Raw genomic sequence first — 228,759 nt, forward strand, 5'->3', positions numbered from 1 at the left:
GAGTGATACACTAGGGTCCTCCTTTGATCTGCTTCCCAGTCACTCCTTCACCAGGTCCCTTTGATTATGCACTGGATATTCTACATCTTCTATGTGTCTGGCACACGATGCCTTCTACTTCTTTTCTGCCCCTTAATTTCTCCTAGTCTGTTAGTGTTTTGCTTTTTGTAGAGACAGGGTCTCGCTGTGTTGCCCAAAATGTTCTCCAACTCCTGGGCTCAAGCGATCTTCCCATCTCTGCCTCCCAAAGCACTGGGATTTTATAAGTGTGAGCCACCACACCCAGATCTGCTTAAGATCTTTAATAAACAATACCCTTTTTGTCTGCCTTTGTGCTGATAGACTTATATTTTTATCACATGGAAACTCCATTACATATTATAGTCCCTCCATTACAGTAAAATCTACATAATGTCAACCATATCCCACCACAATTTCATAGCATGCCAGGAGGAAATCCAGGATGGAAGATATTTGTTTGTATATTTTCATAATCTACTTTAGGCTTTAATTGCAATGAGGCAATAACAGAGGGATATGAATACATTAATCTGTGGCTGACTCTTTGTCATTCACTTCATGTTGACTTCTCCCATCGAAATTCAACATCTCTCTTCATCAACCGCTGCTCCTCAGTCTACTGAGAGCATCCAAAACAAGTTATGTGCAACCTCATGAATATCCAGCTCATTTTGTTCCTCTTCCTTCTCTTGAGACACAAAATGAAATAAAACTTTAGGATATTTATGTGCTCAGAGGCAAACTTATCATTTACTCAAAAAGTGAACAACTTTTGGGAGCAGCTGCTATTCATGAGTAAACCAGAAATCAAATTTCAGAGATGAAGTTTTCACATTTCACACAAATAAACCCTCTAACTGCTACTTACATAAAGTCAGGCAAAATAGTGAAAGGACCTCCAGAGCTTAGCTAAATTGCCCAAAAGAAGCTTTTATTGTTGAGATATGAACATTTGGAACCAGAAAGTCTGTTCTCATTCTGCAAACCTGCTCCCAACAACCCCTTCATCCTATTGATTTCCCTTCCAGCATCTGACTTGATTAATTAAAACTGAAAGGGGAACTGCATGGAAGCATAGAGACATGAAAAAAAAAAAAACACTTTCATTTGTGGAAATAAAAGAATTAATCACACCTTGAAGTCAGAGAAGATGGAGATGGTGGGATTTGAAAGACAGTGATCATCAAAGACCTATTCATCAAAGGCCTTTTGTTAAGAAGAGTGGGTTCTGTCGCACAGATCCTCAGGATGGAGCACCTTCTGTAGTAGATGGAATGGTGATCACCCAAAAGATGTGTTCACACCCTAACCCCTGCAACCTGTGAATGTGACTCTATTTTGAAAGTAGATCTTCCCTGATGGAATTAATTTAAGGGTCTTGACATGAGATCATCCTGAATTACCTAGGTGGACCCTAAATCCAATGACAAGTGTCATTAAAGAGACAGAAGAGGAGAAGACAAGGCCAGATGCAGTGGCTCACACCTGTAATCCTTTGGGAGGCCCAAGGCGGGTGGATCACCTGAGGTCAGGAGTTCAAGAGCAGCCTGGCCAACATGGTGAAGTCCAGTCTCTACTAAAAATACAAAAAGTTAGCCAGGCATGGTGGCAGGCACCTGTAATCTCAGCTTCTCTGGAGGCTGAGACAGGAGAATCGCTTGAACCCAGGAGGCGGAGGTTGCAGTAAGCCAAGATATCACCATTGCACTCCAGCCTGGACGACAGAGCAAGACTCCATCTGAGAAAAAAAAAAAAAAAAAGGAGAGACAGCCGGGAGCAGTGGCTCAGGCCAGGCACAGTGGCTCATGCCTGTAATCCCAGTACTTCGGGAGGCCAAGGCGGGTAGATCACCTGAGGTCAGAAGTTCAAGACTAGCCTGGCCAACATGTTGAAACCCTGTCTCTACAAAAGTACAAAAAGTAGCTGGGCACGACGGCGGGTGCCTGTAATCCCAGCTACTCAGGAGTCTGAGGTGGGAGAATTGCTTGATGCCAGGAGGCGGAGGTTGCAGTGAGCCGAGATTGCCCCATTGCACTCCAGCCTTGGCAACTGAGCGAGACTCCGTTTCAAAAAAAAAAAAAAAAAGGAGGAGAAAACAGACATAGAGGAAAAGAGGAGAAGGCCATGTGAAGATGGAGGCAGAGGGGGCCAAAGCCACGGAAGCCAGCAACCACTGGCAGCTGAACCAGGCAAGGAGTGGAGTCTTTTCTAGAGGGACTGTGGCCCTGCTAACACTTTGATTTTGACTTGTAGCCTCCAGAACAGAGAACAGAGAATAAATTTCTGCTGCTCTGACCCACCCAGTTTGTTACTGCAGCCGTAAGAAACCAATCCACCCTCCCACACTCTGTCCTCCCAGTGATCTGCTATTCATCTTTCAGTCTTCACTCAGGTGTTACGTTCTCCATGAGGGCCCCCTTGATCATCTCAGGTAGAGGGGGCCCTTCCTGCTCTCAACTTGCCCAGGGTCTTTCACAGTGGTTCTCACTTGCCATGGGGTTTCTCCCATTGTTCTTGTTTCATTTTCTGGTGACACCCACCCGCCCTTGACCTTCTCTTTGGCACAATGCCTAAGCCCTGCAGTGACTGTCTTCAAGGATTCCCAGGTCCCTTCCCAAAGCTGTGGCTAAAAGTTGTAACTCAGCCTCACATCTAAGTGATCCCCCTCCCCCTTACACTTGCTCCCTTGAGTTTTGACAGGAGGGTAAAAACAGACTTATAGATTTGTTACCTAAAACAGTACCTAGAGCAAGCCTTCGGACACACAGCGTTATCCATCAGCAGCAACCTCTCCTTACCTTCTTCAACACTTGCCGTCAGAAATTGGCTCTCCTGGCTTCTTCTCCCTCTGTTGAAACAACTCATGAAAGCCGTACAGCTGCCTTCCTGGGAGGAAGGCCAGAATTAATCATCTCACAAAATCTCTAATAAAAGGTTAAATACATATTTGAGGTATAATTGACACAAAAAGAATGGAATTTAATGAACTCTAGGAACTGGTGTGTTGGCTTCCAAAATCCCTTTCTAGGCTGGGCGTGGTGACTCGCTACTGTAATCCCAGCACTTTGGGAGCCCAAGGCAGGCAGATCACTTGAGGTCAGGAGTTTGAGACCAGCCTGGCCAACATGGTAAAACCCGGTCTCTACTAGAAATACAAAAATTAGCCGGTCATGTTTGCGGGTGCCTGTAATCCCAGCTACTTGGGAGGCTGAGGCAGGAGAATGGCTTGAACCCAGGAGGCGCAGATTGCAGTGAGCCGAGATCATGCCACTGCACTCCAGCCTGGGTGACAGAGCAAGACTCCATCTCAAAAAACAAAACAAAACAAAACAAAACAAAACAAAATCCCTTTCTATTGCTCTGTGTCCGGGATTTACCTCTCGGTCCTTCCCCTTCCCAGGTTCAGGGACACAGGCTTTTCAAGCCCTCTTCTCAGAGACCTTACCCCACCTGCCAACTTCAAATTTTCCCCTGTGTAATGGGGGAGATTCATTTGTGTCTCAGGGCTTATCCTGAAACGCAAGCTCAGCAAGGCAAGAAGCCCATCCTCCTTGGAGAGCTCTAGTCACTGGAACATTCACAGGTGAGAATTATCCCTCACCACAAACAGCTTCTCCAGGTATTTCATTCAAACTCCTACGGTGCTTTCCTTAATAGGCCAAGGGAAAGAAATTTTCCCCATTTCCTGAAACATATAGCTTTTATAATCAGAAAAATAAACTTTGAAAAATTAAATAATGTGTGAAATGTTATCTAATGTGTACCATACCCAGACAGAAACAAGTGTTGTTAATATACAGCCTGACTATTGATAGAGTTATGTATCAGAAGAATCTTTTAGGAAGTTGATTTGCCAGCATCTGTCAGTGTTTAAATATGCTTTCTCTTAGACCTGGAAATCCTCCTATCAAGACTCCATTCTGGCTAGGCACGGTAGCTCATACCTGTAATTCCAGCATTTTGGGAGGCCGAGGCAGGAGGATCACTTTAAGCCAGGAATTTAAAACCAGCCTGGGCAACATAGTAAGACCCTGTCTCCATAAAAAATAAAAAATTAGCCGGGCATGATGGCATCTACCTGCGGTCCCAGCTACTTAGGAGGCTGAGGTGGGAGGATTGCTTGAGCCCAGGAGGTTGAGGCTGTAGTGAGCTGTGACCACACCACTGCACTCACTGCCTGGGTAACAGAGCAAGACCCTGTCTCAAAAACATTTTTTAAGACTATTCCTAAATGTACATTCAGAAATGTACATGAATATACATGCAATATACTGGTGTAATATAGCAAAATACCACAGAGAGATTGCTTACCAATTAATAAGAAAATAATTAAATAATAGGACAGGCATGCAAGGAGTACTGTAGCCATTTTAGAGAATGCCTTAGGTAAGTATATTCTGACCTGAAAGCATGTTTATAATACATGGTTGAGTGTTTATTATTCACCTGTCAGGGTTGTAAATTCCCTCACACTGTACTCAGGTGTATAAATAGAATCTTACTCCATTATATCCTGTTACAGATTGCATCTTATGAACTCTCATCATTTGGGGCAGTAGCCAGAGTAAAAAGGTAGTCCAATATCACAATCTTAAACCAATCCAATGATCTCAATACCATTTTAGTTACTCTTTCTCTGCTTGGCTAATTCAGGCAAATATTCAGCTCTAGTTCTCTCAAAGAGGAGGTCTGGGTCTATGGTGACGGCTGTGGCTAGGAGGACCTCCTGGCACTGGGAAAAGGGGGCTTGGCCTCCTGCTGGCTGTTGCAGGTGATGGGGGATAGCAGTCTCTGCTGGGGTGTGGTGTATTGAGTCATAATCCCTGGGCCTTCAGCTGGCATCAGACTCTCCCTCTCCCTCCAATTTGTAGTCCCCATTGCAGCCAGAGTGATGCTTTCAAAACTGCAAATCTAGGCCGGGTTCGGTGGCTCACACCTGTAATCCCAGCATTTTGGTAGACCGAGGCAAGCGGATCACTTCAGGTCAGGAGTTCAAGACAAGCCTGACCAGCATGGTGAAACCGTCTCTACTAAAAATACAAAAAAAATTAGCCAGGCATGGTGGTGCACTCTTGTAGTCCCAGCTACTTGGGAGGCTGAGGCAGGAGAATTGCTTGAACCTGGGGGGTGGAGGGTGCAGTGAGCCGATATGGTACCACTGCACTCCAGCCTGGGCAACAGAACGAGACTCTGCCTCAAAACAGTAGATAAATAAAAAGAAACAAAACTGCAAATCTAATCATGTCACTCCTTTGTAGAGTAAAATTTAACACCTCCTCATTGTCCCTAGGAGAAAGACACAAACCTTAACACCATCTAGGAGGCCTTGCATGTGTTACCCTTAACTTTCTCTCCTCCCTCACCTTGTACAACCCTACCCCATTCCTTGATGCACCTGGCCCTTCTTTCAGTTCCTTGGATGTGTACGGCTTTTGGACCTGCCATCCACCACCTGCCCCCACACTGTGTCCCATTCCTTTTAATTTCTGTTATTCTTCCAAATCCATTCCCCCCAGTCCTCATCTTTTATCTCCTTGACATTCCAATTTCCCTCGATTATGTGCCACAATATATCTCCACTCAAATCTCTTACCACAGTTGTAATTTTATATGTATTTGTGACACATATGGTACTTGAAATATATCAGATGTTTGATAAATACTAGTTCCTTCTTTCTCATTTATAATTTAGGCCTGTCAACCAGGTTGGTGCTCACTGAGGGAATGCCTATTATCCTGCCAGCTATTTCCCACTGTAGATTAATAAACTGAATTCAAGTTTATAAAGCAGCTGGAGAGTTCTGGTTACAATGATTCAGCTCCCCAAAGCCCAGTTGCATGGGACATTGCAATGTTTTTTCAGTTTCCAGGGCCGCTGTAACAAATTATCATAAACTTGTATGGCTTAAAACAATAGAAATGTATTTCCTCACAGTTCTGGAGGCCAGAAATTCCAATCAAGGTGTCAGCAGGGGAGCCAGGCACGGTGGCTCACACCTGTAATCCCAGCACTCTGGGAGGCCAAGGCGGGTGGATCACGAGGTCAGGAGTTCGAGAGCAGCCTGGCCAATATGGTGAAACCCCGTCTCTAATAAAAATACAAAAATTAGCCAGGTGTGTTGGCATGCGCCTGTAATCCCAGCTACTCGAGAGGCTGAGGCAGGAGAATTGCTTGAACCTGGGAGGCGGAGGTTGCAGTGAGCCGAGATAGTGCCACTGCACTCCAGCCTGGGCAACAGAGTGAGAATCCATTTCAAACAAAACAAAACAAAACAAAAAAGTGTCAGCAGGGCTGTGCTTCTCTGAAAGCTCTAAAGGAGGATGTTTCCTTGCCTCTTCCTAACTTCTTGTGGTTACTGGCAACCTCTGGCATTCCTCAACTTGAAGATGCATCACTCCTATCTCTGCCTCCATCAGCACACAGCCTTCTCCCAATGTGTCTGTGTCCAGATTTCCTTCTTCTTACGAAGACATCATTAATTGGATTAGGACCCATCGTCATCCAGTATGACCTCACTTTAACTTAACTAGTTACATCGGTGAAGACCTTATTTCCAAGTAAGGTCACATTCTGAGGTTTTGGGTAAATATGAATTTTGGAGGGATGCCTTCCAACCCAGTACAAATGTTCATTAGTCACCATTAAATATGACTTATTGATAGGCTTATTAACATGCTTGTTAATAACATGCACTCACTGCCTCCTGGGTTCAAGTGGTTCTCCTGCCTCAGCCTCCCAAGTAGCTGGGATTACAAACATGCACCACCACACCCAGCTAATTTTTGTATTTTTTGTAGAGACGAGGTTTCACCATGTTGGCCAGGCTGGTCTTGAACTCCTGACATCAGCCAATCCATCCCCACCTCAGCCTCCCAAAGCACTGGGATTACAGGCTGAGCCACTACGCCCAGCTGAACTTTTTAGAAGTAATAGTCAGGGCATTTTACTGACATGAAAGAATGCTGTGTTCATCCGTTTGGGCCACTGTAACAGAATACTTTAGACTGGGTAATTTATAAACAATAGAAATATATTTCTGGCCAGGCATAGTGGCTCATGCCTATAATCCCAGCACTTTGAGAGGCCAAGGCGGGTGGATCAGTTGAGGTCAAGAGTTCAAGACCAGCCTGGCCAACATGGCAAAACCGCGTCTCTACTAAAAATGCAAAAATTGGCCGGATTTGGTGGCTCACGCCTGTAATCCCAGCACTTTCGGAGGCCGAGGCAGGCGGATCACAACGTCAGAGTTCAAGACCAGCCTGACCAACATGGTGAAACCCTGTCTGTACTAAAAAAAAAAAAAAAAAAGACAAAAATTAGCTGGGTGTGGTGGCACGCACCTGTAATCCCAGCTACTCAGGAGGCTGAGGCAGGAGAATCGCTTGAACCTGGGAGGCAGAGGTTGCAGTGAGCTGAGATTGTGCCAATGCACTCCAGCCTGGGAGATAGATCAAGACTCAATCTCCGAAAAAAAAAAAAAAAGTTCTGGAGGCTGTGAAGTTCAAGATCAAGGCACCAGCATATTTGGTGTCTGGTGAGGGCTTGCTCTCTACCTCAAGGACAAGGCCTGCTTCCTTCATCCTCACATGGGAGAAAATGTGAACAAGCTCCTTCAGGCCTGTTGTATAAGTGCACTAATCTCATTCATGAGAGCTCTGCCACCCAAAGACCCAACCTCCCAACACCACTGCACTGGGAATTAGGCTTCAGTATAGGAAGCTGTGGGGGCCACAAACATTCAGACCATAGCTAACGTTTATGCAATGTTGTTTAGTGTATGTTTTCCTGTATCATAGGTGGAGATTCACTCCCACTCCACTCAGATCTATTAATATAATGTTATCCATTGCTTCCAATTAAAGTATCTAATTTAATCAATTCTCACCTTCTTACTGCCATTTGTATAGAAAACATTGAAAGAAAAAAAATTGAAAAGCAAATCAAAACATCTTCAGACTACAGACTTGTCTTCCTTTGTGTGAATAGAGCATTCATTATCTAATTCCTTGTGGCTTGAAGTTTTCTTCTTGTTTGCTTTTAGACATTTTTTTATGGGAAGTATATTTGTATTAATACTTTATATATGATAAATGATGAGCATTTTCTTTTCTTTCTTTCATTTTTTTTTTTTTTTTTTTTTTTTTGAGATAGGATCTTTCATCCAGACTGGAGCGTGGTGGTAGAACACAGCTCACTGCAGCCTCAGCCTCCTGGGCTTATGCAATCCTCCCACCTCAGCCTGTCAAGTAGCTCAGACCACAGGTACCCCCACATCCAGCTTTTTTTTTTTTTTTTTTTTTTTTTGAGACAGTCTTGCTCTGTCACCTAGGCTGGAGTGCAATGGTGTGATCTTAGCTCACTGCAATCTCCACCTCCCAGGTTCAAGCAGTTCTCATTCTTCCTCCCAAGTAGCTGAGATTGGGCACCCACCACCACGCCTGGCTAATTTTTTATATTTTTAGTAGATATGGGGTTTCACCATGTTGGCCAGGCTGGTGTCGAACTCCTGACCTCAGGTGATCCACCTGCCTCGGCCTCCCAAAGTGCTGGGATTACAGGCGTGAGCCACTGCGCCCAGCCCCAGCTAATTTTTTTAAAACATTTTTGTAGAGATGGGGTCTTGCTGTGTTGCCCAGACTGGTCTCAAGCTCCTAGGCTCTAGCGAACCTCCCGCCTCAGCCTCTGAAAATGCTGGGATTACAGGCCTGAGCCAATGTGCCTTTGTCTTAGAAACTGCTGGGACTAGGTACTTTCTTACTGGCATTGCAAAAAGAAAACCAGAGCTCAGAGAGTTGAGTCTTGGCTATAGTTGATGAGGCAGAAGCTGAGGACCTAGGGTAACTAGACAAGGCCACAGAGAATTGCTCAGAGAGCCAGGTTCTGAGTCACCTGAAATCCTGTGCTGGTCTACAGTGGTGAGGGCTCTCACTCCTGGCATGAGAATGACTTCTGGAACCTCGGAACCTCAGCCAAACATTTCTTCTTATTATTATTTATTTATTTATTTATTTATTTATTTTGAGATGGAGTCTTGGTCTGCTGCCCAGGCTGCAGTACAGTGGCACGATCTCGGCTCACTGGGACCTCTGCCCCTCAGGTTCATGCAATTCTCCTGCCTCAGCCTCCCAAGGAGCTGGGATTAGAGATCACACCAACACACCCAGCTAATTTTTGTATTTTTAGTAGAGATGAGGTTTCGCCATGTTGTCCAGGCTGGTCTTGAACTCCTGACCTCAAGTGATCCACCCACCTTGGCTTCCCGAAGTGGTGGTGGGATTACAGGCGTGAGCCACCAAGCTGGGCCCAAACATTTCTTCTTGACAGAATCCCAAAGTCAATGTCAGAGGTTGGTGCTTCCTTCCTTACATGATACTGTTTCTTACTGTTCAACATAGATTCTGGGGCAAAAGAGGTTTAGAGGACATAGCAATCAGTTACAAATGTCCAATTGTGGATTGAATCCTGGTTTGGACAAATGAACCATAAAAGACATTTCCGGAACAATGGAAATAAATTGAATGTGGACTGAGGTATTAGATAATATTAAAGAATTGTGACTGGGCGCAGTGGCTTACGCCTGTAATCCCAGCACTCTGGGAGGCTGAGGCGGGCAGATCACTTGAGGTCGGGAGTTCAAGACCAGCCTGACCAACATGGAGAAATCTTGTCTCTACTTTAAAAAAAATATAAAATTAGCCCAGCGTGGTGGCATGTGCCTGTAATCCCAGCTACTAGGGAGGCTGAGGCAAGAGAATCGCTTGAACCCGGGAGGCAGAGGTTGCGGTGAGCCGAGACTGTGCCATTGCACTCTAGCCTGGGCAACAAGAGCGAAACTCCATCTCAAAAAAAAAAAAAAAGATTATGATCAATTTTAAGGTGATACATTGTTTCAGCCATATTCTTAAACTTTCAGCTGTACGAACGAACAATTATTTATTTATTTTTGGGGACAAAGTCTCACTCTGTCGCCCAGGCTGGAGTGCAGTGGCGCAATCTCAGCTCACTGCAACCTCTGCCTCCTGGGATCAAGTGATTCTCGTGCCTCAGCCTCAACAATAACTGGGACTACAGGCGCGCTCCACCATGCCAGGCTAATGTTTGTATTTTTAGTAGAGGCAGGGTTTCACCATGTTGGCCAAAGTTGTCTCGAACTCCTGACCTCAAGTGATCTACCTGCCTCAGCATCCCAAAGTGCTGGGATTGCACGCATGAGCCACTGTGCCTGGCCACAACATTTATTATTTTATTTATGTATTTATTTATTTTAAAGTGAAAGCAAGTTTAGTAAGAAAGTGAAGAAATAAAGAATGGCTACTCCATAGGCAGAGCGGCCCAAAAAATGTGTTTTTAAGCAACATTTTGAAATTCTAAAATGCTCTTTTATGTTTTGTAGAGACAGGGTCTCACTATGTTGCCCAAGCTGGTCTCAAACTCCTAGCTCAAATGATCCTCCCACCTCAGCCTCCCAAAGTGCTGGGATTACAGGCGTGAGCCACTGAGCCCAGGCTCTAAAATGTTCTAAAAGTAAAATTGTTACCAACAGTGATTTATGGCAAGGGAGATGGAGGAGAGGACATTTTTACTTTCTACTTTACACACAGGGGAAAAGATATGTATATAACTATCTACTCAAGAAACATCAGACAAACCCAGATTAAGAGACATTCTATAAAATAAAATAACTGGCTTTTATACTTCAAAATGATAAGGTCATGGAAGACTGAGACGAGGAACTGTTTCAATTAAGGGAGACTAAATTAGCTTGACAATACAATGGACAAGTCTGGATTACATCCTGGACTGAAAAAAAAATTTAAACATTTTTGCTACAAAGGACATTACTGGCAAAATATAAAGTCTGTAGGTTAGAAGATAGTATTGTATCAATGCCAAGTTAGTGATTTTGATTATTACACTGTAGTCATGTAAGTGAATATCCTCATTCTTAGGAAAGATATACACTGAAATATTTAAGGGCAAAGGGCATCACGTCTGCATCATGTCTGCAATGCATATTTTGTTTACATACAAAACATATACAAAATACTATATCTATCTGGGAGATATATGTACTCGTGAGTATTATGAGAGAGAGAAAATGTGAGAAAAAAATGTGAGGAGAAAAAGCAATGTGGTAAAATATTTACAACTAGGGAATATAAGTGAAAAGTTCTTTCTACTATTCTTGCAATTTTCTTTTTTCTTTTTTTTTTTCTGAGACAAGGTCTCACTCTGTCACTCAGGCTGGAGTGCAGTGGCATGATCATAGCTCACTGCAGCCTCGACCTCCCAGGCTCAGGTGATCCGACCACCTCAGCCACTCAAGTCGCTGGGATTACAGGTGTGTGCCACCACATCTGGCTAATTTTTTAAATTTTTTGTAGAGACAAGTTCTCACTATGTTGCCCAGGCTGGTTTCGAACTCCTGAGCTCAGGTGATCCTCCTGCCTCAGACTCCCAAAGTGCTAGGATTACTGGTGTGAGCCACCACGCCTGGCCTTCGGCAAGTTTCTATAATAAAAAGTTACCCTCCAACATCCCTTCTCTATCTTTTGAAGAGAATCAAAAAGTTGTTTCCTCATCTGCAAAATAGAAATAAAGGCTGGGCATGGTGGCTCATGCCTGTAATCCCAACACTTTGGGAAACAGACAGGAGGATCATCTGAGCCCAGGAGTTTGAGACCAGCCTGGGAAATATAGTAAGACCCCATCTCTCCCCAAAAAAATCAAAAATTAGCCGAGCATGGTGGCGTGTGCCTGTAGTACCAGGAAATGTGGAGGCTGCAGTGGGAGGATTGCTTGAGCCCAGGAGGCAGAGGTTGCAGTGAGCCTTGATGGCACCACTGCACTCCAACCTGAGCAACAGAGTGAGACTTTGCTTTTTTTAAAAAAAAAAAAAAAAAGAAGAAGAAGAAGAAGAAATAAACAGCCAGGCGCAGTGGCTCATGCCTGTAACCCCAGCATTTTGGGAGGCTGAGGTGGGCAGATCACCTGAGGTTGGGAGTTCGAGACCACCCTGACCAACATGGAGAAACCCCATCTCTACTAAAAATACAAAATTAGCTGGGTGTGGTGGCACATGCCTGTAATCCCAGCTACTTGGGAGGCTGAGGCAGGAGAATCGCTTGAACCCAGGAGGCGGAGGTTGCGGTGAGCCAGAGATCACGCCATTGCACTCCAGCCTGGGCAACAAGAGACAAACTCCATCTCAAAAAAAAAAAAAAAAAAAAAGAAAGAAACAATAGTAATTATCTCTTGGTCTTGTGATTACTAAATTAATGTAGCTTAAGGGCTTGGCATGTTACAAGACAAATTGAATTGGTCAAGTCGCAAATAGTTGAAAACAGAATCCTCTCTCATTAATTTAAGTATAAAGGCATTGACTGAGGGAACTGAAGAGCTCACAGAACTTTTGCGAGGGGCAAAAACCTGGACTCACAGAACAAAACCACACCAATTAAAAAACTAACCCGCCAAGAGAGCTGCTACCCCTGCCACAAGTAGGAAATTAAGGACTATGGAAACCACAACCACAGCTGCTGTTTGACTATGCCGTCTTTGCCATCATCCATGCCAGCCAAGAGATGATTCATAGCCTGCCTCTCTCTCCAGAATTTTCATTCCAAATTAAAACTTCATGTGAGTTTATCTAATCATGGAAGCCTAAAATACTTCTATCCCCTAGCTGCAGAGGATTCTGGGAATGTCATTTTTAGTTTTCCAGGCTTTGCCATGCAGAAAGCCATGCCAGCAGGTGGTTGCAATGGACATGGAGACAGTCAGTATCTGCAAGAGCTCACAAATGTAGCTACTCAATCTCTGAGGTTTCTTCCTATATTTAAATTTCTTTTTTTTGTCTAGGCATGGTGGCTCATGCCTGTAATCCCAGCACTTTGGGAGGCCGAGGTGGGTGGATCACTTGAGGTCAGGAGTTCGAGACCAGCCTGGCCAACATGCTAAAACCCCATCTCTACTAAAAACACAAAAAAGCAGCTGGGCATGGTGGCACATGCCTGTAATCCCAGCCACTCAGGAGGCTGAGGCAGGAGAATCACTGAACCTGGGAGGTGGAGGTTGCAGTGAACCAAGGTTGCACCACTGCACTCCAGCCTAGGCAACAGAGTGAGACTCCATCTCAAAAGAAAAAAAAAAATTTTGCCAGCATCCCAAAGTGCTGAGATTATAGGAGTGAGCCACCACACCCGGCCATATACTTAAATTTCTGTACAGAAAAACACCTGCTTTGCATAAAGCAACTATCTTCTGTATAAACAAAAAGCCCTCTCCTTCTCTTTAAAATGGGAAGCCCAAAGTCACAGGAGTTCCTGGGAGTCCTCTGGGAGACTTTTAATTCTTCTAGATTAGTCAAATTTTGTCTTGATATACTGCAACCTGTGGACTAAATTGAAAATTAACCAAACCAACACATACAAAATGGTAAGGGAAAAGGGAGTGGGGGTGGAAAGAGGAAAACTCATGTTAATACATTAAAAAATACATTACTAATAGAGTTAATAGGTACAGATATTGGCTGAATGCTTCGTGGCCAAGTGTTAATGTTAAAATCAATTCTTTTTTCTTTTCCTTTTTTTTGTTTTTGTTTTTTGAGACAGAGTCTCGCTCTGTCGCCCAGGCTGGAGTGCAGTGGTGCAATCTCAGCTCACTACAACCTCTACCTCCCAGGTTCAAGTGATTCTCCTGCCTCAGCCTCCCAAGTAGCTGGGACTACAGGTGCCCAGCACCACACCCAGCTATTTTTGTATATTTTTAGTAGAGTCGGGGTTTCATCATGTTGGTCAGGTTGGTTTTGAACTCCTGATCTCAAGTGATCCACCCGCCTAGGCCTCCCAAAGTGTTGGGATTTCAGGTTTGAGCCACTGTGCTTGGCTAAAATCAATTATTTGACAAAGGCAAGATCAAGGCTAAGTATTACTAACATAGAATGAATTTCTGAAATATAGGAATAAAGCTGGCATTTTATCAAAATGTCTCAATAACTGTTAAAAATTTATTATGATAGATTTTGGTGGTCTATGTTAAAAGTTGATATAGTAAAGAACAACATTGTTAGCCCCTGGATTGCGTCTGTCCTCACCACACTGCACATGAATGTTACTAAATGGTCAATTTCCTACGAGGTTGGAAGAGTAGCGAGACTTTTTTTCTAGCACAGCCAATAGAGTCTTTGGCTGATGGGGATGTTACCACTGCAGTATGAAGTTTACTTCTACTCTAATCAGAATTGACTAAAGTAAGGACTTATTTTCAACTCCTGGCCTTGGAGATAAGTAGATTGTGATAAAGCAATTTCATTGAAGCGATCTCGCAAATAGAGGCTCTGTGAACCACTTGAAAATGCTTCTGCACATTTTCAGAAGCAGATTTGAGACAGTTGTGGGGATTTTTGCTCTTCTGTTTCTAATATTTTAGTATGCACATGCAGCCTCACACAATTGCTTGAGAAAACACTGTCCTTAAACTTTGGAAATGGAAATTTTTTTCAATGAGCAGTATAATTTATTGGACTTGTAATGATAAAATGTGTTTTTAATACTTCATTTTTTCCACCACTTTCTTCTTTTCTTTATACTTTTTCTGTTCTTTATTATGCATGGATCATAAATGATTGTCATTTATGACAGTGAAATGAAATGAAAACCTTTGGAGGTTTTCTTGCCTGTAAAAAATTCTGAGGTGACAGAGTTGATTTTGTACTTTAAAATTAAAATTTGGCCTCACAAAACATAAAGAAATCTCTTAGAACTTTAAAAGATAAACCCATGCCCTAAACTTAATTAAAAACAAATTATGTAAATTTTAAAAGAAACACATTTGTCTCCCATTATGCCTCAGCTCATCATAGGAGAAGAACATAAGAAAGCAGGAATAAAGACCGTGAGAAGGGTGAGGCAGTGGCCTACGCCTGTAATCCCAGCTACTCGGGAGGCTAAGGCAGGAAAATCGCGTGTAGTGAGTTCCAGACTGTAGTGAGCTATGATCGCATCACGGCACTCCGGCCTGGGTGACAGAGCCAGACCGTGTCTCAAGAAAAAAAAAGGCTTGGTGTCGTGGCTCATCCCAGCACTTGGGAGGCTGAGGCAGGTGGATCACTTGAGGTCAGGAGTTCGAGACCAGCCTGGACAACACAGTGAAACCCCATATCTACTAAAAACACAAAAATTAGCTGGGTGTGGTGGTGCGCGCCTATAATCCCAGCTACTCAGGAGGCTGAGGCACGAGCATCACTTGAACCTGGGAGGCAGAGGCCACAGTGAGCCAAGATCGTGCCATTGCCTCCAGCCTGAGCAACAGAGCAAGACTTTGTCTCAAAAAAAAAGAAAAAAAAAAGACAGTGACAAGACAGAGGAGTGATAGATGGTCACACACCCAGCCACTGGGGAGGTAGATTCTGGTAAATCCTGAGGTGCTGAGCATGCACTTGAGAATGAGTGCCTCCCAAGTGACAAGCCTTACCAGGCGCAGTGGTGCACATCTGTAGTCTGAGCTACTTCGGAGGCTGAGGTGGGAGGATCACTCAACCCCAGGAGTTCAAAACCAGCAAGGACAGCATAGAGATCCTGTGTCTTTTTATTTTTATTTTTTTTGGAGACAGGGTCTTGCTCTAGCACCCAGGCTGGAGTGCGGTGGCATGATCACAGCTCACTACAGCCCCGGTCTCAAATGATCCTCCCACCTCAACCTCTTGAGTAGCTGGGACTACAGGCACACTAACTTTTGTATTTTTTGTAGAGACGGGGTTGTTGCCCAAGCTAGTCTCGAGCTCCTGAGCTCAAGCGATTCTCCGGTGTCAGCCTTTCAAAGTGCTGGATTACCTGCGTGAGCCACCTCACCCAGCCTTTTTTTTTTTTTCTCTTTTGAGACATGGTTTTGCTCTGTTGCCCAGCCAGGCTGGAGTACAGTGACATGATCACATCTCACTGTAGCTTGGATCTCCCAAGCTCAAGTGATCCTCCCACCTCAGCCTCCCTAGACGGTAGCTGGGACCACAGGTGTGTGCCACCATGCCTAGTTCTTTGATTTTTTGTAGAATCATGGTCTCACTATGTTGCTCCCACCTTAGTCTCCCAAAGTGCTGGGATTACAGGTGTGAGCCACCATACCCAGCCTGGTCAATTCATTTTTGATAAAAGTATCAAGACAATTCAATAGCAGAATAGACAATCTTTTCAATTAATAATGCTGAAACAAAAGACTTGCCATATGCAAAAAACCAACCAACTCAACAAACACAAAAAAACAATGAACCTTTACCCTTACCTAACACCATAAATAAAAATTGACAAAATTTGGCTGGGCATGGCGGCTCACACCTGTAATCCCAGCACTCTGGGAGGCCAAGGTGGGTGGATCACCTGAGGTCAGGAGTTCGAGACCAGCCTGGCCAACATAGTAAAACCCCATCTCTACTAAAAACACACACACATGCAAAAATTAGCCAGACATGGTGGCACACACCTGTGATCCCAGCTACTCAGGAGGCTGAGGCAGGATAATCACTTGAACCTGGAAGGGGGAGGTTGTGGTCAGCCCAGATCGCACCATTGCACTCCAGCCTGGGTGACAGAGCAAGACTGTCTCAAAGAAAAAAAAAATTGAGAAAATTTAATCATGTACCTAATGTAGGGGTTAAAACTATAAAGCTCAAAAGGAACACGTAAGAAAAATATTTTTAAATTTTTTTTTTCCCTTGAGACAGGGTCTCACTCTGTCACCCAGGCTGAAATGCAGTGGCATGATCACAGCTCACTGCAGCCTTGACCTCCCAGGCTCAAGCAATCCTCCCACCTTAGCCTACCAAGTAACCAAGTAATTAGCCACAACTGGCTAATTTTTAAATTACATTTTAGTTAGATAAGGGTCTCCCTGTGCTTCCAGGCTGGTCTCAGAACTCTTAGGCTCAAGCAATCCTGCTTCCTTTGCCTCACAAAGTGCTGAGATTACAGGTGTGAGCCACCACACTCTGCCAGAAAAGTTTAATGATACTGTGTAGGAAAATATTTCTTGAAGAAGAGACAAAGCATGAATTATAAAATAAAGTTTTGATAAATTGGACTTTATGAAAATTTAAAACTTGCTCTTCAAAAGACACTGTTAAGAAAATGAAAATGCAAGGCCGGGTGCAGTGGCTTAAGCCTGTAATCCCAGCACTTTGGGAGGCCGAGGTGGGCAGATTACAAGGTCAGGAGTTCGAGACCAGCCTGGCCAACATGGTGAAACTCCGTCTCTACTAAAAATACAAAAAACTTAGCTGGGCGTGGTGGTGGGCACCTGTAATCCCAGCTACTTAGGAGGCTGAGGCAGGAGAATCGCTTGCACCTGGGAGGCAGAGGTTGCAGTGAGCCAAGATCGCATCATTGCACTCCAGCCTGGGCAATAGAGCAAGACTCCATCTCAAAAAAAAAAAAAAAAAGAAAGAAAAGAAAAGAAAATGAAAATGAAAACTACAGACTGAAGAGGTAATAGTCACAAAACACATACCTGATGAAGGATTTGTATCTAAAATATACCAGGAACTCTTACAACTCAATAATGCAAGACAAACAATCCAATAAGAAATTGGCAAAATATTTGAACAAGCACTTCACAAGAGATATATGGATGGCAAATAAGTACACACAAAAAAAATGTTCAACATCATTAGTCATTAGGAAAATGCAAATTAAAACCACAATGAAATAGAATTAAACACCCACTAGAATAATTTGCAGGAAACAGACTGATTATAACAAGTGTTGCAAGGCTATAGAGCAATTAAAACTCTTTTACTATGTTGGTAGGAATGTAAAATGAAACGACCACTTTGGAAAACAGCTTGACAGTTTCTTAAAAGTTATACATATACATAACCTATGACACAGCCATTCCAATCCTAAAGTATTTATTCAATAGAAATGAATGCATATGTTCACCAAGACTTGTACATAAATGTTATTAGCACTTTATATCTAATATCCCAAGTGTCCATCAATTGGTGAATGGTGAAACAAATTGTGGTATATCCATATAATGGAACACTACCCAGCAATAGAAAAGAATGGGCCGACTGCGGCAGCTCATATCTGTAATCCCAGGCTTTGGGAGGGCAAGGCAGGCAGACGGCTTGAGCCCAGGAATTCCAGCCCAGGAGTTCCAGACCATGGGCAACATGACAAAACCCATTTCTACAAAAAAGAAAAAAACAATTAGTTACTTGGGAGGCTGAGGAGGAAGGAGGATCACCTGAGCCCGGGGAGGTCAAGGCTGCAGTGAGCCGTGATTACACCACTGCACTCCAGCCTTGGCAACAGAGGGAGATCCTGACTCAAAAAAAAAAAAAAAAAAAAGAATGAATTGTTGTATATGCAACAACATGGATGAATCTCAAAATAATTATAGTAGTTAAAAGAAGCAAGACAAAAAGAGTACATACTGTGTGATTCCGTTCATGTAAAATTCTAGAAAATACAATTAACGTGTAGGGACAGAAGCAGGCCAATTTTGTCTGGGCCGTGGGGTGGGGTGTTAAGGAGGAAGTATTGGATCACAAAGGAGCAAGGGGAATCATTTGAGCCTAAGCCAAAATGTTCATTATCTTGATAGTTGGTTTTACAAGTATTTAAATATGCAAAAACTAATTAAGTTATACAATTTAAATGTGTGCAACTTATTGTTCATTACTTATACCTCAGTAAAGCTGTAAAAAAAAAAAAAAAAGTTGATTGAGGCCAGGCACGGTGGCTCATGCCTGTAATCCTAGCACTTTGGGAGGCTGAGGTGGGCAGATCACCTGAGGCCAGGAGTTCGAGACCAGCCTGGCCAATATAGTGAGACCCCGTCTCTACTAAAAATGCAAAAATTAGCCAGGCGCAGGGGCATGCACCTGTAGTCCTAGCTACTCGGGAGGTTGAGGCAGGAGAATCACTTGAACCTGGTAGGTGGAGGTTGCAGTGGGCTGAAATTGTGCCACTGCACTCCAGCCTGGGTGACATAGCAAGATTCCGTTTCAAAAAAAAAATTGTTGATTGGTTACTCTGTGTGTACAAGTTTATTCAAAGCTTCATTTTGTTGGACTGTCTGGGGATCTTCTTCTTAGAAAGGAATATTCACTGCTACTTATACTTTGTCTAATCCTGAATTTATTAATATGTAAACAATTGGTGTTCCTTTATTTACAAACGACACTAATTAATCAAAGTCATAATTTTACAAATGAGTTGTCTCCAAGCATACATTAATTGCAAATGGTCAATTAAATTTTTTTGCAAGTCTAATATCTTAGATTTCTTTAAATGTTCTTTAAATGTAGTAATTACTTTGAAAGTAAGCAAAATATTTATATATTTCAATGATTATAAAACTGATCAGAGGCCAGGCATGGTGACTCATGCCTGTAATCCCAGAACTCTGGGAGGCCAAGGCGGATGGATCACCTGAGGTCAGGAGTTTGAGACCAGCCTGGCCAACATGGTGAAACCCCGTCTATACCAAAAATACAAAACTAACCAGGCATGATGGCAGGCGCCTGTAATCCTAGCTAGTTGGGAGGCTGAGGCAGGAGAATCGCTTGAAACCAGGAGGCAGAGGTTGTAATGAGCCAAGATTGCTCTGTTGCCCAGGCTGGAGTACAGTGGCACCATCTCAGCTCACTGTAACCTCCACCTCCCAGGTTCAAGCAATTCTCCTGTCTCAGCCTCCCGAGTAGCTGGGATTACAGGTGCACACCACCACACCCAGCTAATTTTTGTATTTTTAGTAGAGACAGGGTTTCACCATATTGGTCAGGCTGGTCTCGAACTCCTGACCTCAGGTGATCCACCCCCCCTTGGCCTCCCAAAGTGCTGGGATTACAGGGGTGAGACACTATGCACAGCCTGATTTAATTATTTTTAAAATTATATCTATGTTTATTTATCTATGTTTTTATTTTATTTAATTATTTTATTTTTGTCACCTCGGCTGGAGTGCAATGGCTTGATCACAGCTCACTGCAGCCTCAACTTCCCAGGCTCAGGTGATTCTCCCATCTCAGCCTCCAGAGTAGCTGGACTACAGGCTCGTGCCACCATGCCCAGCTAATTTTCTATATTTTTTGTAGAGATGGGGTTTTTCCATGTTGCCTAGGCTGGTCTTGAATGCCTGGGCTCAAGTGATCTGCCCACCTTGGCCTCCCAAAGTGCTGGGATTACAGGTGTGAGCCACTGTGCCTGGCCTTCATCTACATTTATTTATCCTTCTCCATATCTACAGTGTAATTTTAGTTTTTATTTCTTCCTAAGGATACAGTTTTAATTATTTAACCCAGAGAAGGAGTGTTTATTATTAGACAGGCCAAGGTTGTGGATTCAGGTTGACCATTGACATCTCAGGACTGAGGACAGAGTGCCTGAGGGGCCCTTGCAGGGTGATTCTCTAATCTATCACCCAATCAGTTAGGTCCCTTATTATAGGCTGTTACATCAGGAAATTTACAATGATTGGCCCAGACCAAACAGAAAGGGTGTAATTTCTTCAACTCTAGTCTTTTTTCTTCAGAGTATTTGTCCTGAACGCCTTCTCTTCAGCATATCCTAAACAGCCTATTTTGCAACTGGGGCCTGATTTGGTTTGCTAAAATCTTAGTCAAGTTGTTTCACTAAAATGACAACTTTTCTTTTTCATCAACTCTTAAGACTTATAAAAATGACAGTGATAACCAGTATTAGGAAGTCTGTTCCCTGGGGATGTCCCCTTTTTTCGGGAAGGGGACCTTGGGGCTCCTGCCTGGATGTTATACGTGGCTGCTGGCATGCGAGGAGCTGGGCAATCTCTCTAGCGTGCCACTGCTCCACATGCAGACTCCTCCCTTTCAGTCTGGATCTTTACTCCTGCCCTCTGAAGAGCCCTGTAGCCTCTGATTCAGAGCCTCTCCCCTTTTGATTTTTCTGGAAAATAGTTTCTACCTCCATAAAGCAAGGGAAGAGACAAAGTTAAGCTGGCAGGGCAGGTGTTGGAGATAATCTGCACAGGTGTGCACTGGCTTGGCAACAGGTTTTTAACAAATTGCAAGTCCAAGATTAGGGTGCCAGGATGGTTGGGGTCCTGGTGAAGGCTCTCTTCCTGGTGTGCGGACAGCTGCCTCCTCACTGTGACTTCACATGGTGGAGACAGAGCGCTCTCGTCTCTTGCTCTTCTATAAGGACACTAATCCCATCATGGAGGTTCCACCGTCACGACCTCATCTAAAGCTAATTACCTCCCAAAGACCCCATCTTCAAATACCATTACACTGGGGATTAGGGCTTCAACATACGAATGGGGGTAGGGTTGCAGGGAGAAAAAAAGGTTTGTTCTATTCAAGACAATCCTGAAGGGCCATTCTAACATCAGAGCTCACCAGTAGGGCTAGCTGAGTCTGTTGTTGGGCCTGCATTTATTCACCTTTCGATTTCTCCCTCTACTTATCCTGCTTCCTTCTTTTTCCTTCCAGGATCACTGATCCTAGGACTCCTTAATATACATGTTGGAGGGTAACTTCCTGAAAGTCTGTGCCCTAGGGGAACCACACTTAGGACAGTAACTGACAGCTGTTTGTAATTTATGAGTAGCTTTTGACATGTTCTCACTATCATCTTTAATCCTCACAAACAACACTGTCAGGCATTAACTATTTTTCTGCTTTTAGGATAAGAAAACTGAGTGTCAAGAGGATATTTGCCCAGGGCCATATAGCTTATTAGAAAAAAAGCTGGGGCCCTGTGCGGTGGCTCGCGCCTGTAATCTCAGCTCTTTGGTAGGCTGAGGTGGGTGGATCACTTGAGGCCAGGAGTTCAAGACCAGTCCAGCCAACATGGTGAAATCCCATCTCTACCAAAAATACAAAAATCAGCTGCGTGTGGTGGTGCATGCCTATAATCCCAGCTACTCAGGAGGCTGAGGCAAGAGAATTGCTTGAACCCAGGAGGCGGAGGTTGCGGTGAGCTGAGAATGCCCCACTGCATTCCAGCCTGGGCAACAGAGTGAGACTCTGTCTCAAAAAAAAAAAAGAAAGAAAAGAAAAGAAAAACAAAAAAAAGCTGGGATTTAATCCTGATCTCCTGACTCTGACAAAAGAAAACAAAGAAACAAATACAGGCCTGTGCCACGAGCTGGGTCACAGAATTTGATACCCAGACGCTGACTACTTACGCCTCTTTTCTATAACAAAGCTGCATTGTCATTTCTGAAAGCATACGCATTTAGATGCCAACATGTTCACCAGTTACACTCCAAAGCCAGAAACACTCAAAACATTAAAAAGACCAGCAAAATCTTAAAGTGTTCACTGTCTTAATGAGTTTTCAGATTTTCTCTCTGGGTAAATAACAGGCAAAATCTGCTGTAATTCTCTCCAAGCAATGGGGCACCTAGGACACAGAGATACCAATAGTCTCCTTAGCAACCATCCAAAATCAAGTTGCCTGAAGATGAAATCCTGATCTATTCATGCAACAGATCACATGGGGTCAGGTACTGTTTATCTCTCTAGCAGAAACCACCAGTCACTGGGATTTTAATTGTATCCTTATGATTTCTTTAAAAAAAAAAAGAAGAAGAAGAAGTAAACACAGCAGAAATGAGACCAGTTACTAATGAGCATGCAGTGAACATAAAACCTTCAGCTGGCTTCTTTAAAGCACATACTTTTGTAAAGTGTGCTTCAGAAGCCATTGCTTACATACACACACACACACACACACACACACACACACACACACGCTTTTTAGGGCTTCAGACGCTGCCTGTTATTCATTATAATTCAAAACTCACAAACCGAGCTCATTAGGTGAATGTTTGGTTCAGGAGGATTTTGCAGTCACATAGCCATTTGACTGTGATGTGTTTGCCTCACCCTGCATTGCTTTTTAATGAGCTTGCCTCCTGAAAAACCATAATACTGAGCAGTCCTGGGGTCAAACTGGAACTAAAGGATATAAATCAATGGCTTTTCTTTTTTTCTTTTTCATTAAAACAGGCTTGCTGAAGAAGCAGGTGGTAGGTGGTGACCGGTCATATAACTAACTGCTGAGTCCTTGACAGTTGCGGGTCTAAATTATATTTTCTGTCGCCTTTCAGAACACTATTTTATTTATTAATTTAACAAATATTTATTGATATGTTTTTGATATTAATATGTGTTGGGCACTCATTAAGACTTAAAAGTACAGATAAACAGTGGTATAATTAATTAACAAAATTTCTTTACCAACAAATAATCTGAACCATGTTGTTTCAACCCGTTTCTGCAAATATAGAAGACTAGAGATGCTACTGGCAGAATAGCGCCCTGTTTCTCCTATGCATAAAGAAGAGTCACACTATTTTCAAGGGCCAGTAAAGGAGCAATTTTGTAAAATCTAGTGTCTTGTCTTACAAATCAATTTTTCCTTAAGCTTTTGAAAAGAGTCACTTTGAAAATCTAACCTCTGAAGGGAAAAGAGTGCCATTTTAAAATGACAGCTGTGGCTTTTCCTTTACAGCTCTAAATGAGCTGTAAAGAGCTGTTGCTGCTAAATGAAGGCACTAGACCAAAGGCCCAAGGTACCTGGTGCCACTGAATAGTAATGGAGTTTAGTCCTGATGGTATTGCAGTTCTTTCTTTTTGCTTTCCTTTTTTTTTTTTTTTTTTTTTGAGACGGAGTCTAGCTCTGTCACTCAGGCTGGAGTGCAGTGGTGCAATCTCAGCTCCCTGCAACCTCTGCCTCCTGGATTCATGTGATTCTTCTGCCTCAGCCTCCTGAGTAGCTGGGACTACAGGCGTGCGCCACCACACCCAGCTAATTTTTGTATTTTTAGTAGAGACGGGGTTTCACCATGTTGGCCAGGATGGCCATTTTCTTTTTATTCTCCTCCCCATTTTGTTTTGTTCTGCCTAATAGCCTATTAATGGAATTTAAAAAGGTTTCAAGCCCCTTGGCTGGTGGCAAATATCAGCAAGTTTGGGCTTTATAATTACAGCTGAACCTCCTCTGCCACTTTTTCTAGCATGCCCTATGGGTTTGTTTTTAGAGATACTAGAAAGACACAACAGTAGATGCCTGACATGCTGTCAGAATCATGCTGTTTGTAAAATACTGTGAAATCTCCCATGATTTGTGGAGCAATTTTGAAAGTCAAGTCAGGGAATCTTAGACTCCTTATGGAGGGAATTTGTAGCAAGCTGGCAGCAGCAGTGGGCGTTTAATGTATGTGTTCATTCTCTTACTCCAATTTTAAGTGGGTTTCCCATCTTGAGGGAGTTGTTTTCTCCCATTTTCTCTGGCACCTGTCTTCTTATGCAAAATTGCGTGATGCTGTAAGTACTCTCATGAGATCGGGAGGTGGGGCAGGGAGTGAAAGCCTAGGGAAAAATAATTATATCAAGGAATCAGATTAAAGAGCTGTGAAACTTTAGAGCTAGAAGAGGACTGAAAAACTATTTGTCTTGTTCGCTGTTCTATCCCCAGAGCAATGAATATTCAATCAGTAATTATCGAATGTGTACATGAGTGAAGCATCACTCTTTCCCATTTTACAGATGGGAAATCTGCAGTCACAACGATGAATGATGCACCTATAGTTTCACAGGAAATTGGGGGAGCCAGAATTCTAAACTAGGCTTCTCAGACTTTCACATGCACAGCAATCACCTGGGGATATTTTTAAAATGCAGATTCTGGCCGGGCGCAGCGGCTCACGCCTGTAATCCCAGCACTTTGGGAGGCCACGGCGGGTGGATCACGAGGTCAGGAGATCAAAACCATCCTGGCTAACACAGTGAAACCCCGTCTCTACTAAAAATACAAAAAATTAGCCAGGTGTGGTGGCGGGCACCTGTAGTCCCAGCTACTCGGGAGGCTGAGCCAGGAGAATGGCGTGAACCTGGGAGGCGGAGCTTGCGGTGAGCCGAGATTGTGCCACCGCACTCCAGCCTGGGCTACAGATCGAGACTCCATCTCAAAAAAAAAAAAAAAAAATGCAGCTTCTGCTTCAGTAGGTCAGAGATGGGCCTCTAAATTCTACATTTCTAATAAAGCGCTGAGATAACTTAATATTGTTAGTCCTGGGACTACACTTTTTGGTTTTTTTTTGTTTTGAGACAGGGTCTTGCTCTATTGTCCAGGCTGGGGTGCAGTGGTGCCTTCATGGCTCACTACAGCCTTGACTTCCTGGGCTCAAGGATCCTCCCACCTCAGCTGCTCAAGAAGCTGGGACCACAGGCATGTGCTACTATGCCCGGCTAATTTTTTATTTTTTTGTAGAGACAGGCTCTAGCCATGTTGCCAAGGCTAGTGTTGAACCCCTGGCCTCAAGTGATCCTCCCACATCAGCCTCCCAAAGTTCTCAGATTACAGATGTGAGCCACCATGCTCGGCCACAGGCACCACACTTTGAATAGCAAGGTTCTAATCACACATTTCAAACTTCTTCTTCTTATTATTATTATTATTTTTTTGAGATGGAGTCTCACTTTGTCGCTCAGGCTGGAGTGCAGTGGCGCTATCTCAGCTCACTGCAACCTCCATCTCCCAGGTTCAAGTGATTCTTCTGCCTCAGCCTCCCAAGCAGCTGGGACTACAGACATGTGCCACCATGCCCAGCTAACTTTTATATTTTATGAAATATAAAAATATAGAGATGGAGTTTCACCACACTGGCCATGCTAGTCTTGAACTCCTGACCTCAAATGATCCACCTACCTCGGCCTCCCAAAGCGCTGGAATTACAGGCATGAGCCACCACCCCTAGCTCAAACTTCTCATAAGTATTCCTATGTTTAAAAAAAATATACAACTGGCTTTACCAGTTGTGCATTTTGTTTTACTCATTAAACTTGAGATTTTAAAACTGGGTTATGTTACAATCAGCCCTTATTGCATCACAAATGAGTATGTGGAGATTGTAAACTAAGTGAACTGACTTATCCAGTTGCCAAGGTGATGCAGGATTTTTCTCAACCCCTTTGTCAGACTTGTGACGGGGGTACCCCATTTACTCAGCCTGCCACGCTCAACCCCTTGCAGCAGGGAGCACATGAGTGAGCAAGTGCGGGATCTGGATGGCTGCTTTGGGTGCTTCCAGGAGCAGGCTGCGTGCAGGCCTGGCAGCAGTGCCCAGGTTGGGGTGCCTGCAACCCCTGAAGCTCCAGAGGGCATGTTACAGTGTTCTTTTAGCTCTGCCGTCTGTGGACAGTGGTGTGTTATCAGCTCAGTGAGCCCCTTGCCTCATCGTGTGGGGTGGCTGCCCTCTGCCAGTGAGCGCAAAGGGCCACTGTGACAGCCTTTTTTGGGTACCCACATTCAGTGGATCCCAAGCTCTTGTGTGGCATCTAAGATGAATGAGATAGCCCAGACACTTGAAGGATGGTGAAGGTGGAGAATTGTGTTAGGCAATGGGAAATGCCTCTCAGCAAAGAGGGGAGCCGGAGAGGGGACAGGACAGGCAAGTAATCTTCCCATGAAATCCGGCTGTCTCCAGCCGGCTCTTCCTTGTAGTCAAGCCTTCTCTCTGAAATTAAGCCATCTCTCCTCTGAAGCCCATCTGTCTCTCTGAAGGCAAGTCACCTCCCTCCAGTCAAGCCACTTCTCTCCCTCTACTGACTGAGTCTGGGGTCTTTATAGGCACAGGATAGGGGCATGGGGTGGGCCATAGGTAGTTTCAGAAAAGGCAACATTCAATCAGTAAAAAGACATTATTCAGAAAGAACCGATCGGAAGAGAGCCAGCAAACGGGGATAGACGTTCTCACTTTGGATGCAGGTTTCAGGCTTTTGGGCTCAAAGGTAGGGTTTTGCCAGGGACCCACCTGTCCGCCTAGAATTTCTCTGCTTCCTGCCTCTATCAAAGGGTATGGTTAAAATGAGAATTTTTTTTTGAAACAGAATCTTGCTTTGGTTGCCTAGGCTGAAATGCAGTGGCATGATCTTAGCTCACTACAACCTCTGCCTCCTGGGTTCAAGAGATTCTCACGTCTCAGCCACCTAAGTACATGGGATTACAGGCACGCACCAACACACCCAGCTAAGTTTTGTATTTTTATTAGAGATGGGGTTTCACCATTTTGGCTAGGCTGGTCTTGAACTCCTGACCTCAAATGATCCCACCTCAGCCTCCCAAAGTGCTGGGATTACAGGCATGAGCCACCCCATCCAGTCCTAGACCAAGGACCAAGGTTTTATGGTGCAGATTAAGCCTCCCTGTAGCAAGTTTCAGAGTTCTTATCAGACCTGAAAAGGTGCCCGACTCTTAAGTGAATTCTCTCCTAGATCAGGAAAAAGACTTGGAAAGCTAAAGGGACTTTTTTTTTTTTTTTTTTTTTTTTTTACAAAATGTAGATTTTCCCCACAAGAGGCAGCTTTGCAGGGTCATTTCAAAATATGTCAAAGAAATACATTTTGGAGTAAAATATTTTTATTTCTTTCAGGGCCTGCTCTCTGTCATGTGATGTTATACCAAAGTCAGGCTGGAATTTGGTGTCTTATTGCTACAAAAAGTCTGTTTCTTCAGTCTTAAGATTTCTGCTGTAATGTTAAAACTGCCTAGCTGTGCCTGAATTTCAAAGGGAGGAAAGTAAAATGAGGGATCTCAGACAACCCCCTTCCAATCACGACCTGAACTAGATTTTCAGGTTTACTTTGGAATGCCTTTGGCTGAGGCAGGGGGCAGGCATCAGTAAGTTGAGGTGCATAGAATTTTATTTTTGGTTTACATTATCATGAGACAAAAAAACTGGAAGTTGGAGGGCCATGTTGGAGCATGTGTTCAGTGGGTTCAAGCAAAGGGGAAAGGTTTGTCGATGTGTTTGTCCATGTCTCCTCACTCATTCTGGAGGAGTGCTTCTTCTGACCACCATACTGACACTCAAGCAGCCCAGCTACTCGGGAGACTGAGGCAAGAGAATTTCTTGAACCTGGGAGGCGGAGGTTGCAGTGGACTGAGATTGGGCCACTATATTCCAGCCAGGGTGACAAAGCAAGACTCCATCTCAAAAAAAGAGAAAACCTTGGTCTTCATAACCTCTTATCTTTTTTTAATTTTTCTTTTCTTTCTTTCTTTTTTTTTTTTTTTTGAGAGGGTAGCAGCAAGATCATGGCTCATGGCACCTTCAACTTCCTGGGCTCAAGTGATCCTCTCACTTCAGCTTCCCAAGTAACTAATAATTTTTTTATTTGTAGAGACAGGGTCTTGCTTATGTTGCCCAGGCTGGCCTAGAACTTTTGGCTGAAGCAATCCTCTTGCCTCGACCTCCCAAAATGCTGGGATTACAGGCATGAGCCACCACACTTGGCCCCAGATAGTTCTTTCTACTGATTCCAGGTCTTTAGATAATAACTCTTTCAACCAATTGCCAATCAGAAAATCTTTGAGTCCGCCTATGACCCAGAAGCCCCCACTTCTTGTTATTCCACCTTTCTAGACCAAACCAATGTACATCTTACATGGATTTGTTGCGGGACCTTTCCTTAGTTCAGCTAAAGACGGGGTTCCTTGTCCCACAGCCGCCAAAGTTTAGGCTTGCAGATGGTTTGAAGGATGAGTAAAACAGGGTATTATTGGGTGAAAAGGAATAAAAGGGGGAACAGGGACTCTCCGCAAGGTCGGAGTTACTCTAGTGTGCTTCCCGCCTTGCAGTTTGAATCCTAGGTTCCACACAGGAAGAGGAGGGGCCAGGCTCCTCCCCGCTACCAACGGGGTGAACCTCTGTAGCTCCACCCCAGTGCGCAGGCCGGTTGAAGTTTTGCCAGGGACCCCTCCCGGACCCCTCCCACCCGGCTGTCTCATATTGATTGATGTCTATGTCTCTCTAAAATGTATAAAACCAAGCTGTAGCCCGATCACTTTGGGCACATGTTGTTAGGACCTCCTGAGGCTGTGCAACAGGCATGTCCTTAACCTTGGCAAAATAAACTTCTAAATTGATTGAAACTCACCTCAGATACTTTTTGGTTTACAGTTGATTAGTTAAGCTTAGAACAGTTTGTCCCCCTGAAACCAGCTAACCACAGAGAATACCCTCTCCTCTTCAGATTACTGAGACTTTCCCTGCTTGCAAAAGAACCCAAACCATAAAAGTCACCCCATCTGTAACTTGTTTCCCGACCGGAAAAAAAAAAGTCTAAGGTAAAACCACCTTAAGACACTCTGGAGTGCAATAGCCAGAAAAAGATCATCTCCTTAGACAGAGAGAGAGAGAGAGAGAGCGCACGAGCGAGCACAAGCTATCCTTATGACCTAGCTGTGGAAATCCTGTAACCTCACTTTCACCACATTCTATTTCTTTGAAGTGAATCACCAGGGGGTCTGGCCCACATCATGAGGGAGTGTACTAGGCTTCACATTTTCAAGAAAGTAGTGTCAGATGTACTGGGACATATTTTGAAACCACCTGATGGTCATATCCAATGGCAGTAGAAGGAGTTGCCCAGGAAGATAGGCAGTAACTCAGGTCCAATAGTAGCTTGTTCTAGCATTCTCTCAACATAAGTATTACTGTCCTCATTTTTCTTGCTTGGAGGAATTAAAATAATATAGAATTCATCTAAATTCAAATAGTACTATAGCAGGTGCAACATATTTACTCTAGTCTGCCGCCTCACACAAGAAGATATTGGTTAAATCTCTCTGGATATAGAGAGGAATTTTATCCTAGTATTTGTCTCTCTGCCATTTGGCAATCCCACCACCACAACCAATACAGAAAATCAGGGATGTTAGGTGCACACTTTGGAAAATCATCAGAGACACCTGCTTTATGCAAAAAAAAAAAAAAAAAAAAAAAAAAATAGAGTGAGAGAGAGATGTTTTCATCACAGAGGGAAGAGATTCTTGGAAGGAAGCCTCATAGAGTTAACCAAAATAATGAATAAGCTGAGTCTAAAGAGTCACAGTAATTATTTCATGTTAAAGATGTTAGAAGAAAAAAAAACACTGAAAAAAGTTTTGCATTAGAATTAAATTTAAAAGGCTAAATTATAACTCTCATAAGACTAATGGTCAATTTTTTGTCTGGGTTCTTTGTGGCTATTGGATTTGTGATTTACAAAGAGGATGTTTGACCCCAGGGAAGCAAGTAACATCCCTTTCACAAAATAGCATTCATTGCTCAAGGTCTCTGAAAGCTGAAGGAACTGTAAAAGATCAATAATCAGTTTTAAAATGTGATTCACATAATGCTGTCTGGATTCAGGAAATGGGCAAATTCTGATTATTTTATTTTATTTTATTTTTTGGAACGAAGTTTCGCTCTTGTTGCCCGGGCTGGAGCGCAATGGCACGATCCCGGCTCACTGCAACCTCTGCCTCCCGCGTTCAAGCGATTCTCCTGCCTCAGCCTCCTGAGTAGCTGGGATTACAGGCGCCCGCCACCACGCCCGGCTAATTTTTGTATATTTAGTAGAGACGGGGTTTTACCATGTTGGTCAGGCTGGTCTTGAACTTCTGACCTCAGGTGACCCACCCGCCTCGGCCTCCCAAAGTGCTGGGATTACAGGCGTGAGCCACCATGCCTGGCTGATTATTTTATTAATGAGGGGTACATAGGAACAAAAAAATATAAAATAAGAAACTGCTAAGGACTTTCTCTCCTGCCATGGTTGAATCTGAACCTTGAAGCCAGAAAAATAAATAGCAGTGGAGCAGAAATATCACTACTGTCTCCTCTCAGGAGTCATTCCATCTTGATCAATTCTGTCCTTCCAAGCATAGCTTGAGTTTACTGGTCCTGAGACATGACAGAGATGTGTCCACCTTGGGCAACTAGCCACAGAAAAAAGACTTGTGACCCAGGCCAGTTTATCTTCACTTGGTGGCCAGCCAGCAAGGTGTTAACATCCAGAGAGTTGAACACATATACAGACACACCAGTTTCCTGGCACTCGATTCTCCTAGTTCAACAATTCCAGAAGAAAGACCATACCTTTCTTTCTGGTTGCTTCACAGGCAAATGCTGTAGAAATCCACTATATCTAGGAATAAAAGCAACTAGGAAATCAAGCAACTGTGAATTTCGGGGCTTCAATTTTAATGGGCTATAAAGGCTTTTCTTGATGAGTGATCAAAAGATGTTGTGGAAAAAAATAAAACAAAAAAGACAATGGCTTTGAATTAGCTGGGTGTGGTAGCACACACCTGTAATCCCAGCTGCTCAGGAGGCTGAGGCAGGAGAATCGCTGGAACCCGGGAGGCAGAGGTTGCAGTGAGCCAAGACCGCGCCACTGCACTCCAGCCTGGGCGACAGAGTGAGACTCCGTCTCAAAAGACAATGGCTTTGGGGTGGAAGTTGATAAAGAGGATTGTGAGCATGGGAATCAGTATTGTAGAGAATTGAGCGCTGATTTGTCTGGGGTACTCTTACACCGCTCAGGGTGCATTTTTTTTTCTTTTTTTCTCCTTAACATAAAATGAGAAAGGATGCATTTTTGAATCCAAGTACTTATTGACCAACTATTTCACATTCACAGTATGAAAACGTCACACTATCTTTGCTCAGATCTGTGCCAGAATCAACTTTTAATGCTATATTTAATAGAGAAAATGATGAGGAAGTTTCTGCAAAGAAGGAATGACAGAATTAGAATATAACAATTTTGCAATGCCTAATGAATTACTGGATCTAGGCAACATTCATCAATGGCTGCTAATATTATAGAAAGAAAGAAAACCAGACATTATATATCTCATGCTAGAAGTGCACAAGACCACTTAAATAGTCTTCCCCTCCACCAAAATCCAACCTGAGTCTGATCATACCTTGAAATCAATCTACCATGTTGAGAAAATACTCAAGGGAAGGCCAGGAGTGGAGATTCACACCTGTAATCCCAGCACTTTGGGAGGCCAAGGTGGGTGGATGGATTACTTGAGGTCAGGAGCTCAAGAACAGCCTGGCCAACATCACGAAACCCCAGTCTCTAATAAAAATACAAAAATTAGGTGGGCCTGGTGGTGTGCGCCTGTAGTCCCAGCTACTTGGGAGGCTGAGGCACAAGAATCACTTGAACCTAGGAGGCAAAGGTTGCAGTGAGTCAAGCTCGCACTACTGCACTCCAGCCTGGGCGACAGAGTGAGAGACTCTGTCTCAAAAAAAAGAAAAAAAAAAAAAAGGCCGGGTGTGGTGGCTCACACCTGTAATCCCAGCACTTTGGGAGGCCATGGCAGGCGGATCACCTGAGGTCAGGAGTTTGAGACCAGCCTGGCAACATGGTGAAACCCCGTCTCTCCTAAAAATACAAAAATTAGCTGGGCATGGTGGCGCATGCCTGTAGTCCCAGCTTCTCAGGAGGCTGAGGAAGGAGAAGTGCTTGAACCCAGGAGGTGGAGGTTGCAGTGAGCTGAGATTGTGCCCTCCAGCCTGGCAACAGAGTGAGACTCCATCTCAAAAAAACAAAAAACAAAAAACAAGGGAAGAAGTAACATCATACATGAGACCTTGGAGATGCAATCAGAAAACTCTAGAATGTAGAAAACTGTATAGCAGGGCCGGGTGCGGTGGCTCACGCCTGTAAGCCCAGCACTTTGGCAGGCCGAGGCAGGCGGATCATGAGGTCAAGAGATCGAGAGCATCCTGGCCAACATGGTGAAACCCCGTCTCTACTAAAAATACAAAAATTAGCTGGGCGTGGTGGCAAGTGCCTGTAGTCCCAGCTACTCAGGAGGCTGAGGCAGGAGAATCGCTTGAATCTGGGAGGTGGAGGTTGCAGTGAGCCAAGATCATGCCACTGCACTGCAGCCTGGCAACAGAGCGAGACTCCGTCTCAAAAAAAAAAAAAACACACACAACAACAACTGTATAGGACAAGTAAATTAGTTTTTCATCAACAACAATGATGGAGAGTGGTGTATGAATCAGAGAGAGAGGAGGAGAGAGAAGGGGAACAGAGGGAAGGCAAGGAGAAAGGAGAGGAGAGGACTAAGAGACATCAAAACCAACCACAATGTATGGACCTTATTTGGCTTCCAATCTAAACACACTGTAAAAAAAAAAAAAAAAAAAAAAAAAAGAAAAGAAAAAAGGCCAAAGTCATATACACTCTTTTTATCCTTTCACTTTTCCTTTTGGCTGAAAAATGCAGACATTACGGTCCCCCATGCAGACAAGGACACCACACAGGGATGGCAAAATATGAGATGGAAGGACCATGGTCCCCAAACAGCTTTATATGCAGCACAGCCACCATGTCAGCTTAGTCGTTTACACACGAGGGAAGTGAATTATGTTGACAAAACTATGGCAAGAGCTTGAGCTATAGAAAAGGTCCTTAAACTGAACATTCCTTGACTCCACCCATTGATATTTATCTAATATTTTCACCTACCCCTGGATGTGAAAACTGTCCTCCCCTGATGCTTGTGTATTTGGGGAGGAAATCCATCAAAAAGGAAGCCCCTAGCTTTTGCCCTTAGTGGAATGTGGACACAATTGCTCATTGATATTCAGCACACATGGCTTCTCTGGCTTTGAAATCTGAACACTAGTGAAGATCTGTCTGTTTAATATGGTATTTTAGGGCTTATTCTTATTTGTGGTTTTTATTTGGGCACTTTGATCAAGTATTTCAGTGCTGTTTCCTAACTATAATTTTATTTAATATATAAAATATGATATACATGTTTTGGTAAATTACATATGAAAATAAATTGGATTTCAATACAGTAATGATGAATTGAATTTTCTCATGCTTTATTTAACACTTTATTCCCACAGCAATACCTAATGAGCAATTAAAGTGACTTACTGAGAGTGAAGGCTTCTTGCAGGTCACAGCAGCCATATGTCACATCAGACATAAGGCACTGAACAGAAGCAATTCAACGGAATCATGTCATCCATCAGGCAAAATACATGCAGAGTCTTGTCTGATCTCCCAGAAGGAGCAATGCTGTGTGTGTATGTTTTGTTTTGTTCTCTTGTTCTGAGTTATCACTTGGTAGATGGTCCTGTTCCTATTTTGCTATACAGCAAAGAATTACAAAGCCTTGTCAATTCTGCCTCCTAAAACTATCTCTGATATTTTCAAATTGATCCACTTCCTTTCATCTTCACTACCACTTCCCTAATCAAAACCACTATCCTTTTCCATTTGGATTAGTAAAATAGTGTCTCAACTAGTCTCTTGGTTTTCATTCTGGTCTCCTCCAATCCATTTTTTCCACAGCAACTACAGGGATCTTTTGGAAATGTAAATATTATTTTATATTCAAGCTTAAATTGGCTGGGTGCGGTGGCTCACGCCTGTAATTCCAGCACTTTGGGAGGCCGAGGCGGGCGGATCACGAGGTCAGGAAATCGAGACCATCCTGGCTAACATGGTGAAACCCCGTCTCTACTAAAAATACAAAAAATTAGCCGGGCCTGGTGGCGGGTGCCCTGTAGTCCCAGCTACTCGGGAGGTTGAGGCAGGAGAATGGCGTGAACCCGGGAGGGAGAGCTTGCAGTGAGCCAAGATAGCACCACTGCACTCTGACCTGGGCGAAAGAGCAAGACTCCATCTCAAAAAAAAAAAAAAAGCTTAAATTAACCTTCCAGTTGGCCAGGCATGGTGGCTCATGCCTGTAATCCCAGCACTTTGGGAGGCTGAGGCGGGTGGATCACAAGGTCAAAAGTTCGAGACCAGCCTGACCAACATGGTAAAACCCTGTCTCTACTGAAAATACAAAAAATTAGCCGGGTGTGGTGGCGTGTACCGGTAATCCCAGCTACTTAGGAGGCTGAGGCAGGAGAATCGCTTGAACCTGGGAGGCGGAGGTTGCAGTAAGCCAAGATCGCGCCACTGCACTCCAGCCTGGGCGACGGTGAGACTCCGTCTCAAAAAAAAAAAAAAAATTCTCCTTCCAGTTTACATTTGCTGTGTACAAGGTCTCCAAGGCCTTGCATGGTCTAGCTACTCTCTCCCTCTTCAGCCAATGGCACTGCCACAGTTTCACTATATCCTGCCCACTGGCATCCTCTCTCTCCCACAGACACCAACATACCAGGGGCTTCCCTCCTCAGGGTTTGCAGATGCTACTTCCTTTTCCTAAAATACTGCTGAAGAAATAAATAATATTAAACATAAAGGTAATAAACACTTAATACTCATCACTTCCTAATTATTTTCTGTATTTTATTATTATCCGTGCTCTTAAATTATATTTAATATATCTACCTAGTGAAAAATACTATACAATGTATTACAATACTATACAGCTTATTTATTTATTTATTGAAACTTAGTCTCGCTCTGTCACCCAGGCTGGGGTGCAGTGGCATGATCTTGGCTCACTGCAGCCTCCACCTTCTGGGTTCAAGTGATTCTTGTGCCTCAGCCTCCTGAGTAGCTGGTATTACAGGGGTGTACTATCACTCCCAGTTAATTTTTGTATTTTTAGTAGAGACGGGGTTTCTCCATTTTGGCAAGGCTGGTCTCAAACTCCTGGACTCAAGTGATCCACCCGCCTGGGTCTCCCAAAGTGCTGGGATTACAGGCGTGAGCCACTGCGCCTGGCCTATAGAGTTTATATACTATACAATGTACAGTGCCTCTCTTCCAAATTTGCCTTCAGTGATCTCTTCTTGGCAGCTTGAAATCAGCTATTGCAGAAATACTTGCACCATGGAAATTGGCAAACACTACAAATCAGGGCTTTCCTGGGGGTAGGGGAGTTTAGGGAGCCCAGCTGTTAAACACTTGCCAGTATACTGCTGCCTATAATAAAACTTTTGTGTTTCCTTTCAATTATTTATATAATTGCAATATATATAACTGCAATATAATTAATGCAGTTACAAAATAATTTCCACATCATAATGCTAAATTCTTTTAATATGTTTTCTCGTTTAGTCACATAATAACTCTACAAAGTGAGTATAGTAATTCCATTATATAAGCAAGGAAACAGGTGCAGAGAGATTAACATAATTAGGCTGGTACGCAGCAGAGGTATCACTTGGAAATATGTTTGACTGGCCAGGCACAGTGGCTCACGCCTGTAATCCCAGCACTTTGGGAGGCAGAGGTGGGCAGATCACCTGAGGTCAGGAGTTTGAGACCAGCCTGGCCAACATGGTAAAATTCCATCCCTACTAAAAATACAAGTTAGCCGGGCATGGTGGTGCATGCCTGTAGTTCCAGCTATTTCAGAGGCTGAGGCATGAGAATTGCTGGAACCTGGGAGGTGGAGGTTGCAATAAGCCAAGATAGTGCCACTACACTCCAGCCAGGGTGATAGAGCAAGACTCTGTCTCAAAAAAAAAAAAAAAAAAATAGTAAAAAGCTTGACTCCAAAGCTCATGCTCTCTCTCTATACTAAACAATATGGAAACTATTTTAGGAAGTATTTCTTTTTGTTTGTGTGTAACTGGGGAAACAAGGGATCTCCCAGGAATTTGGGCATTCTATGAAGGAGGGAACTGTTAGGGTTGAAGGGAAAGGCAGGGAGAATTCAGAGACGTTTTATAGCCTTGGTGTCATAACGAAGCAAAATTATCTACCTACTACATCACTGATGTCAGGGAAATTGAATGAATTACCACAATGCTGTATTCATTTGTAATTTTTGAATGACAATGTTTATGTTAGTAACCAATAGGTAATGAGTCTGGTCTATTAAGAAAGACCTGGTGGTAGCATTTTTTGCCTATATGAACTCTCCTGGAGGTAATACTTTTTCTTGCTAGAATGTTTCTGAGTAAGTGTGAACAAAGAAAATCTCTGGCCTGAAGAGATCAGGCCTGTGTATGATAGACAAGGACAAAATCTGAAAGTGAACTCAGCTATCTGTTAAAGTCATTCTAATTCCCTCAACTCACTTGTAACATCTCGCCTAATGGCTTTGCTGCTTATTCTCTAATAGCTACCTGATAGAATTGTGGTGTTCTGAATTAACAAGGCATGAGGGAATTCTAGCTGTAAGGCTTTCTGGTAAATTTTTTCACGTGTCTCAGACTTTGGAAACTGGCCCAGTTCTAATGAACTATATTGATTAGAAAAATATCGATTAGAATTCTATCGATTAGAACTCTATCATTTAGAACAATGATTCTCAGATTTTGGTGTGCCTAAGAAACACTCTGGGAGCTTGCTAAAAGTGTCAATTTCTAGACTCACATCCAGAAAGTCTAATTTTGTTTGCCTGGATTGGGGCTCAGGTGTCTTCATTTTAAAACACATTTCCCCCAGGTAATTCTAATGCAACTTGTACAGGAACCAGAGGCTGAGAACACTCATCTAGACTGAAGCATGTTTTGTGGTGGGTGTGGTGTTAGGGGTTTTTCTTGCTGCAGCTAGTCTGGAAGACACACAAAAAAGAACGTAGTTCTGCCTATTAAGCAGGTTGGGGCTGGGCATGGTAGCTCATGCCTGTAATCCCAGCATTTTGGGAGGCTGAGGTGGGTGGATTGCTTGAGCCCAGGAGTTCAAGAGCAGCCTGGGCAACATGGTGAAACCCCGTCTCTACAAAAAATACAAAAATTAGCTGGGTGTGGTAGTGTGCACCTGTAGTTCCAGCTACTTGGAAGGCTGAGGTGGGAGGATAGCTTGAGCCCGAAAGGTCAAGCTGTAGTGAGCTGTGATCATGTCATTGCACATTCCAGCCTGGGTGATAGAGCAAGACTCCGCCTAAAAACAAAAACAAAAACAAAAACAAAGCAGCAAAGAAGGTTGGGTGGCCTTGAGGTCTGACCTAGAATCTAAGCCCTAGATAAAGATGGAGGTTCAAGTTGGCCTAAGCACTACCAGACTTTTTGGAAAAATTGCAGCCAGCAATGAGTTCTTGGGCCCTCCTTCCTAGAATTGCATTTGCGCCTTAAAAATTTTGGTAACAACTTGACTAGTTAATCATCTGAGGGAGTAAAAAATTTTGGTGTTACCTTCTCTGGGGCACTGACTTCTGCATCCTATGCTCTGTGAGCCCCATCCTGGGATATGGTCTCAGCTCTTGGATGTTGATATGTTTAATGACATATAGGGCTATATTGAGGAAAAATAATACCTACTCTGGCAAATTGTTATAAGGATTAAATGGGATAATACAGAAAATAACTAGCTGAGGATCTGGCATATAATGAGTCCTTAGGAAGGTGAGGGATCTGCCTGTAGTATCTATCCACCTTAAGGGTCTCCACAGTAAATCTGTGAATTTGGTTCATAGGGGCCATGCCCTCCTTTTCTATCAGGGTTCTGTAAACATCCCTCTTCAAGCTAGAAGGGGTTTGAAAAGGACAGACAGGAGAAGCTTGCTCTTTGTTCAACAGCGTACGAGGAAGAGGTGCTCAATACGTTGTTTTTTTCTTTCTTCTATGTATCATTTTAAAATCTCCACTTTTCCGTTCTTCGCTAGCCCTTTCATCAGCCATTTTTTTTCTCTCTCAATCTCTGTGTACACACACATACACACATACCCACACCACGTACACATTTTAAGGCCTCCCATGACCCAGAGACCAAAGCCAGGGTTCCAATCTTTAAAGTCCATTCCTGGGGTGCTCTAGACTTTGCTTCTCTTCTCCCATGGTCTCATATTTCAATTTATTCCTTCTCCTTGATTAAAGTTTAGAGCAGTTCCCTTAATCTGCTTACTCTTTATATGTTTTAAAAAGGCCCTTTTCCAAGTTGTTGCACAAGAAGAAACCTTCATTTTCTGCTTAAAAAAATTTTTTTTTGTTTTTCTTTTTTTTTTAGAGATAGGGTTCTTCCTATGTTGACCAGGCTGGTCTCGAACTCCTAGCCTCAAGTGATCTTCCCATCTCGGTCTCCCAAAGTGTTGGGATTACAGGTGTGAGCCACTGCGCCTGGCCAAAAAAATTTTGTTTTTAGTATTTATTTTTTAGAGACAGGACCTTGCTCTGTCACCCAGGCTGGAGTGCATGGCACGATCATGACTTACTGTAGCCTTGAACTCCTGGGCAGACACAATCCTCCCACCTCAGTCTCCCAAAGTTAGGGTTACAGGGTTGAGCCACTGAGCCTAGCCTGAAACTTTCATCTTCAACACACTCCTGGTCTCTCCCATCTTTCCTATTAGTTTTCCTAGCTAAAAGCAGAGTTCTGACAGCTTTTCCTGGCCCTATGCTGAACACACATAAAATTTCCTCAATTTTGTGCAAGGCTCTGATGTGTGATTCAATAAATTACTTGCCATTCTTAACAATACCTTACTGTTTGTTTCTCTTCAGCGAATGTTCTTTCACCCAAAGCCTACTGAAACCTGACAATGTGTTAAACACTGTGCTAGACATTGTGGATATAAAATGAATAAAGCACTATTTTTTATTTGTCAATTATACCTCAATAAAGCTCTTTCCGCCTAGGAGGAGTTCATTGTCTGGAAAGCAAAGGCAGATATGTAAACATATATATTATAGTTCAGAGTGCTAAGTATCACACTGTGATGTGAAGAAAAACTAATTTCTTCTGGGGAAGTTGATAAAAGATCTCATAGGAAGTGACATTTTCATTGGTCTTGAACCATAAGTAGGAGTTTGCCAACCAGAGCACAGGGGTGAGAGTGAGGGCAGGGGTAAAATAGGGCTTCCAAGGGAAGGGAATCCAGTGTGCAGAGGCTCTGAAATGACCGACGAAGATTCTGACGTGTTTAGGGAAGTCTGCTGGGTTTGATGTGGTTTGGTGCATGGCGGAGTGATGGTGGGAGGTGCAAAGAGATGAAATTGAGAGGGCCCAGTTGAAGCAGGAGGATTGAACTTTATTCTAGAGGCAATAAGAGAAAGAGAAAACTGTTTAAGCAGGGGAGGAAACGATCAGGTTTGTCTCTTACTTGTTCGTTTCGTTACAGACTTCCGGGTTTTGGAAACTGAGGTGCTCCGCTTGCTTCATCAGAACAGCTCGGGTAGCCTCTGAGCTGAAACACGGCTTTTTTTTTTCCAGGTCTAGAAACGGCATGTTTTCAATATACCCAAGGCTACTAAGTTTGATCCCAGTGCCCATTTGTGCTAATGACGTTGGCCAGGGACGCCAATTTACTACCCTGACCCTGTCCTTCAAATATTGTCTCTCTCTCCTTGGCTAGGGTTGGACATGTTCTGACACCTTTCGTCTCTTTGAACCCCATTTTTCCGTTCTGATAATCTTTTTCTTCAGTTATGCTGACCATGTCTTTAAATACATTGCTAACGTTTTAGCTCATCCCACCCTACGTTTTAATCCCTCAGATGCAGACATCGCGGACAGCCACGCCCACTCAAGAAATTTCCGAAACAGAAAGTTTGTCTGCAACAGCGCGCCGTACTGACGTAGCAGTGCGCAGGCGCAGTCCCGGCTCCTGGCGGCGTGTTCCTCTTTTCCTCGGTTCCCAGTGTTCTGGCAGGTAAGGAACGCCGGCTCTTCGCCTCTCAGCGCGGCTTGTCCTTTGTTCCGGACGCCCGCTCCTCAGCCCTGCGGCTCCTGGGGTCGCTGCTGCATCCCGCACGCCTCCACCGGCTGCAGACCCATGGCCGAGCGCGGGGAACTCGACTTGACCGGCGCCAAACAGAACACAGGAGTGTGGCTAGTCAAGGTAATGTTCGCGAGTCTCCCACTTGCGCTCCTCCTAACACAAGTATAGTTTAAGTAACTTGAGCCTATCCCGCTCCGTGCGCCTCTTAAAGTTCTTTTACGGCTATCTCGTTAGAGCTTCACACATTTTGAGAGGCAGGAGTCATTGTTGTATCTGTTTGCAGACGAGGAATTAGTTTAGGGACGCAAAGTGTCTTTCAGCCAGTTACTACTCTGAATCTGCCTGGACTAGATCTCTTTCTCACGGCTTTCCTGGAATCTTGTCTTGGTGTCCCCAGATTTGGACGGTGCATTTTATCCCAGACTGAAGAATTCCTTGTATCTTCCCTTGGTGAAACTGGTTTTAGCCATGAGCCTGCGTGAGGTAGTTGAATGTCTACTTTCTGTACAGTTTTCTCGGCCAGAAAGTAGGACTGGTCCCTGCCTACTCTTAAAAGTGTTCTCTTAGGTTGATGGTCCTTAATGAAGCTCTCAAAAGAGGCGAGAGAGCCCCAAACTCACAGAAGGAGAGGTCATTGGACTGGAGTATTCTTTTAGAGCACATTTGGGTCTCGTGAAACTGGCCGTCAATAAACGTTTTATGTGAAGACAGCAATTTTGGTTAGCTCACAGTAAGCACTATTTGTGCTTTATTGTTTCATATTGGGGAGTGTTTTCTCCTAGGGGAGTTTCATAATACTTAAGCATATTCAAAATGTGATCCTGAAAGTCGTTGAAACTTAAAATGTAAGGACTTTTGGTTTCTTAATGCTTTAACTGTTTTATCACATGGCTGAGTTCTCGTCAATTAAATCTAAGAGGTCTTTCTTGTCGGCCTTCCTAAAACAGCCCCCTTGTGATCATTTGCTAACACGACAGATGTGTATTACATTCTTCAAAGCACTTTTCACAGTGTAGAGTGATTTTGTGTTCATATGTTCAAAGTTGGTTACCTCTGTCTTTCCAACACACAGAATCACATTCCATGAGAACAGGATCTTTGCCTGTCATACCCAGAATAGTGTTTGGCGCATGGTAATTACTCAACAAATAGATGATGAATAAATGCATGACCTCTCATTCTTCAGCCCTCGCCTTAGTCTGTGGCACTCATTTGACTTATTTCCAAACTCAGTGTGACTTAAAAGGATGGATTAAATAGGCATTTCTCTCTCCAGCAGCATGTTACTTGGGGGGAGAGTCACTAAGGAGGAGATTGCCCTTACGGACTGAAGGAAAAAGCTTGAAAAAATGGTGTGACTTGAGATGGTGCCATTGTCCTAGGAGCATGGTAAATGCTCAATGTTTGTCTTACAGGATTTGGATGGGTGGACACAGTGTATACCATGGGGAATGGAACAGAAATGCAAGACTCAAAATATATAATCAGCATGGCGTGTTGTGGAAAACAGAGAGAACCTAGAGCAGAAGATCTGTGTAGATGAAGATGGGGACCATATACTCAGATTGTCATATCATGAAACGGAGATATTCTAACTTTAGTTTACAAGGAAGTAACGAACTTTTTGGAGGATTTGAGTGAGGTAGAGATGCCAGATATTTATTCAGGAAAAAAAAAAATGTTTGGCAGTGTGCAGTACGAATTAGAGGGGAGGGTAACCAGAGTCACAATTAGAAAATTATCACAGGATCGGGCTGGGCATGGTGGCTCACGCCTGTAATCTCAGCACTTTGGGAGGCCGAGGTGGGTGGATCATGAGGTCAAGAGTTCGAGACCAGCCTGGCCAATATGGTGAAACCCCATCTCTACTAAAAATACAAAAATCAGCCAGTCATGGTGGTGTGCGCCTGTAGTCCCAGCTACTTGGGAGGCTGAGGCAGAAGAATCACTTGAAACCGGGAGACGGAGGTTGCAGTGAGCCGAGATTGCTCCGTTGCACTCCAGCCTGGGCAACAGAGCAAAAATTCCTTCTCAAAAAAATAAATAAATTAAAAAAAAGTGTAATTTGTTGCTTAGAAAGTGTATCTTCATTCTCATCTAATCAGAATTTGAATTGAAGTACATATTGATTTCAAGTTTTTTCTCCTTACATTAATTTTCCTATTAAAAATAATACCTTGAGTTCTGATCTTTGTTGCTAAATAATGTTTCTTCCTAGGATATCTCACGGTTTATAGATCATCTTGTACATATTTAATTCCATCACTAGACAGGTATAGAACTGTGTAAATACAGTAAGAACTATACATACAAGATCTCTGAGAGTTTTGAGCGGGAAAAAAATTAGTGCTTCACCAGAACTGGGAAGACATCATAAAGAAGGTGACGTTTAAGAAAAGCCTATTTGGAGGTTGCAGTGAGTCAAGATTGTGCCACTGCATGCACTCCTGCCTGGGCGACAGAGTGACATCCTGTCTCAAAAAAAAAAAATGGATGTGAGTGTGATCTGTCTGGGACATCTGTCACCCCATTGATTACTAGGGTTGATTTGGCTAATCTGGCTGGCTAGGCGGGTGTCTCCTTCCTCCCACACTGCTCCATGTATGTCCCTCCCGAAGCTGCACGCTTGACCAAAGAGGATGACCATCCGGATAGAGGAGGACTGGTCTTCAGTCAAGGGTATATGTATGGTTGTACTCCCCTGCTAGAACCTCCAAAGAAGCTTTCAAGAAGAGCTTATGGCAGGCCGGGTGCAGTGGCTGATGTCTGTAATCCCAGCACTTTGGGAGGACGAGGTGGGCGAATTGCTTGAGCCCAGGAATTTGAGACCAGCCTGGGCAATATAGCAAAACCCTTTATCTACAAAAACTATAAAAAGTTAGCTGGGCGTGGTGGTGTACGCTTGTAGTCCCAGCTACTTGAGAGGCTGAGGTGGGAGGATCACTTGAGCCTAGGAGGTTGAGGCTGCAGTGAGCTGAGATCACACCCCTTGTACTCCAGGCTGGGCTACAGAGTGAAACCCTATCTAAAAAGAAAAAAAAAAAAACAACCAAAACCTACGGGCAGGACTGGGGATAAATAGTGTGTTTAGGGAAAAACAAATATAGTAGTAGATTGTTTACCAAAATAACAAAATATCCAGGACCTGTACTGTTCTGGCCTAATGAAGTGCTATTTCTGGAATTTTGAATTTTTTTTTTTTTTTTTTTGGCTGAGCACAGGGGACTTTATTGATGGCACATGACAAGGCAGGGCTCCCTAGGCCCCTCCCTCTTCAGGGGGTCTGCATGGAAGCTGTGAGGAGGGGAGAGTCTTAGTGTGGTTGGGGACTGAGTATGGCAGGGACTCCCCAGCATTGAGGGTCTCTCTCTTCCTCTTGTTCTGTCACTGGGGCTGGTGGTCCAGGGGTCTTACTCCTTAGAGGCCATGTGGGCCATGAGGTCCCCCACCCTGTTGCTGTAGCCAAATTCATTGTCTTACCAGGAAATGAACTTGACAAAGTGGTCGTTGAGGGCAATGCCAGCCCCAGCATCTAAGGTGGCGCGATCTCGGCTCACTGCAAGCTCCACCTCGTGGGTTCAAGCGATTCTCCTGCCTCAGCCTCCCGAGTAGCTGGGACTATAGGTGCCTGCTACCACGCCCGGCTAATTTTTTGTATTTTTAGTAGAGACGGGGTTTCACCGTGTTAGCCAGGATGGTCTCGATCTCCTGACCTTGTGATCCACCCGCCTCTGCCTCCCAAAGTGCTGGGATTACAGGCGTGAGCCACTGCACCTGGCCTCCCCACTGGCCTTTTTAAAAAATTATTTTTGCGGCCAGGCATGGTGGCTCATGCCTGTAATCGCAGCACTTTGGGAGGCCGAGGCGGGTGGATCACCTGAGGTTGGGAGTTGGAGACCAGCCTGACCACCATGCCCAGCTAATTTTTGTATTTTTAGTAGAGATGGGGTTTATTTTGTTTGTTTGTTTGTTTTTGTTTTTGAGATGGAGTCTCACCCGGTCACCCAGGCTGGTGTGCAATGGCACAATCTCAGCGCACTGTAACCTTTGCCTCCTGGGTTCAAGCTATTCTCCTGCCTCAGCCTCCCGAATAGCTGGGATTACAGGTGTGTGCCACCACACCCACCTAATTTTTTGTATCTTTAGTAGAGATGGGGTTTCACCATGTTGGCCAGGATGGTCTTGAACAGCTGACCTCGTGATCTGCCTGCCTTGGCCTCCCAAAGTGCTGGGATTACAGGCATGAGCCACTGTGCCCAGCCAAGACAGGGTTTCACCATGTTGGCCAAGGTGGTCTTGAACTCCTGATTTCAAGTGATCCACCCACCTTGGCCTCCCAAAGTGCTGGGATTATAGATGTGAGCCACCCTTCCCGGCTAGCTTTCATTTTTTCACAGACAGGCAAGCGCTTGGACATTGGTGGCCAAAGAGAAAGTTATATACAAGGGAGAGATGAAACTGGAATGGGTGATACCCTAAAGCCTTGCAGATAGTAGGAGAAAAAGGAACTTAACATTTCTTGTGTAGCGAGTATTTTGCAAAGCAAACCGGTAAAGTAGGTATTAATTACCTGTATTTTTCAGATGATAAAATTTAAGGTTAGGGAGGTTAATTATCTTGCCTAAGCATGGAAATAGTGATTCAAATTTGTTAGGCTAAAAGCTTTGCCATAGAAATTTTTTTTCCCCTTTGCGTCTCTCTGTTTTTTTTTGTTTTTGTTTTTGTTTTTGTTTTTTTGAGACGGAGTGTCGCTCTTTTGCCAGGCTGGAGTGCAGTGGCGCAATCTTGGCTCACTGCAACCTCCACCTTCCAGGTTCAAGCGATTCTCCTGCCTCAGCCTCCCGAGTAGCTGGGGCTACAGGCGCGGGCCACCACACCCAGCTAATTTTTGTATTTTTAGTAGAGACGGGGTTTCACTGTGTTGGCCAGGATGGTCTCAATCTCTTGACCTCGTTCGTGATCTGCCCGTCTCGGCCTTCCAAAGTACTGGGATTACCGGTGTGAGCCACTGTGCCCAGCCCCCTTTGTGTCTCTTTAATGGGTTATCTCCCTAGAGATTCAGAGGTGAGGTGGGGACTTCATTTTTATGTCTTTGGTCTTGTCAGTTCTGTATCTTGAAGTTCAAGGAAACATGGGAATAAATGCTGCATGTCATAGATTGGGTTCCCTGAGCAGCTGATTTTGAGATGGAGACAGGGATTTATTAGTGAGTACTCTTGGGATCAGCATGTATGGAAGGAAAAGGATTTAAGCAAGATTGGGTAGAGCATGTAAGGCAGTCTCAGTGAAAAGCCAGGATGATTCCACAGGAGCCCTCCAGAGCTGTCCTCCTGTCCCAGCCAGTCAGTGGATATGGTTTGCCCCAGTAAGTGGGCGTGACCTTGAGCAAGGGGTCTTTCTTTAGTGGAGGCAATTTCAAAGAGGCCTAATAGCTGAGGGCTGTCTGCTGGCCACACTCTCAGCAGCTGTGGGAATAATGCCCTCAGTGCTGAAGGGGGAATCTGGGTGTCACATCATGATGTCCACTTCAGTGCTTTTAATTTTCTGGGAGAAACAGGGCTTTAGAGGCTAGCAGTTGGGGAACTAGATATTTGATGAAGCAAAGTTGGCAAAGAAGCACCTTGGCTTCAAAGGGAAGAACGACTTTTTTTTTTTTTTTTTTTTTTTTGAGATGGAGTTTCGTTCTGTTGCCCAGTCTGGAGTGCAATGGTGTGATCTTGGCTCACTGCAAGCTCCGCCTCCCGGCTTCAAGCGATTCTCCTGCCTCAGCCTCCTGAGTAGCTGGGATTACAGGCGTGCACCACGACTCCTGGCTAATTTTTGTATTTTTAGTAGAGACGGGGTTTCACCATGTTAGCCAGGATGGTCTCAAACTCCTGACCTCGTGATCCCCCTGCCTTGGCCTCCCAAACTGCTGGGATTACAGGCGTAAGCCACTGTGCCCAGCGACAAGAACCACTTTCTTATGCTGCCCAGTTTGAGTGAATGGGTGGGCAGATTGATTCATCCCACAAGCTTTCAGTGATTGCTAGGCTCTAAGTATGTTACAGTGAACAAAACGGACATGGTATATATACTGTGTAAACTACGACTTATAGCCCAGTATAGGAGACAGACATCAGTCAAATATTGGTCTTAACGAAAACAATTATTTTCAGAGAAGGACACTGAAGCAAGGAATATTGTTTCTGTGCATGTGAATAGCAAGGGACTTGTCCTGGTCTAGGAAGTCAAGGGAGGTTTCCTTGAGGAAATAATGCTGTAGTGAGTTATTTTCTGTCACTTTCTCTGGTATTGGGAAATCTAAGCAACCATACCCTGTTGTACTTATTACCTTGTCTCCATCTGATTTTCAGTAATGAGTGAGATAGTGGAAATAACACAGATACATCGTAAGTGATATGTTGACAGTGGTGTTTTGGAGCCTTGAAACCATATATACTGTCATTTTTTTCTTCCTCTCCCTCCCTCTTTTGAGACTTAATAGGCCGGGACTTCTGGGAAGCCAATTTCTGTAAGTTCGTGGTGTAGAGAGTTATATATAATTAATGTGCTATTATTATTATTTTTTATTGCAAGGGTGTAGTATTTTAGGAACCTTTGAATTAAATAAGCTGGTGGGCTTACCTGGGAATCTACAGTTTTATTATAATAATGAAGACAGTGCAATATGAGCTGCAAACTTGTTTTTGTCCATTAACTTATGGAGCACAATCTGCTTTTTTTTTTGGTCTTTCTTTTTGAGACAGGGTCTCACTCTGTCTCCCAGGCTGGAGTGAAGTGCTGTGAATTCGGCTCACTGCAACCTCTGCCTCCTGGGCTGCAGTGATCCTCCTGCCTCAGCCTCCTGAGTAGCTGGGACTATAGGCATGTGTCACCACGCCCAACTAATTTTTTTTTTTTTTTTTGTAGAGACAGGGTTTCACCATGTTGCCCAGGCTGATCTCAAATTCCTGGACTCAAGCAGTCTACCCACGTTGGCCTTCCAAAGTGCTAGAGTGTTGGGATTATGGCATGAGCCACCACCCCTGGCCTTGTTTTTTTTTGGAGACGGAATCTTGCTCTTGTCGCCCAGGCTGGGCGTGCAGTAGCACGATCTTGGCTCACTACAACCTCCGCCTCCTGGGTTCAAGTGATTCTCCTGTCTCAGTCTCCCGAGTAGCTGGGATTACAGGCGCCTGCCACCACGCCCAGCTAATTTTTGTATTTTTGGTAGAGACGGGGTTTCGCCATGTTGGCCAGGGTGGACTCGAACTCCTGACCTTGTGATCTGCCCGCCTCAGCCTCCCAAAGTGCTAGGATTACAGGCATGAGCCACTGTGCCTGGCACCCCGGCCTTTTTTTTTTTTTTTTTTTTTTTTTTTTTTTCTTTTTTTTTGAGACGGGTCTTGCTCTGTCACCCAGGCCGGAGTGCAGTGGCGCGATCTCGACTCACTGCAAGCTCTGCCTCCCGGATTCACGCCATTCTTCTGCCTCAGCCTCCCGAGTAGCTGAGACTACAGGTGCCCGCCACCATGCCCGGCTAATTTTTTGTATTTTTAGTAGAGATGGGGTTTCACCATGTTAGCTAGGATGGTCTTGATCTCCTGACCTCGTGATCCGCCTGCCTCAGCCTTCCAAAGTGCTGGGATTACAGGTGTGAGCCACTGTGCCCGGCCTCCCCCCTGGCCTTTTTAAAAAATTATTTTTGCGGCCGGGCACAGTGGCTCACGCCTGTAATTGCAGCACTTTGGGAGGCCGAGGCGGGCAGATCACGAGGTCAGGAGTTCGAGACCAGCCTGACCAATATGGTGAAACCCCATCTCTACTAAAAATACAAAAATTAGCTGGGCATGGTGGCGGGCGTCTATAATCCCAACTACTCGGGAGGCTGAGGCAAGAGAATCACTTGCACCTGGGGGGCGGAGGTTGCAGTGAGCCAAGATCATGCCATTGCACTCCAGCCTGGGTGACACAGTGAGACTCCGTCTCAAAAAAATAAAATTTATTTTATTTTATTTTATTTTTTGAGAAAGAGTCTCGCTCTGTCACCCAGGCTGGAGTGCAGTGGCATGTGATCATGACTCACTGTAGCCTCCAACTCCTGGGCTCAAACGATCCTTCTGCCTCAACCTCCCAAGTACCTTGGATCACAAGTGTGCACTAATATGCCTAGATAATTTTTAAATTTTTTGTAGAGATGGGGTCCCCGTATGTTGCCCAGGGTGGTCTCGAACTCCTGGCTCAAGTGATCCTCCCTCTTCAGCCTTCCAAAGTGCTGAGATTATAGGTGTGAGCCACCATGCCCGACACAATGTTTTTAAGTTGGCAGTTGCTTGTATTAGGTATAATTTGTTGTACTGAATTTGATTCTTAAATTTGCCTTAATGTATGATATATAGTTACTTTCCCTTGAAGTGCTTTCTTGTTTGAAGGCCTAAATCGTAGTCTCCAGTAGTTTGATCACAGAAAATCCTGATCTGGTTAATATGTTGAAGAAGTATGATCTCATTTAAGAGTTCCAAAGCTTCCAAACATTCTTGTGTTCTCTTTAAGAGCATTTCAGGGTATAGCAGTTAGGGCAAAGTAGTAGGTTAGAAAATGTCCTACTCTACTATTTGCATTTTGTCCTCTTCCTATTTATTTATGACAGAGTCTTACACTGTCACCCAGGCTGGAGTGCAGTGGCACGATCATGGTTCGCTGCAGCCTCGACCTCCCTGGGCTTAAGTGATCCTCCCACCTCAGCCTCTCGAGTAGCTGGGACTACAGGCACACACCACCATGCCTGGCTAATTTTTGTATTTTTTGTAGAGTTGGGGTTTTGCAATGTTGCCCAGGCTGGTCTCGAACTCCTGTGCTCAAATGATCCACCCACCTCAGCCTCCCAAAGTGCTGGGATTACAGGCGTGAGCCACCATGCCCAACCCTTCCCCCTTATTTTAAGGTGGATCTCTGAACTGAGACTTCCCTCTGAGAATGAAATGAAGTGTAGTAAATTATATATCCTAGGTATATTCCAGTATTGACCATCATTGCTGTTACATTAGTGTTTCTTCAATATCCACTCATTAAAATGATAACTATTCTTCTATTCTGGATGCTAGAGATATGACAGTAAACAAAATTACAATATCTGCCTATTCAGATACGTTCTAATTAGATTACGTTCTAATGAGGAGGGAGAATAGACGATAAACAAATACATTTAAAGCAGATGATAAGTGCTCTGAAGAAAAATAAAACAAGGTCAAGGATCTATAAAGTAACTGGTGATGCTATTTTAAATAGGGCAGGAAGGGACCTCACTGATAAGATGGTCTTTAAGCAGGGACGTAAAGAATTTATGGGCTTGCCCTTGCAGATACCCATGGGAAGAGTGTTCCGGACAGAAATAACAGCAAATGCGTCTTTAGATGGGACGTCACCGCAAATGTTCACAGGTCTGTGTGGTTTGAGTAAGGTGAGAGGGAGAGTAGGAGTTGAAGATATGGGATAGGATCATCCAGGGAACTGGGTCACCTAAGACATTATAGGAGTTTTCTTCTGAGTGAGATGGGAAGCTAGTAGCCATGGAGAGGCAGCATGGCATGGTGACTAAAATCGTGGACTGTGGAGTCGACTGCTTAGGTTAGAATCCTAGTTTCACCGCTAGTGATTGTGAGACTTTGGGCAAATAATAGCTTTTTGGTGCTTCAGTTTCTGCAGTTGCAAAATAGAATGATGATAGGGCTGTTATAAGGATTAAATGGAGTAATATTTGTAAAGTGTTTAGAAAAGTGTCTGGTAAACATAGTAAGCACTATGTAGATGTCTGTTAAATAAATGGAAATGTTTTGAGCAGAACAGTATCATCTGACTTAGGTTTTAAGATGACCATTCTGGCTGCTTTATTGAGAATAAACTGTACATGGGCAAAAGTGGAAGCAAGGAAATCAGGAGGCTGTTAAAACAATAATTATTCAAGAGATGATGGTGGCTTGGGCTAGGGTAGTAACTCGAGTTGGTGAGAAAAGGCTGGAGTTGGATATAATCTGAAGATATTGACAGGATGTATCAGTTGATTGGATTTGGGGTATAAGAAAAAAATATTCAGGATGACTCCAAGGTTTCAGCCTGAGTGTTTGGAAGAATGGAGTTGCCTTTTATTAAGATACGGAAAATTGCAGCAGGAGCAAGGTTTATGAGGGAGAAATTAGTTCTAGTATGGAGATTTTAAGTTTGAAATGCTTACTGAATATTAAGATGGAGAGTTTGAGTAGGCAGTTGGATATATAAATTGAGACTTCAGGGGAGAACCTGAGCTTGTTGTAAGTTTGAGAGTTGTCATACAGATGGTATTTTAAAGCCACGAGACTGGATGAAGTTACTTAAGATTGAGAGTATACAGGGCTGGGCACGGTGGCCTATGCCTGTAATCCCAGCACTTTGGGAGGCTGAGGTGGGCGGATCACCTGAGGTCAGGAGTTTGAGACCAGCCTGACCAACATGGAGAAACCCCGTCTCTGCTAAAAATACAAAATTAGCTGAGGCAGGAGAATCGCTTGAACCCGGAAGGCAGAGGTTGTGGTGAGCCGAGATCGCGCCATTGCACTCCAGCCTGGGCAACAAGAGTGAAACTCAGTCTCAGAAAAAAAAAAAAAGAGTATAGAGAGAAGAGGGGGGATCCAAGGACTGAATCCAGTGCCCACTGAAGTTAAGGGGCCAGAAAGATGAGAATCTAGATGTGGAGACCAAAAAGGAGAGTCCAGAGAAGTAGAGGGAGAAATCGAGAGAGTGTGATTACTCAGATGCCAAGTGAATAAAGTATTTGAAGGAAAAGGAAATAATTAGCTCTCAGATATTGTTGTTAAGTATGAAAGATGGGGACTAAACATTGGCTTGGTAATTTGGAGATCCTAATAACCCTGTGATCAGTTTCAGTGGAGTGGCAGGGAGGAGAGCCTGTCTAGAGTAAGTTCAAAACAAAGTGGCAGAGGAGTAAGTGTAGACAGCTGGCATAGAGAACTCTCTCAAGGAGTTTTGCCATAAAGAGAGGCAGAGGACCAGGCACGGTGGCTCATGCCTGTAATCCCAGCACCTTGGGAGTCTGAGGTGGGATGATCCCTTGAGTCCAGAAGTTTGAGACCAGGCTAGGCAATGTGGTGAGACTTCATCTCCACAAAAAATACAAAACTTAGCTGGGCATGGTGGTGCACACCTGTAGTTCAGCTACTTGGGAGGCTGAGGTGGGAGTATCGTTGGAGCCCAGGAAGTGGAGGTTGCAGTGAGCCAAAATTGTAAATCCACCCTGGGTGACAGAATGAGACCCTGTCTCAAAAAAAAAAAAAAAAAAAAAAAAGAGAGAGAGAGAAAAGGTAGAGAAATCAGACACTGGGTGGGAAGGATTATTAAGTCTGCCCTTTCCAAGGTGCATGCTCTTGAGCAAATTTATAAGCCTCCCTGTGCCTTAGTTTCCTCATCTGTAAAATGAAGACACTAATAGGATTGTGTGAGAAGTAGATGATTAATATATTTACAGCATTTAGAAGAGTGCTTGTTGCTTAATGTATTAATTATCTATTGGTATATAACCTATTACCATGGGCTTAGTAGTTTAAAACAACATGCATTTATTATTTCACAGTTTCTGTGGGCTGGGACTCCTGGCATGGCTTAGTTGGCTCCTTTGCTTCAAAGTCTCTCACTGGCGATAGTCAAGGTATCAGCCAGGGTTGGATTCTCATCTGAAGTTTTGACTGGGGAAATATTGTTTCCAAGCTTACGTGGTTGGTAGAATTCAGTTCCTCCAGGGTTGTTGGACTTAAGAGTCCAAGTTCCTAGCTGACTCTTGGCTAAAGCTTGTCATTAGTGTTTTTTTTTTTTGGTTTGTTTTGTTTTTGCCACATCGGCCTCTTCAATATGGCAGATTTCTAAATCAGAGTGTGCACACTGAGAAAGCAATGAGAGAAGACAGAAGTTATAATCTTATGTAACCTAATTACAGAAGCGAAGTCCCATTACTTTTGCCCTGAGTCACAGATACTAAGGGTGTACTTGAAGGAAATATGTCCTTGGTTACATAACAGGGAAAGAAATTCAGTGCACAAGTGGAGGGATTGGCCATAGTTTATCCATTGTTTAAAGAGGGTAAAGCAAGTAAAAGTATCCAATTGTGGCTAGGTGGTAGATGTAGAAGTTTAGATTTGATGGTTTGCTTTTTCTCGGTGGAAGAGGAAGTCAGGTCAGCACAGAGGGAGGAGGAAGGAAGAGGTGTTCTAGGTTCGAGAAGTGAAAAGAGAACATTTGAATAATCAGGAGTGAGGGACTGAATTGACTAGGGAGATGTAGTTAAGTTGCCAGGTGTCACTAAGGGCTCACTTGATGTTTGTAACCATGTATTTAATGTGAGACCAGCTAGCGTGATCGAGAGCTTTCCTTCAGCTGCTCAGGTGCAAGTGTGGCAGAGAAGAGGAATAACACAATAAAATAAAACCACAGATAAATTATAAATTAATAAAGAGAAGTAGAGATTGGCTTTAATCAGGATTAAGGTTTTGCCACGCTAGTATGACAGAGGAAGATGGGGCAAGGGAATGATTATAATGATGGACCATGGAATCTAGTTTCATTAAAGAGAGAAATGAGGACATAGCAGATGGGGGACAGTGAGAAGATGTTAATTAGAGTCAGCGAATTGAGGGTTAGAAGAATTGTTGGGAGTCAAAGTGAGGTGGGAAGTTAAAGAAAGAAAAATAAAATTAAAAAGAGAAATAAGGTTTCCTATATTAGGCTGACTTGTCCCAGAGGCAGCAACAGGCACAGCCCAGACCCAGGGAAAGTCTTGATAATGCTATCTATCTAAGAAGCCAGGACACAAAGGAATGTGCTCTGGAGACTCTCCCAGCACTCCCTCAACATAGGGAGAAGAAAAACAAATTTTCATTTGTTTTATGGTATGAGTTTATAAATTCCATTCTCTGTAACTGGTGACTTCAAGTATTCTGTTTTATCTAAGTAGTGGAGTGGTCATAAACCATCTGAGCAGGCCACCTGGGCGCCATAGTGAAGGCCGTGGAATAAGCCATGCTAGGCACTAGGCAAACCTAGATAATGGACATCTGGGCTGCATGGCAATGGTCATGTGTAATCCTGAGTTATGAACCTGTTACAATTTGATTAACTGTCTTTGTCCTGCCTCTGTATCGCTGCATTCGTGCCACTGTAAGCCTGCTTCAAGCTAGCCCACCCCTTTTTAAAGTGTGTATAAAAGTCAAGTGCTGTCTTTGTTCTGGGCCCAGTCTTTGGATGTTAAGTCCGCTGGGTCTGAGTGCACTCATTAAAGATATCCTCCTGTATACACCCCATGGTCTCTCTCTGGTCCTCCTGATTCCGCCACAAAAGTACTAAGGAGAGAGCTAGGAATTTAGGAGATGGTGCTTAGGATGGTTGCTTGAAATACAGATTATGAAGGGGATACTGTTGTTGAGAATGAGAAGTTCATAGGATATCCAGCAGATAATGTTGTGGACATTTGCTTCTTTAACCAGTATCCATTTACTTTGACATTGTTGCAGAATCTTGATTGTGCTTGTGGAAACCACTGTTTCCCCTTTTCAATCTGTGTGATTTTAATGGTATTGACTACCCTTCCGCAAAGATGTCATTGACTCAGGCTGGCCAGTGAAGTATCTCATCTCTGGGCACAGTGATAGGTCCAAGAAAGGGCACACACCCTTGTCAGCTTGATGAAAGACAAATTTTCGCTAGGGACTTCTGGGAAGAAGACTTATGCTCTTCGGGAGCTGCCTCTGCCATCTTGCTGCCTGAGGTGGGGGTCTGCCAAATAACTGAGTTAACATGGGGGAGGGATAGATAAGAAATAGTGAAAGAGTCCTGAGGGCATCATTTGAGCCCTTAATGAAGCCACCTTAAAGCTACCTCTGGAATTTTTTGTTATTTGGCACATGAAATCCTCTTTAAGTGGGTTTTCTGTCACCTGTAATTAAAGGAGACCGAATGGGTAGGTACAGTCATCGTAAGGAGTTTGCCAAATCCTCTAAGCTTGTTTGGATGAATGGAGTAGAGTGTAGTGGAAGTTTTGTTGAGATATGGAATCTTCAAAATCCTCCTTCCCTTAGATCTATTACATACTCTTCTTTAGCATGTATACCCTTGTGAGAGGTAGTATGGTCTAGTGAAGAGAGCAGAAGACCAGTCTGGAGTTGAGTCTTGAATCTGATCCTGGCTTCTTGAGTTATTTCAACCCTCTGAACCTCAGTTTTCTCATCTGTAGGATGAGGAGAATGTGATTTTGCAGGGCAATTGGAAGGATGAAACAGGATAGTGGATGTTTAGCATGGTACCTGACTGGACTCTAGTATATTGTCTAACTTTTTTTTTTTTTTTTTGACACAAGAGTCTCTCTCTGTCACCCAGGCTGGAGTGCAGTGGTGTAATCTCAGCTCACTGCAACCTCCACCTCCTGGGTTCAAGCAATTCTCGTGCCTTAGTCTTCCAAGTAGCTGGGACCACAGGCATGTGCCACTGCGCCCAGCTAATTTTTGTATTTTTAGTAGAGACGGGATTCCGCCATGATGGCCAGGCTGGTCTAGAACTCCTGACCTCAAGTGATCTGCCCGCCTTGGCCTCCCAAAGTGCTGAGATTACAGGAGCAAGCCACCACACCCCATGAACCCATAGTATCTAGTAGTTGTTCAGTAACTTTATTTATTTTTTTGAGACGGAGTATTGCTCTGGCGCAATCTTGGCTCACTGCAACCTCTGCCTCCCAGGTTCAAGCAAGTCTCCTGCCTCAGCCTCCTGAGTAGCTGGGATTACAGGCACGCACGACCATGCCCGGCTAATTTTTGTATTCTTAGTAGAGGTGGGGTTTCACCATGTTGGTCAGGCTGGTCTTGAACTCATGACCTCGTGATCTGCCCGCCTCGGCCTTCCAAAGTGCTGGGATTACAGGCGTGAGCCACCGCGCCCAGCCCTGTTCAGTAACTTTTAATGTGAAGAGTGCATACATAATTGAACAAATACCATCAGGGGCTTCTTTTCATCCTTCTATTCCTGAATTTTTGCTGTACCAAGGTACTGCAATTTATTTGACTAGTGGTCAAGTCGTGTTTTTTTGCACATGAAGTACTGCTAGGTAGAATTTCTTTCCTTCTCAGCTTTGGCAGCTAGACTGTCACTCCAAATTTGTCATGAAAAAATAATGACACTTGACACTTACTGAGTAATTGCTTTGTGTAAGGTGTTATGCTTTATACTTGGTGTATCTCATTTACTCCTAATAATAGGATAACTTTCAAGGTATGCCCTGATTCCAGAGTCCAAATTACTTTTTAGAAGAAATGAGATAAGGTATATAGTAGGGATTCAGCATATATCATCCACTTTTCCTTTTTGGGAATTAAAGTCCTTCTTATTGCATGTATCCAGTTACAACACAATATAGTGTATTGGTTAAGAACACAGACCCTGGAGGCAGAATGCCTGGGTTCAAATCCTGTCTCCATCTTTACTAATTGTATAACCTTGAGTAAATTGTATAGTCCCTGAGTGCCTCAAATTCATCATCTGTAAAATGGGGGTAATAGTACCTGTTCCATAGAGATGTGAGGATTAAATGTGTCAATCTATATAAAGTGCTTACAACAGTGTCAGGAAGGCAGGATTATATAAATGTTAGCTATGCTGTTTAATAATCCTTTTATATTAGCAGCCTCTTCTTCACAGTAGTCAAAGTTACAATTTTCTACATAATAAAACTTGACTTTTGAAATAATCGTAAGCCCAGTGGTGTTTCTAAATAATGCTGTTACTATAGTGAGTGCTGTTCTCTTCTGAGAAGCCTTTTCTGATAGCCTTTCTCTTCTGTGACCTTTAATTGGACTTATTTGGGAAGATAAGTTGGTGCTTTATTATTGTTAGGTTATTTGACCTATGTTAGTTTTGTGTTGCCACCTCGATTAAGTTCTTTGAGAGCTAAAATCATTTTTTACGTGTCTTAGTATTTTATATAGTGTAAAACATACAGTAGTAACTTGATAATGATCCCTTATTAGAGGCAGAAAATAAAAATAGAAGCAATATATCATTTTATGTTTGAAAAGATGTTAGCATCTAAAATAGACTTATTAGTGTTTTACTTTGTTTTAGGTTCCTAAATATTTGTCACAGCAATGGGCTAAAGCCTCTGGAAGAGGTGAAGTTGGGAAACTGCGGATTGCCAAGTAAGTTATTTACATATTCTTGACATTTTAAAAAGCTATTTTTGAAATTTTTATAAGTGCTTTTAAAAGTGATTATAATTTCTGATCAGAGTTTACTTGGAAAATGACAAGTAATGAGCATGTCAAGGCTTGTCAGGAGATGGTTAGGTGCCCTGTAAGGAGACATCCTTGCACATACACACATATCCCCACACCCACACTCCTAGTGACTGGTGGTATAAATATAATATCAAGTTTATTGGTTTACCTTAATGGCGGTGAAGCAGCAGATTATGTAGTTCTTTCACCCCTCCATCCTGTCTGCCTCCTTGAGCAGGTTTGCTTAGGCTGGGTATAACTGGATGCACCAAGGAAAGTACTTGCAGCAGGACTTTGCCACTGTACCACTGGGCCTACTTATAGGGGCTTTGGAAGTGGGTGGGGAGTATCTAGAAAACAGTGTAACAATATAGTTTTCTGGTTGAGGAAATGGCCTTGTTAGAAAGGAAAGCCTCTAAAGCTCAGCTAGTGTCAGCTGGAGGCCTTGTGTTCCATTCTTTCTATCCATTCATTCTTAACCAACTCCATTCAGATTCGTATGTCCATGATTCCATTGAAACAGCTCTTGTCTGTTACTGGTATCTTCCTCTTTATCAATTAGCTTTTGCTTCATAACAAACCATCCCAAAACTTAGTGGCTTAGAACAAAAGCCATTTTATTTGCTGATAATTCTATGGATCAATTCTGGTTGGGGCTGGCCTGGGCGGCCTTCCTGGCAAGGATGTCCTCACTTGTATGTGGTGGTTGAGTTGACATTAGCAGGGGCAACAGCTATTTATTTCATCTCTAGCAAGCTCATTCACATGATGGTGAAAGAGTTCTAGTAGGAAAAGAGGAAGCCCCAGTGCACAAGCACTTTGAAAGCCTGTGCTTGTGTCACATTTGCTAAAGTCCTTTTGACCAAAGCAGCTCACATGGCCAAGCCCAGATTCAGTTATGGGAAAACAGACTCCACCTTTTGATGGAAGCTGCTGCAAAAAAAACTTGTGTTCCTTATTTATTTATTTATTTATTTCAAAATATGGAATACTTCCTAATTCGCATGTCATCCTTGTGCAGGGGCCATGCTCATCTTCTCTGTATTGTTCCAATTTTAGTATATGCTGCTGAGGCGAGCACATGTTCCTTTTCATAATCGGCCACGTCCACATTCCTAAATCCAAGAGTCAACTAGCAGCTCTCTTACTTGAACTTCGGTGGAATTTGACATAGTTGATCACTTTTTTCCTGAGACTTTTTTTTCCCCACTTTACTCTAGGACACATCTCTTCTCCTCTCGCCTCATTGGCTGTTCCTTCTTAGTTTCTTGCTAAGCCCCTTCTCATCTTCTGTCTCTAAATGTTATGTGACCCCAGGACTCAGTCCTTAGTTCTTTCCTTTTCTCTCTTTTCACTTCCTGGGTGTTCTCATTTGGTCTCATGGCTTTAAGTACCAGGTGGTATTTAAATATACAGTTCAGGATGCTTCTGCCCTCCGTGGAGGCACCGTGCTCAGGAAGGTCCTTATTTTCTTTGTGTTCCATGCCCTGGCTGTGACTTTCTCCACACTACTCCCAGAATCAACCACTGACCTACTAGAATTGACCGCTGATCTAGAGTTAACCACAGACCAAGATTTAACCATTAACCTAGACTTGACCACGGACCTAGAGCCAACCACAGAACACGCAGGCTCTGGAATTCTTTACTGATGTGGAGTCAGCCAACTCTAGCTTTGTGGAAGAAGCTGCTGAGGCCACAGCTGATTATAATCCATTTCAGAGAACTTGTGAGTGACGATTATGATGTGAGTGAAGATCAGTATTATTATTATTTTTCGAGACAATGTCTCACTCTGTTGCCCTTGCTGGAGTGCTGTGGCGTGATCTCAGCTCACTGTATCCTCTGCCTCCCGGGTTCAAGCGATTCTCCTGCCTTAGCTTCCTGAGTAGCTGGGCTTATAGATGTGCGCCAGCATACCTGACTAATTTTTGTATTTTTAGTAGAGACGGGGTTTCGCCATGTTGGCCAAGCTGGTCTTGAACTCCTGACCTCAAGTGAGCCACCTGCTTTGGCCTCCTAAAGTGCTGGGATTACAGGCGGTAGCCACTGTGCCCGGCCGCGAGTGAAGATTATTATGAATGCTGTTTATTCCAAAGAGCCCATCATTAGAGTGACAGACAAGCTTAGCAGATTCACAGGAAGCAATGAGTCCATCTCAGCGCATGTTAAAGCAAATTTTTAGTTAGCTGTGACTATGACTGTTATCCACTACTTTCTAAGAAGATTCTGAGCTTTAAGACAAGCCTGTTACTCCACTATAGGAGATTGCATAATGGTAGAAAACTAGTGAAATGTAGGATGTACCCAGCTGAGGAGAAACAGCAAGACATTGATCCTGGGTTGGGTGATGTGAATTGTGCATGGATGGGGCAGGGGCATTTCTTAGCTGTGTCTCATTTAATATGGGCTCAATAAATGTTCATTTCAACTGAAAATAAGTAAAAATCAAAAAATGTATTTACACACCTCTCTCTCTGTCCACGCTCGTAATTCTGACTGTGTTGTTGATGTTTGGACTGTGTCCTCGGATGTCCTCGGATGTTTCAGAAGCATCTCAAACTTAATAATTGCTATTCTTCTGTTTTTTCTCTCTGTAACACTCTTCCTTTAGATAATCCCCATGCCTTACTCCCACATTTCTTTTCGGTCTCTGTTCACAATTTCAGCTCATTGAGGTATTTTCTGGCCACCATATGTAAAATAGCACCCTGCAGGCTCTATCTCCCTTACCCTCTTATTATTCACTGTTCTTTTGTGTTGTTATTTATTCTCCTTCTACTATACCCATCTGACATACTGTATATTTGTTTATGTGTTGTTCATATCGCCTACTAAAGTATAAACTCTACCAGGTCAGGATTTTTGTCTTGATGATTACTATATCTCCATTGTCTAGAACAATGCTTGGCATAGTAGACACTGTGTTCTAAAGTTAGGTGGGGACAAGTACAGTTGTCCCTCAGTACCTGCAGGAGATTGGTGTCTGGCATGCCCCATCTCCCATACCAAAATCTACCATGCTCAAGTCCTTTATATAAAATGGCACAGTATTTACGTATAACCTACACACATCCTTCTGTATACTTTAAAGCATCTCTAGATTACTTATAACTAATACAGTGTAAAAACTATGTAAATAGTTGTTACTATTTGTTTTTCTCTTTTTTTTGAAACAGGGTCTCACTCTGTTCCCAGGACTACAGGCAAGCACTGCCATGCCCAGCTAATTTTTTTTTTTTTTTTCTCGTAGAGGCAGAGTCTCCCTGTGTTGCCTTGGTTGGTCTCAAACTCCTGGGCTTAAGGGATCCTCCCTCCTCAGCCCCTAAAGTGTGGGTGTTACAGGCATGAACCACCATGCCCAGCCGATGTTTAAAATATTTTCAGTCTGCAGTTGGTTGACTCCACGAATATTGACCACTCAGATATAGGGGGCCAACTGTAATATCTCGTTTTCTCAAGGAATGATTGAGTATATGTTCATAGTGGAGTCAGGCTTGTATTCTGGCCTTTTATTGGTCAGAAAACTCCAGCATGTCCTAGTTCTAACTCAATCATTTACTATGAGTGAGACTTTGTACAAGTCACTGAATCTTCTGACTTTAGATTTCTTATCCTAAAAGTTGCCTTTTTGCAGGGCTTTTATATGAATCCATTAAGATAATATGGAAATAGTTATTTATTTGTATATTTAAGTTTATAAGATGAACATATTCCTGGAAAGTTGTAGATGTGTCACATTTTTATGAGTTGTCATACTTTTATTGAAAGAGAAAAATAATATTGAAATGTACAGGTTTTTTTTCCCTCAATGTGAAGTTCTTTGTAATGTACATAATTAGCTACTGTTCTGTAATGAACTTCAGAGTTTTTTATATTAGGTTTTACTGAAATGGGAGCCACAACCAAGATAAAATCTCAGGAATGTATGTCACTGAAGAAAGGCAGGCTAAAGGAGAGAGTACTTAGATGATGAACCTCATGGTATTGTGGAGTGCCTTCACAATACAGCTCAAGACCTGGCTTCTAGTCCTGAATGGCTGTTGATAGTTGTTTGGCTTTGGGCCTTACACTTCTTGTTTGTAAAATGTGGATAATAATGCCTTCCCAACCCATAGGATGTTTATAAAACATTAAATAGCTTAGCATTTGTTAAAATATTTGTAAACTCAAATGTTCTCCTTCCATGTAATATTCATGTCCCATGAATAATACATTCCTGAAAACCTCTATGTAAAGAAAATACCTGGTTCAGAAATATAGTATCTCTTTTTGGGAGGAGGGGGAAAATATTACAGGAAAAAGAGTGAAAGGAAACAAGGCTGAGAGAAACCCATGTAAATCTCAAGTACCACTTTGATCACTAAAGTAAAATATTAAAGATAGCATGCTAAATAAGCAATAATGGGCATGCTGCAATTTTTCCTTATGAATCCTTGCTTGGTAGAAAATCTCAAGGTCTTTTTCTTTCTTAGTTTAAAGCAGATGGTCCACATAGTTGCTAATCCACATAGGGTGGCTAAACCTCCAGGTTTGCCTGGAACCCTCCCAGTTTATGTGTTTCCCTATGCAATTATTAATAGTGCCCCCTTTTCCACTCTCCAGGGTGTCCTGGTTTTGATAATATAGTTGTCCTAAGTGTTAGCAGATGTGTGTGTAGGGGTAGGGGTGAAGACGGTGGGTAGTTATTCTATGCATTACTAGGCTGATTTATGAGCTGGCATTGTTTGATTTCTCTAGGGATCCAACCAAAGTTCCTTACAAATACTGTGTGTGTGTGTTTTAGTGTATAAGTAATACCTACTTTCTTGTTTTTTTTCCTTTAAAATTTTTACAAAATGAAAAGGTCTCTGTTTTCCCCATTCACATGCTTTAGAGGTGGCCATGGGTAACTGCTTGGTATGTAAGCCTCCAGATTACTCTCCATACAAATCATTTTGGGTGTTTAATACGGACAAAGTTTTAAAACATTGTTATGTTTTAAATCCACTAACCAGAGCAAGGTATTTTTCTAACCCCTTTAGGCTTAGTTTTGCTAACTTCAGAACATAGCACAGAAGTCTGATTTTGCTTTCCTTGTTGTTCTCTCTTGTATGTAGTTCTGAGGCTTTGGTTTACTTTGTTGCATCTTGATCTCTTCCCTAGAGTACATGGCCAGTACTTACATTCCTTGTTTTTCTCACTTTAGTCTTGAATTCTTTTGAAAGTAAAACCTCAGTAGAAGTGAGTTGAAATTATTTTATTCAAATCAGTTTCCTCAACCACAGTTGAAGAAAAAGTAAGCCCACCATTTTGTTTTTGAGATGGAGTCTGGCTCTGTTGCCCAGGCTGGAGCGCAGTGGCGTGATCTCGGCTCACTGCAACCTCCGCCTCCTGAGTTCAAGCAATTCTCGTGCCTCAGCCTCCTGAGTAGCTGGGATTATAGGCGCCTGCCACCATGCCCAGCTAATTTTTTTTATTTTTAGTAGAGACAGGGTTTCACCATGTTGGCCAGGCTGGTCTTGAACTCCTGACCTCAAGTGATCTGCCTGCCTTGGCCTCCCAAAGTGCTAGGATTACAGGCGTGAGCCACCACGTCTGGCCCTCAGAATTTCTTAAAAGGGAATCTAGTGGTTTTTACCTATGCCAATATCAGAGACAAATAAGGAGCAAATTGTGTGTGTTTGCATGTTTTATATGTAGGCAACAGGTCTAGCAGATTTTCTACCTAACGTAACACATAATCAGTCTTGTAGAAGATCTAGATACTTTTAGTGATGAGAACAGACTTATAGTAATTAGTACCCTAAGACTGCTATGAAAATGCTTGAAAACAGCTTGTTGCCTAGTTGGTCTCCTGGCTGTATTCTCCAGGCTGTCTTGTTTACTTTACTAATTTACTTAGTTTTCATTGCTGTTACTGAATTAACTAAATTCACTGTTAAACAAGTGTAGGATGGGTGGGGAATGTCTTACAGTGCATGTGACTAGGTTATCAGGATTTTAGTTGATTTTGAGCTTAATATGAGTCATCAAATTTATGAGCCGATAAACAAAAGGCTCCATTGATAGATGTCTGTTGTTTAGAATGAAGTGGAATGATAATCCTCCTCCTTACTTTGCCAGTCAGCTCACAGTGAAAACATTATGTTCAGTTCTTAGTGCTGCACTTAAAGAGAGACATGGATGAATAAGATCATTCAGTGGAGTGAGACTAGGATAATCAGAAAGCTGGAAAAAAAAATTAATGTCTTATAAGGAACATTTGAAAGTCTAGGGCTGTTAAGAGAAGATGTAGGGCAGACCAGGTAAACTGTACTCACAGATGTAGAATCAACTACTGATTCCTAGAGGCAGATTAACCTCTAAGTATGTAGGTTTATAGGTTATAGGTTATAGGTTACCTGTGGTTTAAAAAAATGTGTATTTGGGTACAAAATGAAAACAACTAAGATTTTAGAAAGGCAGTGTGGCATACTGGTTATGAGTATGGACCTGGGAATTAGCCTGAGGTTTAGTCCTTACCCTATCACTTACTAGCTATGTGACTTTGCGTAAATTGTTTACTCTGTTTCCTCATCTGAGGAGATGATATTAATACCTCATAGGTTCAAATGCATGTAAAATACGTAGTTAATAAGAGTTCTCCTGCTGTTGTAACCACGCATACTACACAGGCCAGATAGTAGATACTGCATTGTGTCTAATGTGGTGTGGGAGGACCTTCCCTCCCTACCACATCTTCCGAAGCTCAGCAGCAGCTTGCTGTGTGTCGCAGGCCAGAAACTAGGAGATCTGTATGGCGTGGCTGCTTATTCCAGAAGACAGGGCTGTGGGTGGAGAGATTGGGAGAGGCAGAGAGGAGGGAAAAGACGTGCAGCCTGGAATGCAGCTCTTCCTGAATTTGGTTCTGTCTTAATACTCGAAAAAAGGAGAGTCCAGTTGTGAATAAGATGAGAGTAACAGCTTGTTCTGACAGTTGGTAACATTTGGACCATTTTTATCAAGCAATTTATATGATATTTCTAAACCAATGTACCTGGATTATTTTTGTATCTTTGGACATCTGATGTGTGCCACATTTTAATTAGTTTATAGTTTTGCTGGTCTGGGCATGGTGGCTCACACCTGTAATCCTAACACTTTGGGAGGCTGAGGCAGGTGGATCACCTGAGGTCAGGAGTTCGAGACCAGCCTGGCCAACGTGGTGAAACCCCGTCTCTACTAAAAATACAAAAATTAGCCAGATGTGTTGGTGTGTGGCTATAATCCCAGCTCCTCGGGAGGCTGAGGCAGGAGAATCGCTTGAACCCGGGGAAGCAGAGGTTTCAGTGAGCGGAGACCTCACCATTGCACTCCAGCTTGGTCAACAAGCGCAAAACTCAGTCTCAAAAAAAAAATTAGTTTATAGTTTTGCTTTAGCTTGTTTAATTTTAAAGGCAACCTTCTTTGTACATCACCATCCTGCCTCAGAATACTTCAGTTGTCCAAATGTTTGATATATGTTATATCTTATTGATAATCATGTAGCCTGTACTAATAATATGGCTTCTCCCCGAGATTTTTATTTCTAGCTTTATTTCTTTTTTTGGTCTTTTTTTTTTTTTTTTTTTTTGAGACAGAGTCTCACTCAGTCACCCAGGCTGGAGTGCAGTGGCGCGATCTCGGCTTGGGTTCACGCCATTCTCCTGCCTCAGCCTCCCGAGTAGCTGGGACTACAGGCGCCCGCCACCACGACTGGCTAATTTTTTGTATTTTTAGTAGAGACGGGGTTTCACTGTGTTAGCCAGGTTGGTCTCGATCTCCTGACCTCGTGATCCACCCGCCTCGGCCTCCCAAAGTGCTTATTTCTAGCTTTATTTCTAAACATGTTTAACATTCTGGGTCATGTGGGGACCCGCTAATAATAAAAAGTATGGAAACAAAAAATTAATGAGACACAATTTTTCTGTTATAAAATTGACTGAGTTTAGAACAGTGTTATACTGATAATATGATGACGGGAGTTCAATTTGTTACAAACTTTCTGAAAGGCAGTCTGGCAACATATATGTGTGTGTATATAACTTACACAACATGCACACATATTCCTGCTCAAAACAACATAGAATAACAATCCCACTGTTTTCTCTGCCAGTTAGCTCACAGCTCAAGCATTTTATTCAGTTCTCGATGATGCCATTATCTAGAGAGATAGACAAATGAGCTCATCCAGTAGAGTGGGACTGGGATAATGAGAAAGCTATAAAAATTAATAAAAAAAATTCATGCCTTTCATCCAGCAATTCTGTAAATTTCTCTTTGTTTCTTTCATTCCATCAACTGCTAGGAACTTATCCCAGGGAAGTAATAGGTGAGTGATGGAAAGATTAATATATGAGGATAAATTAATAGTAAAATATTTATGCCCTTTTGACATGTCTTCATCATTCTTTGAGCACTTGTTATTTTTTTGACATAGAGAGATGTTTTAGACTCATCTTATACATTTCTGCCTAAGCCCTGGAGTTAGCCATTTCTCCAAGGGGTTGGCCATGGTTCCTTTTAGGGGAGAATGATATTTAGAAACTAAGATCTGGATACCCCAAATGCTTCTTGCTGCTTCCAAGGCCTTCTCAGTGAACAGAGCTAGGGAGCATATGTACACACACACATACCTCCCCCACACACATCCCTCTTTACATCTGTATTTCTATATTTACATATATTGAAATGAGTTTGCACTAATATATCCAGTTCCAATAAAATACCACATACTTTGTTCCAGTTTTCTTCCTTTTCTTACTTGTGCTTCTTTTCCAAAAGTGAGAAACCTGGTTCCTGTTGTCCTTAATATAGTTACTTATTTGTTTGGGCCTCTGTTCTTACTTGTTCAGTCCGTTCCCAACTCCATGTGCAAATACCCTATTCACCCTGCTTGGGCTGTAGCTCCCCTCAGTGTGCTGCCACTTTTGCTGTCCTCCACTGGGACACCCTCCTCACCCTGTTCAGGCTTTCATTCCTGTTCTGAGGTTTCTCCCCTCCTCCATAGGAATGCCTCCTTACCCCACTAAGGGTCCAGCATCCTGTTTCAGGTTGTCCTCCTATATGTGGATGCTCTCACCCGCCAGGCTCTGACACATTTCTTACTGAGCCACTCCTTTATAGCGATGCCCTCCTTACCTGACTGGGCTCTGATACCTTGCCCCTGCTTGCCTGCTTCACCCCAGTGGCATCCTCTTCACCCCATTTGGACTATGACCATCCTATCCAACCCACTCTGAAGAAGATACCTATGTTGTTTGGCTTCACCTAATGGTTTTTGAGCTCAGTTGTTCAGTTAGGGGAAGTATGAATAGGAATTAAAACAAGGCCTGGTGCGGTGGCTTATATCTGTAATCTCAGCACTTTGCGAGGCCAAGGCAGGAGGATCACTTGAGTCTAGGAGTTCGAAACCAGCTGGGGCAACATAGTGAGACCCTGTCTCTACAAAAATAAAAATAAATGTTAGCTAGATAAGGTAATGAGCGCCTGTGGTCCCAGCCACTCCAGAGGCTGAGGTGGGAGGATCACTTCAGCCCAGGAAGTCAAGGCTGCAGTAAGCCATCATCATGCCACTGCACTCTAGCCTGGGTGACAGGTCAAGACCCTGTCACAAAAAGAAAACAAAACAAAACCAACAAGAGCCAACAGTTGAATAATGATATTGTTTTATTAACCTGGAAAAGGTGTTGCTTATTGCCTGTTAGTGAAAAGCCAGGCCCCATTGGTACCAAATCCAAGAAGTATTTTAAAAGTGTAAGAAAAAGGAAAGACATGATTAATACAAATTAAGAAAGGCAACAGGAATGAGACCGGAATCTAAAAAAGTAGCTGTGGGGTATTGAGAAATAGACTCAGAGTAGTAAAGGAGAAAATGCACAGCATTCTGAGAAATTTAGTGAAAGGATGGCCAGATGTTTACTTCATTAATTTCTGAAGATAGCACTGTATTGTACAATAATTAGCATTTAAAATTTTGCACACAGGTCATCATACAAAGGGTATATTATAGTTGTAATGTAGAATAACAAAAGGTTATGTGTACTTCATACATTCACACACCAAGACAAGGGAATATGTCATTCTTTTAAAATAAGTTTTAAGTCTTCAAGGATTAGCTTTTTTTCCTAGAGAGTATTAACTCATCTAGAGCTCATCAATCTATCATTCCAATTAAGATGCTGTTATAATTATATATGTGTGAAAATGAAATTGTCCTCTCCTCCTGTGTTCCCTGATTGCATCTAGTTACCAAGACTGAAAATGTCAACATGATCTTTAATTCATCTTTTTTCCTATGCTGCCCACTTCCAGTCATTTCCTCTTCTCTTAGTTTTAACAATTTAATGACCTGCTATGTATCTCTTCCTTACGTTCTACCACTAGCTGCTTCAAGCTGTCTTTACTTTCTATGTGGGTGTTTGCCTTAGCCTCAGTAGAATTCTGTAAACATTATGGAAGTGTCTTCTGCATCTTTTCGTTTGTTTTGTCTACAGCACCTCTGCCTTAAACAGGTAGCTAAATTAAAGGCAGTTACATTAAATTGAGCTCTAGAAGCTAAATTCAGGAGTGCTAGAGAGGGGACTGTGGTGAATTTAGTGCCTGCCTCAAAATGCAAGTTGAGGGTATTGTTGTCATGCTGAATTGGGGGCCAATCTTTGCCATATCTCTGATTCTTGTAAGAGAAGCTGGAAATTCATATTTTTATGTGAAATCTTAAAATTTTCTCACCTCGTTTTAAGATACTTCCTCAACAAAGAAGAGACTGACATTGCATTTTAATATGTAAAAGACTGAGAAGTCCTACAGTAAACAAATCTGCGGAAAAATCTGGAATCCTTAGTCTGTCCTAAGTGATTCTTTACCATTTGACTCTGGGCTGCCATTCACTAGTGTCAGAAAGAATGTGCTAGATACTTTCTTTTTTCATTTGGGCTATTCCCTTAGCCTGGAAATCCCCCATGTTTTCGACTTCATCCCTCACTCACTTCTTTTCCTGGCTTTCCAGTTTGCATTTCCATGACAGGTACATTTATGGTATATACCTTTGCCATAAAGTTTTTGTTGTTATGGCAAGATATAACTGTTTTATTTGTAGTTGTTTATGATTGGACGTGTCTATTTTCATTAAACTGGGACTTCCTTGAGGTCAAGGATCCATACTTAATACTGTACCATGTACGTAGCACAATGCATAGTGGACATATAGTAGACCCTTCATAATAGAATGAGTGATTAACTGAGCTAGTGAATGAAGGCAGGTTGGAACCAAACTGAACGTTATGGAGAAACAGTGGTTTTCTAATTGGTCTTCCTATCTCTAGTCACCTTTAGTCTACTCTGTATATATTTTCTAGTGCAAGTTTCCTGTAGGAAATGTTTGTACTTGTTATTCTTTTGGTCAAACAATATCTACAGATCTCCATTGCCCAAAGAATAAAGTCTGTATTTTGTACTGTGATATTCAAGAGCTTCTATGGTTGAGCCCCTTTAGAGTTTATCTCCTCCCCTTTCTTATTTTGCCTTTCCCTTCTAGCCAAGTCTGATCACTCATTTGTGATCAGACCCTTTTGTGACTTTCGTTCAATTCTCACTTCTGGTACTGTATTTCCCCACTTCAACTTATTGCAATCTTAGTACCCTTTAAGGCTGAGCTCAGAGTTCCGTCTTTGTTGGGTCATTCCTTAACTCTTAAAATGGAAGAAATGGCTTCTTCCTGTCTGATCCTGGTGCATTGTGGCTCCCTTAATTGAACATTAAAATTTATCTTATTTTATAGTTTATGGATGTACCTTTTATTCCTTCTGCTGGCTGGGACAGGGTTAACTCAGTACTTTGCATGTAAGAGGTATTTAATACATACTTTTAAAAAATTAAGTTCTTATATAGGATGTACATTGATTTTGCTTTGTAAAAAAAATTAAAATTTAAAAACGTAATTCAAATACAGTATATAGAAAATAGTGTGGAAAGATACTGCACCAAGATGTTAACAATGGAATTGTGGCTATTTTAAAACTTATTTTTTGCTCGTCTGTATTAAAAATATTTATATGTGGGCATATATTGTTTTATAATAGAGGAAAATTGCTCATAATTTAAATTATTAAATTTAATAACTTGATCTTTAAGATTTTGTTAGGTAAATGAAACCTCTTCAGCTAGATAAAATGAGTAGTAAAATTTGATGAAGTACTGTATAGATCTGGTATTATATATGTATTAACATGCTACTGAATGCCAAAAATGCTCAGAAATAAAGATAAGAATTGTAATAAGGCTGGGTGTAGTGGCTCACACCTGTAATCCCAGCACTTTGGGAGGCTGATTGTTTGGGGCCAGGAGTTCAAGACCAGCCTGGACAACATGGTGAGACCTTGTCTCTACAAAAAAAAAAAAAATACAGAAGTTAGCTGGGTGTGATGGCATGCACTTGTAGACCCAGCTACTTGGGAGGCTGAAGTGGGAGGATCAGTTGAGCCTAGGAGGTCAAGACTGCAGTGAGCCATGATTGGGCCACTGTGGTTGATAGAGGGAGACCCTGTCTCCAAAAAAAAAAAAAAAAAGGGAAAAAGAAAATGTAAAAAAGAAAAAAGAATTGTAATAAGATCATTATTTGCATAAAATAGAACTAGCAGAGGTTATAATAGTGTTAAGTGACATAAACTCATAATATCCAAAATAATGATGTGTGATTAATGTGAGTTTATTTTTCCCATAAGGTTATAAATAGGATAGTTGTGGGGAGTCAAGGGTAAATATTGGTTAATCTCTGTAAATGTAATATTTTATGTAAATATGAAGTTTTTTTTTAAGCTCTTAACTCACATTTGAAAACAACATGAAATCTAAATTATTTTAAATATTTCTTTTCCTCTCCTTTAGGACTCAAGGAAGGACTGAGGTAAGATTATTTATATGGAAATTTTAGTTAAAACTTGAGACTATCTTTTCATTAATAATAGTGAAAAAAGAGTGTTTGAATTTTGGAAAACTCCACATCAAGTGCATGGCTGATGGTTAAGAACACATAAAGGTATAAATGCCACCCTTGTGTGAATGAATGGACCCTTTTCTAGTTGTTCATTCTCAGCATTTTTCTTCTTTGACCTACATTTCCCCTCTCTTGGTACCATGAAACTGAGTAAAACTTCTGTAATACTTTACTAATACGTTAGTATTACTTCAGTGTGACAAAGGCATTTGATATGGATTTTTTGAGAACTTTAGATTCTGACCCATTGAGGCCAGTTTGTGATTTACAATACTTATCACATAGTAGAGATGTTTAATAAATACTTCATAATCTTCCTACATGCTTGGGAGATGAGTAATTTTGTTTATAAGTCTGTTTAGTGTAAAATGTGATGTTCTTTTGGGGAGATCTGGTATATAATAAAAAGCATTTTGAAAGAACACCTAGTATGTATTTTTATTCTAAACCTTATTATTGAGCTATCCTTTTAACTGTTGAGTTGTATTTGTTAAAACAATCAAAAATAATACCATGTACTCATACAGTTGTCATTAAGACATACAAAATAAATACATCCTCTGTTTATGGGAGTGTTTAAGCTTTTCAGAGTAAATAGTTCACTTCATCCCCCCCATCTGAAGTACAATTGCTTTCTTAATATTCTTAAAATATTCACTTATTCAGCAATATTATTTTCCTTCTATATGCCAGGCACTCTGCTAGATCTTAAAGATATAAAAGATAGTAAGACATGATCCCTTGACCTCAGACCTCAGAGATTTTAGGGAAAAAAAAAAAATCATCTTTTTTTTTTTTTGAGATGGAGTCTCATTCTGTCATGCCCGGCTAATTTTTGTATTTTTAGTAGAGACAACGTTTTGTCATGTTGGCCAGGCTGGTCTCAATCTCCTGACCTCAAGTGATCAGCCCACCTCGGCCTCTCAAGGTGCTGGGATTACAGGTGTGAACCACTGCGCCCAGCCAGAAAAAATAATCTTACTCCTGTTTTGGAGACTTCTTCAGCTACAGACCAGAGAAAACATGAAAACTGTCTTTTTTTATAATGATAGATTAGCCCCATTATTCTTTTTGTTTTTGTTTTTTATTTTCTTATGTTTAGTAATTTTTATTTTATTTCAGGGGTACATGTGTAGGTTTGTTACATAGGTATATTGCATGATGCTGAGATTTGGGCTGATATTTATTCTGTCACCCAAATAGTGAACATGGTAACCAATAGGTAGTTTTTTAACCCTTGGTCTCCTCTCTCCCTCTCTCTTTTTGGAGTCCCCAATGTCTGTTGTTCCCATCTTTAGGTCCGTGTCTACCCAATGTTTAGTTCCCACTTGTAAGTGAGAACATGTGGTATTTGGTTTTCTGTTTCTGCGCTAATTTACATAGGATAATGGCTTCCAGCTGCATCATTGCTGCAAAGGATGTGATTCTGTTATTTTTTTATTAGCCCCATTATTCTGACAAATGGGAATAGATTATCTTTCTCTCTTTTGTTTTTTTTAAGAGACAGGGTCTTGCTTTGTTGCCAAGGTTGGAGTGCAATGGCTGTTCATAGTGAGCTACAGCCTGGAACTCCTGGCCCAAGGAATCCTCTTGCCTCAGCCTCCCAAGTAGCGGGGATTATAGGTGTGCACCAATGTGTCCAGTTTATATTCTCTTTTTATGACCAAGTATTAAGGAGTTTTTAATAAAGTGTTTAATGAAATGACTGGAAAACACATTTAAAAACAATTTGATTTATAACAAAAATTTATATATATATAGTTTGAATACAGAAGTCTGTTATAATCTCTGGTTAATGTGTCTATTAGGTGTCATTTACTTTGAATGAGGATCTTGCAAATATTCATGATATTGGTGGAAAACCAGCTTCAGTCAGTGCTCCTAGAGAACATCCATTTGTCTTGCAAAGTGTTGGAGGACAGACATTAACAGTATTTACTGAGAGCTCATCAGGTAAGTGGGAATGGAATTATTTAATGTGATTCCTGTACATTTTGTATAGATTTTCTGTCTCAACATACACTCCTATTTGCTTTTTTTTTTTTTTTTTTTTTGCGATGGAGTTTCGCTCTTGTTGCCCAGGCTGAAGTCCAATGGCACGATCTTGGCTCACTGCAACCTCCATCTCCTGGGTTCAAGTGATTCTCCTGCCTCAGCCCCCCGAGTAGCTGGGATTACAGGCATGCGCCACCATGCCTGGCTAATTGTGTGTTTTTAGTAGAGACGAGGTTTCTCCATGTTGGTCAGGCTGGTCTCTAACTCCCTACCTCAGGTGATCTGCCCACCTTGGCCTCCCAAAGTGCTGGGATTACAGGCGTGAGCCACCGCACCCAGCCTCCTGTTTGCTTTTTTAAGGTCATTACCAATACTGTTCCATCTCTCATTTTGTCTACCTCTGTTATTCATACTATGCTACTTCTCTGCTCTGTGTACTTTCTTGTGATTAATGAAATTTTGGCCATTACTTGAGAAGGGTTTAATTTCCATTTGGGATATGAAGATGTAGAACAAAGCAGATGGAAGAATGTGGTTCATCAAGCTGCCTTCTAAGATGTTGAAGAAATAGTATTCTGAATTTTGCCAAGATAAGGTCATCCTTGCTTGTTTTAGTAAATTGATATTCAGCAAGTATGAGTTGTACTTAAAAAATACAGTTTGATATTAGGGAATATTTTAGTCTGAATTTTTCAACTTGTATGCTTTGTATACCAAGAGGGCCTTTTTATTGCATAGAGATAACTTTTAATTGACACTGGCTTCCAAGAAGTTTCTGCGTAGAGTTTTAAGATTGTATGTGTTTGCAATGAGATATTTTAACAGTTCAATAGATCAGAAGCAAATGTTTCCATTTGTGAATTAAATACAGAGAGAACTTTCTTGTGGCACACACTCAGCTTGAGTATATTTTCCTTGTTTTGGGATTTTTATCTGTCACTGAGTTTAGAATACTATTAAAGCAACAGGCCACCTTAGCTTAATGGAGCTAATTTTCTCCTATCTAGTTCAAAAAGCTTATTGACAAAAGAAAACATTTGTGATTTTGTTGTATTTCATCAAGCATTTCAAAGAAAGCTATAAGAAATTATAGTATGTTAAGAACACCATTGTTTAAAAAAAGGAACATCCTCGTAAATTTTTTTTTTTTTTTTTGAGACGTAGTCTTGCTCTGTCGCCCAGCTGGAGTGCAGTGGAGAGATCTCGGCTCACTGCAAGCTCCGCCTACCGGGTTCACGCCATTCTCCTGCCTCAGCCTCCTGAATAGCTGGGACTACAGGTGCCCGCCACCATGCCCGGCTAATTTTTTTTTTTTTTTGTATTTTTAGTAGAGACGGGGTTTCACCGTGTTAGCCAGGATGGTCTCGATCTCCTGACCTCGTGATCCGCCCGCCTCGGCCTCCCGGAGTGCTGGGATTACAGGCATGAGCCACCGGGCCCGGCCGAATTTTTTTTGTGGTATCTTAGATTACCAATAGCTACATAAAATGATCTAAAAAATTATTCTTTTTTTTCTTGGATGTACAGTATAACAGAATGGTAAATTATAACTCTTCAGTTATGTAGTTGAAGGTAGAAGGTTGGTTTCATTGCAGTTTTCTGATGCTCTGATAATTAGTAGTGTAGTAGTATGGGAGGCAGAAAATGTTAAAGTAACAGTATCTTCAGTATATCCATTTTATACTGTTGAAGATTCAACCCTTCAACAAATATTTATTGCGTGCTACATAGTTCAGGGCATAGTATAGGCCTATCTAAAATTCTGAAATTTGTCTGAAATTAGAAGCACATTTGAATTCAGTATGTTAAGAGTTTTAGGTTTGGCCGGGCATGGTGGCTCATGCCTGTAATCCCAGCACTTTGGGAGGCCAAGGTGGGCAAATCACCTGAGGCCAGGAGTCCGAGACTAACCAGGCCAACATGGTGAAACCCTGTCTCTATTAAAAATAAAAAATTGGCCAGGCGTGGTGGCAGGTGCCTGTAATCCCAGCTACTCAGGAAGCTGAAGCAGGAGAATTGTGTGAACCCAGGAGGTGGAGGTAGAAGTGAGCCAAGATTGCACCACTGTACTCCAGCCTGGGCAACAGAGGGAGACTCAGTCTCAAAAAAAAAAAAAAAAAAAAAAAAGAGTTAAAGAGTTTTAGTTTCAACAACTTTATTCCTTTTGATTGATGAGATTTAATAAGATCTGTTGAACGTGTGAGGTTTTCTCTACTTTTGTGATTGTCCCTGGAGTGGAAGAGGCATGGCACCAAGACAGTAAAAAGGAGTCATTGCCTTGATAAACGTTTGAGGTAGAGAAACTTGAACTTTTTTTTGTAGAAAAAAGTACCCTATTTCAGATTTTTTACATCTTATTAAGTGACTAATTTTTTGAAAGCATGATTTATTTCTGGTACTTCTACAAAGACAGCAATTTAGAAAGCTAACATTTGTTAGCCTCAAAATTAGTCTTCCATTTTACATTTTAAAAATACTTCAGTGTTGTGCTCTTTTTGAACATTTCGTGTTCACGTTTCTGGCTACAGTGTTCTCTAAAGGGAATGTGGTTTTATAAGGATTATCTTGGCAGGGATATGGAAGAGAATTAAGATTGTCATCCTTATTCTGGGGCTTGGACAGTATGTTCTTTATAGAACTGTGATAATACAAATGCAGTTCTAAGTTGCTATTAGTTATAATACACTATAACAATTTTTTGCTTCTTAACCTCATTATTTCTGTTTCAAGTCATTGTTCCTTGATTCTCTTTGCACCATTCTGTGCCTTAATTTCCTCATTTATGAAATAAGGATAATTTATTGACATTTATATATAAATATGAATACATTTAAACACTTAGAACAATGCTCAGTATATAATGAATGCTCAAATATTAGCTGTTGTTGTTAATATTACACCTTATTTTTAAACACTTTAGGTTTTAAGTTTATTTTAAGGCAAGTGCATGCATTTTAGCTCAATCTGGATGTATATCACTTGGTAAAATTCAGCCAGTAGGGATTTTTATGTTAAATGTTTCTCAATTGCCTGCATGACCAAGAAAAAAGCTCTAGAATTCTTAGTAGTTTATCTCCTCTGAGGAGTCTTATGTATTTGTTATTTCTAGTCATTAAAGCAGCAGTTCTACAAGTGGGTTCCTTGGATCTCTAGGAAGTCATAAATAGTAGCAGGGGCTCTGTGACTGCTGTGACATATTTAAAATGTTAGATGTATGTTGTATATGTGCGTTCTTTTCTATAGGATGGTACCAGAGCTTTCATTGGAATCTCAGAGGAATCTGTGGCCCAGAAAAGCTACAGAACCACTACCCTAGTTTTAACCTTGGTTGGTCATGAACCTGCCAAAGTATAAGTGACTAAGCCATTTTACAGGGAGTAAGCTGTTGATTTTACATTGAAATATAAATGAAGTAGGCATTATCTGGGATATTTCTACATTTTCTATCAAGTATAGAACTGTACCTGCTTTTCTAGGCTCTTTGTTTCTTTTTATTAGTGCACAGGTCTATAAAATGTAGAGTTTGTAAGGAAACTTGAAACCACATTTTAGTTCAGTGTGTTAGGAGTTTTAGTTTTAATAACTTTACTCCTGTTAATGTGATTTTGCTGGTTTTTGAGAGGTCTCCTTTGAGCCCATTTTCCTAATGATTGAATTTGGCACACTGGGTATCTTTTAGGGAGAGCGAATTAGAGGAGACTAATGATTAAGTTATACAGTGTTTTCTCATTAATTAAAATAATCTGCATGTCATCAACATTTTATGAACTCAGTTAATTTCTTTCTAATTCAGTGTTCCTGTCTGAGAGAATATATTTTATTTTTATGGGCTATTTTGGGTTACCCTTTCTTCCACTTCTGCTTTCCTCTATGAAATTCAAAATGATCTATTAATATTTTTCTGTTATTTTCATGGAGCTCGCTTATCCATTACCCTTATCTCTGTGGAAATACCTCATGTGTTTGGCCTTACATTTCCCTGCCTTGGGTCTTCAGTTTAGTATTTGTATTTACTATTTATTGGTAACCATAGATCATTTCTATTTTTCCTGCCTTTGGCATCCTCTTTGGCATTCCTACTTTTATTCAAAGTTAGATTTTCTTCTTTTTTTTTTAGAGGCAGTGTCTCACTGTGTTGCCCAGGCTGAACTTCTGGGCCCAAGTGATCCTCCCACCTCAGCCTCCTGAGTAGCTGGGACTACAGGCGTGCACCACCATGTCTGGCTCTTAGATATTATTATTTATAACTGCCAACTCTAGACAAAAATGTTCATTCATCTGTTCAATAGATATTTTTGGTGCTAAGCCCTGTGCTAGAATAAGATTAGCCTCCTGTGCACTGAGGCAACTGGTAAGTGAATAAATGCTACAAATGCTCTAATGGAGATATGTACAAAGAGGAAAAAAGCATGTGTACTTTGCCTGAGGGAACTGGCTTCAGAAGTGGAGATAATATTTGAGCTGGACCTTGAAGTATATGAATAGGATGAAAGATAGTGAGGATAAATTCATTTTTCTAGCCTTCAAGGATCCAATTCTTCACTTGGCATTCTTTTACCTGTCATCCTCTGTCATAGCTATCTAAAAGTTCATTAAATAAAAATTCATTAAAGCAAAAAACTTAGCTGTGGATGTCACAGACTAGGTTAGAGATGAAAAAAGTTTTAATTGGTGCAATGGGAGTGGAAAAGATAGAACATGGGATAATAGAGGTAATTTTTTTTTAATCTTTTTTGCCATCAGGTAAGTCGACCAGAATTAGAGGTTATTTTGACAGCTTTTGGTGATGAATCGGCTGTGAGGAAATTGGAAGATTGAGAAGCCTAGAGTGGTTTCCGTGCTTTTTTTGGCCTGAGCATCTGGAGGGATAGTGAAACCATTACTGAATTAGAAAATATTCAAAGAAATGGGCAGGCTTAGAGCTGATAACGCAGTGACTTTTTTGCTTTCATTTTTCATTATCTTTGACGCCTTTGTAGCAGTTCATTAATTCAATAAATTAACATTTGTGCCTGGTTTTTTCAGGCCCCCTTTTAGGCTTGGGATGCTTTAACAAGCAAAGGCTTAGCCCTTGTGGTGCTTACATTTTACTAAGAGGAGACAACAGTAAACATAAGTAAATTATATTGCTGGCTAGAAGTTGATAAATTTTCTGGGAATAAAGTGGGAAGTAGGCTCGGGAGTATCAGGTTGGGGGTGGGACCTCATTGAGAAGGTGAAATTTGAACAGTCTTGAAGGAGGCAAAAGGGGTAGCCATGTGGAGTGAGTTAGCCAGCTAGGAGTTTTTAAGGCAGACAGAGAACAGTAATGACTAATGCTCCAAGTTGGGAACAAGACTGGCATGTTCACGGAGTGGCCAAGAGGTCAGTGTGGATAAAGTAGATGAGCAAGGGGGAAGAGTAGTGGGCTAATTAGGTTAGGGAAGAAGGGTGGATGTTGGCAGTGGCAGATCATGAAAAGATTTCTAAACTATAAAAAGTATTTTGGATTTTACTTTTAGTGAAGTGGGAAGTCACTGGAGAGATTTAAGCAGAATAGTGATATAATTTGATTTACATGTTAAAGACCTACTCTGACTGGTAGGTTGAGAAGAGACCATGGAGTCGGGGCAGGGCTGGAACCGGGAGGCTCTTATAGTAATCCAGGGGAGACATGACAGAAGCTTGGATTAGAGTGGTAGCAGTGACAGAGATCTACTCACTCACCTGATATCCAGCTTTATATCTTTAGTTGTGTTAACAGACAGTCCACTTGGATTCTTTTTTTGGTGGGGAGAGATGGGTCTCATCCTGGGCTCAGGCAGTCCTCCCACCTCAGCCTCTCGAGTAGCTGGAACTACAGTCGCATGCCACCATGCCTGGCTAGTTTTTTATTTTTTTGTTTTTTTTTGTAGAGACAGGGTTTCGCCATGTTTCCCAGGCTGGTCTCGAACTCCTGCGTGCAAAGCTGTCCACCTGCCTCGGCCTCCCAAAGTGCTGGGATTATAGGCATGAGCCACTGTGCCCAGTCTGCCACTTGGATTTGTTACCTGAAACCAGGAAATAGAAAATCAAATTTCATTTATCCATTTCCTTTTTCTCTATATATCCATGTTTCTGCCAGTGATACATTATTCTTCTATTGTCTTGGCCATAATAATTCTTAGCCTCCTCTTATTTCTCGTATTTGGTCATTTTGTTGTTTCTGTAGTAGGAATCACATATACACATTTCTGGATACCACTTGATATGGTTTGTCTCTGTCCCCACCCAAATCTCATCTTGAATTTTAGCTCCCATAATTCCCACATGTTGTGAGAGGGACCTGGTGGGAGATAATTGAATCATGGAGGCAGCTTCCCCCATACTGTTCTTGTGGTAGTGAATAAGTCTCATGAGATCTGGTGGGTTGATAAGGGGTTTCCCCTTTCACTTGGCTCTCATTCTGTCTTGTCTGCCACCATGTAAGACATGCCTTTTGCCTTCTGCCACAATTGTGAGGCCTCCCCAGCCATGTGGAACTGAGTCTGTTAAACTTCTTTTTCTTTATAAATTACCCAGTCTTGGGTATGTCATTATCAGCAGTGTGAAAACAGACTAATACACCACTTAATCCAAAGCAACCCTCTGAAAACTCCACCCATCATCCCCAGCCTTTTTCCAGCCCCATCTGTGAAAATCTCTTACCTTTACCATACTTTCCTGCACAGTGACCTCTGTTTTTCCCCTTCTTTTTCCTCTGTCAGGGATTTGTCTTCTATAGTCATAATCAGCCTTCTCTTTCTGATCCAGCCTTTGTTGATTCTTCCTTCATTTAGACTTGTATGGCAGTAGGTTAGCTCGTTTTGTCCCATTATTAAACCTTGTGGGCAGAGGACTGTATCTCATGGTTATCTCCACGGTGCCTAGTATAGCATTGAGCACATCTGTGGCTTGGGATTGAGCACAGAGTGATGGGTTCATTAAAGCAAACATGTTGAAATCATTTATTTCCTCCTAAGAATTAGTAGTACTCTAATGGTACTTTTTAGAATGGTTTTCAAGTGAGATAGCTTGTTTTAGTTACTCACGGGATGGCTAGTCTCCCTTCAGATATTCTTGATTCAAAGTGGTTTTCTTAAGACACTTGAGGTTCAGAATCGAATATTCCTCACTTTATTTTTTGCTCATTATATTTTGGCACAGGTGATTTTTTAAACTTTCTCTTGGCTAATCAGATTAGCTTAGTACCATATTCTGTGACACTTGGTTAGCCACTCTACATATTGTCATGAGACATATTCCCCAGATAAAGTAGCAGCTGAGTTCACTGATGGTAGGTATTTACTTTCAAGCTTGAATTTGGTAACATGTACCAATTACACATATGACTAAGAACATACTAGTTTGTATTTGAAGAAGAATGTATAGCAATGGTAGTGCTCTTTGAAGATGCTGAATTACCAGTCTTTTGAAAACTTAACTGAAATTGTAGAATTTATAATCTGTCCTGTATGGTACTGTCCTGCAAGTATAGTAAATGAAAAAGGTAAGCGTTTTCTTTCTTTCTTTTTTTTGAGACTCAGTCTTACTATGTTGCCAAGGCTGGAGCGCAGTGGCGCGATCTCGGCTCACTGCAACCTCCGCCTCCCAGGCGCAAGTGATTCTCCTGCCTCAGCCTCCCGAGTAGCAGAATACTCCAAGTAGCAGAATACACCTGAGGTCAGGAGTTCAAGATCAGCCTGGCCAACATGACTAAAAATACAAAAAATTACAGACTACAGACGTGCGCCACCACGCCGGGCTAATTTTTTGTGTTTTTATTAGAGACGGGGTTTTGCCATGTTGCCTAGGCTGTTCTCAAACTCCTGACCTCAGGTAATCTGCCCGCCTCAGCCTCCCAAGTTCTGGGATTACAAGCGTTGGCCACCATGCCTGGCCATGTTTTCATTTTTAAGTTGGATTGTTGGGTGCTAATGGGAAACATTAATTTGGTGCATTTCCCTTATTTTTGGGGGAATATCATATCAGGTATATGATTTTGAGAGGTTTGAATTAAGCCTTCTTTATATGTGTGCTTATAAGCATTCAAAGTACTTTTTCATTGAACTTTTTTTCTTGTCACTGGTTTAAAACATGAATTACACTCTGTTTCCTGAATTATCACCAGCTGCATATGCAGTGGGACTTTCTGAGGCTTTATTTACCTTATCTATCATAATTTAATTACTGTTGTCACTTTAATGGAGCATTTCTTAAACTTTTTGGTCTCAGGGCTCTTTTATACATTATGTGCTAACATTTTTATTTAAAAATCGATTTTCCAAAAAAATAGTGGGAAGAGTGCCATTTTGCAGGCATCATTAATGTCTGACAGCTTAAGACAAGCTGGATTTTCATCTCTACTTCTGTATTCAATCTGTAAAGATCTGCTGTTTTGGTTGAAGTATCTGAAGAAAATCTACCTCTTATAAATACATAGTTGGAAAAGGGAGGAGTAATTAGTAGCATTTTCAGATAGTTGTGGACATTCTTTTGCTACTACACTAAAACTCTGCAAGTGGTAGTTTCTTAAAGGTCACTTGCAGTATAGAATCTGAAACTATTAGCAAACCTTTTCTACTCTCTTACATTAAATTCACAGGTCTGTCTTGTATTTGGAATGAATCTCTTACCCAGACATGATTTTGTAGCATCATACATCCATCATCTGGAGACTATTGGTTTCCTGAATTATGTAGTTCTTTTGAATGTTGACACGTTTCATTATAGAATATCAAAAATTTACATTCATTAGCATCACTACTGATTTTATCAGAAAAGTTTTTAAATATAGGGGAGCTGTTAAGTTTATGGTGATAGGTACAAGTTCTTCAGACTTTAATTTTCACTTAAAAAGTTGAATTTTATTAATGACAACAAATCCTGTCAGCTGTTTTTTTTTTTTTTAAAGGATGGGCTTTTTTCATTGATTTTTGAAAAAATATCTTTCAGATACCCAAATCTGAATAATTATGCTTTGTCTGTCAGTCATTCTTTCAAGTAACAATGATCTTCCACAACAAAAGTAGCTAGCTCAGCACTCAACTCAAACAGTTGCAACTATGCTTTTCTTTGAGGCAATCATCTTATGTTAGTGTCCAGCAGAAGCATTTCATGTGCATTTGCCATTTGGTGTCACAGAATGTTAAAGGATGCATACTCAAGGGTTGAAATTTAATAAAAACAGTTTTTACTGTTCATCAAGGACATTGTGAAGTGAAACAGACTTTTTAAAAAATTGCAAGTGCTAGGTGGTGAAGAATACACCTAGCACTTTAGTGTAGTAGCAAAACAGTGATACAGTTTTGGTACCATTTGGCCTCAATTTGTGGTGGTACCAGTAGCCTTACCCACCGTTGCTTTTGCACTATTGGCAAATATCAACACAGTGAAAAAGGTAATTAAATATTTTAAGAAAATATTTTGACCTTGTGGACACCCAAATGATCTTGAGGACCCCTGGGGATTTATAGACCATACTTTGAAGAATGCTAATTTAGTGTGTGGTAGTGTGAAAAGATTGCAAGCTCCATTTTAAAATACCTGGTGAAGTGTTGATCACTTTTTATTGGGATGGCCTACCTAATAGAGACACTCCTCCCCCCAGTGCTTCTTAGGGGAACCTCATGCGTAACACTGAATTGCATGCCTGTTTCAGTGTTTATTGTTGGTTTTAAGAATACAGGGGCCGGGCACCGTGGCTCAGGCCTGTAATCCCAGCAGGTTGGGAGGCCAAGGTGGGCAGATCACCTGAGGTCAGGAGTTCAAGACCAGCCTGGCCAACATGGTGAAACGCCGTCCCTACCAAAAATACAAAAAATTAGCCAGCTGTGGTGGTGAGTGCCTGTAATCCCGCCTATTCGGGAGGCTGAGGCAGGAGAATCACTTGAACCCAGGAGGCAGAGGTTGCAGTGAGCCGAGATCATGCCATTGCACTCCAGCCTGGGCAACAAGAGCGAAACTCTGTCTCAAAAAGAAAAAATGAATACAGTACATATTTTTTTAACCAGATTTGAACCACTTTTAAACTATTTCTTTTAGGTATAGTTTACACTTTTAGGTATTTATTCCACTTCTGTTGGTGGATAACCTGTCTTAATAAATCTGTATTAAATAAGATAGTAAATACAACCTGTCTTTGTATTTACTATCTTATTTAATTCTCCTCACAACTCCACGAGGGAGGGACTTTTAAAAAATCTTCATTTTGCAGATGATATGACAGAAGCTCTAAGAGATTGTGTGACTAGCCCCTATTTCCTGATATTTAGAAATATATGTTAAAACAGTCTCTTTAAGTAGGTAATAGAAATCCTGCTAGGTCTGCCTGGATAGATGCTCTGTGGTGACTCCAGCTTGTCTCTTTCATCACTGCATTTCACAGGGCAGCCATCTTCAAGTCCCATTCACTTTGGCAGCTAGTGGTTCTTTCTCACTCCGCTAGTAAAGGCCCTATGGAAGGAGTAAGGAAGCTCTGTTTTTTGCTTACTCCTTTGAGTAACAGCCTTGCCACTGAACATTTGGAATCATACCAGCTTCTGACAATCTTATACTTGTGAGGAGGAACAAACAGGAACAAAAATATATGAGTTTAGTGTTTATTTCCTGAACTGCCACCAAGGTTGTGACTGACTGCAGAGATTTAGTTTTGTATTTTACTGCCAACTGCCTGAGCCAGGTCTGCTCTCTGAAAAGTTAAACCTAATAGCAGAAAATGTTCCTTTATTTAGTGGCCAGAAAGAGATTTGTAAAAGCAGTGTTTGCACTCTTCATATTCAGGTATTCATGCATAAATATGTGGTAGCTTTAATAATCTGAGGTTGGGATGAGGAGGATTAAAAGAAACCGCAGTGTAGGATAATATTAAGGTTTGGAATCACAAACTTATTAAAACTTATGATTTACTCTCCAGTTTTTAATTGTGAAATATTTCAAACCTACAGAAAAGTATAGTGAATAGTTTAACCTATGCCTAACAGCTGTATTTCATAAGTGTTGACATTTGCCATATTTCTTTAAAGCTAGAAAACATTTTAGATTTCTCCCCACCCCCCACCCCCTAACCCTTACCTCACTTGCTAGAGGTAACTGTTGTCCTGGAGTTGGCGTGTATTATTGTGACTCATTATGACTAGTCTGCAATTCTCAAAACAAAATCTTTATAGTTTAACTGGTGGAAACTAACCAAGTTCCTTGGAGATGTGTTAGGCAATGTGCTCCAAATTTCTAACAATTGTGGAAGTCCAGTGTTTAGCTTGAGTAGAGATTTTTTTGTGTCATACCTGGAGAAAATGACAGGCTATACAAACATATTTCTCTTCTTCCTTTTGATTTTCTGTAGCTTCCAGTTTATAAAGTCGGTTCTTTGTTTTGATTCATTGTATACTTAAGATCTTAGGAAGAACTTGGTTTCTTTGTAAAACCAAACCTAACTTAGTAAAATCAATTAAAATGTAAATTACTTCAGCGTGGGCAACATGGTGATTCCCCATCTCTACTAAAAATAAAAAAAATTAGCCAGGCATGGTGGCGCACGCTTGTAGCACCAGCTGTTCTGGAGGCTGAGGCAGGAGAATTGCTTGAACCCAGGAGGCGGAGGTTGCAGTGAGCCGAGATAGCGCCACTGCACTCCAGCCTGGGCGACAGAGTGAGACTCTGTCTCAAAAAAAAAGAAAAAAAGTAAATTACTTAGTCGCGGTATTAAAACTAAGTAATTGAAACAATTGTAATTTTAAAATACTTTAATTTTAAAAATTTCATTTCCTTTGGCTTTTTCAAATAACATTGCCACTATTTTTAAAAACCTCATTCAAGGTTATAGTAGCATGATTTTTTCTCTAGTTCTTTGAGCATAAGGGTACCATTATCAAAATTTAAAGTGTAAAAAATGCCATGTAACTGATTTTTCCCTCTGCAGTATAGCATTACATTATAAAAACAGAGACAGGTTATTTGGTTGCCTTTGTATTTTTATCACTTAGAAATGTAGTCTATTGAGGGCTGGATGTGGTGGCTCACGCCTGTAATCTCAGCACTTTGGGAGGCCAAGGTGGGCAGATCACTTAAGGCCAGGAGTTTGAGATCAGCCTGGCTGACCTGACGAAACCCCGTCTCTACTGAAAATACAAAAATTAGCCAAGTGTGGTGGTGCGCATCTATAATCCCAGCTCCTCAGCACACATCTGTAATTCCAGCCAGGAGTTCAAGACCAGCCCGGCCAACTTGGCGAAACCCCGTCTCTACTAAAAATACAAAAATTAGTCCAGCGTGGTGGCAGACACCTGTAATCTCAGCTACTTGGGAGGCTGAGGCACGAGAATCACTTGAACCCAGGAAGTGGAGGTTGCAGCGAGCCAGGATTGTGCTACTGCACTCCAGCCTGGGCAACACAGTGAGACAGTCTCAAAAAAAAAAAAAGAGAAAGGTAGTCTGTTGATATGGTGATGGCACTAGTATAGTAATTCCCTTGGAACAAAGAAGAAAAGAAGGTAAGACTTTAAAACTGACCTATTTTTTTAAAAAGCAATAAAACATGTCGATTTACTGAAGGTTTTCAAGTAAAGAAGTAGCAGCCCTAGTGGCCAGGTAGTGGCTCATGCCTGTAACCCCAGCACTTTGGGAGGCCAGGGTGAGTGGACTGCTTGAGCCCAGAAGTTAGAGACCAGCCTGGACAAAAGAGTGAAACCCTATCTCCACAAAAGATAGCTGGGTATGGTGGCATGCACCTGTAGTCTCAGCTATTTTGGAGGCTCAGGTGGGAGGATCACCTGTGCCTGGGATGTTGAGGCTACAGTGAGTACAGTGATTGTGCCACTGCACTCCAGTGTCAGTGACAGAGTGAGACCCTGTCTGGAAAAAAAAAATAGTAGTTCCTTCTCCCTCAGCATTACTAGTGTCACTTTTGGGGTACCCAGTGCTGGTAAAAAGGCTATACAACAAAAAGTTGCATCACAGCAGAATGGGAAGGGTTACCAAAAAATGGATTAGAGACCTACACTTGAACTGTGTTCTTGATTACGTTGGTTCTGATACAAAGTGCCTAGAACCATTTTACATTCTCATAACTATTTGTTTGGAAGAATTGAAGGAAGTTTTAATTATGGCATATAGATACACAATGTTTACATCTTTATTAAGCAATGATCTTGTTACGCTATAGCTGCTATAGCTGTTTTATTAAGCGGACAGATATAGGTAACCTGTTGAGCACTTATTTTATTTGCTATGATGAGCACTTACACAGTGTGGATGCAGAATCAATTTGTGAGGTACTAGGCAACATTAAGAAATAAAGAGAAATAGAATGGAAAAAATATATATAGATATCTATATATTCATATATATGTGGAATAGAATGGAAAAAACGGAGAAATAGAATGGAAAAAATGTATATTTATATATAATATATACCCATTATCCATTAGATTTATATCTAAAATATATATATATATATATATATTTTTTTTTTCTTTGAGACAAAGTCTTGCTCTATCGCCCAGGCTAGAGTATAGTAGCACAATCTCAGCTTAATTTAATTCTTTAAGTTCAAATTTAAAGATTCATATACAGTAAAGAGAAAAATGAAGTATAAAATTGAAGTGTGACCGATTTCTCAGCTGTATATTAGTAGAGAAGATTTACTTGTAGGATTTTTCATCAGGAAAGAAAATAAACCTTTCTTTCCACTGCCCTCGCCCCCCCCCGCCGCCCGCTTTTAACCTTTTCATTCTGGAAAATTTCAAAACATATGCAAAAGTAGAGAAATAGTACAGTGAACTTCCATATACCTATCATTCATCTTCCTGTGAAGATGGCAAATAGTCATTCTTGTTTCAGCTATACCCCAGTCACTGCCTTTGTGTACCTCACAGGATTATTTTAAAGAAAACCTCAGAGAGCATATCATTCCATCCTTAAATTCTTCAGTACATTCTTTTTTTTTTTTTTTTTTTTTTTTGAGACGGAGTTTCAATCTTCTTACCCAGGCTGGAGTGCAGTGGTGTGATCTCGGCCTACTGCAACCTCTGTCTCCCAGGTTCAAGTGATTCTCCTGTCTCAGCCTCCCGAGTAGCTGGGATTACAGGCGCCCGCCCCTACGCCTGGCTAATTTTTGTATTTTTAGTAGAGACGGGGTTTCACCATGTTGGCCAGGCTTGTCTCCAACTCCTGACCTCAGGTGATCTGCCAGCATCAGCCTCTCAAAGTGCTGGGATTACAGGCGTGAGCCACCACACCCAGCTACTTCAGTACATTCTTCATACAAATTCCTTTTTAGAAAAATACATAACCATAAGGTCATTATGATACCTAAAAAAATTAACAATTCCAAAATATCATGGTAGATCTAGTCACTGGGAACTATGTGATGCTTAAATTTCAGTGTTTTCTGATATTTTTTCCCTTTTAAATACATTCTGTTTTCTGGTTTATGGTCCAACTCTATCAGAAGTCACCATGGATTGCAGTTATATAGGTTATAGCATCCCCTGGTGAAGATGCACTTCGTCAAGTCATTCATGTTACTATGAAGACATGATGCAGTCTTTCTGCAGAACTGTTTGAGGGATTTGGCTGATAAGGAAATGACAGAATAGAAAATTATTTCTGGAATAGTACTGAGGTACTGATGTCAAACTGGAGCCAGTGTTAGGGAAAGTACGAAAGCTGTGTTCACTGAGCTTCATATGGATTGTTTTCAGATTGCATCAAGTTAAAGTTAACAAGCAGATGAGTTTAGAAAGAAAATCTTGTCAATCCACTATGACCAGACTTTAGGGAATAGGGGGCTTTAAAATAAAAGTCAAAGTAAAATAGAAGTAGGTGGTATGAGAATTCGTATGATGAATGGAATAAAAAATGTTATTTAATGTAATAGAGTGAATATGAATAGGGACTATATTGGTATATCCCAGTAGGGACATTATATACAACTTGTATACAAGCCTCAATTTAGAGTATGAATTTCTTCCCTGGAATATTGATAAATAATTGAGAAACCAATTTTGTCTTGAGTTTAAAATCTCTTGAAAGTTAGGTCCATTTATATATCTTTAATACAAAACTGACTAATTAAACATGTTTAAGTTCTGAAAGAAAACCTTATTCTTATATGTTCCTACCAGCCGTTAGACAGCTGTGGCCTGCCCAGAAGCGAAACTCTGGTAGTGGCCAGCACACTTTGAAAGACTGCTCTGTTTAAAAAGAAATGCAGTTGAAGTCTTTTTTTTTTTTTTTTAAAGAACTTCGTGTATGTGTATCAGCCCACAAATTCTTGCTTATACAGACTGTATCATTAGCTATTTCAAAATAATAAAGGGTAAAAAGCCCTACAGACACATACTATACATACTATTTTACTATTTTTTTTTTTTTTTTTTTAAAGATGGAGTCTCGCTCTGTTGCCCAGGCTGGAGTGCAGTGTTGCAGTCTCGGCTCACTGCAACCCCCGCCTCCCTGCCTCAGCCTCCCAAATAAATGTTACTTCAGACTCCTGCCACCACACCCAGCTAATTTCACCCAGCTATTTTTTTTTTTTTTTTTTTTGAGATAGAGCCTTGCTGTGTCACCAGGCTGGAGTGCAGTGGTGCTATCTCAGCTCACTGCAACCTCCGCCTCCCAGGTTCAAGTGATTCTCCTGCCTTAGCCTCCCAAGTAGCTGGGACTACAGGTGCGCACCACCACACCCAGCTAATTTTTTTGTATTTTTAGTAGAGATGGGGTTCTACCATGTTGGCCAGGATGGTCTTGATCTCTTGACGTCGTGATCTGCCCGCCTGGGCCTCCCAAAAGTGCTGGGATTACAGGCGTGAGCCACCGTGCCCGGCCCCCCAGCTGATTTTTGTGTTTTAAGTAGCAATAGGCTTTCACCATGTTGGCCAGGCTGGTTTCAAACTCCTGACCTCAAGTGATCCTCCCACCTCAGGCCTCCCAAACCTCCCAAGTGCTGGAATTACAGGCATGAGCCACCACGCCCAGCCTCACTTGTTTCCCCCCAGTCTAAAAGAACCTTTCTTGAGAATATTTTATGGTTGAAAGTTGTGGCATTTTCTGTTGATAGAGGGAAAAAAAAGTACACCACCCAGTGTTGTTTACAGCTTCAGTTTCTTTTATATAGCTATGCAGAACTTAATGACTATGATGATTTGACACATTTTTTTCCTTACTGTATAATGTGTTATGTGTCAGACTTTTCTTGAGAGAAAGATCTGTACCGTTTAGCAAAGAAAAAAGTCTGGTTTAGAGCACTTCTCAACCCCTTTTCTGCTGCTTCTAGGTGAAGGCTGATGTGTCTTTACATTCACAAGTTTGGGACAGACTCCTATAGATTAGGGGCTGTGGCATAGATGCCCCAGGTGCTGTCAGTGTTCGCCCATAGCCTCTCAAGGCCTTGCCGTTACTGTGCACACTAGCCAACTTTTACATCTCGGCACCTTTGTCTGCCTGAGAGCTTCTCTTGCTGCCAACTACTCTGCCTGCCTGGAGGGCAGGCCAGAAATGCCAGGATTTTAACACTCACTTTGGGAGTGGCGTTCAGCCAATATCTGCCAGGAGTTGTTAGTTGATAAACACCCAGCTCCTTTAATCCTCAGGTAGGGTGACTAAGGCACATATTAAGCAACAGTTGTCCTTAGTAGTATCCAGCTGGTACTGGTTTTCTACACTAATCATTTTATAGGCTCATTTCTTCTTCCTCATTTTTCCAACCCTCAGTGTTTTCTGACAAATAAACTACCTGAACTTTATTTATTTATTTTTTTGAGACAGGTTTTCACTCTGTCACCCAGGCTGTAGTGCAGTGCCCCGATCTCGGTTCATGGCACCCCCTACCTCTGGGGCTCTAGTGATTTCCCCACCTCAGCCTCCTGAGTAGCTGGAGCTGCAAGTGTGTGCCACCACACCTGGCTGGCTTCCTTCCTTCCTTCCTTCCTTCCTTCCTTCCTTCCTTCCTTCCTTCCCTCCCTCTTTCCTTCCCTCCCTCTTTCCTTCCCTCCTTGCTTCTCTCCCTCCTTCCCTCCCTCCCTCCCTCCCTCCCTCCTCCTTCCTTCCCTCCCTCCCTCCTTCCCTCCTTCCTTCTTTCCCTCTTTCCCTCCTTACCTCCTTCCCTCCTTCCTCCCTCCTTCCCTCTTTCCCTCCTTCCCTCCTTCCTTGGTTTCACCCCGTTGCCCAGGCTGGGATTTCTCCATGTTGGCCAGGTTGGTTTCGAACTCCTGACCTCAAGTGATCCGATCGCCTCGGCCTCCCAAAGTTCTGGGATTACAGGCGTGAGCCACTGTGCCCGCCCCTGCTCCAAATTCATAGGTTGAAGTCCTAAACCCAGGTACCTCAGAATGTGACTGTATTTGGAGATAAGACCTGTAAAGAGGCGATGAATTTAAAAAGAGGCAGTGGCAATTGACTGGTGTCCTTATAAGAAAAGGAAATTTGGACACTCAGGAGAGACTGGGGTTGCACATGCACAGAGGAATGACCATGTGAGGAGGCCACAATTGAGTGGCCATCTGCAAGCCCAGGAGCTGAGCCTTAGAAGAAGCCAAAGTTGTAGGCACCTCGATCTTGGACTTCAGCCCCCAGTACTATGAGAAAATACCTTCCTGTTGCTTAAGCCACCCAGTCTGTGGAAATTTGTTATGGCAGCCCCAGCAAACTAATGCAGTGTGATTTAATACTTGTGATTTAGTTTTTTGAACTAAGAAGTCTAGTTGAGGATTTTTAGAAAAATTGATTTTCTTCTTGTGTTTTGCTTTTTTGTTACTAAAATTTTAATTGAAACATAACCTACATTTAAGAAAACAGCACAAATCATAAGTTTATACTGTTGATTTCTCACAAAGTGAACACATCCCTGTAACCACCACTCAGGTAACAAAAGAACATCGTCAGCTATGCTTTGATTTTTGAATCCATGGATCCAGTATCAAATTTTCTAGACTAATTTTTTTTACATGTCTTCAGTAACTTATTCCCTTTTAAATATAGATTACTATTTTTTAACCTTCAAGCATAAGTTTACATGGACACAACCAGTATTGTTTAGAAATGTTGCAATATTAGAAATATTAAGCTTCTTAAGAACTAGGTTTTTAACACAAACCAGAGAGTTATAGTTCCAACATTTATTTTATTTTATTTGATTTTTAATAAGAGACTGGTTATTTATTTATTTATTTAGAGACAAGGTCTTGCTCTGTCACCCAGGCTGGACTGCAGTGCTATGATCTCAGTTCACTGCAACCTCTAACTTCTGGGCTCAAGCGATCTTCCCACCCCAGCCTCCCAAATAGCTGGGACTACAGGCATATACCACCACACCCAGCTAATTTTTTAAAATGTTTTTTGTAGAGACAGGGTCTCATTTTCTTGCCCAGGCTGGTCTCAGACCCCCCCTGCCTTGGCCTGCCAAAGTGTTGGGATTATAGGTGTGAGCCACTGTGCCCAGCTGAGACTGGTTATCTTTGTAACACGCATAGTCTGGTAAATTTATCATTACATGGGCTCCAATTAATTTTTCTTTCTCCCACTTAACATCTTTTAAAATTTTTTTCTGACAAGGCTTAGAAGCAAATAAAAGCTTTTGTGGAAAGTGAATGTCAGTTGAGTCAGTGATGCAGGTAATTTATTTGAATTACTTTTCATGAGTTTTGCAGTCTTGAAATCATCTCCAACAAATGACTTTTTTTTCAGCTAGTGAGGTACTCTGTACACAGAATATTTTCCCCTTGAAACTGTCTTTCTGAGTAAATTATATTCTAATGGAAAGGTTCTGTGGCTTTGAAGTAGTTATTCCTGAAAGCTGGAAAATATAGAGAATCTGCATACAAGAAAGACTAGGGGCTGCAGTCAGAGAAAGGATCAGAGGTGGTATCTGAGAGAACCATCATGAGATCAGAAGAATGGTCCCTGGAGGAATTGGAGAAGTCTAGATGCAAGAGAAGGGTTGGAATGAAAAGGATGTGGCTTCCAACTGACTGAGGGGAGATTGTAATGAAAGCCCAGTGAAGGTAGTAGCAGTGTGATCTGTCATACTGGGAGGGTAGCAGAGAGAGTGGAGGAAGATCATGGTGGTCAGTCAGAATGGTAACAGACAGTTGGCTCAGGCAGCAGCAGAAATTAAATAGGCAGCAATTTAGTAGAGAGAAAGCAACGTTGCTTGCATGAGGTGACATAGCCGTGAAAATGCTACTGCCTAAAACCCTATCTTTTTTTTTTTTTTTTTTTTTTTTTTGAGACAGAGTCTTGGTCTGTCACCCAGACTGCAGTGCAGTAATTCGATCTTGGCTCACTGCAACCTCCGCCTCCCAGGTTCAAGCGATTCTCCTGCCTCAACCTCCTGAGTAGCTGGGACTACAGGTGCATGCCACCAGGCCCAGCTAACTTTTCTGTTTTTTAGTAGAGATGGAGTTTCGCCATGTCGGCCAGGCTGATCTCGAATTGGTGATCCGCCCACCTTGGCCTCCCAAAGTGCTGGGATTACAGTCATGAGCTGCAGCACCCAGCCTAAAACCATATCTTGACTTTAATTCAACTTTAAAAGAAACAGGTTTAAGTAATTTGAGGGTTCTGCATGGTGTTGCCAAGCATTCTGATACCATTTTGTACCTTTGCAATGAGTAAGAAGGATCCCTATTGAAACACTTTAGAGTTTTCTTTCTATCTGAAGTTAGGAAGGAAGTAAACCTAATATTATTTAGTGGTATTTTAAATGAAAAGGAGTATTTACATTATATTGCCTTTTAAAAAATTACAGCTTTATTGAGATGAAAATTCTCATACCATACAATTCACCCATTTAAAGTGTACAAGTGAATGGTTTTAGTACATCCATCACCACAGGTTTAGATTTTCATCATCTCAAAAGAAACCCACACCTATTTGTAGTCACCTGTTATTCTCACCCCAACCTCCCACGCCATAGTCTACTTTCTGGTTCTATAGATTTATCCATTCTGGACAGTTTATATAAATGGAATCCTAAAATACTTGGTCTTTTGTGACCTTTTTTTTTTTTTTTACTTAGCATGATGTTTCCAGGGCTCATTCATGTTGTAGCATTTATCAGTACTTAATTCTGCTTTATTGCTAGACAGTATTCCATCATCTGAATATTTCATGGTTTATCCATTCATCAGTTGATGGACATTTAGATTGTTTCCGTTTTTTTGGCTATTGTGAATGATGCTGCTATGAATATTTGTGTACAAGTTTTTGTGGGAACTTAAGTTTTTATTTCTCTTGTATATATACCTAGGAGTGGAATGTAGTGTGTGAGGGTTCCAATTTCACCACATCCCCACCAACACTTGTTATTGTCTGTCCCTTTGATTATAGCCAACCAAGTGGATGGGTGTGCAGTGGCATTTCATTGTGATTTTCATTTGTGTTTCCCTGTGGTTTTGACTTGTATTTCTCTGATAGCTGATGATTGATGTTGAATATCTTTTCATGTGCTTGTTAGCCATTTGTGTATCTCATTTGGACAAATACCTATTCCAGACCCTTTGCCTATTGTTAAACTAGGTTGTTTATCTTTTTATTATTGAGTTGTAAGAGTTCAATATATATATACACAAATCCCTTATTCAGAGATATGATTTGCAAATATTTTCTCCCACTCTGTAGGTTGTCTTTTTTACTTTTCTGATGGTATTCGTTGGAGTACAGAACTTTTAATTTTGATATAATCTAATGTCTCTTTTTTATTTTTATCATCTTAGCTCTTTGATTTAGGTTCTGATCCATTTTGAGTTAATTTTGTATATGGTATGAAATAGGAAGCCAACTTTAATTCTTTTCCATGCAGCTATCCAGTTTTTCCAGCACTGTTTGTTGAAAAGGCTATTTTTTCCCCATTGAATTCTCTTGGCACCTTTGTTGAAAATTAGTTGATCAGGAGTTGTTTATGGACTCTCAGTTCTATTCCATTGCTCAATGTATCTATCCTCATGCCAGTACCACACAGTCTTGATGACTGTAGCTTTGTAGTAAGTTTTGAAATTGGGAAGCGTGAACCCTCCAACCCTCCACCTTTCTTTTTTTTTCATGATTGTTGATTGTTGACCTATTCTGAGTCCCTCAAGTTTGCATATGAATTTTAAGATCAGTTCCTTAATTTTTGCAAAAAGTAAAAAGTCCAGCTGGGATTTTGGTAGGGATCATATTGAATCTATACATCAATTTGAAGAGTATTGCCATCTTAACAGTATTATTTGGTGGACAGCATTACAAAATATGCAATGTAGAGACACATAGATATAGAAAAAAGTGTACAGAGAGAAAAAATATGTTCTATTTTTCTAATTAAGTTTTTTATTTTGAGGTAATTGTAGATTCACATGTAGTTGTAAAAAATAATACCGAGAGATTGGATGTACCCTTTACTCAGTTTTCCTCAGTGGTAATATTGCAATTCATGGTACTATACAAACCACTGACATTGATATTGACATTGATATAGTCCACTGGTCCCATTCAGATTTCCCTAGTTTTACTTGTACTTAACTGTGTGTGTGTGTGTGTGTGTGTGTGTATTGTTTAGTTTCATGCAGTTTTGTCACGTGTGGTTTCATATACCCATCACCACACTCAAGATGCAGAACAGTTCCATCACCACAAGAATCCCTCAGGTTACCCTTTGTAACCGTGCCACCTTCCTCCTAACCACCCCCACTTCCCACCTCTTTCCCCAACCCTGTCTTAACCCCCAGAAATGACTGATCTGTTCTGCATTTTTATAACTTTGTCATTTTTTTTTTTTTTTTTTTTTTTGAGATGGAGTCTTGCTCTGTTACCCAGGCTGGAATGCAGTGGCATGATCTTGGCTCACTGCAAGCTCCGCCTCCCAGGTTCACACCATTCTCCTGCCTCAGCCCCCCGAGTAGCTGGGACTACAGGCGCCCGCTACCACGCCCAGCTAATTTTTTGTATTTTTAGTAGAGATGGGGTTTCACGGTGTTAGCCAGGATGGTCTCGATCTCCTGACCTCGTGATCCACCTGCCTCAGCCTCCCAAAGTGCTGGGATTACAGGCGTGAGTCACCGCGCCCGGCCAACTTTGTCACTTTTTAAAAGTGTCGTATAACTGTTATGTAAACAAGTACTATATAAATGCTTTTTTCACTCAGCATAAATTCTCTAGAGATTCATCCAAGGTTTTATGTGAATCACTAGCTGATTCCTTTCTATTGCTGAGTATTCCATGGTATGGATGTACCACAGTACATCTAACTAGCCTCTCATTGAAGAATGTCTGGGTTGTTCCCAGATTTTGGCTACTACAAATAAAGCTGTTGTGAACATTTGTGTATAGATCTTTGTGTGAGTGCAGGTTTTCATTTCTTTGGGATTAATGCCCAAGAGTGCATTTGCTGGGTAATATGGTAATTGCAAGTTAAATTTAATACATAACCACAAAACTTTTCCAGAGAAGCTATTTTTAAAAGTATAGATAATTTTTTTAAAACTTGAAAATGTGACCACTGCCACATACAGAAAAGATGTATTAACATGAAACAGCTGAAATAGAACATGTTCAGCCCCTCAAAAGCTGCCAGGTATCCCTCCTTGATCACAGCTCACTTCTTCATCCACAGAGAAAACCATCATTGACATTAATGATAGTAACTTTTTCTTTTATAATTTTAGCATTTAAGCCTTTATTCCTCAGTAATATATTTTACTTTGCCTGTTTTTTAGTGTTATATGAATAGAATGAATATGCACCATTTTTTTGGTATGAGTTTTTCATGGAGCACTGTTTTCTTTTTTCTTTTTTTTTTTTTTTTTTTTTAGAAATAATAGTTTTATTACTTACAGGTCCTGGATACATGACATACCTGGAAGCCATACACAGAGGTCAGGGAGGACTTCAGAGGGAAGGAGAGGGAGAAAGATCCACAGGTTAATGCCTTCATTGAGGTCTAGGGCCTTATCCAAACAGGTTTCTCACTGGGAGATTTTTCTTTAACACTCAATAATTGTATACATTTATGGTACAGTATGATTTTGGTACATATGTACAATGTATAAGGAGCAAATCAGAGTTGTTAGCATATCTGTCACCTCAAACATTTATCATTTCTCTGTGTTGGGAATATTAAAAATCTTACAGCTCTTTGAAAATATGCACTAAATTATTGTTAACTATAGTCACCTTGCAGTGTAATAGAACAGTAGAACTTATTTCTCCTATATAGCTGTAATTTTGCATCTGTTAGCCAGTCCCTCCTTATCATGCCTCACACTTTCCAGCCTCTAGTAATCACTATTCTATCTCCTTCTGTGAAATCAACTGTTTTAGCTTTCATGTATGAGTGAGAACATATGATATTTGTCTTTCTATGCCTGGCTTATTTCACTAACATAATTACCTCTAGGCTCATACATGTTGCCTTGTTTGACAGGATTTCATTGGTTTTTGTGGCTGAATAGTATTCCATTGTGTATATATACCACATTTTCTTTATTCATTCATCTGTTGGACGTGTAAGTTGATTCCATATCTTGGCTATTGTGAATAGTGCTGCAATAAACATAGGAGTGCAGACATCTCTTCAACATACTGATTTCCTTTCTCTTGGATATACACCCAGTAGTGGAATTGCTGGATCATATGGTTGTTCTGTTTTTTAGTGTTCTTTTTTATATATGTTTTATGTCCTGTAAAACATTTTTGTTATTATCTTAAACAGCATCAGTATCTGTATCCAAATATGTGTGTACTCTTCAGTTCTCTTCCTTCTTGGATTTGCCTGATTCTTTTTCTCTTTTTTTTGAGATGAAGGTTCGCTCTTTTTGCCCAGGCTGAAGTGCAATGGCACTATCTCGGCTCACTGCAACCTCTGCCTCCCGGGTTCAGGTGATTCTCCTGCCTCAGCCTCCCGAGTAGCTGGGATTACAGGCATGCGCCGCTACACCTGGCTAATTGTGTGTGTTTTTAGTAGAGATGGGGTTTCTCTGTGTTGGTCGGGCTGGTCTCGAACTCCCGACATCAGGTAATCCGCCCGCCTCGGCCTCCCAAAGTGTTGGATTACAGGCATGAGCCACTGCACCTGGCCCATTTGCCAAATTCTATCGGGTAACATTTTGTTTTTGCCTGAATTATTCCTGTTAGTATAGATTTTATTACAGTTGTCATGGAGTACTGTTTTCTAAGACTGATCCACGTTGTATATAGCAGTAGTTCATTCCATTTCTTTGTTGCATTCCAGAGTATTTGTTTACTGCAGTTTACTCATTTTTACTGTTAGTGAATATTTATGTTGTTTATAATTTTTAGCTTATTAACAATACTGCTATAATTTCTAAGTGTGGACTTTGGTCACAGGATACATATATCTTCAATTCTGGTTGATAAGGCCCAACTGTTTTCCAAAGAAGCCATCTTAGTTTATCTTCCCATCAGTAGTGTATGTAAGTTCTTTTTGTTTTAACTCCTCTCTAATGATATTATATTTATAAAAAAATCTTAACTGTTATGGTGAATTTGTAGTGATTTCTCACTGTGGTTTGATTTGACATCCGTCTCTTTTTTAAATGAAGTTACCCTTGTGTTTATTTTACATTTGAATTTATTTTGAGAGATGCTTGTTTAGATTTCTTGTCCATTTTTTATGAGTTGTCTTTTTCTTTTTGAGTTGTAGTTCTTTATATATTCTGGGTATAGCCCTTAGTTATGTGGTTTTAAAATAACTTTTATTCAGTGGCTTGCCTTTTTACTCTCTTAAAGGTATTTTTTGATGAACAGAAGTTATCTTTAATAGTCCAGTTTGTCAGTCTTGTCTTTGTGGCTTGTGCTTTTGTGTCTCTTTAAGAAATTGAGATCATAAAGTTATTTTCCTCTGTCATCTTCCATAAGCTTTTTTGTATTGTCTTTCTTCACATTTGCATCTGTGGTTTAACTGGAATTGTTTTTTCTTTTTCTTTTCTTCTTTTTTTTTGGGGGGGACGGTCTCGCTCCACCCAGGCTGGAGTGCAGTGGTGCAGTCTTGGCTCACTGCAACCTCTGTCTCCCAGGTTCAAGCGATTCTACTGCCTCAGCCTCCCGAGTAGCCGGGATTATAGGTGCCCGCCACCATGCGTAGCTAATTTTTTTTTGTATTTTTAGTAGAGATGGGGTTTCACCATGTTGGTCATGCTGGTTTTGAACTCCTGGCCTCAAGTGATCCACCCACCTCAGCCTTTCAAGGTGCTAGGATTACAGGCGTGAGCCACTGCGCCCAGCCTGGAATTGTTTTTTCTGTAGGTGTGAGATAGGGGTCAAATTGTATTTTTCTTCCATATGAATGAGAATGATGTATTTTTTTTTAATAAAGACCATCTTTTTCTCACTGTTCTACAATACCAGCTTTGCCATAAATCAACTATTTACTGAAGTACAGGTCTGCTTTTAGGCTCACTCTCTTCTCCAGTGGTTGATATCATCTAGCCTTATTTTGGTAGCAAAGTTATACAGTTGCGTCCCCTTACCACCTCCCATCTGCAGTTTCAGTTACCCGTGGTCCACTGAGGTCCAAAAAATATTAAATGGAAAATTCCAGAAATAATACCAAAGTTTTAAACTGTACATTGTTCTGGGTAGAATGATGAACTCTCGGGCCATCTTAGTTCATTCTGCCTGGGATGTGAATCCTCCCTTTGTCCAGCATACCCATGCTGTATATGCTACCTGCCCATGAGTCACTTAGTAACTGTCTTGGTTATCAGACAGACTGTCTTAATATCACTGTGTATGTGTTCAAATGACCCTTATTTTACTTAATAATGGCCCCAAAGTATGAGAGTAGTGATGCTGGCAATTCAGATATGCCAAAGAGAAACCTTAAAGTGCCTCCTCTAAATGAAAAAGTAAGAGTTCCTAACTTAATAAGGAAAGGAAAATATATGTTGAGGTTGCTAAGATCTACGGTAAAAATGAATCTTTCATTCGTAAAATTGTGAAGAAGGAAAAAGTCCACAGTCTTGCTTTTCTGTGGAGTATTCTACTGTTAGTTTTATTGCTGAAAGAGTCCACAGTCTTGTTTTTTCTGTGGAGAATTCTGTTAGTTTTATTGCTGATGCTTTAAGGGTAATGTCTTTTTATTTCCTGTGAGTATATACAAATTTTTTTGATTATCTTTGATTTTAATGTGATATGTCTACATGTGGGTTTCTCTTTAAGCAGCCTGGGATTCATTGAGCTTCTTGTGTCTGTTGATTGCTGTCTTCCTTCATTTGTAGAAAACTTTCTGACACCTGCCCTTTAAATGTTACTTCTATTTTTTTTCTCTCCTCCTGAGATTCTGATGAAACAAATATTTTAAACATAGGGCCAACAGTTTCTTTGTATCTTCTGTGTCTCTGTAATGATTTTTCTGCCCCTTTTCTGCTTGTGCTACACTCTGGAAAATTTATTTTTCCTATATACCAACTCACTAATGGTTTCTTCACTTGTGTCTAGTCTGATATTAAACTTGTCCAGTGAGGTTTAAATTATGCTTCTTATTTTTTATTTCTAGATGTCTTATGTGGTTCTTTTTTGAATCTGTGACAATTTTCCCTGTAGGTATTTCTGAGTTTGTCTTTTTTTTTTTTTTTAATCACAGTCCAGTTGTTTTATAGTGTGTATCTGAGAATTCCAATCTCTGAAGTCTTTTAGAGTCCCTTTATGTTGATGCTTTTACTGGTACTTAGTCAAGGAATCTAGTTTCAAAGCTTCGTGTTTGGCATTATATTTATTTATAGGAATAACATGACTTTCTTTAAATTTTTTTCTTTTTTTCTTTTTCTCCTCAAATTCCGTTTACCAAACATGTGACTTTAAATGAAAGTTATGTACCTACTCTCACCCAAGCACTACAGACCACTACCAGTTTTGATCCACTGTTTCAGTAATTTATAACAAATCACCACCAAACTGGGGCCTTAAAACAACAATGATGTCATATTTCCATGAATCTGTGAGTTGGCTGGATTAAGCTGGGGGCTCTACTGTTCACATGATGTTGACTGGAGTTACTCATGCATCTGCATTCAGCTGGGGGGTTGGCTAGGGTGCAGTGTCCAGGACTGCTTCACTTATTGCCTGAGAGTTGGTGCATGTGGGTTGGGGTACCTTTGCTCTGTCCTTTGTGGTTTCTCTTTAGTGCTCTCGTCATTTAGTAGGTCTAGCCCATGCTTCTTTACATGGTGGCTGTTTTCCAAGAAAGCAAAAGCAAAAGCTGCTAAGTCTCTTAAGGACTGGGCTTGGAACTGGTGCAGCATCACTTCAGCTGCATCTGTTGGTCACAGCAAGTCACAGGACCTGCTCAGATTCAAAGCAAGGGAAAATAAAATAGACCCCACCTCTTGATGAAACTAGCGGTGTGCAAGTACAGGGAAGAAAGGGATTGTTTTCAGTCATCTTCAGAGATAGTCTACCATTATCACATTAAACCATGCTCAAGGCTTGAGATTTCTTTGATGGGGTATCCAGGGATTGAAATTAGGTGATCATTACAGTGACCATGTAGCTTACCTGGTTACAAGGTGGAATCTTTTTGAGAGTAAAAAGGAGCACTATTTTTAAGCATGCCAATACTTGGGGTGTAACTAGACTGTCTGTGGCAAACTAGGACTCTGGGTCACCCTAGTTAGTTTATCAGGAGCTTTTAAAATTTCCTTCTTATCACTGCCCTGAAGGTATATAGTCCTTTGGGATTTTAATTTTTTGTGGAAATGAACTCCTGTTAGACTTTCTACCTTGTATAGGCACTGGACTTTGATTTATGTCCCTCATGCCTTGGGAGGCTGTCTAAACAAAGAGTCTCATTTTCCTTGTATTGGCTCATGACCACAGGGAATCTCATTTTCCCCATATTTGGGGCTTGTAATTTCTTATTATCTTGTGGTCTTTTTGATACTTTAAGATTTTATTAAGCTTTTTAATTGTTTTTCAGAGGGAGATTTTATCTAAATTAAGTTAGCCCACCATTATAGAGAATATAGACCAGCATAGTTAATTTACTCGAAATAACAGATGAAAAAGAACTGAAGGAATTTCTTAACATCAAATAAATGCCTCTTTTTCACAAGAAATACAAGTTCCCAAGAGTTTCTTTTAAGTTGGGAGGTGGGGGTGTAGATGTGGGTGAAGAATTAAAGAATTGGAGTCATTATATTATCTTTTTTAAAAACTCCATGTTTTTCACTTTTTGACAATCTATCAATTCTCTGTTACGAAAATTTTGAAAATTATAATCCTCAAAATAACGTCTCATTTTTACTTAGTTGTGTTATCACTTCATCAAGGCTGTAAAGACTAACATTCCACAACTAATTTCCCTGCTGTTTAACCTTAGTATAAATTATAAATAAGTTTGTACTTTCTTCTTGGCTTTTGATCATGTCATCTTATTCTTGAATTATTTATTTTTATTCTGTATTGTCTAGATTTCACAGTTACATCTCTTTTCTTAAAAAACACTCATAGGTGAGCTTTAAAAATATACGTAGTTTCTTTTCAGGTCCATTATAGAATTTTAGTCTATACTATAGACTCATGCGTATTTTGTGTCTGTTTTAGTTAGACAGTTATAATTTTGTCATTTTTTTCCGTATGTGTGTGTATGTATGTGTAATATATCTTCCTCAAAGCAAAGTTTTGGCTGGTCAGCAAATGTTTAAATGAGTATTTTTGTGGTAATTATAAACTCTGATCTAATTTGGTCCATACTGCTTGTGTAAGGAAAAGATTGCTCATTTTGTTTTTTCAAGTTTTGTGTGTTTGTAGCCAAATGAATTGTACTTTTATTTCTACATGTTTATTATACTTCATGTCAGTCATCTAAGTTACCTTACTTTGTTGCTTTAATAAATTTTTATCCAATAAAAATTTATTTAATTAATTTTTTATTGTGTCCTAATGTTTTCTTTAGAAGGGTGTAGTGACTTGAAGAAAGCATGGATTTTTCTTTAAAAGAAGTATATTTTTGTATTGGTAAATTGCTGGTCTCTGATGTGGTCTTTGTCATATGTAGTCATCAAAAAACGAAAGTGATCTGGGCGTGGTGGGTCACGCCTATAATCCCAGCACTTTGGGAGACCAAAGCAGGAGGATCACTTGAGCCCAGGAGTTCGAGACCAGCCTGCCAGCACAGTGAAACCCCGTCTCTACCAAAAAATACAGCAATTAGCCAGGCATAGTGGTACGTGCCGGTAGTGTAGTTCCAGCTATTCAGGAGGCTGAGGCAGGAAAATTGCCTGAACCCAGGAGGTGGAGGTTGCAGTGAGCCAAGATCACACCACTACACTCCAGCCTGGGCAACAGAGTGAGACCCTGTCTCAAAAGACAAAAAAACAAACAAACAAAAAAAAAAAAAACCAGAAAAACCAAAGGTGATATCCAGATATCATGGCATCAATTCCCTTCATATACCTCCCTCTCTTCTTCTTCTTGCTGGCTACCTTAAAAAAGGAAAGGGTCATACTTTTCAACTAGTGGCACCTTGAAATATATTTTATTTTTCACAGTAGATTTAAGGAGTCATTGCTTTTGCTGTAAAATAATGAGTCAGAGTAAAAGAGCTTAGTCAATAGAGATCCTTTAAGGAATCCTTAAATGAATAACCAAGAACATTTTAAGCATGTCAATTACTTGTATATGAACATTTCTCTCTGATGTTCTTAAAGACAATTATTAGGTTTTAAACAACAGCAACTTTACATTTTATGTTATAAAGCTGTATAATACAAAAACAATTAGTATGTATTTAGAAGTAAATATAAAATAAATCTATTAACCTGTGGATGAGTCAGTATTGCTTTTAAGTGATCTTCATATTTCGGCTATATAAGCCAAAAAAACTTACTTAGTATTATTGTCTTTGGGTCACTTTTGAAAGCTAGAGGGAAAGTTTAGGTTGAGAAAATGTCTCATCCAAAAGCATTGTCTTTTGGGTTGCTTTTCATCTGTTTTTTAATTTTTAAAAAACTTTGTGAGCTTGAGCACATTGTGTTAGCTTAAGTGTACAAAAAGCTAGCGGTAGCTTTTCTTGATGCTTCTATTGATATGGTATTGGGGAGAATGCCTAATTGTTTGAATAGTCTACCACAAGCTTATTAATTTAGAAAACTAGAGAGAATAATGCTAGCTCCTTAGGTAACAAATGGCCGCCCTGCTGGCTGAAGCTTTAGACTCCTCCCTCTCTCTGGAGGTAGCTCCTTATGTAGCCCCTTCTTCTTCATACCCTGCCATTTCTAAGAATTTGACCATGTCTCTCTTCCAGCTTCCACCAGTTTAGTTTTTTAGACTACATTTCACTTTCCTAGTGTTGTTTATTTGTTTGTTGAGACAGTCTCGCTCTGTTGCCCAGGCTGGAGTACAGTGGTGCAATCTCGGCTTACTGCAGCCTCTGCCTCCCGGGCTCAAGCAATTCTCCTGCCCCAGCCTCCTGAGTAGCTGGGATTACAGACGCCCACTGCTACGCCCGGCTAACTTTTGTTACCTCAGGTGATCCACCTGCCTCGGCCTCCCAAAGTGCTGGGATTACAGGTATGAATCACTGCACCCGGCCACTTTCCCAATGTTCTTACTTCACTCCTTCCCAGATGACTCTAAAATAGCGTTCAAGATGCTTTGTGATCTTAAGTGTTTTTTAAAATTGCTTGGTACTGTGGGGAAACAGAATTATGCCTTTCTCTCTCTATGTTTATACTCTTCCTCCATCTCCAGAGCAGGGCAGTACAAGAGTTTACTATATCTCAAAAATCTGTGAAGTTGTTGCTTTGCTTACTTGATGTAAAAATAGTCTCCCTCCTCCGATTTGCTTAAAGGTAGTCTACTTTTTTCTTAGATGGTCCCATGGAAGAATTTTTAGTTCATTTTTAGAAATCATTTTGCTGATTGTTCACTATTGGTAGCTATTCTTCAGGTTTAATTTGTTAATAATTCTGTACATGAATGAGGAAAATAGGCCTAGCTCACAGAGGCTTCTTTCCTGGTTATCCCTCACGTGCCAGTCCCCCTTTTTCTTTCTGTGGTTGAGGCCCCACAAGTCTCAGAAATGGATTCTCTGTACTAGTTTTTTCTTGTAGCACACTCGTCAGGCAGGCTGGGTTCCCTTTTGGTTAACTGTGGCTTCTTCCATTATTTTAACTAGGTCTTGGCCTAGACTAATGAATGAGTGGAGGCACCCCCTTCCTTCAGTATTATTTTGCCCATTTTCAAGGTTCATGTCCTTTGTCAAGTAAGTCTCTTACTGAGTTCCAGGATCTGGTCCGAAGGCATTATCACATAGTGGTTAAGAGCTTGGCACTTTGAAGGTTGCTTGGTTGCTGTGTGACTGCAGGCAAATTGCTTAACTCTGGGGATCCCTGTTTCTTCATCTATAAAATAATAGTGTTAATACTACCTACCTCTATCTGTTAGAATTAACTCCGCTAGCAAAGTATCAGTGACTTAAGCACATTGTTTTCCCTTGTAAGGGAAGTTCCTAGGTAAGAAGTCCTTGTGTGCTATGGCATTTCCAAGGTCATCAGCAGGCCTTTGCCATTGTTTAACTGTGGCTTCCATCCTCAGGGGGATCCAGAATGACTGCTGGAGTTACTACTGTCATATCTACCTCTCAGGCATCAAAAGGGAAGCAAGACGGGGAAGGTAAAGGGACTTTTTAATTCTTTGCAGGAGCATATCCAGAAGTCACTTTGCTTACATTCCACTAGTCAGAACTTGATAACTTGGCCACACTTTGCAGCCATAGAACACTGGGAAATGCAGGTTTAATTTGGGTGTAGTTGCTACCCTTAATTAGGGTTCCATTTCTGACAAAGAAGGGAATGGATACAGGAGAAGTAACTATCAATATCTGCCCCATCACCTCATGAGATCATTATGTGTTGTGCGCTTTAAAGCAGACAGTGCATGTCAATACTTAGTACTGTGCCTGATACAAAGTAATACCTCATCAAATGCCAGACATTTTTATGATCTCCTGTGTTAAAGGATCAGATTGTCTGCATTTACCACTTCTTTTTTCTTTTTTTTTCTTTTTTGAGACAGAGTCTTTCTTGGTCACCCAGGCTAGGGTACAGTGGCACGATCTTGGCTCACAGCAACCTCTTCCTCCCGGGCTCAAGCAGTTGTCCTGCCTCAGCCTCCTGAGTAACTGGGATTACAAGTGTGCACTACCAACCCTGGCTAATTATTGTATTTTTTTTAGAAGAGACAGGATTTCACCATGTTGGCCAGGCTGGTCTTGAACTCCCGACAAGTGATCTGCCCGCCTCAACCTCCCAAAGTGAGCGACTGCACCTGGCCTCTTATTCTTTTGGCTCATTCACATACTTTCCCAGAAGAGTGATTTCTTATAATACTGTAATACCTGAAACTTGTTTCTGTATGGAAACAACCATAGATGATTTCTTCGCAGGAAAGAGGTAGATAGGGTGTGGCTGTTCCCTTGTTGGGGAACTGTTAGTTTCTGTAGAAGAGGTTTTAGCCTTTTACTTCATTAGTAATTTTTAACATGGGTGGCGTTGATTGGTGAAGTCTTTTTTAACTTTATTCCCCCCCGCCCTTTTTTTTTGAGACAGGGTCTTGCTCTGTCACCCAGGCTGGAGTGCAGTGGCATGATCCTACCTCACTGCAGCCTCGAACTCTTGGGCTCAAGCAATCTTCCCACTTCGACCTCCCCAAGTGCTGGGATTACCATGTGAGCCACTGTAGCTAGCCTTTTTTCCCTTTAATTGTGAAATCCTCACCTGCTTTTCTTTTCCACTGCCTTGAGCCAAAACACCACTGTTTGATGCATATTCATTTTTAAAAAGATAAAGTGAATTAAGATTCTACCTCAACTTTTCTTTTATTACATCCTTTAGTTAAATGGAAAGTCTTCGGAAAGTTAGGAAAGATTTTACTTAGGGTGCCTTTTGCTTCACTAAACACCTGAGTGTTAACTGCCAAATTTGTATATATTTTATACAAGCACAAGGTTGTTATTTTCTTTGTTTTTGACAGGGTCTCGCTCTGTTGCCCAGGCAGGAAGTGCAGTGGCATAGTCATGGCTTACTGCAGCCAATCTCCTGTGCTCAAGCGATCTTCCCACCTCCGCCTCCTGAGTAGCTGGAACTATAGGTGTGGGCCACCACGCCCAACTGTTTTTGTGTGTGTGTGTGTATTTTTTGTGGAGACAGGGTTTTGCCATGTTGCCTAGGCTGGTCTTGAACTCCTGGGCTCAAGTGATCCTCCATCCTTGGCCTTTGAAAGTGCCTGGATTATAGGTGCGACACCCCGCTTAGCCCATTATTTTCTACATACCTGTCACCTAGTGAATTTTATAGTATACCTAAAAATGTTGTATTCTGTAACAGCAAGAAATATATTTGAAGCTCCTTTTTCTTCTGTCTTATTAAGGACAATCTGCCTGATATCCAGATAATCCAAATTTTCCTTAAGACACAAAGAAAGAGCAGAGGGAAATATAACTGGGAACCAAAATGTATTTTAATATAGCCTGCTTCCACTTTTCAAGGTAGCTGAATTTTATGTTCTAAATCTCAATGTGTTAGATTTTGGCTGTGTTGTAACACCAACTTATAATATGTTGTAAACTTATACATATTGTAAGCACATGTAGACTTACACATGTTGTAAATGCCTGCGGTTGTGTTTGGTTTTAGTTTTCGTTTTGTTGTTTTATAAATCTATCACCCACAACCTTTAGCTATTGTACAACATGGTGAATATACCCAGTAACAATGTATTATATACTTTTAAGTGTTCTTACCACAAAACTAAGTATATAAGGTAATATATATGTTAATTAGTTTGATTAGCCACTCCATAATATATGCATATTCCAGAACATGTTGTATACCATAAATGTATACAAATTTTATCAATTAAAGATTGTTTTTTAAGAAAGAAAATGCACTAAATCATTTATGACTTTTAGATTCTTCTGTTTGGTGTCTCTCTCCAGTTATCTCACCTTTATTAGTAATTATTTCCATACACAGCTATGCACAGTCTTTCTTTTTTCTTTCTAGATGGATTTCTCTTAAAATATCTTTGCGTAGATAGAAAAAAATATGTAAAAATCAAAATAGTTTTGTTAGGATATAGGATTATGGTATCTTCATTCATATTTTTAACATGGTTTTTTTTTTTCTTGAGGCAGAATCTCATTCTGTAGCCCAGGCTGGAGTGCAGTGGCACGATCTCGGCTCACTGCAACCTCTGCCTCCTGGGTTCAAACGATTCTTGTGCCTCAGCCTCCCGAGTAGCTGGGATTACAGGCATGCGCCACCATGCCCAGCTAAGTTTTATATTTTTAGTAGAGATGGGGTTTTGCCATGTTGCCCTGGCTGGTCTTGAACTCCTGACCTCAAGTGACCTGCCCACCTTGGCCTCCCAAAGTGCTGAGATTACAGGCGTGAGCCCCGGCACCTGGCCTATTTTTTTTTTTTTTTAATTTTAATTTTTTTTTTGAGACAGAGTCTGGCCCCGTCACCCAAACTGGAGTGTAATAGCTCGATCTCTGCTCACTTCAACCTCCACCTCCTAGGTTCAAATGATTCTCCTGCCTCAGCCTCCCAAGTAGCTGGGATTTCAGGCGTCCACCACCACACCCTGCTAATTTTTTGTATTTTTAGTAGAGACGGGGTTTCATCATGTTGGCCAAGCTGGTCTCGAACTCCTGACCTGGTGATTCACCCGCCTCAGCCTCCCAAAGTGCTGGGATTACAGGTGTGAGCCACCGCACCCAGCCGCCTGGCCGCCCAGCCTATTTTTAGTGTTTTAAAAATAAATAAAAATTTATCAAATGCTATGATACCTAATGTAAATGATAATTGGTCTAATTCTTTGTAAAATAACAGTAAGTGATAGAAGATAAATCAAGTCAAAATTAGTATCACTCAACATTTTTTAAGAACCTTAAAAATAGTTAATAAATACCTGTTTTAACGAGGCAAAAATCAGTGGGTTGCAAATTAAGAATTAGTAGACTTCCTCAATTTTATACTTTAATAATGTCAAAACATATGTGCTAAACATCCTAAAGGACAATAATCAAAATTACTTTTGAAAAGTTGAGCCTGTTTTTAAAAAGGAATTTTCAAAAATTAACTAGTTTTTAAAATAAAATTACTATTAAAACTTGCTTTTAAATGCAACTGAATATTCTGGAATTATGGTTTTGGAAAAACCTGTCATGGTTTTAGGTTAAATGTGTTATATTTTATAATATGGAGTAGGTTTTAAAAACATTTACAAAGGGATACGTTGGCAAGGTGTGGTGACTCACACTTGTAATCCCAGCACTTTGGGAGACCAAGGCAGGAGGATTGCTTGAGCCCAGGAGTTTGAGACCAGCCTGGGCAACAAAGTGAGACTCCATCTCTATGAAAGTATATATTTTTTTAAATTTATATTTTAAAAATTTAAAAGGGGTATGTTTTAATTGTCTCATTTTTAAATATCCAATTCAGTATCTTTTCTAAAATAACTGGTGGTTGAAATAAAACTAGAATTTGTGTATTTTATTATACAATGCTTAATGTACATTTCTGCATTGTTAGAAAAGTTTTATTAAATATAGGTCATTTATAACAACTTATATGTGTTCATGATTTTTGTTTGCTAGAAAATATTGAACCATTATGTATTTTTTAAGAGAAGAAGTAGAAATACAGTCCACCTCTTCATAAATTTTTTTAGCCATATTTTAGATTCATCTTAAATATTTCTCTCTGTCCAGCCTATTTTCCTTTACCGCCACTCCCTTGGTGTTTGTTGACAGAAACAAATTAATTGTAATATTATCTTAAGCAAAATATGATTAGGACGATAAGTCGGCTACAGAAGAAGCCATTGTATATTTTAAAGCTAAATACAAATGATTTCTAAGTTGCATGCTGTTTTGGATAGTCCTCCATATTACATCTTTGTTTTGTTAGCAAGGATAATTATGATTCAGATGCTGTAATTTTAACCTTGACTAACATGCATTGCTGTTTAAAATATTCATAATTTATTAGATTGGCATGTCTTTAAAATAGCATTATCACATATGTAACTCCTTACTGATTTTATTTATTTGTTTGAGATGGGAGTCTCACTCTGTTGCCCAGGCTGGAGTGCAGTAGCACAATCTCAGCTTGCTATAACCACCTCCTGGGTTCTAGCGATTCTCATGCCGCAGCCTCCCAAGTAGCTCAGATTACAGGCACGCACCACCATGCCCAGCTAATGTTTATGTTTCTAGTAGAGACAGGGTTTCACCATGTTGGTCGTGCTGGTCTTGAACTCCTGACCTCAAGTGATCCACCCGCCTTGGCCTCCCAAAGTGCTGGGATTACAGGTGTGAGCCACTGTGCCTGGCCCCTGCTGATTTTATATTGCTGACAAAACAGCTGCTATTATTATTTTGTTATTGTAGATTTTGACATGAAGCTAGAAAATAAAAGTCCCAAGAAACCTATTATATCTATTTTAAATGAATAGAATGAAAACCATGCTTGCCTATAGCAATTTAAAGTACAGTCTTGTGTTTTGTAGTATCTCATCACAGAATTAAACATGTGCTTGTTAAAAGTTCTCCATTCTATTCATGTGTAAGTAGAAAGCCTAATTAATGTAAATGTGCATTTTGGGGAGACCTGTTCATGGTTATGCCATGAAAATACTTTTTACTGGACAAGATAATAATTAGTGCTTTATCAAAAGTTCATGAAGGTGAAGTACTTTACATACAATTCAGAATTTAATTTAAACCTTGCAAAAGCCCTGTCAAATAGTTACTATTATCCTTATTTTACTGTGAGGATGTTGAAATTTTAAAAAGTTAAGGATCTTGCTTATAATCATGTAAGCAAGTTAGTGGAAGTTAATGGAATTAGAACCCAAGTCTAACTCGAGAGCCCATGTGTGTTTCACTGTGCTTTTTTCTCCTAATATGTCAGTTCTGTGGATTATACAGTCATAAAAAGTTAACCTATTTTTCACCAAACTTGATATGTGAAAATCTTATATTCACCAGCAGACAAATTTGTGATATTCTTTACTGTTGTGAGATGGATGATTCACTTTTTTTTTTTTTAATTTAAGTTCTAGGGTACATGTGCACAATGTGCAGGTTTGTTACATAGGCATACATGTGCCATGTTGGTTTGCTACACCCATCAACTTGTCATTTACATTAGGTACTTCTCCTAACGCTATCCCTCCCCGGCTCCCCACCCCACAACAGGCCCCAGTGTGTGATGTTCCCCTCCCTGTGTCCAAGTGTTCTCATTGTTCAACTCCCACTTACGAGTGAGAACATGTGGTGTTTGGTTTTCTGTCCTTGTGATATTTTGCCGAGAATGATGGTTTCCAGCTTCATCCATGTCCCTGCAAAGGACATCAACTTACCCCTTTTTTTTGGCTGCATAATATTCCATCATGTATATGTGCCACATTTTCTTTATCCAATCTGTTATGATGGACATTTGGGTTGGTTCCAAGTCTTTGCTATTGTGAATAGTGCCGCAATAAACATACGTGTGCATGTGTCTTTATAGCAGCATGATTTATAATCCTCTGGGTATGTACCCAGTAATGGGATGGCTAGGTCAAATGGTATTTCTAGTTCTAGATCCTTGAGGAATCACCACACTGTCTTCCACAATGGTTGAACTAATTTACATGCCCACCAACAGTGTAAAAGCATTCCTATTTCTTCACATCCTCTCCAGCATCTGTTGCTTCCTGACTTTTTAATGATTGCCATTCTAACTGGCATGAGATGGTGTCTCATTGTGGTTTTGATTTGCAGTACCATTGAGGACATAGGCATGGGCAAAGGCTGTTGTGGTTTTGATTTGCAATACCATTCAGGACATAGGCATGGGCAAAGGCCATTGTGGTTTTTATTTACAATACCATTCAGGACATAGGCATGAGCAAAGGCCATTGTGGTTTTGATTTGCAGTCAAAAATCAATGGGTTGCAAATTAAGAATTAGTAGACTTCCTCAATTTTATACTTTAAAATTATACTTTAAAAATGGTATTTGCAATACTATTCAGGATGGTATTGCAAATGGTAATACCATAGGCAGTACCATTCAGGACATAGGCATGGGCAAGGACTTCATGACCAAAACACCAAAAGCAATGGCAACAAAAGCCAAAATAGACAAATGGGATCTAATTAAAGAGCTTCTGCACAGCAAAAGAAACTGTCATCAGAGTGAACAGGCAACCTACAGAATGGGAGAAAATTTTTGCAATCTATCCATCTGACAAATGGCTGATACCCAGAATCTCCAAAGAACTTAAACAAATCTACAAGAAAAAAACAACCCCATAAAAAAGTGGGCAAAGGATATGAACAGACACTTCTCAAAAGAAGACATTTATGCAGCCAACAGACATGTGATTCACCTGTTTTTTAAATGACATGACATTAAAAATATTACTTTTCTAAAATTCAGTTTTTCACTCAATGTTTTAGGAATACTTGCATTATAAGGTTGTATCAAGTGAGGCAAACCTATATTTTGGTATTCTGTATTCAACACCTACCTTGTGAATGCCTGTTTTCTGCCACGTTCTAGGTGTTAGGGATATAAGTGGCTTGCAAAATCAGACGTGGTTTCTGTTGGCTCTGGTACAGGTATACCTGGGCTTCAAATCCTGGTTCCACCTCTTTATAACTATGTAATCTTGGGCAGGTTACTTAACCCCCTAAGTCTCTGTTTCTTCATCAGTAAAAAGGAAAGAATAATTAATACCTTTCTTAGAATTGTTTGAGGTTTAATTGAGAGAATGTATGTTCCTAGCATGGTATCCGGCATATAGTAAAATGCTTAATAAATGTTAGCTTTTTTTATCACCCTAAAAGTAAGTAACATTTGAAGTATAAGTTTTGTGGGGGTTTTTTTGTTTTTGTTTTTGTTTTTTTTGAGACAGAATCTCGCTCTGTCACCTAGGCTGGAGTGCAGTGGTGCGATCTCGGCTCACCACAACTTCCACCTCTCAGTTAAAGCGATCCTCTCGCCTCAGCCTCCCAAGTAGCTGGGATTACAAGTGTATGCCACCACGTGTGGCAAATTGAAATACAAGTAATTTTCTTTAAAAAAAAAAAAAAAACTGAATAAGCTGATTCAGTAACATCATCTTCAGTCTGGCATGGTAGTCATCTTCCTTGAATTATTTGAAAAGTCTCGTGTTTCATTTGTTCTGTATACCACCATATATACATTTTAAAAATATAGTAAAAGCCGGCCGGGCGCAGTGGCTCACGCCTGTAATCATAGCACTTTGGGAGGCCGAGGTGGGTGGATCACGAGGTCAGGATATCGAGACCATCCTGGCTAACATGATGAAACCCCGTCTCTACTAAAAATACAAAAAAAAAATATATATATATATATATATATATATATATAGCCATAATCTCACATTTTAAGGATGGTGCTAGAGTCACTGCATGGGGTAATTCCAAATATAAGAGAATATATGTTTGGCTCATGGCAACTATAGTAACCTACTTTTTTATTACCTTTCTTTTGAGAAAGATAGTCACTTTGTGATTTGTTTTTTGGAACAGTATTTACTTATGAGAAAAAATTTGAGAAATAAATTTTTCAGTAACTGGGAACAGAAATACTCTGAAAGCTTCACTCTGACTTATAAGTGACATTTTGTGTGATTTCTTGAGTTTCTTGAATGGAAAGTATTTCTGAATATATTTAGAAAATACTAACATTAAAATATAGATATTTTCTGTATACTTAGAGCACAATATTTAGGCATTTGAATATATAAATCCAAGTACAAGTAATTTGGAATTTAAAAAGGTACATTTATAAAAAGTTACAAGGGTGGTCAGTCTAGTCAGATTTCCTTCTAGATTACTAAATTGTTTTAGAACATTGTGATTTATTAGAAGTGTGAGGAGGAATTAAATGTGTCCAGATACAAGTTCTAAAAGATGCTACATAAAAATGAATCTGATATTTTTAATGGTTTCTATCAATAATAACTTTGTTAAGATAGTTAAATTCTCCTCTTTGGATTTGATAAAAAACCTTACTTGTAATGCTTCTAAGGAGATCTGTTCAGCTATATCTCCTGTAAAAAGATATGTCAGGGTTATTTTTATTATCCGTAATGAAATCTTGTAAGAGAAAATCTTGCTCTGACAGTAAATCACTACCTTTTTTTCATTACCAAAGTCCAAATGCCAAGGAAAAGTCAACTCCTAAGTTGGAGAGGCATATAAACAGTTCAATTATAGTGGCTATTCAAATAAATTTTACAATTCTTTTCCTGTTTTTATAGTTTTGTTCAGTCTTGATTAAGCTGTTTTAAAGTATGTAAAAGATAATGTTTTAGTAGAAATCTGTTTTTCTTAGTATATATAAAAATATTATGTAGCTAATGTGGAATTTGGTTTTTAAATGTGATTTTTGAAGGAATTTTTTTGTAGAACAGATTTTAAAAGGTTTCTTTTAGCATATACAGCCAACTTTTACATTACATTAGATGTTATAACTAGAAGTCAGTTATAGTTCTGGAAATGAACATTAGCTTTACTTATTCTAAGTTTTTATGAGTCATCAAACTTTTGGCATATATGCTAATTTATGTAACCTCAGTCAAGATTTTCAGACATCTTCTTGAGATTATTAAAATTAAGATTTAGTTACCAGATTTAATCGTTTAATTTTAAAAGAGCAAATTTAAATATATTTTGTTCTTAGAAGTTAAAGAACAAGTGAAATGATTTAGCTGTCCTTTGCAGGGGGAAAATACACTCATTTAAAGTTAAGTTTGTAGACTACTTCATTGAAACGGCCATACATAAAACGTAATTTTTAAAAATAATTTTTTGTTTGGCATGAAGTAATGTTAACTCACTGAGTCTGAGATTTAGCATCCAAAAAGGTATTGAAAACAATCAAAGTTCTTTCATAAGAATAATGTTTAGTGATGTTCATTTAATATTTTTGAGCTTGAAAAATGAACAGATACTTAGGATGATTCTGAAAATGAACTCCTTTATTATTCTAATAACAGATACTCTATTGAGACTAAGTTACCCATGCTTTGTGGGAACTCAGCCTGCAAAGAATTGAATTTGCTGGTTTTTGTCACTTCCAGGACCAGCCAGGGTTCCTGTAGCCTGCCGGTTGACATCAATGCATAATTTTATGCAAAATCATCAAGTGGTACTGTTTGCTTTTAAAGTGACCTGTAACTTTTTATTATAATCATTAATACAATCAAAGAAGGTAGCAGTGCTTTTATTTACTTTTTATTGTCATCAAGCAGTTTTCTAGGAATTTTCAGCAAAATACCAATTCAGCTATAAGTCTAATATGAAACACAGGAACTGTGAATATAAGCTTTTGGTGCTTGCTATGGAAAAATCAAATCAATAGCTTTAATGTCTTCTTACAATCTCATTTTGTTTCACTATAGCTCTGTTTTAGTTAGATCTGCACATCTGTTTTGCTCCAGGTAGTTAATTTTGCCAGTTCAGTTTCTCTGTAGATTTTTGCCATAGTAGAAAAGGATTTTAAATATTAATAGCCCCTTAAAATATTTTATTACCATTTACTTAAATGAACGATAGATAATGTACATGCTTTCTTTTTTGTGCAAATACCCAAGACAATCTGAATTGAAAGACAGCTTAAGGACAAATAAATAGCAAAAGCTTTCAGTCTTTATTTACAGTATATAGAAGGTTACTGTTTTCATTTTAGGTGGAAGAGTCTGATCAGTAGGAACACCCCAGAGGAAGGACATCTTTAGCGATAGAATTTACATACCGTTAGCTCACAGTAATTGATTAGTAGCAGGGCTCTGTAGTACAGAGCTAGCTGGGCATGTTATTTGGGATGTCTTTGATGCTGTGGTTTTCCGAAGCTTGCTGGCTGCATGCTTGTTGCCTTTGTTCGTGACACAGGTAATTACTTGATAAAATGAAGTGCATCGCTGTGAACAATTGACCCTTTGGAACAATCCAGGCTGGTCAGCAGTCTAAAGCCACACTTTAAAGCCATCATGATAGCCTCAAACTTAAGAGTTTCCAAGGTACAGACAAAGGTGTTGTCTTCCTTTAGTACAAGTCGAGTGCCATTTTCAGACTTTATGAAGTATTTAAATTGGATGATATTTGACGATATTGAAAACTCCTCTGGAAATCCATCCAGCCTGCTTTTGGACACCAGAACAATGCGAGACTTTATTTTTGATATGAAATCAGGAGCATTACAGAAGATTCTTAATCCTTGTGAACGATCGTGGTTATCTGTTATTTCCAAGAAAGTAGTCTCTCTGGGTGTTAGCTGTTCTTTCTCCCACCTGGATTTCACTTCCTCTGCCAGTCCCTTGAGCTGAAAGAATTCTGCTTCTTGTGCAAGAAGTTGATTTTCTCGAAACCCTTCGGGCAATAGAAGTTCTCCATTTCGTAGGAAGTTTAGGACATGCCTGAAGAGGAGACCATCCCTGTCTATGAAATAATGACCATCAGCATCAAACGGGCAGAGGATTTTTCCATTTACTATACCTTCAAGGAAAGTGTCTGGGTACTTGGTCAGTGTTTGTTTTTGAGTAATGTATAAATATCCACCAACGTTGAGGGTCATCAGTGTGGATTTGCAGTTCTTTCCTTGATCAGTATCTTCCAGGCTGTTGTGTTTCCCTTCATACTCCTTTTCTTTTTCTCTTCTGTTTATTTTACGCTCCATTTTTTGAAGATGCTATTTCAGCTTGTTCTTCTTGGCTTTGAGATTTTTTAAAAAGAGACACTACCACACAAGCACGCCTTTATTCAGCCCCAGCCTGGTGATGGAATGGAAACGCTGGCAGCATCGCCTGCGCTGTCAGCTCGGTTTTGCAGTAGGTGGCGTATCAGCCTATGTATGCAGGAGCTTTCTGGAGTAAGACGGAAAAGAGAATTTGCATTTAACTGTATCAGGGAAGGGATTTGTTGTGAAAGGATTTTCATGTCTATCCTTTGAAGTAATAAGAGTTACTCAGAATAAATTGAATTTCCTCTTGTCAGTTAAGCAGATCCAAATGTTTAATTCTTCATCCAAATGTGAATGTTTAACTATTTCTAAATGCCTAAGTTATTTTTTAATCAGGCAGGCTTAATGTTGAATAATATTGTCATCTTTTGGAAAATAATGTATATTGATTTAGTGTCATCTTTTTAAAGTAAATTTAAGTAGGAAACATAAGGTGAAAATTCTAGGTGTATACAATTTTCTTTCCCGGAAAAAGTCACACATTTCAAAGTATTGTAGTCATTTTTGAGACACAAATAAGAATACTTAACCTGCTACTTGTGACACTGCACTTGAATTTAATTGGATTTGCATATGATTCTGATTTGGAGATCTATGTTAAAGGATGTTAAGAATTTTTTTTATTTTTTATTTTTTATTATTTTATTTACCCTAAAAGTAAAAAAAAAATCAAATAGGCTTTACAGTAATCACTTAATTTTTTTGCTTAAGATTTTCTGTGGAAAATTCATGAACTTGTTTCACTCGGAGCCTGCTTCTGTGCTGAACAAAGACTTGGACAATTATAGAAAATACTGTGACTGTGTATGTGCATGCATGTATATACCGTAGGAAGATAGGAGAAAGATCTAGATTCAGAATACCTACTACAAAATAGTGTCATGGGTAAGTTAGTTTCTTGTTTGTTTGTTTGTTTGTTTCACAGTGGGCAAAATAAATCACCAAAGCCTAACCTTGTTTTTCAACTTGGGAGCTGGAACAGTGTGAATGATGTCACCCTCCACTTCTCACATCTTTTTCCTCTTTCCCCTATAACTTCCCTTCCAAAGCAATTTAGGGTTCTGAGGTTTCACTTCTAGCATTTAAAGGCTCAGTGGTAAGAAATGTAAACATTGTCCCCAGTACACTATTATTTGGCCTATCTGCTAAATTATTCTGGGAAACTACATTGTTTTTTGTTGTAGTTTTAGTTTTTAATTTATTTTTGTAGAGACAAGTTTTTGCCATGTTGCCCAGACGGGTCTCAAACTCCTGGATTCAGGTGATCTGCCCACCTCAGCCTCCCAGAGTGCTGGGATTACAGGCATGAGCTACTGCGCTGGGCCACACTGTTAAAAGTTAGACTTTAGTTTATATTTCTCTTGCATTAAAAGTATTTTAAAATTATTTAACTGTATGTTGACATAGGAATATTGGAAGAGATTCTTCTAAAATGCATACTTCTTATTTTCTTTAAACAATATTAGATTTTCAGGTATAAAAAATTATATTCTTATAGTGATCTTGAAGTTAACATTTATGTATTATTGAGATCAAAAGTTCGTTGAAATCGAACTAGAAAACTAAGGCATAATGTTTTTAGAGCTGTGTTTTTGCTTAGAGACTGTGAAATTCAACTTCCTCATTTCACCAAAGATAACATTGCATTCCAGAGAATTTTTAGTATTTTATCTAGGACTTCACAGCAAAGCCAACATTTTGACTAAAACGTCCTTTACTCCTGCAGCACTTAATAAGACTTACTCTTATATTCTGACAATCTCATGTTTGTCTTGATTTTGCTTTTTTAGATTAAGTCTTTTCTGTCAATACAACTTTTTAAGAAATACTGAATAGATTTTGAGGGAGAAGGGATACAACTCTGGAAGTACATTCATGGAATTCTTGTGTTACCATTACAAATAGTCACTGCACATGAGTAGCATCATATAATAGCAAAATCAAAAAGGCATAACAATTTCATTTATAGGTATAGTCCTCTTTTTTTGAACTTTATAGGATACCAGAATTAGTACAACATAACTGTAGTATAGTGATGGAGACTGTGCTAGCATGTTCTTGTTTAAATAAAGTGATGTGGATAGATACTATGTACTCTGGGTCTGCTTCCTTACACCCTGTTTGGCCTGTCTATAGATGTCTTCATGGGAAGCCCCAATGCTGTTGCTGTTGGAGGATAGGCTTCCATGAGGTGATGAGAAGGCAGGAGTGAGTCAGGACAGCTGGAAGTGGGACTGCTGACCTTCAGTCATCACCCCAGGGCCACCTTACACTTCCTAGCTCACTCACTTTTGGTTTCTCCTGCCAGGTTTTCAAAACCACTGATGAGTGCTCGTTTCTGCAGGCTTGCCTGAACAGACTCTGAACCATTCCATCTTGTGCCTCTTCTCCTTGATTGTTTTTTCTCACTCTAGACTTCACTCTGGTGTTCTTCTGCAAAGTTGACATGTGTGATTTCTTTGCCACCCATGGCCTGGCAACAGTAGTATAACTGAAGCTTTGTCTTAGTGCCTGGCTTATACAAATCCATAGGACTTTTGTGTCCTCTTTGGCCCAACTTGCAGACTTAAAGAAGAAAAATGTAGGCCGGGCATGTTGGCTTATGCCTGTAATCCCAGCACTTTGGGAGGCTGAGGCGGGCAGGTCACTTGAGGCCAGGAGTTTGAGACCAGCCTGGCCAGTATAGGGAAATCCTTTGTCTACCAAAAATTAAAAAAAAAAAAAAAAATTAGCTGGGGTGTGTTGGTGTATGTCTGTAGTCCCAGTTACTTGGGAGGCTGAGGCAGGAGAATCGCCTGAGCCCGGGAGGTGGAGGTTGCAGTGAGTGGAGATAGCGCCACTGCACTCCAGTCTGGGCAACACAGTAAGACCCTGTCTCCAAAAAAAAAAAAAAAAAGGCACCCAGTAGGCCCCGCTGTATGCCTAATACTCCATATTACCTCCAGCAAAGCAAGATGACTGTAGTTCATGGAAATTATAGGAGTTCATTGATCATTGCTGCCTGTGGTGGTACACATGCCCCTTAGGAGAAAGCCAGATTATCTCGTTTTAGTCTATTCTAAATTTATATTTACTTGCTAGGGGGTGGCGAGTGGGTGTTGCTTGTCCAAGGTAATATCTGTAAGGTCTCCACAGCCCTAAAACTATAAAAATGGTGCTTCAGTACCTATACCAAGGGAGACATCCCTGGATCATGGGACTATGTTTCTCTGCCTTGCAGATACAAACCGGAACTGCTCAATTTAATGGTTTCAGCAGAAGGGTTTAAACCACACATGTCAAAGATTAGCTTACCTGGATCCACTTGGCCACTAGATTTGAAGATTTTATCTGCCTTTGCAGGCAAAAACATATAAAAATTTGAAAGATTGGGGTCCTGTTTCCTACTCAGTACCTTAACTCTTTATTAGAGTTAGATCACCTCTGTCTTAGACAGCTTTAATCATATATAACCAACTTTGAGAATTTAAACTGGTCCTTAGTATGAGTATATCCTATAGTTAATTGGGTCCAATGCCTAACTAAACTCTGGCAGAACCTTCCACTATGAGGTAATACTAATGTCCTACCATCTGCATAAGGCAGAACTCATTCCAGCAGGAATTCCCATCTTTTTACCAACTCCTTATGGGAAATGAGGTCTTTGTCATCCCGTGATTGATGCAGGACATCATTGTAATATATACACTTGCTCCATTTATATGCCAGAGATACTCCCATGCCATGGAAGGAAGTGAAACCTTACCAGGAGGTTATCCCTCCCGACTGGAAGATACAAAAAGTATGATAATTCTCCTAGACTTAACAGATCATTCCTCTATAAAATTCAGACACTCTTCAAGGAAAAGGAATGGTTTTAGAAGCTGCGTTTGATAAGAACAGGGAGCTTCTGTCTCCACATTCTCCCCTGCTATCAAATCTTGGTTGTTGTCAGCTGCATGCTTCTCTGCTTGTCTTTTAAAAGGATTTCATTCCCATTACCTTAGAAAGAAAGTAAAAGCTAGAGAAGCTGCTGTCAACTTTTTACTTAAATCTGACAGTATATCTCTGCCTTGGACTTGCCCACATTTTTTTTTTGTTTTTTTGTTTATTGATCTGTGTTTTGACCTTCCTCTGCCTTTCACAAGCTGAGTTTCTTTTTTTTTAACATGTACTTGCTTCATTGCCTCTTGTCAATAGCACTGAATGTAAGAAACATTCATTTTGATATTGAGGTATGAATATTTTGTGTTGGCTTCTTTTGTGTGTTAAAAATAAAAATTACACTGTCTAATTATTGACATGTTTTAAGAATCAAGGATTTTCCCATGTTAATGTAATTCTTTTTGAGTGTCCAAATTTTAGTTCTATTTTGAAATATAAAATTTATCTGCTCTAAATGTTGTCTGCTACTGGTATTACACTAACAAAAGTACTATGGCAGCCACTTTATGTAACTGATTGACCACAGCATCTCACAAACTGTGCCAAGTACTTGAACCTTCCTAGGACTAATAGGACGTAACCTCTGGCCACAAGGTCGTGTGAACATGTCATTGCAGTCCAAAGAATACAGCTGTAAATATTTTGCAGTGTTGAACTGCGTCTTCAAGGAAGCCCAGGAAAATTGCCTACATTGGTAAATGTTTTAGCTTCATTTGAGGAGTATAGAAAAACATAAGGCACTATGTGTCAAAAGGAGCACAAATAAAGACAACAGACTAGCTCAGAAGTTCAGGTGAAATTCCATTCCACATTTCTTTGATTTTCACTACAGAGGCAATCTTGACAATTTATAAGTCATATTAATTCATGTTTTACATGTACTTTGGAAAATGAGTATTTCAGGGAAACCTGTGTTTTATAATTTTGTAAGCAGAAGTCATACCTTAAGTTTTTTAAAAATGAAGTTTTTTTTTGAAATATAACCTGTGCGTTATTATTTACTGGAAAATTCTATTGTAACCAGATGAGCATAGCACTTATGTAAGCCATCAAATGAACATTAAAATTATAATATTGTACAGAACTCATTTTTATAGTGCTATTTGGCAAAATGCAATTTTACTTTCTCTTTGGGAAGAAGATATTTTAAGCTAATAACCATTATCTACAATCTCAAAATGAAGGGCATAACTTTGAAAACTCTTGTAAAGGTAGTACAGTTAGGAAGTAAATGACTAAAGAGGGTCTCTGTTACCGTATACTAGCGCCTGCCACTGTTCCTTCTGATTTTCTCATCACTTAACATCTGCTTGTGTCTTCAGTGATGAGGTGGTGTGGAGAAGAGAGAAGAGGATCTGAACAGGAGAACAGGATGTGATGGCTCAAGGGAGCAAATGTGGTTTCTTACAGAGTAGGGAGGAGTTATAAACTAGGGATGGAGAACTCTATCATATCACACATTTTTTTCATATTTACCATTTCTATAACTGAGGTACATCTTAATATCGTTAGCTTGTCAAAGTTTAGCAGCAGTATTTTGTCTTGGTGGCACGTAAAATAATGGTTGCTATTACAAATGATAGCATCTTATAGTTGATGAAATATTTGAGCAGCTCTGTGAGCTATTCCCTCCGTATCACAAGAAAGTAAAATTAACAGACAGGGAGGAGGGAAAGAATTTTGCAGGGAGATGAGAGAGAGAGGGAGAGACAAAACAATGTGGCTGCTTGATGTTAAAATTAGGCAAATTATTTTATAACTTTTATAAAATTAAATTTTATTTTTTGATACAGGGTCTTGCTCTGTCACCCAGGCTGGAGTGTATTGCAACCTCAACCTCCTGGGCTCAGGTGATCTTCCTGCCTTAGGAAACTCCCGTATAGTTGGGGCCACAGGCATACCCCACCATACCTGGCTAACTTTTTTATCTTTTTGTGGAGACTGGGTCTCACTTTGTTGCCCAGGCTGGGCTCAAGCTATGCTGCTGCCTCAGCCTCCCAAAGTGTTGGGATTACAGATGTGAGCCACCATGCGTGGCAAAATTCCTGAAGATCAAATAGAGATCAGAATATTACTTCACAAGTAAAGAGCAGCTTTTTAATAATACAGGGATAGAAAGTTTGCCTAACTGGTTTGTTAAGATGCTAGTACCTTTTATTAGTAGACCTCAACTCAGAACCACAGGCAAAAAAACTTCTAGGAACATATTTTAAATGAGAAGAAAGGAGACTACTAGGAATATTAAAAATGGTTTGCCTTTTAAATGTACCTGCTTCTTGAAAAGATTATTTCTTCAGTCTTTTCCCAGAGAGTGTCGACACAGGTGTGATGTAATTAAGAGTCAGGAGAGTAAGGAGAGTAACTTCGAGGTCTGGAGGATCAGCCTGAAATGTTGGTCAGTAGTCCTCTGGTCTGGGTTTTTACAGGAGCTGGAAGTTCTCTTAAAGGCCTCCACATTCAGCTGGATCCAGAAGGTCTTGTGGAAATGAATGAGTGTAACTTCCTGATGCCTAAGACTTCCTAACATACTTGATTTCATTACTTACATGCCAATGCTAATAAGCAGTGTTGCTGCTTGCTTATTCCTTTAACTTCTTCAAACTAGGGATGCCCTTAACTTTTTAAAAAAAGTGCCAGTATCATTTCTCCTCAGTTCTTTGACATAGAGTGTATGTCAAGTTCAGATATAGGGCAGGATAATCCAGCATAGAGCACAAATTTAAATATTTTCAAGCCTTGGGCAGCTTCTTAACATTTTGTTATTCTCTTTCTATTCAAAGAAAATTTAATTATATCTAGGTCTTTTGGAAAGTACTAGAGCAAACAAAATAACACTAATGAAATAATAAAACATCCCCAGTTGGAGAGGAAGGCTAGCATTTTTATTTAGTGAAAGAGACCTAGAAGAGATCTCAGACATTCTAGTAATATCATTATTATGGATGCTGAGGCCCAGAGATGTAAAATAACTTCTCCAAAGTAACACTGCTGTTTAGTGACAGAATCTTAACTAGAAGCCTTCAGTTCTTTTTATAGGATGTGCTTTATATACATAACCTTTAAAATTTTCTCTCGAGTTTTTTCTGATTTTAGGTGGTGGGATATACATAAATTACCATCATCAAAGATGTGTGTTCATACTCAATAAGATTCTTTTGGTTGCAAGTAGCAGAAACCAGTCAACAAACCAATCTAGCCAAAAAAGGAGTGCGGGGGAGAATTTAGAAAGAATCCCATACTATTTCCCAGAATCCAAAGAAGAGCAAATGGCCAAGGAAAAGATATGAATTGAGCCATTCCAAAGCCTTTGGTAGGATGAGTTTGTGTGGCTTCTCTGCAGAGTGCTGGCAAGACCATGTCCTTCTAGTAATTGGTGGTGTGAGCCCCTTAGTTGAACATTTCAAGCACAAGAGCGAGCAAGCACAGACACACAGAGGCCATTCCTACCACCTTCAGTACTCTTCCTTCTTACCCCCACCCACCCCAGTCTAAATCCTACCCATTTTTCAAGGTCCAGCACAATCATTGCTTATTCTTCAAAACTCTTCTTGGCCTGGCGTGGTGGCTCACACCTGTAATCCTAGCACTTTGGGAGGCTGAGGTGGGCGGATCACCAGAGGTCAGGAGTTCAAGACCAGCCTGGCCAACATGGCAAAACCCCATCTCCACTAAAAATACAAAAATTAGCCTGGCGCAGTGGCACATACCTGTAATCCCAGCTACCCAGGAGGCAGAGGCAGGAGAATCGCTTGAACCCAGGAGGCGGAGGTTGCGGTGAGCCAAGATCGCGCCACTGCACTCCAGTCTAGGCAACAGAGCGAGACTCCATCTCAAAACAAAACAAAACAAAAAACTCTTCTTGATCTCTAGCTAGACATCTGAGTGGGTGTGTGTGTGTGTGCAAGTACATGTGTGTTTAATCCCAGTACTCTTGTATGTTTCTATTTTATGACCTTTAACATATTCAACTTGACAGAAGAATCCTACAGCACATATGGAATAACCAGTAATTGGTCAGTTACATTAAAAGATGGGAAATCATAAAAATGATATCAATATGCAGTTCCTATCTGCCTTAAACATTTTATCTTAAAACTTATAAATGTACGTTTAGTTGGCTGGGCACGGTGGCTCACGCCTGTAATCCCAGCACTTTGGGAGGCCGAGGTGGGCAGATCACGTGAGGTCAGGGGTTCAAGACCTGCCTGGTTACCATGGTGAAACCCTGGCTGTACTAAAAATACAAAAATTAGCTGGGCATGGTGGCGCACGCCTGTAATCCCAGCACCTCAGGTGGCTGAGGCATGAGAATTGCTTGAACCTGGGAGGCGGAGGTTTCAGTGAGTTGAGATTGCACCACTGTACTCCAGCTACTCCAGCCTGGGTGACAGAGTGAGACATCATCTCAGAAATAAAATAAAATAAAATAAATGTACATTTAGTTGCTGATGTATATGTAAGACAAGGCCTTTGCTTTGAATATAGGATACTGACTGACCATCTGTTTTCTTTGTTTTTCAAAAATTAAACCCATCATTTAGTTTTTCAGTCTCATTCTGTCGCCCAGGCTGGAGTGCAGTGATGTGATCTCAGCTCATTGCAACCTCTACCTACAGAGTTCAAACAATTCTCATGCCTTAGCCTCCCAAATAGCTAGGACTACAGGCATGCACCACCACGCCCACCTTTTTTTTTTTTTTTTGGATTTTTAGTAGAGAGACGGTTTCCTTGTGTTGCCTGGGCTAGTCTCAAACTCCTGGCCTCAAGTGATCTGCCCTCCTCGGCTTCCCAAAGTTCTGGGATTACAGGCGTGAGCCACTGCACCTGGCCCCATGATTTAGTTTAGATTTTCGATTTTGGTTTCTTTGAAAAGGAGCAAGAACTTAGACACTGTGAAACTATCTAAATGCAGACTCTTTCTAGACTCCTGTGCTTCCCTTTCAGTCTCCAGTTGTCTCACCTGTACCTAATTTGACAGTATTGTGTTACAACTTAACTTTATATCATCTTACCAAAGCATTCTACATAGTTTTTATAGAAACACCCCCCAAACTCCCCTCATACTTGCAATTTAATGGGCTTCTGTAATATATAATCAGATTACATAATTATTAAAACTAATATAGACAAGTTCTAGCATCGTTTGAGCAGACGTGTGTGGGAGTACTAGAGATTAACCTATTACCCACTAGTATATAGTGACTGTGGGCATCTGTCGCTATATTTAATAGCAGGCAGTTGAGAGCCTTTGTTAATCTAGAGGTGAGTTAAGTAGAGGTGTATCAAAAGTGCTTCTGGTGTATTAAGATGATTTATGTACCTGTCTTATCCTACGAGACCAGCAGCTCTCGAAATGTGGTCTGGGAACCACTGGGCAGAGGGGTCCCCGAGATCCTTTCAAGGGATCAATGATGTCAAGACCATTTCTATAATAATGCTAATGGCTTTTTTTTATTTTTTCACTCTCATTCTCTAGAAATTTCTTAATTTTAGTTTCTAATATGGTAGATATCAGCAGTTAAAACTTATAAACAGGTTTTTTGGGAGTCTATACATTTTTCCTTTTAAAAACATTTAAATTTAGGTTTTTTAAGCTTATTTTTAATTGACAAGTAAAATTTGTGTATATTTATGGTATATAACGTGATGTTTTGATATATGTATATGTGTGGAATGGCTAAATCAAGCTATTCATATCTATACTTTTTAACTAATACATGCCACAGAACGTTTAAGAAAGTCTACGCTCCTTGAGGGTAGGAGCCGTGTTTCATTTGTTATTCCTGATGTGCTCTTGCATTGTCTTTTACATAGTAGGCACTCAGTAAATAGTTAAGAAATGTGTGAGAATAAAATGAATTATTTTTCAAGTATTTATGGTCTTTTAAACTGGGTCAACAAACTAGCTTTAAGTAAAGGTTTCTATATTAATGAATAGGATCTATAATTAACAGCAGTAATGTGCAAGTGGGTGCTTTTAAATACTTTTAAAATAAAATTTAATACCTTTCCTTTGAAATCTTAAGCAGTATTTTGAAAAAGACAAGAAGTGTGGTTTAGTGGAAAGAATATGAGAATGTGTTCCTATGAGGCTTTAAAAAGAGAGCAGGCAAATCATGCCTAGGGGGCTGCATCAGGAGTAAATTGGCCTTTTAAAAATGTATTTAAGAAGAGAAGGGGAGAAAGGAAGTGAACAGAGATGTCAGGTTACTTAGGAACATCCAGTGGATGGGAAAATTCGTTGCTGATGAAGACTTTTCCATTCACTTTGAGTAGCATTTGGAAGCTATTTTAGGTTTGAAAAGAAGATATGATAGAAAATTATGGTTTGAGAAAGTAAATGTTATTGCTCTGTGTGAGTGACCTTGACTGAAGAATAGTGAGGAGATTGGTGGCCAAGTTGTAATGGGCAGTTGCTGTGGACCTGATTTCTACCCTTGAGCTGTCATATGGAGAAGGTTGATAGCACAAACCTTTAACTGAAAGTTAAATTCAGCCTGTCCACCTGGAGTAGGTACTGCTAAATAAGTGGGGAGCATTCACTTAGTAAAAGGTAGCTATATTAGTCCATTTTCACACTGCTATAAAGAAATGCCTGAGACTGGGTAGTTTATAAAGGAAACAGGTTTAATTGACTCACGGTTCCGCATACCTGAGGAGACCTCAGGAAACTTACATTCATGGTGGAAAGCAAAGGGGAAGCAGGCACCAAGGTGGCAGGAGGGAGAAGTGAGAGCACAGGAAAAAGCTGCCAGTGAGAACTCACTCATTATCACGAGAACAGCATAGGGGGAACTGCCCCATGATCCAGTCACTTCCCTCCCTTGACACGTGGGGATTATAATTTGAGATGAGATTTGGCTGGGGACACAGAGCCAGACCATATCAGTAGCTCTTTTAGTTGCAACATTAATAAACGTGGATATGTGACTAAATTATTTGCAGGGATAGTAGTCTAGATTTATTTTATTTATTTAGTTTTTTGAGACGGAGTCTTGCTCTGTTGCCAGGCTGGAGTGCAGTGGCACTATCTTGGCTCACTGCAACCTTTGCCTCCTGGGTTCAAGCGATTCCCTTGCCTCAGCCTCCTGAGTAGCTGGGACCACAGGTGTGTGCCACCATGCCTGGCTAATTTTTTATATTTTAGTAGAGACAGGGTTTCACCATGTTGGCCAGCATGGTCTCGATCTCCTGACCTCATGATCTGCCTGCCTCGGCCTCCCAAAGTGCTGGGATTATAGCTGTGAGCCACCGTGGCCGACCTAGATTTATTTTTTTAAAGGATTAATTGTCTTCCTTTATTGGACTTTCCTTATGCATTTAAGACATTTGATATATCAGATTTTCCCAAATCTTGCTATTGTTGTGACGACTAAAGAATTTTTCTTGATAGAACTTTCAGCTTCAGCAAGAGCCAAACTTGAATATAAGCTTTTTGCTTTAAGAAAATTCAAATTTTAATTTTATTAAAGACTTTAATGAGAGGAAATTATTTTTAGAATTTAAACTTTATTATAAAATAATAACGGCTTTTAAAATATTTTCTTCCTGCCATATTTTGGTATAAGGTAGTCATGCTTCTCATCATTGCTTTTTCTGCATCTTCTTGAGATTTGTTGCATATGTTGCATTAAGGGACCCTGGATACATTGATTATATACGGTGTGCTTGTAATTAGTTCGTACAGAGTCTCCTAGATTTTGGAGACATCCAAAGATCACTAAAAAAAGATTTTTTAGTATAAATATGTAGGCATGGTTCTATACACTTTCTGCATTTTGATCAATTTATCTGTCTCCCCCAGTGAACTGTATGCTTCTTGAAAACAGTACTGTGTCTTAATCATCTTGATTCCACAATGCCTAGATGGGGCCTTTTGCATAGCAGACATTTTGCTAATGTTAGTGGAATGAAGTAATTCTCTCTGAAAAGATGAATCATAAATGCACTACTCATGAGCCAGGGAATTTCCTGAGTCTTTTCTTAAAACCCAGGTGAATTCTTGTGGAAATATGACTGTTTCTAACCACAGTCATACATTTCCAGGGTATAAAGCTGGTACCATTATGAGACATTTATATGTGTATTATACAATAAGGTAAGGTCTGTCAAGTGACCACACCACAATGCTTGGTGGCCAGTAGGCACACAATAGATGCTAGCCTTTGTTTCCTTTTTCTGATTCTCCTAGGTTTTATGTCAGAGTCACTATAAGAATTACTAAGGATAGGGGAAATTGCCTTTCTGTTTGGACAAATATTCATAGCAGTTAAAGATTCTGTTTTGACATGCCCAGATTTAGAATTCTGCAGGAAAACAGAAGTCAGAGCAGCTGGCAGGCTGAACTGGTACACAATATAACCCAGACAGTAGACCTGCCCAGTGTCACAGTATTTTCTGGGCTGGCTGTTTTAGTCACAAGGTACTTGAGAATTTTATTCACATACACAAACACACACACACACACACACACACACACACACACACACGGTCTTTGATTTAGTGGTTTAGACTAGCTGTGTTTTCAGAAGTTACTTCTTTGTCAAAGACGATAGCCTTTATACTCTTTAATTTGATTTTATGCCCTTTTAAGCTACCTTATTTAGAAGGAGCAGAGTGTATAAAAGCTGTTCCTGGCAAAGGGCCACAGCAGCCTAATAAACAAATCTGACAGGAGCCCAGTTTGTTACTAAGCCAAGAATAAGGCTTCTCTCTGTTCTGACCAGTGAGATTCCTGAAACTTAACTATTTTTTCTTGATTTTTGATATTAATTATATTTGATTGTCATATTACTGTGTTTAGTGTGTCAAAATACAGTCTTGAAAATGATAAGTATTATCTCTGAATCCTTTTTTTTTTCCATTCAAGATAAGCTGTCATTGGAAGGAATAGTGGTACAAAGAGCTGAATGCCGACCAGCTGCCAGTGAAAACTACATGCGATTAAAAAGGTTGGTGTTTTGTAACTCCAGAATGATACCTGATATTTCCCTTTGGGGATTGAGATACGTGTGTTATATCGCCTATTGACTGCATTAAAACTGTGGTTATTGTTGAGTGTTTGCTTCAAAAGCTGTTTGGTTTTAAAAGCAAGTAAGAGTTTCTTTGGCACTAAAGAAATTTCAGTATCTGGGCTGTTTATTTGAGGTATTTTAAGCTACTTTGTTAATACATCCTGGAATCAAAGTTTTTAAACTACATTTTCTAGTTGTCTTTATAAATTTTGATTCTTTAAAGACATGTATAAGATCTTTGTAATATTTTATTTTCCAGGGCTGTAATTTTTCCATAATAAATATGTATCCGAAATACTGTAACTGGGCCAGGCATGGTGGCACATGCCTGTAATCCCAGCACTTTGGGAGGCTGAGGTAGGTGGACCATTCAAGCCCAGGAGTTTGAGACCAACCTGGGCAACATGGTGATATCCTATCTCTACAAAAAGATAGAAAAATTAGCTGGGCGTGGCTGAGGTGTGAGGATTGCTTGGGCCTGGGAAGTGAAGGCTGCAGTGAGCTGAGAGCATGCCACTGCACTCCAGCCTAGGTGACCCAGTGAGACCTTGTCTCAAAAAAAAAAAAAAAATTGTACTGTATAAAGCAAGTGTAGTTGCCAGAATATCGTCCTATTCTCTTGATCTATAGAGAAATTTTTATAAACATATATACTGTGTTAGAGAGTTTGTTTCAGGATCTTCCCCTGCCCCCTAAATTTTTATGTGGTTAACATTTTGTAATTAGTATTTAAAAATGCTGATTGTAAATTCTTGATACCCCAAATTTTATGACGTTCAAAGAGTCAGCAATTTTTTAAGCCCTGAGGAAATATATTATACCTGTTTCATAGTTTATTTTTAATGTGTTTTAGCCCCATGTGATTTAGAATTATACTTTTTTTGTTCATTCATTCAGTACTTACTGTCTGCCAGGTGCTTTCTTAGAAGTGAGAGAAATAGCTGTAAACAAAGCAGGCAAAAATCTCTGCGTTCGTGGACCTTCCATTGTCGCAGATTGTAGGTACACTGAATCGGTAGTGGAGAAGACACTGCTGAAGTAGTGGTAGTGGCCTGTTGGATATCAGCATTCTCATCTACATAAGAGGCCAGTTGAGCTGGATCATCTCAAAATTTTGCATCATCTTTAAAAGTTTCCTTCTTTTGTCAATTAGATTAGACTGTCTCCTGAGAATGACATAGACATGTTCTCTTGTCAAATAATTCCTCTAATTTAAATGTGTCCTTGGGGCAAATAAAAGAATGACAATCAAAATGAAAAATATTTATAACAGAAAATAGCTTTGGAAAACAGGCAGAAGATGTTTCTTTCATTGTTTTTAGCTTATAAAACTTATTGTATAGTAGTAAATTTTTGAAGTCTTTTTGAAAATTTATCTCTTCATATAACTACTGAAATTGAAAAAATGCAAAATCTGGTTACCAAGCTGCTTACCAAGATCTTTTTCTGTGGCCGTAATTTTCTTTAAAGGGTTCTAAAGATTTCTGATGATGAGATCAGGCAGGTCACCTGCTGTGTTTATAAAATGGCTGCTTTTTTCCTACCAAAAAAGAAGTGAAAATTGTTTAGCCTTTCAAGTATGCTGAAAGATCAGCTGTTACATAGTCATGCACTATATAAGGACATTTGGTGGTCTCATAAGATTACAGTACTGTATTTTTTCTGTTGCTTTTCTGTGTTTAGATACACAAATACTTAAAATTGTGTTACAGTTGCCTACAGTATTCATTACAGTAATGTGTAGCAGAGTATACCATCTAGGTTTGTATAAGTACACTCTATAATGTTTGCACAACAGTGAAATTGCCTAACAATGTATTTCTCATGAGGTATCCCCATTGTTAAGCCATGCATGACTGTATTTTAATCTTTACTTAAGTGACTTAGAAAAAGAAACAAGTGGTTCAGGAGGATCATGTGAGTTTCATGAAGTAGATGATGACATAAGTCTTGAAGACAGCTTTTTTTGACCAAGTGGAGAAAGAGATGGGGTAAGAACATTCAAAATAGACATGCACAAAGACATGGGGAAGACTTTAGGGACCTGTGTGTGGTTCTGTAAGCCTGGAATGGAGGAATTGTTTGAGAGGATGGCAGAAGCTCCAGCCCAGACCTCTTTCTTCAACATCAAACATACATACAAAAGCCGGGTTGAATGTCTGATAGACATTTCAAATATGTAAAAAACTGAACTCCAGATCTTTCCCGCAAAACCCGCTCTACTAGCACTTTTCTTGTCTCAGTTAATACCAACTCTGTCCTCTCATTTTTTCAGTCCAAAACCATTGGTTTTTAGTTAAACCTTGGTTTAGTCTTAGTTCTTGACTCCTCTCACACCCCACATCCAATGTGTCAGAAGAATCTTGTTGACTGTTCCTTCAAAATGTTACACATCCATAGTCTGATCACCCCCATGAACTGCCATTATTTCTTACCTGGATTACTGCAGTAGCCTCCTACCAGAGTTCCTGCTTCCACCCTTGCCCCACTGTAGTCTCTTCTCAGCACAGTAGCCAGGGAAGTTCTTTTAAAATCTAAGTCAGATCATGCCATTCGTCTTTTCAAGTGTCACTTGCAGTGCTTCCTATATTACTCAGAATAAAATCTAAGTCCTTAATAATGATCTACAGGGTCCTATGTGATCATCCTACGACTGTCTACACCTTCTTGCCATCCTCATCTTTTTCTTCCCTCCCCTCCACTCATTCTGCTCCAACCACACCTGTCTCCTAACAATCCATGAGCCCTCCAGGCACACATCCACACTGCAGCCTTTGCACAGACATTCTTTTTTGCCTGGAACAGCCTTTCTCCAGATAAATGCATGGCTTGCCGCCTCACCCCTTTCATGTCTCTTCTCAAAATACCACTTTTTCATGAGGCCTACCTTGACTACCCTACCTCTTTCTGTACTTGTATCTTCTTCATAGCACACGTCACCTCCTACTAAACTATGTAGTTTACTTATATTTATTGCCACGTTTTCCCTCCTGCAATATAAGTTCCCATGAAAACAAAGTTTGTTTTTTTCTTTTTTGACTTTATTTTTTGTGCATGTCGATTTGGCTCACTCATTTACATACACACATTTGTCTACAATAGTTCATTCCACATAGTAGCTAGTCAGTAAATATTTGGTGAGTGAATGAATGGCACAAGATGAGGTTTAAAATGTTAAAGAGTCTTAGATACTATGGTAAGAAATTTGGACAGTGTGCTATAACTATTAAGGAGATATGGAAAAATTTTAAGCTGGGTGGAATCTAAAGGGATTTGTATTTTAGATAGATCATTCTGGCCATAGTATAAAGATTAGAAGCTGGGAGATAAGCTTGAAGCAGATATAATAATCCAGGTTCAAAATGTCTGAATGACTAAACAAGGTGGTTCTAGTCAGAAGGGAGATGAGAGTCTCTTTTGAGGATAGCTGGAGGTAGAGCCAATAGGACTTAATGAACTTACTTCAGACTTCTTTGGTTGTGGAATGGGAGATTCTTCTGGTTGGTGGTGGCTCTTGTGGCCCAGCTGTGAATATCCCAGATTGGCTCCCTGCTGTCCTGTGCATTGCAAGGAAAGTTTACACTGATGAGAGGAGAGGGACAGGGAAGTTTTTGTAGTCCCCGTGTCCATTATAATTTAATCCCATTTGGCAGTTTACATAAGAGACTCGAAGCAGAAAATACATAAAATTGTAAGAACGGTACCAAGGTATAAATTATCAAAATAGCAAACTAATTTAAGTCATGAATTATTTTATTTACAATTACCCAACATTATCACTAAGGTGAGGCTCAAAATTTTTTTTGTTTTTTTTTTTTTAAACTGTGAACAACATGGGTTTGAAATTATTTTTAAATATTTACTTATTTATTTATTTATTTTTAGAGACAGGATCTCACTATGTTGCCCAGGCTGATCTCAAACTCCTAGGCTCAAGTGATCCTCCTACCTCAGCCTCCCAAAGTGCTGGGATTATAGGCATGAGCCACCATACCTGGCCAAGCTCAAAAAAAAAAAATTTTTTTTTTTTTTTTGAGAGACGGAGTTTTGCTCTCGTTGCCCAGGCTAGAGTGCAATGGTGCAATCTCAGCTCACCGCAACCTCCGCCTCCTGGGTTCAAATGATGCTCCTGCCTCAGCCTCCCAAGTAGCTGGTATTCCAGGCATGTGCCACCATTCCCGGCCAATTTTGTATTTTTAGGAGAGACGGGTTTCTCCATGTTGGTCAGGTTGGTCTTGAACTCCTGACCTCAGGTGATCCGCCCACCTCGGCCTCCCAAAGTGCTGGGATTACAGGCGTAATCCACTGCGCCAGCCCAGGCTCAAAATTTTAAAGAATCATAAGATACTATTCTTATTCCAGATAGTTTAGTCTTTAAACCTGAAGAAACACACACACACACGCACACACACACCACACCCCCACATATGCGCACGCACACACACAGTTACCCTACTACCTAAAGGATCTGTTTACAGACAGTGTCGTGGAGGAAAGGCATAGCAACGTGGTAGTGCTATTGAATGTAATATGGAAAGGCAGTTTTCAGATGTAGGTAACATTAAAGTAGAAGTGTTTGAGAACAGAATTGGTAAGTCTGAGATATTCTATACCTAGATTTTTCATAAACATGCTCACAATTTTTCAGGGCCTCCTTTTGACTGCATAGTTTTTAGTCATATTCAAGTTTTTTTATTATCTGGCTCTTGTCTTACTTGTCTTTATTTTCAGCTATTCTCTTTTACATAGGCATTATATAGTTATAGCACACTACAAGTTCTTATCCCACATATGCTTGGCACTTGCCCATATTATGCCTTTGCTACTTAAATGCTGCATCTTCTACCTAGGATTGATTTCTTTCTTTCTTTCTTTCTTGTTTCTTTCTTTCTTTCTTTCTTTCTTTCTTTCTTTCTTTCTTTCTTTCTTTCTTTCTTTCTTTTCTTTCTTTCTCTTTCTCTCTTTCTCACTTTCTCTCTCTCTCTTTCTCTCTTTCTTTCTTTCTTTTTTTTGAGACAAGTCTTGCTTGCTCTGTTTCCCAGGCTTAAGTGCAGTGGAGCGATCTCCGCTCACTCCAGCCTCTGCCTCCCAGGTTCAAACGATTCTCCTGCCTCAGTCTCCCAAGTAGCTGGGACTACAGGCATCCTCCAGCACGGCTGGCTAATTTTTGTAGTTTCTTTTTTTTGTTGTTGAGACAGGGGCTTACTCTGTTGCCCAGGCTGGAGTGCAGTGGTGCGATCTTGGCTCACTACAACCTCCGCCTCCCACCTCCAAGCGATTCTCCCACCTCAGCCTCCTGAGTAGCTGGAAGTACAGGCATGTGCCACCACGCCTGGCTAATTTTTGTGTTTTTAGTAGAGACAGGGTTTCACCTTTTTGGCCAGGCTGGTCTCCAACTCCTGGCCTCAAGTTATCCATCTGCCTCAGCCTCCCAATGTGCTGGGGTTACAGGCGTGAGCCACCATGCCCGGCTAATTTTATTTATTTATTTATTTATTTATTCTTATTCTTCTTCTTATTATTTTTTTGAGACAGAGTCTCGCTCTGTCGCCCAGGCTGGAGTGCAGTGGCGCCATCTCGGCTCACTGCAAGCTCTGCCTCCTGAGTTCACACCATTCTTCTGCCTCAGCCTCCCGAGTAGCTGGGATTACAGGCACCCGCCACCACGCCCGGCTAATTTTTTTGTATTTTTAGTAGAGGTGGGGTTTCACTGTGTTAGCCAGGATGATCTCAATCACCTGACCTTGTGATCCACCCGCCTCGGCCCCTCAAAGTGCTGGGATTACAGGTATGAGCCACGAGGCCCCAGCTTCTACCTAGGATTTCTTATCTACCTCCTACGGAGATCTTTCTGAGCCTTTAAAACCAACCCAGCATCACTTACTCAGGAAAACCTCCTTATAGTTTCTATTCCCCACCCCATTTAGGATCTTGTGTTCCTCTTTTCTGCATTCCCACATATTTAAATGTTTATTCTTCTTTAATGTTTTGGGAATTCATAGTTGTATCCTCTACAACATTATAAACTTCATGAGAGCAGAGACTATGAGTTTTATTTTTCTTTCTTCTTTCCCTCTTAGTCTCCCTGTCTCCTTTCCTTCCTTTCTTTTTTTTTTGTGTAAATATCCAAAAGTATTTATTGGATTGAAATAGAAATGGCAAAGGTAGGTACAGAAATATGAGAATCATCAGCATTCAGCTTCTTTATTAATAATTTTTTTATTTGCACTTACTTGAAACCTGGACTTTATTTTTCAGTTTTGTATATATGCATATTTCTGTGCACACATGTGCACGTGTCTCTTGCTTTGAGAAGGAGAAAGTGATTTCAAAATAAATATAAAAACATTTCATCAACAAATCTGTTTTTCAAAATATAAAGAAATGAATCTTCTATTTATGGAGGACTAGAAGAGAAAGGCTTTTCATCAAAAAAGACCTATTCTTAAGTCAATGAGTCGCTTTTCTTTAATCAGTGAGTTTTTACTGTATTATATTTTAGTAACTAGCAGCTAAACTACATTCTTGGAAACATAAATGACTATCACAAAGTGTATTTCACATTTATAAATAATGATCTTTAAGAATGATTAGTCTTCTTTTAGTGGGAATTTAATTTTAGTAATTCTTACAGCTCTCTGCTGTTAAATTTTGGCTGATAAATTAGCCAGATGTTATGAGAATTATAACCATATTCATCAAATGTAAGTTAGTAAGATTCTGTCATTCATTTAGATAAAGGTGGAAATTAAATACATACTTTCATACTAGTAAATACATACACTAACCCCAAGAAATGACCTTCAGTCGATGAAATTCAGGCCAAGAAGGAAATGATTTCTTTCATCAGATCCCCTCACATAATAAAAAATCCTGCAAGACTCCAGTTAGCCACCAGGAAAATCTAAAACTAACTAAATAAAAACCTAATGATTTTGTTTGCTAGTCTTAAAATTGTTAACAGCCTAACTTTTCATATTGAGAAGAAAAAAGTGTTCTACTACTTCTCTTACTTTTTCTTTATCTGACATTAGTTTGGATTAATCTGAATATTAGGAGAAAAATTACTTTGAATTGGTAAATATAAATATACTTAATATCACATCATGTCTTATGTATTAAACTGATTTAATTTGGATTATTTTAAGTGTAACTTTTATTTCAGCCTCTTGAGCTTTTCCCTAGTCTTTGAATGGTGGCTTATGTGCCCACTCTATAATTCATATTGTACTTTGTTAAGTATAAAGGAACATAAATATAAGGCAATCATCCTAACATATTTTCTTACAGGAAAATCATAGAAATATGAAATTATATGGCTTTTTGACTTCTGTATGTTTATGTCACTAACTCATCTGAAAATACTTGTCTTAAAAGTTTTTATTTTTATTCCAGTGTTTGTGGATTTTTTCCAAAAACCTAAGAAAACCCTTTTCCTATAGAAACACAGGTTCCCATATGATTATAAAACATTCAAATACTAGCTCAAATATTGAATGGGATACAGGTTGAATATCCTTAGTCCAAAAATCTGAAATCATTTCAAAATCCAAAACTACTTGAGCACTGGCATGATGTTCAGAGGAAATGCTTTGAGAAGTGCTCATTTCAGACTTCAAATGTTAAGGATGCTAAGTTTAATGCAAATATCCCCAAATCAGAAACATTGCTGTTCCAAGAAGTATAAGCTGAATTATAAATAGGATGATCATATAATTTATCATTGAAAACAGGATACTTTTGAGAATGAAAGCAGGCACTGGATGTCTCCATTAAAAATGCACTAATTTATAATGTAAAACATTTTATAAATGGTTGTAATAAAAGTATAAAAATACCTTTGGAATAAAACTATAACAGAAAACTAGGCAAGGTGTTTTACCCAGAATTTTTTAAAAGACTAAAACTGAGCCGGGCGTGATGGCTCATGCCAGTAATCCCAGGACTTTGGGAGGCTGAGGCGAGTGGATCACCTAAGGTCAGGAGTTTGTGACCAGCCTGGCCAACATGGTGAAACCCGTCCCTACTAAAAATACAGTAAAATTAGCCACATGTAGTGGCAGGTGCCTGTAATCCCAACTACTCGGGAGGCTGAGGCAGAAGAATCACTAGAACCCAGGAGGCAGAGGTTGCAGTGAGCCATCGCACCACTGCACTCCAACTTGGGTGACAGAGCGGGACTCTGTCTGAAAAAAAAAAAAAAAGACTAAAACTGTTTGTTTTAAGAAAGACTCCTTAGGGAAACTCAGTGGTAGAGATCACCCTCTTTCCTCTGAAGAGCCATAGCAGCTGTCTCTTTCACAGCCTTGAGCTGTAGACTGCCCCTGAAGATTTACTATTGTGATGAAACAAGGACTTCCAAATGGTTGTAAAAGCTCTTGGGAATGTGTATAAAGAATGAGGCCTGGTGCAGTGGCTCACACTTGTAATCCCGGCACTTTGGGAGGCCGAGTCTTGAGCCCAGGAGTTTGAGACCAGCCTGGGCAACATGGAGAAACACCATCCCTACAACAACAACAACAAAAATTAGCCAAGCATGGTGGTGCACGCTGAGGTGGGAGGATGGCTTGAGCCTGGAGGTCAAGGCTGCAGTGAGCTGAGGTTGCACCACTGCACTCCCTCCTGGGCAACAGAGCGAGACCCTGTCTCAAGAGGAAAAAAAAGAAGGCACTGGAATAATTTTAAAAACTCAAAGGTTATACATATATATGTATATTTCCTTCTTGTGATCTCTGATATTTTCACTTTAAGATAGGGGGAGTGAAGGAGTTTTTTCAGTAGCTAAGTGTTGTCTCACCCTGAACATCTCTTGTTTTCTTTGGAATTCCCCATCTCTTCTGCCTGGTCTCTTGTGTTCCGTGGTTAGTGACTCTCCTGACATACCCAAATGTGTGATTTTTAATATGTGGGGCTGTACGTCTTTTTTAATCAAAGTCTTGTGTTTGTTTTTTTGTTTTTTTGTTTTTGAGATAGAGTCTTGCTCTGTCACCCAGGCTGGAGTGCAGCCGTGTGATCTCAGCCCACCGCAACCTCTGTGCCCCTGGGTTCAAGCAGTTCTCCTGCCTCAGCCTCCAGAGTAGCTGGGATTATAAGCATGCGCCACCACGCCTGGCTATTTTTTTGCATTTTTAGTGGGGACAGGATTGCTCCAAGTTGGCCAGGCTGCTCTCGAACTCCTGACCTCAAGTGATCCACCCGCTTCAGCCTCCCCAAGTGCTGGGATTACAGGCATGAACCACCGCGCCGGCCCAAAGTTTGTTTTTGTTTTTAAGGCTATAGAACAGGAATTTCCTTGTGGGGGTCTGACCTCATCTTATTCTGCTGCCATTTTAACTCAGGTGTGCACCATATCAAAGCCAGCCATTTTCACTCTTCCCCAAGTGCATCAAGTGCTTTCATGTCCCTAAATGTCTGCAGTGCTCTTGGTTGCTTTAAGATTCAGCTCAAATGGGCCGGGCGCAGTGGCTCACGCCTGTAATCCCAGCACTTTGGGAGGCCGAGGCAGGTGAATCATGAGGTCAGGAGTTCAAGACCAGCCTGGCCAAGAGAGTGAAACCCCGTCTCTACTAAAAATAGAAAAATTAGCTGGGCATGGTGGTGGCCACCTGTAATCCCAGCTACTCGGGAGGTTGAGGCAGAGAATTGCTTGAACCTGGGAGGTGGAGGTTACAGTGAGCCGAGATCACGCCGCCACGCTCCAGCCTAGGTGACAGAGCGAGACTCCATCTCAAAAAAAAAAAAAAAAAAAGATTCAGCTCAAATGGGAAATCTCCCTGACCGTTTCTCTTCACACAGAATAAGTACCATGTCCACCAAACTCCAGCTACACTTTTTAAAATAAACCATTACTCACATTTTGCTTTTTATTTTACCTTTATTACTTTTGTTTCTGTCTGTGCTAGATTGTGAGCCCCTTGAGGTCAGGGACTGTATCTTGTTCATCTTCATTCTAACAGCTTTATGTTCAGTTAACACTAGTAGAGCAACCAAAGATGAGCATTTTAAAGTTAAGGATTTATAGTTACACCTTGGTTAATGAATCTCCAGAATTGATACTCTTTTTTAGTTAGCTTTGTTTAAAATTCAAATTATAAGTCCTGAGAAGCAGTATTGGCATGTGATGGTGTTTCTACAAAGCCTTACAGCTTTGCAGGATAAAAATACCTCAGCACACAGTTTCTCTTTGTTCACTCACAGTTGAAAATCAACAGGGTTAACCTTAGGCAAAACTATGAAGTATGGAAAGTTTGTCTTTATTATCCAGGCATCTCCTGTTTTTACTTTTTCCCCTTAGCAATGTCTGTCTTTAGGTGTCTACTTTTTATCTTGTTCTGATCTTTTCTAGCCTGTCAATTCTGGATATATTTTAAGAATGAATGGGCATAAGTCAAACTGGGTATTTGGTTTTAAACCTTTTATTACTAAGTGTGAAATAAAAGCCATTAGATTACCTGTTCAAGTAATTTGAGTAGGCAGATTTTTTTCTCCCCATGGGAAAGAAAGAGAACTCACTGAAATTAAACCATTTATAGATTGGCCCCAAACACAAAATTAAGGAATCGTTTTAGTTTGCTGGAGGATTTGTCACCAGGACAACCATCTCTGCTTCGTGGGCCAAATGGGCAGATCTGACCTAGCTGCATTTGTTAGAGATCTGTTCTGAGGATTTAAAATGGGTGCTGAAGGTGACCCACAGAAGTGACCAAATTCCCTTAGGCAGGAGCAGGACAGTCACTGACTAGCCCATATGGCATCTTTGTACGTATTAGAAAAAGGTGCTCCTTCCTCAAGTGTTTTTATTTTTATCTGTCAGAAAATTGTGGTAATTTACAGATTTTGTTAAACAAGAAATTACTGCCATCTGTCAGAAAATTGACACGATAATTGCCATCTCTCATGTGAATGTGCCCCTTTAACACAACGTCATTGTGCACTATAAAACAGGCTGATCTAGGAAGGGGCTGCACCCTCCAGTTTGCTGCAGGCCAATGTGTCCTATTTTCTTACCAGTTTACTTAAAATTTAAGTAATTTCAAATAAACTTGCCTGTCCTTGCAGGCACTGGAATTTTCAATTCTTGGTCTTTGATTTTTCTGAAACATTTGAAAATGCAGAAAAGATACCACATGTTCTTTGTTCAAGAAAAAGGGTCTCATTTAGGGAATTGAATTGATGGGGTGCCGAATGGTCTGGGATTGTTAAATGCTGTTAATCAAGTCTTTAGCTTACTATTAGGAAGAACTAATTTAGACTTTGGGATGATCAGGATTTAAATATTCCTAGTAGTTTGTCACTGACAGTACAGGAACACCTGACTCCTAAGTGTGTTACATTCTATCTGTCTTGCTTGAGACTGTAATGCAGTTGCCATGGGATGTATTGTAAAGAAAACTTGAATTATTTAAGGAATCTTTGAGTTTCTAAGTAGAGAAAGAGAAGATGTTGGGGGTTTTTTTGTTTTGTTTTGTTTTTTTTAAAAAAAAGGCTGCTCAAAGGAAATGACTTTCAGCTAGAATGGTTCAGCCTGCATAGTGGGTCCCTCACTTTTATATGGCTTCATATTTTATGAATTAGAAGTTCTTTTTAGTGACTATCCTTAAAAAAAAAAATCTCATTTCCTTTCTCACAAAAAAGAAAATTGAATCACAGAAAAGTTGCGATTTGCCCAAGGTCATGATTTGTAAATGGCAAAGCTGGAATTTGAACCCACATCTGATTGATTCCAAAGGAATCAGCTGACAAGCTACCTCTTTCAGCTTTCAGTTTCAAAAGGTTGCCTGGCTTATTCGTAGGAAAAGAGAAAGGAGCAGCTGGTACTGTCTCTCTCCTCCCTCTTATTGAATGACCTTCAAAGTCCCACAACTTAAACCAACATTGTTAGTACCATGGTTCCGTTACATTATAAAATAAATACAAGATTCATATAAGATGTAAAATGGTCTCATTCTTTTAGTTTGGAATTTTTATCTAATTTCTGATTTTTTAATTTAAAAGCGAACTTTGATAGCATGATTGAATTGAATTTCAAAGCTCCATATTTCTGCAGGAGAGGTAGGACATTAAATGATTTTACGAGTCTGTGAAGTTTACTTTTCTGAAGTTTATGTGAAATCTCTAATGCTGTGTGTGGGTAGTTTTAATGAACTAGTAGTTGTGCTGTTTTGAAGATCTGCTAATCTATAATGTACCCCAGATATTTCTATTGTCATATATTGTACACTTTTGTTTTTATGACTTGAAAGCCTCAAAATGTCTAAAACCTTTTTCTTTTAATGTGTTATATATTTGAGGAAATCCCAAAGGAAGGAATTAATAATGTTCAGGCAGAAACTTTTCAAACTGAAAAATAGTACATGTCAGAAAAACGGGAAAGGATGACATATATGGGCGTGGTGAGGTTACATAAAACAAAATATGCCAATGAGCAGTATTCCCAGTAGAACGCGGCTCCATTAGGGCAAAGACCTTTTTTGTCTGATTCATTTATGGGTGTGTTTCTCATGAATAGAAGAGTACCTGACACCTAGTAGGTGCGTGATAAATACTTGTTAAGTAAAGAAAGGAATGAAAAGCATGTGATTTGGCTTTATGCATTTGTGTCCTACAAGCTGCCCAGGGTTTGATCACAATGACTCATTCTTTTTTAAGCTATTGCATGCCAAGTTGATTTATCTGCTTTTGTTACTTCCCTATATTTCATAGCTTCAGAGTGCCATTTATTACTCATTTGTTTAACAGATGTTTACTGAGCATCTAGTGTATACTAAGCAGTGTAACATTAAAAAGCAACCAGATCTTATGTTTCTTGGAAAATTGATCATACTAATTTAATGTAACTAATAATTTAGGGTATTATTTTATGCTGTGTGAGAAATTGGCACAGGCAGTAAATACTAGATTTCAGAAGTCAAACTTCATCATATAAGTATTTTCCATACTTATACTACCATATAAGTATCAGTAGACTTTGACTAGATAAAGAGTGGAGGGAGGGCTCCCAGGCAGGAATGGCACAGCCCAACCAAGGAAGGGATAAAACAATAGCAGTGTTCTGGGAAACTTAGTAGAGGTCACCCTGGTAAAGCCGAGATGGACAGAAAAAGGAATACATAGAATTGCCTGGTCGGTTGGGCTGATGGTAGTTTATTTTGTGCCAGACTGAACGGGCTAGACTTGATCTAGTAAGAGTCACTGATCGAGTGTATTTTACTCTGAGGGGGGTTCCTAGGTCTCCTTCAGGGCTCTGTCTTTGGTACAATTCTTCTCCTTTGGTTACTGACCTTAGTCATCTTTGTAGGCTCCTACTTACCGTCTGAACTTTTTGCCTCCGACCTTATCTTGGTAAGTGATCCCATCTGCTTAAAATGTATGTGTGTGTGTGTGTGTGTGTGTGTGTGTGTCTGTGTGTGTATATATATAGAGAGAGAAACCCCAGAATTTGTATCTCTGGCCTAGACCCCTCTAGACCTCTCTCCTGAGCTTTACACTCATGTACACCATTCCCCTTCAGAGCTCTACTTGGATGTCTCCTTCGTGTTTTAACTTCACATGCGTAAAATTGAATTCTTGGTTGTTAGCCCACCTCTAATGCAGTGTCCTCCCTGCCCCCAGTCTTACCCATTTTTTACGCAGTTTCTCAGGTAAAAAACCTGGGAGTTATCCATGATTCTTCTTTTCTTGACAAGACACATCTAGTCAATGACCAAGTCCTGTTAGTTGTACCAACACAATACACCCTGAATCCTACTACACTATTCTAAGCTGCCATTTTTGCTCCAGAATATAAGTTCAGGACTGACTATATAATCTGCAGGACCTAGTGCAAAATGAAAATATGGGGCCTTTTGTTCATACATTATTAAAAATTTCAAAAAGACCACTGAGGGACTTATCCATGTAACCAAAAACCATCTGTACCCCCCAAAACTATAGAAATTTTAATAAAAATGAAATCAGTGACAGTGGAGCATTAAATCAAGCTCAGGGCCCTTCCAAGTGGGGTCCCAGTATGACTGCACAGGCTCCCTCTTCATGAAGCTGGCCCTGCCTCCACTACTGCAGTAACCTCCTAAGTAGTAGCTCCTTCCTTCCCCCTATGGACCATCCCTCACAGGTCAGACTCATTAGTGTAGATCTAGTCATACCACTTCCCTGCTTATTGCAGTTAAAATAAAATGTACAAATCCTGCATCATCTGGCCTTCAGAACTTTGATCTGATCCTGAAGCTTTTTTAACCTCTTCTTCCACTACACATCTCATTCATTAGACAGCAGCCATAGTTGCCACCTTTTATCTGTCAAAAAGAACAAGTATAGTCCCATCTCAGGGCCCTTCTTTCTGTCTAAACACATATCTTTCATCAGATCTTCAGTTGGTAGCCCCCTTCCAACCATGCAGTTCTCTCAGTTTATATGGAACCTCCTCAGATGGGCCTTTCTCGACCACTGCTGGGTGAAATAGTATAGACTTCTCCCCACCGCCGCCACTACCACCACCTAATTATGTGCTATGACATTACTCAGGTTTATTGTATTCTTAACACTTACCATTGTGTGACTACCTTAATTAATTAATTATGACATACTGACTATATCTCCACCACCTAGCATAGTGTCTCATACATAATAGTGCTCAGTAAGTATTCATTGCACGAATGAATGTTTATCATAACCTTTTTAGCCTCTTTCATTTTAGGAGATTTATCTGAAGTTAACAATGTTTTTCTGTTAACAAAAGGAATACATACAATACAAACAAAATCCTTTGGGATTTTGTTTATTTGGGAATTTAACAAGGGCCCTTCCCTTGTTAAGTTTTTTATTTGTTGAGTCCTTATAAAATTGAATTGACTTTTATTTAATGTATTCCAAGTTAATTTTAGAATCTCAATGAAAGAAGCCCCCTTCTCTTTAAAATGGCATGTCTTTAGTATAACATATCATGATACATAAATGTACTTTAGCTTGGATAAGGAATTAAAGATGTCATTTCCTGTTAGAACTAAGGTTAATACTATAGGATGAGCACATTTTTTTTCCCCTCAGAATCAATATTGTAATTCCAAGGGTTTTACAGCCCAAGCTTCAGAAATGCATGTAAACCCATTCAGTAAACCTTGAACATCTATTATATAACAGACACTCAGGAATGAAAAGATGAATAAGACATTTTTCCTGCCCTTGAGTTGTTCACTGTAGATAATTTGTTCTTTGACATGCAACATCCTGTGTAGTTTCAAAAAGATAAATACTAAACCTGCTTCGTGAACTATGGCTAGATCCTTTAGCTTTTAAGACTTGATTTTGGCTGGGCACGGTGGCTCACGCCTATAATTCCAGCCCTTTGGGAGACCAAAGCAAGAGGATTGCTTGAGCCCAGGAGTTCAAGACCATTCTGGGCTGACATGGGAGATTACTTCTAGAAAAGTCATAGTGCAGTATTCTATCAGTTATTTTCATCTTGAATAATTTTATGGAGACTTCATCTCTATAAAAACCTTAAAAAAGCAGCTGAGGGTGGTGTGTGCCTATAGTCCCAGCTACGCCTGTAGTCTCAGCTACTCCTGTAGTCTCAGCTACTCCTGAGGCTGAGGTGGGCCAATCACTTGAGTCCAGGAGGTGCAGGAGGTTGCAGTGAGCTGAGATGATGCCACTGCCCTCCAGCCTAGGTAACAGAGGGAGACCTTGTCTCAATAAAAAAAAAAAAAAAAAAAAAAAAGTTGATTTTTATAATCCAAAATGATGCAGTTGTATAGGAGAAACAAAACACGTGCGCATGCGTGCACCCCTTATGAGGCTAATACGAACAAGAAATACATAAAATTAATTTATAAATCTGTTGTTTACCAATCCTGTCGGGTACGCACACCAATTTTGGAGGGAGTGGGGGTGGTGATGGCCAAATGCTATTGTTCACAGAATTTTCAATTCTTATTACATAATTATATTGAATGCCATATGGTGTTTTATTGTAGTTCATTAAATTACTAGCAGTTTATACTTCTATTTGTGTTATCATTAACGCATTTCAGTAGCACATTTTTTAAATACAAAACTTTAGATATTCCTTTTTCATAAAAAACTATTCAAGATGAAAATAACTGATAGAATACTGCACTATGACTTTTCTAGAAGTAATCCCCCATGTCAGCTCTAAATGGTGAATAAATGACAGTACTGTGCTATACAGTCCTTCAAATATATAAAATAAGAATTGTTGCTAAGCATGTTAACAAAGAACTAAAAATCTTAAAGGATGTCTTGTCTTGACAATTATCTCTGTTGGTTTGGTACATTAATACCATTTTCCCTTCTTGAAATTCTAGAGGAGTAAGTTATTTCTAGTAGTTGGGTTTTCAAAATAGTTACTAAACTCCTTTAAAAGTTTGTAACTTAAAATTTTTAGTTCACTTTAATGAATGAATATCTTTCTAAGCTATATTATATATTAAACTGTATCCATACTTCATGAAGAGTTTGTTGAGAACATAATCTAACTTTCTCTGTAACTTAGTTTTTCATATGAATACCCATTTTTTGATTATATGGCAAATGCCTTCATACACCATCAAGAAGAGTAGGATTATTTGCCCCTTTACAAGATGGCCCCAGAGTATTATGCTTTGCAAGTCCTTTGAGAGTTATATGTAGTTCTTCAGTCCCCTCTTATCAGGTATCATTTTGTCATGTTGATTGTGTTACTGTCTGTTGCAGCCTCTCTCTTCCTTCTGATTTAGTGTTTTTAATTTCCTGTGAGCAAAGAATCCAGTTTAAAAATTCCACTAGAATGAATAGTGTGTGTAAAAGAAGACTGAATAGACTCTGAGTGAAGGTCTGATGGGCTTGCCTATGAGTCAAGTGGTCAGAGCTGTCATGTTTGGCCCTGTGACATCTGTTTTGGTTGCTGAGATGCCCTTTTTTCCCTTCTTCTTTTCTGATTCTAGTTAGGGCAGATGTCATTGCATTTAATAAATCACAAAATAGAAAATATGTAGAATATCTCATTTTAGTTGGAGGAACACTCCCTTTGGGTCACTTGGTCTTTGTTGTTAATGTGATACACTTGTACCATCTATCTGAAACTCAGATATATAATAAAGTATTGCTAATTAAATTTCCTGACATCTTTCCAAGTGTTTTGCTGTGAAAGTGAATTATGCAAGTAAATGAACTCTATTAAGCTGTTGATTGCCAAAGCTTGTTTTTCTGATTTTTATTCAAATCTCTATCATGGATGAAGCATGCAGTTTCAGAATCAGTTCAGTGTTGACAACATATCAAGATATTCTGCAGTCAATCTCAATGTATGTTCATGAAGCCTCCAACATATTTTGTGGGATACCATCTTTGTCAGGCATTGTGCTAGGCACTGTCCCTGCAGTGAATAAGAAAGACAGGATTTCTGTATTTATGGGGCTTAGTACCAAGTTGTTCTCAAACTTTCATGTTTGTGTATACAAATCAGCTGAGGCCTTCACTAAACTACAGATTCCATGGCCTGGCCCTCAGAGATTTTGACTCAACAGGTCTGAGTTGGGACTAGAAATATGCATTGCTAATAGGCACCCTGACAATTCCGATGTAGGTGGTCCTTAGAACATATTTTGAGAAATATATTCTGTAGTCTGGCAGATAAAGAATTCTTAACAAGGAGGTACAACTTTCGGATAATATATGGACAAGAACAATATAATGTCATATTCGACCTGATTGCCGTTTCATCTGTAATTTAAACTATCTCAAAACCCTATTTTTGAAATCAATCACTTAATGTTTTTCCTTATGACCCTCATGTTGAGATAAAATGACTAAATACTTTGGTTGACTTTAAATATCATTTCTTATTTCTTAAACACCCTACCAATAATTAATCTTTCCTATAAGAATAACGTTGGCCTGTTGGCCGGGCATCATGGCAGCAGGTGCCTATAGTCCCAGCTACTCAGAGGCTGAGGCAGGAGAATTGCTTGACATGGAGATTGCAATGAGCCCAGATAGCGCCATTGCACTCCAGCCTTGTGCAACAGGAGTGAAGCTCTGTCTCAAAAAAAAAAAAAAAAAAAAGAATAGCCTTGGCCTATGACAAGCTGTCTCCCAAAGACAACCGTGATTAGAAAGCCAGAGCAAAGGCAAAATATTTCCACCCAAGTACTTCTTTAAAAATGAAATGTCATAGACCATATCTTCAAATGCATTTAAGAAGTTTCCCAGCTATATCTTGATATTTTGCTACAATGGATTATTGTCATATAACCCTTAATATTGGGACAGTGGTGCCTGTTGTACTTATTTGTTTCAATAAATTTTGTTTCCTCATTGTTTGTTACAGGAAGTTCAATTTGAATTTCTTCATCAGCATTATAATCAATCTTATTGTAATTAACTCAACAAGTATGAAAGAATTGGCAGATTCTGTTGGAATTAGGAAAAATGCATCTGTTTTCTTCCTTTTATGGGCTGTGATAGTAAAATAAATGGTGATTATATCCGGAAAAAAAAAAAAGCAATGTCATAGAATATATCTTGAAGTATGCACCAGAAATTGGGTCAGTGGTTGTCCCCAAAGAGAAGGTCTGGGTGGGTAGGGGAGACTTATTTATAATCATGTATCCTTTTGTGTGATACGAATTCAGTACCATGTGACTGTATTACCTAACCAAAAGGAAATTTGAGGCTATATATCATGTTGTAACTATAGCTCTAAACTTACGCTGTTGGTTGTAATTTGTGTAGCTACCTCTTAACTTAACTTTCTTTTTGGTAACTTTCCCCATCAGCATATCTTAGAGGGTGGGCCTTTTTCTCTTATAAGCACTTTATTTGAATAATCCTTTCCTTCAGAGGTTTGAGATGGCACTTTAAAAGTTTCATTCTTATACATCATAGGGTCTGTTTCTAAGCAGTTTTTTCCATTCTGTCATTCCAATCTTATATCAGAGACATACTATTTTGATTATTGTAGCTTAATATATTTTAATGCCTTAGAATATTATATTCCCCATTATTGTTCTTCTGTTTAAATGTTTTTCTTAATTCTTCTTACCTGTTTGGTCTTCCTTGTCCAAATTTTAGAACACTTTTTTTTCCCAGGTTCAAAAATCTCCAGTAAAATTTTTTTGCTCTAAATTTATAAAATTAGTTGGGAAGAATTCACTTCTTAGAATATTTAATCTTCCCATTCAAAAACACAGCTGTCTATTTACGCCTTCTTTTATATCTTTCAGTTGCAGTATATAGTTTTCTTCTAAGAGGGTTGAACCTTTTTCTGGTAAGGGTTGTGTATTTATAGTTTTGTTGCTATTGTAAATGTGTTTCTTTAAAAAATACAAGCCTGGGCAACATGGTAAGACCCTGTCTCTACAAAAAATTTAAAAATAAGCTGGTCATGGTGGTGCACACCTATAGTCCCAGCTACTGGGGAGAAATAGGAGGCCAAGGTGGGAGATCTCTTGAACCTGGAAGGTCAAGGCTGCAGTGAGCTGTGATCATGCCACTACACTCCAGCCTGGGCAACAGAGTGAGACCTTGTCTCAAAAATAAAAAATATTATATAGCTGGATTATAGGAAAATTATTTTTGTATATTTGTATTATTTCATTTTTCAATTTTTTCTTTCTCTTTAAGGTATATAATTATATTGCCTGCAAAAGTATGTTGACATTTTAAAAGTATTTATTAGCATATGAAATTTAGAAGAGCATATTGAGTTGTATATAGATATATATTTTCATATTCAATTAAAAATGTAAGATACAGTTTCCAGGTTATTGATCAGAGATAGATAGTAACTTATATATTCTGCTTCAGTTTATCCACAGGGAGAGCAAAATTCAGCATTGAAGAACCTAGGTTATAAGGCTGGACAGTTTTTCTAAGAATAGCAAATGATTTCACAGACATATACATATGTGAAAACATCAAATTGTACCCTTTATCTACAGCTTATATGTCACTTATATCTCAAAACTTTTTTAAAAAACAAATATCGCAAAACTTTTGCTTGAGTTAGGCTTTCTCTGTGATAGTCTTGCCTTTATTTGCTTTCATTGAAGAATTCTTTAAAAGTTTTTACTAATGTATTTTAAAAGGAATATAGATCAGTAGTTAACATAGTCCCTGATAGGTGACAGACATTCTGAATGTATTAAATGGAATGTAATTAAATGACATATTGGGTTATTTTTCCTTCTTTAACACCATGCTGGTGCTCACTTTTTAGGAGGCTGTGGGAATCCTGAGTCCTCTGCAGTAGAGAGATGAGTAAAGTGCATGGGGAAATGGCACAAATGCCCAGGGAATAAGGGAAAAATTTTCTGGGGAGGTGATGGCCCAAGGGATGAGTTTGCCATACAAAGAAGGGGGACTGAAGGCTAGAAAACAAGGTGACAAATCCTAGGAATTACCAGTGAAGAATCCTTTGACGTTCCAGAAGCTCTTTCATTTGGTTGCTAGTCTGTCTTGCCCACCCCTCCTGTAGGTTGTAGCTTTTTCCTTTTCATTTCTTGAGCAGTACCTGACATTGGGCCAGACTTACATTAGGCCTCCAGAAACCTCTTGAGATCAGTGGCATTTGTCCGCTTACCATGCTCACACACCGTTCTTCCCTTTAACCGACGGGCACTGAGCAGCTTCTCCTCATCCCTTGGGTATTGTTCTCCCTAAACACCAGTCTCTGCTTATCCTGCCTCATTTTCCTTATTGCTGCCAGAGTTAATCTTTTTTTTTTTTTTTTGGAGACGGAGTTTCACTCTTGTTGCCAGAAAACAAGGTGACAAATTATAGGAATTACCAATGAGGAATCCTTTGACATTCCAGAAGCTCTTTCATTTAGGTACTAGTCTATCTTGCCCACCCCTCCAGTAGCTTGTAGCTTTTTCCTTTTCATTTCTCGAGCAGTACCTGACGCTGGGCCAGACTTAGATTAGGCCCCCAGAAACCTCTTGAGACCAGTAGCATTTGTCTGCTTACCATGCTCACACACCGTTCTTCCCTTTAACCAATGGGCACTGAGCAGCTTCTCCTCATCCCTTGGGTATTGTTCTCCCTAAACACTAGTCTCTGCTTATCTCGCCTCATTCTCCTTATTGCTGCCAGAGTTAATCTTTTTTTTTTTTTTTTTTGAGACGGAGTTTTGCTCTTGTTGCCCAGGCTGGAGTGCAACGGCATGATCTCGTCTCACCGCAACCTCCGCCTCCCGGGTTCAAGCAATTCTCCTGCCTCATCCTCCCAAGTAGCTGGGATTACAGGCATGCGCCACCACGCCCAGCTAATTTTGTATTTTTAGTAGAGACAGGGTTTCTCCATGTTGGTCAGGTTGGTCTCGAACTTCCAGCCTCAGGTGATCTGCCCTTCATGGCCTCCTGAAGTGTTGGGATTACAGGCATGAGCCACCACACCCAACCAATCCTCATTTTTAAATGAACCCTGCCTCAGCCTCTCGAGTAGCTGAGATTACAGGTGCCTGCCACCACATCCGGCTAATTTTTGTAGTTTTTAGTAGAGACAGGGTTTCATCATGTTGGCCAGGCTGGTCTTGAACTCCTGACCTCAGGTGATCTGCCCACCTCGGCCTCCCGAAGTGCCGGGATTACAGGAATGAGCCACCGCACCTGGCTCTTCCCTTCCCCTCCACTCCCCTCGCTCCCTCTTTTTCTCTCTCACTGTCTCTTCTTGAGCTTCTGTGGATTGCACACCCTTCCTGAAATTTACCACCCTTTTTTTTGCCCCTTACTTCCCCCCACCTCCCACCACCGCCTTCTTTGTACAGCAAATTCCTAGCAAGGCCATCACCTCCGGAAAAGCCTCCCTATCCTCCTCCAGGCAGCTGCCCCCTCTTCCCATGTGCTTCACTTGTCTCTCCATGGCAGCTCTTCCTACACACTGTGATTATACTTATCTCTTTAAGCTGTTGGGAGATGGTAGAAATGTGATATTGGTTTGAAATTAGAGGCTTTTTTTGGGGATAGAAGGAGGCTCATGAGAAGATAGTATAAATATGTATTAATATTTAATAGAAATTAGAGAGGTTGTGAAGAATCCAGTGTGAAGAAAAAAGGTAGGAAAAGAAAAGAGGTAGGAAAGATGGTGAAGGCCAGATGTTAGAGAGCTGTCGACAGAAAGGAAACCTGGCCAGAAGAAAAAATGTAGTGATGTAAGGATGTATTTTGTCATCTCTTACATTTTATTTGAGAAATATTCAGAACACTTAGAAGGACTAATAGGTACAGGTCACACCCTCCTCTTTTCTCCTCTCCCCTGCCCCCATACTTTCAGTTTAACAAGGAAAGTAGAATACATAAAAAAATAGAGTAAAAGTTTAATAATGGCAACCTATGTGTGGTTAGGGTGCTTAAGTATGGTAGGAGAGGCCTGGTGCGGTGACTCACACCTGTAATCCCAGCACTTTGGGAGGCCAAGGTGGGCAGATCGCTTGAGGTCAGGAGTTTGAGACCAGCCTGGCCAACATGGTGAAACCTTATCTCTACTAAAAATAGAAAAATTAGCCGGACGTGGTGGCACACACCTGTAATCCCAGCTACTCTGGAGGCTGAGGAAGGAGAATCGTTTAAACCCATGAGGCGGAGGTTACAGTGAGCCAAGATCGCACCACTGCACTCCAGCCAGGGCAACAGAGCAAGACTCCATCTCAAAATAAAAAAAAAAAATTAACAAAAAGGATGGTAGGAGAGGTAACTCCAGTACTAATTGGTATGTCTTAAGCACTGCTGATGAGAAAGCCATTCAGATACAAAGTACTGGAAAGGCAGAGGGTGTACTGGAAAGTACTGGAAAGGGTGGTTGGAGGAGAATCTTTTGTGTGGTGGTGTGCACAAGTTACTGGGGTAAAGTGGACAGGATTACAAGGACTTTAGTAGGAGAAATATGGGAGGATACATTGAGGTACTTGGTAAGCATGGCTTTTCGTCTCAAGGTTTACACATATAAAAGCAAGGACAAAAACAACCATAGCATTGTCTTGTATTTACTACAAGTCAGAAAGTTGAGTATATTGCCAGTCTTTTTTTAAAATAGTCTGGTAGTTTTATGAAAAGTCTAACTAAAACTAGTACTGCTTATATATTGTCCATTTTGAGATAAAATTGTTTACAGTGATATGTTATACATAACTAGCTACATGTCATGTAATTATAACTTTACTTTGAACTAGGGTTTTTATTTATGTGGCATTGTAACATCAAAAGGTCACAATACCACTACCATCTACTAAAATGTAAGAATATCTTTTGTTAATTCCTACACGGTGTCAGCTAAAAGTTCTTAGTGACAATGTAAATTCATAAGGATAAGACAGAAGTGTTTAAGTTTGGGTTTTTTTTAGTTTGCAGCTTTTGTGGGGTTTTTTTTGCAGCTTTTGTTTTTTATAAGATTGGAGTAGAAGTATGTAGAATGCTAGATAATTTAACTTCTTCAGGTTCAATTCTAGTATTAATTGTTTGTCATTGTATCACAGAAGTTCATATCCAGCTTTTATTTTTTAATTTTCATTCTTATTCTTCTATTTATTTATTTTTTTATTTATTATTTATTTATTAATTTTGAGACGGAGTCTCGCTCTGTCACCCAGGCTGGAGTGCAGTGGCACAATCTTGGCTTACTGCAACCTCTGCCTCCCAGGTTCAAGCAATTCTTCTCCCTCAGCCTCCCGAGTAGCTGGGACTACAGGCGTATGCTACCACGCCCAGCTAATTTTTGTATTTTTAGTAGTGATGGGGTTTCACCATATTGGCCAGGCTGGTCTTGAACTCCTGACCTCATGATCTGCCCACCTCGGCCTCCCAGAGTGCTGGGATTACAGGCATGAGCCACTGTGCCGGCCTATTTTCATTCTTGAATTTAAAGTTAAATTATTCAAAGTTGAAATATGTACAGAAATTCTCTCACTTCTATTCATCCTCTCAATGGAGAGAGAGAGACCATATGGCCTGAAACCACGTCCACAGAGCAATGAATCAATAGGGAGTCCTCCTTTCCTGTTTTGCAGTCCTAAATGATACTCCCAATGGCTTTCACTCTTTAATATCAGTATCAGCACCACAACTGGTCGTAAATGAAGGTCTTTTCCTTGAAAGGGTGACTACTCTTTCTCTCATTTTTTTTTTCCTGGCTTGATTTGGCTCTAGTTAGCACAAGAAAACTTCTTAATTTTCAAACAGCATATTAAAAACTACCTTCTCTTTTAAGAATTTTTCTCTGAATCCCAGCTCACATTGGTAGCCACATACTGCCAGGTATTTCCCATCTATTTTTCTAGCATTTAAAGTTTCATGGAGTCACTAATGAAGTAGCCATTTGCTATATTTACTTAGTCACCATAGCAACATTGTCTCGGTTAGTGTATGCCTGGGTAGCTTCCTGCAGTTTGACATGATATGCAGCTAATAATTCTGATTTCTACTCAGAGGCAACAGGAATTTTGCAGAATAGTATTTTTAAATTTGCTGAATAGAAGTTATTTGATCCCACCATTGTATTCCATTGGCACTTATCACATAGTCATAGGATTACAGAAATTTTAATTTGAAAAAATGATTCATACTTACATATATCAGAGTAGCTGGCTGGAGAAACATGGCCTCCATCATCATAAGCAGCTTATTGAATTTCTAACCTAAACATTTTTAGGAGTTAAAGAAGTTGATGATCAGAGGGTTAGAAGTTGAGATTTCTTAACCATCTTGGGTGCTTAGCTTTAAATAAATAATTCTGGTTTTAAGACTTCAGTTTTTAGTATAATGTGAAAATTGAAAATACTTCTTGGCTGGGCATGATTGCTTATGCCTATAATCTCAGCACTTTGGGAGGCTGAGGCAGGAGGATCACTTGAGCCCAGGAATTCAAGACCAGCCTGGGTAACACAGTGAGATCTTGTCTCCACTAAAAATAAAATTTTTTTTAAATTAGCTGAGTGTGGTGGCATGTACCTATAGTCCCAGCTACTCAGGAGGCTGAGGCAGGAGGATCGCTTGAGTCCAGGAGGTTGAGGCTACAGTGACCTATGATCACGCCACTGCACTCCAGCCTGGGTGACGAGCAAGACCCTGTCTCAGAAAAAAAGAAATGAAGAAAAACACTTCTCATTATAGTAATTTTTCCAGTCTTTATTCTGTAATTTCTGTTAGGTCAGCCTTCTTGAACTGCATTACCTCATTCCCTTCTACCCACCCACCATAAGTTCCTTTAGTCATTACTGAAACTAACAGTTACATAAATATATTTTTACTTTTTAAATGTATCTCCTTCAGATTTCACATAGTGTAAGTGTGTACTTTGCAGAAAATACATTTTCTTTGATAGACATTGTTTGGAGAAGTTAGTATAGCCTGTTCATGGTTATAGTGTTTACAGTTTCAAGAATCTGATCTAATCTTAAATGATGTAAAGATGATCACTTGACCATCTGTTACAAAATTTGTAAAGGCTCACTTTAAACTACCAAGTTCGTTTTATATCTAAATTGCTTTTATGAAACGTACTCCATATTTTAAGCTCTACCTTGTATATGCATTAAATCCACAAAGCTGAGTACAGTGGTACATGCCTGTATTCTCAGCTACTGGGGATGCCGAGGCTTGAGCCCAGAAGTTTGAGGCAGTAATATGCTATGATTGTGCCTGCGAAAAGCCACTGCATTCTAGCCTGGGCAGCATCGTGAGACCCCATCTCTGCAATATAAAAAAACAATTTAAAATAAGAATGAATTAAATCCATAGAAGTCCACTTCCGTTTAGTCATCTGTATTCTCATTTTGATCTGTATAAAAACACAGCAGGCTCAAATCCTTCTTAATTTCATAATTAACCAGAAGAAACATGGGCACGTGTTCATTCCGATATGTATGTTTCATTTGTTCCTACCTAACTCAGTTGTTGAATGGCTATTACTAGGAAACCAAGGCTGTAGGTTCGGTTGCCAATTGAGCATATCACTGTAGACTGTTCCATGGACACAGATTTTGCCCTTGCCTCAGCTAGCAACACTGTGAATGAACTTTTAGCCAGTCATAGAGGAAACAGGAGAATACAACTTATTATAAAACAATTGCTAGCTGGATATGGTGGCCCACACCTATAATCCCAGCACTTTGGGAGGCCAAGGCAGGAGGATCCCTTGAGTCTGGGAGTTTGAGGCCAGCCTGGGCAACATGGCAAACCCCATCTCTACAAAATATAGAAAAGTCAGCTGGGTGTGATGGTGTGCACCTGTAGTCCCAGCTACTCAAGAGGCTGAGGTGGGAGGATCACTTGAGCCCAGGAGGCCGAGGTTGCAGTGAACCGAGATCATGCCACCGCACTCCAGCCTGGGCAACAGAGCGCGTCTCTGTCTCAAAAACAAAAATGAAAAACAAAACCATTGCCACAGTTGGAAAAAAATAATATAGGAGTTTATGTTTTCCTACTGGTGAATCAACCTCATCGTCTCCCACTATAAAGATGTCTACCAAAGCAACATTTGCAAAGATGGCCATAAGCAACGCAGATCATCATATTAACAGCTTAAAAAAATAAAACAGATTTTGTCCATCACTTCTTGAACATGCATTATGGCTTTAATAGCCTGTATTATAATTTTTACCATCCATGCATGTTGATGATGCAGAAAACATTTTTATACATTTGTTTTGGTCCTATAATAATAGTCATTCTGTGACTAACCAGAGCTATGTGAAGAATAGTCTGATATCCCTTGCATTTTGTAGTTTTTATAGGATATAAAATAAGTGACTGAAACATAAAGCTGTTTGTAAATAGAGCTAGCAGTGCACATAAAATAATATACAGAGTCTAGATTTGTAAATCATCAACTATTTTCACAAGCATCTTGTTCACAAATCTTTTTCCTGTATGCTAAGTTGAATTGCTTTTGTACTAAGACTAGCTTTTTAACAAAATCTGTTTGAATGGAATCAGATATTTTGTATATTTAGGAAAAAAACTGGCTTAAACATTTTTATAATGCCTTTTTCCTACTAATAGCAAAAATATTTATTTTATTAAAGTTATAAAATGATTATTAAGTTCTTAATCTATCCATGGGTTCAATATAAAAGAAAAACTTGCATGTTGGCCAGGTAACTTAATGTCAGAGTTGCATAATTCCTCATCAGACTATACCAGACCAGAAACCTATATATCAGTTAGTAAATATGCACTTTGGGCAGCTTACAAAAAGATGGTCATGCCAGTGCGGTGGCTCATGCCTGTAATTCCAGCACTTTGGGAGGCCAAGGCAGGCGAATCACCTGAGGTTGAGAGTTTGAGACCAGCCTGACCAACATGGAGCAACCCCGTCTCTACTAAAAATACAAAGTTAGCCGGGCATGGTGGCGCATGCCTGTAATCCCAGCTATTCGGGAGGCCGAGGTGGGAGAATCGCCTGAACCCAGGAGGCAGAGCTTGCAGTGAGCCAAGATTGTGCCATTGCACTCCAGCCTGGGCAACAAGAGCGGGAAACTCAAAAAAAAAAAAAAAAAAAAAAAAAAAAAAGGTCATAGTTGAATGTTTATTGAGAAGGCTAATAACATGAACTGACAACATTGTGAAAACAGAAAATCTTACAGTAGTAATTATTGTCAACACTTTGTCAATATGGTAAACTTATAAATATTAGTGTTTCTGTTATGAAACTGAATTAATTTATTATATTACCGGTAATTTCCAGCAGTTTCTCTTTTAATTTTTAAACAATTTTATTTAAAAATTAATATTTGTGAGACTAAATTCTCAAAACCAAACTTCATCCTTAATGAATACATTTCAATTCTTTATGAAAAGGAAGAGCTGTTAACGTTTTCTGACAAGTAATGCATTATAGTTCATCATTTTGGCACAGGATAGGCTTGAGTTTTCTTCTGACTTCTTAAGGACATATGTAGTGGGAGGCACTTATCTTTTTTTTTTTTTCTAATGTTTGATTAGCAGTTTGAAATGCTAATGAAATTAGCAAATTAAATGGAGATTTGATGAAGTAAAATTTGAAATTATGTCCATATGCTTTCTTTCCTTTTTCTTTTTTTTTTCCTGAGATAGAGTCCCGCTGTGTTGCCCAGGCTGCAGTGCAGTGGCGTGATCTCAGCTCATTGCAATTTCCGCCTCCCAGGTTCAAGTGATTCTCCTGCCTCAGCCTCCCGAGTAGCCAGGATTACAGGCACCCACTACCACACCTGGCTTTTATTTTTTTTTATTTATTTTTTATTTTTAGTAGAGACGGGGTTTCACCATGTTGACCGTGCTGGTCTCGAACTCCTGACCTCAGGTGATCGGCCCCCCTCAGCCTCCCAAAGTGCTGGGATTACAGGGATGAGCCACCGCACATGGCCAGATACTTTATTTTCTGTATTAACCTTTGCTGTAAGTCTTTACTATTTACCACAAAAAGTACAAAAACCAATTACAAAAATAGAAAAGAGGGACTGAAAGGAGGTCTTATTGTAGTAGTCTTGTGCCTGATGCCACTATCTAGATGCATTTAATTGTTTTCTAGAGAAAGAATTCATTTCCCAAGTATTTCTAATCAAAATGTATATGATGTGACTTGAGAATATTCAAGGGCTTGGCAGTCCCAAATACATCACACTGGTCTGGCCCACTGTCTATGGCCTGCAGTTCCCCTAAACTGTTCATTCCTCTGAGTCATACATACCATCATGGGACTCTGTGGACTCTTGTAGATGGGGAGTTGGCAAGGAACCAAAAGGCAGGAATGACTTACTTATCTAAATGGGAGAGTTTAAGCAGTAGGAGGCCCTAGAATTTGTACTTAGGCATAACTGACTTTCTATTTATGAAAATAATCTGGGAGAAGAAATGGATAGTGAAATCTCCTGAGTTGTGTATAGTGAAATGATGGTGTCAAGAAGATTGCTAAGTGCTCTCTAAATTGATTCCTCACCCCCCGCCACACATACACACACACACACACACACACACACACACACACACACAAGTTTATGAGGCTCAGTGTAGATAAGTGTGGAGTATAAAAATCTAATCTTTTGGGATTATGGGAGGAAAGGTGCCTAAGTGTTACTGTTTAGTGTTCCCTAAAAGCATTAGCCTATTTGACTGTTGAGGTAAAAATAATGCATATGAAATAATCTAGAGCTGTATAGAAAATCAACCAAAAGGGTCGAGGAAGTGAAAAATGGGGATACTAGTCTAAGTAAAATAGATAATTGTGATATGATAAAGAGCAGAAGAGGAATAAAACAGTTACTTTTTATTCATTTGCACCAACTATGCAGTTTGTCTGAAAGTGACCCTGTCTCCTGTGAAGAAAATTATATAACCTTCTTGAGTCATATTTTAATATGACGAGGAATATTGAGAAAAATAATTTTTGAGACTAGTTAAAAAAATGGTTATCATGAGTAATCTGTATAATTTCAGGAGATGTTCCAATGAAATGATTTTTTTCTACTTTTGTTAAACTCAGACATTCTATTCACTACTGGTTGAAAGTCATATGACGAATTGATTTGAGTACCCTAAAAGATTAAATCTAAAAAATATTATACCTAAAGATCAGTGAATTCTTTGAATCAGATATATAAGAAATTACCCAAAGCTGTAAACTGCCATATTTTTATGTTTTTCGGTGCTGTGGTTAAATTATAATTGATTATAATTAGCACTTCCATGAACATTGCATGTTTTACCTGCAGCTGAATGACATTTAGGAAGAAATTTTTTTAATCTTTGAAAACATCAGAAGAGATAGTGCTTTCTGATCTAATATAGCTAAATATCCCCTATCAGAATACATAAAGGATGAACACAGATTTTACAAGTCTTGATTCTAAAATCCAATATGTAAACTAAATAAATATTAAAAGTTGTGCTTATTCAAATAACTCCCATACATTTCTGTTCAATATGGGTACTGGAGTGATAATAAGATGTACAATAATAGCTAAAATATACTGAATACATACTATGGGACAGGCCATTTACTAAGTGTTTTATAAAGGTTATCTCACTTATTTCTGTTATAATTCTCATTGTTTTCCATGAGAGCACCAAAGGACTAAAGAAGTTGAATAACTTGACCAAGGTCACACCTAGGGATGGACCTGTAACTTAAAATCAGAGCTTGGTTTCAGACCTGCCATACCATGGTACATTCTTTTACTCTAAGTATTATTTAAGGCTATTCTGTATGCCATGAATTTGCTTTAGTCTCTGATTTTTAATGCAAAGTTACTGGCATGGATCAAAAACAAAAGATACTTCATTTTTGCTCTCTTTAATATTGAGTTATAAACATTACTGGTTCTTCTGATAGAAAAGCTTTCATCCCCACTCCTGGGAACCATATCAAATTATTTAGGCACTTTATTTGGAGTTAGAGTTTGAAAAGGTTTCTGTTTGTTTGTTTGTTTGTTTTTGAGATGAAGTCTCACTCTGTAGCCCAGGCTGGAGTGCAGTGGCGTCATCTCAGCTCACCGCAACCTCTGCTTCCCAGGTACAAGCCATTCGCCTGCCTCAGCCTCCAGAGTAGCTGGGATTACAGGTGCACACCGCTGCACTCGGCTGATTTTTTGCATATTTAATAGAGAAGAGGTTTCACCATGTTGGCCAGGCTGGTCTTAAACTCCCAACCTCAGGTAACCCACTCACTTCAGCCTCCCAAACTGCTAGGATTACAGGCATGAGCCACCACGCCCGGCCTGAAAAGTTTTTAAAGAATGAAACTCAAGTATTTTCTCATTCATCATCCATTGGAGTTTAAGGTGATTTTATTTCTATCATGGAAAGAATAGCCACTTGGTCATGTATTGAGGAGTAATAAATGGTCCCTGATCAGCTCAACGTTTTTTCCCCTCATATATTTCTGCTTTATGCCTGTACTAAAATAGTGTCTAGAGTGCGTGATTAACAGGAAAAGCATTAGCAGTAAGTTTCTTCTATCACATGCTGTCCCTTATGCCTCCCCTCCCTCTTCCCACTCCCTTGTTCCTCTTCCCTGTCACACACACATTTATTTTGGAATCCGAACTTTCGAGATGAAAAGCAGTTTACTTTCATAAAGTAGCATGACACATCATGCCTGACTTGAAGTAAAGAAAAAAAAAAAATAGTCGGGTGCAGTGGCTCACGCCTGTAATCCCAGCACTTTGGGAGGCCGAGGCAGGCGGATCACCTGAGGTTGGGAGTTCGAGACCAGCCTGACCAACATGGAGAAACCTCGTCTCTACTAAAAATACAAAATTAGCCGGGTGTGGTGGCGCATGCCTGTAATCTCAGCTATTTGGGAGGCTGAGGCAGGAGAATCTCTTGAACCTGGGAGGCAAAGGTTGCGGTGAGCCGAGATGGCGCCATTGCACTCCAGTCTGGGCAATAAGAGCGAAATTCCATCTCGAAAAAAAAAAAAAAAGGAAAAAAAGGAAAAGAAAAATATATATTGCAGTGAATAAATTGAAAGTAATCAAAATGTATAATTATTTGGACAAAATCTCCAGGCAGTACAGTCTTAGGTATCTTGTTGCTCACAGATTCATGAGAAGCAGTTGTTAGGTGAGCTGCCTGCCTCCCTGGCCCCTCCCCAGTTTGGGCATCTGTGTGCTTGCTTGCAACCAGAGTGCTGGTGACTTAGAAGTAACGCCACTGCTTAAGGTAAAAGTATCCCCTGAACATACCTTCAAGTTCCAGATAAAGAGATTTCAAAAGGAAAGAATCTAAGAGATAAGGAAACTACGTAAGATAGTAGAAATGTTCTGATCATAAGTTAAGATATTTATATTTTGGACTGTTTAGTGGAAATCTTGTGTTGTCTAGCTAACAGAGGTAATATAGTGACTCTCTGGAATGCTGGTGATATACTCTTCCTAAAGAAGTGATAGTTAGGCAGTGGATTGACAGTCTTACAGTGTTTCTTTGAAAAACAGAAGTTGGGCAGTAATTTAAAAAAATAAAACAAGACAGGCACAAAAAGACTCCATTAGTCTGTCATCTATTTGACCTTACTCAACACATACCAAAAACTTGTGGGTGCTTGTTGTTTCTAACAGAAATCTTGGAGAAAACCAAGTCCAGTGTGAATCATCATTCCCTCACTGGGCATAGGCCCTTTCGGAACACATTTGAATCAGATGTATAAGAAATTACCCAAAACTGTAAGCTGCCGTATTTTTATGGCATATAATGGACATAGTGTGGACATTATATATTTTCTTAAATAGCTATAAATATTTTAAATTGGGATAGTATATATTTAATAAGCTTTAAAATATGCCTGCATTGCTTCATTATATCTAAGATGCAATTATGATACAGGTGATGAACACAAAACAAGGAATCTTGAATTTTTTCCCCCACTCTGCCCCTTACAAGCTTTATGGTCATGGGCATGTCACAATTCTGCCAGGACTTAATTAGGGATTTGAATTATATGAGAATATAGAAGAATTCAACTCAGTATTAAGTCTTTCACTAAGAGGGAGCTATTAGGTTGAATCTTATGAAGATGCTAGTTTTATATACCAAAAATGTTCCAATTTCTGTATTATGTAGAGGGATTTTTTTTTTTTTTTTTTTTTTTTTTAGTTCTTAGCCTGAACACCAACTGCCATGCACTCTCCTAAGAACAATCTAGGAGAGCCCATCAGCCAACTCATGGATTCACCTTAGGATGGGAGCATGGGGATGGAAGGGAAGGGAATTGCTTTTCCTTTCATAAGACTGTAGTCTTGATGCCAGTGGTTATTTCCCACTTGTGTCATGACTTTGCTGCTTCTAGTAATAACTCTTTGTTGCTGCTTTGTTTAAAACAAAAAACCCCTGGAATATAGATATATATAGATCAGGACAGCCAACTAGTGGCCTGGTGTAGCTAGTGTATGTTTTTTTGGTTTTGAAAGGGTTTTCTGTTGGTTTGGTTTGGTATGGGAGAATTGCTCATTTTAAAAATTGAATTAGTTAGCAATATTTGTTAAGTGATTTCACAGAAAATTATAATTACTGGCCGGGCAGAGTGGCTCACACCTGTAATCCCAGCACTTTGGGAGGCCAAGGTGGTTGGATCACCTGAGGTCAGGAGTTTGAGACCAGCCTGGCCAACATGGTGAAACCCTGTCTCTACCAAAAATACAAAAATTAGTCAGGCATGGTGGTGGGCGCCTGTAATCCCAGCTACTCAGGAGGCTGAAGCAGGAGAATCGCTTGAACCTGGGATGCGGAGGTTGCAGTGAGCTGAGATCGCACCGTTGTACTCCAGCCTGGGTGACAAGAGGAAAACTACCTCTCAAAAAAAGGAAAGAAAATTATAAATTCTTGTCTGAGCATGGTGGCTCATGCCTGTAATCCCAGCACTTTGGGAGGCCCAGGTGGGCGGATCACTTGAGCTCAGGGGTTTGAGACCAGCTGGGCAACATGGCAAAACCCTGTTATTACAAAAAAAAAAAAAAAAAATTAGAAAAAATTAGTCGGGTGTGGTGGCATGCATCTTTTATCCCAGCCACAAGGGCAGCTGAGGCAGGAGGATCAAATGAGCCCAGGAGGTTGAGGCTGCAGTGTGTCGTGATCATACCACAGACCACTGCACTCTCCAACCTGGGCAACAGAATGAGACCTTGCCTTAAAAAAAAGTAAATAAATATAAAATATATATATATATATATATATCTGCATTCTTAAATAGTTAGAAGATCTGATAATAAACACTGTGCCTACATTCCTACAGGGTGATAAACAGCTAGAGCTGAGTACTTGCTACCCACCTGGGGTGGAGCATATTCTCTATTTTCTGGTTCACTCTAGCCCCAGCTTCTCTCTCTTATGTTCTACTGCACTGGACAGGCCCCTGTAGACATTTGAGTTTGTGATTCTCTTCCACCATCCAATAGATTTTCTGCAATGGTAGAAGTGTGTTATATCTTTGTTGTCCAGTATGATAGCCACTAGCTACATGTGGCAATTAAGCACTTGAAATGTGGCTAGTGTCCTTGAGGAGGCGAATTCTTAATTTTATTTATTTTTAATTAATTTAAATAGACACGGCTAGTGGCTACCATATTGGACAGTTCAAGTCAATAATGGAGTATTTTCCTTTATTGGCTATTTCCTACAGAGTGAAAAGCAAGCCTTAATGCATTTTATATCTATTCTCTTAAATGCTGAATCTAAATGTTAGCATATATTACTGTAAGCCTTATGATTTGAAAACCAAATAACCCTCTCTGATGAAATGGAGCCTGAGACTTTTCTTCTTTTTTCCTCCTTATTTATTTATTCAACGCACTGGGTTTTACATGCCTGTTCTGGGCCCTAGGCATATGATCATGGTCCCTGTTTTCATGAAGCTTACAGATAATTAATAAATATTTGTAAGAGATGCTTGCCCAAGTAATTTAATATTTACTATCTGTAATCCCTTCAGTAGCCCTGCCAGATAAGGATATAATACATTTACTTGTTAATTCCAAGCCCTAAAATTTCCTCATTGCCACTTAGATTCACTTCTAATAGATTGACGTATACTTACTATTGCAGTCCTCTGAAAAGCATCTTACTCCCAAAATATTGAAACTTCCTATAAAGGTGCTGTTTTAAAGCTAGGCTTCTTCATATCTTTTTCATATTAGTAAATCAGCTCAACCCTCACCCTATTACTTCACCTGGCCTTTCTCCTGGCCTTCTGTCTGCCTTCCAAGCTGCGTCTTCTGCTGGCACTTCTTTTTTTTTTTTTTTTTTTTTTTTAACTTGACTTTGGGCCAAGTATGTGTGCTCTCACTCACGGGCAGTCTCAGTAACTCTACTGCTCTTCCTGCTTCTTGCTGTGAAAACTTTTTTCCTCCTTTCACCCTGCAAATGTCAGCCTCCGTCTCCCCCTTTCAAAAATGAAATACACATGTTTAGAAAATACACATTCTTTTGTAGAACCTATCCTTTAAAAAATAACAAATTGCAATCAAATGCACAAAAGATAGATGAATGCTGGAGTGATATATTTATGTTTTTAAATGACTTCTACATTGACAGTTGCTGGTGGAAACATTTGTTGTTTAGTGTTTTTGTAGTTGTTTAATTCCATTGATAACAAGATTAGCAAGGCAGTATTAGGGCTTTTGCTTAGACATGAAAATAGTCCACATGTATTAAATTAGGCAGAATTATAGTATTTGTTAATATAGGACTCAGCCTTTTTCTTTGTGATCTAATTGTCTAACAAAGGTGTCATTTATTCATTTGCTTAAAGAATATTTATTGAGTTGCTATTATGTGAGAAATGCTGTACTTAGAAATGAGATAAATGGAGGATTTATTGACTAAAACTTACAGATTTCTCTTCCAAATCTGCCAGCAGTTTAGATTGAGAGTTTGGCATTTTTTCGTTTAGTTAGGTCTTACCAGTGTTCATCCTGTAAAATACTTGGAGGATGTATATGCTACTATTATTTTTATTACATGAATTTTGTATTTTCAGAATATACACAGTAATTTGCAAATTAAATTCTCAGTATAGTACATAACTTTTCACAAAGTGTAATAATGAAGTACAGTTGTTTCTCGGTATCCCCAGGGGATTGATTCCAGGACTCCGTCACATACCAAAATTCTCAGATGCTCAAGTCCCTTATATAAAATGGTGTTGTATTTGCATATAACCTACCTCCATCCTTCTGTGTACTTTAAATCAGGGGTTCCTCAACGCCTGGGCCGCATACTGGTCCGTGCCTGTTAGGAACCAGGCCAAACAGGTGGAGTGAGCAGAGGGCAAGTGAACATTACTGCCTGAGCTCCGCCTCCTGTCTGATCAGCAGTGGCATTAGATTCTCAAAGGAGCATGAGCCCTATTGTAAACTGCAACTCCGAGAGATCTAGGTTGCGTGCTCCTTATGGGAATCTAACTAATGCCTGATGATCTGGGATGGAACAGTTTCATTTGCCACACCCTCCACGCTGTTGGTGGAAAAATTGTCTTCCACAAAACCAGTCCCTGGTGCCAAAAAGGTTGTGGGACCGATATGTTAAATCATCTCTTGATTACTTTACAATACCTAACACAATGTAAATGCTGTTTAAGTAGTGGTTTTACTGTTTTTTTTTAAATCCATTTTGTTTTATTGTTGTTTTTGGGTTTTTTGTTTGTTTTTTGAGACGGAGTCTCGCTTTGTCACCCAGGCTGGAGTGCAGTGGCACAATCTTGGCTCACTGCAGCCTCCACCTCCTGGGTTCAAACGATTCTTCTGCCTCAGCCTCCTGAGTAGGTGGGATTACAGGCAGCTGCCACCACACCCAGCTAATTTTTGTATTTTTAGTAGACACACAGTTTCACCATGTTGGCCAGGCTGGTCTCAAACTCCTGACCTCAAGTGATCCACCCACCTTGGCCTCCCAAAGTGCTGGGATTACAGGCGTGAGCCACTGCGCCCTGCCAGTTTTTTGTTTTTTTAAACAAATATTTTCTATCCACAGTTGGTTGAATCTGCAGGTACCCAATATGCATATACAGTGGCCCAACTGTAATTTTGACAAGGGTGATTATGAACCATGGTTATGTCGCAATGACTTAGTGACACTGAGTTACTAGGAGTCTTTTTTTTCAGTGTTATAAAGGAGAATGTGCTTTTTCTGTGTGTGTATAGAATTGTATTAGTTGTAGGGAGGCTGATGACTGTCAAGGAGAAATTACTTTGAACTAAGTTCGTGAAGTTTTTATTAGAGATTTTATTCTGTTATATGACCTTTTATGGGACCATATAGAGTTAGGATTAATAGCATGAACCCTAGATTGAAAAGAGAAAAATCCAATTTTGTTTTGTTTTTGCTTACTATGAGGAAAAAATGATATTGAGATGATATAGGAAAAGTTCTTACCACAGTTTCCAGCACATAGTAAGTGTTCTTTAAATGTTTTATTTTTGTTACAGTTGTCATTTTATTCTTGTTGTATTTCTATGCTAGGTAGCCCTTGAGCTTTGTTTTTTTGATGGGAAAAAATATGAGCTTAAACTTACTCTTTAGATAATAATAATAGAAAGACTAGTAATTCAAGAAGTTGATCTTGACTGTTTCCTTATAATAGTAACAAAGCTATTTAATTTTATATGACCAAGGTTATACAATGATAGTCATTGTTAGTCATTATTTCTTTCTCTTTTTTTGAGACAGAGTCTCACTCTGTTGCCCAGGCTGGCGTGCAGTGGCACAATCTTGGCTCACTGCAACCTCCGCTTCCTGGGTTCAAGCGATTCTCCTGCCTCAGCATCCTGAGTAGCTGGGATTACAGATGTGAGCCACCATGCCTGGCTAATTTTTTGTATTTTTAGTAGAAACGGAGTTTCATCATGTTGGCCAGACTGGTCTCGAGCTCCTAACCTCAAGTGATTCGGCCTCCCAAAATGCTGGGATTACAGGCATGAGCCACCGTGCCCAGCTGGTCCTTATTTCTTGTCCGGAGAAATGAGTTGCTCTTGAAGCTTTCTACATCAGATGTTTGTATCTATTTTAATATAAGTGTGAGACAGAAAGAGAAACTGATATCTTCATGTAAAACATTAAGAATTCAAAATAGAAGGTGGTAATTTTTCTTCTCTTATTTTCAACTGGAATAGTTTTTCTACATCTGAAAATGGAACACATAATTTACAAATTTTCAAGTAAAATGTGGTGAATCCCATAGGAAACAGTTTTACAGAGATGTAGTCTGTCTACCCTGCGTAGGTTATAGTTGCTGAAGCCAGAAATCTGAGCCCAGTTATTCTTTAAAATTTTTTTTTTTTAATTTTTAGTAGGTTTTTGAGGAACAGGTGGTGTTTGGTTACATGTATAATTTCTTCAGTGGTGATTTGTGAGATTTTGATGCACCCATCACCCAAATAGTGTACACTGTACCCAATGTATAGTCTTTACGCCTCATCCTCCCTTTCCTTACCTCTCCCACCACCACATCCCCAAAAGTCATTGTATCATTCTCATGCGTTTGCATAGTTTAGCTCCCACTTACAAGTGAGAACATACAATGTTTGGTTTCCCATTCTTGAGATACTTCACTTAGAATAACGGTCTCCAACTCCACCCAGGTTGCTGCAAGTGCCATTATTTTCTTCCTTTTTATGGCTGAGTAGTATTCCATGGTGTGAATATATATATATATATATATATATATATATATATACATATACATACACACACACACACACCACATTTTGTTTATCCACTCTTTTTTGTATCCACTCTTTTTTGTATCTACTAAAAATACAAAAAATTAGCCGGGCGTGGTGGCAGGTGCCTGCAGTCCCAGCTACTCGGGAGGCTGAGGCAGGAGAATGGCGTGAACCTGGAAGGTGGAGCTTGCAGTGAGCCCAGACTGCGCCATTGCACTCCAGCCTGGGCGACTAGCGAGACTCCATCTCAAAAAAAAAAAAAAAAAGTATTCCCTTTTCACCACATCCACGCCAACATCTATTATTTATTTATTTATTTATTTATTTTATTTATTTTGAGACGGAGCTCGCTCTGTCGCCCAGGCTGGAATGCAGTGGCCGGATCTCAGCTCACTGCAAGCTCCGCCTGCCGGGTTCACGCCATTCTCCTGCCTCAGCCTCCCGAGTAGCTGGGACTGCAGGCGCCCGCCACCATGCCCGGCTAATTTTTTGTATTTTTTTTAGTAGAGACGGGGTTTCATCGTGTTGTCCAGGATGGTCTCGATCTCCTGACCTCGTGATCCGCCCTCCTTGGCCTTCCAAAGTGCTGGGATTACAGGCGTGAGCCACCGCGCCCGGCCTATTTTTTTATTTTTTAAATTATAGCCATTCTTGGAGGAGTAAGGTGGTATCATATTGTTTGAGCCCAGTTATTCTTGATGCCTTTATTTCTCCTTTATCTTACTTAGGCACCACTTTCTATTGAATCTGTTTTCAAAATATTTCCTAAATTTGTTTAACTTGAGTCCCACTCCTTTACCATCACCCTGTTCCAAGTGAATATTATCTTTCCTCTGGATTGGTACAGTAGCTTTCCTAGTCAGTGATGTCCATTTTTGCCCCATTCTATTCTGCAAATAGTAGCCAGAGGAATATTTTTAAAACACAAATTTAATTCCTTGCTTCAAAAATTCTCTGATTTTTCATTAATCTTAGGATTTAAAATACTTACGACAGTCCATATATTTCCTACTTGCCTTCCTAGATTTTACTCTGTGTAAATTCACTTTAAAATTAAGCTTCATTGGCTGGGCACGGTGGCTCACGCCTGTAATCCCAGCACTTTGGGAGGCCAATGCGGGCGGATCACGAGGTCAGGAGCTCTAGACCATCCTGGCTAACACGGTGAAACCCCGTCTCTACTAAAAATACAAAAAAATTAGCCTGGCGTGGTGGCGGGCGCCTGTAGTCCCAGCTACTTGGGAAGATGAGGCAGGAGAATGGTGTGAACCCGGGAGGCGGAGCTTGCAGTGAGCCGAGATAAGCGCCACTGCACTCCAGCCTGGGCGACAGATCAAGACTCTGTCTCAAAAAAAAAAAAAAAAAGTTAAGCTTCTTGGCTGGGCACTGCGGCTCACGCCTGTAATCCCAGCTCTTTGGGAGGCTAAGGCGGGCAGATCACTTGAGGACAGGAGTTCGAGACCAGCCTGACCAACATTGCAAAACCCTGTCTCTACTAAAAATACAAAAAATAAAATAAAAATCAGCCAGGTGTGGTGGTGCATGCCTGTAATCCCAAGAATCGCTTTAACCTGGGAAGCAGAGGTTGCAGTGAGCTGGTATCACGCCACTGCACTCCAGCCTGGGAGACAGAGAGAGACTGTCTCAAATTAAATTAAGCTTCCTGAATATAAGCTATTCTGTTAGACAGATACCTGGTTTTTTTGTTTGTTTGTTTTGTTTTTGAGATGGAGTCTCTGTCACCCAGGCTGGAGTGCAGTGGCCGGATCTCAGCTCACTGCAACCTCCGCCTCCTGGCTTCAAGCAATTCTCCTGCCTCAGCCTCCCAAGTAGCTGGGAGTACAGGTGTGTGCCACCACACCCAGCTAATTTTTTGTATTTTCAATAGAGACAGGGTTTCACCGAGTTGGCCAGGATGGTCTCGATCTGACCTCATGATCCACCTGCCTCAGCTTCCCAAAGTGCTAGGGTTACAGGCATGAGCCACTGTGCCCGGCCACCTGTATCCTGTATTTTATTTTTAGTGTTTTTGATGTTATAACTCAGGCAAATAATTTAGGGACTACTTTCAAGCTTCACCAACTTGAATTTCCAAGAATACCATTCTGAAGTTACCTAAAATTAAAATTGCAGTTTTTGTTGTTGTTGTTGTTTGTCTGTTCATTTGTTTTTGAGATGGAATCTCGCTCTGTTGCCCAGGCATGAGTGCAGTGGAGACATCTCAGCTCACCACAACCTCTACCTTCTGGGTTCAAGCAATTCTCCTGCCTCAGCCTCCTGAGTAGGTGTGATTACAGGCGTGCATCACCACACCTGGCTAATTTTTGTATTTTTAATAGAAACGGGGTTTCACCATGTTGGCCAGGCTGGTCTCGAACTCCTGACCTCATGATCTGCCCACCTCAGCCTCCCAAAGTGCTGAGATTACAGGCGTGAGCCACCGTGCCTGGCCTGATTTTTTTAAATAAATGGAGTTTTATTTCATTAGAATGAATACTAGTTCAAGCTTGACTAAATTTGTTACTTGATACTTAATAGTCTTACATTGTGACAAATAGATATGCGTGATTTATGACTAGAATAGCAATTATTTTATAGATGTACTGTATGTTTCCAAGCACTTTCTCTATGTCTATGGGGAACACCAGAAGGCATGGTTAGTCCTGGCATTTGAAGAATATATATTTATATTCTGAATTTGCACCAAGTTTTTTTTGTGTTTTTTTGTTTTGTTTTGTTTTTTGTTTTTTTGTTTTTGTTTTTGTGTGTTTTGTTTTTTTGGTTTTTGTTTTTTGTTTTTGAGACGGAGTTTCGCTCTTGTTGCCCAGACTGGAGTGCAATGGCGCGATCTCAGCTCACTGCAACCTCTGCCTCCTGGGTTCAAGCAATTTTCCTGCCTCAGCCTCCTGAGTAGCTGGGATTACAGGCGCCTGCCACCATGCCCGGCTGATTTTTTTGTATTTTTAGTAGAGACTGGGTTTCGCCATGTTGGGCAAGCTGGTCTTGAACTCCTGACCTCAGGTGATCCACCTGTCTCTGCCTCCCAAAGTGCTGGGATTACAGGCGTGAGCCACCACTCCCAGCCAGCACCAAGTATTTTTTTAATGGTTTACAAAACAAAGTAAAATGTAGCCTGGCTGTATCTAAGTGATCAGCCATTATTTTTCTATTTGTTTCCTGAAAACAACACTGTATTTTTAAATTTTCTGAAAAAGTGGAGACTCATTTTTTAAAATGGTCAGGGTAGCCTTTTAGCTTGCTCCCAAGTCAGCCTAATACCTCTGTGTAGTTTGTTTGGAAATATGTGGTGCTTTACGAACCACATATTTCCAAATTATATTATTTTGTACAAACCTAGATAAACCTTACCTTGACTTTGAAAGCATATCAAGGTCAGTAATGTTTAATTTAGTACATTGTTCAGTGATGAAATGGAGTTGCCAGTTGTTCTTGTCACTTCATGAGATAGTGTTAAATGAATTATTTAGTGTTAAGGACCCTGCTAAATTATTTTAAACGATTCAAAGCGAGTTAAAGTATTTTAAGATTTAGTTCTTTGTTATATTTTCAGTTCATACATTAACCTTTTTAGTTTTGAATCATAAGTTGTCCTCTTTTAATTAAAACCCTTGTGGTTGCCTTTTAAATGTATGATAGAACAGTTAAATTTTTAAAATGAGTTTATTTTTAAAAAAAAAATCAGTGTTTTCCTTTATGTAAAAGGTTAAATGCTTTGAGGATAAAAACTGCATGACACTGTATGAGTGATGAAATTGGCTTTTAGAATTGTAGAATTAAAATTGAAAGGAAAGTATGCTGCATAAACCTGAGTCTGGATGCAGTGGCTACAAATAAATTCAAGTGTAAGAGTGTGACCAGAATAAGCTACCGTTTATAAAGAAGCACTTCACTAAACAAACTGAAACCCTGAGGAATTTTCAAATTGTGAAGTAATGGGAACAATCATTTAATATGGAAGGAAGGAGCTAGTGCATGCCTCCTTCCTTGGATGTCTCATAAGATCAAATCGTGGAGATGACTGAAACAGGGAAGATAATTTAGCGGCAACATAACAGATTACCATTTAGAGAGGCCAAACCCCTGAGAGCTGATTGCATTAGAGGAGGATGGGGGGCCAAGATTAGGACACAGGTGTGTTCAGAAACAGGCTGACACTTACTTGTGTTTCCCACCCACTCCCATCCCCCACCAAGTTAACACATTTAGCTGTCCCGACACTTTGTAAACATTCCTATATCTGTCTTCAATCTTTTTTCTCTCTCTAAAGGTTTATCTCTTAGAAGCTTTGACATAACTTTCCTTGGAGGAATCATTTCCACCTAATCTTTTTGCCTTATCTCTTTTTTTTTTTTTTTTTTTTTTTGAGACAGTCTCTCTCTGTCACCCAGGCTGGAGTGCAGTGACACGATGTTGGCTCACTGCATCCTCCACCTTCTGGGTTCAAGCGATTCTCGAGCCTCAGCCTCCTGACTAGCTGGGATTGCAGGTATGCACTACCATGCCCAGTTCATTTTTGTATTGTTAATAGAGACAGGGTTTCACCATGTTGCCCAGGCTGGTCTTGAACTCCTGACCTCAAGTAATCTGCCTGCCTCCACCTCCCAAATTACAGGTGTGAGCCACTACACCCAGCCTGCCTTATTTCTTATAAGCATGAGCAGCTCTGCTCCAGTTTACTCTCAAAATGCACACCTTGGGATTAATATTTTCTTTTTATCAGTATGCAGTCAGTTGTCCTACCATCCCTCCATCACCCTTGTTCATCTTCAGTACTGCAGTTAATTATAGTATTAAATGCTTGTCTTCCACTAGAGCAAGTCTTTACTGCTATGTCTCCAACCTCTAACCCAGTGCCTGGCAGAAGTGGGTACCCAGTAAACACTTGCTGGATAATTGACAGCAAGAGGCTCCTTCCAGAGTCTGGCTGTGGCACAGCTGCAGCCAGAGGCAGATACAGGAGAATGGTAAGGAGAACTGGAGAGATACGCAGGGACTAGATCCCAAAGAGTCTTAAAGTCCTATGAAGGAACTTGTGCTGCACCCCGAGAATAGTAAGAGGCCATCGAAGAATCATTAATCTAAATCCATCCTTGGGTTGCACATCTCCCTTCTAGACTCTAGCTAGTTGATTTCTCAGTCTTAGCAAGAAAATTTAATCCTTGTTCATAGAAACTCTGTGTGGCACATGAAAAGCAAAGTATAATTGTAAGTATTATTTATGGTTACATATCCAGTAAGTTTCTAAAGACACTTCCAGAGAACTTTTTGTACTTTATAAAGTAAATCATCTTGTGTATTTAAAGGATAAGCATGGATTTATATGTAACTGGAATAATTTAAATATTTACATTTCCATACAGAAATGAGTATACTGAATTTGGGGATCTTGGTAAAAACAAAACCTATGGCATTTTTAGATTTCAAATTGAAAAGGCAATTGGTAAATATCTTATATCTTCTCAGCAATTTGATAGTATATACCTGAAAATAAGCAGAAGTAAATAGAGAATTATCTTCATCCAAGGAATTAAATAATAGGAATGTTATACAGACACCTTTTATACTTAATTCTGCTTTTGAAGGAATTTAAAATGGAAATTGTTTTTAATTTCTATTTTATTGAACCAAAGAATTTAAAGTCCCATTCAAATAAAATAATACATAATGTTAAACTTGTATTATTTTTTAATAGCCAGCATTTTTGTGGTTTTCAAATGAACCATCCAAGGAATTATAGTATTTCTTCTCTTTTTAAGAAAGTGTACTTCTTCAGGTTATAAAAGTAGTAAATACTTATTGCAGAACATTTAGAAAACAAACTTAAAATGCATCCAGTCTGATCTCTTCCTTCCCATCTTTCATGTTAGTTTCACCATTTAAAAAAACTGCCTTTTTTTTTTAATTAAAGGCAATTTTCTAACATCGTTTTCAATTTTTTTGCTGTAACCATTGCATCTCACTGCTTCCTATTGGATTCATTTTCCTTCTTACTGAAATAAATTCTTGAGTAGTTTCTCAGTGAGGATCTATAAATAATAAACATAAGCTTTTGTCCAAAAATGCTTATGTTTTACACTTACTCTTCAATTGTAATCTAACTAGATATGTTAGGCAATTTTCTTAAAAAACTGCAATCTTATATTTTGATATCTTGCTGATGAGTTTAAAAGGTACAGTGATAACTTTTGCATCATTAAAAATAGTTGGCTTAGAAAGCTGTACTTTTCCTTCCTTAAAACAGTTTTTTAAATTTACTGTGCTGATATACCAAGTGAATTAATTTTCTAAATAAGTAAATGATTATAAGCCTTGCTATACTTAATATAAAACAAAATATCCTAAGATAGCTACTTAAATATACATGTACTAGTCAGCTATTGTTTTATAATATACTATACATGGTGGCATATATTTTCAAAAGCAGTGTTTTGAGTTATATTTTATTTTCTGAGACATGGTCTCTCTCTGTTGCCCAGGCTGGAGTGCAGTGGCACAGTCACAGCTCACTGTGGCCTCGACCTCCCAGGCTCAAGTGATCCTACCACCTCAGCCTCCTGAGTAACTAGGACTACAGGCACTGTGCCTGGCTAATTTTTTTTTTTCTTAATTTTTTGTAGAGACAGGATCAGTTTAGATGGTGTCCTGCAGTAGTTCTAGAGCAGTGCTGTCTAATAGAGGTTTCTGTGATGATAGAAATGTTCTCTCTCTGTGCTGTTCAGTAAACCTTGAGTGTTGATGTATTCTCTTTTTATTTACCTTTATCTTTTATCAGCTGAGTAGACATTTTGAATTAATAACTTGATTGATTTTAGACCATGTAATTTAAGATGATTTATTTTTACATGAAGATTTTTTCCCCCAGAAATTTAAGGCTGATTAGCTTCTTGGTTTTAGTGGTTAAGATTTGCCTATATAATAAGCGGGTGAAAAGTACATTGTGGCATTATAATGAGTTAGTTTGTATATTTAGCTTGTGTACTGGTTTCTGCATTATAGTCACGTATATTCAGTGCATTTTTAAAGTATTAAAGCTAGTGTATCCTCTGAGGTTACCTTTTTATATATTAGTTTTCATTGAATAAGAATTATAGAAATAATAACTCTTCATATTTCACTCTGCTAAACAAGAGTGTTAATAATGCCTTATATTTTTTTTCAGATTGCAAATAGAAGAGTCTTCCAAACCAGTGAGGCTATCACAACAGCTGGACAAAGTTGTAACAACCAATTACAAACCTGTTGCTAATCATCAATACAATGTAAGTCTTCTGCTTGTCTCTTTTCATTCTTTTATATCTTCATTCTTTTCTGTATCATAGAGTCTTAGGTTTCCAAAGAACCTGAGAATTTACACACCTTGCCATCAGGTGCTTGAATTACAGTACCTGATCTGGACTTAGTAAGGAATATGACAATTTGCTAAAAGTACAGAAAAGATGTTCACTCTACATTGCAAGTTATATCATGGCAAAAAGAAGGCAACCACTGTTTAAAGTACCCTTGATAAATTTTTACAAAGAAGTAAAACACTTCAATTCTCAATGTTGCAATGTTGCTGATGTTTTAAATTACAATGTACTAACTAAATATTAGTTTTACTATTTTTAAAAATTATTCTATACCTTTGTGATGAACCATAAGAAAGTTTTTAATGTGTTAAAAAATTTTAAAGGTCATGGAACAGCAGTAATTTTTCTCATTGATTATTAAGATCACTTTGCCTGATTTCAGCTTTCACAGGCATTTTAATGGTCTCATACTACCATGCAAAGTGAGGACCATCTGTACAGTAGTACTCCCTTGTCCACAATTTTAAAACTTTATGCAGTTTCAGTGACCCACAGTCAACTACAGTCAAAAATATTGAATGGAAAATTCCAGATGTAAACAATTCATAAGTTGTAAGTTGTGCAACCTTCTGAGTAGTATGATGAAACCTAGCACCATCTTGCTCCATCCCATCCATGATGTGAGTCATTCCTTTGTCCAGTATATCCACATTGTATATGCTACCCACCCATTAGTCACTTAGTAGCCCTCTTGGTTAACAGATCTATTGACACATGATAAAAAGAAAGAAGAGGCTGGGCGCGGTGGCTCACGCCTGTAATCCCAGCACTTTGGGAGGCCGAGGCAGGCGGTTCACAAGGTCAGGAGATCGAGACCATCCTGGCTAACACAGTGAACCCCGTCTCTACTAAAAATACAAAAATTAGTCGGGCATGGCGGTGTGTGCCTGTAGTCCCAGCTGCTGGGGAGGCTGAGGCAGGAGAATGGGAGGCGGAGCTTGCAGTGAGCCGAGATCACGCCACTGCACTGCAGCCTGAGTGACAGAGTGACAGAGCGAGACTCCGTCTCAAAAAAAAAAAAAAAAAGAAAGAAGAAGAGTGAGTACAGAACACCAAGATATTTTGAGAGAGTGAGAGAGAGAGAGACCACATTCACAGACTGTTATTACAGTATATTGTTAGGGTTATTCTATTTTATTATGGGTTATTTTTGTTAATCTCTTACTGTGCCTAATTTATAAATTGAACTTTATCAGAGATATGTATGTATAGGAAAAACCATAATATATAGAGTTTGGTACTATCCACAATTTCAGGCACCAAGTGGGGCAGGGAGGTGTCTTGCAACATATCTCCTGCCAATAAGGGGAAAGTATTGTATATTTATATTTCAAGACTTTTTTATTGTTGTGTATCTTATATGTACTATATGTATTATACAATATACACATTTATTGCATACATATTATGTATACTTTGTGCCAGGTATTGGTCTGAGTGCTTCGTAAGTAATGACACTTAATCTTCATACCAACCCTATGAAGAAACTACAACAGATAAGGTAACAGGCAGAGAGACTGGCTTACCTGAGGTGGTGCAGCCAGTAATTTATCAGTCCAGGTGTTGAACTTAGGCAGTCTAGCTTAGGAGCCATACTGTTAACCACTGTGTATGTTGCCGCTGGTGATTAGCAGTTGCTAAAAGGGCTAAGGGTTTTGGGTTTTGAAATATCTGTAATGTAATAAGTGTGATGGTTTCCTGAAAATAAAATACCTAAGTTAAGTCAAATAGCAATTAACAGTTGGAATTTTGTATCCCACTTTGTTGTTTAAGATTACCTTTGATACTGAGTTTAGGAAGAAAATTTTCTTTAAGACTAGCCTTGGCAGAGTGCGGTGGCTCACGCCTGTAATCCCAGCACTTTGGGAGGCCAAGGCAGGTGGATCACCTGAGGTCAGGAGTTCAAGACCAGCCTGGCCAACATGGTGAAACCCCATCTCTACTAAAAATACAAAAATTAGCCAGGAGTGGTGGCAGGCACCTGTAATTCCAGCCACTCGGGAGGTGAGGCAGGAGAATCGCCTGAACCCAGGAGGCAGAAGTTGCAGTGAGCCGAGATCACACCATTGCACTCCAGCCTGGGGGACAAGAGTGAGACTTTGTCTCAAAAAAAAAAAAAAAAAAAAAAAAGACTAGCCTTTAGTATCAACATTTATTAAGTGACACAGGATAGCATCTACCAAACTACTACTTTATGATATTTGAATGGTTATTTTATATGAAAGTAGCAAATGCCACTAGGGCTAAGTAGATATCTTAAATGAGTGGAACAATGAAATTTAAGAAAGTCAGTGTTAGAGACTGTGTGAACTGGAGTGCACATGACCCATATAAATACATTCACATTTTGAAATTGCTACACTATGTGAGTTAAACAAACCAGGTAAAAGTTCAACTGCATTCAGCCAAGCTTTCATTTTATAGCCTCTGGTTATGCTTTAGGAGGAAAATAAACTAAAGGACAGGTAAGGTTTCAGATGATCCAGAAGAGGTATTTTTCTGTTGTTTTCTGACTTAGATAAATAGATTAAAGTCCACATCTTTGTTCTCTTCCATTGTAGTCTTTTCTACTGTTGGATGGGAATACACACAGTTTTCTGAGAGCTACGTGTAAATAGAGATTCTATTCTACTTTGTAAAACAGTATAGATCTTAGTTGTTTTTGCCTTTCTTCCTCATTGGTGTGCTGCTTCTGTAGCTCCTGACTCACCTTTTTTATCCTTTTATGGGCCAGGCTTCTCTGTGATTTCTACCCTTGTGTATATTTTTATTACAGTGGGTACAAGAAAGACTGCACTTTCATAGGCTGTAAAGAGTTGTTACCTTTCTAGAGGGAAGTTTGGTAATTTATGTCAAATGCACTATAAAAGGATATATCCTTTGACCTAGCAGTTTTGTGTCTAGGAATTTATTATAGTGAGACCAGTGCTCAATGATATATATACAATAATGCTTCTCTCTATTATTTAAGATAGGAAAAGATTGGAAACAAGTGTCCCAAATTGGGGATTCATTAAATAAATATTTTAAGTCATTATTTTTGGATGGTAGGATCTACGTGATTTTATCCTAATTTTCTTTTTTATAAAATCTTCTCCAATTGTTGAAATTGTCACAGTGAGCACGTATTGCCTGAATTGTTGGTAAGCAATAAAGTTATGTTGGGAAGGGGAAGATTGGAAAGGAAAGAAAGCCAGGGAAGAAAGCCATAATAGTACCTTACTGATTGTCTAAGATTTACCTTCTTTAAACAAGTACTTTTTAAATATCTGCTTCGTGTCTGAGATACATACCCCTGGTGAATAAAGTAAGTACAAACATGTTATATTCTGAACTCCTTAGTATATAAAGCTATAGCACCCTCTATAAAGATAATTAACATTAAGTGACATTTTAGTTCAAGATATCAACCTTTGTTAAGGTTGTCATAGTGAAAATGAGTCATTATAGTAATGAATCTTTGATTAAGATTTTTACATCCAAACAAAGATTGACTATAATCTACCACATTGCATTTGAATGTTTAATCATTATTTCTTTTGGGAGTAAACCAGGATAGGCACCTGCATAGCTTTAAAAAACATATTCAGTATTGTAGTGTAATACCAACTATAGAAAGAGTATAACATTTTTGTTATTTATTAGAAGAGGACATTGACTTTTAAAAGACTGAGAAACATAAACGAACACAGGTCAGCAAGAATGATTTAGAGGAAGCATAATAAAGACTTTTAATAAAAAATTTTAACTCGATATAATGTTGAAATGTTTTGAAAGTCTTGCCAGATAAAGTTATATAAACATGAAGCTCAGTGTTTCATTCTAACAGTTGAGCTTCTTTGAATGCAATTTTCAGAATAAAAATTCAAAAAAAATTTGTACAAAAAAGTGAAAGAGGGACTGGGAAATTGCATATGTATTTGAAAAACAATGTTCCTACATTTGGTCAGAAAGAAACTACCTTGCATTTACCCACAGTTTTTTCACCCACCTATGGCAAATAGATGAATTTACCTGTATATATGTAAAGAAAATATCCAATTTTGTTCTTGGAGCTATTCTAAGAATTAAATTCAGATTTATCTTTTTAGTTCACAAACTATCTGGGTATAATGTCTGTCATACTTGCCATTCAGAAACCATCTACTGGGCCAAAAAGAATTATATGATTATTTTTATCTCTTAGAATACTCCATTGAAATCGCACCCCTGAAAACCATCTTCTTACTAGGATATGACATGTCAGGTTTTTTTTCCCTAAGTGGCATTTCCTGTACCTTAAATCTTCATTGAGTGTCTGAAACTTGAATCAGTTCATGTAGGTCAGCATTTTCCACAGTAAATTTTTTGTAACATTAACTAGGTGAGATGGTCACATAAAAAGGATTCTGTGTTTAAAAAACTTGTAGTTTCTGATTATATCCTCCTCTTAAATTGACACTTCACTTTAATATACTCAAGATTAGTAAGCTTTAGGAATTTGTTTAATCCTGCACTTACAAACATTTGAACATCAAATTTCCCCCCATTGTTTGAAGTAGTGAAAACAGACATTGGGAAATAATGGAGATGTCAAAGTATGGTTTACAAGAGGGCCCACTGGGTGAGGGGGAAAATTATTATATTTATATTATTATAAAACTTACATGTATCTTGTTTGGCACCTAGTAAAGGAAAGAAACTGAGCTTTAGAAATACTATGTAGATTGACCCTGGCATCTTTTTGCAGCTCCTGTGCTAGTCGGTCGTTTTTCAGCAGAAGAGCGGAAATGGGACAGGACAGAGGGGTTGAGCGTTGTGCCTTCATGTTTTCATTTGCTTTCAGCTTTTTAGCATTGGTGCTCAATTCAGAGATTTACAGATTATAGTATCTATTTTTAACTAAACTCAGTCTCAACAAATGATTTCTGCAGAGAAACTGTCAATTAGAGATAATACTAATAAACCAAGCATATGTGAACAAGAAAGTGAAAAACTGAACTTCTCTTGCTTCTAAAAATGGTTTATCAGTCAATCTTTGAGGTGACAAACAGTGATGATGTAATCAGATCTGAAAAGAACTTGGCCCTTCCAAAAAGGAAATTATCAGTATCATTTTAAATATGGCTTGTCATGCCCTGTCTTTAATGATGACTCAGTTAGTGTCTATGGTGGAATCAAAAACAACTCTAGATATTCCAAGCAGAAAAGAATGTAATGTAGGGAGTTAGTTACAAATGATTTAGGAATACCAAATGGATGGGCTGGAGTTGCAAAAGGAAGAAGAGATCAGGAAGCTGCTGCAGAGGTGCTCCTGCAATACAAAAAAAAAAAAAGAAGAAAAATCTCCCTCCCTCCCACTTTCATTCTCCTATTGGCAGAACCCCAGCTGGAAACCCGCTAGCAAGGGAATCTTGGAAATGTAGCCTGCAGACCTCTTGCCACCCCACCCTTACCACCAAGGCTAGAGTTGAAGACTTGTTGCAAAATAACTGGCAAAGTGGCCCTTGACCTTTGTGAGTGTTGTACCTTGTTATATTAGCTTAGCTATTGCTGATACAAAGCTATCACGGTGTTCAATGTATTTAAAAACTAAGCATACAGAACATGAATGCAAATCACTGTATTTTGAGAGCAAAACGAAAACGTATTTTGTAGTTTTGACAAAACTTACTCTTAAAATTATACTCTTTCATCCCTTTAAAATTTTTTATCTTGTGTATGCTTATATCTATTTATAAATACAGTAGTACGTTTGTCCAGTTTATAAAGATATATGCATAGCTCATGCTTTTAATTTTTTGCTCACAAAGGTGTATAATCAAAGTTATAGAGTCAGCTGATGCGTAAGGTTCTTTGCAACTCCCTCCAACTTTGAATCCAAGTAAGGGCGACTCTGTGTGTTCTGGTTGACTTTGTGAACATCGTATCTAGCCTATGTAAATTTCATAGCATTCTTTTATGTATTTCATGGCCTCTTATAAACTTTCTCATAAGGAATTCCTTTTCTTCTCATAAGGAATCATGTCCTCTGTTGTCTAGACATTTGTTTTCGGTGTTGCTGTATACTAGAATCACCTGGGAAGCTTTTAAAGAAGAAAAATAGGCCGGGTGCGGTGGCTCACACCTGTAATCCCAGCACTTTGGGAGGCCAAGGCAGGTGGATTACCTGAGGTCAGAAGTTCGAGACCAGCCTGACCAACCTGGTAAAACCCCGTCTCTACTAAAAGTACAAAATTAGCTGGGTATTGTGGCACATGCCTGTAATCCCAGCTACTTGGGAGGCTGAGGCAGGAGAATTGCTTGAACCCGGGAGGCGGAGGTTGCAGTGAGCCAAGGTCATGCCACTGCACTCCAGTCTGGGCAACAAGAGCGAAACTCCATCTCAAAAAAAACAAAACAAAACAGAAAAATACCCTCAGAAACTGATTTGGTTAATCTAATGGGGAGGCCAGCCATCTTAAGTTTTTAAGCTTCTTGGGTAATTCTAGTATGCAGCCACTGAACCAAAGAGATGAGAACTTTTTATAGTTCTGCCATCTCCTGTTGAGGGTGGGGTGTTCAGTAATGGTACTTAGAAGGAAACCTCTTTCTCGCAAACCTAGAACTTTTTTTTTTTTTTTTTTTTTTTTTTGTGAGACAGAGTCTCGCCCTGTTGCCCAGGCTGGAGTGCAGTGGCACAATCTCGGCTCACTGCAAGCTCCGCCTCCCGGATTCATGCCATTCTCCTGCCTCAGCCTCCCAAGTAGCTGGGACTACAGGCGCCCGCCACCACACCTGGCCAATGTGATCCACCCATCTCGGCCTCCCAAAGTGTTGGGATTATAGGCGTGAGCCACTGCGCCTGGCCAAACCTAGAACTTTTAAAAAGAATTAATATTTCTTTTCTTTGTTAGAATTTCTGCCCCACAGTTTGAAAAAATAAGTTTTCTCTCTCTCATTTTTTTTTTTCTTATTTCTGGTAAAAGCTCTTGGCCAGAAAGAACTCGAAAACCTTAACTGTGCTCAGATGGGTAAGAGAAAAAAAAGAAAAGCTTACTTAGTAAACTGGTTGTTGAGGTAAACCCCCAGGAACTAGAAAGGAAATTCATTTTTATGCATATATGCTCTGTTCCCTTCAGTGTGGCAGCCGACTGTGTTAGTCTGCAGAACTAAGATTTGGGGTTTGAGTGGTTGATCTTTTAAAGTTCTATGCATAAATTTGAATTTTCCTAAATAAAAAGGATGTTTGTAGGACTATATCATGAGGGCTTTTCAGTAATATTTGCCTGTTATAATACATAGTATAAGTATACTACATGCTTTGTCCATTTGAATTTGCACACAAAGGACTGACCAATTCTAAAGAAATAATTTCCTCCCAAGAGATAATGACACACTAGGCAGAAATAGAAGCATTAGTTGAGGGGAGGGGGAATAATATCTCATAAGGATTTAACATGCAGAACCATGATATTCAAAGCTGTCATGCTCACTTCAAAAGTTAAAAGGCTTTACAAAGACTGCCTTGACAAAACACAGTATTTCTGCAAACAATAATCTAGAAGTTTATAGATGTCTGTATTATAAATTTTAATTGGTAGTGGGTGGCATTTATAATTTTAGTCAGTGATTACAGCTTCAGTAATGATGGTTGAACATATATATACCAAATCCACAAAGGATTGTCAACATTTGGTTGCATTTTAGTCAAGAATAGGCTGGGCGTGGTGGTTCACACCTGTAATCCCAGCACTTTCGGAGGCTGAGGCGGGTGGATCACTTGAGTTTGAGACCAGCCTTGAGTTTGAGACCAGCCTGGGCAGTATAGCCAGACCTACCTCTTCAAAAAAATTTTAAAAATTGGCTGGGTATGGTGGCATGCCCCTGTAGTTCCTGGAGTTCGAGACCAGCCTGGCCAACGTGGTGAAACCCTGTCTCTAATAAAAATACAAAAATTAGCCAGGCATGGTTGCACACGCCTGTAATCTCAGCTATTCAAGAGGCTGAGGCAGGAGAATCACTTGAACACGGGAGACGGAGGCTGCAGTGAGGTGAGATTGCGCCACTGCACTCCAGCCTAAGCAACAGAGTGAGACCCCATCTCAAAAAAGAAAAGGTTTGGGGGCCGGGTGCAGTGGCTCAAGCCAGTAATCCCAGCACTTTGGGAAGCCGCAGTGGGCGGATCATGAGATCAGGAGATCAAGACCATCCTGGCTAACACGGTGAAACCCTTTCTTTACTGAAAATACAAAAAATTAGCTGGGTGTGGTGGCACGCGCCTGTAGTCCCAGCTACTCGGGAGGCTGAGGCAGGAGAATCACTTGAACCCGGGAGGCTGAGGTTGCAGTGAGCTGAGATAGCATCACTGTACTCCAGCCTGGGGGACAGAGCAAGACTCCATCTCAAAAAAAAAAAAAAAAAAAGAATAATTTGTGTTCTGTTGTGAAAATTAATTGTATATGATGGATTTTTTGGTAAAAATTTGTAACTGAAGACTAAAGTACTTTCTGAATTGACATTTATTTCTATATAGTCAGTTGCGCAGTGATCTGTGATCATTGGATAGAAGATTGGTAATTAAAATTCACACAATATAAAAGCTGTTTCTACTCCAGTCTTACTAAGAGTTGTAGTGGCTGCCAACAAGTTAGATATCTGACTGCTTTAATATCATTTCCTTACAGTGCCTGAGCTCCACTGAGAAACAAAATGCCCAAAAGGCAAGGAGCTAAAAAGAGAAGAAATAACATTATCTCAAAACTGTAATCTTCTCCTAAATAGAATAGTTCATATCATTGGTAGTTTATTTGTACAGTTAATTTTATTTGTAGTGTCAAGTTGTGAATATAGTATTAAGATTACCATTTCTGCACTGTTTAGTTTTAAAAAATTACCTCAGTGACCTTGGTTTTGTCCTAACTATAAGTTATTAATAACTTAATGGCCATGGAAATTATTTAAATCCCCTTCGATAATTACACATACACTGGAACTACTTATCTGATACCACAGAGCAGAATTTGGATTATGAGCCTGTCTTAGACATTATCAAAAAAAAAAATTTAACTGGCTGGGTGCAGTGGCTCATGCCTGTAATTCCAGCACTTTAGGATGTCAAGGTTAGAAGATCACTTGAAGCCAGGAGTTTGAGACCAACCTCGGCAGTATAGCCAGACCCTATCTCTTCAAAAAAATTTTAAAAATTGACTGGGTATGGTGTCATGCCCCTGTAGTTCCAGCTACTTGGGAGGCTGAGGCAGGAGAATAATTTGATCCCAGGAGGTTGAGACTGCGATGAGCTATGATCACACCACTGCACTCTAGTCTGGGCGACAGAGTGAGATCCCATCTCTAAAATTAGTTAACTAATTAAAACAATAATATTTTTGTAGTACAGTATTAGTTAAATCTTTAATTTATTTTTGAGACGGTGTCTCACTCCGTTGCCCAGGTTGGAGTGCATTGGTGCATTCTCAGCTCACTGCAGCCCCTGCCTCCTGGGCTCAAGTGATCCTCCCACCTCAGCCTCCCAAGGAGCTTGGACTACAGGTGAGTGCCACCACACCCAGCTAATTTTTGTAGAGGCTGGGTTTTGCCATGTTCCCCAGGCTGGTCTCGAACTCCTAAGCTCAAGCGATCCGCCCACCCCAGCCTCCCAAAGTGCTGAGATAACAGGTGTGAGCCACTGCGCCCGGCCTAATCTTTATTTTGTTATTTATTTATTTATTTATTGTCTTAGAGACAGAATCTCACTCTGTTGCCTAGGCTGGAGTGCATGAGTGGCATGATCATAGCTCACTGCAGCCTCAACTTCTTGGGCTCAAGTAATCCTCCTGCCTTAGCCTCCTGAGTGGCTGGGACTACAGGCTCGTTCATGGCTAATTTTGTAGAGATGGGTCTCACTTTATTGCCCAGACTGGTCTCAAACTCTTGGTCTCAAGTGATCCTCCCCCCTTGGCCTCCCAGAGCACTAGGATTACAGGTGTGAGCCACCATGTGTGGCCATAAATTTTGTTTTAAAACAATCTTCTATAAATTATCCCGTAGTTAAACAGTCCCTGAGGACATTAAAGAGATGTTCTGTTTTTATTTTTAAATAAATTTAAATAAATGTAGGATTAAATTTAAAGTACTTAAATTTCTCTAGTGAGGAATGTTTCTGTTTTGTTCTTGCTATCGTTATTTTGTATGTCTGGGTTTTCAGACTAAATTTTTTTTTTTTTTGAGACGGAGTCTCACTCTGTCACCCAGGCTAGAGTGCAGTGGCGCGATCTCGGCTCACTGCAAGCTCCGCCTCCCAAGGTTCACACCATTCTCCTGCCTCAGCCTCCCGAGTAGCTGAGACTTCAGGCGCCCGCCACCATGCCCGGCTAATTTTTTGTATTTTTAGTAGAGACAGGGTTTCACCATGTTAGCCAGGATGGTCTTGATCTCCTGACCTCGTGATCTGCCCACCTCGGCCTCCCAAAGTGCTGGGATTACAGGCGTGAGCCACCGCACCTGGCTTACAGACAACATTTTTAAGAGTTTTTGTTTACTACAGATTATGTAGTCAGGATACCTTGAAACTATGCTTCCAGGTGGCTATCCTCAAGCTTTGGGCTCGAATAAACTATATAGTTAATTTTATTTTCTGAATCTCATTACTTAAGATTGACATATGCCTGTCAAGGACAATAACTACCATGGTTTCCAGTGCTTTGATGAAACCAAACGCCATGCATCTGAGGTTTTATGTTGTTGGAGCATTCATTGCATCCCTGGGGGTTGCAGCTCTCTGTAAGTTTGCTGTGCTGAAGCAAGAAATAAGGCATATGCAGATTTCTTCAGAAATTAGGATTCCATGAAAGATATTGAGGAGATGAGGAAGGCTGGTATCTTTCAGAGTGCAAAGTGGTTTGGGAATATAAAGAATTTGCTTGGATTGAATCACATGGAAGTTTGTCACTGACTTGTGTTCGTGAACTATGAAACACGAATATCTAGGCTGAGAAAGAGTTCGTCTTGATAAGTAAACAATTAACAAATATTTCGGACAGGAAGAAAAAAAACAGTTTTTGTTCACTAGGCAAATGTAGAGGTAGGCTGCAGTGCCCCCAGGAACTAAACCAGTGATATACATGTTAACACAGAAAGATAAGCATATATTTTTAGTCTGTTTTTCTAATTTTAAAGAGAAAGCACCAACATTAACTTCAATTTGAGATTGAAGCATGTAAACCAAGATTTTTTTTTTATTTTTTATTTTTTATTTTTATTTTTTTATTTTTTTATTTTTTTGAGACAGAGTCACTCTGTTGCTGAGAGTGGAGTGTAGTGGCACGATCTTGGCTCACTGCAACCTCTGTCTCCTGGCTTCAAGCGATTCTGCTGCCTCAGCCTCCCTAGTAGCTGGAGATACAGGCGTGTGCCACCACGCCCAGCTAATTTTTTTGTATTTTTAGCAGAGACTTGGCCGTGCTGGTCTTGAACTCCTGACCTCAAATGATCCGCCCACTTTGTCCTCCCAAAGTTGCTGGGATTACAGGCGTGAGCCACTGCGCCTGGCCCCATGATTTTTGAAAAATCTGGGTAGAATTCGGTAATTTTCTTACTACTCATTAATGTTACTAATTACAACTTAATCCGACCCTTACTCTTATCCCTAGTGTTGATTTTAAAGTTCTTTTCTAATTTATTAATTTTTACCTTTGATTCAGGTCCTCTTGCATCTGACATGTGACTCTGGGTTGGGACAACTTGATAACAACACTTAAGTTTTCTCTCCACAGCCAACTAGAATGTGCGCCCTCTGTAAAGTAGGTTATCTTACTTTACCAGTGGGCTTATTTGAAAACATTTTTCATGTTAAACTTCCTAGCTTCTCCAATCATTTTACACAAGAAACAGCCTACTGAAGGTGGAAACTGAGTATACCATCACTTCTCTGCTATTTCCTGAATTTAACTTGAGACTGAGGCCAGGCGTGGTGGCTCACGCCTGTAATCCTAGCACTTTGGGAGGCCGAGGCGGGCGGATCACGAGGTTAGGAGTTCGAGACCAGCCTGGCCAACATAGTGAAACCCTGTCTCTACTAAAAATACAAAAATTAGCTGGGCATGGTGGTGCGCACCTGTAATCCCAGCTACTCGGGAGGCTGAGGCAGGAAAATCACTTGAACCCAGGAGGTGGAGGTTGTGGTGAGCCGAGATTGCACCACTGCACTCCAGCCTGGGCAATAGAGTGAGACACCATTTCAAAAAAAAAAAAAAATTGAGACTGGCTGGATTTCAGTCTTCCCTAACAATACAATCTGTGTCATTCATTTGCATTTTTTTTAAGCATGGTGATCTTGTCCTAGGTAGCTCTTTGTCCATTACTGCATTTAAAATGCTCAAGGCCCTCCCCTCTCTAATCATTTTAATCCATTTAAAGCCGTTTTAGAAAGAAAAAGCTGTCTTACTCTCCCCATATCTTAGCGCAATGCCTAGCATATAGTCATGCTTAATCTGCTGAAGCTCAGTGGAGTTTGAGTTTTACTCCCAGTTCGTACATATCAAAAAATGAAGATGATTGAGTCCTTTCCCTTTGTCTCACTCCCAACTTTATTTAATTGAAAAGTAGATACTCAAGGTTTTCAGTTACCTTTTACCACTAATTTGACAGTCTCTCATAAGACATATTTTTAGTTTTAATATCAATAAATCAATAGAAACTAAATTTTATCCTTTTATAACAAATCTTTATTGTTAAAATAGAGTAAGCTAACTACCTGAGGCTATTTGTGGAATAATTTATTTGTAAGTTTTTAAATGTATCCCATTGTTTTCGAAGCTAGTCCCCAGATTATAATTATTCCAGCTGACCCACAGGACATTCTTCTCTGGCAGTTTCCACCCAACCTACTGATGCTTTCTTCACCAGGTTGGCCCCTTCAACAAGTTTCTGATGGTTTATACAAGTGAAGTGTTCCTAAAAAGAAACAAACAAATATCTCAATTAACTAAGTAATAGAACAGAACTTGCATATTTTAAGTAAAAAGGGTGATGTTTTACAATTGAACAGTCCCAGGATGGTAACAGTAGGAGGGAACTTCTTCATTGTGTTAGTGCCACTGCTTTTTAAGCTGGCATGCATGGAGGTACACAAAACTGCAGAATAAACATAACACATGGTCCTGAAGTGTCATTTTTATTTGGATAGTAGATACTGTATTTTTTACTTCATGTTAAAAAATAAAGATGTATTATACAGGTGAATTTAGAGGTCACATGAAGTTTTAAATGGGAATTTCAGAAAAATGGTTTGCTTGTGTCTGAGATGATAAGTATATAATTACCCCTTTCTCTTGTTAAACTAACTTTTATTGTATGGGAAGAGAAACAGGTTCAAGGAGGTTGCACAGGGTCAGGATGAGAAAAGGTCCATGTCCTTTCCTTTTTACCAATGCTTCCCAAACTTTTCACTCCGTAAAGAACCCGTTTTATAATCTGCCTGCCTCCAAGAACCCCACATTTGAAAGATGTTACCTATGAAACTGCATCTGTTAGATAAACTGTTTTACTGTTAATCAAAAACAAAAGCACTACACGTTAGAGTTTTCGATCAACACAAGATAACCAGTTAACCGCACTGAATTGATACAGTTTTGGCAAAAGGCCTTTTTGGGGGGAAATGTACACATTATGCATTACATAAAGCTTTAGGGGATAATGAAAGTGACTGGAATTATTACTAACTTAGAGCCTTAAAGATACGGGGACCCCAGGAGTAACAGGTCCCAGGTTCTGAACTACTGTTCAGAGGCCTGCTGCCTCGAAACTTACGATCTAGTCGTTAATGGATGACTCAAAAGAGAATGCCTGGGCAAGCACGGTGGCTCACACCTGTTATCCCGACACTTTGGGAGGCTGAGGCAGGTGGATCACCTGAGGTCAGGAGTTCCAGGCCAGCCTGGCCAACATGGTGAAACCCCGTCTCTACCAAAAATACAAAAAATTAGCCAGGCGTAGTGGCGGGCACCTGTAATCCCAGCTACTCGGGAGGCTGAGGCAGGAGAATCACTTGAACCCAGGAGGTGGGGGTTGCAGTGAGCTGAGATCATGCCACTGCACTCCAGCCTGGGCAACAAGAGCAAAACTCTGTCTCAAAAAAAAAAAAAAGAGAATGCCTGTGTTTTAGAGTGAGCATGTTGAATTGATGCTTTTATTTCCTTTGCTGTTTGCATATAGATCGAATATGAAAGGAAAAAGAAAGAAGACGGAAAGCGAGCTCGAGCTGATAAACAACATGTTTTAGACATGCTATTTTCAGCCTTTGAGAAACATCAATACTATAATCTTAAGGACTTGGTGGACATCACAAAGCAACCTGTGGTATGTATATGTTCATACTGATCCTTTGAATATGCCCTCCTTCATTAACACGACATTACTGAAAGTGTGTCATACATGATTTAGTTCACATTTACCTATGCTAATGACTAATTTTATGACAACACTCAGAAAAGATGTCTTAATGCAGCCATTTTTGGTAACATCAGCTTTTATTTTACATTTTAGTACTCTTAATAATTATTTATGAAGAAAAGAAATTATCCTCATGTTCATTTATTCTTGACATTAAGCCTGAAATCTGTTGATACCATTTCTGGTCTTTATTTTGTTTCCCTATCTTCCTCTGAGAAAGTTTAACTCCTTCCCTTTTTTTGGAAAACATGCCTCATAGAAAAATCGCATTCTTTAAAGAATTATACTGTTTTGTCATTGTGGGAGGGTTTATCCCTGTCTTGTGAATTGTTTTCTGTGGATTTTTTTTTTTTTTTTTTTTAATTAGAATCTGTGTAGGTCCTTTTAAACCTGAACTGAACTGCACTTTCAAATTATGCTTGCAGAGATTGTGATTAGGTTGGCCTGTTCCCCATTTTTAAGGACAAATTTAACAAATTCGTATTTTAGAAAGTTTATGTTTGTTTTATAGTCATTTTTATCTCTTCTCTAGGCTTTTGTGCATTTACTAGTAATTTGCATTAATAATCCATTTAAAATGATGATAACAATAAGAAATTCAAATTCTTTTTCTAGTCTTTGAGTCACATTGTTTTCCATTTAACTTTCTCCACCACATGTCACCAAAGTATCAGACTGAGTATTTACTTATAGGTTTAAGAAAATTGAATGGAAACCCTTTTATCTCATTTCCTTTACCATTTTGTCTACTCTGCCGGTATACTCAAGAATCTGTTGATTCTTGCTGCTCCATTTATTGGATTCAGAATATGTAACAATAACCAATTTTAAAAAACATCTTAACATAACCAAATAACCTATTTGTGAAAGGACTTGATTTTTTTTATTTATACAAAGCTTTAGGAAATGATTTATGAAATTTTAATGTTCATTATACAGTTTCTCCTGCAGATATTTCTTTACTATTATACATCAACCCTTGCCTTTTGTTAAGAAATTAATTTGAATTCCAAAAGATTTACTTTTTAATAAGAAGAAAGTGCTCATGGTGGAGTATTATCAATTCATCCCAATGACTTCACTCCCTTTGGCATCAAAGCCTTAGAAACAGCATTCTAAGCTAGATTAAAAATTTTTTTTGAAATAGAATAAATAACTCATTAGCTAAGCTGTGTTTCTTCTGGTTTTAATGAAATTTATCTTTGTATTTATATATATAAATATATCTGTATGAAAAGACCCTTCCAGAAACTCTGAAAACAGACGAGATTCTCATGGAATTAAACACAAAAAATTAGATATGGAAAATAATCACTTGTAGAGGGGCATTCAGATGATACTAGGGAAAGCAGTTTCTTTGCCTTCACATGGGATATAAGGTTTATTCATTTTGCATCAAAGAACAAGTATTACTAGTGTGTCTTTTGGTTTTGGTTCTTAAGATATTTTTTATATGGTAGTACTCAGTGAATCTCTTACAACAGAGCTTCTTAATTCCTAACCAGTGGATGGACTTAAGGGGATCCATTAACTTCCTGAAAATCTGCAAAAATGTATGAATTGTTCTGGGGAACATATCATCCATAGTTTGTATCAGATTCTCATAGAAGCCGCTGATCTCAAAACTAACTTTTTAAATAATAGTTTTATTATTTAGAGACTAAATTGCCTCAATAAGCATAAGATTCCTGAAGGCAGAGTTGTATGCTATTCCTATCCCTAAATATTCATATACCCCATAGTGTAAAAGATGGTAAAAATTCAGCAAATATCTCATGAATTGATTTGAAAAAAGAAAATCCTCAGTCTCCAAGGGCCACCATATTTTCTTCAGATGGATTTTGGCAGGCCTCTCACGTCATTTATAGTGAGGTTGGGGCAAAGAGCCAGTGCCAAGAAAGTGTGGAATGCCTTCCCCAGGCTGGGGGTAGGCCAGAGGTAGTTACCTCCTCCTAGAGGAGAGGGCAGGAAGTGGTCAGCATGGATTCCAGTCCATTGACTGGGAAAGAAAGTTGCCAAAGTCTAGCTCTCCCCCAAGTAGGCAACTATCCCCCTTTAAAAGGATTCGAGGACATAAGTGAATCTGTACTAATGGTCATCAGTACCCAAGAGACTTGAGGAATCTATTCTAGCATGAAGATCAATGGTCCAGGAAAGGGGGTGTTCTGGTATAATGGAAAGAACCTGGATTTGGAGTATGAGATCCTAGTTCAAGTCCCAGCTCTACCATTTAGCCAAATAGTCCTGGACAAGGTACTTAAATACATTTAATACATTACTTATATTTAGTTCACTTAACATATGTAATAATATAAAATTTACCAATATGTTCAAATTATAATTTATTTTGGGGGTGGGGTGTTTTGTTTGTTTGTTTTTGAGATGGAGTTTTGCTCTTGTTGCCCAGGCTGGAGTGCAATGGCACAATCTCTGCTCACTGCAACCTCCACCTCCCGAGTTCAAGCGATTCTCCTGCCTCAGCCTCCTGAGTAGCTGGGATTATAGGCGCCCACCACCACACCTGGCTAATTTTTGGATTTTTAGTAGAGATGAGGTTTCACCATGTTGACAAGGCTGGTCTTGAACTCCTGACCTCAGGTGATCTACATGCCTCAGCCTCCCGAAGTGCTGAGATTACACGTGAGCTACCGTTCCTGGCCAAAACCTTCATTTCTATAAGTAAAATTATTGGCTAGAGAAACTTTGCTTAGGGCCCGTCTTTTTCTCTTGTTTGCCAGTATGTGACTTACATAAGCAACTAGAAAGAGTGAAAGTTACTCATCAAGGAGGCCAAGCTTTGGTAACTGATATAAAGTCGGGGACATAGTATCCATTTAAAGATATATTATCTTAGTCTGTTTTTTGTTACTTATAACAGAATACCTGAAGCTGGGCAATTTTTAAAGCAAAATAATTTGTTTCTTAAAATTTTGGAGGCTGAGAAGTCCAGGATCAAAGGGCCACGTCTGGTAAGAGGCTTTTTACATCGCTTAGTGAGGAGGCTGAGCGTGCTAGCTCAGGTCTCTCTTCCTCTCCCTCTTTTTATAAAGCCACCAATTTCACTCCCATGATAACCCATTAATCTATGAATGGGCAGAACCCCCATGACCTAGTCACCTCTCAAAGGCCCAATTCTTACTACTGCCACATTGAGAATTAAGTTTAACATGAGTGTTAGAAGGGACAGATATACAAACCACAGCAGGTATTTTTATATGGTTTAACTTCTGGATTTTTCCCCCCTCAAAAATAGAAAATTACAGGAGGCCTATTATTTCTCCCTGATACTCTGATTTTTAACCTTGAATGAGTTATTTCTAGCTTTTTTCATATTTTATCTGTCAAATAGAAGCATATATAGTGTTTCCTTTGAAGATATAAACCATTAAAAACTTTATCTAATTGCTCCCTTTGAAACACCAAACTGCCAATACCACTCTGAACTTCAACACTCTGTTTTCTATCTAACAGCGTTCATTTACCAGTGTTCCTGTACAGCATACTTGTATTAAAAAGTGTCATTGAAAACTAGTCCCTGATTGGCCGGGCGCGGTGGCTCATGCCTGTAATCCCAGCACTTTGGGAGGCTGAGGCGGGCAGATCACGAGGTCAGGAGATCGAGACTATCCTGGCTAACACGGTGAAACCCCATCTCTACTAAAAATATAAAAAATTAGCCAGGCGTGGTGGCCAGCCCCTGTAGTCCCAGCTACTCAGGAGCTGAGGCAGGAGAATGGTGTGAACCCGGGAGGCGGAGGTTGCAGTGAGCGGAGATTGCGCCACTGCACTCCAGCCTGAGCGACAGAAAAAAGAAAAAAAAAAAGAAAACTAGCGCTGATTATAACTGGACCTCTTAATTTCCTTTTGCACCACCTACCCAATTTCAAGTCAGGATTCAGAGAAGTTTATTTTTATTTTATTTTATTTTATTTTTGAGACAGTCTTGCTCTGTCACCCAGGCTAGAGTGCAGTGGTGCAATCTCGGATCACTGCAACCTCCACCTCCTAGTTCAAGCGATTCTTCTGCCTCATCCTTCTGAGTAGCTGGGATTACAGGCGCCCACCACCACACCCAGCTAATTTTTTTTTTCTTTCTTTCTTGAGACAGAGTCTTGCTCTGTCCTCAGACTTGAGTGCAGTGACACGATCTCAGCTCACTACAACCTCCACCTCCCGGGTTCAAGAAATTCTCCTGCCTCAGCCCCCCGAGTAGCTAGGACTACAGGCAGGCACCACCATGCCTGGCTAATATTTGTATTTTTAGTAGAGATGGGGTTTTGCCATGTTGGCCAGGCTGGTCTCAAACTCCTGACCTCAGGTGATCTGCCCGTCAGACAGGCTGCTTTCTGATTTCTATATTATTAAGAATCATCATCATTAATCCTAAGCCAGGTATGTAGAGAGTAGAATTTAAGCTTTATCTTAGTTCAGTTTCTACTCCAAAAGGAAAAATAGGTATTTTTAATGTTTGAAGCTTATTCCCAAATTTACTACTACTTAATAACTGCTGTTTTTATTATAATGCTTTCCACTGACATATATTCACTTGGTTCCTTTTTTCATCTTTTCATTTTTCCTATAACTGGAAATTTTTATTTTTAAATTTTTATATTTTTATATTTTAAATATAAATTTTTTATATTTTAAAAAAAAGACAATTTCCCAACAGAGCATATTGACAGCCCTCTTTAAGACTTCTCTTTTAAGAAATAATTATTTGCTAACTTATGAAATAGAGCCTTAATTAAAAGTTTTAGAATATGAAATGTGATGTAAAATAAACTATTAACTATGTTGACTATAAGTGGGTGAAATTTAAACACATTTATAAAATTTTAATACTTTCTTTTTGAATAGTGATTCTAATAGAAGGACCAATGATCTACTACCAACTTTATTATGGAACAGTAACATTTTCCCTTTTAACTTTTTATATGGTTTTGTTTTGGCTCTTTAAAAAAAAAAAAAAAACAAAAAAAAAAAACAGGGTCTGAACAGGTGAGTGGTTCACGTGAGTAATCCCAGCACTTTGAGAGGCCAAGGTGAGAGGATTGCTTGAGCTCAGGAGTTCAAGACCAGCCTGGACAACATGGTGAAACCCCAACTCTACAAAAAAATACAAAAATTAGCTGGGAGTGGTGGTGCACACCTGTAGTCCCAGCTACTCTGGAGGCTGAGGTTGGGAGAATTGCTTGAACCCAGGAGGTGGAGGTTGCAGTAAGCCAAGATTGTGTCACTCTACTCCAGCCTGGGTGACAGAGCGAGACCGTGTCTCAAATAAATAATAAAGAGACAAGGTCTCCTGCTGCCACCCAGGCTGGAGTGCTCAAAGCTCCATAGCTCATAGCATGATCATAGCTCGCTGTCACTTCAATCTTTGGACCCAAGCAGTTCTCCCACCTCAGCCTCTTGAGTAGTTAGGACTACAGGCATGCCCCACCACACCTGGCTAATTTTTTTTTTTTTTTTTTTTTTGAGACGGAGTCTCACTCTGTTGCCCAGGCTGGAGTGCAGTGGCGCAATCTCGGCTCACTGCAACCTCCGCCTCCCGAGTTCAAGCAGTTCTCTGCCTCAGCCTCCCGAGTAGCTGGAATTACGGGCGCCCGCCACCACGCCTGGCTAATTTTCGTATTTTTTTAGTAGAGACGGGGTTTCACCATCTTGGCCAGGCTGGTCCTGAACTCCTGACCTCATGATCCACCCGCCTCTGCCTCCCAAAGTGCTGGGATTACAGGTGTGAGCCACCGTGCCCAGCCCACACCTGGCTAATTTTTTAAAATTTTTTTTGTGGAGACAGGATCTTACTATGTTGCTTGCTGTGGTCTTGAACTCCTGGCCTCAAGCAGTCCTCCTGCCTCAGCCTCCAGAAGTGCTGAGATTGCAAGCATGAGCCACAGCATTTGGCCCTTGTTTGTTTTTTACCTCATCCTGAATGAGGTGAAATTTGGGGTGAATTTAGTAATATAAACAAATGAGTCAGAATTTTACGTAAGGTATTACATGGATAAGAGCAATATCTGGGATAGGTACCCAGTAAACAAAATTTGGTATTTATTTATATAGAATTTACGTTGAAATTTTAATTAAGCAATAGGCCACAAAAATTATATTTTCTGAAAAATGCCCTTACCAATAAAATCTCCATACCATCCTTCCAGTCCCACTTGATTTTAAAGAGTGGTAAAATTTTTTTTTTTTTTTTTGAGACGGAGTCTTGTTCTGTGGCCCAGGCTGGAGTGCAATGGCGCGATCTCGGCTCACTGCAACCTCCACCTCCCTGGTTCAAGCGATTCTCCTGCCTCAGCCTCCTGAGTAGCTGGGATTACAGGTGCCCGCCACCATGCCCAGCTAAAATTTTTAAGCTTATTAACTGTCTGCTGCTGGTTTCTTCATTTAGTTCCTGAACACGCTAGAAAGACTTGGTTTTGGGCTTGCCATCTCTATGGAAATAATTTCCCTCGGGAAAGAAATAATTTTCTTTGTGTTGGGCTCTGCGTTTAAGAAAACATTATTCTGTGGTGTTGGATCGGTGTTCGAAGCCTCCCATTTCTCTGAGCAGGTGGATTCAGATACCAGAGGATAAACCAACTGGCAGAGGACCTTGTACTGCCAGCACTGGCCTTCTTCACTTCGGTATTGCAGCATTACAGAGCCATTTCTTTCTTTTTCAAATGTCCCAAGACAGCGAGTTCAATTATACATTAACATGCAGAGCCAGCCACTGTTTATTGGATATATTACATTACCCAGATAATTGGATAATAAAAATAGTCATCTTAATTTGTTTTATAAGCTGAAGCAGCCTCCCTTTTTCCTCTCAATTTAAAACCTTTTATTTTTAGTACAAATTATACTTTTTTTTTTTTTTTTTTTTTGAGATGGAGTCTCGCTCTGTCACCCAGGCTGGAGTGCAGTGACGCAGTCTTGGCTCACTGCAACGTCCGCCTCCCAGGTTCAGGCAATTCTCCTGCCTCAGCCTCCCGAGTAGCTGGGATTACAGGCACATGCCACCACACCTAGCTAATTTTTTTGTATAATTTTAGTAGATACCGGGTTTCACTGTATTAGCCAGGATTATCTCAATCTCCTGACCTCGTGATCCGCCCACCTTGACCACCTAAAGTGTTGGGATTACAGGCATGAGCCACCACGCCCGACCAAATTATACTTTCTTAAAGTGTGTAGTTCAGGCCAGATGTGTTGGCTCATACCTATAACCCCCAGCACTTTGGGAAGCTAAAGCAGGCAGATCACTTGAGTCAAGGAGTTCGAGACCAGCCCTGGGCAACATGGCAAAATCCTGTCTCCACAAAAAACACAAAAATTAGCCAGGCATGGTGGCATGTGCCTATAGTTCCCGGCTACTTGGGAGGCAGAGGTTGTAGTGAGCCCAGATCGTGCCACTGTACCCCAGCCTGAATGACAGAGGGAGACCCTGTCTCAAAAAAAAAAAAGTGTAGTTCAGTGGACTTTAGTATATTCATAGAGTTGTGCAACCAACACCATAATCAATTTTAGAACATTTCCATTGCCCTAAAAAGAAACTTCATACCCATTACTAGTCACTCCTGTCTTTTCCCCATTTCCTTTCTCTCCCCTACAGGGAACCACTAATGTTACTTTCTGTCTCTGTAGATTTTCTCTGGATATTAATATATATGGATATGTGATTTCTTACACCTGGCTTCTTTAACTTAGACATAATATTTTTATGTTTTATCCATGTTGTGGCACACATCAGTACAGCTGTCCTCAGTATGAGAGATTGGCTCCAGGACCTTCTGCAAATACCAAAATCCAAGTATGATCAAGTTCTGGATATAAAATGGTGTTTATTATTATTATTATTATTATTTAAGTTCTAGGGTACATGTGCACAATGTGCAGGTTTGTTACATATGTTTACATGTGCCATGTTGTTGTGCTGCACCCATTAACTCATCATTTACATTAGGTGTATCTCCTAATGCTATCCCTCTCCCCTCCCCCCACCCCACGACAGGCCCTAGTGTGTGATATTCCCCTTCCTGTGTCCAAGGGTTCTCATTGTTCAATTCCCACCTATGAGTGAGAACATGCGGTATTTGGTTTTCTGTCCTTGAGATAGTTTGCTCAGAATGATGGTTTCCAGCTTCATCCATGTCCCTACAAAGGACATGAACTCATCCTTTTTTATGGCTGCAGAGTATTCCATGGTGTATATGTGCCACATTTTCTTAATCCAGTCTATCATTGATGGACATTTGGGTTGGTTCCAAGTCTTTGCTATTGTGAATAGTGCTGCAGTAAACATACGTGTGCATGTGTCTTTATAACAGCATGATTTATAATCCTTTGGGTATATACCCAGTAATGGGATCACTGGGTCAAATGGTATTTCTAGTTCTAGATCCTTGAGGAATCGCCACACTGTCTTCCACAATGGTTGAACTAGTTTACAGTCCCACCAACAGGGTAAAAGTGTTCCTATTTCTCCACATCCTCTCCAGCATCTTTTTTTATACATAACCTACATGCATCCTCCAGTATACTTTAAATCTTTAGATTACTTATATAATATAATGTAAATGCTATGTAAATAATTGTTATACTATATTGCTGAGGGAATAGTGACCCAAAAAAGTTTGTGTATGTTCAGTACAAATGCATTAAGAAAAGAATCAGAAGATTTTTGATCTGCCATTAGTTGAATCCATGGACTTGTAACGCAAGAATATGGAAGGCTGATTGTACTTCATTTCTTTTTATTTGCAAATATATATCATAGTGTGTATATACCATATTTTGTTTATACATTGGTACATTTGGGTTGGACATTTGCATTGTTTCTACGTTGGGACTATTATGAATAAGGCTGCTATGAACATTTGCCTACAAATTTTCATATGAATATATGTTTTCATTTCTCTTGGGAGTGGAATTGTTCGGTCACATGGTAACTTTGTTTAGCCTTCTGAGGAACTGCTAGACTTTTTTTTTTTTTTGAGATGGAGTCTCGCTCTTACCACCCATCCTGGGGTGCAATGGCATGATCTCGGCTCACTGCAACCTCTGCCTCCCGAGTTCAAGTGATTCTCCTGCCTCAGCTTCCCAAGTAGCTGGGACTACAGGTGCCTGACACCATGCCTGGCCAATCTTTTGTATTTTTTTTAGTAGAGAAGGGATTTCGCCATGTTGGCCAGGCTGGTCTCGAGCTCCTGACCTCAGGTGATCCACCTGCCTCGGCCTCCCAAAGTGCTGGGATTACAGGCATGAGCCACCGCGCCCGGCCTAATACAGTTTAGAAGCATGTCTTTAAACAAAGTTAAAAGGTTTAGCCTAAAGAAAGTAAATTTTGTTTACCTGAAATATTCAAGCATGTGAAGCATTTGTCAGTGCTGGATAGAGGAGATGTTACTAAAGTGAGATAATTTACCAGCACACAAATATTAACGCAATAATTGCTTTTTCAAGGTTTGGATTAAGCAGTAAAGTAGGGCTGGGGGAAGGTGGAGTAGGGTTTGCACCTTGACCATTTCATCACCCATCTGTGTGCTGCTTAGAGTTTTTACAGGGAGGAATGGAGACCCTGAGTGGAAGATAGGAGGCGGGATCTAGTGGGGAAGAGGAAGTGAAACCAGGAGAAAAGAAGAAAAATGCAGAAATGGTCTGTGTTTCAGAGAAGTTTCCTAGCATCGCCTTTCCTCTAAATGAGGGAAAATGTCTGTTGCATTTTCTGTATTAGGCCATTCTTGCATTGCTCTAACAAAATACCTGAGACTGGGTAATTTATAAAGAAGAGATTTAATTGGCTCATGGTTCTGCAGGCTGTACGGGAAGTATGATGCTGGCATCTGCTCAGCTTCTGGGTAGGCCACAGGAAACTCACAGTCATGGTGGAAGCATGTCACATGGCAAAAGCAGGAGTGAGAGAGTGAGGCAGGACATGCTACACACTTTTAAACGACTAGATGGCAAGAGAACTCACTCACTATCTCGAGGATAGTACCCAGAGGGATGGTGCTAATTCATGAGAGTTCCGTCCCCATGATCCAATCACCTCTCCCCAGGCCTCACCTCCAACACTGGGGATTACATTTCAATATGATATTTTCATGAGGACACACATCCAAACTATATCACGTTTGATCACAGTTTCTTCCTAATGTGTAGTTTATATTTTAACAGAAGAATGTTTTGCCTTGAAGTCACTAACATCTTCATCAGTAAGTTTTCATTCTGTTGATATCTCTTAAAGGAGTTGCAGTCATTCACACAAAAATCATGTAAAGATGAAATGATACTTTGAAATTATCACAGAATCGATAATGCCCTTCTTGTGGTTGGATCACTTTATAAAAAGCATATAGTGCATTTTCCTTTGTCAGCTGCATTAATCAGTGCCATCATCAGTGTAAGTTTGCATATTGAATATTCAGTCTCACCATTTTGGGAAGATTTTGTGACTGGAAGACTAACAGGGTCATATTGTTAACTTACTTAAAGCATTAGTAGTTGGTGATCATCTCCCTGTCAAAGGTGTATGTTTTTAATGAACATCTACAAATTTAGATATAATTGATTTATTATTATGCTTATCACTGAAATGCATGATAAGATGAAATGCAGATTAAGTCCTCCATTTGTTTGACAGAGCAGGAGAAGAAAAGATGATATGAGAAATGGTAGGGGGTGGAGGGACGGAAGGAAGGAGCAAAAGACTAAAATAATAGGCTACTGTGCCTTATGACTATAGGTTTGTCTCAGTCTTGGGGGCCAATTAGGATGTTGATCCATGGACTTCTGGCTTTTTGCCCACCGCAGTTTTAACTTGACCCACAAATGCAAACAAACATCCTAATCACTTGACCTCTTTGATCAAGTATGTGCCTTGCCATTTCCTTCCAAGAAAGCTGTGATGTTCTATCCCTTATTTCTCTGCATTCAGACTTGCCGTAAATTCTCTCCCACACATCCTTTTGATGAAGAATTGCTGGACCTGAGCCAGTTTATTCAGATCTTGTGCTGCAGCTTGGCACATAGTCTGTAATAAGACATATCCCCAATCCTATGTGACATAAAAGTGATCTACTCAGTTCTAGAATCCTCTGTTTCAAATACAGGTGGTTAGACAAAAGATTTAATTGGAAAGTCACTCAGTGTTTAAGTAAGAGGAGGAGAACTCCTTTCTCTAGATCTCTACACAGAATTGCTGTTCAAATCGAATGATCAAATATCTATCCTCAAAGAACCTAACATCTCTATGCGGGCTGTGTTAGGTGCCCCCTTCTCAGTGGTCTCATAATACCCTGTACACATGCCTCTGTTATATTTTCTGATTACCTGCCAATTTGCCTTTTTCTTTTTCTTTTTTTTTTTTTTTTTTTTTTTTTGAGGTGGAATCTTGCTCTGTTGCCCATGCTGGAGTACAGTGGTGCGATCTCAGCTCACTACAACCTCCACCTCCTGGGTTTAAGTGATTATCCTGCCTCAGCCTCCTGAATAGCTGGGACTACAGGGGCCTGCCACCACGCCCAGCTAATTTTTGTAATTTTGGTAGAGACGAGGTTTCTCCATGTTGGCCGGCTGGTCTTGAATTCCTGACCTCAGGTGATCCACCCGCCTCAGCCTCCCAAAGTGCTGGGATTACAGGCGTGAGCCATCACACCCGGCGTAATATGCCTTTTTCTTTGCCCCCATCCTCTGCACTAATCTTAAACTGTGAACTCTGAGAGGAAGACTGAGTGTCTACCATTCCACCTGGCACATTGTAGGTGCTGGAATAAATGTTTGAGTGAATATATGAATGTTAAAAAGAGAAATAAGATTACCAAGTAATTTTCAATCCTGGTAGAACCTTTAAAACCTCTTCTTCAGTTGGCTCTGTCACCAACAATATTTTAGCACTAAAATGCAGATTTTAGTAATAAGTGACATTCAAATTCACGTAGTACAGTTTAGTCAGTAAACTTTGTTTCTCAAACTAGATCACTGCTTGAGTTCTAAAACTGAACTAGAATTTGAATGGTCTATTTTTATGGACCTTCTTAGTGATATCCCCACCACCACCCAGCAGTCCTCTTAGCTGCCTTGTTAGTCTTAAGCACGCCTTATTCACTTTGCATAAGTACACTGAGTCTCTGTGATGTGCACGCAGGCACTATAACAGGAGCATGTGGCCGGGCGCGGTGGCTCATGCCTGTAATCCTAGCGCTTTGGGAGGCCGAGGCGGGTGGATCACGAGGTCAGCAGTTCAAGACCAGCCTGGCCAACATGGAGAAACTCCGTCTCTCCTAAAAATACAAAATTAGCCAGGCGTGGTGTCACATGCCTGTAATCCCAGCTACTCGGGAGGCTGAGGCAGGCGAATCACTTGAACCCAGTAGGCAAAAGTTGCAGTGAGCCAAGATCATGCCATTGCACTCCAGCCTGGGCAACGAGAGTGAAACTCTGTTCCCACCGTCCCCCCGCCCCCCCCAAAAAAGGAGCATGTGATTTAAGAGGAGAGCAAGGCATATAAATAAAGGATTATAATATAATAAGAGCTACCATCGAAGGTTGTGCGGTGTGAAATGTAAATCTAAGGTAAGGCTGTTAGAGAAAGTTTCTCTGAGAAAGTAACATTTGAGCCTAGTCTTAAAGAATGAGGGGTCCAGATTTGAGGAAAGGAGATAAACGTTACAAGGAAGGGAAACAACATATGGGAAAAACCCAGAAGCACGCAGATGCAGAAATGGGAAGCATGCGTGAGGGGGAGTGTTGGAAGATGAGGCTAAAGGGAGAAGGCAGACCTGAGTGGATGCCTACAAAGGCGTTTGGAATTTAATGTGTAGCCCAAACGGGGAAGTCATTAGAATATTTTAGACAGAGGAAGGACATGTGCTCTTTCTGTTCTCTGTCCATGTCTTCCCTTTAGAGATTTTCCCTTCAGAGACCTTGTTTTTCCCTATCGTCACTACTACTTTCTCTGCTAATGTTTTATACCTACTTCCCTGCCAAGCTAATTTATTTGATTAGAGTAAAATGGTCTTAGGTTGCAGTTTAGAACATCCTAAAAATCAGGAAGTTTGTGTCCCCTACCCCCTGATCACAGTACATTGTGACCCTGATTGCATTTTGTTGCTTGAGAAATTGACTGACTATGGTCATCTCATTCCATTCTTATTGTTACAAGGAAAAAAGAATGACACCTTCGTTTATAAAAAGAATTCCATATGTTCTACTAGATTGCCAAAATGAGGGTGGACATGAAAACAACTGAATTTGTACACTTCAGACTTTATTAATATTTTTTGTTTAACCCTTTTTAGGATTTTCATTTTCTGGGCCTAGATTATAAATGGGCACACTAGACTTGAAGTCAGGAGAGCTTCTTTTCTATGGAGCTACTAAAATGCTCCTGGCAATTGTTCTTTTCATTTTTGACCCATTGCAGTGCATCCACAATTGTATGGTTGTTTGTGCAACATCGTCTTAGCCAGTCTCATAATAAACCATTCTTTGGAATTTTACAAAGATGTCATTCTTGGCACCTAAACAGAGAATCATTTGTGCCTAACCAATCATTTTCCATTTATGAATCCTGTTCAATTAGAAAGTAGTTTATGAACAGTGTCCTGTTTTTTAAATGTAATTTGAAATAGCAGGTGGCAGACTTGCATTTTATATTACCTAGATATCTCAAGCCTTTATGCTTACTCATTCACACGGGTCTGCTAGTGAAGCCAACTGTATAAGGTGTGGGAGGTAGGCAAGCCTCGGGGGAACCCAGGGCTCATTTGGTTCATTGCTGCCATCTGCTGGGGCTTGGCTGCTGGCATGGGAAGGCTGCCCACGAGAGAGCTGAGCCATCCTGAAGGAACCTCTGTATACTTCCAGTACTAATCAGCTATTATGTTTCTAGGTGACAACCTACCCCTAACTAAAAGGACTTTATGAACTCTAGAGCATTATATCAGTCAGTGTAAAGTGGCATTAGATTATGTTGGTAACACGTACTCTACAGCAAACATGAGGCTCAGAGAACGAAGCAACACACTAAGGACTCAAAGATCCTAGAGTATCAGAACTGGAAGAACCTTAAGCCAGATGTGGTGGAACTTTAGTATATAGTTACATGAGTCGCCTAGGCACTTGTTAAAATGCAGATTCCTGGGCCTAGCCCAAGAGACTTTGATTCAGTAGGCCCAAGCTGTGTCTCATTTAACAAGCTCCCCACAGGGTTCTGATGCAGGTGGTCTAGCACCATGCTAGAGAAAAGCACTACCTTAAATATACAGACAAGAGCTTCTCAGCCATTTTTCTTATTAATGCCTCACTTCAATCAATAAGAAAAATTACATCTTCCATCAATGGGATGAGTCATCATCATACCGTAACTAGTTCTTTGAAGCACACGCACACAAATTATTGTTGGATTGCTTTGTTCTGCAACAACAACAAAAGAGTCGCTTTTAAATAATTATCTTGGCTGGGTGCAGTGGCTCAGGCCTGTAATCCCAGCACTTTGGGAGGCCGAAGTGGGTGGATCACCTGAGGACAGGAGTTCGAGACCAGCCTGGCCAACATGGTGAAACCCCATCTCTACTAAAAATACAAAAAATTTAGCTGGGCGTGGTGGCATGCGCCTGTAATCCCAGCTACTTGGGAGGAGGCAGGAGAATCGCTTGAACCTGGGAGGCGGAGGTTGCAGAGAGCCGAGATCATGCCACTGCACTCCAGCTTGGGCAACAAGAGCAAAACTCCATCTCAAAATAATAATGATAATAATAATTAATATTATTATCTTTCCTTTCTTCTCCAAGAAGGAAATTCTGTAATTTATATTGGTCAGCTTATTGTGGAATGCTTTTTGGCCTTCAGCATTGGCAAGCAAAGGTCTAGTTTCATATTACACTTAACATAGCCATCATTTCCATGACCATAGTAATCATTTAGTAAATGTTTATTGAATTTTTAGGGACCTAAAACACCATAATATGACTCTTTTCTTTGGAGAAGCCAAACACAAGGCTGCATCCCTGATAGTTTTAGGGGATGTCTTCTTATCACTTTATTTATTTATTTGTTTTTTGAGACAGAGTTTCACTGTTGTTGCCCAGGCTAGAGTGCAATGGCACAGTCTCAGCTCACTGCAACCTCTGCCTCCTGGGTTCAAGTGATTCTCCTGCCTCAGTCTCTCTAGTAGCTGGGATTACAGGTTCCCACCACCATGCCTGGCTAATTTTTGTATTTTTAGTAGAGACGGGGTTTCACCATGTTGGCCAGGCTGGTCTCGAACTCCTGACCTTAGGTGATCTGCCCACTTCAGCCTCCCAAAGTGTTGGGATTACAGGCGTGAGCCACCAAGCCCGGCCTTATTATCACTTCTTACTCCCTTATCTGTGTTGGCAAGCTTGGCTAAAGTACAAATAGTAGTAAATACAAATAACAACTCTCCTTCTCACATAGGAAAAAATAAGTGGGTGGCCTAAAAACAAATTTGAGAACTCACCTTAGAACTGAGAATTCTGAATACCTGTCATATGCCTGCTTGATAGAATATTCTCAAAAATGTTGCTCATTTTTTTTATATGCTACTGCTCCTGAAACTACTGGTTTCAATCTGTGAACTGAGTCCCATGAGGCCACTGAACTCAAGGGCAGATTACCCTTGGTGTACCGTGTCACACTGAGTGAGGACCAGTAATTTTTTCGTGTATTTCATGTAGTGTTTTTTGTGTTTTTTTTGTTTGTTTGTTTTAGCTTTTAAGTTGTTGGCATTCAGGACTTTCAACTCCTTTAATGCACATGATCATATATTTAGTGCAGTTACCATGTCGCACATGTAGAATCAAAAGGCAGTTTATTGAACCTCCTTATAGAGAAATCTTGCTGAGCTTTTAGGATCATAATTTTTATGGCTTGCATATGTGCTTTGGCATATCATCTTATTTTAAGTTTTGTCCCCTGCATTTATAATCTCATTTGTTAGGGGTTTTGTTTTTGTTTTAGGTGTACCTGAAGGAAATCTTAAAAGAAATTGGTGTTCAGAATGTAAAAGGGATCCACAAAAACACATGGGAGCTGAAGCCAGAGTACAGACACTATCAAGGAGAAGAAAAGAGTGACTAAGAAGACTCCTAGCCAGCATGCTAGTGAAACGACTAGCAGCGATGCTATGCAAAAGGCGCTGATACTGGAAGGCTTGAACACCGTATGTTAATAGGGGTTAAGTGACAGTACTTTGATTTCTCTCGGTAAATTTTTTAAACCTGTAATTCTTGTAAAGTTTCTTAACTGTTTTTTTGAGGAGAAAGAACAGATTTATTTATAGACTTAACTTGTATTAAACCAGATTATTCACAGTAGGAATAGGGGTTGGAGGATTAAGAGGGTTTTTCTTAAATATTAGCTTTTAATGTGTACAATTAGGAAATTTTTTTAAGTGAGGACTCTCTACCCTTGCCGTATCTAAGGAGCTGAGGTAATACAGATCCAAGGAGAATTGTATAGCAAGAAAAAAACAGTCAACTACAGAAACTCTTAAAAGGAATAAAAACCCAAAGTTCCTTATTTTGAAATTGTCAAAGAACAAAGCGGTGTTTTTCTTTTAAACAGGTGATCACGTTTCGTGTTCATACTCAACGTTAATAAAAGGAGAGAGTTTGTAGTGAAATGGCAGTGTTCATCATTGGCTTATTTTACCGTAGTGATGCTGAGATGAGAAATGTGCAGGATCATGGTCAGTTGATGTTTCTTTTATTTGCTTTTAAGATAATTAGAAATTAAATATCTTTCCAAAATTTGAAGATATGTCTCCCCCAGTCAGATTATAAGCTTCTCAAAACTGGCTTGCCCCCAGAATTTTACTGCTTACCCAGCAGACATGTATTGACCATCACATGGCAAATGATATCAGCAAATCAAAAGATGGGCGTAGGGGTCCAGCCGAGACAGAAAACGTTAGTTTCAATTCCTGGGGCATTAAAATGTTGCTTTTCTCTTTCTCTTTAATTAATTTTTAAATGAAAACAATACATGTATATGTTAGTTTTTTCTAGCACAACACAATATTATATATTAAGCGATCCAAAATCATACTGTCAAGACCATCAAACAAAACAAAGAAGCTTAAGTGAACTAAGCACAGGGAAAAGTTGTTTTTTCACTCGTTCATTTTGTCATCTGCTTCTAGATGCTGCAATCAAGAAGTAGCAAATGCCCAAGTTGCCATAGTGTTTGCAGGAAAAAAAGAGAAAAAATAATAAAAATAAGGAAGGAGCAATGCCAAAAATTGAAGAAAATATTATATAATTAAAGCAAGAAGATATCTATCCATTGAGAAAAACAATTTTTATATTATTTGCTTTTAGCAGCAAAGCATTAGAATTCTGAGATTGTTATAGCACTAAGAAGATTTTTATTCTGTGTACACACTGAAAAATAAAATTCTGAGTAAAGAAAGTGTTCCCATTCCCCACTCCACCTCAGATTTTCTTATGTACAGGCACCAAATGTGGTATGCCCATCACCTTCTAGTTCCTGATGACTGGAAGCTCTGTGTCAGGAAGCCCGTGGATAATGGTCTGATAAATCTATATAGAACTGAGGATTCTGGATACCTGCCATGTGCTTGGTTCATAGCATGTATCTTCCCCAAAACCTTGTTTTTTTATATATTTGGTACTGCCCTGAAACAGACTGTGTCTCCTCTGCTGATGTCTTTTGTTTTGGGGACAGTGCCTGCCATATTGAACGAGGTGGCTGTGCCACAAGAGTTCCCAGGGCAGAGCTGTGTCTTATTTGAAGCTGTGCTTTGGTTTTTTTGTAAACTGGTTTTTTCTGCTTCTTTTAGTTGCCTGTTACCTCAGCACACCTGATTGCATGAGCTTGAGTCTCTTAAACACTTATCTCTTCAGTAGGATACATAATTTAGGTGCTAGACTGATGCTGTTTCTGATTACGTTTTTGTTTGTTTGTTTGTTTGTTTTTGAGACAGAGTCTTGCTCTCTGTTGCCCAGGCTGGAGTGCGGTGGTGGTGTGATCTTGGCTCACTGCCACCTCTGTCTCCCAGGTTCAAGCGATTCTTCTGCCTCAGCCTCCCAAGCAGCTGGGATTACAGGCGCATGCCACCACACCCGGCTAATGTTCGCATTTTTAGTAGAGACGGGGTTTCACCTTGTTGGCCAGGCTGGTCTTGAACTCCTGACCTCAAGTGATCTGCCCACCTCAGCCTCCTAAAGTGCTGGGATTACAGGTGTGAGCCACCGCACCTGGCTTAAATTGCTTTCTTATTTAATGTTAAAATGTGGGTGCTGGCCATGGAGGAGGTTTTCCCTTCCACCCAGGTTCCCTTATTCTTTTATTTCAGGACTCTCTTACTCTGACAAACAGACTTTTGACAAAGATCAATAAGTAGGAATCCTAAACCCTTATAAACTGTGAGAGTGAAAGGAAGACAGATAAAGAAGATGCACACTTCTGGTAAGATGTCACATCATAAGACAGGAAGGCCATATTTTTTTCTTTTTTGAGACAGATTCTCGCTCTGTCGCCCAGGCTGGAGTGCAGTGGTGTGATCTGGGCTCACTGCAAGCTCCGCCTCCTGGGTTCACGCCATTCTCCTGCCTCAGCCTCCGTTGTAACTGGGACTACATGCGCCCGCCACCATACCCAGCTAATTTTTTTGTATTTTTAGTAGAGATGGGGTTTCACCATGTTAGCCAGGATGGTCTCAATCTCCTGTCCTCATGATCCACCTGCCTCAGCCTCCCAAAGTGCTGGGATTACAGGCAAGCCACTGCTTCCGGCCAGGAAGGCCATATTTAATAAATGATATTGTTAAACTCAACTGATACACTGAGGGGATGCTTTAAGTGACAAAATATAATAAAATTATAGTTGTGGCTGGCCATGGTGGCTCATGCCTGTAATCCCAGCATTTTGGGAGGCTAAGGCAGGCAGATCATGAGGTCAGGAGTTTGAGAAAAGCCTGGCCAACATGATGAAACCCCAACTCTACTAAAAATACAAAAATAAGCCAGGTGCAGTGGCAGGCACCTGTAACCCAGCTACTTGGGAGGCTGAGGCAGGAGAATTGCTTGAACCCAGGAGGCAGAGGTTGCAGTGAGCCGAGATCTCGCCACTACACTCCAGCCTGGGTAACAGAGCAAGACTCCGTCTTGGATGGGCGAGAGGGGAGATATAGTTGCTGGGCATTGGAAAGATTTGAAATTACATGTTACCACAATAACTTCTTTTTTTTTTGAAACGGAGTTTCGCTCTTGTTGCCCAGGATGGAGTGCAATGGCGCAGTCTCGGCTCACCATAACCTCCACCTCCCAGGTTCAAGCGATCCTCCTACCTCAGCCTCCCGAGTAGCTGGGATTACAAACATGCGCCACCACGCCCAGCTAATTTTTTGTATTTTTTAGTAGAGACAGGTTTTCTCCATGTTGGTCAGGCTGGTCTCGAACTCCGGACCTCAGGTGATCTGCCCACCTCAGCCTCCCAAAGTGCTGGGATTACAGGCGTGAGCCACTGCACCCAGCTACCACAGTAACTTCTAAAGTGATAGATCTGCTGGGTGCAGTGGCTCACGCCTGTAATCCCAACACTTTGGGAGGCCAAGGCGGGCAGATCACCTGAGGTCAGGAGTTCAAGACCAGCCTGGCCAACATGGTAAAACCCTGTCTCTACTAAAAATACAGAAATCAGCTGGGCATGGTGGTGCAAGCCTGTAATCCCAGCTACTTGGGAGACTGAGGCAGGAGAATCACCTGAACCTGGGAGGTTTCAGTGAGCCAAGATGGCACCACTGCACTCCAGCCTGGGCGACAGAGCAAGACTCCATCTCCAAAAAAAAATAAAAAATAAAAGTGATAGATCTTTAAAAAGGGAACAGATTGCACTCTTTTATATCATGAGCAGTACTTATGGATTTCAGCACAAGTACAACTGTTTCTAATGGTCTGTGAGCAAATTTCTTTGGAAGCTTATTTTCATCATTGTTGGTACATATCAGTGAAATAATAGTAAACACTTATCAGGCCATATGTGCCTAATAGTATGGTAAGTAGTGTAAAATATTATCTCATTTGATCCTCACAGTGCTGAGTGGTAAGTAATGTCCATTTTATGGAACCATTTCCTGCCTAGCATACCATCGTGAGTACTGGTTCCTCTTGGGAGGAATTCTACCCATGGCCAAAATCAGAGTCTACTTTCCCAGAATTCTCTCTCCCCACCCCATCTCACCTCCAAACCAAGAAAATGGAGCTGATCCCAGCAAAATTGTGAAGGAATGGGAGTTTGTCTTTGTTACCCCTCCTTGAATCCTGACACCCGAACTCCTCCTAGCCACAGGATGAAGACTAAACTTCCACCCTCCTTAAATCCTGACACCCAAACTCCTCCTATCCACAGGATGAAGAATAAACTTCCACCTTTAGAGTCAAGATCCTTTCGCTAACAATGTAATCTCTGTGACATTTAAGTACCTTGTAGAGGCCAGGCACAGTGGCTCACACCAGTAATCCCAGCGCTTTGGGAGGCCGAGGCGGGTGGATCACACAAGGTCAAGAGATTGAGACCATCCTGGCCAACATGGTGAAACCCCGTCTCTACTAAAAATACAAAAATTAGCTGGGCATGGTGGTGTGCGCCTGTAGTCCCAGCTACCCGGGAGGCTGAGGCAGGAGAATCACTTGAACCCAGGAAGCAGAGGTTGCAATGAGCCGAGATCGCGCCACTGCACCCCAACCTGGCGACAGAGCGAGTCTCCGTCCCGCCGCAAAAGAAAGTACCTTGTAGAGAGTGCAGCTTTAGAGTGGACTCTATGATTTAGACCTCTGCATGGTTGAGGCTCCCAATGCAGTTGTGTTGTGGGGAGGGGTGCTGGGCTGAGAGGGGAGCTGCAGACATCACCTGCTGCAGATCACCTTCACCGCATTGGCCGTTTTCCCTAGCATTTGTGTGAGAGAGTCCAGGAGATGATAAAGTGGCTCTCTTTTTTATTTTGTTTGCCCTTTTTTCTTTTTCTTTTTCTTTTTTTTTCCTGACACAGGGTTTCACTTTTGTTGCCTGGGCTGGAGTACAGTGGTGCAGTCTCGGCTCACTGCAACCTCCACTTCCTGGGTTCAAGTGATTCTCCTGCTTCAGCCTCCCGAGTAGCTGGGATTACAGGTGCCCACCACCACACCTGGCTAATTTTTGTATTTTTGGAAGAGACGGGGTTTCACCATGTTGGCCAGGCTGGACTCCTAACCTCAAGTGATCTGCCTGCCTCGGCCTCCCAAAGTGCTCGGATTAGTTTCTCTGACGTGAGTCCAGAGAAAGTTCCTGAGCCTGATATCATTTTCTTTTTTATTTTTAAAGAGATGGTGTCTCACTAATGTCACACAGGCTGGAGTGCAGTGGCAGGATCATGGCTCACTGCAGTCTCAAACTCCTGGGCTCAAGCAATCCTCTCATCTCAGCCTCCCAGGTAGTTGGGACTACAGGCATGCACTACCATGCCTGGCTACTTTTTTAAAACGTTTTTTGTAGAGATGGGGTCTCACTGTGTTGTCCAAGCTGTTCTCAAACTCCTGGGCTCAATTGATTCTCCTACCTCAGCCTCCCAGAGTGCTAGGATTGCAGACATGAGCCGCTGTGCCTGACTTAATGTCATATTTTATTTTATTTTATTTTTTTGAGACGGGATCACTCTGTCGCCCAGGCTGGAATGCAGTGGCGCAGTATCAGCTCACTGCAACCTCCACCTCCCGGGTTCAAGCAGTTCCCTCCCTCACCCTCCCAAGTAGCTGGGATTACAGGCACCCGCCACCACGCCCAGCTAATTTTTGTTTTTTTTAGTAGAGATGGGGTTTCACCATGTTAGCGAGGATGGTCTCGATTTTTTGACCTTGTGATCCACCCACCTCGCCCTCCCAGAGTGCTGGGATTACAGGCGTGATTACAGGTTGCAGTGAGCCAAAATTGTGCCACTGCACTCCAGCTTGGGCAACAGAGGGAGACTCCATCTAAAAAAAAAAGAAAAGCAGGGGCTTTTAGCTGATTGTGTTACAAACTGTAAATTTTTATTTTTTTTTGAGACGGAGTCTCACTCTGTCCCCCAGGCTGGAGTGCAGTGGCGCCATCTCGGCTCACTGCAAGCTCTGCCTTGTGGGTTCACACTATTCTCCTGCCTCAGCCTCCCAGGTAGGTGGGACTACAGGCACCGGCCACCATGCCTGGCTAATTTTTTGTATTTTTAGTAGAGACGGGGTTTCACTGTGTTAGCCAGGATGGTCTCGATCTCCTGACCTCATGATCCATCTGCCTCAGCCTCCCAAAGTGCTGGGATTACAGGCGTGAGCCACCGTGCCCGGCCTAGAAACTGTAAATTTAAAAGGACTTTGCAGATGCGTTAGCTTTCAGTTTAACTGAGTTCTATTAAGTCATTTAGTCTAAAATATTAGGGCTTTCAAGAATGATTTTCTTGTGTACCGTATTTTTAAATGTTGAAACTTATATTTAAGTGGTCTCAAGGGTATAAGTTTTTTTATTGTGTTGTAGAAGTGTGAGTTCACCAAAAGAATATGTTTCTGGACTAAAAACTATAATCTGGTTTGGTCATGAAACACAATGGCTATTTGTTTGGGAAGTATTTACTAAGCATGACTGTATCTCAGGCACTAGAGACACAAAAGCACTAGACATAAGCATTCACAATCTAGTGGGAAATGCAGCTGTGGATGGGTAACAATACCGTGTAGGTACAGAAGTGCAAATGAAGTGTTGCTCTCCATGAGAAGACTCTAGTTAATTCATTGTTGCCACTTGTGCTCTTCATGGATTTCCAGTGTTTCAGGTATTTGAATGCAGTAACGTATACTTAATTTTAAAACCTCATTGAATATAATTTAATCATTGATAATTCTTAAGACACAAAAGGATTTATACAGTGCCTCAGGCTGATCTATTATGAACACACAGTGGATGTCTGTAATACAACGATCTCAATAGAATGTTGAATTAAGAGCTTACTGGGCTGGTCCTCTTGACATTTAAGCTTTACTTCTGATTACCATTCCAGTGTATTTCCTTGAACAAAAGCCTGTCAACCACTTTGCCATTTATTTATTCAGTGAAAAATCATTGCTGCCAGGCACGGTGGCCAGCACTTTGGGAGGCCAAGGTGGGTGGATCGCCTGAGGTCGGGAGTTCGAGATCAGCCTGACCAACATGGAGAAACCCCATCTCTACTAAAAATACAAAATTAGCCAGGCGTGGTGGCACATGCCTGTAATCCCAGTTACTCAGGAGGCTGAGGCAGGAGAATTGCTTGAACCCAGGAGGCGGAGGTTGTGGTGAGCTGAGATCGCACCATTGCACTCCAGCCTGGGCAACGAGAACAAAACTCCGTCTCAAAAAAACATTGCTGCCCACTGTGTGCCAGGCACAGGGGTAGAGGTGATACGTATTTGTGATAATACGTACTACCAGTTCTCTGCCTGTCTTACTAAATAAAAAGGAAGAATAATAGCTCATGTTTCTTGGACCCTTACTGTGTGTCCAGCACCATGCTAAACATTTAACTCATATAACTCATTTAATCCTCCCAGCCACCCTGTAATCTGTGTTCTCTTATTATCTGTGTTCTATCAATGTGAGTCCAGAGGCACTGAAAGGTTAAAGAACCTGCCCTTGGTCATACAGTAGAATATACAGTAGAACCTGCCCCAGGTCTAGCCAAGGAAAGGAGGCAGATCAAATCCCAGAATGGCACTGTGGAACATAGGCTCCTGGCCACCATGTGTTAGATAATGGGTGCTCCACTGCTCAGTGCCCACAGCTATCATTCACCTCCCTAGGGTTCAGTGACTCCTCACTAAATGCTGGTGGCAAAGTCTCAAGAGTTACCTTTCCTGAACCAAAAATAATTGCTTCAGGATTCTGCCTCAGTTGCTTTGCCTGTAGAGATTGGGTTTCCAGTGTTTATTTCTTTTGTAGAGTTTCTTATTATGGAATGATGTTCTGTCTTTGCTGTAGATTCAGATGAGGAGATACTTCCCATTAATGACCACAGATGGCCAGTGTATTTGATTTATTTCCATCCAAGACTCAATGACTCTCCAATGCCAGGCTCATGAGAAAATTGCCGGCTTGGGTGGTCACAGCTGGGGGTCTTTGCCATGGCCCAGTGAGCACAAAGGAAGTCCGTCAGCTTGAGACCCCCAGGTAATGGGGATACAGAGACGAACAAATAAGACAGGTCCTTGCATTTAGGGAGCTGTGGTATTGAAGAAGACTGGGAAGCAAATAAATGGCAGCATAGTGTCTTAAGTGCAGCAGTAGAAATATATGGGAGAATGTTTTAAGAGCTACCTACATTCAAAGCTTGGGACTTTGAACAAGTTGCCTACCATCAGTGCCTGTTTACTTGTCTGTGAAACCGAAATGTTAAAGAGTATCTATCTCATAGAATTGTGATGAAAATTAAATGTCAATTTAATGCTCATATATGGAACACTGCATGGCACATAAAAAGTACTTTATCAGGGTTGGCTATTATATAAAATATGGGGTAGCACAGAGAATGAAACAACTAGTTAAATTTTTGGAGAATCAGGAAAGCTTCTTAGGAGTTGGTATATGAATTGTGTTTTAAAGAAGTCTAGGAGTTCATAAAAGTCAAAGAGCAGGAAATACAGAAAGAGCAAATACAAGAGAATTCTAATAGCCTTACTTCCCCAGGTGGTTTGAATGAGAACCTGCACACACTTTCAGTGTACCTGCAGATACAGCAGATTGTAAAGGATTGTGACTTGACAAGTTAAGTATTTTCTCAGTCTAATAGAGCAACTTGGAATCAGGTAATCTGACCCTGGGCCCAAGTGGAATGGATGAGGTGTTAGGCGGGGCTAACCTCCATCAGCTCTGCACACAGGTGCAAACTGATGCCAACAACTCAATGACTCCTTTATTTGCAGCAGGCTTTTTCCTGTTGACTCATCCCTGAACACATTTCTTTAATATAGTCTAATTAGAGTAGCATTCCAAAACAGCCTGAGAGAATTATGTGTTAGAAGTTTGAGGTCCCAATCACTTACTCTCCATCACTGCAAGCTCTAATAAAGATAAATAAGGAGGAGGAGCTAAATGAGGTCAAATGATTCACCTTCTTGGTGGAGGCTCAGTAACTCCTAGCTGGACTAAAGAACCTAGCTAAGAGCTGAGGCCAAAGTGGAGAATCTCCTTATCTTTTTTCAAGCAGAGATAACGGGTCACCAACGGAAGTTGGCCTGACTTACCACTTGCAGGTGAAAAATCTGGAGTAGTTGGTCTCCCAGAGGTGTCACAGCCTAGTGTGCACACCCTGTGGGAGTGGACATAGGGGTTCAAGAACACAGCAAATACAGAATGGGAAATGGATGAACCTAACCACATCAAAATTCCCTCATACATTGTTAAGGAATGTTTGTTAACTTAGTGGACATAGAAAAGATGGACTTTTGAAAAGGCACAAATGATTGAATGGTAGCAGGCTACCAAATGAACTCTTATCCAAGTGCCTTCAAGCCTGCCTACTCCCCCAGATTCCCCTCTGGACTACCAATTACCTCCACCCCTATCCCAAAGACACAGCTGAGACATTTGTGAGCACTCGCTCAGCCATATGTTCAGACATTTGTCAGATGTTGACCTCCAAGAGACACAACTGGCATGAAACTGCCAATTAGCACTTCAGAAATAATGTTCTCTCACCAGTGATGCTAAAAGGGAAACTTCATATAAAGGAGAATATATTTGTGAAACGCATATAAAGGATTGTATCCAGACTATATAAAGGTCTCTTAAAACTTTAATAAAATAATAAAACAATTCAGTTTTAAAACAGGCAATATCCAGGCGAGGTAGAAAAAAGAAAAAAAATTAATAAATGTGAGAACATACATTTCATCAAGAAGGTATAGATGAACAAGCACATGAAAAGCTGCTCAGCATAATTGGTCATTAGAGAAATGCAAATTACAAAAGAATGCTGCATACCTATCAGAATAGCTAAAACTTTTTTTTTTTTTTTTTTTGGTGGGGAAAGGGGGTGTTTTGTTTTGTTTTTGAGACGGAGTATATCTCTGTCACCCAGGCTGGAGTGCAGTGGCACAATCTCGGCTCACTGCAACCTCTGCCTCCCCAGTTCAAGCGATTCTCCTGCCCCAGCCTCCCAAGTAGCTGGGATCACAGGCGTTCTTCACCACACCCAGCTGACTTTTGTATTTTTAGTTGAGATGGGTTTTTTTTCCATCTTGGCCAGGCTGGTCTCGAACTCCTGGCCTCGGGTGATCCGCCCACCTCAGCTTCCCAAAGTGCTGGGATTATAGGCGTGAGCCACTGCCCCCGGCCAGAATAGCTAAAACTTTAGAAACCTGACAGTGTCAAGTGCTACCGAGCATGCAGAGCAACCAGAACGCACACATGGTTCATGGAATGCCAAAGGATACCGGTTCTTTGGAAAACAGTTTGGCAGTTTATTGTAAAGTTAAACACACTACCATACGCAACCCAGCAATCCCATTCCTAGAAGCTTACCCAGGAGAAATGAAGACATATATGCACACACAAAAGCCTGTATAGAAGGATTTATAGCAGTTTTATTTATTTATTTATTTATTTATTTATTTATTTTTGATACGGAGTTTCGCTCTTGTCACCCAGGCTGGAGTGCAGTGGCACAATCTCAGCTTACTGCAACCTCCACCTCCCGGGTTCGAGTGATTCTCCAGATTTGCCCCCAGAGTAGTTGGGATTACAGACATGCGCCACCACAACCAGCTAATTTTTTTTTTTTTTTTTTTTTTTTTTTTGAGACGGAGTCTCACTCTGCCACTCGGGCTGGAGTGCAGTGGCGCAATCTCAGCTCACGGCAGCCTCTGCCTCCCAGGTTCAAGCAATTCTCTGCCTCAGCCTCCCGAGTAGCTGGGATTACAGGTGCCCACCGCCACACCTGGCTAATGTTTTGTTTTGTTTTTCTGAGACGGAGTTTCGCTCTTGTTGCCCAAGCTGGAGTGCAATGGTGCGATCTTGGCTCAACACAACCTCTGTCTCCCGGGCTCAAGCAATTCTCCTGCCTCAGCCTCCTGAGTAGCCGGGATTACAGGCATGCGCCACCACGCCTGGCTAGTTTTGTACTTTTAGTAGAGACAGGGTTTCTCCGTGTTAGGCTGGTGTCAAGCTCCCAACCTCAGGTGATCCGCCCACTTTGGCCTCCCAAAGTGCTGGGATTACGGGTGTGAGCCACTGCGCCTGGCCATTTTTTTGTATTTTTAGTAGAGATGGGGGTTTCATCAAGTTGGCCAGGCTGGTCTTGAACTCCTGACCTCGTGATCCACCTGCCTCGGCCTCCCAAAGTGCTGGGATTACAGGCGTGAGCCACTGCTCCTGGCTTATAGCAGCTTTAATTCTAATCACCAAAAACAGAAAACCATCCAAATGTCCACCAACTTGTAACTAGAGAAAGCAAACTGTGGTATAGTCATACAATGGAATGGTTTAAAGAAACCAGACTCTTAGTGGTATGTACTGTATGCTTCCGTGTATGTGGCATTCTGGAAAAGGCAAAACCAGAGGGATAAAAACACAGGACAGTATTTGCCTGAGGTTGACTACAAAGAAAGACAAGGGAACTTCACAGGTAATGGAAATCCTGATAGTGGTGGCAGCTACATGACACTGCGTGTGTTAAAACTTGCACATTGTGAGTTTTACTGCATAAAAGTGTTAACTAAAAGAGTGTCTGGGTACGGTGGCTCAGGCCTATAATCCCAGCACTTTGGGAGGCCGAGTCAGGAGGATCACCAGAGGTCAGGAGTTCGAGACCAGCCTGGCCGACATGGCAAAACCCTGTCTCTACTAAAAATACAAAAATTAGCCAGGTGTGGTGACACGCACATGTAATCCCGGCTACTTGGGAGGTTGAGGCAGGAGAATCACTTGAACATGGGAGGCAGAGACTGCATTGAGCCAAGATGGTGCCACTGCACTCCAGCCTGGGTGACAGAGACTCCATCTCAAAAAAAAAAGAGGTTGAGGGAAATAGCTTTTATTTGGGAAATAAAGATTTGCAATTTGTGTACACTGAAGCAAGGCAGTCCTGAATAGTAGACTGTAAGGCAAGCTCAGTAGAGGATTTTTATAGGGAGTTTCCACAAAACGCTGTTTTCAGAGGCATTTCATTGGGCTGGGCAGAAATCCTAAATGGCAAACCTGTTCCGATTGGTTAGTTAACTAGGCTATTCCCAGCTGAGAGTTGTTGACAGCCGCGAATGCTGACTGCAGTTGTTTATCCAAGTCTATTGGAACATTCTGTGGTTTGACCTTCAGCAGGTGTGAGTGCAGTCCTCGGTGCTTATTTTCTTTCACAAAAGTATATCTCGGTAAAACTGACTCTAGAAAATTAAATAGGATGGAAACTGGAAATGAATGTCGATGAACAGGGACAGGTTAAATAAAGTATGACTTGTCTGTATCATGGAATGTCTGCAACAGTTAAAAAGGCACATCAGTGGCCAGGTGCGGTGGCTCACGCCTGTAATCTCAGCACTTTGGGAGGCCGAGGCGGGCAGATCACCTGAGGTCAGGAGTTCGAGACCAGCCTGGCCAACATGGTGAAACCCCGCCTCTACTAAAAATACAAAAATTAGCCGGGCTTGGTGGCACGTGCCTGTAATCTCAGCTACTCGCGAGGCTGAGGCAGGAGAATCGCTTGAACCTGGGAGGTGGAGGTTGCAGTGAGCCGAGATAGCACCATTGCACTCCAGCCAGAGTGACAGGACAAGACTCTCTCCAAAAAAAACAAAGGAGGGGCACATCAGTGTATCTGACAGGGAAAGAGTTCCACATGCTTAAGTGTAAAAAGTTTCAAAACAATGTTAACAGTAAGCCCACCCCCTTTAAATTGATAAAAATGAAACAATATCTATTGCTACATGAGCTTATACATATACACACACACAGGAAACAGGAAACATACCAAACTCTTTAACAGTGCCACCTCTGGGGAGGAGACTAGAATAGGAAGCAAGACAAGGGGAATTTTCTTTGTGTGTATATTTTTACAATGAGAATACATATGTTAATGATTTGGGGTATTTTCATATATATATATGAAAAATATATATGAAGAGAATGCCTTTTATAAGGTAAACTAAAGGCCTCTCCAAGAAATACATAATGCTGTATTTGTGCCCCATTGGACTTTTGGGTTCAAGCACACCTGAAATTCTGACATGAAGGAGGAACCATTCCCCAGAGGACTAAAGGTGGGAGAGAGGATAGATGTGATTGGACAGACATGTATTGAATTTCACACACCTGTGTCCTCCACAACCCAGGAGTCTGCAGGTGGCTTCAGTCAGGGAAAGCGGGGAGAGAAGTGGGTTGGGATCTGTTTACAGAGTTGGAGGCCTTGCAGGTTCTGCTGGGATCAACAGAAGTAAGTTCCATCTCAAAATGGAAGAAAGTGCCTGGTCCGTACAGTGATGGAGGCTGTGAATTAAGTCAACTGGAAGAGGATCCACGCATGGAGTGAGGCATATGTATGCCTATGGCAAATTTGGGAAATGAGTGTCACCGAAGAAGGAGAAGCCATTTCTGCTTTGATGATTCACCAAATGTTTGAGAAAGCAATTTTGAGTAACTTTCCTACTGAAGGAGGGAAGGTAAGAGATACACTGGTTTAAAAGCAGGGAAGGCCGGGCGCTGTGGCTCACGCCTGTAATCCCAGCACTTTGGGAGGCTGAGGTGGGCAGATCACTTGAGGTCAGGAGATCGAGACCATCCTGGCTAATACAGTGAAACCCAGTCTCTACTAAAAATAGGAAAAAATTAGCCGGGCGTGGTGGCAGGTGCTTGTAATCCTAGCTATTTGGGAGGCTGAGAGAATTGCTTTAACCCAGGAGGCAGGGGTTGCAGTGAACCGAGATCGTGCCACTGCACTCCAGCCTGGGTGACAGAGCGAGACTCCGTCTCAAAAAATAATAATAAAAGCAGAGAAAACCAAGGTAAGTTCTTGACCATGCCATGGCCCAAATGAAAAAAATTAAGGCTAGAATTCAAGTCCGCTTGAGCCAAAGCTTTTGCTAAATTACTAGCCCCACAATGTCTCCTTTCTTCTTTCTGATGGAGTCATGGATCTGAAAGGAGGGTGGGTGCCCGCTTCCCTCCCCATGCTGCACTGTTGGCATGGCTCAGCCACCTCGGCCCAGGGCCTTACGCATGGAAAACAGCAGCGCCAACATCTGCTAGAGGCTTTTCTGTTCAAGCACAGCTTATGGAGGTAGTGAATCCTTATTACTCACCAACCTTCCTATCCACTTCAAAAATAAAACTCTTAATCACCTTGAGACAGCATCAGCAAGTGAAACCTTAACAACGTGAAGCACTCAGCTTTGAGATCACATTCTGTTACCCACCTACACAAAGATTCATCCCAAGCTCCATAAACCTTAGCCTGCAAGCTAAATAAATTGAACCTCGACATGTTGATTTCTCAAGCTGGATTTAACTGATGTTGCACATGGATACCAAGTAATCTGTTGGGCTCAATTGGTTGATTGCCACATGAAAAAAAACAAAAAACAATGTGTCAATCAAGACTAGGGCATCACATGCACTAGAAAAGAAGCCAGGAAGTGAGAGCTGGGGTTGCACACTGTGCAGCACATGTGATATTTATTTTTGCTGGGTGTTTTTAAACAGCTGTTGTCATCAGTAACTGGGGATGGAGAAACTTGTCCTGGTTTGGGTAAAGTGGTTGAGGTGAGTCTGGTATCTTTGTACTGGGTACAAAGAAAAGGGTATCTTTGTACTGGGCGGGAGATTGGTGAAAATGATCTTTAATGTTGCTGTGGTTTGAAGATCCTGTCAGCCTCGCCCAGCTCAAGACTGGTGAGGGGTTTGCTGTATTGTTCTTCTCACCCAGAGACTCTGGACATGGCAGAGGCCCAGCTACAACACCCACACTGAATTTTACACATGGACATCCCACTGTGGACAGGAGGCAGGCACCAGACAGGCATGCATGTTCTCAGAAAAGACCATTCCCTGCATGGCTTCACAACAGTCTCACCTCCCCCCTGCTGCAGGCCCACCTGCTTCTACACACACTTTTGCATGCACCCAAAAATGCTTGTCTTTATCACTTAATCCTTACTCAGTTCCCTCCTACTCAAGGCCCTTTCAGTTGTAAGAAAGAGAAGTTTATTCACACCTGGGCATGGTGCCTCATGCCTATAATCCCAGCATTTTGGGAGACTGAAGCGGAAGGATCAGTTGAGCCCAGGAGTTCAAGACCAGCCTGGGCAATATAGTGAGACCCCATCTTTACAAAAAAATAAAAAATTAGCTGGGCGTGGTGACACACACCTGTAGTCCCAGCTACTCTGGAGGCTGAGGTGGGAGGATCACTTGAGCCCAGGAGTTGGAGATTAAAGTGAGCTATGATTGCACCACTGTACTCTAGTCTGGCCGATAGAGCAAGACCATGACTAAAAAGTCCAGCGAGGCACGATGGATCACTAGAGGCCAGGAGTTCAAGACCAGTCTGGCCAACATGGGGAAACCCCATCTCTACCAAAAATACAAGATATTAGCAGGGTGTAGCCCTATTGCAGCTGCTCATAGGGCTGAGGCATGAGAATCACTTGAACCCAGGATGTGGAGGTTGCAGGGAGCTGAGATTACACCACTGCACTCTAGCCTGGGTGACTGGATGAGACCCTATCTGAAAAAACAAAACACAAGTTTAAAAAGTCCATTCAAGGTGGCTCAAAGGTAGGAGGCACAGTCTTCACAGAGACCGGCCCTCCCTTTCTTGGGCTGCAGGGTCTTTGCTGGTGGCCTGCCTCTGTGTTATCTGCGGCATCCTGCTCTCTACAGATTAGCTTCCCTGGGTCCATGCAGTTTGAGTTCCTCCATAACTTGGCGTGCACTGTGCTTTGTCTTGATATGGTGCCAACTCTGGCTTCAATTTTACATGATTGGTCAGCTTAGCTCCCCATAACTGGCTGACTCACTCTAGGTCCCATTTCCAGGTTTCCCAGACCAATCTGATTGTTGCCCATCTTGGGTCAGGTCAGTGGGGCTAGAGGGGTTAGAGAGAGGAAAGCAGGAGGGTGCATGTGAGTTCACAGCCAGTAGGAGCTGTAATTGTGGGGTTGGGGTGATTCCCAAGGAAGGGTTCATGTCTAGCTGGGCACTCCAGAAAAAGACCACAGTATCCTCAGACTGCGACAGCTCCTCGGGAATGCTCTTCTGAGAATATGAGCCCTGAGGTTCCATCGTACTCCATTCTGGTGAGAACTTGTGCCTAGGTCTGAGTTCCACAACTAAAGAGAGCACTGAAAAAAAGGTTCACCAGTGAATTTCAAGATAACAGTGACAATTATGAGGGAAAGGCCCTCATAACTGCAGTGGTGCAATCGTGGCTCACTGCTGCCTTAACCTCCCAAGATCAAGCAATCCTCCCACCTCAGCCTCCTGAGTAGCTGGGACTACAAGCATGGATCACCACGTCCAGCTAATTTTTTTTTTTTTTTTTTTTTTTTGTAGAGACAAGGTCTCCCTGTGTTGCCCAGACTGGTCTCCAATTGCTGGGCTCAAGGGATCCTCCTGCCTCGGCCTCCCAAAGTGCTGGGATTACAGGCGTGAGCCACCATACCACACCTCCACAGTTATTTCTGATGATCAAGCAGGTCTGAAAACCATTGCACTCATAAAACATTTTCAACCAGAAAATTAATAAAAACGGCTGTTTGGTGGTAGGGTTTTCCTGGCCATGAACAAACAGCTTGTAGGAGAGTTCAAGAATTTCCTGAAAAAGCACAGTGACATCCCACCTACACATCACACCACGCACCCTGCCCTGAGAACTTGAGAATGAATCCACTGACAGTGTGAGCCTTAGGAGGCCTCCCTGCTCTCTCACCTGAAAACCAAGGATGAGAATAGCGGTGGGAGGGGTGAACGAGAAGAGTATCAAGTGGCTTCACTCAGTGCCTGCCACATAGTAGATGTTCAGTGTTTATTATTGACTGTTTTCAGAGCTACTGCCACTCAATAGTGAAGATAACCTGCATTTCACACATTTCTAGCTACCTCACAGGAAATGGCCATAAAGCCATTAACGGGTATGAAAAGCCGGGGACCAAGGAAATCTCATAGTGAGTAAAGAAGGTTGTCTTTATCAAACACACCAAACAGTAACTCCAGTTTGGAATAAAAGGTAAATATTTATTGGCCCTAGGGCCCTTGCTAACTAGCTTAGAGTCCTGTGTGCTCAAATGTCTCCACTGTACCCCCACGCAAAGCCATCAGAGCCAGCAAACCAGCTGTGTCAGCCCCTACACAGCCAGACCTGGACCTCCCACTGCTTGACTATAGGTTTTCCTGATTGTGTCCCTCCTTGGGGTGAATGTCCCAATAGGAAAAATGGAAAGGAGAAAGTATTTGTTGCCCCCGTGTGCATAACTTACCTTTCGAAATATCAGTCCAGGCCAAGTGCAGTGGCTTACACCTGTAATCCTAGCACTTTGGGAGGCCAAGGTGGGCGGATCACTGGAAGTCAGGAGTTCAAGACCCGCCTGGCCAACATGGTGAAACCCCGTCTCTACTAAAAATACAAAAAATCAGCCGGATGTGGTGGCGGGGGCCTGTAATCCCAGCCTCTCGGGAGGCTGAGGCATGAGCATTGCTTGAACTGGAGGCAGAGGTTGCAGTGAGCCGAGATCACGCCACTGCACTCCAGCCTTGGTGACAGGAGTGAAACTCTGTCTAAAAAAAAAAGAAAAAGCCGGCTAAGGCAGGAGAATTGCTTGAACTCAGGAGGTGGAGGTTGCAGTGAGCTGAGATTGCGCCACTGCACTCCAGCGTGGGCGACAGAGTGAGACTCCATCTCAACATTAAAAACAAACAAACAAACAAAAAAAAACAGTCCAATTGGTTGAAATTGTAGGTCCCCTGGTTCCTTCTCGTACAGTGTCTGCTCCGATTTCCTTGCCCTTCAGGGTGTGATTTCTGCAGGCGATAACAGCACTGGGAGTAACTGAAGAAAGTGCCTCTTCATGGTCGCTCGCGGGAAGGCAAGCACTTCAGTCACACTGTTAGGTATGCTTTAGAGTGCATATTGGCAACAAAATAAAGGTGGATCACGCTCAGGGTTCTCCTTACTGGTTTTGTACCTTAGCATTTGTGACATACAAGGAGAAGTCTCTGAGCTGGCAGCTCCTCACTTTGTAGGATAATGAGAAATCCAGGCACATTTTTGTTTTGGTGCAGCAGCTGGTACTGGTGTCTCAGCCCATTTGAGTTGCTTTCACAAAATGCCATAGACTGGGCAGCTTATAAACAGATTTTTTTTCTCCCAGTTCCAGAGGCTGGAAGTCAGTTCTGGTGAGGGTCCTTGTCTGGGTTACAGACTGCCTTTTCTTTGTGTCTTCATGTGGTAGAAAGAAGGAAAGAGAGCTGTCTGGGGTCTTTTTTATAAGGGCACTAATCCCATTCATGAGGGCTTCACCCTCATGACGTAATCACCTACCCAATCTCCACCTCCTAATGCCATCACCTTGGAGATGAGGATTTCAACATGGATTTTAGAAGGGACACAAACAGCCGGACGCGGTGGCTGACGCCTGTAATCCCAGCACTTTGGGAGGCTGAGGCGGGCAGATCATGAGGTCGGGAGTTCCAAGACCAGCCTGACAAATATGGCAAAACCCCATCTCTGCTAAAAATACAAAAATTAGCTGGGCATGGTGGTATGCACCTGTAATCTCAGCTACTCAGGAGGCTGAGGCAGGAGAATCACTTGAACCTGGGAGGCGGAGGTTGCAGTGAGCCAAGATCGTGCCACTGCACTCCAGCTTGGGTGACAGAGTGAGACTCTGTCTCAAAAAAAAAAAAAAAAAAAGGACACAAACATTCACTCTGTAACAGTTGGGGGTAGTCATACCTTAACGAGCTTGATATGAGAATGTGTTCTCTTTTTTTTTTTTTTTTTTTTTGAGTCAGGGTCTTGCCCTGTATCTTTTTTTAAAATGATGAATAAACCTTATTTTGAAAACAACTATTTGCTGCCTTCCTTCCTCAGCTGAAATGAATGCACAACTCTGTTATTTTTCAAAGTGGAGGCTACACCTACACAGGATCTACTTTTGGGCTTGGAGAGGGTGGTTAATGCCACAGCGCATGAAGGCTGACTTGCCAAATTAATTTAAATTGGGCTGAATACAATCCCCGTGGGTGAGTTGAAATCACTCTGACTGACCTCGAGCTTGGGTGGTGAAAATTAGCATTACATACAGTTGAGAGCAAGCAGCAGGGTCAGCCTGGGGGCTGTCTTTCTAAGCATCTTTCTCTGGGATCTGGCAAAAGGAATTCAGAAACTGTATCAGTCAGATCTGCAGGAGCTTCATTTACTTTTTCTGATAGCTGACACCGTCCCTCACTTGGCTTCGAGGAGACTTGATAATGGGTGAAGAAACAGCTCCTTCCTCTAGATTTGGGGGACAAGGAAGGATGGATGGCTGGGCTATTAATTAGTGATTACCATAAGGTTTTTGACTGTGTAAAGAGAAGTCAGGGGGTCTCACAAAATTACTGTTTAGTTCAGGCCCCGATGTCAATGACTTGAAAGAAATTAAAAGGACCTAAAGAAAAAGAGACTAGAAATAATTTAATGAAAACATAACTTCTAATCACTCTACTTCAGTTTATCATGTACAAGCAATGTGAACCACACCTATTCTCAGAAAAAAAATTGAGATTACTTAAAACTTCCTATACAGATGAAGGGACTTCTAGTGAAAAGGACGTAGGCTCTGGGGCAGGAACACTGGCTCAAATTTCAGCTGTTTGGGAACAGCTTCTATCTCTGAGTTTTTATTTCTTCTTCCTTATAAAGGGTACAACCAAAGTACCAATGTTACATAGATGTTGTAAGGGTAAACCTATTAGCTGTTGTTATTTATTTTTATTAGCGCAGGTCCCTTGAGTTGCAAATGATGGAAACTCAGACAGGCCTAAGCAAAAAATAGAATAAATCTGCACCATGGACCTTAATATTAGGGATAAATAATGCAAAGACATAGTATATAGGCCCATTTGTTGATTACTGATTCCATTACAATATAACTTAATGAAGGCTTGCCAATAAGGAACTGAGCTTGTACTTCCAGAACAGCACATCTTGAGACTGATTTTTTTGTTTGTTTGTTTGTTTGTTTGTTTGTGACGAAGTCTCCCTCTGTTGCCCAGGCTGGAGTGCAGTGGCACCATCTCGGCTCCCTGCAACCTCTGCCTCCCTGGTTCAAGCAGTTCTCCTGTCTCAGCCTCCCGAGTAGCTGGGATTATAGACACCTGCCACCACGCCTGGCTAATTTTCATATTTTTAGTAGAGATGGGGTTTCACCATGTTAGCCAGGCTGGTCTTGAACGCCTGACCTCAAGTGATCTGCCTGCCTCAGCCTCCCAAAGTGCTGGGATTGCAGGTGTGAGCCACTGCGTCCAGCCATTGAGACTGATTTGATGCAAGTAATGAGCTTAGAGAAACTGCAGGCCTGGTGACAGCATGTCTCCTACATGGTCTTCTCCAGTCTCAGCATCCTCCATGCTTTTAGAACACTGCCTCCTCCGTGGTGTCGCTCTGCTAGCAAACATGCTCTGTAGGAAGAGACTCGTGAGAATTCTTGTGGATATTTTAAATTTTCTTCTTTAGGAAGTGGCACTAGAGTAACAGGTTATAGCAAAATGTGAGAATTATGAAATAGTAGCACTGCTGAAACTCACAGGCCCTTGGGAATTGTGATTGGAACTGCCTAGAGGTGCAGGCCAAGCCTGGCAGGTCAGCAGGGGTGCAAGAGCAGGAAGATGGAGGGGAGACACCGTGCTACCACGTGGGGAGGCCCATTAAACTGTGAGCTCCTCCTACCGAGGTAGAGCTTGGAATTAGTGTTTGTCCCCTTTAGGTAGCACAGCGCTTGGCACACAAGAGACGCTTAATAAGTACTTGCTAAATGAATACACCGATAAATAACAATGTTGTGAACTAAGGTAGAAGTAGACAAGAAGGGCAGAACAAAGATGTTCTGAAAGAAGAAATGACCAGAGTTAATAATGCATATGTGAGATAGAGAAGAAAGATCCCAAATGAAATGGATTTTTATTTATTTCCAATGAATTGATACAGGGAAGCACTGACCGTTTCCATTTGGACATAATGAGTTTAAACTGCAGTCCAGTCTCTAAAGCTGAAAACGTGGGACTCCAGACTAGAGGTCTGGACTTAGTGATGGAGATGACAAAGTTCTTGGAACTGGGGGAGGGGGCCAGAGGAGTGAGATTGGTAGTAAACAGAAACCATCAAATAGATGTTGATTGTTGGTGATGATGATGTTATTATTATTTTTGGAGACAGGGTCTCCTCACTCTGTGGCCCAGGCTGGAGTGCAGTGACACAATCTCAGCTCACTGCAGCCTCCACCTCCTGGGCTCAGGTGATCCTGCCACCTTAGCCTCCCCAGTAGCTGGGACCACAGGCATGTGCCACCATGCCCTGCTAATTTTTTTTTTGTATTTTTAATGCAGATGGGGTTTCACTATGTTTGCCAGGCTGGTCTCAAACTCCTGACCTCAAATGATCCACCCGCTTCAGACTCCCAAAGTGCTGGATTAAAGGAGTGAGCCAACCGCGCCCAGCCAGCCTCATCCTTTTTAACAGCCATCATAGGATTTATGATATGAACAAACCATAATTTATTTAAATGTTCCCCTAATACACATTGAGGCTGTTTCCAGACTTGAGTTCTGTTCTGCTTCATTTTGTAACAATGCTGGAAGGAACACCTCTGCCCATACATAGATCCCTGCGCTTTGTGTGGCCACACCCATTTTAGGAGGCCCTGTCCCTGAGGGAGAGGCCAGCATCATCAGGCAGTCTCAGTCATGGTATATTCAGGCCTGAGTTCTATCCTGATTCTACTCAAGCTTTAGGAGCTAAGGCGTTTGCAAATCTGCTGTGAAAATTCCTGAGGAAACAAGTTTCTATAAACCCTAGGGATTACTGACCTCTTCGACTTCTGTTTAACAAACTTTCACCTCCAATATCTGTGCCGTGAACGTTCTCTACCCTTAAAGAAAATTTTCTGACACGAAACAGGTTTATTGCTACCTATTCAAGTTCAGACTTTTACTTTTAAAAAATTATTTTATGCCGGTGCAGTTCCTTATGCCTGTAATCCCAACACTTTGGGAGGCCGAGGCGGGTGGATCACTTGAAATCAGGAGTTCGAGACCAGACTGGGCAACATGGTGAAACATCACCCACCCCCACTCCCACCATCTCTACAAAAAATACAAAAATTAGCCGGACGTAGTGGTGCATGCCTGTAGTCCCAGCTACTCCAGAGGCTGAAGCACAAGAATTGCCTGAACCTGGGAGATGGAGGTTGCAGCGAGCCGAGATTGTACCACTGCACTCCGGCCTGGGCAACACAGTGAGACTTTGTCCCCCCCCAAAAAAAAATTATTTTTATTTTCTATTTTTAGAGATGGGGGCCTTGCTATGTTACTCAGGCTGGTCATGAACTTCTGGGCTCAAATGATCCTCCCACCTCAGCCTCCCAAAGTGCTGGGACTACAGGTATGAGCCAGCATGCCCAAACCAGATTTTTACTTTTTAAATAAGTTTTCTTCTCTCTCAGAGTTTAAATGTGCTCAAAGTCTGTTTCTTTTTTTTATATATTTTTCTTATGCTCTAGAACCAACTCCTTCATGAAGGAATCAGCTACTTCTTATTTATTTTTCTTTTCTTTTCTTTTTTTTTTTTTTTGAGACAGGGTCTTGCTCTATCGCCCAGGTTGGAGTGCAGTGGCGTGATCATAGCTCACTGCAACTTCTACCTCCCCAGGCTCAAGTAATTCTCCCACCTCAGCCTCACATGTAGGTGGGACTACAGGTGCATGCCACCACACCCAGCTAGTGTTTTTATTTTGGTAGAGACAAGGTCTTTGTTTTTGTTTGTTTGTTTGTTGTTGTTGTTTGAGATATAGTCTTGCTCTGTTGCCCAGGCTGGAGTGCAGTGGTGCGATCTCGGTTCAAGCGATTCTCCTGCCTCAGCCTCCTGGGTAGCTGGAATTACAGGTGTGTACCACCATGCCCGGCTAATTTTTATATTTTTAGTAGAGACAGGGTTTCGCTATAGTGGCCAGCTGGTCTTGAACTCCTGACCTCAAGTGATCCACCTGCCTTGGCCTCCCAAAGTGCTGGGGTTACAGGTGTGAGCCACCATACCCAGCCAAGGTCTTGATATATTGCCCAGGTTGGTCTTGAACTCCTAAGCTCAATGATCCTCCCACCTTGGCCTCTCAAAAGTGCTGGGATTACAGGTGTTAGTCAACTGCCTGATTTTTCTTATTTTATAGCATCATGTTTGTTCTTCTTTTATAGATCCGCTGTTGTAGATTTCTCTAGAATGCTAATTAGCGGTCTTGTTGTACTCTTCTGTACCCTGCATTATATCTGTTTTCTATTTGTTCATCTTGGTTTTTCTCTTTCATGCTGAAGGCTCTGTTGGTGCTTCTTGCCTATTTGTTCACATTTTTTTAATGAGGAAATGAAATGTTTGATTAGGAGTTCTCTGTGTGGGCAGGATCTGTCACCAACAGACTTTGCTTTGGGTGAGCAGGTGGGAACCCAGCCATGGTTCTGGGAATCCTGAAATGCCAGCATGTGGAGGACCTAAATTTGGGACACCACACATTCTCACTTCCCTGATTTTCCCCAGAAAGCTTATTCAGTTTTCTAAAGAGAAAAATACTATGGAATGTCATGTTATGTTTTACATGATCTCACCTAGAGAGAAACAGCTGACTATAGATCCCCTCTGCACATCACTGTGGTGCCATATTCCATCCCCTCCCCCTTCCATAACAGCCTCCAAATGTTGACCACCTAGGAGGCCCAAGAACTATAATAGGTACTTGACATAGATCACCTCACAACTACCCAGGAAGGTAAATACTAGTATCCCTATATTCCACAAGGGTAAATTGAGCCTTAGAGAGGTTAAATAAAACATCCAGGGTCACACAGCCGATGAGAAGTGAAGGGAGAATTTAAACTCGTATCTCTCTAACTCCAAAAGCCATATGAATCCCAGCTACTTGGGAGGCCAAGGCAGGAGGATGCCTGGGCGCTGCCTCTGCTGTTGACAGAAATGGAGGGAGGCTGCTGAGTGAGTGTCAGAACCCTTCTCTTAAGTTTCTGATGTCATCCAAGGTCACTCAGCAGGTTAGAACTTTGAGTTCGCAGCCATTTTCCAATTCTGAGGTTGCTTCAAACCTTTCTGCCTTGGAGCTCTTATTTCTGAAAAAATAATGAATAAAAGAATCATCACAGTTCCCTTTTAGGGTCGGCTAGTGTCAGGTCATACAAGAAAAGGGCTTGGGATGGTTAGTTTTAAAACAAAGTGATCCAGTAACTCCCTGATGACTTTTATTGATTCTTACTGTTTGATATAACTTGCCATTTGCTAGCAAGTCTGCTTGCAGAAAGAAATGAAGAAAACATTCCCAACCAGAAGGTGGAAAGCTTCTCCTTAACACATCAATTTTACAGTTGTGAGAGACAAATATGTTTAATAACACATATATATTATTAAAGATAGGACATTCTCCCCACCCCAACACACACCTCTTCAGAAATTATTTTCTGATCTACAGAAGGGGGAGCAATTTGTACTCAGGAAAATAAACTTCTGGTATGCATTTAAAAAGTGTTTCATGTATTGTTTCTTGGCCTTTTGGTTAAGATCAAGTGTAAAAAGTGATTCGTGTATGCATTCTTAAAACAGAAATGATTCCATTAAATAAGGTAAATTGGGCCGGGTGAGGTGGCTCATGCCTGTAAAACCCTGCACTTTGGGAGGCTGAGGTGGGCAGATCACTTAAGGTCAGGAGTTCGAGACCAGCCTGGCCAACATGGTGAAACACCATCTCTATTAAAAATATAAAAATTAGCTGGGCATGGTGGCAGACACCTGTAATCCCAACTACTCAGGAGGCTCAGGCAGGAGAATCACTTGAACCTGGGAGGCAGAGGTTGCAGTGAGCTGAGATCACGCCACTGCACTCCAGCCAGCTTCCAAGAGGGTCTCCTATGATCCCCAGCACCTGGAATTCATGCCCTTGGGTAGTCAGTCCCAGGGCTAACCATGTAACCATTAGGACATTGAGGAAATGATGTGCAGCTTCCAAAACTAGATCATAAACCATATTGTGGCTTCCACTGTATTTCCATTGGAGTTCTCACTCTGGAGGAAGCAGCTACCATATCGTGGGAGAGACTGAAACGGTCCAATGATGAGATCCAGGAGGTGAGGAAGCCTCCTCCCAGCAGCTATGTGAGTGAACATCCTGGAAGTGGATACCCCAACCCAGTCAGGTGTTCAAATGACTGCAGACACAGCCACCATTTCACAGCAGCCTCAACAAAGAGACCCCAGGCTCATAC

The 228,759-nt window shown here is 40.6% G+C and overlaps 2 protein-coding genes, 3 long non-coding RNA genes and 2 pseudogenes across 9 annotated transcripts, besides 6 other annotated features; 3 read left to right on the forward strand and 4 right to left on the reverse strand.

The window, feature by feature from the left end:
* Positions 1 to 26,060: 26,060 nt before the first annotated feature.
* Positions 26,061 to 32,988, forward strand: LOC101929259 (uncharacterized). Its single transcript, NR_120424.1, has 3 exons — positions 26,061 to 26,211; positions 26,919 to 27,016; positions 31,476 to 32,988. It is a non-coding gene; the product is annotated as an uncharacterized LOC101929259 (long non-coding RNA).
* Positions 28,832 to 28,891: a silencer, noted in NCBI's record as "silent region_5310". NCBI's record gives its function as "represses an Ori minimal core promoter by ATAC-STARR-seq in GM12878 lymphoblastoid cells {active_cell/tissue: GM12878}" and the evidence as "EXISTENCE:reporter gene assay evidence [ECO:0000049][PMID:35858748]".
* Positions 39,922 to 40,565: an enhancer, noted in NCBI's record as "H3K27ac hESC enhancer chr13:45694275-45694918 (GRCh37/hg19 assembly coordinates)". NCBI's record gives its function as "activates a minimal SCP1, AML or CMV promoter by ChIP-STARR-seq in primed H9 embryonic stem cells {active_cell/tissue: H9 hESC(primed)}" and the evidence as "EXISTENCE:reporter gene assay evidence [ECO:0000049][PMID:30033119]".
* On the forward strand, positions 40,292 to 204,675 carry GTF2F2 (general transcription factor IIF subunit 2). Of its 4 annotated transcripts, XM_011535052.4 has the most exons (9): positions 40,292 to 40,503; positions 56,515 to 56,588; positions 69,552 to 69,570; positions 71,469 to 71,613; positions 103,183 to 103,260; positions 127,206 to 127,287; positions 172,653 to 172,752; positions 187,015 to 187,158; positions 203,224 to 204,675. In XM_011535052.4, exons 1-9 carry the CDS (start codon positions 40,438 to 40,440, stop codon positions 203,341 to 203,343), a joined length of 828 nt encoding a protein of 275 aa, XP_011533354.1. In that variant the 5' UTR covers positions 40,292 to 40,437; the 3' UTR covers positions 203,344 to 204,675. The 4 variants fall into 4 exon arrangements, with proteins under 4 accessions (XP_011533354.1, NP_004119.1, XP_011533355.1 ...); NM_004128.3 differs by lacking the exon at positions 103,183 to 103,260; XM_011535053.4 differs by lacking the exons at positions 127,206 to 127,287; positions 172,653 to 172,752; positions 187,015 to 187,158; positions 203,224 to 204,675 and adding an exon at positions 105,016 to 105,784.
* Positions 40,326 to 40,455: an enhancer, noted in NCBI's record as "active region_7678". NCBI's record gives its function as "activates an Ori minimal core promoter by ATAC-STARR-seq in GM12878 lymphoblastoid cells {active_cell/tissue: GM12878}" and the evidence as "EXISTENCE:reporter gene assay evidence [ECO:0000049][PMID:35858748]".
* Positions 40,566 to 41,207: an enhancer, noted in NCBI's record as "H3K27ac hESC enhancer chr13:45694919-45695560 (GRCh37/hg19 assembly coordinates)". NCBI's record gives its function as "activates a minimal SCP1, AML or CMV promoter by ChIP-STARR-seq in primed H9 embryonic stem cells {active_cell/tissue: H9 hESC(primed)}" and the evidence as "EXISTENCE:reporter gene assay evidence [ECO:0000049][PMID:30033119]".
* RN7SKP4 (RN7SK pseudogene 4) lies at positions 42,875 to 43,196 on the forward strand (annotated as a pseudogene).
* Positions 43,520 to 43,713: a silencer, noted in NCBI's record as "fragment chr13:45697873-45698066 (GRCh37/hg19 assembly coordinates)". NCBI's record gives its function as "represses an EF-1alpha promoter that drives an FKBP-Casp9 reporter gene in an ReSE screen in K562 erythroleukemia cells {active_cell/tissue: K562}" and the evidence as "EXISTENCE:reporter gene assay evidence [ECO:0000049][PMID:32094911]".
* On the reverse strand, positions 57,644 to 57,747 carry RNU6-69P (RNA, U6 small nuclear 69, pseudogene; annotated as a pseudogene).
* Positions 104,639 to 104,738: a silencer, noted in NCBI's record as "silent region_5311". NCBI's record gives its function as "represses an Ori minimal core promoter by ATAC-STARR-seq in GM12878 lymphoblastoid cells {active_cell/tissue: GM12878}" and the evidence as "EXISTENCE:reporter gene assay evidence [ECO:0000049][PMID:35858748]".
* KCTD4 (potassium channel tetramerization domain containing 4) lies at positions 112,635 to 120,827 on the reverse strand. Its single transcript, NM_198404.3, has 2 exons — positions 120,606 to 120,827; positions 112,635 to 114,536 (listed from the first exon to the last, which is right to left on the reverse strand). Exon 2 carries the CDS (start codon positions 114,347 to 114,349, stop codon positions 113,570 to 113,572), a length of 780 nt encoding a protein of 259 aa, NP_940686.2. The 5' UTR covers positions 114,350 to 114,536; positions 120,606 to 120,827; the 3' UTR covers positions 112,635 to 113,569.
* On the reverse strand, positions 128,262 to 131,768 carry LOC124903168 (uncharacterized). The gene is made up of 3 exons (XR_007063780.1): positions 130,813 to 131,768; positions 128,785 to 128,890; positions 128,262 to 128,516 (listed from the first exon to the last, which is right to left on the reverse strand). It is a non-coding gene; the product is annotated as an uncharacterized LOC124903168 (long non-coding RNA).
* On the reverse strand, positions 144,637 to 163,060 carry LOC105370190 (uncharacterized). Of its 2 annotated transcripts, none has more exons than XR_941937.3 (3): positions 162,976 to 163,060; positions 151,911 to 151,978; positions 144,637 to 144,724 (listed from the first exon to the last, which is right to left on the reverse strand). It is a non-coding gene; the product is annotated as an uncharacterized LOC105370190 (long non-coding RNA). The 2 variants fall into 2 exon arrangements; XR_007063779.1 differs by lacking the exon at positions 162,976 to 163,060 and adding an exon at positions 152,863 to 154,847.
* Positions 204,676 to 228,759: the final 24,084 nt, after the last annotated feature.

Source organism: Homo sapiens, chromosome 13 (genome assembly GCF_000001405.40).
Source record: "Homo sapiens chromosome 13, GRCh38.p14 Primary Assembly".
Taxonomy (NCBI): Eukaryota; Metazoa; Chordata; class Mammalia; order Primates; family Hominidae; genus Homo; species Homo sapiens.

Coding starts and splice junctions, on each gene's coding strand:
- GTF2F2 (XM_011535052.4), top strand. CDS start 40,438: ATGGCCGAGCGCGGGGAACTCGACTTGACCGGCGCCAAACAGAACACA. Junction 40,504..56,514: donor CAGGAGTGTGGCTAGTCAAG/GTAATGTTCGCG, acceptor ACTTTGTTTTAG/GTTCCTAAATATTTGTCACA. Junction 187,159..203,223: donor ACATCACAAAGCAACCTGTG/GTATGTATATGT, acceptor TTTTTGTTTTAG/GTGTACCTGAAGGAAATCTT.
- KCTD4 (NM_198404.3), bottom strand. CDS start 114,349: ATGGAGCGTAAAATAAACAGAAGAGAAAAAGAAAAGGAGTATGAAGGG.